General features: G+C 38.6%; 2 protein-coding genes and 1 pseudogene across 4 annotated transcripts; 2 read left to right on the top strand and 1 right to left on the bottom strand.

Annotated features, from left to right (window-relative positions):
• The first annotated feature begins 31,179 nt into the window (after positions 1–31,179).
• LOC149212105 (uncharacterized) lies at positions 31,180–32,337 on the top strand. The gene has a single exon (XM_089388556.1). The coding sequence runs from the start codon at positions 31,180–31,182 to the stop codon at positions 32,335–32,337; it is 1,158 nt and encodes a 385-aa protein (XP_089244682.1).
• A 23,062-nt stretch (positions 32,338–55,399) lies between these two features.
• LOC149212104 (glucose-1-phosphate adenylyltransferase large subunit, chloroplastic/amyloplastic pseudogene) lies at positions 55,400–56,595 on the bottom strand (annotated as a pseudogene).
• Positions 56,596–58,443: 1,848 nt separating this feature from the next.
• On the top strand, positions 58,444–248,798 carry GAF1 (Polymerase/histidinol phosphatase-like protein). 3 transcript variants are annotated; one of them, XM_089391722.1, is made up of 8 exons: positions 58,444–59,156; positions 118,681–118,758; positions 119,004–119,084; positions 122,204–122,358; positions 122,534–123,606; positions 124,275–124,850; positions 247,957–248,113; positions 248,245–248,798. In XM_089391722.1, the coding sequence occupies exons 1-7, from the start codon at positions 58,725–58,727 to the stop codon at positions 248,091–248,093; spliced, it is 2,532 nt and encodes an 843-aa protein (XP_089247848.1). In that variant the 5' UTR covers positions 58,444–58,724; the 3' UTR covers positions 248,094–248,113; positions 248,245–248,798. The 3 variants fall into 3 exon arrangements, with proteins under 3 accessions (XP_089247848.1, XP_089247846.1, XP_089247847.1); XM_089391720.1 differs by having other exon boundaries at positions 247,957–248,798; XM_089391721.1 differs by having other exon boundaries at positions 58,444–59,160; positions 118,685–118,758; positions 247,957–248,798.
• Positions 248,799–288,358: the final 39,560 nt, after the last annotated feature.

Below are 288,358 nucleotides of genomic sequence, written 5' to 3'. Positions count from 1 at the left end.
GGAGATTTGAACGTGTGACTTGTTCGAATCTGAGCTAGTTTTGTGTGTAAGAGGTGGAGATAGTACTGAGTACTTGTGAGGAGTATTGTACTATGTATTGTTACATGTTCTCAATCATTATAATATATAGATAGTGTGGGGTTTTCAGCTGTAAGCTTTCCCTGGGTTACATATTGTGTTAATGTGTGCATGCGATTGATGTCTCATTGATTTTAATGTTGCTAAATTGATGATCAACGTAGAGGAGGTTATGTATTATGCATGTATTCCGCAATAGTGTATAATCGGGATAATCTCTGTGAATAAGTGTTTTATTATTCAAAATTTCTACAAAGTATCTTGAAAGGTCCATGCCTTATTGGTTTTAGCATCTTACCTTCACCCTGCATTCTATCTTTGCTGATGTACAGCCAGACTTGATCACCAACTTGAAAACTATGCTCAACTCGATGCTTGTCATGTCTTGCCTTGTACTTGGCTTGACTTCTTTCCAATTGTTCCTGTACTGCCTGGTGAATTTCTTGGATTTGTTCAATGAACTTGGTTGCTTTGTCCACATCACTGTGTCCATCAACTGTTATGTCTTTACCAAAGACAAAATCCAAGGGAGACTTTGGTATAAAACCAAAACAAGTCTCAAAAGGAGATCTCTGAGTAGAAGAGTGCTTGGCATGGTTGTAAGCATGCTGCACATAACACAAATGCTCATCCCAAAGCTTGGGATGCTTGCTGCAATAGCCTCTGAGCAACTAGATCATTGTCCTATTGACCACTTCTGTCTGACCATCTATTTGTGGATGAAATGTTGTGCTCTTCTTCAACCTGGTGTCCATCAACTCCCATAAACTTGACCAAAACTTCCCAACAAATCGAGAATCTCGATCAGATATAATAGAAGTGGGTAACCCAAAATGAACCCATACATTCTGAAAGAACAACTTTACTGTTTGTTCAGTTGTAACCTGCTTGTTACATGGTATCAAAATACACATTTTACTGAACCTATCCACAACAACATATAAATAATCATGACCTTTCCTAGACTTTGGCAATCCCCCAACAAAATCCATGGAAACACTTTCCCAAGGACGAGAAGGAATTGGAAGTGGAGTGTACAAGCCTAATTTCCTATTATTGGGCTTGCTTGTAGCACACATAGTACACCCTTTGATATATCTAGAAACTGTCTCATGCATTCTTGGTCAATAACAAAACCTTTGCAATTGTGCAACTGTTTTACTTACACCAAAATGACATGATATGAGAGAAGTATGTGCTTCTCGAATTATGTTAACTCTTTCAGTTTGTGGAATGCATAAATTTCCCAAATGATATAAGAGTTGGTCCTTTACATAATAATCCAATTCTTCTACTTGCTTGCCATGACTTAAAGTTGCATATACATCTTTAAAATCTACATCTTGAGCATATTGTTCAATGTAACTTTCATGCATTACTGAGTTATGCTTAAGTATAGTAGATGCATTTATGATTGGTCTTGATAACATGTCTGCAACCTTATTGTGTATGCCTTTCTTATATCTGATGACAAGATGAAATTGTTGTAGAAAACCCATCCATCTATAATGTCTTGATTGCTGCAATTTAGTTTGTGAGTGCAAATATTGAAGTGGTTGATGATATGTATGTATAATTGTATCTTTACCCATTAGGTAATGTTTCCACTTTTTCACACTTTGTACTAATGCATACAATTCTTTATCATATGTAGGATAATTAACTACTGTAGAAGTAAATGTCTCAGAATGATAGCATATGGGTTTTCCGTGTTGCATCAACACTGCTCCCATGGCATAGTCACTGGCATCTGTCTCAATCTCAAATGGATGTTGAAGATCTGGCAGTGCTAGTACTGGTGTTGTACTGATTTTTTCTTTTAAGGTGTCGAAGGCTTTCTGTTGTTTGCCTCCCCACTTAAACACCTGTTTCAATCCTGTTAAAGCATGTAATGGAGTTGCAATCAATGAGAAGTTAGCAATAAACTTTCTCCAGTATTGTGCTGCCCCTAGGAAACTCCTAACCTCTGTAGCAAATTTGGGTTTAGGCCAATTCACAATGACTTCAACCTTAGATGGATCTATCTTCAATTCACCACCCCCTATAATATAACCCAAAAAATTTAAAGATGTTTTGCCAAATTCACATTTTGACAATTTTACATAGAGATTTTCTCTTTTTAAGACATCTGAAGTCTGCGTTACATGCTTTACATGGTCTTCCCATGTCTTACTAAAAACAAGAATGTCATCTAAATAAACAATTCCAAAATCATCAATAAATGGTCTGAGTACATCATTCATGACTCTCATAAATGTAGCAGGAGCATTAGTTAAGCCAAAAGGCATAACCAACCACTCATACAGCCCTTGCTTTGTCTTGAAAGCAGTCTTCCATGCATCTTGGTCTGCAACTCTGACCTGACAATAACCACTTCGCAAGTCTAACTTAGAAAAGTAAACTGCTTCTTTCAATTGATCTAACAAATCATCAATACGAGGAAGAGGATAACGATTCTTGATCGTTATTTTATTTAGTGATCTATAATCAATGCACATTCTCCACGAACCATCTTTCTTCCTCACCAGCACGATTGGAGATCCACATGGTGATGTGCTTGGTCGTATAAACCCTTTATCGAGCAACTCCTGTACTTGCTTCTTTATCTCTGCATTCTCTAAAACTGACAACCTTTAATACCTATGGTTGTAGTTGTTGTTTCATCGCCTAAATCTGATCCCAAGTCTTTTTGAATAGCAGCAACATTCTTTTTCTCCTTTCCACTGAACTTTTTAGGTTTCAGTTCTGGATGCAAAAACCAACAGTGTGCCTCATCGTGTCCTTCTCTCTTGCAATGAGTGCATGAAGGTTTATCCTTCTGCTTTCCTCTCCTTCCATTTCAGTTTCTTCTTTTCCTTGCTCTTGCTTACAGAATATTTAGATGATCCCCCAAACTCTGGGTTTACATTCTTACCTCTAGCTTCTAGATGTGTGGCTTGAACTGATACATCATCTAAGCTAGTGGGATTTGTTATCACCCCAAGAAACTCTCCTAGGTTGTATATCAGAGATGCTCGGGAACATTACAAACTCAACAAAATGTTGGAAAAATGGTGGATGAATGAAAGAAATGCTGCGTATTCAAGCCAGATAACCACTTCTACTGTGCTTAACCCCAGAAAGGGGTGAACACCCCCAGACTGCAAGGCTTTAGACCACCAATTACTCATAGTTTTAAAGAAAATGTGAAGATGGAGAATATTGATCACACCAGCAGATGCACAGCACCCTGTGATGGCTAGCTGCAACCAGTAAAGAGGTCTGCAAATCTATCTTCTAATGCACAAACAGGATGACAGCTCTCTGGCATTAAAACAACAGAAATCTACATACACATTCAATAATACTAACTAGATTCTAACACAGAGGTGGGATGACAGCCCCTCTAATGCCAAACATCTGTAGCACATGAATAAATGCATAACAAGCACAGCCTAGAACAAAGAAGAAGAAGTGGAAAGTAAGCAATTAATAGCAAAAGAAGCTTGCATTAGTTGAAAATGAAGACCAGACGCTGCAAGTATCACAGTAGTTACAGTCTCCAGAAGTTGAAGCTTACATCAAAAATAACATTCATCAAATATCAACATTCTCTCTTCTGAGCATATATGGAGTTGTTTACAAAAATCTCTGCTATCCTATGCGTGGAGGGGTCATAATGGACCACCAACCACATTTACAATCTAATATGGGCCTCTGATACAAATCTGACTGCTTTAATGGAAAAAATGACCTTTTCTGTTGTTCTGCGGTCCTTCTCTGAGCAGGTGGAGTGTTGACTGAAAGAAACCCATAACTGATAAATGTTGTTATCAGCCCGAGGTTGTCCATTTTCTTCTCAACCATGCTATTCTTTAAATGAAGTTGGTGAGGAGTAATGGTGCAAAGTGTTGGATCTAGCCTTCTTCCTCCTTTGGGAGCACAAAACAGGTTAAAGGTGTGGAAGGAATGGCGGAGGCATGGGCGGAAGGAGAAAGATCAACCGTCGGATCGCGTGGATCGACAGCAAAGATCAATTTGGAGGCGCTATCGGGAGACCATAAGATCGGACAATTGTGGGTCGTCGGATCGCAGTCGGGCAGATCCGACGGCTATCGGGTGGCAGAGGTGCGCGTATGTTAACGAGCGGGGGATGGGGCGGGAAGGCGGTAAGCGGTTTCCCCGCACCGCCCACGGGGGACAGGCAGTTTCCGTATGCGGGGGCGCGATCCAATACAATTGTGACGCGTGGCGGGCGAAAACCGCTTCCCCCGCAGGTTATCGCGTGTGCAAGTCACGGTGCGGGGGAAGCGACTACCGTCGGATCTAACGACGGACGGCCGGACGACGGGGAAGGCGCACAAGGTTTAACGCATGGGCTGCGGCGACGGGGACCGTTAGATCGGGGCAATCAACGACTACGATTGTAAAAGCGACGGAGGGTTATATGGGCGCGGCTACGTGAGTTAAGCGCCCGGGGACTAAGGAAAAGGGGCTACAAGGCAGTATGATCTTGGCGCCCGGGAGTTAAAGCAAACAGGTTTATGCGAGGTTTTGGAATAAATAGAGATAGCGGGAGGGGGGGGTTAGGAAATATGAGCGGGGTGAAAGGGAATACAAGTTTATGAAGGATTTTGGAGGAAACTAGAAGCAGCGAGAGGTTAAGAGGGTGTAAGGAAACCGAAGGAGAAGAAGGTGAAACGACTGCTGCGCGCTCCTTTTCGGAAAAAACCCATCACCAGACCCAAATTTGACCTTCAAACGCTGAAGCTTGTAGCAGAGCTAACAGGATTAAACATGAGAATAGTATGCTTTAAATAGCTATGAAGACCACCTCTATACTTCAATAAAGTCTCAGGTGAGTCCAAGGATATACCTACAGTTAAAGCTCTCTTTCGGAATCCCTGAGTATAACTTTGTACACTTTGACCCTTCAATTGCCGAAGAGTTTGCCAACTCATCATTGCCTGCTGCATGTAAGCTAAAGGATAGAATTGCTTTTTGATAACAGAAACAAATTCATTCCAGGTAGAAATGATTTTACCATGTTTTTGAAGATCAGCTTGTGTCTTGCCTCCCACCATACTAATGCAGTTCCTCCAAGTCGAAGGCTAGCCAGCTGAATCTTCTTCCTTTCTGAATAAAAGTTATGTACCCTGCAATATACATCAATTTGTCTTATCTAATTATCTAGATTTTCTGCATTGAGTTCTCCATCATAAATTGGCAAATCAAACTTCACATCTAATTTGATTAAGGAAGTTTTATTCTTCTTCTTAGAAGAGCTAGAAGATGATGATGACGAGGATGATGATGGAGGAGATGGTGGAGGAGTCATTCTTCCTTTTCCTTTGCCTTCTGGAGGGGCAATTAGAAAAGGTTCCTCTGCTCCTTTGGCTGGTTTAGGTGTTGAAGTGCTTTCACCTCGACCCTTCTTAAATTTCAAATACATTTCTTCCACCATGGTTTGAAGCATCTTAAAACTTTCTATAAATTGAGATTCTGATCCCAATGGAGCTTCTTCTGACATTCTCCTCTGAGAAAAGACTCTTCCAATCTCTGGATTAGCCTCAACAAGTTCTCCCTCTCCTAGTATGAGCTTTAATCTAGTTAGCATTCAAAATCCAGCACAAGCTTGTCTAACCTTAATAAAACCAAAACCAAATGCTCTGATACCACTTGATCCGAAATGGATACTAAATCAAGAAGAAAAGGTATTACAGACTCGGGTGCAGGAAAATGCCTATATTACTTAATGCAACGGATCGAAAAGATTGTGAATAATATAGACAATGAGCAGTTATAAAACATAATAAACACACATAAACAGTCAAAATAATAAAGGAGTTCACCAAACCCCCTGGCTACATCCCTTGGTCCAGCTTTCAGTGCCAACCTCTATACTATGTCTTCAAGAACAGAGTTTACAGGTGTGAGCTCGATCAGAGCCATAGCACAACAACAATGATAAAGACAATCACTCTTAACCTCTCACACAGGAAAAGATATGAAAACAATAAATCTTAATCTATGAAAGCAATAAATCTTAATCTATGAAAAACAATAAAACTCACACATTGTAGGTGGCCAATCCAAAAGTATGAGAGATGGCAAGTTGAGAGGCTCCAAATGCAAGCATAACCAAATCAAGGTGAACATCACTCATGAGCATGGTGCCAAATCCAAATTCTATATTCAAAACATGAGCATTTCCCAAACTTTACACATGCCTTTCAAAGGAGAAGGCTCTCCTATTTATACAAAAACATAAGAAGCTACCTCGTTAATGGAGGTCCATTATTCTCTCCCTCGATCCCTAGAATATCTCATAGAGTTACAACTCAAATAGGTAATGATGAGACATATATCCTCTTTGACCTTTATCCAAATCTTCTTCCATATCTTGAAGATAATTCGAATTTGAGCATTGGAGGCCACATAAGGGTGCCTTGGAAGCTTCCAAATGACCTACACATGTCATGAAACTCAAGCCACTTTTAAGTATTAGCAAGTATATGTCATTTTTCTAAGTTTTAACCATTTAATTTTCTTATAATACTAGAAATCATTAACTTTTAGAAAACACAAGGGTGACCCATATAATTATGAAAATGGAGGCTAATGAAAGGTTATATGGTCATGGAGTTGTGACATGTGAGTGAAATGGTGGTGATAAAGGTGAAAGTGGATGATATTTTGAATACATTTTGGAGACTCTACATTCCCCCCAACTGACGTTATTGCATGTCCTCATGCAATCTACTGCATTGCTTAATCATGATTTTCTTTTGAATGAGCTTGGCATATATCGTATGTCCTTAAACTTTGCATTTGATAGTATTTGGCAATTTTATTTCGTTTTGCAAAGTATTCCCTGCCATACATTGAATTGAAACATGTTTGGTTGGTTCTTGTGTGAAAACCAAATCTTAATTGTTATTGGTTCTTGTGTTTCAATACCTTGTTTCTTTTTGTTGCAGCAAGATTCGTTGAACATGTTTAAGAATGCATAAATCGGCCATATAATATGCTCATCATTTAAGCATTTATTTGCAAATCACATAACTTTTGAACCATGATGCAATCATAATGATTAGGACAAGTATGTTAGGATGAAATGAAGTGAAATGGAATGAAGTGATATGGATGTGATAATAAATGTATGTCCCTTCCCCCAAACTAAAGATGTTTACAATTTTTTCAAATGAGAAAGGAAATATGGTGAAGTATTTTCCAAAAATTATAACTTCAGTATTCAAGGAATTTTATGATTAAAATATAGAAAATAACATACCTTTACTTACCTAGGAAGTGGACAAACTGTGCATATGTAGAGAAGTTGTAGTTGTTGCTAGATCATGGAATAGAATGTAGAATTTCATCTGCTTCTTGGTTGCATAAATGGTGGATGAGATGGTGAAAGTGGATTCTTTATTTCTACTGCTAAATTTATTGTATCTGCTACAAAATGCTGAAATGATATAGTCTTCACCTGCTACAAAACTCGACAGTACAATTCTAGTCATGCGAATGAATGTGTTGTTGTCGAGCATGAAGAGAAGTCATTGGATTATCGGCCATTGATGAATGTCGTTAACCAATGCAAGGCAAACTCGCCATTAATGTCAACGAGTGCCAAGGTACCTAAGTACATCTCGTAAAGTGCGAATAAATGAGCTAATATCGAGCCACTTGCACGATCCAATGATCAAGGGACATTGATGTGTTCCCATGATTGTCAATGAGAGAACTTGTCATTCATGCATACAAGCCTCAAGGTACTAATAAGGACTCTAGCCTTGAACCTAGATAATGTGTTGTCGATAGGCCAAGACTTGTTAGAAGGGAGGCCTTAATGAATCCTCCATCATCTAACGCAAGTATGAAATGATGATTTTGGAAGGACTATGAATGAAAAATTTTGTAGTGGATCAAGGTTTATTTAATGGAAAGGAAAATGACAAGAGGGTAAACAAGCGAACGGAAAGCAAAATGACAAATCAGCATGTAAGCGAGTTGAATGTCTCTATTAATGGGTTAATGAATGGAAATTATGGAAAATGTGAATGGAAAATGTAAATGGAAAATGTGAAGGAAACATGCGACTCTTTGCAAGGAAAATGGTGATGACGATGCTTAGCGAAAATGCTTGGATAGCTTGTGAGTTTGGAGAGGAAAAATGATGGCATTTATGGATGATAGAAATGGATTCAATTGGTTCATGTTTCTTGAAATTGGTTGTAGAAAACCAATCATGCATAATTGGCTTCCTTCAATTCTCCAATTGCCTTGGAACCTGAAAATAAACATGGCACTAACATTGCAACAAACGTAAGTGTGTTCAAAGAGAAGTGATCAATTTCTCTAGGTACATACGAAAAATTTGCATAATTAACAGGTTCATGATGTGTCTTCATTTCAAATGGTTAGTCCAATTTCATAATTGTGATAATAAATCCAATTTCTAAAATGATGATATGCACAATTTCCTCAATTTATGTTTGAATCATAACATTTCATAAATATAAAGAAATATTATTTGTGAATGCTTAATGATTCCTGCCAAAACAAAATAAAAAATCATCAATTGATCCTGCGAATAAAGCGCCTTCATAGTTCTTCTTCTTTCCTACATCATGCTTGAAAACCTAATCATTAGACAAAATCAATAAATTTTGATCATGATTTTCTGATTAGAATGCATTGTTGACAAATATATCATTGAGTTAAATACATAGCTGTAGAATTGTGGTTTAGCTGCAGAATTGTGCAGTTTCTGTAGCTAAAATCCCAAACAGGCAGTTAAGTACACACAACTATGCAATTTTTTTTGTTATGAACAAATAACCAATCCAATCTTCAAATTGATCGATACCTCTTCCAGAAAAATTAGCAAATAGAACGATTTATTTTTTTATTTTTTATTTTTATTTTAATTTTTATTTATTTTTCTTTTTAGTGCTTGCTTCGACAGGTGTGTTTGAGTGGACCATTACAACAATTTTTTCTCAATTTTCTCCAATCACTAAATGAATTTCAAATCAATTTTCTTGTGACAATTTTCCATCGCAATTTTCTTAAAAAAAATAATAAAACACACAATCTAAAAATTAATGAAATATTTACAAAACTAAAAAGTAAAATAAATGTACACAAAAAAAAAACATAATGAGAAAAACATATATACAAACTAAAATATACATACAAACAAACATAACAAAAATCATAACAAAACCTCTAAATGTACAAATGTTATAAAAATACACTTGATTAAAAATAATAATGATAAAAACAAATATTATACAAAACATATATATACACTTTTAAAAATAGAAAAAATAACAAAAAAATATACCTATAAAACATTAAAACAACATTCCACTATCATCAAAATATACATACACGGAAAAAATTAATACGAAATTTTCCATGGTTGAAAATGGAAATTCAAAGCATTGCAAGTGAATATCTGAATTGATATGAACTCATACGTGGTTTTGACTCGGTAGATATGTGATTTTGACTAGGTAGCAACAACATATTCCGAAATCAAGTGCTGGCACTACGCATAAAATTCATAATTGTTTTCTTTGCTAAAGTTGCTCTCCTTTCAACACCAAGACATCTTTCTCATGGACTCAATCAAACTGGATTTGATTCAACGATTTGCAGGATCAAGGCAATAAGTAAAAACCGTTTTTTCCACGTAACCTGGAAAATAAGGCTCTAAAGAACCTGGAATATCTCCCAATCTGTTACGAATATGAGCAAATCACTCATGAGTATTGTAATTGACCCCGTTCTTAAGAAAACCCACGTTTTAATTTTTCGAATTTCATTTTCATTTGGCCAGAAAACGCGTTTTAAAAATGACGTTTTGTAACCCTTACACATTCTGGCAAATGCTCAGGTAAAAAAAAAAATCACTGGCTGAATCTTTCATGTCCACCGCCAAGCATGGATAAGGAGCGTATTAAATGAGGAACCATCAGAGATCTAAGTAATCTTGATAAGTATCAAGAAAAGTTATTTGGTCAAAATAAGAAGAGGGATTTTGTATACCTTCCAAACTAGATTTAAATAATGGTTGTTGCTTCTCCTGCGAGAAAATTGCCAACCTCAAGTTGCTCTCGATTTCTTCTTTTTCCGAATTGGGTTCTGAAAATGATGATGGCTTGGAACAGCTGGAATCAATATGCAATCCTGAAATTAATTCTGTTGAATTGCAATTTGTCCAATGGTGGTTGATGGAGGAAATTGGGTTGAATTGTGTTGTAGCTTGTTGTCAAAGGTCCCAATTTGTTCAAATGGTCAAAAGATGGTTTGCTCTCTTCAGTGCCGCTGTGCTCGATTGAAGTTGAGGTGGGCTGATTCTTGATCTCCTTTTCATCAAATATTTCCATTCGTACATCATTGGAGCTTTCCTTCTGCTCTCGTCCTAATTTCTAGCATTAATCTTTTTGTTGTATATTCGACAGAGAACCCAATCATCCAATCTTTAACCTATGGCTTCAAACAACAGTGGGGAAGAACTAAAGAAAGAGCAAATCGTCCTCAGATTTGATCCTTAACACCTACGACTGCCAACAATTACAATAAAAGATGCCAAAACGCTAGATATGCACTGAATTCAAGAATGAATATATATATATATATATATATATAATGATGAATTTTGGATTTGGATTCCAAGCTAACGTAATTTTTTCCTTTGCAGGTCACATGAGAGCGAGTTATCAATTTGTCAATTCTCTCAAAAAAATAATAATTTTTATTAAAAAAATTACATTTTCCTTATTCAAAAAACATAAAGAATTTTGTTTTTTTTTTTTTTATGTTATTATTTTTTTTTTATTAAAAATCTAACATGATTTTTTTATTTTTTTATTGTCAAAATATGAATTTTTTTATTGAAAATATTTATGATGTTAATTAAAAAAAATGCAAGAAAATAAATAAAAATCTAAATATTTTAAAGTCTAAAAATAAAAATAAAAAAATGCAATCGAGAACTTAAAAAAAATGTAATCAAGCTTGATTTTATTTCCTAGTTTATCCTACTAGAAAGAATTTTATTTTATTTTTTATTTTTTTATTTTTTTTTAAGTATATGAATGTTTCCAATGGAGCTATTTATGGATTAAACTTTCTAAAATGTTCATATCCAAATTTGCGAAATGTACCTGATTGTGTATGAGGACATGAAAAATCGTTTTAACCTTTAGATTTGTCGCAAAGATCTCTTGCAGAACAGATGAATGTCGTGGCGCAATTGCATTTCGATAGCATATCGAATTGCATTTCAATTGGTTAATATCGAATATATATATATATATATATATATATATATATATATATATATATATATATATATATATATATATATATATATATATATATATATGCAGCTAAATGATTTATGCATCTACATGCTTCAATCATGCATCTAGAAAAAAGACTAAAAATGAACTCTAGACTGAAAGCTAATTCCTATGCACACTTCCCTGGCAACGATGCCAAAATGTTGAGACAAATTAATTACCTATTATTTAATTGTCAACTCGGGGGTTTCGTAAAACTTGCGAAGCGTGCGTGCATTGTATATGCTAGAAATTAACTTTCAATTTAGATCAATCTAACTACGAAACCAAATTCACCTATTCTAATTCAGCACTCAATTCAAAAGAAATTATAGTACAATTATAGTACAACGAGTGGAATTGAAATCTTAATCTTTCAATCTTGCAGGAACTAAAAAGCACACAAAGCAAAAACAATCATTCTTAACCTCTCACACAGGAAAAGATATGAAAGCAAATAAAAACAAATTCTCTTAACTTCTAGGTAGAAAGAAAATAAAAACAACCACTCTTAACCTCTCACACAGGAAAATATATGAAAGCAAATAAAAGCAAATGCTCTTAACTTCTAGGTAGAAAACAAATAAAGACAATCACTCTTAACCTCTCACACAGGAAAAGATATGAAAGAAAATAAAAATAGTCACTCTTAACCTCTCACACAGGAAAAGATATGAAAGCAATAAATCTTAATCTATGAAAAACAATAAATCTCACACATTGTAGGTGGCCAATCCAAAAGTATGAGAGATGGCAAGTTGAGAGGCTCCAAATGCAAGCATAACCAAATCAAGGTGAACATCACTCATGAGCATGGTGTCAAATCTGAATTCTATATTCAAAACATGAGTATCTCCCCAACTTTACGCATGCTTTTCAAAGGAGAAGGCTCTCCTATTTATACAAAAACATAAGAAGCTACCTCATTAATGGAGGTCCATTATTCTCTCCCTAGATCCCTAGAATATCTCATAGAGTTACAACTCAAATAGGTAATGATGAGACACATATCCTCTTTGACCTTTATCCAAATCTTCTTCCATATCTTGAAGATAATTCGAATTTTAGCATTGGAGGCCACATAAGGGTGCCTTGGAAGCTTCCAAATGACCTACACATGTCATGAAACTCAAGCCACTTTTAATTATTAGCAAGTATATGTCATTTTTCTAAATTTTAACCATTTAATTCACTTATAATACTAGAAGTCGTTAACTTTTGGAAAACACAAAGGTAACTCATATAATTATGAAAATGGAGGTGAATGAAAGGTTATATGGTCATGGAGTTGTGACATGTGAGTGAAATGGTGGTGATAAAGGTGAAAGTGGATAATATTTTGAATACATTTTGGAGACTCTATAGTGATTATGATGTAGAAGACTATAGAAGAGTCTATATTGTAGTTCTGGTTAAGAGTTGAGGTAGTCAAACTTAACCACTAGTAGGCTATCTAGATGTGTTATAACCGGACCACTAGGAGGAAAAGGGATTCCATTCTTTCGAGTGCATTTGTTCCATAGCTGAGCAAAAAATAGCCAAGAGGGATAGGAGATAGAGCACACAGAGATGATTTGTGCATTGTAGTAGCCCATGGACCACATGCCATACTTCTTTGTACTCACAACCATATTTCCATTCATAGATAGAGAGTAAAGCGACCTCACCTTCTAGCTAGGTTTTTCTCCAAAAAGGGTTTCCCAAAGCATATCTTGTGTCAAATGTGTGTGTGATTTTTTTTTCTTGTTCTCTATTTTCTGCATAATTTTTATTCGCATGCATGCACTATTAACAATAAATATACAAATCCATAAATCTAATAATAATGTAATAATGTAGAATCTCATATTTTAAATATAATATTATTAGATTATTTGTGATGAACTGTCCAATGGAATATCCACGACAGTTTACAGATCAAGATATAACCAATAACTAATCATTTGAAAAGAAGTAGGAAGGAAACAACAAAAATGCCATGTGAGAGAGCTAGAAGTGGGATATTGTGTAATCAAATAATCCTCTTAGGTTGAGGGTAGTGAATGGGGGGAGACCGTTAGAAGGATGACAATGAATAAACTAACCAAATCATAAAACAAACTAAACCTTTATTATCTTGTTCTCCATGTGTGAGGAGGAAGCCCCGATGATTAATGTCAAGCATGGCTAAATCTTACACAAGATATGAATTAGTTGTTCAATTGGGGGAGGGATGACATGGCATGTCCTCCCCATTGATTTCTTGTTGGGACAACTATCTCACTTCTCTCCCACCTATCACCTTTCAAAACACCCCATACAAAGATGCTCCTTCTTGAATTTAATTGGATTAATGTTCTTTGCTCATTGCACTGAGAGTAGCGAGGTATTCTACGACCTAGTATGGGGGTTGTCACATAAGATTACATTTATTTTTTAATTTTAAATAAACAAAATAAATAAAAGCAATAACTATCAATGTATGTGAGGACATCTAAAAATAGTAAACTAGCTAGATCCATCATAAATCTCGATATATTAAACAGTGTGAGGGACCAAATTTCTTAAGGTTTACTTTCTTTAATGATCTTATACGAAGGAGTTAATACATGAAGTGGAATTAAATTAAAAAAATTACACATTAAGAAATTTGATCCCTCACAGTGCTTCATAAATTCGAGTTTAAGATGGGTCTAGGCATGTGAGAAGACCCACACCATACCACTTGTTGTCTCTACAAATCTTGTTTAAATTCTTTTATTTTATTAATGTTCTATTTAAGACCACTCCTTGTTTGTTGAGTTTCTATTTTGGAAGCAATTTTCATTTATTCTATTATATTGGAGAAATAAAATACATAATTACATTTGAACCAAGAGGTTATAATGCTAGTTTGCCCAAGGGAAACCAAACTAATCCATGAGTACTAGGGATATTCTCATATCCAGTCTCTGATTCGAGAAGTCACTAAAAATCAAACGATTAATCAAAATTTATTACATGGAAACCGAGCAATACGAACATGCATAGTTGTCATATGAGAGTGTGCAATTGAAAAAGAAACTATAATGGTCCACCATATGGGAAATCAATCCCAAAATAATAGTAAAGTAGATAATGGAGTTCAAACAACAAGAAAATTTATAACTTATAAGAGCATAAATAAAACTCGTGACATAAAACTTGAGGTTAGGGTTGAATGCATCTATCAACAACTCCTTTGGAGGAGTGAATATGGAGGGAGAATCCTTCAAAAATCCTAGTAACTCAAATATCTAAAGTCTCAACAATGTAAACTTTGAAACAGGAACTATAAACTCAAAACGGGAACTCTGGCCAAAAAATCCAAAAAAAAACATCAAAAACAATGCTAAAAACGAAAAGTGTGTACACTGGAACGATGTTTTTTTTTTTTAGGTGTGAATTTTGAACATGTTTTAAAAATGGCGGTGACTACGAAATTTTCGTGCAAAATATAGCTTCAAAACGAAAGTGATGCTACTAGAATAACGTTTTTTTTTTTTAGGGTCAATTTTTAAACTTTTTAAAAAATGCTAATAAAACCAATTTTTTATGTCTCAAACAAAGTTAATTTTTAAGGAAAAAACACATTAATGTTTCTGGTAGAATATCATTTTTCTTTCCTAAGTATAAATTTAACATGTTTTCAACCACACCATGCTAGATACAAAAGAAATTGAAATTTTTTCAACTATAAAATTAAAAAACCATGACATTATGAACAAAGTATATCACTGAATGAAATCAAAAGTCTTTATTTGTATATTGAATAAAACAGACATTATATTTCTAATTTGATATTGCATTGTAGATATTTAAACAATAAAATTTATCATACTTAAGACATAATCCAACAACATAAAAATGCTTCATAACTTCTCATTTAACAACATATGGAAAACATTAATTTTATTTGAAGATATGATGCATACATCAGTTATATAATCTGTCTTAAACAATTATTCAAAATCACTCATATTTTCTTGCACACCATCACAATTCACATCTTCAGATGAGTGACTGGATGCTGACGAAGATGTTCCATATTCTTCTCTTTCATCAACTAGTGCCCCATCTGAGTCCACATGCATGCCCAACATTCCAGGTTTCAAAAGTCTTCTAGATCTACGACTGGTTTCAGCAGACTCCCATGTCAACACTATTCCTTCTGGTAACAACCTTTTCAGAATCTCTATCGTCTTGAAGCGAAGAGTTCCTCTCTTTGTTAAATTGAAGTCATAAACAAGTATGTCAACATCCTCCAATTGTAATATGTCTGTGCGGCGGCGATTTATATTTGTACCCTTTCTTTTTCTTTTTCCACCATTTTTTTTGTCAACTACCATCTCTGGCTTATACACACCATTGAATGGGTATGTATTTGTGGCATACCAATGTACTTCAACACTTGTAACATCCTCATTTTCTGTAAAGACCTTTATAACTTTAGCAACCCAAAATGGATAGCCTTTGGGATCTCCATCTGCTAGCACTGCAATCATGCAACCCTCCTTAATATCATGTACTAAACCCCTATAAAGGTCTTCCATGGCTTCACGTTGTGCACGAGATCTTCTGGAACCAATATACATCTATCTTTCCATTGCCTGTGAAGAATTAATAATACCTTGAGTTTGTTGCTGTTCAACAATGTTTACTTCCTCTTGTTCATTCGACACATTTTGTGGCCAAATAAATGGATTTTTCAAAGGTATATCTTCATTGGTTGTTGTTGAAATGATATCACTTTGATTATTGAAAAATGACTCCCACCAAACTGAATCAGCAATGTCAAAGTACTCATATGTATATCTAATACATTTTTTAATTTCTTCTAGGCAATCAGAATAATTTATATGTCTATTCTGTCTGCGTGCATTCTGAACTTCACCAACTGATTGTAATAACAATATTTTTGATGCAAATATTGGACGATCTGGAATGAACTTCAAAAATTGCAAACCTGATGACGGTGCCCATTCTGTAGTAGTTGAAAACTTCTTGCCCCATATTAGTGTTTTCCCATCAATTTTTTTTATACGAAATTGATGTTGGAAGCTAATATCATTAAGTTGTTCAATGCATTTCCCCTCACCATATGATCTTGGAATAAACCTTTGCATGTCAACAGTTTCTTCCAACACTTCAAAAGCAGGCTCTGGCATGTATGATTTCTTAATACATTCAATTAGTGATGGCAAGCTCCCAACTTCTTTCCTCCTCAATGTGACTGAAAAACGACTGAACATCTGATCAATATGGTCATGAGTGTGCCCAACAAGAAGGAAACCAACCTTTACCTTTTGAAAAATTCTCAATTCAACAAGCATGTTCAGATACCCAAAAACAACCTGATTTTTGTTTTCACGGCAAGTGTTGTCCAATTGTAGATACAAAACTTCAGGAAGATTACCAGACCAATGAGAAATCACATCATGAATTATGGTTATGGTCAGATTTGCATCATTATGAATATTTGGAGCTGTGAAGTACACCCTTGGCAACATTTTCCCATTGAAGACCATACAACCGACCAAGTGAAACTGAATAAAATTTTCCTCTTGTAGATTTTTGGGTGTGCGAACAAAATGTGGTAAAAGTGTTTTCTTCTGGTCCATACCATCAATTATCAAACCCAAATATTTATTTGGATTATCATAACACTTCTTTCGATGCTTGTACAACTTCTTCCTTTCATTTGTTTGTTGTTCACGATGCTCCTGAAGTTCTTTGACAATTAAATCTACACAACATAAAAGAAATTCATTAAGAAATATGTTTTCATAGTTGATGACTATACAATTTTGAAAGTAAAAGTTATGAACACTTACCTCTTTCTGAGCCTTCACATTTGTCCCTTTTTTATTTAAGAGAAGCACATGTACTGCAAATCCCCATCCTTGTCTTCTTAGGAATACGAACATTATTGAATTCTTTCTTCCATATCTTCACAAAATATTGATATGTAATAAATTGGCCCTGTCCCTCAGCACTTTCTACATATTCTTAGTATAAGTTGTAGATTTCTCGTCTTGAAAAATTATCTGGAATATGTATTGTCTCTCTATTTGGCATACACTCTCCATGCTTTGAAAAGAAATCTTTCATCCATGACATTGCAGTATTTGATAATGGCCCAAACTGTCTTTTATAATGTACTTCTGAATAAAATGTGGGATCCTTTTCCAAATTTTCTTGAATTCTCGAGAGACGAAAATTCCCAATTGAATGAAACATTTTGAAAGCTTTTCTACACAATAATAAATTCCTAATATGATAATCATAACCTGACAAAATAAATTGCATGCAGCCAACTAAATATGAGTTTTGCATGCTTTTATTCATTGACAAATATCTCTTCCTGCTTTCTAATGCAAATGTGAAATCCATACGTTTCAAGCAATTTTTTTGGCAACATTCACTTGAAATGAGAGCGCTGATAGAACTTCTTCTCGTCAGATATTCTGCTCTACCCCTTGTATAACTAGAATAGTTTGCATTGATACGAAAAGGTCTGCTCCTACTCCTCGATACAATATTTCTTAGCAACATCTCCATCATTGGATCATCACTGTTGCTCTCATCCTGTTCTTCATCACTGCTGCTCTCATAGTCCTTAGAATCAGGACTAAGAGGACATTGTGATACTCCAATCTTTTGAAAATCATCATCCCGCGCTTCATCACTGCTGCTCTCATAGTCCTTAGAATCAGGACTAAGAGGACATTGTGATACTCCAATCTTTTGAAAATCATCATCCCGCGCTTCATCACTGCTGCTCTCATAGTCCTTAGAATCAGGACTAAGAGGACATTGTGATACTCCAATCTTTTGAAAATCATCATCCCGCGCTTCATCACTGCTGCTCTCATAGTCCTTAGAATCAGGACTAAGAGGACATTGTGATACTCCAATCTTTTGAAAATCATCATCCCGCGCTTCATCACTGCTGCTCTCATAGTCCTTAGAATCAGGACTAAGAGGACATTGTGATACTCCAATCTTTTGAAAATCATCATCCCGCGCTTCATCACCGCTGCTCTCATAGTCCTTAGAATTAGGACTAACTGGACACTTTGACACTCCATTCTTTTGAAATTCATTATCACACTCATCATCATTGCTGCTCTCATAGTCCTTAGAATTAGGACTAAGTGAACACTTTGACACTCCATTTTTTTGAAATTCATTATCACACTTTTCATCACTACTGCTCTCATAGTCCTTAGAATTAGGACTAAGTGGACACCGTGACACTCCATTATTTTGAAATTCGCCATCATGCACGTCAAAACTGCTACTCTCATAGTCTTCAGAATTAGGACTGAGTGGACACCGTGACTTGAACTTCACCATCACACTCTTCAAAACTGCTACTCTCATAGTCCTCAGAATTAGGACTAAGTGGACATCGTGACACTCCATTCTTTTGAACTTCACCATCATGCTCTTCATCACCGCTGCTTTCATAGTCCTTAGAATTTGGACTAAGTGGAATTTGTGACTCTTTATTAATTTGAAATTCTCCATCCCCTCTTTCATCAGTGCTGCTCTCGTAGTCTTTAGAATCGGGACTAAGTGGAAGAATTGACTTTCTATTCATAGTGGAAGAATTTCCGCTATATTCATCAATATGAATAGAGTTGTTACGCGATGAAGATGTTGATGGTGTATAAACCGAAACTTCACCATCAGAACAATCCATCCCTTTCAAATAGAAGATGTTGAATGATACAAATGGAGTCTCCTAAGAATATTATATAGCTTAAAGAATGAAATATTCCCTCCAAAATTATTCCCTCCAAAAAATTTTGCGAAAATATTTCCCTCCAAAAGTTTGTTAGATTTATTTACCTTTATTATTTTATTCTACAATTCATTGAAAAACATAAACTAAATTTTTTTATGAAATCAATCACTGAAATTCAAATTGTAAACTACAACTTCTATATTAATTATTCTAATAGTTAAAGTATATAATATTTACTAAACAACTAATTTTTTTTTTTAATTTTTATAATATATTCTAAAACAAATTAATCCCACATTCAATCCATTGTAAAATAACTCTACAATATTCGTTCTATAATAATTTAAAACAAATTATCCCACATTAATCGTACAGAAAAACATCTTCGTATTTTCACTTATATATTAAATTTTGTTATCACTATTACTTACCTCACATCCAGGTTTTCTGAAGTTCGTTGAAAGACGTGAATTTGTGGAGCAGCTATATTGCTATCAACAACATATTCAACGAAGAATTATCGCAATTGAAAGGTAGGTTCAATTTTTTTTTTCAAAATTTTCATATTAAATTAATTTAACGTCGAAGAAGATTTTTTTTTTAAATTAATAATTTTTCCAAGCCAAAATAACAATTATGTCAATCGTGAGCATGGTAGGCCCAATCAAACTCAATCACCCAATAACCGTGGGTAGGCCGTCGTCGTGCCCCCTTCCCCCAACCCATTACCGATCTTTCCCATTCACCCATGCCCTCTTCCCCATTCTACCCTACCCATGCGCCAGCACTTGCCACCCCCAACTCACCCACCCATGCACCCTTTCCCGAACTCTTCCTTCCCTACCCCACAACTCTCCTCCCCATAAGCCCACCCCCTAACTCCCATTCCCCTCCAATCTCAACTCCTCCCCCCCTTCCTTAACGTCGGCCCCATGGGCCCCACCCCCTAACTCCTTCCCCGTGCCCCCTTACCCCCCCCCTTCTGCCCCTACCCCTACCCCCCACCTACCCTTACCCCCCCCCCGCCCCTAGCCCTACCCCCCCCACCGTACCCTACGCTACCCCCCCCCATCCCCCTACCCTACCCCTACCCCCCCATCCCCCCGCGCCCCCTATCCTACCCCGCCCATCCCCCCACCCTACCCCTACCCCCCCCATTCACCCCCCACGCCCCCTACCCTACCCCCCCCCTAACCCATTCCCCAGCCCCCTATCCCACCCCATCCCCACCCGGCCCACCCGCCCTACCCTGCCCACCCACCCACCCGCCCCACCCCGCCCACCCGCCCCACCCCGCTGCCCCTCCCCCTCCCCCTCCCCCGCCCCTCCCCGACCCCCTCCCCCTCCCCCGACCCTCCCCGGCCCCCTCCGCCTCCCCCTCCGCCTGCGCAGGGCCACACCCGAGTCGCCCCGCCGCCAGTCGGGCAGGGCGGGGCGGCCCGGGGGTGGCCCTGCGCGGGGGGAGGGGGAGGCGGAGGGGGAGGGGGAGGCGGAGGGGGAGGGGCGGCGGGGTGGGTCGGGTGGGCAGGGTAGGGCGGGTGGGCCGGGTAGGGCGGGGTAGGGCGGGTGGGCAGGGTAGGGCGGGGGGGGGGGCCGGGTGGGCGGGGTATGGCGGGGGGGCCGGGTGGGCGAGGTAGGGCGGGTGGGCCGGGTGGGGATGGGGTCGGGCGGGTGGGCCGGGTGGGCGGGGTCGGGCGGGGGGGCCGGGTGGGCAGGGTCGGGCGGGGGGGCCGGGTGGGCGGGGCAGGGCAGGAGGGCGGGGTGGGCGGGGTAGGGCAGGTGGGCGGGGTGGGGATGGGGTAGGATAAGGGGCGGGGGGGGGATGGGGTAGGGCGGGGGGATGGGGGGGGTAGGATAGGGGGTGTGGGGGGGGTTGGGGGGGGTAGGATAGGGGGCGTGGGGGGGGAATGGGGGGGGTAGGGGTAGGGTGGGGGCGTGGGGGGGGGTAGTGTGGGGGATGAGGGGGGTAGGGTGGGGGGGATGGGCGGGGCAGGGGGGGGATGAGGGCGGTAGCGTGGGGGAATGGGGGGGTAGGATAGGGGGCGGGGGGGAATGGGGTAGGGCGCGGGTGGGGAATAGGGGGGGTAGGGGGGGGTAAGGGTAGGGTGTAGGGGGGGGATAAGGGTTTGGGGGGGGGGGGGTGGCGGCGTAGGGCGCGGGGATGGTGGGGGGGGGGGATGTGGTAGGGGGGACGTGTGGTGTGGGGAGTGGTGGGCGCAGTGGGGAGGGGCGGCCGCGGGGAGGTGTTGGGGGGTGTAGGGGGTTTGGGGGCGGGGGGGGGGGGGGAGGGGGTTTTGGGGGCGGGGGTGTGGGGGGACGGTAGGGGGTGGGGTGAGGGAAGGGGAGGAGGGCGGGGAGGGGGGGGTTGTGGGGGGCGCGTGGGTAGGGGCTCGCTCATACTTGCCTAAATGTCTACTTAGCCTAATTATCCTTCACCTGACCTCCCGCTCGCCCATCGACCCGCCTGCCCGTTAGAGGTGGCTAGGCAATTCTAATTATACAAATAAAAAATTTATGATATATTTTTGTTATTAATTTAAGTTAATATGTTTTTTTATTTACTAATTTATGTGTTTTTTTTTAGGAAAATGGCATCAAGGAAAATTTCTATGAATCTTTCTGGACCAAAGAGTCTTAAAGGTGTATCTTCAAAAAACATTGGTGAACGAACTCCACCTGAGCTCATGCCTACAAATATTTCAAGTGCTTCAAGTGATAAGAAGCTAATTTCAGATTGGAAAAGTTCAAAAGAGGTGAAATTTCCATCAAGAGTCTGGTATGTGAAAGAAAGAGAGAGCACAACTGTGAATATATATCTATACATTGATATACCCCAAAATAATGAAAATTTGGAGGTGATGGGAAGAGTCATAGATATGTGTTCGGTACCAAACACTGAAGTTGTTTACGTACTTACAAAAGCTCCCAAGTCACATGAAAGGATTAAATACCGACTATCATATTCATTATATGACACGAGAGAGGTATCTACAAAGTTGTGTAAACAAATCGTAAATGAGATGACACAAAACATCGTAAGTATTGTTATTTGTATTTTTATTTTGCGTTTTGAAAGTGTCTCGCTATATTTTTTTAACTTTGTTTATATTAACATATGATATTTTGTTTGGCAGAATTTTGTTGAAAGCTGTTCAATTAGGTTGGGAGGCATTCATTTCATAGAGCATGATATCATGAAAGTTGTCAGCCATTTTTACTCAGTGTCAGAAGAAGATATGGAAAACATGGAAAATGTAGTAATTGATGATGCTACAAAACTACATCCAAAGAATCAGAAAAAAAGGCCTCTGGTGGATAAATCTAGCAAGGGTAAACAAGTTACTTTTGAGGACGATGAAGTTGAAATTGACAATGAAGCATATGTTGCCATTACTGAAGATGACATTGGAACTGAAGAAGGTCGTAAAAGACCAAAAGTAACAATGCCCAAGAATAGATCTCTTGAAAATGTTATAACGAAAAAAAGTAGAGTTGAAGATCTTGAAGTAGTCATTACCAGCAGTCAAGAACCTAGTGAAACTTCAAAAGAAAGCAGAGAAATCATTACACCAGGAGCTGATTTAGATGATGGCATAATCAAAACAAAACAAAATGCCATTCGACAGAATTTGACAAAGAGAAACTTAATTGATGGTGGTCGTACATTTCAGTTAAATGTTAGACAAACCTATAAGGCAAGTGAAGGACAATGCCAATATCAAATTAGAAAGCCACATCATCTGCATGTTCACAACTTGAAGACATTGATGAGGTACAATCCATATGCTCATGTGGTTAGTTATGTGTTTCTTGTTGATCCACTTCAAGTTCCCAATAAAGAAGCATTTGATAAGTCAAAATGTTTTGAATACAATTATTATGTGCTTGGGGGGAACCATTCTGTTGAAGCTCAAAGACAATTGATGGAGGAATATCCTAATAACCCACATTTTGAAACAATGAAATGTATCATTTATGCTGGTTTAAATGAAACAGAAGCAAAGTTAGTGGCATTGGATCATAATTCAGATAATGAATATAGGATGTCTATGACTTTGATCCAAAAGGTTAGATTTATTCATAGTGAATTCCTAGAAAAATGTGGTGGGGATAAGATAAATATTACTGCAGATTTCCGAAAGGAATGTTGTATGGAAATAGGCTATCAAATTGAAGAGAAAACCAATTCAAAAGGTGGAAAAGACAGCAGATATAGCGATTTATTCAGAGGTATTGATAACATTTTCCAATTGGCATTTAGAACTGGAGATATTTGGAATTTGATTGATGACATTTTTAGCATGTGGGAAGACATTGGCATTAAAAACCAGAGGGTCAAAAAGTCTAAGCCATTGAAATGTAGCAACAATAAATCAGCTCCTGAACTGAAGCAACTTCCAGACGATATGACCATCACGCCTTGGAGGGCGATGCAAGGAGTGAAAGATGAAAAAATTGTCAAAACAATATTATCTCGTGTGAGGTCAGGGGAATTATCATTGGAAGAAATGTCTGAAGAATTTCAAAAGTAAGTTTGTTGAATTATTTTTACTTATTTCCAGGATTATAATTATCTTTTAAATAAAACATGTTGTTATTGGTAGTATTTGTTATACATATCATTATATTAACTTTTTCTTACTTTATCTATGCAGTCACAAAGTTTGCATGAAAATTCAGGAACAAATGGTTAAACTGTTGAATGAAGATAGTTGGGATGATGTTGTACGCAACTATCCAGATTCAAGTTCTACATCAACATTAAAAGCTTTTTATCTTGCATTTAAAAAGGTAACTTGATTTATACATTCAGTTTTAATCATCTGTGTACTATTTTTAATTTAAAACTTACACATACATTTGTTTGTTTGGTAAAAGATGAAGAAAGAAGATAATGGAGCACCAGACAGTTTCAAGACTTTTATTGAAAAAATAAAGATTGAAAGACTGAGAAAACAACGTATTAAGAATGTTGTACTTGATCCAACTCTTAATCATTTCATTTGGAATGGGCTAGACACTATTCAATATCAAGTAATACAAGGCGACTTTGAAGACATTGCTAAACTCGTACCAAAAAGGGATTATGCCCTGGTTATTGCAGATATTCCCCATGGTTTCAATATTCCAAACATTTACTATGATAGTGACCCTTATACTTATCAAGCTTTTAATAAAGTGGTGGCGGGATTTATGGAAGTGACGTCATCACCATTATGGAGATTTGTGACATTTCATTCAGACACACAATTGGCAATGGTATTGTCAAGCTTCAAGGGGAAAACAAATTCAAGGATGCAGCTTACATGGTAAGATGTTTAAAGGTATATTTGATTAATGTTGAAAAATTCATTTATGTACAAGTTAATTGAACTTTTACTATTTTATGTTACAGGCAAAAGTCAAATCTTCTTAACAATGAAGATCAACAATTTATAAATGACTGTGAGTTCATTCATATTGATAGTTGGGCAAAAGATGATAGCCATATGTCTATGATTTTTAATCGGGTGGAGAGAAAGAGTCATAGCCAAATATTGGCTTATGATGTTGTTGTGAGAAAACTAACTTATGAAGACAAAGAAACGAAAGGAGAGATAGTTAACATTTATCAGAAACCACAATTATTGATTAACTATCTTATAGACATATGTTCAAATGAAGGAGATTGGGTTCTGGATTTATTTACTGGCTCAGGTAGGTTTTGCCACATGGAATTGAATTTCAATATGTTCTTTTTTTTAATTAATATGTCATTGTACTAATTTACTTCATTATTTTTTTGTGCTTGATAATTAGGTACAACACTAGCATGCTGCCTTCAAAAAGGAAGAAATTGCATTGCAATTGAGAAAGATCCATTACAATGCAATTTCATTCAGCAAAGAATTAATGCTCTTCAATTTCTTCCAGATGAAATGCAAGAAATTGGGTTGAGGAAAGGGGACTTTAATGAATCACGTGTGGCAAAAAAGGCAAAGGAACCCCAACCACCATTACATGGAATGTTTGGAAAGACATATATTGGGAGATTTGCAGACATCAAAGACCCATTAGAAGAGGAAATTGCGCAAAAGGAAGCAAAAAATATTGTGGAAGATGACAATGATGAAACTCTAGAGGACGAAGAGTTTGGATTACGTGACATTGTTGATTAAATTTAAGTTATACCTGGAAATCAAACTTTGCAATGTTTTGACTCTGAGATTTCATGAAAAGAATAATCAATGAATTAAAGTTGTTATGTGTTCAATATTTGTAATTTGTGATTTTCGCATTGATTTTTAAGTTAATTATTATTTTTTGAAAAAAAAATTGTTATTATTATTTTTTTGACATGAAATTCATAAAAAAAACTATTATTTGACCATTTTTAGTTAATATTTTTGTATAAAAATTGTGATTTTGACATGTTAATTCTAGCAAAAAATTATCAAAACGTTTAGTTTTTTTGTTATATTTATGTTAAAAATGGTTATTTTTATGTCCATTGTTAAAAAATGTTGTTTTTTAGAAACAATTATTTCATGTGGATTGAAAAATTAATTAAGGATGTATAAATATGTAGATTATCTAAAATTCAAACTATCGACTTTCTAATTTAAAAACGCAAAACAATAAAAACCCCCCTAAAAAAAAATAAAAAAATTAAGATAGAGAACAAGAAAATATGAATAAAATGACGACTTCAAAAACTATCAAATTTAGAAAATAATTTTTTACATTTCACACACTAGAAAATTAAAAGTCAAAAAATAGGTCTTTTAAAAAAAGGGTGTGATGCAGAATACTCACTTTTTAAAATCAGCATGAAAATCACTACCATTCTAAAACTTGATTTCATCCTTGAACATGAAAAAAAATTAAAGTTCCAAAAACCATGTTCTAAAAAAAACATGTGTATTCTGCATCACCACTTTTGAAAATCGGGTCATTTTTTTGCTATCTCTACGAAACGGGTAACAGTGTCAGTTCCCGTTTCAAAGTTTACATTGTTTCTCCTATATATGTTGAAATTCCTACATATCCATCTCCTTTCATAATGGTGTGTGGGCCACAAAAGATTTAGTGTGTTAATAAAGCTCCACAATTTGGAAGAACTTGATTTCTCAAGAGTGAGTAGTGCCTAAGTCAAGGACAAACTCATCTACCAATAGATCCACATTCTAATCTTCTTTTTAGGGTCATTCAACCTTTATGTCTTCTTCAATTGCTCTGATAGTCTGTTGAATGTGATATAGGGTTGATTACTTAAAGGTAGAGGTAGTTGTAGCAGCTGCAAGCTCTGCTTTCGTCCAATGAGCAGGGAATTTTTTGTCGTGGGAGGATTGGGAAGACCTTCCCAATACCAAAGCAACCAAAACTACACACTTGGAAATATTTTGGATGAGCCATAAGTGAAGCATAGAGTTGTAAAAGTGGGACATGCTTGAGAGCAAGTTTAATATGGGTGCATCACTAGGCATGGAGAGGCAAATTGATAGGACAAATCATGATCCTCTACTTGCCATTGCATGCTCGTTCTGCTCATTAACACACCTTGTAGAGTACATGTGGTTTGGGGTTCCCTTATCTGCAATACATGGATGAAAATTTGGAATGGTAGTTGTGTTCATGTGTAGACTGTTCTTTTGATCATTCAGACACTTGACAAGGTGTCCTTGTTTATTGATAATAGTTTAATTAATTATCTTCATTAATGAGAAAAGCACCAACAAAAACAAAACCACTTGACATCTTTACCATTTTTTAAAAGTATATTAGTTTTATTATGTTTTGAAACTTTTATAGATACTTGACCTGCTAGAACATACCTTTTTATCACATCATGGGTTTTTGTGAGTTAAAATTTAACATTATAAAATTCTAAATAATTTACAAACATTTTTCTATTTTCAAAATATTAAATTTATTTATTTGATTTTAATTTTAAAATTAAAATTTAGTAAAAGAAATGAAAAGTCAAACCATCTTGACTTTCGAGGAGCGCATCCAATCACTCGTTATATTGGTAGAGGATCCTATTTTGATGGAAACTTCCTTTTCCCTCCTTGCAAAATCCATGATATTGGTTTTAAAGAGAACAAAATGAAAGACATGAATATGAATGGAAATATACACATAGAAATATTGTAAAGAGAATAGTAATATAATGAAAACCAAATTTTATTAACAAATGAAATAGCAAAAATCTATGAAATGCAAGCCAATACAAACAAGCTAGAATGGTGGTCCCTTATTTTTTAAGAGAGAGGTGTCGACTATGCTCATTTGCAAGCAACCTTATTACAAGCGATTGAATTGACATTGAAATAGCCAAGATGGATAGGAGATAGAGCACATAGAGATGATTTGTGCATTGTAGTAGCCCATGGGCCACATGCCATACTTCTTTGTACTCGCATCCATATTTCCATTCATAGAAAAGAGCATAGCGACCTCACCTTCTAGTTGGGTTTTTCTCTCGAGAGGGTTTCCAAAAGCATATATTGAGTCAAATGTGCATGTGAGTTTATTTATTTATTTTGTTGTTCTCTATTTTCTACATAATTTTTATTCGCATGCATGCACTATTAACAATAAATCTACAAATATAGAAATATAATAAAATTGTAATAATGTAGAATCTCAAATTTTAAATATAATATTATCATATATGTTGTGACGAACTTTCCAGTGGAATATCCACGATAGTTTACAGATCAAGATATAACCAATAACTAATCACTTGAAAAGAAGTAGGAAGGAAACAACAAAACTGCCATGTGAGAGAGCCAGAGGTGGGGTATTGTGTAATCAAATAATCCTCTTAGGTTGAGGGTAGCGAATGGGGGCAGACCATTAGAAGGATGACAATGAATAAACTAACCAAATTATAAAACAAACTAAACCATTATTGTCTCATTCTCCATGTGCGAGGAAGAATCCCCTATGATTAATGTCAAGTGTGACTAAATCTTCCACAATATATGAATTAGTTGTTCAATTGGGGGAGGGATGACATGGCATGTCCACCCAATTGATTTCTTGGTGGGACAACTATCTCACCTCACCCCCACCTATCACCTCTAAAAACACCCCATACAAAGATGCTCCTTCTTGAATTTAATTGGACTAATGCTCTTCGCGTTAAGAGTAGCGACGTACTCTCCGACCCAGTATCGGGGTTATCACATAACATTGCAATATCTTTGTGAATTCTAAATAAAGAAATTAAATAAAAGCAATAACTATGAAGTATGTGAGGACATCTAAAAATAGTAAACTAGCTAGATCCATCATAAATATGGATCTATTAAACACTATGAGGGACTAAATTTTTTAAGGTGTACTTTCTTTAATGATCTAATACGAAGGAATTAATGCATGACATGGAATTAAATTAAAAAAAAAATACACGTTAAGAAATTTGATCCCTCATAGTGCTTCATAAATTCGAGTTTAAGATGGATCTAGGCCTGTGAGAAGACCCACACCACACCACTTGGTGTCTCTACAAAGCTTGTTGAAATTGTTTTATTTTATTAATGTTCTATTTAAGACCACTCCTTGTTTGTTGAGTTTCCTTTTTGGAAGCAATTTGTGTTTATTTTATTATATTGGAGAAATGAAATACATAATTACATTTGAACCAAGAGGTTATAATGTTAGTTTACCCAAGGGAAACAAAACTAATCTATGAGTACTGTGGGATATTCTCATATCCAATCTCTGATTTGAGAAGTCACTAAAAATCAGAGAATTAATGTAAGGTCCCACCTTACCAACCATCAATAGTTTAGAGAATTAAATCACATTGAATACTATGTTATGGAACCAACTCACAAAAAGATAGAAAATATAGATAGACGCCTTAGAAATAAGCCTCTTTGAGGGGTCAACCTCCTTTACATTACACAAATGAACAATTCTCCGATGATACAAATGATAAGACCTCCTTTCTATATATAGGAGTCTAAGGGGTCATGACATAATCGAGACGACATAACAATAATAATGTAAGGGGGGGTTCTGACGTGGCCGCAGGCGGGCAGGTGCCTCGCGCACATCCTTGCACCTGCACAGAGACAGAACGAATATTAAACTCGGTAAACAGACATTCGCGATAGCTGTTACCCTACCTTTACGACCTGTCGACATCTGCTAACTGCGTGCAAGGTCAACCATCTTCCCGGCGGTTTTGGTGGCGATTTCCGTTTATGGACGAGATGGATATCGAAGAGGAGGCCCTCGATTACTCCCAAGATCTGTTCGAGGGACAAACTATTTTCGCCAGACGAAGCCCTAACCCTAACATTGACAGTTCTGCTTCTCCTCTCCCGGGTTCTTCGCCAATTGTCTCGCTGTCGGGTCCCTCAACCTCATCACTGCGTTTTGGGTCTCTTTCTCTGGAAACCTTGGGACTTGACTGCCCCCCACTCTCCCCTGGCATGCTCGATCTCCTCACTACCATATCACCTCCCTCTCCTGCATTCGATCCGCTCCTCTCCATATTTCGGTTCCCCCCTAGAGCACAACTCCTTTGGCATCTGCAAACCCTAATACCCTACCTTCAGGCTGCTTCAACTCTCCGGTCATAAAATCAAAAGCGGCGACTCCCCTAAAGGATGTGGGATCAGATCCCTTGACGGAATGCCCATCGGCGCCTAGATCTGGGAAGAAAAAGGTCAAGTGCGTGAAGACTTCTTCAAAGGACCTTACCATCACATTTGGAGACGACATACCTATGGGCGAGGTGGTGGACAAGGCCAACAGAGTACTTGTTGGGCATGTAAGGGGAAGGGCATACTCAGCAACCAGGCTCACAAATTGGGTAAAAGAGATATGGGGTGGCATTCTGCAGGAACTCCCAGAGGTTCAGAGTCTGGCTCGGGGTTGGTTTGCCCTACATTTTTCAAAGGCAGACTACACGGATCTAATTCTTGCAAAATACTGGCACATAGAAATGGCGTCGGTCCTCCTCAAGCGATGGTCACCGCTTTTTGATCTGAAACGGGAGCAAATCAGAGCAGGACCTATCTGGGTGCGATTACCAGGTCTTCCTCTACAATTCTGGTCCGAAGCGGTGTTTATTAGGATTGGAAATGCCCTTGGGACGTATCTGGAATATGATAAAACTTATGTGCAAACCAAAAACCGTGCGCTGGCAAGAATCTTGGTACACTTGGACATGAGGGAGGGTCTGGAAGAGAAGATCACCCTAAAATGGAGGCATTACACCAGAATACAGATCTTGGATTACGAGGGTGTTCCATTTCGCTGTAGAAGGTGTCATAAGGTAGGACATATATTCAAGGAATGTCCTCTGCTCGCGAAATCAGCTGATTCCCTCGGCTCTCCACCGCCTCAAAAAGGAAAAGCACTTGTGTCGGCAACACGGGCTCCTGTGTCAGCGATGCAAATCAACATCCCGGCTCCAAAGTTATTCAATCTGGGTGAATCATCCAAGGATGCGGAAGAAGCCTACAAGCCGCCCTCACCCCCTCTGACCCGGGCAAGAGCTACTGCCCCTACGGAGATGGCGCGAAATACGGGTACTGCTCCTTTCTCTCCCCTTTCCACTCACTCATCTTCATTATCACTTTCCGTTGTTTCATCACTGGATTTTAATGCACCTTTGGCCCCTGCTATTACTTGTGCGATTTCCATCCCTCCGCCCATCATAGCTCCCTCCTCCCTCTCTGTCCATCCGACCCCATCCTCATCTGGGGTTTTGGCCTCTCCCCACCCGGTTTTGCCTCACTCATACAACCTCTGCTCTAGGCACAATCCGGGTTCTGACTCGCAATCTGGGCTAGGGCTGACCTACCCTGGTCCCCTTGCACAATCCTCCCGAGGGCGTAAATCTTTCCTGAAAAAGGCCATTCAGAAAGTCGGTGCGGAGGTTGCATCTGGCAAGCAATCTACCATGGAAGGGGTTCTTAGAGCATTGCAAACCCCAGGAGGGGTTCCACCATGAAATGCCTCTCCTTTAATTGCAGAGGTCTAGCTAGTACCTCCAAAAAACTAGCCATGAGGAGGTTGATTGAGAACGAGCTGACTGATATCATTATGCTACAAGAGACGTTGGGCAATGCTGAACCTATTGAACAAACCCTACTTTCCATCAGGCCCGGATGGCATTTCCATGCAATGGATGCCATAGGTAGAGCTGGGGGCTTAGCCATCAGATACAATCCCCAGACCATTAACGTTTCTGCCACCTGGGGAGGAAAGGGCTTTATAGGTATGGACATCTTCTCGGCTGAGCTAGGGGAGTCCTTGAGGATCATCAATGTATATGGCCCATGCCAGCAGAGAGAGGATTTCTGGCAATATTTTCTTGGATTAAATGCGACATCTATGGATCAGGTCATAATAGGGGGAGATCTTAATTTCTCCATGGGATATGGGGAATCCTGGGGTTCACATGCCCAAGTAGACCCCCTGTCTGTTTTCTTTAAGGACATTCTGGAGCAGCACCATCTTGCAGACATCCCCATGAACAAACCTATGCCCACGTGGAGGAACCAGAGAGTAGGGGAGGCAGCCCTGGCTAGAAGACTCGACAGATTTCTGATCAAAATCCCCCTGCTACAAAGATTGACCAGATATAGACAATGGGTGGGATCAGGGGGAATATCAGATCATTCTCCTATTTACCTGGAGATTCTTGGACCTGATGCCAAGCCAAAGGCACCTTTCAAATTCAATCATGTTTGGCTCCAAGATGAGGGATATACAAGCCTGGTCAAGGATTTTTGGGTCACCCACCCTATAACAAATCACAGAACAACGACAAAAGGTTTCTGCCACAACCTTACTCAGCTAAAACAACTAACCATGGCCTGGGCAAAGGAGAAGAAGGTTAAGGAAGATCAGAAGATTTCGGCCATTGAAGCGGAGTTGGAATTATTGTTGGACGACAAGAATCTTGGTTTTACCTCAGCAACTGAGAAGACCAAGCTGATTGAGCTTGAGAGGGAAGAATCTTGGAGACTGAAGAGCAGGGCCATATGGTTAAAGGCAGGAGACGAGAACACCAAATTCTACCAAAATTTTGCCAAGGGTAGGAAGACTTCAAACACGATCTGGAAAATGCCCCTACCTGATGGAGAGCAAGCTGACAATTCCGAAAGCTCTCCAGGTTGGGTACCTCCCACTTTCGGACTCTATTTAGATCTCCCCTAGAGGCCAATCTAGCAGATATCATACAAGTTGCTGGACTTTTCCCTCGTTTTGTAGGAGAGGAAGAAGCAAATGAATTAACTTCACCTGTCACTCTGGAGGAACTTGAGGGGGTATTAAAATGGTTCAAAAAGGATAAAAGCCCAGGACCTGACGGGTGGACTATTGAATTCTATTTGGCTTTTTATGATCTATTAGCCCTGGACCTTCTACAGGTTGTGGAGGAATGCCGATCATCAGGTAGATTGTATAATGCTATTAACTCTACCTTCATCGCCCTCATCCCGAAATCTGATTCCCCTGCCTCCTTTGATGATTTCCGACCCATCTCCCTTTGCAACTGCCTTTATAAGATCATCTCCAAAATCATTACGAATCGTATCAGGCCTATCCTTTCTCAGCATATTCTCCCTGAACAATTTTCTTTCCTTGAGGACCGCCAGATTCATGAAGCCATTGGCACTGCTCAAGAAGCCATACATTCCATTCGAGTTCGCAAACTAAAAGGTATCATTCTCAAAATCGACCTAGCCAAGGCTTTTGATCGAGTGAACTGGCTTTATATCAAAATGCTTCTTATCCACTTGGGCTTTCCCCTCTCATTCACCAATTGGATAATGGCTTGCATAACTACCCCCTCCTATAGTCTGCTTATTAATGGCTCTGCCTCTCCTTTTTTCCATGCTGAAAGAGGACTCAAGCAAGGATTCTGATCCAGGTGGATGTTGGTGGCCACCCACCTATCCCATTTGGACCCCCACAACTGTCTCCTTCAGCTTTTTCAGTTTCCTAAATTGTAGCACAGTTTACTATTTTTAGCAGTTTTTCGGGTCCTGAACTTCCGGAGCCGTTTTGAGGCCCTAAACGACGTCTTTTAGGAAATCTGGGGCAACATGGGTCCATGGACCGCCTCCCAAAGTGGTAGTACTCGGATAGATCTTTCTAACGAGCTATCGTACGCGTCGAACGGAGATCGTATGCCAAAGTTACGACCCCGGGAAATTGATGTACCAATTTACTCAAACAGGGCCCACAATTTGGCGTTTCATCCTCTAGGGTTAGGTTTTGGGATGTGAAGGGTTTTCCATTGTTTTTCAACAATAAATAGGCCTTCGAGCCTCATTGTAACACAGTTTTAGAACAGTTCAGAGGCATGTAGCCGCCACATCTCTTCTTAGAGATAAGCTACCATCGCCCTAGCTGGTTTATTTCCATTTCTGTTTGTAAGCATATTTCAGTATTTTACATTAATGAAATGAAGTATTATTTCCGCTGCATCTTTGTGTATATGGTTATCTCTATATTTTGTTGCGTTCCTGTTTAAATCCGGATCAGATGCCCACTCTCACCTCTCCTCTTTCTGCTTGTTATGGAATGCCTGAGCAGACTCATTTATCATGAAAAGCAGAATGGCAGATTGTCAGGCTTAAAGATCACTGACCAGCGTTACCTAACTCATCTCCTGTTTGTGGATGATGTTCTTATATTCTTGGACGGAAGTATTCGAGATTTGATCACTCTTGATAAGATCCTTGCCACATTTTACAGATCCATGGGTATGATGGCAAACCACACGAAATCATCTATTTCTCAGGCATACACTTCTGCACAAGAGTCCAATCTTGCCTTGCATCGATTCCCATATAGTCCCCGACCTCTGGATCAGGGCTTCAAATATTTGGGTTTTTGGATCAAGCCCTTGGGACACAAGATAGCAGATTGGACCTGGCTGATCTCCAAATTTGAAAAGAGGATTTCTCACTGGAGCCATCGATTTCTATCCAGAGCAGGAAGGCTAGTGCTTATTAAATCTGTCCTAGAGGCTACACCGGTATTCTGGATGGCTTTAGCCTGGATACCTAGAGGTATCCTGGCTCGTCTAAAGCAAATTTGTTGTAGATTCCTTTGGAATGGAGGACAGGACAAACGTGTTTTCGCTTGGATTAGATGGGATAATATTGCCTTGCCTAAAAAGTGGGGGGGATGGGGTCTTAAAGACCTATCATCCTTTGCACATGCATTGGCTGCGAAAATGGGATGGACTTTACTAACCAAGCAAAATCTCTGGACATCTATATCATACCACAAATATATATGGCCCCTACAGGTCATGGATTGGATCCGACTGCCTGTTTGGAACAGAACAGGCATCTCATCGGTATGGAAAGCTTTATTGAGTTCACTCCCCCTCATTCGCTCCCATCTTACATGGAGAATCATTGATGGAACCAGGGCACACATTGGAATGGACTCATGGATCGGTGGAGGGGGGAGATGTTACCTCCCTCATGAGCTTATTCGATTACTTAATCAACAGAACATAAAAGTAATTGCTCATATTGCGGACCAAGCGAATACATCCATATTTACACAAGCATGGAAATCAGCAGTGCAGTTAAACTTGCCTCGTATATGGCATCACTTTTGGGAGGATTACACAAGCGCATTGAGTGAATCCCACATCCGCATTATGGAAGGCCCAGATGAGCTCATGTGGAGCAAGGCCGAATCTGGAAACTACACCCCCAAGGAAGGATACCTGTGTCTGATTATTAACAAACAACCAAAAACATCTCTGAGTTGGTGGAAGCTCATCTGGCACTTAAAGACTCCACCCAAGACCAAACTCTTTTTCTGGTGCATCCTCCGAAATAAGGTCCCTACGGGGGACTCGCTTATGCACATATCCGTGTATGGTCCTACCTGGTGCATACTCTGCAAACAACACTCTGAATCAACTGATCATCTCTTCCTTTTATGCAATACCACTAAACAGATTTGGAACGCCGTAGCTAATGAACTCAGGTTCACGGGAACATGGGAGGGTGACAACATCACAGCTGCATGGGAAGCATGGAGCCAAGCACATGCAGGAACTAACCTCCTATGTCTTCCTCTCATCATCTGCTGGGCAATTTGGCTGGCAAGAAACAAGTTGATTTTTGAAAATGGCCCGATCTGCTGGCAATCCATTATTGCCAAAATCATAGTATCATATCATGAATTTCCTGAATATACTCCTCCTCTTCCTCGCAGATCTATTTCCCCCGATGAATTTTTCGATGGAGCTGCACAACATCATGGATGTGGGGGGGGTTTCATTCTATATCTATCTGAACAACATTATTACAAAGTCAAGATGGGCCTAGGTGTAGGAACGAACAACTTTGTAGAACTCATATCACTTCGTCATCTTATGCATTTTGCTTTAAATCATGATTGCAGAGATTTACAGATATATGGTGACTCAAATATTATCATAAATTGGATCAATCAAAAATCTAGATGTCACGCTCACACACTCATAAATTTGTTGGACGAAGTATTTCATCTCAAATCTCAATTTAACTCCATTCTTGTTCGTCATATCTACAGGGAGCATAACCACAGTGCCGACGGTTTATCCAAGGAAGCCACGCACCTGCCAAGAGGAAGGGTACCTCACAGTATCAATACTACCATAGGCCCTATATAGATCAAATCTACCATCAGGTGGATGGTCACTAAATTTTTGAAGAACTATCGAACATATATGATGATGTAGATATTTAAGTTTTATTTATGATTAGCGCCCTGCGAGGTGTAAATATGTTTATATAGAACTCTATTACAGCATCATCCTGCGTGATGATTTTTTTATTTTTGACACAGCATCATCCTGCATGATGATTTTTTGATTTTGACACAACCATATACAGAAATGGTTTGTAGAAATTATAGATATATGAGCTCAAATCGCATATGTTGAATAGCATATACTACATGTAATCTTTTCACCATATAATAAAAGATTACGATTTTTCGGGTGAAAAAAAAATAAAAAAAATAAATAAATAAATAATAAAATAAATAAATAAATAAATAAAATGTAAGGGCACAATAATAACAATAGTGGGCTTATATGGGGCACAATAATAACAATATGGGGACTACATGGGCACAACAATATAATAAAGGGGTTGTACTAATAACAATAAGGGGTTACACTAGTAGTATAGGGAACTAACATGCCCCTCTCCTTCAAAAAGTGTTGTCCTCAATGCTTGAGTAGTTCTTGATGCTTCTGTATAAAATTCTTGTCCTCCCATGTGGAATCTTCAGCGGGTAAGTTCTTCCACTTGATGAGATACTCTGAAATTGATCGATTTCGTAGCTGTCGGGTTCTTGTTTCTGTGACTGTTCCAGGTTCCAATATGATTTTTCCTACCTCGTCAAGTTCTGAAAATATTGTTTGAACTGGGATCTTCTGCAACTTTTCAATAAGTGACCACACTTCTTCGTCATTCTTCCATTCATCCCTCTTCGTTTATCCAATCTAGTTGGATAATAGAAATAGCACAAAACAATGATTCCGCATCCTCATCCTTTCTTGAGAGTGCATATGTAACAACATTTTGCTTCCCTTTTTTGTAGATGATTTCAAAGTCATAACCCAACATATTTGTGACCCATTTTTTTTGTTCTTCTAAACATAATCTTTGTTCTAAAAAGTATTTAAGACTATCATGATCCATTTTTACCTTGAAGTGTCTTCCCATTAGGTAAGGTCGTCATTTCTTAAGTGCATGTAGTATTGCCAACATTTCCTTCTCATAAATAGCTTTGTGTAAATACTTTCCTGTGATTGGACGACTTTCGAAAGCAATGGGTCTTTTATCTTGCATTAAAACAACACCAATTCCATTTCCTGAAGCATAACATTCCACAATAAGGGTTTTTGTGAAGTCCAGTGTAGCTAAGACTGGTGCTTGGCACATTGCCTCTTTAAGATGTTTGAAGGCCTTTGTTGCTTCTGGATTCCATGAAAATGCATCTTTATTCAATAAGAATGTTAGAGGTGCTGCTATTCTCCCATAATTGTTAACAAACTTGCGATAATACCCTGTCAACCCGAGAAATCATCGCAGATGCTTTATGGATGTGGGGATTTTCCATTCCTTAATGGATTTAATTCTGCTAGGGTCTACCTTAACACCTTCATGATATACAATATGACCCAGATATTCCACCTCTTGTACTCCAAAGAAACATTTGGAGCTTTTTGCATATAATTGTTTCTCCTCCAATAGTTTGAGCACCCTCTCAACATGTTGAACATGATCCTTCCAAGACTTGTTGTAGATTAGTATATCATCAAAAAATACTAACACAAATTTTCTAAGGAAGGGTTTGAAAATGGAATTCATCAAACCTTGAAATGTAGAAGGTGCACTGGTAAGGCCAAAAGGCATGACCAAACATTCATAATGACCCTCATGAGTTCTAAATGTTGTTTTCGGAATTTCTTCAGTCTTCATTCTGATTTGATGATATCCTGAATGAAGATCCAACTTGGTGAAGTAAATTAATCCATGCAATTCATCCAATAATTCATCAATGATAGGAATGGGAAATTTTTCTTTAATAGTGAGCTTGTTGAGCTCCCTATAATCTGGACACATGCGCCATGATCCATCCTTCTTGTGCACCAATACTACTAGAGCAGAGAAAGAACTTTGACTTGGTTGAATTATACCAGCCTCTAACATTTCTGCAACCATACGTTCAATTTCACTCTTTTGGGCATAGGGATATCTGTACGGCCTGATGTTTGGGGGAACACTTCCCGGAATCAAATGAATAGCATGATCATGATCACGAATAGGTGGGAGGCCTTTGGGAGTCTCAAATACCTTGGAATGATTGTCCAAGACTTTTTAGAGATCTAGAGAAATAGATGATTTCGATGTGGGAACCTCTAGCGAACATAATTTTGCAATTATGCCTTGTTGTTTCTTCTTTAGAAGCTTTGTCATACCATTAAAGCTGATTATCTTTCCCAGTTTCCCTGCAATACCCCTTAATCAGCTTCCTTTCCTTCCACACAAAATTTCATGAAAAGTTCTTGAAAATTAAAAGATATTGTACCCAAGGATTGTAGCCATTGGACTTCTAGTACAACATCAGCACCACCCATTGGAATGGAAAGCATTGGGCTATTCAATACATATTCTCCCATGGATAGTTTGATATTATGGCACTTTCCAGAGCAATTTATTGTTCCTCCATTTGCAACCATCACTTGACACTTTGGTGCTGGATATAGGAAGTAATTCAATTCCTTGGTTATCTTACAATGAATAAAATTATGGGTACTTCCCAAATCAATCAACACTATTACCTTTTTCTTCTTGATATGTCCTTCTATCTTCATAGTTTGAGGAGTGGTAATTCCAGCTAATGCATTACAAGATATGGTCGAATTCATTTCTTCTTTATCTAAGGTTTATCCTGGAGTATATCCTCTTCTTTTGACATTTCTTGTTCCTTTTCTTCCTTCTCTTCACAATGTATGTAGAATAATTTCTTCTCAGCACACTTATGACCTTTAGTGTATTTGCTATCACAACTGTAACAAAGCCCTTTTGCTCTTTTTTCTTCCAATTGTTGTGGTGTCAACCTTGTACGTTGTGGAAGGCTAGGGGCAACAACACTTCCATCTTTATAGTTGTGAGTGTTAGGCTTCCTAGTTGCCATAATTTTGCTTTCCATTTTTCTTGCTAACCTGAATGCCTTCTCCAATGAATCAGGTTCCCAAAGGTGAACCTCATGTCGGATATTATCCTTTAAAGTTCCTATGAACACATCAATCCTATGCTCCTCTGGAATATCTTTTACCCTTATGTTCAATTTTTGGAAGTCCTTAATGTGCTCCATCATTGAACTGTTTTGTTTGAGATTTATCAATTGGCCAAAAAAGGTGTTGCTTTTTGTATCCTCATAATGTGCTATCATTTCTTCCGTAAATATTGCCCAAGTGACAATTTGTTTACGAGAGCAAAGCCATCGATACCATACAAACTGATTTGGTTCCAAATATAAAGTTGCAATACGTACCTTTTGTGCGTTTTGCACATTATGAAGATCAAAAAATTGTTCCATCTGTAGTATCCATGTTCCAGGATCCTTGCCATCAAACTTCCTCATATCGATTTTTGGAATATGTTGGGTCTTCAATCCAACATTAGAGTCTATGAAATCATGATTAACATTTCTTTTTTCTCATCATGAGTTTCCTTTACTACCCTTTCACCAGTAGTAACCATTTCTTGTAGCAACTTAATCAAATTTATCTTCAATTCTTCCATCTTAGCGTTCATGCCATTCATCTTAGTTTCCATGCCATCCATCTTAGCTTCCACGCCATCCATATTAACTTGCACTCCATTCATATTAGCTTCCACGCCATTCATCTTGGCTTCAGTTACCAATTGTGAGAGTGAAATTTGTTGTGCTTGGTCTTGTAATTTTGATATATCATGTTGCATTTCTTCCTCTTCTTCACGAGTCACGCTAGAGATTTCAGGTTGCTTAGTAGGTGTTTCCATTTTCTTTCTCTGGGGCATCAATTAATGCTATTAATTCTTCATTATTCCCTTTGAATTCCTTCAAACTAATTTTTCAAACCAATCTTATGCAAAATTTAAAAAAAAACTACACACATTTTTTTCACTTTGTAAGAGCTCGATATTGAATATGTTGTATCTCTGTAACTGTGGATCTCGAATATCTGAAATCGCGTCTTGCAGTAGCCCTTTGATTCCTCTTTCTAACCCCGCAAGTCTAATCAATATTGGATTCTCCAAGCAAGAGTTATGCCAAATCTCCCACGGTCACCTGGTTATAGACTAGTTCAGTAGAGCGAACTTGTACGAAGTGCCACGTGTCACTATTTCAACCTTAGTATCTGAAACTGATATACAGAAAACTGCAGGTCGTCCTCTTTCTTAAACTTCTTACGAAATTTCAATCTGATGCTTAGAACAAAAGTTATGACGATTTTCCCTAGGTCACCTGTTTGGAATGTAATTCGGGAGTCTGCAAAAACCCTAACTTCCTCAGATCATATCTCCGAAAATATAGCGAGACAAGCTTTGAAATTTGGACCCGAAGTTCAGAATGTCTTCTGCTAAAATGAGTTTTTTTTTAGCTTCTGAAACGTCGTAGAAAACAAGTTATAGCAAAAATTCCATGATGCCCTGTTTGGAGGAGGGAAACCCTAGAATCCAAAGCTCTGATACCAAATGTTATGAAACCAGCTCACAAAAAAATAGAAAATATAGATAAACACCTTAGAAATAAGCCTCTTCGAGGGGGCAACTTCCTTTACATTACACAAATGAACAATTCTTTGATGATACAAATGACAAGACCTCCTTTCTATATATAGGAGTCTAGGGGTCATAATATAACGAGAGCCGACATAACAATAATAATGTAAGGGCACAATAATAACAATATTGGGCTTCTATGGGGCACAGTAATAACAATATGGGGACTACATGGGCACAGCAATATAATAAGGGGGTTGTACTAATAATAATAAGGGGTTACACTAGTAGTATAGGAAACTAACATACTATTACTCAATTTTTATTTTTATTTTATTTTTGTTTCACTCATAATATGACTAACTTAGCTATCATGTAATCATGTTCCTTCAACTATTTCAATGTAAGAATATAACATAATAAGTCATGGATAACTTTCCCTTAAGACTAGTTCCAAAACACATTTCCTCTCAAGTTTAAAAGATCATAACATGTGCTCTTTTCATACTTATACATGAGCTCTAAGTAAGAGTGGAAATAAATTCTACCATAATTCCATGTGTGAACATTAAGCTAGATCAACCTATTTGATTTCCTAGATTATGCTAAATAAGTTTCATTTATTGACTCTTGATATCATAACCACAAAAGTATTATACTTCTTTTACAAAAATCACATATAAGTGTATGAGTATTAACCTACCTATAACAAGGTAACTGAGGGAAGAATATGTCTCTCTTCATCAATAAATCTAATAAATATGATATGTTTATGAAATAGAATCACAAAATATATTGACCCAACAACATTTCCAAATTCATCAATTAAAATTCTCAATCCCAATTATTAAGGCAATGCTGCAATCATGAGAATTATATAATGAATGTTGAAACAAAAGCAACTATTGTTACTAATTCAGAAGCATGTTATTCTTCAAAAAATGTCATGTAAAACAATGAAACTGCATAAATTGCACACAAGCATTTGTTTTCTATAGTCATTGAAGCACAAGAATGCACCCATGAACACATGCAGCTCAGACAAAACTTATTATGCTCACTTGCACAAAATCCTACAAAAAGTCACTATAAAATTGTTTCCAACAACCCCCTTTTTTATGAAAGATTTAGATAATAAAAGTAACAACAATCCTATTCTCTATTCACACTTCAACAAATTATTAAATTAATTTTCACGTTCATACCAAAAACTTGCAGACATAAGAAGCTACATCCATCAAATAGTCTATTCATAAATTTCTAGTACATAAAAACTACGATAAGTAGGACTTTTACTCTAACAATTTATATGCACAAAAACTACAACCATTCATGTCTTTTGACAAACACTTTGCATGATGGTAAGTAGGACTTTTACTCTAACAATTTATATGCACAAAAACTACAACCATTCATGTCTTTTGACAAACACTTTGCATGACGGTAAGTAGGACTTTTACTCTAACAATTTATATGCACAAAAACTACAGCCATTCATGTCTTTTGACAAACACTTTGCAAACATGCAATCTACAGCCATTGAGGCATTTTGACAAACACTTTGCAAGCATGCAATCTACAACCATTGAGGCATTTTGCCAAACACTTGGCAACAATGAATTTGAGATTCTTCTTCAACCTATTCAACTCAGAAAATTCAGAAATTGAAACTTCAAATGTTGGCATCTTAAAACAGGGACTAAACAATCTTAGTTTTTCATCAAAAACTTGAGACGCATATAATTGACAGCAACAATCTGTAAAATCGCTCAGATTTTCGATCAAGGTTCTGAAAAGCACTTTTTTGGAATCACATGGGGGGTTAAATGGCCAAATGGCATGGATACCCCCTGATGTTGAGCGGAAAAGTAATAGAATGTTCCAGAGATGCGATTTATTAAAACAACAACAACAAAAACATTCCTACTATCTCATTTATCACTTTGTCAAACACTTAGTGTGCAAACTTCATCTACCAAAAAAAAAAAACCAACCTCAAATTTATGATAATATGGCATTGTAGTCAACTCATGGCAAATTGCAATGGACAAAAATTCATTATAAAAAGAACTTAACACTTTGGCAACACATTATTGTTTTAACCCCCCTGCATGTACATTCTCAACTGCAGCTACCATTCATTATTGGTTATCTCATAAATAAATCTGTAAATATCTCATAAACATTCACAAGTAGCAATTTCCAATGAATTTTAAAGTTCTACAACACTTTTAAATTAATAATAAACTAAAATTTCAAGAATGCTTATGAACATACCTGGCAGTGTATTTATACAATTCCAAAAAGATGGGAATATGCTCCAGCTCCAATGAGATTGTGCTCCTGCTCCAATATCCTTACCAACTCATTGTGAACCATCTGATTTTCCTCCCAACCATATCCAAGGAGAACTTCTCCCCCTGGAACCCCCAAGCTGTAAGAGCTCACAAATAGTACCAAAATATAGCAGTAGAGAGATATCCAAGGCAAGCTAAGGAAGATAAGTTTCACTTCCTCCCAACACCACTCATGGTCAGCTCCACTAGGTAGAGCTACATAGTAATTTAGATTATGAATTTCAAAATCATTTCGAAAGCAATTGGTTACTCTCCAAGTCTCTCACTCTCATAATATTTTTCAAATCTCTCCAACTCTTGGTATCACAATGCACCTCCCTCCCCTTAAGTGAGAATACATGAGACACATACATAGGATGAGCAGCAAATTCTTGTCATAAAGGAGTAATATGCATGCATTGTATTCCATTTAGAGGAGTGTAACTCATGCCATTAAGGAGAGGTATGCATGCCTTAGTTAAGGATAGTGTAATTTATGCATTAAAGAGAGCGTAAGAGGAATCTTTTATGACACGTCTTCAATGATTTGAAGAGGAATATGCCATTCTTTGATGAGTGAATAAACTAGAGTGTAATGTATTATTAAAAGAGAGATATTTACATAGAGCCATGAGAGTCATCAAGGAGAGAGGTGTGAAGTGATTGAGGAGAGGAAGGTGACTTGTAATTCTCTTTTAATAATGTTGACACCTAATCAGAGGGATTGGATGTACAACTGTAATTAATGTAAATAAATAATAGAGAAGATAGAGAGTCATTGGGAGATGAACCGAACAGTAACTCCCTCTCGTATGTAATAATGAACAACCTGAATGAATATATGAGTTTTTGATTTGGGGAGTTACCTCCTTGTCTGACATGGTATCAGAGCAGGCACCATTTTTTGGCTTCCTTTTAATTTGTAAATGTTGAAAATTGGCAACAAGAAATTGCTAAAAAATAGAAGTGCTAAAAATAGCAGTTTGGGCATCAGTGCTGGATTGGGCAACAGGGAATGAAAAATGCAAGTGCTAAAAATAGAAGTTCTATTTTTAGCAGTTCAAGTTGGATTCCTATTTTTTGATAGTCCCTGGTCTAAAATAGGAAGTAAAATTCGAATTTGGTCTTACCAGCCGTTTGAATATTAATTAATTAATTCTCCATGAGTTAATTAGTTAAGGAAAATCAAACTTGAATTCTTTGTGAGAGCATGCAATAATTTCTCCACTGATTGGGGAATGTGTCCTTGATTTGCTCCACTGATTGAGGAATTAAGGATGAGTTCTATATTGAGAGGATCAGTTGACTTAGTTTAAATTAATCAAGTTCAGTTAGATTAATTTAACAAGTTGTTAAATTAAGGAGATATAGTTTGTTGATGCTTGCATGCATGTGACAACTATTATTTTCAAATAATTGTGTATTCACTCATGGATAACTGATGCATGTCAGTTCAGACAGAGACCCAGTTGAGATCAGAGAAGGGACAGTGTACTATCGGTTGGATGAATATTTTTCCTATAAAGGAAGCTCATCCATGATGAGGATTTATCTCCTTCAGGTTTGTGCAGTTATTTCAGAGGTTAGTGTTGTGTGTGAGGTGAGAATCACACAGGTTGCAGCTGGAGGACCCAGGAAAAACTGTGCATAGAAATAGGAGGCTTGGAGGGCAGAGGAGAAGGTTTGTGAGAAGCCTTTGACTGTCTATGAGCAGTAGAGGGATTGTACTGAGAGTTGGATAGCTTCCGAGCTAAGGCTTTGTGTAATCTGGACATATTTCCACTTGTATGATAATACAGAGATGGGGTTTTAGGCTGGTGTTTTCCCCTAGTTATATCTTCTATGTTATGTGTGTTTGATTTCTCCATATTAGTTATATGTGTTCTTATTGATCTTGCTCAATTCGATTAAGCTTCCGCTAAATTGTCTATAAAAGTAGATCAATGTTTTGCTTTAGTACATTGCATTACCAGGTGATCTACAGGTGGGAAATTTCTACATGGTATCAGAGCTAGCTGATTTATAGAAAAAGTTCTACATGGTATCAGAGCTAGCTGATGTGTAGAAAAATTCTACAAAATTCTACAGTAACTCCTATTCTGTTTTGCCTTTGTTTTGCATCTTTTGCAGGCTGACATTTCTGTCATAACCTTGCGAAATCTCATTCATTGTTGTTGCGTCGAATGGTGCATTGAAGCCGAAGGAGAGCTTTCGTTCATTTTTCGTTTAATACATTTGTCGAAGGTGTTGTAATGACTTGGATTTCCTCCTACTCTGAGTATGGTATATATACCCTTTCGCATTGAAAAACCATATATCTTTTTTTCGTATTCACATATATCCTTTTCCGTATTCCCTTGAGCCGAATCTCAAGTATTATAAACCCATATATAAATCATCGAGTCCGCTTTTTAATCGCATATCGCAAATCTCTTTCCCCGAACAATACCGCTACGATCATATCCTTCATTAAACCTGCTCGGACATAGTTCCCAAGGTTTCACTTTATCTGGCTCATTTTCCATCGTTGATCTCAACCTCCAGATCTGACGGCTGACGTTGATTTTGGAGGGGACCACTTGCACGGCGGTTACCCGCCCGAAAAGTGCCTTTTAATCTCCACCGTTGATCGTAACCTCCAAATCCGACGGTTTATAGCGATTTCGGGTGCATTAGTTGCACGAGAGTTACCCGCTCAATACGAGCGGTTTTTCTCTCTCCCCTAGTCACTACGTGTCAACCCCTCAGTGGAATCAGGCGCTCCCCTCTCAATACCACTTACCGTTTTTTATCTGCCCGAAATCCCACTTGTAACCCAAAATCCGCCTTTAGCCGTGGTTATCGCCCCGACTTGTTTTGCTTGCGATAACATTGATCGCTTACCATCGACAGCCCTCCTCCATTCATCTCCTCCACTCATCTCCTTCATTCATCTCCTCCGCTCATCTCCGTCGCTCATCTCCGCCGTTCATCTCTTAAACGTCAAACTCTAGCATACGGGTGAAAGAAGGCGACACCAGGTTGAACGTTGTTGGTATAACGATATGCATTCAATCATATCTATTGCAGGAATAGTTCTCACTGGCAAGGAGAATTATCTTGAATGGTCGAGGAAAATCCAACACACTCTAATTTTTAATGAGCTATGGAAAGGAGTGTGTATTGGAGAAGGAGACGAAGCACCAGTCTAGCCTACCTCAGATAAGGAGCTCGCCATTTGGGAAAATAAGAACAGCAAAGCCTATGCATTGATTGCAACATCTGTAAGTGAAGAGGTGAGTCGACACATTTCGCCATTTTCAAATGCATTTGAAGCCTTACAAAAGCTGAAGGAACTCTATGACTCACACTCTACACTTGAAGTTGTTCAACTCATGATTAAACTCTTCACCCTTGAATTACAAAATAATGATCATCTTGCTCTTACATCCAAAGTAAAATCTATAATGCATGATATCAAAGCCACTAAGGTTGAATTGGATATTCCTCTGATCGCTTTTCTCAAGGCACTTTATCCTACTTACTCCAATTATCTTGAGTCATTGCAAGCAAATGGAAATCTCAAAGATATTACCTTTGACTCTCTTGTGAAAAAAATTGTTGAAAGAGAGAAAGCTTTTGGAAAGAAGACAACCCTTGAATCTTCTGAAGAGGTTGTGTGCCTTGCTCATAAAGAAAAGAATCTTACCCAAGATTCTTCCAGAGGAAGAGGTGGTCGAAGAGGAAGAGGAAGATATTTCAGAGGCAGGGGGGGCAGACACTCTCAAGGAGAAAAGTCAGATTTGCATTACATACACTGCAAAAGAAATGGATCACATGATGCCTCCACATGCAAGTTACCTTGGGACAAAATTGAGCAACAAAGAAACCAACCCAAAGGTAAAACTAATGACACAGACAAAGGTAAAGCACCTAAATCCACTCATTATGTTGTGGCACAATGTAATATTGGAGTAAATGAAGACTTATTTAATGCTTCACTTGCTTCTTCGAAAAATGATTGGTTGCTTGATTCAGGAGCAACTTGCCACATGACTCATAGAAAATATTTTTTTGAAGAATTTACTGACAATGTTGATGGAGCAGTATACTTTGCAGACCAATCAAAACTCAAGCCATCACGGCTTGGCACAATTAGGCTTAAATTGCATGGTCTTCCAAACTTTCTTCTGCATCATGTTCTATATCTCCCACAGCTGAGGAGAAACTTGTTGTCCTTGGTCCATATCCGCTAGCAAGGTCACTCCATTCATATGTTTGATGGCAAGCTTGAGGTGAGAAAAGCATCTGACCACTCACTTGTCATGATAGGGATAGAAGAAGAAAGGCTTCTCAAGCTGCAGGGTACCTCTGTTCGTGCACAACATTTCTCATACAATTCTCATTATGAAGAAGGTACACTTCCATCAAGTTTATTATGGCATGCTAGATTTGGACATTTGAACTATTACAGCCTCCGCTTGTTGAAGAAAAATGGTGTTGTTGGTTTGCCTACAATTCCTAGGAAGCTTAAGCAATGGGATGCTTGCATTTTAGGAAAGCATAACAAACAATCCTTTCATGATTCACACTCCAGAGCACATAGAAAACTTGAACTCATTCATTCAGATTTATGTGGTCCAATGCATGTTCCTTCTGCAAATGGAAATAAATATATGATGACATTTATTGATGACTACACTAGAATGTGTTGGGTTTATTTATTGAAGAACAAATTTGATGCTTTTCAAACATTCAAGAACTTTCATACATGGATTGAAAATGATGCACAATCTCATATTGGCTCTATTCGCATTGATAATGGAAAATAATACACTTCAAATGAATTTGAAAACTATCTTCGCCAACATGGGATCAAGCATCAAATAATTGTGCCTTATAATCCCCAACAGAATGGTGTAGCTGAAAGAATGAATAGGACAATCTTAAATATGGTACGCTCCATGTTGTTCTTCAAAAATGTAAAAATGATGTTTTGGGCTGATGCAGTTCTATGTGCTGTATATATAAAGAATAGATGTCCATCTAATGCTATCAGAAACAAGACTACCTATGAAATGTGTTATGGGCACATTCCTTCGGTAAAGCATCTAAGGGTCTTTGGTTCCACCTGTTGTGCCTTAATACCAAAGGTACATAGAAACAAACTTGGTGCAAGAAGTCGTAAGTGTATCTTCCTAGGGTATTCAAACACCTCCAAAGCATATCGTCTCTATGATCAAGTCAAAAAAAAGTTTGTTGTGTCTAGAGATGTAATCTTTCTTGAATCATCCAAAACTGAAAATGTTGTTGAAAGGCAACTTGATCGCTTCGATAGACTCACAAATGCAAAATCATTTCAAGAATTTGATAATCAGATTCCACATCTTAAAGGGGGATTCCTATACTAGATCAATCTGTGGAATCTTCTTCTGAAACACTCTCTCCCCTACATGAAACTCCAACAATGGATGATACTTTGAGTGATGTGATTGACAGAATTGGGAGACTCAATCTTGATTCAGTCCCAACTCAATCAACGGAGCAGCCTGGACCATCTGAGAAAGGTCCCCCAAAGTGGCTGACAAATACACTTGAAAATGTTCACCCTGATGAGGTTAGAAAGACAGGAAATAGAAATTGAAACCAGACAAATGGAGGTAATGTAGATGACTCTGATTCACCTGTTGATATGGATGTTTCTTATGATTTTGAATTCAATTTGTCTACAGATTTTGAACCAACTTCCTTCAAAGAAGCTGCTTCTCATGATGAATGGAGAGAAGCAATGCAAAAGGAGTATGATGCCCTGATAAAGAATGGCACTTGGAAGCTGGTTGATCCTCCATTGGGAACTAAACCAATTGGCTGCAAGTGGGTCTACAAGAACAAGTATAAAGCTGATGGCTCACTTGACAAGCACAAAGCCAGGCTTGTGGCAAAAGGTTTTGCACAGAAGGAAGGGGTCGATTATGAGGAAACTTTTGCCCCCACAGCAAAATGGGCTACCATCTGGACACTCTTTGCCTTAGTAGCTCAGAACACTTGGAAAGTCCATCAAATGGATGTAAAAACTACTTTCTTGAATGGAGATCTAAAAGAAAATGTTTTTATGTCCCAGCCTGAAGGATTTGCTGTGAAAGGACATGAACATAAAGTATGCAAACTTGTGAAATCCTTGTATGGCCTCAAACAAGCACCACGAGCCTGGTATGAAAAACTGACTGAGCATCTTCTGAAACTCAATTTCAAATATTATGATCTTGATGATGCAACTTTTTTTGTCAAGAAAGTTGGCAAAATAGTTGTATATCTTGTGGTATATGTAGATGATCTTTTGATGATAGGGAACAACGAAAGCTACATTGCATCCATAAAGAAGGAATTGAAGAAATTATTTGAAATCACTGATTTGGGCTATGTTCATTACTATCTTGGTATTGAAGTAACTCAACATCCGAAGTCCATATTCCTTTCTCAAAAAAAGTACATTGGAGATCCATTGAACAGATTTGGCATGACTAAATGCAATCCTCTGACTACTCCAATGGAACAAAACTTAAAGCTCACATCCATTGAAGGAAAAGAATTTGAGGATGCAAAAAAGTATAGACAACTTGTAGGAAGTCTCAACTACCTAACTACTACCAGACCAAACATTTCGTTTGTTGTTGGAATCCTTTCCAGATTTATGCAAAAGCCTTGTGAGGGACATTGGTCTGCTGTAAAAAAATTCTGAAGTACTTGAAGGGAACTCAAGACTTTGGAATCAAGTATACACAGGTGGGCGACTTCAGCTTGATTGGATACTCTGATTCAGACTTCGATGGAGACAAAGAAAATGGGGTTTCTACTTTAGGTTATGCTATGAGTCTTGGATCAGGAGCTATCTCCTGGAGATCACGCAAACAATCAGTTCCAGCAGATTCCACAACAGAGGTAGAATATGTAGCAGCAGTTGAGGCAACAAAAGAAATTGTGTGGCTCAGGAAAATTCTTGAAGATTTGCAGGTAAAACAAATACAATCGACTCCACTCATGATTGAAATACCTCTGCAATAAAGTTGGCCAAGAACCTAAGTTCCATGATCGAACAAAGCACATCAACGCTAAATATCATCTGATTCGACATCATATTGAAGCCAAAAAAATCCATCTCCGCCATTGTTCCACTTATGAGCAAATCGCAGACATCTTCACAAAAGCACTTGGAAGAGAAAAGCTTGAAAACTTCAGAACGATGCTTGGACTTACCAACATCCCTTCAGATTAAGGGGGGGAATGTTGACACCTAATCAGAGGGATTGGGTGTACAGCTGTAATTAATGTAAATAAATAATAGAGAGTCATCAGGAGATGAACCGAACAATCACTCCCTCTTGTATATAATAATGAACAACCTGAATGAATATATGAGTTTTTTATTTGAGGAGTTACCTCCTGGTCTGACAAATAATAATATCATAGTCTCATATAAGATAATAATAATATTAATAATATTGAGGATTAATTCGAGATTGAACGATTATGATTGATTAATGATAAGTTAAGTGATTTTCCTTCAACTATACTTGATTTCCAATTTATGTAAGGTGATTTACTATTTTTGGAAAGTCATGCTTGAGATGCTAGACATGACTTTCTATTTTTAAAGTGTCACTCTAGGATTGTTAGAAAAGAGGTTTTATTAAGGAAATTCATCCTTGAGCTTCCCATGAGTGGTATTTTTCTTCTGAAGAATACAGATTATGTACCCCTATTGAATGCATCTTCATGCCTTAGTAGATTGAGGACTCCGCGCCCTGATCTACTCTAAAGATCCAAGATTCCACATCTTGATCTTTTTAAATATTCAGGACTCCGCGCCCTAAACATTTTATTATAGATACAAGACTCCACGTCTTTATCTTTCATGGATTTAAGACTCTGTGCCCTAATTTCCATGGCTTCTCATCTACTCTGCTTTGAAACTCCATGCTTCACCTTAAGGTACTGATTGTGAGCTCATACCCATCTGATGGTTCGTTGGTAAGGCCTTGTTCCAAGACCTGCACACATCACAATCTCATAGATCAAAGGAATCAATGAATTTCATAATTAACTTATTCACATTTTACCAAAGATTGTGCATGACTTCCACAACCATTTTGGTTCTAGAGAAATAACTTCCACAACCATTTAAAATTGAACATCCTTGTTTGAAAATAACCATGTTCCATATCACATCCTGCTCAATACAAGATTAAGCATATAAAATCATAAAAATCATGTGTCATGACTTCTACAGTGATTTATAATTTGAGCATCCTTGTTTGCAAATAACTATGTACCTACCACATCTTACTCATTACAAGATTAAACATATATAATCATATAAATCATGTATCATCCATAAATCATAATTAACCATATGTTCCACATAACCATGATCATCCATGGATCTATGTATCTCAATCTTGAATCAACATCCATGTCATACACATATTGCCAAACTAAGATACAAAAAGAGAAAACATCAATAATATGTTCTTAACCAAAATCAATTCTTATACACACAACCATAGATATTATCCTAAGCACACAACAACTAGGTGACCTAAACCATGTCTATAACATATAAGCATGCACATAAGTTTCTCACGCATAATATTATATAATTATATCAAAATCACCCTCTTTGAGTGTCATCAAAGCTATCTCACCAAGAAGGGACACTACAATTAATCAAACTTTATTACAGGGAAACCGAGCAATACGAACATGCATAGTTGTCGTATGAGAGTGTGTAATTGAAAAAGAAACTATAGTGGTCCACCATATAGGAAATCAATCCCAAAATAACAATAAAGCAGATAATGGAGTTCAAACAACAAGCAAAGCTATAACTTATAAGAGCATAAATAAAACTCGTGACATAAAACTTGAGGTTAGGGTTGAATGCATCCATCAACAAGTCCTTTAGAGGAGTGAATATGGATGGGAGAATCCTTCAAAAATCCTAGTAACTCAGAGGGAGAACCCCACCATTCTTCTTCATGAGCCAAGAGTAAAGGTCAATAATATGGCATTTTTTCTATTCTAAAGTCTCACATATATATATATATATATATATATATATATATATATATATATATATATATATATATATATTTATATATATATATATATATATTAAGGGTGGTTCACGGACACTGGGTGGTCGCTGCATCCACGGGAAAATTTAGGTGGATCAACCCAAAGGGATCTACCTGTCGGCTAAACAAGCAGGGCCTAACCCCAAGGGTGTCAAGGAGATTTGACCCCATGACCTCCCAACAGGTGAGGTACTTAGCAACGGGAACTCGACCAACTAAGCTAAACCTTGGGGATATCTCTCTCTCTCTCTCTCTCTCTCTCTCTATATATATATATATATATATGTCTCTGTGTGTGGAGAAAAAGATGCCCATAATTTTATTAATATAAATATCTAAAGTCTCTTATATATGTTGAAATTCCTACTTATCCATCTCATTTCATAATGGAGTGTGGGCCACAAAAGATTTAGTGTATTAATGAAGCTCCACAATTAGGAAGAACTTGATTTCTCAAGAGTGACTAGTGCCTAAGTTAAGGACAAGCTCATCTACCAACAGATCCACATTCTAATATTCTTTGTAGGCTCATTTAGCCTTTATGTCTTCTTTAATTGCTCTAATAGTCTGTTTAATGTGATGTAGGGTTTATTGCTTAAAGGTAGAGGTAGTTGTAGCAGCTGCAAGCTCTGCTTTCGTCCAATGAGCAGGGGATTTTTTGCTGTGGGAGGTTTGGGGAGACCTTCCCGATACCAAAGCAACTAAAACTAAACAACTGGAAATATTTTGGATGAGCCATAAGTGAAGCATAGAGTTGTAAGACTAGGACATGCTTAAGAGAAAGTTTTATATGGGTGCATCACTAGGTATGGAGAGGCAAATCCATAGGACAAATCATGCTCCTCTACTTGCCATTGCATGCTGGTTTTGCTCATTAACGCTCCTTGTAGAGTACGTGTGGTTTGGGGTTCCCTTATCTGCAATACATGGATGACAACTTGGAATGGTAGTTGTGTTCATGTGTAGATTGTTCATTCGATCATTTAGACACCTGACAAGGTGTCCCTGTTTATTGATAATAGTTTAATTAATTATCTTCATTAATGAGAAAATCACCAGCAAAAAACCAAACCACTTGGCATCTTGACCATTTTTAAAAAGTATATTAATTTTATTATGTTTTGAAACTTTTACAGATACTTGGCCTGCATAAACATACTTTTTTATCACATCATGGGTTTCTCCGAGTTAAAATTTAACATTATAAAATTCTAAATATTTTACAAACATTTTTCTATTGTCAAAATATCAAATTTATTTATTTGATTTTAATTTTAAAATTAAAATTTAGTAAAGGAAATGAAAAGTCAAACCATCTTAACTTTCGAGGAGTGTATCCAATCACTCATTATATTGGTAGAGGGTCCTATTTTGATGGAAACTTCCTTTTTCTTCCTTGCAAAATCCATGATATGGGTTTTAAAGAGACCACAATGAAAGACATGAATATGAATGGAAACATACAGGTAGAAATATTGTAAAGATAATAGTAATATAATGAGAACGAAATTCTATTAACAAATGAAATAACAAAAAGCTATGAAATGCAAACCAATACAAACAAGCTAGAATGGTGGTACCTTATTTTTTAAGAGAGAGGTGTCGACTATGCTATTTGCAAGCAACCTTATTACAAGAGATTGAAATGACATTTTAACATAAAGCACAAAATCTGAAGAGGCAAAACCCCTAAAGATATAAAACCTTAACCTTGGGAATCTATTAGATATGCCAACTTCTTGGTGCGCCAATTTCCACATACAAATTCCATATCCCATTGGAATGATCTCATTGAGAAGCAAAATTTTGGTTAAGGATTAGGTATGCCTACGACAACCCCAATCCATCGTAGGGCCAAAAAACATTGTTTAGGGCCTACAAAATGTGTCAAAAGTTTAGTAGCTAAAAAACTATAGAAAAATTGCCAAGACAGGAAAACATTTTGAGTTAATAGTAGAGGTGGGTGGTTGTCAATATCCACCTCGATCAAGTATGGGTATGACTACTTCAAGATGATAATTGTTTAATACTCATTTTATATTTGTAGGTACTTTTTTGATCCTCCATTTATTGAACTTCGTCTTTGTTTTCCTATCCAACTCATCTTAGTTTTGCAATATATTGTGACCATCAACTCCCCTTTTGGCCTCGCACATGAGGGGCATTGTTATAAATATATTTGGTCCTCTTAACTAGATCTTATAAGCAAGATCATTGCCATCCATTCTGTTATCTCAAAATCAGACCTTGGAAGGCTGCTGACTAGGAAGACATTAAGTAACTATTTCAAACCTACTTTAGGTTGAGGCTTAGCCTCCCCAACCTGAGAGGGCTCTCTCAAAGGATTAATGATTTTTTATTATGATTAAGATGGCTAACTCTTATGAAACAAAGATAAAAATGTAAGTGGTGGAAACACAACTAAAAGGTATCCATTGGGATTATGGAGTCAAAATCGTTTCAGTATAACAATGATATCAACCTTACATAAAAGTCAGGACATTTAGATTTCAGCCATTCAGAACACACCAGAAACATATAAGACAACACAGTTTATAAATATGTGAAGGAAATTAGAGCACAATCAGTGATTTCTAAGTAATCACACATCTATACCACTACAAATACTGAGTAGAGGATAATACACAACATTCTGAATAGTGATCTCCTTCTGATTCGTGAGAAGTAAAGCGTAGTATTGTATTACTAAAACTGAGTCATATACATAGCACAATAGTTCCAATTTCTCTGAGATTTTCCAACCCCAGGTACATTGCTGTTTATGCTATATATAGAATTCTTTACAAAGCCGAGATTCCTCCTCCAGCATGAGGGGAACTCGAATTCTACTTGCTATGACACCTATTCCAACTTTAACTACTTATTAAATGCAACAAACTGCTAACTAGATATTTTAGAAACCTAAGACAATTAGGAGTCTAACTCCACATCATTTTGGTAATATCGTTAATTACAATCAAATCTCGTTCTCTGACAAGTGGTCTCCTTCAATTTAGCTGTGGTGGATGTTCAAAGCTCCTTACTGGTCCTTAATGTCTTATCCCTTTACGGCTGTTGAGAAGTAGGAAACTGCCCCTGTTTATATGCTTTTGGTTTCCTCAAAGATATTCAGAACCAATTAACCATGTTGATCTTCTTTAATTAGCCAACAATCTATTGGAGTGCCACGTTCTTCATGTGCTGTAAGCCTTTCCCATATACATGTGTGATGACAAAACTTCTCTAAAGCTGATTTAAAAGTCATTTACAATATTAGAGGTGATCATTTGTATAACAAAAAGTTTAAAGTTCATATAACTTCTTTCCGCTTGTTTTGCCGTGGCTGGTTGCTTGCACATTGTAAATGATCTTTTCTGAGATTTCCTTTCAAAAATGTCCCCTTGGTCCCTCAAAATTGGTCGACTGAGCTTTAATTATGCAGCTACATTAGTTTCGTAGCGCGCATTAGGCATCATCTTCAACAATTTTTAAATTCAAAAGTCCTTCAAGCTTTTGGCGTTCAACATCAGTTATACATCATGACTTTATGTTGAGATATGTCAAAGCAACAAGACTTCGAGAAATTTGTAGTTGGTGGCAGAAAACGGGGTGATGTGAAGATTGGCTTCTTGGCATCATAAAAACAGAACTTTGGAACCTGAGCTCCAAGAGCCAAATTTGCGTCAAAAAATGATTTGATTGTTCCTATGTCCTCCCAGTAATCATTAAAAAGATATGCCTGTACATTGCATTCTTTTGTTGATGCAGGAATAATTTCTGATCCAAAATCATTGGCAGTTGGGTATCTAAACCTGAGAAGCTTGAGAAGAATGTCTATCTTGAAGACATATACACCCATTGATGCAATGTATGGGTTGGTTTTTTTTTTTTTTTTGTCAGCCTCATTGGGTGACAAACCAAGCACTGTTGTGTCCACTTTCATAGCTTTTAGATCAGCCCCCTTAGGCTTCTCACTAAAATAAAGCACGCGACCTCTATCATCAATTTTCATGAGACCAAAATCAGAAGCACGGCTGTCATCCATCGAGACACATGAAATTGTGATATCAGCCTCCTTATCAATGTGTTTCTGTACAAAGTCCATATAGTTCATACGGTAGAGATGGTCACCTGACAAAATAATAACATGTTCTATATGCCTATTCCTCGGATTCCCAAAAAAAAAAACCACATAAATTGCCTCACGGCATCTGCTGTGCCCTGAAACCAATTCATCCCATCTTCACCTGGAGTCTGAGTGGCTGCTAGAACCTCCACAAAGCCATCACCGAAGTTCACACCATTTCCAAAACCATATGCCTTGGAAATGTGACGATTTAGAGACTGAGAATTAAACTGTGTTAAGATGAATATCTTATTGATCCCACTGTTAATGCAATTGCTCATTGGTACATCAATGAGTCTGTATGCGCCTCCAATTGGTACTGCCGGTTTGGCTCTTCTTCCTGTAAGAGGAAAAAGCCGTGTTCCTGCTCCACCGCCTAGTATGATAGCAAGTACTGTTTTAGGGTCTGCAGAAGGCTTCTCAAGCATTGCCACATCAGTGTTTGAAATCGTAACATTCTTTCCAATCCTTGCATTTTTGTCAATGATACAATTCCTTATTTTTGTGTTCTTTCCAATTCCAATAGGTACTTTCCCTTCTGCTAGGAGTGCTGCAATCTCAGCCTCTGTTTCATAATAGTCAGCGCCAATCATCATGGTATCCTTTAATTCAACTCCAGATTCCAGACGTGAACGAATTCCAACAATGGAATGCTCGATATTGCATTTCTGAAGAAAACATCCATGTGAAACTATTGAATCCAGTACCTGGCATTTATCTATTATTTCCCCGATTGCTCTGATACCATTTCGGAAAGCCTAGTTGAACGACCAAAACCGCAGAGCAAAGTACAACTGCAAACATGTGCCAGTACCAAGACACCTAACGACCTAATGATGAGGATAAGCGGTTGGATATGATAGACGAAGTGTATAAGCTGACAACTGTTGATGTAAACACAACGGATTTTGATAAATATGACAGCTGGGTGAGATTTGCTACGGATCCGAACGAATCCCTGATTTCGTAGCGCAGCCAGTGTAAATTCTGGGTTTTGCGCTACGAAAACACCTAGACAGTTTCATAACACATAAGAAGCTTAAAACAAATTTGATACATGGAATCTATGTGAGTTATGTAACCAGTGATGAATGAGAACGGAGTGTTTGACCTTTATTTAACCATACCACCAAGACTCCTAGGACTTAGATACTAAGCAAATTTGAAAGAAAAATAAACCCAGACTAACACCAAACCTTTACAATCAAAATGATGTGAACAATATAGAAATTGTTTCTTAGGTGATAACACATTCAATTCAATGCATTGAAGCCTTTCACAACAAATTTTGAGGTTGTTAGCATATACACGTGACTTATAATGATGAAATTTGTGCATATCATGTAGGTAGCTAGCGAGCAACCCACACATGCCTTTAAAATGACTTAAAACAATAAAATTTGCATGAAAACACAAGTTTTAAACAAAGGAAGTAGAAGTTGGACACATATACAACCTTGACTTTGAATCAATTGCACCAATTATTCTCCATATAAATAAAAGGTTTAAGGAAAGAGAAAACACATAATGATGGACACAAAAACCTTATTCTAAAGGAATGCTCTTTGGTGTATGAATGGGTTTCTTTTTCTAGTTCCCTCATTGAGATCCTCTAGATTTTCCATTTCCAATTCCAATCGGATCTTGCGTAGTTCTTTCAAATCATTCTTGGTTCTTCTACCAAAGTAAGGCCTTGATCCTTGTTGTAGGAAGAAGTATTGTCTAGGAGGCCGAGGCTAAAGGAGCCCAAGTTTGGTGATGAAGGTGCTGCAATAGATTTAGGTATCATTTACTATGGTAATCATTGTTAAAGAATAACATATATTTCTTTACTCCTGCCTTGTCCAACTCGAAGAAACAATATAAATTTCTTTACTTCCTTTACTCCTCTCCTCATATCTCGTCAAATTATGTGTTTTGAATAATCATGTTGCTTATAATATAATCATAAAATTGCGTTATGAGTATTTAAGTTGAAGATAATTAAAATTCCATATTTATACAATTTACATTGTTTATTTGAATTACTAAGTTAAAAATGAAGAAATTCCTCTAAATCTTATTATATATAGAATAGTCAGAAATTACTTAACCCTCAAAACTAAATTTGAAATAATAATAGAACTTAAAAAAATTTGAAGTAAGACCAAAATAAATAAATAAAGCATTTGAAAATCCAGCCTCATTGCAATAAAATTTACTTCTTACGTAAATGTAAAAGATTTTATAACCCAATAATACCCTCGCGAGTGGTAGAATTAATCTTCAAAACTAAGTACTTATTGTATATTTAAAAGGTTAATGGTTAAATACTGGCCAGGGTCCATAATATGAGTGTGCCACTCAAGAGAGAAAAATAGGCTTAAAAATATCACAAAAACGCTAAGAAGACATTAATGGGCAAACAAATGTTCATATTGTTAAGCAAAGCCGCTATGATATCAATATTAAGTTATCAGCTAACAAAACTTATCCCTAAATGCCAAACTCTAAACCCTGCCCGCGAGGCCTCACTCACTTCTCATGGACGCCGAGACAATTTATTCGCAGAGCCAAGTCCATTGTATTTTCTGAACTTATTTAGATTTTATTGCACTCCGAGATCTTTAAACCCTTTATAAACCCTACCGAGGGGAAACGCCCTGGGTTTCAAACAACCTTAAAATCTCAAAAATTCTCACTATACAATCATCACTTCAGCTTGAGCTGCGTCGCTTTGCCTGAAATGGGGTTCTTCGACGTCAACATTCCCATAGAAGACGAGCCAAAGGACAAAAACAGGGCCAAACATGCCAAGGACACCAGGGTAAGATTGGTAGTAAAGGCAATGGAATTAGGTTATAGCGGAATCGCATTCAACCGCTCTATATCAGGAGTTATATCGGATTCAGACCGGTGTACGATCACTACATTGCCATTACAGTCACTGCTTGAGGCTTCACCGGTATTGGCCGAGACCGTGAGATTTCACAGAAAGGTTTTGGGTGTTCCCATAGGAGAAACTTTCAAACAATACACCAGATTGACTGTTATCGTGGAGACTATGCTGCAAGCTGCTGCTATTAATCCACACAACCCAGTCCTAAGGGGATATGATTTGGTGGCCATTCGACCCATGGATGAACAGACATTTGAACATGCCTGCAAGAATTTAGAGGCAAGTCTTCATCCTTTTCTGAAACACGTGTGATTACTTTTTAATGTATTTATGGTTAATTAATCGCCGTTTTGCCAACGGTGTTGGTTAACGGGTCAGGTTGATGGAATGTTAAGCCTTTCATCAGGTTCTATGCTTGTTATGATTTGCCTCACGTGCATAGCATGAGTTTCGTAGGCGCAATTTTGGTGCGGTGCATAGCAATTCAACGGCAGGTTCCATACAGTACAATTCAAGGGCAGGTGCATTACAATTCAAGGGCTATTCTCCTCGTTATAACAATCGCCCAATTTCTGTCTTTCTAGGGAGGATGGATGGCTCACACCCGATGTTAAGAGGATGACCCATCCTTGGAATTTCGGATCTTTGTGAATCAACATGGAGCTCATCGAAGCTCAGAATATATATCCCTTAGTCTTGGCAGTTAGGGAATAGGTTGGGTGCAAATCCCCAGCAATTTTTGTGGAGTAATACTGGCACTTAAAGGATGAGGCCTAGTGTAAGTCTTGGGCAATTTTGATGGAGTAACTCTCAGGCTTGGCATGTAAAGATGAGGTTGGGTACAACTCCTGGGCGATTTTGTCTGAGTAGATATCCTTTAGACCGAGTGTTTAATGATGATAACACGTGCAAGTTGTGGGTGATTTTGGCAGATTAGATATCCCTTATATCTGGCATTTAAGGATGAGGCTCAGTTCTAGTCTTGAGCAATTTTGGCAGAATAGATATCCCTTAGTCTTGGCAAGTTAAGGGTGACGCTGGGTGCAAATCCCCAGCAATTTTGGTGGAATAAACGCGACAAATAAAGGATGAGGCCCAGTGTAAGTGTTGGGCAATTTCGGTGAAATAGTAACCCTCAGGCTTGGCATGTAAAGATGAGGTTGGGTACAACTCCTGGGCAATTTGTCTGAATATATATCTTTTAGACCGATTGCTTAATGAGATAACAGGTGCAGGTTGTGGGTGATTTTTTCAGAATAGATATCCCTTAGACCTGGCAATTAGGGATGAGGCTTAGTACTAGTCTTGAGCATTTTTGGCAGAATAGTCACTCAAGGATGGGACACGGTGCAAGTTGCATGTGATTTTGGCATAGTAGATATCCCTCAGACCTAGCTCCGAAAATCTCCGGCAATTTTATTGTAATATATATCGGGCAGAATTGGCACTTAAGTTGAAGGAAGTTCACTCTTCATCGTGCAGTGGATTGGAGCATGTTTCTTTAAGCACTTCCAAAAAAGGAAATTAATTATTGTTTAGTCAACTTCCATTAGGATTGATTGTTTTCTTATAATTGGCTATTGTTTTGATAATATTCTGAAATCACATAAAACTAGAAAATTTGTCTTTGGATACTCCTCAAAATTAGTTCTATGAATGTCATCTGCTGTAACATTTACCCCATATACCCAAAATTGTATAGTAAAATGATTATTGGCCATCTTTGTGATAAACTTTGCCTCCAAAGGTTTTGTAAAATTACAGATTGTGCCCTTAGATCTTCATAGAAATTAGTTACATAAATGTCATTTTATCATAAGCCACATTTGGTCACCGTAATATAGTAGAGTGCAATCCTGTTAGTTGCCTCTAATTGAAATTAGCCATCGTTTTTTCCAATTGAAGGGTGAGATCATAGTAGTTTTGCTCGCCAAAAACTCGGAGTACTTTCAAGTCATACCCATCTCGATAGGAAAGTGAGATTATGGAAATTTCATGCACTTGGGTAATTGATGCAAAATTGAAATTTCACCTTTTTACCAATGTTGTACTTATTGCGATAATATGGCTAAAACCAACCTTGATGATGATATTGCCACTATATATCATGATAATTTGCCCTTTTGAAATTATCACGATAATTTAGGTAATTATTGCGATAATTTGGAAGTTATCGCTTTGTCTCTGTCATTTTCACTTACAACAAAATTTTGGTCATTTAATTTGTTAGAATTTCATGCACACCCCAGATCTAGTCTATATTTTGACAATTACACACAACTGAAAACATAAACACACTAAAATGCCTAACTTTAAAACAACTTGCACAACAGAAAATACACCAACAATTATATCAAGCACATAACATTGAAATTGAATTGTCAAAATTATTTTCTTGTAAGTCCTTTAACAATAAATCGAAGGGCTCTCATACTAGGGATAGTGGCCTTTTACAATCCTTGAAAATGCCCATAAAACACAAGTACAAAATCCTTGGGCTGCGGCCAAATCCTTCAAGCCCTCATTGCCTAAAATCACTCTGGCCAACTTCTCCTTTACTGGACTCTCCACACAGCCACCTTGCTGTGGCACCTTAGGGCTTCCCAACTTTCCTTAAACACTTGGTCCACCTGCAATCTTCTCTCTTTACAGTTTTTTCCTTCGGTGACTACCTCCTATAGCCCACGACCCTCAAATTTTAGCTGTGGTCTGCTTCCTCTAAGTTGCTGGCCTCCTACTAGCTACCAAAAAGACACAACTGACCCTCTTTCTAGTTCTCGACCCCTACACGATTGCGTTACAACTTATCAGTCAACTGACCCTCTTTCTAGTTCTCGACCCCTACATGATTGCGTTAAACTTATCAGTCAACTGACCCTCTTTAGGGCACAATTCCTTCTTTCCTTGGTTGTGGTTTTGTCCTTCAAACCAGCGATTAGCTTTCTCTATCTTCAATGGCTTGTCCTTCAGCCTTTGGAGGGTAGATTCCCACAGGTCCAGCCCTTCCTAGGAAACAAACTACCAATAATTTCCTCAACTGCTCCTTTCCTCCTTGGGGTCTTTCCTTCCTTGCCTTTAGAACAACCTAATGGCCTCCTTCAAGACTTGCCCTAACATGTTTGCCCCATGAACCAATTCACTCACATCCTTCAAGAGTACACAACTACTCCTTTGCAGATCTGCGATTTCCTCAGCAAATCAGAATCCCAGTCAAGAAGAAACATCCATTATTCTCCTCTCCATGATTGCCTTTAAGCCTCTCAATTGGCTTTTTATTTATATTTTTCCACAAGGCATAATACCACGGGTCATCAGGATACCATGGGTTTATACCATGAGTCATTAGAATACCATGGGTCTAAACCCACACACTCCCAAAATCTCATCTTATGAGCGTTTCTCTCTCACAAGCCTAGCACCAAGGGCAAGTGAGAGTACCTCTCGATGCTACCAAATTTCAACTTCCATTCTCTGGAAGTCTCTCTGTTTCTCACACTGGACCACATTCATCATAAGCTTCTTCTTTCGTTACTGAAGCAAATCCTGCTGCAAGACTTGGACCCTTCTTCGAAGACATCTTGCTCCTCGAAGCTTCCTACGCTTGACATCTTGCATGGCCATCTTGTACCGCGACATCTTCTTGATAGCATTGGAAGACTCCTCTCCTACTCTTGAACTTGAAGGCACACTCTATTGGGATTGCTGACTCTCCCTTCGAATCTGCGAACTCCCTTTGTTTGACTCCCTCTAAGTCCCTAGAACCTTCTTCTTTCCTTAGTCAATAGGTTTTCCCTCTAGCCTATACAAACCACTCTCTCTAACTCTAAGAACCACCCTTGGGTTAGAGTTTGATCCATTGGGTCTGAGAATTACCTTTCCGTGAACTGTTGTTGGATATCCCTTCCAACCGGTCCTCAATCCTTGAGCTAGAAACAATTTTGTCCGTTGGATTCTTACATAGAAATCCAAGACACCAACTGTCACTCCTTCAACAACAAACAACTTGCCTCCCTCTTAGACCTGCCACCTATGCACAAATATGATCCGACTGCTCTTCAAAATGCTCTGGTACCATGTTAGAATTTCATGCACACCGCATATTTGGTCTATATTTTGACAGATACACACAACTGAAAACATACAGACATTGAAATGCCTAACTTTAAAACAACTCGCAAAAAATACACCAGCAATTAGATCAAGCACATAACACTGAAATTTAATTGTCAAAATTAATTTCTTATAAGTCCTTTAACAAGAAACCCAAGGGCTCCCGTACTAGGGATAATGGCCGTTTACAATCCCTGAAAATGCCCCAAAAACACAAGTACAAAATCCTTCAAGCTGTCGTTGCCCAAAATCACTTAGTCTAGCTTCCCCGTTAATGGACTGTCCACACAACCACCTTGCTGTAGCACCTTAGGCTTCCCAACCCTCCTTAAACACTTGGTCACCTGCAATCTTCTCTCTTTATAGGTCTGTCCTGCTGTGACTACCTCCTGTAGGTGATGACCCTCACATTAGCTGTGGTTTGCTTCGTCTAAGTTGTCGGCCTTCTGCCAGTTGCCAAAAAGACACAACCACCCTCTTTTTAGGGCCCGACCCCTACAAAACTGCCTTATCAGTCAATCGAACCTCCTTAGGGCACAATTCCTTCTTTCCTTGACTGTGGTTTTGTCCCCCAAACCAATGTCTAGCTTCCTCTATCTTCAATGGCTTGTCCTTTAGCCTTTGGATGGTAGAGTCCCAGAGGTCTGACCCTTCCTAGGGCACGGGCTGCCTTTAATTCCCTCAACTGCTCCTTTCCTCATTGCCGCTTGTTGATGTAGGTAACATCATAAGATCTTCTACATAGGCTTGGTGTCTTAGCATGTGGAAGACATTATTTGCCTCTTCTAGTGATTTATGTCTTCTTTCTTAAGTCTAACTTAGGGAAAGTACAATAATTAAAATCAATTAATTATTGTGGACTATTGAGTTATTTTCTATGGATAAATGATTTAATTATTTGAGTGACTTGGAAATAATTTCAATTGTTGATCTTGAAGGTGGTTATGTTGAGAAATCTAGGGCATAGAGATTAAGTGATTTCTCTTCTATTAACTAGTTGTGAGTGCTTTTTACTTTTTTAGATTAGGATCTTCTTTTACTTAAGTTATTAGTGTTCTTCTGCATCAAACAATTGGCAATGCATAAACCATAAAGAGACAAGAGACACAAAACATAGGCTATTAGCCAGGGCCAAAGCCTCTCACTCTTTGAGAGGAAAACCCGACAAATTCTTCTTATAGAGATTCCAATTGATGAATACCAAGACTAAGACCCTTGACCTATTTGCCACTCCAAGACCAGGACACAAAGCGTTCTTGATGAAGTCCTTCGTTGAGTCAACCTTCTGCTTCTTCCTTCTTTTCGGCTTCTCTTCAACTTTGACTGCTTCAGACCATCACTAGTTTCGACCTCCTTGAATTAGACCTTCCTTGCTTGGTGATTCCTTCTAGTTTACCACAACTTCCTCTTAACCTTGCCCTACTTCCAACTCGGTTGCTCAATAGTACTGTAATTCTTTTAGGTTCCTTCTGCTGCAACAAAACTCTTACTTCCTCACACATGTAGAGGAAGAACAATTTAAAACAGACTTGAAAAGGAGCTCGGTTGATACTCTTTTTCCTTCGCTGAAATGACCTTTTTCTGTCGCAGACCTTCGCTGAACTGACCTGCTGTACCTCGCATTTTTTAACTGCAGACCCTACCGAAGATGCTTCTCTGAAATTGTGCATTGAAAATTGTTAATTTTTGGATAAAATTGGTATGTTCTATATGCTTAGAGCAATTTTTTACTTCAATTTCTTTATTAGCCCAATATCAATATCCAGTTTAGCAATCACATCATCATGATAGTAAAATGCAGATAGAACATAAACAATAACAGTAGAAGACACGCTAAGACAAGAGGACACAAGATATGGCACCAACCAGGGACAAACCCCAATGTGGGGAAACCCTTGATCAATTCTTCTTATAATCTTTCAAAAGTTTAGTAGAGAGAGAGAGAGTACAATTTACAATATTCACTTGCCCAATCACAATGCAAATCTGATCAGTCAAACAGCAGAAACAAGAAGCCCTAACCAGAAAGTCAATGTTGGTCAATAGAGGTCAAACAACCTCGGATTTCGTGCCCAGAACTGTGGCCTTACCAAACAGAAATACCCCACACAAAACTGCAATAAAAAATGGTCAACGCTGGTCAAAACAACCTGCTGCAATTTTCGGTCAACGTTGGTCAATGCAGGGACAAAAAAGGTAGAGTCCTTTCTTCGCACGTGTGGAGAGAGAGAAGCCTAGAAAATCCGTATCCAATCAAGAAGAGAGAGATGTGTGAGTGAATTAAGTGTCCAAATGAGGAGGAGACACCTTGTATTTATATGCAAACGTTGAGGATGAATAGACGTGACTGTTGGGCTTCTGAGCCTACATGAGTTTGATGGACGACCTTGACAATTTGTCCATAGTCAAAATAAATTCATAATTCCATTTGTACATGTCAGAATGGTATGATCTTTAGATCAATACTACACCTCTCAGAGAGAGGAATCCAATAAAAACATCACCTGCCTCATATGAGCTGTCCAAGGTGAAGTTTGGCCCTAGTTTCCAAAATTAACACTCCCTCTCAATTAGGGAGAATTTCACCTGCCAAACTGTCTGACAATTTGTACCATCACAGTCTCTGCTCTGGTCTGCTATGTTGAACCATATGAAGAAAGAAGAAATGATCGAGAATGTATCATACCATTCTACACTGACCCGAAGTCAGTCTCCAATAATAGAGGGTGTGTCATACCACTCTTAACCGACCCGAAGTCAGTTTCCATTGATCCCAGATCAATATCAACATCCTAGCATAGGGAGTACGGTAGTACATGATGTGTCTGTCGATAGTACTATGGTCCCTATCCTCATTCCCCTACTCATTGGCTAGATGAGAGGTACTTCCCATGAGTTCCAGATTGCATGGGTAGAATGTGCCGACAGGAGAAGGTGAACCACTCATCCTGCTCATATGCCATAGGACAAGGTTAACCACTCAACTTATGCATATGTCACCATGGGGTATCACAGGGGAAGGTGAACCACTCACCCTATGGTCGCTTATCGCTCCAAGAAGTACCCCAAGCCCCCCGGAGCTCCCAGAGCTCAACATCTATCTCATACGGGACCCTCATAAGAGGGTCTCTCTACAAGTCCAAGTCATTCACGAAAGGTTAAGAATTTGACCTTCCCCAGGGGCTTTGTAAGAATATCGACAACCTGATCATTAGTCCCAATGTGTTGGAGCCTTATTGCTCCTCGTTGTACCATATCCTGGATAAAGTTGTACCTGATATAAATATGTTTGGAGCGGTCATGAAACACAGGATTCTCAGAAAGACGAATCCCACTCTGGTTGTTGCAGAAGATCATGGTGGTATCTAACACATGTCCAAACAACTCACTAAAGAGCTTCCTCAACCAAACAGCTTCACAGGAGGCCAAACTAGCAACAATGTATTAAGCCTTAGCGGTGCTCAAGGCAACCGACTTTTGCTTTCTGCTCATCCATGATATCGAAGAAGAACCTAGAGAGAAGCAACATCTAGATGTGCTTTTACGATCCACCACACTGCCAGCCCAGTCTGCATCAGAGTAACCATGGAGCCTCACATTCCCGGCAGTGTATCTCAGTCCATAAGTGATTGTGCCCGAAGATATCTCAAGAGATTCTTGGCAATAATCCAATGTATGTGATGAGGCTCGACCATAAACTGACTCAATGTATTTACTACAAAACATATGTTCGGACGAGAGTTCACCAAGAACATCAGGGCCCCCACAAGTTGACGATACTCAGAAGGATTTTCCAAATCGGGCCTAGCAGCACTTTCGCATAACTTCTTGAAGTCAAGTTCCATCAGAATAGTCACGAACTTGCAGTCCAGCATCCCAAATATTTCAAGTATCTTCACAATATATTTTCCTTGAAAAGGAAAATCTCACATGGCTTTTGCTAGACCTCCAACCCTAGGAAGTAATTCGTCAATCCTAGGTCCTTCATCTCGAATTCAGAAGCCAACTCCTTCTTACATTGATGAATAAGAGGGTCTGCACATGTCAGAAAGAGATCGTCCACATAAAGTACCAAGATGAGAGGTCTATCATTCTCAACCTTAAAATAAAGGTTTGGATCAGCTTCACTTCACGTAAATCCTAGCTTCATTAGATAACTATCGATCCTCTCATACCAAGCTCGGGATGCTTGTTTCAACCCATAGAGGGCTTTCTTCAATCTGCATACATGTGTCTAACGATCTTGAACTTCAAACACCTCAACTTGTTCTACATAGACTTCCTCCTTTAAGTGAACCATGCAAGAAGGCAGTGTTGACATCCATTTGGTGTAGATTCCATCCTTGCGTGAACGGATGGTGGTGTAGTGGGCAACCGACGCAACTATCTCATCATAATCTACACCTTCTTTTTGAGAAAAGCCTCGAGCAATGAATCTGGTCTTGAACTTCTCAGCACTTCCATCAGCTCCATGCTTGATCTTGTAGAGCCATTTCAAGGTGACAACAGATTTGTCCTTGGGTCTAGGGACCACATCCCAAACATCATTCTTCATAATCGATTCATACTCTTTGTTCATTGCATCCTTCCAAATTTGGTGCTTTGCAACTTCTTCGAATGTGCAAGGCTCAGATTGAACAATGGTACTCATTGCAGTTAAGTACCCTTGGTACCTATTTGACTTCTTGCATTCACGAAATGCCCCCCTAGGTGCAATGTCTCTCGGCATCTTCGAGAGTCTCCCTAAGCCATGAGGGTCTCCTTTTTGAGGAGGAGGTCTCATGAAGGGGTGGATCAATGGGATCCCTTGGTCCTTTAACATCGGGCATCGACTCATCCTGCGGTCCTCCTTGCTTTCCTGAATTTGCTTGTTTGTCTTTCCTTGGAAGGGGAAGGTTACTAATCTTCCCAAGGGCAACATCCTCATCGAAGGTGACATCATGACTTATCTCCACTTCTCTTTGACTAGGCACATAGATTCTATATGCCTTAGAAGTTTCACTGTAGCTCACAAATGTTCCTTTCTTCCCAGAAGCATCCAATTTGCTTCTCTTTTCTTTCGGCACATGAAAATATACAGGACTACCAAAAATTCTAAAGTGAGAAACATTGGGTTTCTTATCGGTGAAAACTTCTTTGGGAGTTTTGGAGTCCAACGCTTGATGAGGGCATCTATTTTGAACATACACGATGATGTTTGCAACTTCGGCCCATAAGAACTTCAGAAGGCTTTGATCATGAAGCATGGCACGAGTGGCTTCTACAATAGAACAGTTCTTCCTTTCAACAACACCATTTTGCTCAGGAGTATATGCGTAGTAGTATCCCTCTTAATGCCATCTTCTCTACAATAGTTATTGAACTCATTTGATTCATATTCGGTTCCATTATCGATCCTTAATATTTTGATCTTCTTCCCGGTTTGATTTTTGACCAAAGCTTTGAAAGAGCGGAACCATGAGAATACTTCATCCTTCTTTTTCAAGAAATATATCCAAGTCTTGCGAGAGAAATCATCCATAAAGATAGCATAATATAAATATCCTTCCAATGAGTTCACGGGCATCATACCAGATAAATCAAAATGAACCAATTGCAATATGCCAATAGTCTTGCTATCACTTGAGGGGACTGGTCCCCTTGTATGCTTTCCTTCGGCATGCCCCTGACAAACACCTTCATGTTCTACTTTAAATTCGGGCATCCTTGTCACCATTTTCCTCACCTTGGATTTCGTGCCCAAAATTGCAGCTTGCCGAAACAAAAATACCCCACACAAAACCGCAGTCAAAGATGGTCAACGCTAGTCAAAACAACCTTTTGCAATTTTCGGTCAACATAGGGACAAAAAAAGTACAATCCTTTCTTCGCACGTGTGGAGAGAGAGAAGCCTCAAAAATCCATACCTAATCAAGAAGAGAGAGATGTGTGAGTGAATGAAGTGTCCACTGTCCAAATGAGGAGGAGGCTATTGAAATGTGCAACAAGAAATGCTAAAAATAGAAGATGCTAAAAATAACACTTCTATAAATAGTCGGGCTATAAATAGCAGTTCAGCCATTGGAGATCTTAGCTACAATGGGGGAAAAGTGAAAGTGCTAAAAATAGCATTTTGGGATTCCTTCTTATTTTAGTTAGTCCCTGGACTAAACATAGGAAGTAAAATTTGAATTTGATATTAACAACAGTTTGTAAATTGATTAATTAATTCATCTTGAGTTAATTAGTTAAGGAATTATGAACTTGAAGTCTATGTGAGGACATGCAACAGTTTCTCCTTTGATTGAGGGATTTATCCATCAGTTAAAGAGATAAGAGTGAGTTGTAATATTGAGTTGTAATTAGTTGGCTCAGTTAACTGAGTCAAGTCCAGTTAGATTAATTTAATAGTTTGTTAAATTAATGAGAGTTCAGTTAGTTAATGCTTGCATGCATGTAACTACTGTATTTCAGATAACTGAAGATTCACTCATGGATAACTCATGCATGTCAGTTCAGTCAGAGACCTAGTTGAGATCAGATGGAGGGACAATGTACTATCAGTTGCTAGGATATTCCTTGGTGAATATTCCTTGCATGCAGAAGGAATATTATTCCTTAAGGATTGCGCAGTTGGACCTGAGGTTACAGTGAGTGTGATGAGGCCAATTCACACATGTAATATCATTGGACCCCAATCAAAACTGCGCAAGGAAATAGGAGGCTTGGAGAGCTTGAGGAAGATAGAATCTATTGAGTCTGTGAGCAGTATTGTTTGATTACAGAGAGAGCAGGATAGCTTGAGAGCTGATTCTTTTTGTAACTTGAACAAGATTTCCACTTGTATGATAATACAGAGTTGGGGTTTTAGGCTGGTGCTTTCCCTTGTGTTATATCTTCTGTCTTATGGTTGATTACTTCTCATTCTCAGTTATATCTGTTCATGCTTGATGTTGCTCATGTTCGATTAAACTTGCGTTCAATTGTTTGTAGAAGTAGATCAAGTGTTTTGCTTTAGTACATTGCATTACCAGGTGATTTACAGTGGGAAAATCTACATGGTATTAGAGCAAAGGTGATCAAGGAAGAACAATATACAAGCAGGAGAAGTTCGAAGTTTGGTTTGAATATTGAATTGAGTTCTTGTTAAAATTGGCAACTAGGGCAAACTCCATGTGGGTCATCTTATTCATGGCTGATAATATTTTTATTAGATTCCTCTCGTCCAGAGGTGTAGGATTGATCTAAAGATGATCCGATTCCGATAAGTATTTATGGAGACATGAATTTATTTTGATAATGGAATAATTATCAAGCCGACCGACAACTCATGTAGGTTTAGAAGCCCAACAGTTGCATCTATTTAATCATCAACAATTGTGTGTAAATATAGGAGGTCTTTTCCTCATTTGGACACACTGATCATCACATCTCTCTCTCTCTCTCTTCGGTGCGTGGCAAAATCTTTGTTGGTGCACGACAAAATCTTGCACTGGTGCGCGGCGAAATCTTGCACTGGTGCGTGGCGATATCTTGGATTGGTGCACGATGAAGTCTTAGACTGGTGCACGGTGAATGACTCAATGGTGGAGACTTGACAAGTTCGATCTAGGGTTTGCTGCCCTAGTTTAGGGCTGACCTGGGGTTTGCTGCTGCTGATATAAATCAGATCCTTGTACTATTTCTCTCTGCTGAATTATTGAAGATAAAAGAAGATTTGATCAAAGGGTTTTCCCCATATTGGGGTTTGTCCCTGGCTAGCCGCCACATCTTGTGTCTCTTTGTCTTGGCTTGTTTTCTGTCGATCGTTTAATGTTCTATCTGCTCTTTACTTTATGTACATGTGATTGTTAATCTGTGGATAATAATAAGAAAGATAAGTAAACAGCTATAAGCATAGAAAATACCGTAACTTAACAGTTCTTATCAGATCTATTTCACCGATGGTGTTCAGTGGTTTGAGACTCGAATATGCCCTTGATGGCAGTTCGAATTATATAGCCTGGAAGGATTGCATGGAGGCAGTATTAGAAGATAACGGTCTAAAGGACTTCATTGATCAAGAAGTCCAGAAGCCGACTGATGCTACTCAACTGGCGGAATGGAAAAAGTGTGTGGCTAGAGCAAGGAGAATCATCCTGGAGGGAGTTCGAGATCACATTGTCTCGAGCCTCCATGGGAAGGAGACTCTGTTTTCGATGTGGAAAACATTGAAAGATCTTTATCAGAATAGCAGCGATCAGAGGAAGCTGGCGCTGAAAGATAAACTTCGAAAGATCAAGTGCGAAAAGGGCGACACAATCTCTACGTTCCTGAACAAGCTCACCACCTGCAGGGATGAGCTTGGAAGCGTAGGGATCGTGACTGCTGATGATGACATGGTGAGTCTTGCACTCCTTGGTCTTCCTAAGAGCTGGCATAGCTACCAAGACTTGGTTAATGGAAGAGAGAAACTGCCAGATTGGGAACGACTTTGGTTGGATCTGATGCAGGAGGAGATAAGGTGAAGCACCCGGGATGGATCTTCATCAAAACAAGATGATGAAGAAAATCTAGCTTTAGCGAGTAAAGCTAAGAAAGGGAAAGGGAAAGGGAAGGCATCCCAATCCAAATCTTCTCATGGTGGGAAGAAGGTTGACAAGTCGAAGGTGCGATGCTTTCATTGTCATGAAGTGGGCCATTATGCTATGAATTGTCCACAGAAGAAATTCAAGAAGGGTTCCTCCAAGAGATTTGATGGTGATGCATTAGGCTCACAGTTTGAGCAGGATTTCTTGCTTATCGCATGCATGGTTTCATCCATGGTGGGATGTGTTTGGTACCTAGACAGTGGAGCTTCTTTCCACATGTCGGGTGACAAGAATCTTTTCAGTACATTGGAGGAGAAGGATCTCTAGATGCGGATCGAGATGGGCGATGATGGAAAGTACTGTGTCTTAGGTGAAGGTACAGTTGTGTTTCAAAGGGAGCATGGTGCTCCTCTCACCCTATCTGCTGTTAAGTATGTACCAGGTTTGAAAAAGAATCTTGTGTCTGTTGCTATGCTAGAAGATAAAGGCTATGATGTAGTCTTTAGTAAAGGAAAAGTTTTCCTGAGGCATATCGACACCAGACAGACCAAGCGAATTGGGATTCAAGTAAAGAATCTCTACAAGCTGGAGGTAGATGACTGTGCTGCACTGAGTTCCAAAGCAGAGGTGGTGCAAAGCCAAGATGTTGGCGAGCTATGGCATAGGAGACTAGGCCACTTGCATCACGGGGCCTTGAAGATCATGCAGCAAATTTCTACCGGCTTACCCAAGGGAAAACTAGAGCAAACAGACACATGCAAAGGATGCACCCTAGGTAAGTATGCAAAAGCTTCCTTTCAGGATTGGGATAGTAGAGCTGGAGCAATCTTGGAGCGAGTTCACTCAGATGTATGTGGACCATTCTCTACAGCCTCCACCGCTAAGCAAAGGTACTATGTTATTTTTATTGATGATTTTTCTCGTAGATGCTGGATCTACTTTATGCAAAAGAAGGATCAGACCTTCTTGAGGTTTTGTGAGTTTAAAGCCTTGGCAGAGAAAGAATCACGAAAGAAAGTAAAAGCCTTGTGTAGCGACAATGGTGGAGAGTATGTTTCCCAACAGTTTAAAGACTTCTGTGCAGCAGGTGGAATTAAACGGGAATTGACGGCACCTCATAACCACAACAGAATGGGGTGGCCGAAAGGAAGAACAGATCTATTATGGAGCAGCTCGAGCGATGTTCCATGACCAAAGCCTACCACTTCATCTGTGGGCTGAGGCATGCAATACAACAGTGTACCTTCAGAACAGAAGTCCTCATCGTATTTTGGGGATGAAGACACCTATGGAGGCTTTTTCAGGGAAGCGACCAGATGTGAGTCACTTCCGCATCTTTGGATCACCAGTTTTCTGTCATGTGACCAAAGATGCTCGGAAGAAGCTAGACCCAACAACTGAGTTGGGGATACTTGTGGGGTACAGATACACCCCACAACTATCGTGTGTTTCTGCCTGCCAGTCAGAGGACCGTAGTGCGCAGGGATCTGAAGTTCGACGAGCAGAGAGCCATGCGAGTGTCACTTGAGAGGGAGCTCAAGTTGCATGGTGATGAGGAACTTTTAGTTCCAAAGGAGGAGGAGCCTCCTGATGATGTGGATCAGCCACATGCAGAGGATCCAGTAGTGGAGACCACCACTCCTGGAGAGTCTTCCAGAGACGGGCGAAAACGCTTGCGGGAAGCTAACAGATTGATGCTAGATGTAAGAGAGAATGTGGGGCAACCATCCTCTCAGCGCAGACAGAGGAGATCTCCCCAGAGATACACTGACTACTTGGCCCTGGTTGGGGAGTGTGTAGCGACCGAACCTCCTTCTTTTCAGGAGGCAGTGCAACAACCAATGTGGGTTGATGCAATGGTAGAAGAGTACGATTCTATCATACGGAACAGTGTGTGGGATGTTGTCCCTAGACCTGGGGACAAGTCAGTGGTTAGTTCCCGATGGCTTTACAAGGTAAAGCATGCAGTTGATGGCAGTGTTTAGAAACACAAGGCAAGGTTTGTTGCTCGAGGGTCACAGGTTGAGGGGATCGACTACGATGAGACCTTTGCTCCCGTAGCAAGGTACTCATCTATCAGATCGATGCTAGCTCTATCAGCTTAGATGGGTTGGAAGATCCATCAGATGGATGTGAAGACGACGTTCCTCAATGGGAAGATTGAGGAAGAGGTATACATTGAGCAGCCCGAAGTATTTGAGACCTTCGATCGCGAGTCGCATGTTTGCCGGCTCAAGCGAGCACTATATGGGCTGAAGCAAGCACCCCGTGCTTGGTATACCAGGATCGACAACTATTTCACCGGGTTGGGCTTCACTAAGAGTGAAGCAGATGCGAACCTTTACCACATCATGGTAGAAGGTAAGCCATTGATTATTGTACTTTATGTCGATGATTTGATTTTGACAGGTGATGATTCGCTGATCAAATCTTGCAAGGAGGACCTTGCAAGAGAGTTTGAGATGAAGGACATGGGCCTCATGCACTACTTTCTAGGCATGGAAGTGTGGAAAAAATATGGGGAAGTATTTGTGTCTCAGGGCAAGTATGCCAATGAGATACTTAGGCGCTTTTACATGGAGAAGTGCAAACCTATGTAGACTCCTCTAGCTGGCAACTGGAGGAAGGAGGATGCTACTTCAGGTGAGGTAGTAGCTGCTACTGTTTATCAGCAGCTGGTGGGTTCACTTATGTATTTGGTGAACACACGACCCGACTTATGCTTTGCGGTGAACCAGTTGAGTTAAGCTATGGTTCAACCTACCAAGCTGTTTTGGAGGCAGCAAAGCATGTGCTGAGATATCTCAGAGGCACTACACAGTATGGATTGTGGTATAGACGGATAGAGGGAGTGAAGCTGCAAGGCTTCACAGATGCGGATTAGGCTGGTAGTCCATCAGACCGGAAGAGCACTTATGGAGGAATCTTTAACCTTGGTTCAGCTGCAGTTTCTTGGTATAGCAAGAAACAAAGATCGGTTGCACTTAGCTCAGCAGAGGCTGAATACATGGCTGCCAGTCAGGCAACATGCGAAGCCATTTGGATGCGGAAGATTCTAGTGGGATTGTTTGGTCAGATGATGGATCCTACGGTGATATACTGTGATAATCAGAGTTGCATAAAACTATCTGAGAATCCAATGTTTCATGACAGGTCCAAGCATATATATATCTGTTAGCATCATCTACGGGACTGTGTGGTCAAGAGGATCATGATGTTGCAGTATGTTTCAATCGAGGAGCAGGATGCAGATATTTTGACTAAGGCATTGTTAAAATGCAAGTTTGAGTTCCATAGAGACAGGATCGGGGTTACTGATAATCCCTTTCTTGTTGAGAGGGAGTGTTAAAATGTGCAACAAGAAATGCTAAAGATAGAAAATGCTAAAAATAGCACTGCTATAAATAACAATTTAGCCATTGGAGATCTTAGCTACAATAGGTGAAAAGTGAAAGTGCTAAAAATAGCTTTTCTAAAAATAGCATTTCGGGATCCCTTCTTATTTTAGTCAGTCCCTGGACTAAACATAGGAAGTAAAATTCGAATTTGATATTAACAACAATTTGTAAATTGATTAATTAATTCATCTTGAGTTAATTAGTTAAGGAATTATGAACTTGAAGTCTATGTGAGGACATGCAACAGTTTCTCCTTTGATTGAGGGATTTATCCATCAGTTAAAGAGATAAGAGTGAGTTGTAATTAGTTGGCTCAGTTAACTGAGTCAAGTCCAGTTAGATTAATTTAACAGTTTGTTAAATTAATGAGAGTTCAGTTAGTTAATGCTTGCATGCATGTAACTACTATATTTCAGATAACTGAAGATTCACTCAAGGATAACTCATGCATGTCAGTTTAGTCAGAGACCTAGTTGAAATCAGATGGAGGGACAATGTACTATCAGTTGCTAAGATATTCTTTGGTGAATATTCCTTGCATGCAGAAGGAATATTATTCTTTAAGGATTGCGCAGTTGGACCTGAGGTTACAGTGAGTGTGATGAGGCCAATTCACACATGTGATATCATTGGACCCCAATCAAAACTGCGCAAGGAATTAGGAGGCTTGGAGAGCTTGAGGAAGATAGAATCTATTGAGTTTGTGAGCAGTATTGTTTGATTACAGAGAGAGCAGGATAGCTTGAGAGCTGATTCTTTTTGTAACTTGAACAAGATTTCCACTTGTATGATAATACAGAGTTGGGGTTTTAGGCTGGTGCTTTCCCTTGTGTTATATCTTCCGTGTTATGGTTGATTACTTCTCATTCTCAATTATATCTGTTCATGCTTGATGTTGCTCATGTTCGATTAAGCTTCCGTTCAATTGTTTGTAGAAGTAGATCAAGTGTTTTGCTTTAGTACATTGCTTTACCAGGTGATCTACAGTGGGAAAATCTACAGAGGCACCTTGTATCTATATGCAAACGTTGAGGATGGATAGACGTGACTGTTGGGCTTTTGAGCCTACATGAGTTTGCTGGCCGACCTTGACAATTTGTCTATAATCAAAATAAATTTATAATTACATTTGTACATGTCAGAATAGGATGATCTTTAGATCAATCCTACACCTCTTAGAGAGAAGAATCCAATAAAAATATCAGCTACCTCATATGAGCTGTCCAAGGTGAAGTTTGGCCCTAGTTGCCAAAATTAACAAAAATGGAATTCGAGCTAGCCATTTATAGTTGTTTTCCATTGTTTATGAGCCGAAATGAGTTCAAGTGAGCCAATGTGACTATTGGGGAGACAATTAATTTTATTTTGAAGCTGACTTGAGGTTAATGCTTGTGCTTGGTCTTGGAGGGCTACTAGACATTTCTAATGTCTCATACACAAGCGTAATATGCCCAAGAAGGGTCCTTTATACATGACATAGACTCAATCTGACTTTTACGACTAGCTGACTTAATCCAAAAGGCTCACAATGGGAGCCATTACTAAACTAAAATTCCTTGCTCATGAGACCCATGAGACAAGCATAATAATAAATTTATTTTTCTTTCTTTTCATCAATTTACATAAAATCACAATTACACATGTCATTATGAAGACCGAACCTAGTTACTTTTCAGCACTCACTCTTAACTAGAGAGGTATTCATAATGGTACTTGGTCATTCTCAGTTTGAAGAATTTGTTATAAAAAGAATTGGATTGGTAACCCATCTGTATAACATCATATCAAACAACATTGTCACATAGCAAAGCCTTGACTAACTGCTCTATCTCTTCACGAGATTTGAGCACAATCCTAGCGAGACCAATGATGTGTAGACACCCTCATCATTGTTTCTCACGGAACATACCCCACCCAAGTTCTCAAGGTGTGTTCCACCAGGACTATTCTTATCTTGGATTCCCAATCCTCAAAGAATATTGGTCCTCTACGACTACTCTTATCTTGGATGCCCTAATACATCCTGAAAGAGCATCGAATGCCAGATGTTTACCTAATCCTTCATTCTGTCTTCCCAAGTGAAGACAAGAATGACGTGTCTATCTCTCCCTCTTAATTAGGGAGGACATATCTATTCCAATAAAGGAATGTACTCATTCCTATGGAAGGAATGTACCTAAGCTCCCTCTTGGCTTAGGAATTTCCAAGTTTCCTCCAAGTAAGAAACTTGTTTCCAGGCTCCCTCTTAATTAGGGACCTACAATAGCTCCTCAGGTGGAGATTGATGGGACAACTAGCTACTTGAAGGATTCTTCCTTACGATGTCATGAACTTCTTTTCATTATCTAGGAGTCTTCATGTTTGGGACTTCTACACAGGGCATCAACCATCCACCACTTTCATCCATGAGTCAACCATGTCTTCATCAGAAAGTGATCCATTAGTCCATATTTGGCCTTCCTTCATGCCATGATGCCTTCTTCATGCCATGTTTACTTAAGGATCTTTCATCCTACTACATGTGCATCGGTGGTGGAAGACATCCATAGATATTCCCTTGGTAGCCCTGCATAAACCCATCTAGATATAAAAATAAAGGAATGAACATTAAAATCAACATTGCCTTTGTGATGGTCTTTCATCATGACATCTTCTAGTTTGCATGAGCATCCTGCATACATATCGACACATCTTCCAAAGATATATATTGTCAAGGGTCTCTTTTCCTTTCAGATTTCATCCAAGTCTTCATATCTTCCATGGAGATATCCTAGTCAAATCTTCTTAGTCTTTCGGATGTTGATTTTCTTTACCATGGTTGCATATTCCATGATCTCTTCCTTCCTTTCTTCGCACATTACATTCCAGGGAGCTTCCAATCAGAGTTCCTTAATTGTAGTCAACCACCTCATACTTCAGATGAGGACTTTTTATGTTGATTTCATCTAGTGAATATGTGACCCATGCATTTCTGCATTCCTTTGAGGGAGGAGATCATTACTTTTGGTCATGCTCTTCAAGGTAGAGCATTGATCCATGTTACTTTGATTGAAAGAGCTTCAATCCCTTGAACTGCTTCACTTTTATGTCATCATACCCTCATCCCATGAATTCCACAAGATTGGAATTCTTGATGAAACACTTGCTTTTCCTCATGATCAGTGAACCTTTCAATGAATATTCTATCAGAGAACATTGAGGATCTGAAGTATCCCTATCAACATATGTTTCCTTTTGAAAAATGTATGATGAACCTTGTATTAGACGACCTTGCCACTTATGTTCCCAATGAGATTCCAAGAGCTATATCCTTGACTTCCATAGATTTTAACCATCTTTCGTGCTTTTCTATGATGATGTCTCGAGCTCTTGCTTTTAATGCTTCTATGATGCCTTGATGCATCCCATTTAGTGAATCATGATAGCCATATCTTACAACAGAAGACTTAGGAACTTGAAAAGAACTTAGGTGAGGAAGACTATCTCAGTAAGGGAGATCTATTACTTCCTCCTTCTTGGGTTTCCTTTTTTCCAACTTCCTCCACTTCCTCGGTGATGTGGGCTTCTTCTCTTCCTCTTTTGTTATTGTCCTTCTTGAGCTTAGGACAGTCTCTTTTGTAGTGTCCATATTCTTGACACCCATAGCATTGGATTTTGGCCATGTTCTTTTTCTTTTTTTTAAGGACCAAACTTTCCAAATTGTCCCTTTCTTCTTGTCATTACAACATAATCTTGACTTTGCTCACATGTTCTCACATCAGATTGGGCCTTTAGTCTAGATTCTTTAATCTTGCATAGTGACCATAGATCCTGGAATGGAGTAGCTTCTTTATTCTCATAAATACTTGAAGTAAAGTTACCCCACTCCTCTGGTATTGCATTTAATACTACTGTAGCCATTTCACTATCAGACATGACTTCTCCCAGTTCTTGTAGTTGATCTCAGATCTCAGATATCCTCATAAAGTATGAGGCTATTCCATCTTCCTTAGACATTTTCAGCTTGTAGAGTTCTTGCCTTAATGATATGACTTCTCCAACAGTGCTTACGGAATAGATTTCATTTGAAGTTGCAAGTTCAGATACATATGGGATGAGGGGATCCTTGATGGATTCTATGAGAATCCTTTGAGCCCTAACTTCCCCTTTCATATACTTGGCAAGAGCTTGAGCATCTTCCTCTCCTGGTTTTGTGATAGATCCTTTGACATGATCCATGACCTCATTTTCAATGAGATTTAGATATGTCCTTTTCTTCCATGCAAGATAGTTTGAAGCCCCAACCAATTTGTTGCTCTCCTTGCAAAAAGACATTTTGACAGATTCAAATAAGGTCATATACTTACTTGATAGGATGCTCCTTTCTCCTTGCTGCTTCCTTGATGTTGATGATGATATAGAGAATAGAAAACTTCTCTTTGTTGAAGATAGTTTTCTTCAATAATGATCCTTGATCTCAGAGAGAGGGAGATCCCTTTTGATGGTGAAGTCTTGTTGATGAAGATCAGTGATGACTTCTTGGTGATGTCTTTAATGGTAAGGAACTTGTTTCAACGAGAGAGAGTCTTGATGACACTGCCTTTTGATCTAGCTTCCTTTGGATGAATAGTCTTCAAAACACTTTAACTTGATTTGTAGATCTCTTCAATTTGAGTAGATGTAGGGTTTTGGCCTTCTTGTCTTGATGATGATCCCAATACTTCTTTGTAGACTTCTTTGATCTAAGGTTATGATGCTTCCTTTGACTTCAAGATGATCTTCGCTTTGATGCCTTCCTTGAAATTTGATCCTTGTGTGTCTCTTGATAAGATGCCCTTCCTTGACTTAGTTACCTTAGCTCCAATTCCATGTTCAGAAATCTAGGGCATAGAGATTAAATGATTTCTCTTCTATTAGTAACTGCTTGTGAGTGCTTTTTACTTTTTTAGATTAGATCTTCTTTTACTTAGGTTATTAGCGTTCTTCTTCATCAAACAACTACCAATGCATACACCATAAAGAGACAAGAGACATAGAACATAGGCTATCAGCCAGGGCCAAAAGCTCTCACTCTTTGAGAGGAAAACCCAACAAATTCTTCTTGTAGAGATTCCAATTGACGAATACCAAGACCATGACCCTTGACCTATTTGCCACTCCAAGACCAAGACACAAAGCTTTCTTGATGAAGTCCTTCTTCCTTGAGTCAACCTTCTGCTTCTTCCTTCTTCTCGGCTTCTCTTCAACTTCGGCTGCTTCAGACCATCACTAGTTTCGGCCTCCTTGAATTAGACCTTCCTTGCTTGGTGATTCCTTCTAGTTTACCATGGCTTTCTCTTAACCTTGCCCTACTTCCAACTCGGCTGCGCAATAGTAATGTAATTCTTTTAGGTTCCTTCTGCTGCAACAAAACCCTTACTTCCTCACACGTGTAGAGGAAGAAGAACTCAAAACAGACTTGAAAAGGAGCTCGGTTGATACTCTTTTTCCTTCGCTGAAATGACCTTTTTTTGTCGTAGACCTTCGCTGAAACGACCTGTTGTTCCTTACACTTTTTAACCGCAGACCCCTACTGAAGTTGCTTCTCTGAAATTCTGCGTTGAAAATGGAATCCAAGCTAGCTATTTATAGTTGTTTGCCACTGTTTATGAGCCGACATGAGTGCAAGTGAGCCGACGTGACTGTTGGGGAGACAATTAATTTTATTTTGAAGCCGACTTGAGGTTAATGCTTGTGCTCGGTCTTGGAGGGCTACTAGACATTTCTAATGACTCATACACAAGTGTAATATGCCCAAGAAGGGTCCTTCGTACATGACATAGACTCAATTTGACTTTTATGACTAGATGACTCCTAAAATTCCTTGCTCATGAAATCAATGAGACAAGCATAATAATAATTTTATTTTTCTTTCTTTTCATCAATTACATAAAATCACAATTACACATCGTTATGAAGACTGAACCTAGTTACTTTTCAACAGGTTATAGAAGGGAGATTGGGGTTAGGGATTTGGACTCAATGAAGATTATAAAGGGAGCCTAGTGAGGAGGTGAAGACACAAGACTAAGAGCAAAAGTTGTGTGAGCAAATCATCACGAAGAGAGAGCGATTTTCTCTGCGGTGTGAGTGGCTTAGTGGACAAGTGCGTAGAGAAGGAGAAGTGCGAGTGGGTTCGTGTGAATCGAGGGAGGCCAAGTAGGAGGTGATTGTAGGGTAGAGTTGTCAGAGGGAGATTGTATCTATCGGAGGAGGTCGAGTTGCTGAAGTGCTGGGTTTTTCCCAATGTGCATTAGTGGTAGGGTGCAGATCTAGTTGTTGGAGAGCGTAGATCGAGTTGTTGGAGGACAAGTTCTTGAGGCGGATTTCATCCATAGGCAAATTTCCTTGAGGTTGATTTACTAGGCCGAATTCATTTTGAGGGAGCTGGGTTGCAAGTTCCAGATTTGTATTTTTCCTTGTATCTTTGTGGATTGAAAAACCCAGCGTTTCGAGATAATGAAATGATGGAGAATTGTTGTGGGTTAATTAATTTTACAATGTGTGATTGATCTCTCTAGTTTATTTCCATTGCATATTTGTAATTCTAGAAGTTAAAAATACCAGTGATTTTATTTTTCAGTAAATCAATATTTATTTGGGTTAATAAATAAACTACTGGGGATAAATTAATTTGCCTCGAGAAAATAAATCTGGCTGGTGTGAGAAATTTAATGTGGCCTTTCCTTCCTTGCCTTTAGAACAACCTAACGACCTCCTTCAAGGTTTGTCTTAACATATTTGCCCCATGAACCAATTTACTCACATCCTTCAATAGTACTCGGTTGCTCCTTTGCAGGTTTGTGGTTTCCTCAGCAAATTAGAACCCCAATCAAGAAGAAACATCCATTATTCTCCTCTCCATGATTGCCTTTAAGCCTCTCCTTGGGATGCTTATTTATATTTTTCCACACGGTGCAATACCATGGGTCTAAACCCACACACTCATAAAATCTCATCTTATGAGTGTTTCTCTCTCACAAGCCTTGCACCAAGGGCAAGAGAGTACCTCCCGATGCTACCAAATTTCAACATAACTCATTTTTTAAAAGTGAGTTAGTGGATTGAGGTTTGATGTTATCGTGACTATTTTCCATCCAGCAAACAAGGGGAAATTTGTTGTTTTCATTTCCCATGATTCATCTCATGAGATACATACGCTAGTAGTTAATGGAAATATTAAATTTTTGAAGTATAAGGATGAAAATGAAAGATAAAGGAGAATGTCACTATTACTTAAATTTTAAGATTACCATTAATTATTTCAGGATGTTTGAGAGTGGTTCCAATCTCATTGGATTTAATATGGAGAAAGTAGAATTTTAGATCCCATTCAAATATCAACATACTTAACAATTTTAAGGATTTCAAGATTGGCAGGATTGCAACATTGTTTCTAGATTCTATTATGTATGAAGGTATGGAATTGACATTTAATCAAGAGCGCCAAACACTCTATGTACCTTTGTGTTGGAGATGTTGATTGTGAAACTCCTTTATCATAACCTTGGTAAAAATGTACCCATCACTCAAGCAAAATCATTGATTAGGTATTGTAATGTCCCCGTCCCCATAGGAAGCTTATGACAGAGTCCGCTAGCCTAGAGTGGTTCCCGTAGGCTAAAGCGGGGAATTAATTAATAAGGGGACTTAATCTTGATCCGGATTAACCACAGTCTTCACTTCATTCTGCCAACGTTTCAAACCCCAAAGGGGGTCCATCATCAGGACAAATCAGAAAGAATAATAATGAGAGATTATTGAGAGAGAATAGAATTGCGACCTGGAAATAAATACAAGAACCCTAAATTCACAAAAAGGCCGACATATGATTCTTAATTATTATTTTATTTATTATTCATTGAAACAAGATTTTATTATTATTTACAATTTACAATTTTTTTTTTTATTGAAATATATTAATTATTAAAATTATTAAATATTAAAACCTTTACTATGATTGAATTGTATTAATTAATATGACTAAATTATATTAATCATATTATTATAATTAATATATAAATACTAGGTATAATAAAATATAAAATATAAAATTAATATAAATTACTTTATATTAAATTAAATTTTATTAATTATATTAATTAATTTATATTAATTATATTACTTATTATATTAAAATCTTGAAAATCTTATAAATTATATTAATTAATTTATATTAAATTATATTAATTGTATTAAGTTAAGTTAAATTAATATAATTTATATTAATTATATTAATTATATAAATCATTTTAATTAATATTAATTATATTAAAAATCTTATAAATTATATTAATTAATTTATATCAAATTATTTTAATGAAATTAATTAATTTATATTAAATTATTAAAATGATTATATAAATTAATTAAAAATTTGTATTTACATATATTAATTATAATAATATAATTAATATAAGTAAGTTAGTTATATTAATTAATATAAATAAATTATAGTATAGATTTTAATAATTGTTTATAATTTGATAATTAATATATTTTAACTATAGTAAAAATTTTATTCATAAATTCATATTGATTTTTATTAATAGAACATATTAATTTATTTTAAATATAAATTAATTAAAATAATTAGAATAATTATATAAATCAATTATAATTTATATATATTATATTATATTATACCTAGTATTTATATATTAATTATAATAATATGATTAATATAATTTAGTCATATTAATTAATACAATTCAATCATAGTAAAGGTTTTAATATTTAATAATTTTAATAATTAATATATTTCAATAAAAAGAAAAAAAAATTGTAAATTGTAAATAATAATAAAATCCTGTTTCAATGAATAATAAATAAAATAATAATTAAGAATCATATGTCGGCCTTTTTGTGAATTTAGGGTTCTTGTATTTATTTCCAGGTCGCAATTCTATTCTCTCTCAATAATCTCTCATTATTATTCTTTCTGATTTGTCCTGATGATGGACCCCCTTGGGGTTTGAAACGTTGGCAGAATGAAGTGAAGACTGTGGTTAATCCAGATCAAGAATCAAAAAACTCCCACAGAAGCCTAAAATCTAACAAGGGGACTTAAATTTGCCTAAGAAAAATTTATTAAAGAAGGGAAAATGATGATATTTCCTAGGCAAGTGGGGATGTCACTTTAACTTTATAAAGTGAAGTATCATAAAGTGACTTTATAAAAGTGAATTTAATAAAAAGGAAGAAAAAAGAAAAAAAATAAAGAGAGAAAAAGGGAAGGTGAAGAGGAAAAGACAATCCCAAACTCATGAAAGAAGGGAATTGAGGAGGCTCTTTGCATTTGTGCATTGTGTGAGTTTGAAGAGAGAGCTCTTGGAGAGAGTTGGAAGAGGAAGCTGGGGGCTTTGGAGCCCTAGCTTGTAGAAATTTCTGTTTTCCCACCCCGGTTTTCAGTTTCTCTTTATTTCTCCCATGTAGTTAAATGCCCATTCCCATAACCATACATTTAACAGACTGAAAAAAAATAAATATTGCTGAAAACACAAATTCTGGAAATTTTTCAGAATGCTGGAAATTGCAGAATTAAAAATCAGCAATCAAAAACAGCCATTAAAACACATTAAAACACTGATATTTTTGGTCAACTTGACCCTGGAAAAACCCCCTACAACTCTTGGGGAAAACCAGTTTGAGAGCTCTTCTTTATTTCTGAAAATTGCCTTTTTACAGTGAGAATTATTCAGCAAAAAATCAGCAAACAAATTTACAACTTATCTCCTTTCCCGTGCCTCACAGCAATCTGGAAATTACAGCAAACAGGACAGCAATAAATGCTGTACGGCCTTCGTTTTGTGTGCAGAAAAATCAGCAAACTGCTCCTCGATTTTTGTGCAAAAATCTGCCTTTCACTATGTGCTGAATCAGCTGTACAAATCTGCTCAACTGCTGCCTTGGAATGTGTGCCAAGCTGCTGTCTCCTTCTCCTCCCTGCTCAGAAATCTCTCTTGCTCTCTTGCTCTCCTTCTCCCAATCTGCTCATGAAAGAATGAATGACCTTTTCCTCCTTTAATATAACTCCAAGTGACTTTTGGGTGATCCAAGTGACTTTTGGGTGATCTCTAAATCCAATGGCTGAAATAGATTTAGATCAATGGCTGAGATTAAATGCTCATTTAAATCTCACTTTCTATTTTTTAATTCACCCCACTTTAATAAAGACCCACTTAGTCATTTATTTCCAAAGTCACTTTTCCTTTCTAATTTTTCATTGACTTTATAAAAGTTACTTTAAAATTAGACTTAGTAACTTTATCACTTAAAGTCACTTTTAAATTAGATTTAACTTTATAAAATTATAAAGTCACTTTAGGAGAAAAATTAAATTCTTTTGGACACTTTTCCCTAGGCCAAAGATCAAAGCCTAAGGGAACCACCTGTCCTTCGGTACCAAATTTCAACACTCCCTCTTACCGAGGAAGGTGTTCCTCACCACACCCATCTTGTCTCTGAAGTAGACATGCTTGCCCCGTGGTAAGGCTTTGGTAAGAATATCTGCAACCTGCTCATCAGTGGAAATATACTCAAGCTTCACAGCTCCCTTCTGAACATAGTCTCTGATGAAATGATATCTGATCCCGATATGCTTTGACCTGTCATGAAATACTGGATTCTCCGTGAGTTTAATGCAACTCTGATTATCACAGTAAATCACTGAAGGTCTCAACGGCTGACCAAATAAGCCAAACAACATCTTGCGAAGCCAGATGGCCTCACAACTAGCTAGACTGGCTGCCATATACTCTGCTTCCGCTGAACTCAGTGCTACTGACTGCTGCTTCCGGCTGAACCATGACACTACTGCTGAACCCAACCCAAAACAACACCCTGAAGTGCTCTTCCTATCAGAAGCACAACCTGCCCAATCAGAATCAGTGTATCCTGCCAATCTCACTCCATCTCCCTACCTGTAGTCCAGACCATAATCCACTGTCCCCTGCAAGTACCGCAAAATGTGTTTTGCAGCCACCCAGTGAACCTTCCTAGGCTCACACATAAACTGACTCATCGTGTTGACTGCAAAACAGATATCTGGTCTAGTGTTGACCAAATACATCAAGGAACCAATCAGCTGCCTGTACAATGTGGGATCCACCAACTCGGAATCCGAAGCATGAAGCTTCTTCCAGTTGGTGATCATCGGTGTCGACATGGGTCTACAATCCTCCATGTGGAATCTGCTAAGGATGTCCACAATATACTTCCCCTGTCCCAGGAAGAAATGCCCCTCCTCCTGCCACACCTCCAAACCCAAAAAGTAATGCATCAAGCCGATGTCCTTCATCTCAAACTCCGCCGCAAGATCTCTCTTGCAGTGCTCTATGAGTCTCTCTGCACCTGTAATGATCAAGTCATCCACATACAGCACCAGAATGAGAGGCTCCTCACCAATCACAATAAAGTAAAGGTTCGGATCTGCCTCACTCTTTGTGAAACCCATCCCCTGCAAGTATGCATCTATCCTGGAGTACCAAGCTCTGGGAGCTTGCTTCAGGCCATAAAGGGCCTTCTTCAATCTGCACACATGGGACTCCTTCCCATGCACCTCAAAGCCCTGTGGCTGCTCAATGTACACCTCCTCCTGTATGAAGCCATTGAGAAATGCGGTCTTCACATCCATCTGGTGGATCTTCCAACCCATCTCTGCTGCTATCGATATAATGGAGCGGATCGAAGTATATCGAGCCACGGGAGCGAAGGTCTCCTCATAATCAACTCCCTCTACCTGGGAGAACCCTCTAGCCACAAACCTCGCTTTGAATTTCTCAATGCTGCCATCTGCAGCATGCTTTACCTTGTAAAGCCATCTGGAAGTAACCACGGATTTGCCCTCAGGCCTCGGCACCACCTCCCAAACATCATTCTTCATGATAGAAGAATACTCCTCCTGCATGGCCTCTCTCCAGACCTGCTGGCTAGCTGCCTCCTCATAGCTAGAAGGCTCAGAGTCAAGGATGCTGGTAACCATCGCCATATAACTACAAAACCTCTCAGGTGGTCTACTCTCTCTGACCGGCCTCTTCGGCTCAGCAACAGATGTGGCATCTCTCAAGGTGTCCTGAAGCCACTTGGGCTTCCTCTTCCCTGAGCATGCTTCTCCCATAGGAGAATGAAACTCCTCCTCATCACCATCAGTAGCCTGAACTCCTGACTGTCTGTCTGCTGTCCTCCTGCCTGCACCTGAACCTGTAGAAGCTGAGGTACCGTGTGAACTGTCCATCAGTGGACTCCCTAGTGAACTGCTCTGCATGCTGCCCGGAGCACCACCCCTCTGGCTCGGCGAGCCACTGCTCACTGATGGACCTGACATCCTCATGGATGTACCTCCGGATCCTCCTGATCCCTGCCCACTGGATCCCTGTGACTGACTCAACTGCTGCTGAGGGTCTGGCTGATCCAGATACTCTAACTCTCGTGACCTCCTAAAGGCCCTGTCCTCCTCGAACTTCACATCCCGTCTGACAACAACTCTCCTCTGTGCAGGGATGTAAATCCGAAAGGCCTTTGAGGTCTCACTGTAGCCCACAAAGATACCCTTCTCTGCGGTGGGCTCTAGTTTGGTCCTCTTCTCCTTGGGTATATAGGAGTATGTAATGCATCCAAAGATATGAAGATGACCAAGATCAGGCTTCTTCCCAGAGAAAGCCTCCTCCGGAGTCATGTGCCCCAAGGCACGATGCGGACTCCTGTTCTGCAAGTAAACAGCTGTGTTGCAGGCCTCTGCCCACAAGAACAATGGCAACCCCTGATCATGTAACATGGCTTTGGCAGCCCCTATGATGGATCTGTTCTTCCTCTCCGCAACCCCGTTCTGCTGGGGGTTGTAAGGAACAGTGAACTCCCTCCTAATGCCTGCCTCCGCACAATAGTCAACAAACTCTCCAAGGGTGTACTCTCCTCCATTGTCCGACCTCAAGGACTTGATCTTTCGACCTGTCTGAGTCTCCACAAGAGCTCTGAACTCCTGAAACCGCTTGAAGACCTCACTCTTGGTCTTCAAAAAATAAATCCAGGTCCTCCTGGAGTGATCATCAATGAATAAAACATAGTACTCATATCCACTCAAGGAAACATGAGACATCCGACCGCTCACATCGGAATGAATCAAATCAAGTATCCCCGTCGCTCTGCTGTCACTGCTGGGAAAAGGGGATTTGGCAAACTTGCCCATCGCACAACCTCTGCAAGTATCAAAGTGATCAGTACTGAAATCTGGCACACCTGTAGTGATCTCCCGCAATGTCCTCAAGGCTCCATGATACATATGTCCCATCCTGCGGTGCCAAATCTCACACAGCTCAGAACTGCTAGCTCTGCTGTCGGTACTACTGCTCAATGCCAAAAGGGGCTGAAATGCAAACTTGTACACCTTTGCATGGCGTACACCTATCACTCTAGCTGAATCAGCTGGAGTGCCCCTGGGATACATCAACACCTGTCCTCCCCTGAACAGTACCTCATATCCTCTGTCCTCCAAAGCTGAGACGGATATGAGGTTCTTCCTCATCCCTGGCACATAAAGAACCTCTGACACCTTCAAGGGAGGTTTGGACTCCCTCTGAAATGTCACTGTCCCCACCCCGACTGCTCTAACAACTCTGTCATCACCGAGTACTACCTCGATATCAGTGCCACTCTCTGAAAGCTCTGAGAAGTACTCACGGACTCCTGTCATATGACGTGAAGCCCCACTGTCCACATACCAGATACCTGAAGATGCTCCGCTAATCGAGGGAAAAGCATGCTCCCTCTGAACCTGTGTAGCAGGTGATCCTGCACTAGAGGACTCACACGTAGTGAACGCAAACTCTCGGTCAAAACGACCAGCAAAGTCCTCAATCTCTGCTGAAGCTGCCACGTCCTGGTTCTTCCCCTTCTTCTTCTTCTTCTCCGGACACACAACTGCATAGTGTCCCATCTTTTGACAATTCCAACACTTCACCTTGGAATAGTCCTTCTGTGTGTTCCCCTGTTTACCTTTACCTTTGCCTTTGCCCCCACCACTGCTTGTGGAAGCCTGCTTCTTCCCTTTGCCTTTCTTGCCTCCTGCCACCAGTGCTACATCCTCATCCTGCTCAACTGGCTTGGCTGCCCCAAGCTGACCTTTCCTGATCTCTGTCTGAATGCAATCATCCCAAAACCTCTCCCATGTGGGAAGGGTCTCACGTGCACAAACCCCATCAGCAAAGTTCAACCATGAACGGGGGAGGCCATTCACTGCAATACGCACCAACTCAGTGGATGGAATGGCCTCTCCAATCGCTGCCAACTCATCTCTCACATTGGTAATCTTTGTGAGATATCCAGCTGCACTATCATTCCCCATCTTAATGTTCTTCAGCTTCTCCTTCAGGACCATCTTCCGGTTCTCATTGGTACTCTGGTAGAGATTGGACAATGCTGTCCACATCTCATGGGCATTGCTCTTTCCTCTCACATGAGGAATGCAATGGTCTTTGATTCCGTCTAGAATCAGCCTCTTACCCTTATTGTTCTTCTTTTTATACTCAGCCAACTGAGTAACATCAGTGGGCACAACAACAGGGTTCTGTGCGGTATGCACCATGATATCCCAGACTTCTGCCTCCTCAAAGATACTCTGCATTCTCTCCTTCCAAACACTGTAATTTGTATGCCCATCCAACCTATCCTCCACCCTCAATCCCAATGACATCCTGCTGTCCTAAAACTGAAAAATAGCACTGTTGTAGTAAAGATAAAACTGCTGTTTATGAAAAAATCAGCTTGCTGGAATTTTCTGAGTGAAAAATCAGCAACTGTAATTTTTCCTTTTGCTGTCCCAAACTGCCCTTCAGCACTCAAGCTCTGATACCATGTAGAAATTTCTGTTTTCCCACCCCGGTTTTCAGTTTCTCCTTATTTCTCCCATGTAGTTAAATGCCCATTCCCATAACCATACATTTAACAGACTGAAAAAAAAATAAATATTGCTAAAAACACAAATTCTGGAAATTTTTCAGAATGCTGGAAATTGCAGAATTAAAAATCAGCAATCAAAAACAGCCATTAAAACACATTAAAACACTGATATTTTTGGTCAACTTGACCCTGGAAAAACCCCCTACAACTCTTGGGGAAAACCAGTTTGAGAGCTCTTCTTTATTTCTGAAAATTGCCTTTTTACAGTGAGAATTATTCAGCAAAAAATCAGCAAGCAAATTTACAACTTATCTCCTTTCCCGTGCCTCACAGCAATCTGGAAATTACAGCAAACAGGACAGCAATAAATGCTGTACGGCCTTCGTTTTGTGTGCAGAAAAATCAGCAAACTGCTCCTCGATTTTTGTGCAAAAATCTGCCTTTCACTATGTGCTGAATCAGCTGTACAAATCTGCTCAACTGCTGCCTTGGAATGTGTGCCAAGCTGCTGTCTCCTTCTCCTCCCTGCTCAGAAATCTCTCTTGCTCTCTTGCTCTCCTTCTCCCAATCTGCTCATGAAAGAATGAATGACCTTTTCCTCCTTTAATATAACTCCAAGTGACTTTTGGGTGATCCAAGTGACTTTTGGGTGATCTCTAAATCCAATGGCTGAAATAGATTTAGATCAATGGCTGAGATTAAATGCTCATTTAAATCTCACTTTCTATTTTTTAATTCACCCCACTTTAATAAAGACCCACTTAGTCATTTATTTCCAAAGTCACTTTTCCTTTCTAATTTTTCATTGACTTTATAAAAGTTACTTTAAAATTAGACTTAGTAACTTTATCACTTAAAGTCACTTTTAAATTAGATTTAACTTTATAAAATTATAAAGTCACTTTAGGAGAAAAATTAAATTCTTTTGGACACTTTTCCCTAGGCCAAAGATCAAAGCCTAAGGGAACCACCTGTCCTCCGGTACCAAATTTCAACATAGCTGCCATAGCAGACTTCGGTGTTGCAACGAGACCCCCTAGTCTGAGAGTGAAATCACTTAGATTTCATCGTAGAGTTTCAATGGAGAATGATTTTTCTGAGAAATATTGAGGTGCTCAAGCTTATCAATTGTTTTATATCCTTATACTGCAGTTTCCTATTTCCTATGACAGGTTGAAGGCTTCATGGAGAATGAAGAGTCAAAGGCAAATTAATATCAGTAAATACTACAGTTTCATGGGACCCACAAATTATTGAGAGAGCTGCATATTTTATGGTGGGGCCAGTTCATATCTCTTTTTAAAGAATTAGAATGGCAGAGGCTTACGTGACTGAATTTGGAGGCAGAAAGGCAGCACGATTCCCGTAGAATTTAATGGTTGGGTCTCTCATTTCGGGGACGCACACAGAAAGAGAGTTGGGTTGATTTTTTTGGTGGTTGAGTGTATTTCCAATTGTTGGGCTGTATTTCTTTTGCAAGGACGAGTTCTAGGCTGACATGAGTCACATTTCTCACTTAACTGGGACCGTGGTCTCTTCCTTCTATTGCTGAACGAGCTTCATCATCCTTGGGACTGCGTCTTGGTAGCAAAGTATAAAGTAATGACTGTGGGGACAAATCATGACACAACCAGGTGGAGTATTAACTTTCTGGGTTGTGTGTTACACTTCTGGTTTGTGTATGGTGGTTGTGGGAGACTCAAGGTCGAGTTCCCTCTGTATTGACAACAAACATCACTCTACTCACTGCGTGGGAGATGGTCTAATACCACAGTCGGTTTCTGGAGCAAATATACATCTGCGTGGTAACTCTTGTCCCTGTTAGAGGAACCACTAGCTTGGGAGCTGGCCATGGACTCAATTCTGACTGAATGAAGGAAGTATTTGTGCTGGAATGAGTGGCTGAGTCACACACATTATCTCAAGTCAGCATGGTGTTATTTTCTCTCTGTTAGCAGTCATATTGTGACATTTATTGGAGTTGATAATTCTGAATCAAGCAGCAGATTCAGACTTCCTCTTTGACTGGTATTCTGAGGCGGACTCACTCCCAGGTTCAACTGTTCCCTTCTTTGTGTATATTGTATTCTGAGCATAAAAATAAATAAAGGAAGAAAGTTGTTCCAATTGTTTCTATTCCATGTATTAGCTGCAACTAAATTTCTGAGTGTAGAATGAAATTGTCTGAACCTCTGGAAGGTGATATTTAGTTGCTGGTGCCTACTGTTATAACTTTCTGGAGTTAAAATTCTGATAATCACCTGCAACAATGTATAAACAATCTATTTGAAGGGATAGTCAATTGAAACTCAAGGTAAACTCATAAAATTTTAGGTGGAAAATCAGAAATTTGTGAAGAAGGAACCTTATTGTGGTATTAGAGCCTTAATCTTGGCTCGACTTGTGGGTTTGGCATGAAAACAGTTGACTGGAAAATTTATGATAGAGGAAAATCCATACACAGGGATAACATATAGGAGGAAGCATACTTATAGAGAACCAACTCCCCTTTTAGAGGAAGATATCCCTGATACAGAGAGTGAAGAGACGCCAGAAGGGGGCAAGGGGTTAGAGAAAACACCTGAGTTTGAAAGACCAGATATGGGGGATAAGGAGGAACAAGCTTTTAATAGCTTACTCAAGGCCATAAATGACTTGGCCAAGGGCCAAAAAGAGATGGTGGAGGCAATGAAGGGTATGACACACACAAGGGCTTCCACTGGAAAAGAGCCATTGAATGGGGAAGGGTCCAACAGTGTTGAAATCAGTCAAGCCCGAACTTGTGTACAAAATCCATCCCGCATTGATAGCAAAATGGCCAGGCCCAATATGCCTCAGTTTGTGCAGCAAGTTGCAGAAGACTTAACATAACAAGCTGATTTTGTAATCCCTTTTGCAGATTACATGGAACAATATTAGTCCCTAGGACGAGATTTCCGCGCTGCTATGAGCTTCACTGGTTTCTGCCACCTTCAGTTAAAGAGCAGGCCCAAACCATCTCAGAGGTTTCCAAGGCAGAATCATGAGTTGCAGAAAACACTGGGGAAGGTGACCATCCCCTGTTTTGATGGGTCGTCCAAATACTCAGCTAGATCATGGGTGCAAAAATTGGACACTTATTTTCAGCTGCATCATATGACAGAGGAGGAGGCTATCAAATTGGCCACCCTGCACTTGGATGGTGAGGCCCATGAGTGGTGGTACCATGGGTTGGTGACGTTGGGGCATAACAACATCACCTCATACACAAAGTTCACTCAGAGGCTTATTGAGTGCTTTGACAAGAAAGATCAGAGATACATTTTAGAGAGCTAGCACAACTCAAGCAGACAAATAGCCCGAAGGCTTATATTGCAGAGTTTCAGAGACTGGCGGTCATGGTTACAGATATTTCAGAGGCCAGATTGGTGATGCTATTTGTAGAGGGGTTGGCAAAACCTCTACGTGGATGGGTCAAGAGTTTTGAACCCACCACACTTTGTGCAACAATCAATAAAACCAGGGACTTACAAGATGCAACTTCCAAAAATAGATTCACTCCTAAACCTTTTTTCCCTCAAAGGGGTAAAAAGAGGTCAAGCTCTTTCAAAAGGAGTGGACTGGAAAACAAAAACTGGATGAGGAGACCCGAAAAGAGTTGAGGAAGAAGAAACTTTGTTTCAGTTGTCAAGAACCTTGGGCACCAGGGCACAAGTGTGCGGGTCGAGGTTGCGGGGGAGCACCCCCCCGGGTACCTGCATCCGATTCACGCTTCGCTCGGGAGCAACCTCGGGGGCGCGCTCCCTTTAAAAAAATTTCGCTCCTTGTTTTTGAGGAGTGTTTAAGGGAGCGGTTGGGAGCATTCCCTCCTTGACCGCTCCCTTTGCTTCGAGAGCGATTTTTTAAGAGGGGGAGCAATCGGGGAGCGATCACTTTCGGTCGCTCCCCCTCTTAGAAAAGCGCTCTCGTCGGCGTCGAAAAAAGGCCGTGCAATGGAGGAGGGAGGGTCGGCTGATGGACGAAGAGGGAGAGGAAAGGGAGGGAAGGGGGAACGGTTAAAAAGGCCCTCACTCCTCCCATTATTTACCCATTTGTCAAGGTTGGAGAGAGCAAGATAGAGTTTGGAGCTTGGAGAGAGCAAGAGAGATGAGTTTGGAGGAGCTTGCAAGGGATATTGGATCGTGGTATTGAAGGCCAAAGAGGTAGGATCTACACTCTAATCTAGCATTTTTGTTTTTTATATGTTCATTACTAAATATTTTTTTTTCTCTATTTCACATTCCCATTCCTCCATTTTTTTGCAGACTTAAAACTTCAAACATCATGGCTATATGGCTTGGCATTTTCTTGTTGTTGGTTCCTTTTTTGGTTATTATGGTGTTGGAGAGTAGAAGAAGTGGGGTTGATCATGATGAAGAAGAGGATGAAGAAGTGGGCTATAATGGATTTGATGAAAACCTAGAGAAGTACCTTGGTGAGGAGGAAGAGAGTGGACATGATGAAGCCCCAAAAACTAAACAAGACCAAACCCCATTGTGGAAATATGTTACTAGGTCTGAAGCAGGGAAAGGGGGTGGAACCACTAAATTTACGTGCAACCATTGCAATAACATTTACACAGGTTCATACACCCGTGCCATAAGGCACCTTTGTGGGAAAAGGCCATGTGATGGAGATAAACCAATAGAATCAAAGCTTGTCTAAGTGTTTCAACAACAGAAAGTGCCAAATACGTAAGGGAAGAGGAGGAAGCCCAATACAAATCTAAAAAATCAAAGGGTTTCTTTGAACATAGCTCACAATCACAGGCACAAAGAACTCCATCAACATCCTCCCATGGCAGTGGATATGGAGGCACAGGAACAAACATCTCTTTAAGGCATAGAACCATATTAGATTTCCTTGACGAAGGGTGTAGGAATGATGTGGATTCAAAAGTTTATCGGCTTCTCTATGCATGTGGGATACCATTCAATGTTCTTCGCTCACCTTATTGGCATGAAATGGTTTTTTCCATAAATGATGCCCCCATAGGATACAAGAGCCCTGGGTATGACAAGGCTAGAACTGTTGGTCTTTGATCATGAAAAAGCAAAAATATCACATTTTTTGAGTAAAATGACAAATTCTTGGACTGAGCATGGGGTGTCCATTGTATCTAATGGATGGACAAATGTAAAAGGCAAGCCATTGATAAGTGTTCTTATTGTGTCTGTTAGTGGTGCCATCTTCCTTTCAACATATGATTACTCAGAGAAGTTCAAGATCGACATCAACATTACAGAACCATTACTTGAAACAATTGAACGTATTGGGCCATACAATGCCATCCAAGTCATCATTGATAATGCTGCTAATTGTAAGGTAGCGAGAGCAATCATTGAGGATAAATACCCCATCATATTTTGTAGTGGGTGTTTGGTTCACACAATGAACCTTTTGATGCATGATATTATTAAGAACAAAAACCAACAATACAAATGGATTGGTGATTTGTACAAGAGAGGCAAACAAATGATAAAATTTATTACAAATCATAGCAATACCCATGGGATTTTCTACAGTCACTCGAGATTGGAGCTGTTGAAGATTGCAGAGACTAGATTTGCTAGCTATTACCTCACCTTCAGGTGCCTTTTGAAGGTAAGAGAGTCATTGGCTAGCATGGTATCAAGTCAACACTGGCAGGTATTAAAGGATAGGGCTACAAATGTAGCTGACGAGCAAGGTTTTGAATAGGTGGAGGAGACCGCTCTTGATGGTCTGTTTTGGACATGTGTGAGGGAAGTATTGCAATTCACCAAGCCCATTTATAGCATGATTTGTTTTGCAGATACAGATAAACCAATGATTGGGGAGGTGTATGAGCAAATGGATAACATGTTGGGGCAAATAAAAGATATTGTTAAGGAAAATGATCCCAACTTGTATACAATGATTCACAATTGCATGTGTACACGGTGGAGTAAACGCCTTGGCGCATATCCTTATGCCAAAATACTACTCCCCATCTTGGTTGGGCAAACCTGCACATAGGGGTGGGGTTAGGGCCAAACCCCATACAAATCCAGAGGTACAAGCGAGATATATGAAAGTATTAGACAAGCTAGTCACTGATAGGGAGGAGTGTGCTAATTTGCATCTTGAATTAGGCAGATACTTCAGTTGCACTGGTTTGTTTGGTTCTTTGCATGCAATGGAAGATAGAGACAAATTTGCTGCTCTCACATGGTGGGAAGCATATGGCAGCATGGGACTTTTGCTAAAGTTGGCAAAAAAAGTTCTCTCATAGGTTGTAAATACTTATTCTGCAGAGAGGTGTTGGAGCACCTATAACTTCATACATATTGTGAAGAAATAGACTCAATGAAAATCGGGCAGAAAGCTTGGTTTATGTGCACTACAATTTGAGGTTGTTGAGTCATTATTGTGATCGGGCTTATGAGGATCTGACATATAAAATTTGGGACAACCACCCAGAGGACGATAATTTGGAGCATGGCACTATACATCTTGACGAATTGGAAGCAGAACTTTTCAGAGATGAAGATGAAGCAACAACAACCATGCCACCCCACCATCCAGTAGCAATGCTAGTGCTGGAGTTCCAACTATTGTTCCTTTGCTGCCGCCGCTTCCATCTACATCCTCACGTGGAGGGCATGTGCCTTTTGGTTTTGGTTGTGCAACTAAGCTTGAGGAGACTCCTAGAAGACCACCAATACCACGACTTGCTCAGAAATTAGACATTTCTCGTGGCGGCAAGAGGAAGCTGTAGATAATAGATTTACTTGTCTTTTCTAGTTTCTAGTAGTTTTTATAACTGTTGACTCTTTCATATTTATTATGATATTTTTTGTAAACAATATATGACAATTTATGTTTGAAGTTTGAAGTTGACAATTATAACTCATTGGTAATGAATTATGAATCTGATGCTTCGTGAAAGTTGAAATTTGTTTCATTTCATTTCATTTTATAGCATTTCATTTCATGTTTAGATATTATTTGTTGTAATGGTTACACTTAGCTTACAAGTACAACTTTGGTGATCAATGATGATAAATTTTATATATTGAATTTTGAAAGCTTGAAACTTTAAGATTGATGAATCACGAGATTCAATATGTTGTATGTTACTAACTTGTGGACGTGGTTGATGAAGATTATAACTTCTAGATGATTGTTGTTATATGGTTCAGTCTATGTTTTTTATGCTTTTTATATCTAATTTATCATTCTACATGCTTTTGTTGACATATATGCATCAAAATATAAAAAAATATATATATTATATAAAAATTCACTCCCCGAATCGCTCCCAAACCGGGAGCTTATGAAAATGCCACTCCTGCTCCCGCACCCAAGTAACCTTGGTGCGGGCGAAGACAAAGCGGGCAAGGCCCACTGCATTGAGTTGTACTCAGAGAGTGACAGTGATGAGGAGCAGGCACAGGGACCGGTACAAGGACCAACACAAGAACAATTATAGGGGCAGGATGCATCACACTGCTAGAGGTGAGTTCTCGCATGCAGAGGGCAAAGCTCCTATTCTTGCCTCTATGTCATGATTCCCTAGATACCATACCTTCAAAGTTAGAGGAGTGATAGCTAGACACAAGGTGACAGTATTGGTTGATGGTGGGGCTTCTCACAACTTCATAGATGCAGAGCTGGTGGAACGAAGGGCAATTCCTACAACAGAATTCGATGGTTTTACAATCATCATACCCGGAAAACATCAGATGGATTGCAACAGGTACATCCCCAAGCTACAACTCACCATGGGAAACTATACAATGACAAATGACTTCTTCGTAGTGGATGTGCCGGATGCTAATGTGGTGTTGGGGTGTCAATGGCTTTATTACATAGGAAAGTACACCACAGATCAACGGAACATGGAAATGGAGTTCAATGATCCAGTAGATGGCAGGAGGGTAGTCTTGAGAGCCATGCATAAATACTCGCCGAAGCTCGTATCGTCCAACCACATGGAGGCTATATTCAGACACAGAGATATCGAGTGGGCAGTAGAGTGCCTTATTACAGATAACAGACAGGTGGAGCAACCACGACCACACTCAAATGACATACATGTATTAGTTCAGAAACATCATAAAGTTTTTGCTGATATTCCTCTAGGTAGACCACCAGATAGAGGCTTTGAGCATGTTATAAAACTCGAGGAGGGTGTGCAGGCAGTAATAACCACTCCTTATCGACATCCCAAATTCTATAAAGATGAAATAGAAAAGGCCATAAAAGAGCTATTGAGATTGGGCCATATTCGACTAAGCTCTAGTCTGTTTGCTTCTTCAGTGGTGATGGCTAAGAAGAAGGACGACACCTTGCGGATGTGTATAGACTACCGGGCTCTCAATAAGAAAACAATAAAAAACCGACATCCTATTCCTAGGATCGATGAGTTGATGGATGAGTTGAAAGGGGCCAAATATTTTTCGAAGATAGATCTTCGTTCTGGCTACCATTAGATTTGGGTTCGGGAGCAAGACATCCCGAAGACAGCCTTCAGGTGCCACTATGGGCACTATGAGTTTTTGGTCATGCCATTTGGGCTAACCAACACTCCTGCGACTTTCTAGTCTTGTATGAATCATATATTTAATAAGCAACCGTGGAAGTACTTGCTGGTCTTCTTCGATGACATATTGGTCTACAACTAGACATGGGAGGATCATTTGAGGCACTTGGACGAGGTGTTGGGGATTCTGGAGGAAAAGGAATTGTATGCAAAGAAGTCCAAGTGTGAATTTGGCATGACGAAGATGCTCTATCTAGGGCATATTATTGGTTATGATGGGGTATAGGTGCATCAGGAGAAAATCTGGGCAATCATTGAGTGGCCCGCCCCAAAGAATGTCACAGAGTTGAAGAGCTTCCTTAGAATTTGCACTTATTACATGAAATTTGTTAAGGGGTTCTCACACTTAAAAAACCCATCTTACAGGTCTCACCAAAAAGGGGGCGTTCAGCTGGTCAGAGAAAGCACAGGTGACATTTGTTAGAATGAAGGAGGTGATGAGCACTTGCCATGTGCTTGCTTTACCTGATTTCACGCAGCTATTCGTGTTGGAACGCGACACTTCGGGGACAAGAATAAGAGCGGTCCTTATGTAGAATCAGTGCCCCATAGCGTTCGAAGGTCACAAGCTTAGAGATTATGAGCTGTAATATTCGATATATGATAAAGAGATGTTGGCCATAATGCATGCATTGGCCAAATTTAGGCAATATTTGGTAGGAGGCAAATTTAAGGTAAAAACAGACAACAACATCCTGAAATTCATCATGGGGCAGAGAGAATTGAGTGAGAGGCACAAACATTGGATAAACAAGTTGCAGGCCTACGACTTTGAGATAGAATATGTCAAGGGCAAGAACAATGTAGTGGCAAGTGCTCTATCAAGGATGCCTCCCACTTTCTCACTCATGGAGATGACGAAAGATTGGAAGTTGCTGCTGCTGGTAGAGTATTCAAAGAATAAATTTGCTTGTGAGATTTTAGATGGGTTGATCTGTGATGACAGGTATTGGGTTATGAATGATATTATCTACTATAAAGACCAGATCTATCTTGTACCAGAATCAAAACTCAAAGAGAGGATCTTGCAGGCAGCTCACAACTCACCCTTGGCCGGACATCCGGGATATCTAAAGACCTACAGGAAGGTCAGGGAGAGATTCACCTGGAAGGGCCTCAAGTCGGATGTTCTGAGACTTGTGAGGGAATGCAACACTTGCCAACAAAACAAGACAGAGCATACCCATCCAGCAGGCTCGCTGTAGCCCCTCCCCATTCCGAAATAAAAGTGGGAAAGTGTTTCCATCGACTTTATCACGGGCTTACCACCGGTGCAGGGCAAAGATTGCATATATGTGGTGGTAGATTGGCTCACAAAATTTGCCCCTTTTTTGCCCATACCATCAAAGTATTCAACTTCACAGGTAGCCTAGCTTATTTTCAGGGAGGTTTTCAGATTGCATGGGTTGCCAAAGAACATTGTCAGTGATAGAGATAGCAAGTTCATGGGCGGTTTTTGGCAAGAGCTTTTCAAACTCATAGGGACTGAGCTAACTCCAAGACTAGCTACCACCCACAAACTGATGGGTAGACAGAGATTGTGAACAAAGTGGCTGGAGGGCTATCTCAGGAATTATGTGGCTAGCCAACAAAAGACATGGGTAAAGTGGTTGCATCTGGGGGAGTATTGTTACAACACCACTTTCCACATGTCCATTGGTATGACCCTCTTCAAAGCATTATATGGATATGGCGCCCCAACTTTTGTAGATAGGATATTTGGGACAGTTGAGCACCACTGGCAAAAGACTGGATCTAGGAGAGCCAGGACATTTTAAAAGTTCTCAAGGACAATCTAGTAATCTACACATGGCTCAAAACCAACAAAAACTGTATGCAGACAAGCACGGGGTGGAGCGCAACTTTGAAGTGGGAGATATGGTGTACCTCCGTCTCCAACCCCATAGGCAGTCCTCACTCAAAACTAAAGTGGCGGAAAAGTTAAAACCCAGGTTCTACGGACCATTCAAAATCATGAGAAGAGTAAGACAGGTGGCCTACGAACTTGAGCTTCCGGAGGGATGCAAGATTGACAATGTCTTCGACGTCTTGTGCCTAAAAAAAGCTTTGGGACAACATATTGTTGTTTCCACAGAGCTTCCACCGTTAGATGAGGATGGAGAATTGGTCTTAGTTCCCGAGAAGATCCTAGACACAAGAGAAAGAAAATTGCGGAGTAGAACGATAAAGGAGTACCTAGTAAAATGGAGGGATTTGTCAGTAGAAGATGCTACTTGGGAAGGCGAACAGGTGCTCAAACATCCTGAATTAAAATTGCTTGGGGAAAAGCAGTCTTGGGCAGGGAGGACTGTAATGTCCCCGTCCCCATAGGAAGCTTATGATGGAGTCCGCTAGCCTAGAGTGGTTCCCGTAGGCTAAAGTAGGGAAATAATTAATAAGGGGACTTAAATTTGCCTAAGAAAACTTTATTAAAGAAGGGAAAAGGATGATATTTCCTAGGCAAGTGGGGATGTCACTTTAACTTTCTAAAGTGAAGTATCGTAAAGTAACTTTATGAAGTGAAGTATTGTAAAGTAACTTTATAAAAGTGAATTTAATAAAAAGGAAAAAAAAGAGAGAAAAAAAAGAGAGAAAAAGGGAAGGTGAAGAGGAAAAGACAAAAGGGAAGGTGAAGATGAAAAGACAATCCCAAACCCAATAAAGAAGAGAATTGGGGAGGCTCTCTGCATTCGTGCATTGTGTGAGTTTGAAGAGAGAGCTCTTAGAGAGAGTTGGAAGAGGAAGTTGGGGGCGTTAAAGACCTAGCTGCCACAACAGACTTTGGTGTTGCAACGAGACCCCCTAGTCTGAGTGAAATCACTCATATTTCACTGTAGAGCTTCAATGGAGAACAAATTTTTTGAGAAATATTGAGGTACTCAAGCTTATCAATTGTTTTATATCCTTATACTGCATTTTCCTATTTCCTATGACAGGCTGAAGGCCTCATGGAGAATGAAGAGTCAAAGGCAAATTAATATCAGTAAATACTCCAGTTTCATGGGACCCACGAATTATTGAGAGAGCTGCATATTTTATGGTGGGGCCAGTTCAGATCTCTTTTTAAAGAATTAGAATGGCAGAGGCTTACATGACTGAATTTGGAGGCAGAAAGGCAGCACAATTCCCACAAAGAATTTAATGGTTGGGTCTCTCATTTCGGGAAGGCACACAAAAAGAGAGTCGGGTTGATTTTTTTGGTGGTTGAGTGTATTTCCAATTGCTGGGCCATATTTCTTTTGCAAGGACGAGTTCTGGGCTTACAGGAGTCACATTTCTCACTTAACTCGGACCATGGTCACTTCCTTCTATTGCTGAATGAGCTTCATCATGCTTGGGACTGTGTCTTGGTAGCAAAGTATAAAGTAATGACTGTGGGGACAAATCGTGACACAGCTAGGCGGAGTATTAACTATCTGGGCTGCGTGTTACACTTCTGGTTTGTGCATGGTGGTTGTGGGAGACTCAAGGTCGAGTTTCCTCTGTATTGACAACAAACATCACTCTACTCCAATGTGGAAAAACTCGAAGTCGGGATTAATTCGGCAAGGGTCCAAAAGTTGAAAAACTCGGCAAAGTCGGGAGTTTTTTGAAAAAGTCGGCAAAATTAAAAAAACACAAAATTATTCATTTTTTATTTTTTATTTTTAACATCTAGAGTATCCACAACATCAAATAAATGCATTTCCACATAAACATGTAAAGAAAGCTAATATATAATATGTATATGAAGTCTAGTGCTACATCACATGTCAAAATAGTGAATCAACTCCTGAATTTTGAGTCTTGTCTGAGTCTTAACTCTCAAGAGTCAAAATATCAACAAAAAATATAATAAATGTACATCATGAGTCATCTAAAAGTCATCAAGTAATCAGTCACTGAGATCCTCTTCCCCTTTTACGGGAATAGGGAATGGCTTTGCCTTTTCCTTTAGAGGAAGAAGACCCTACCCCTGGGGATACAAAATCAAATGGACTCAATCGTCCTCTAGAAGCCGATGGAAGAGGTGGCCTCTGTGCTATGCTGCTGCTGCTGCCCATCCTAGATGGTGTCACCTCCTCCTCAGCATCCTCATCCAGCTCTGCTACTGCCTCCTGACCTTGATGTTGCTCCGCCTCCTCCTCCTCTATCTCTGGCTCTCCCTCCTCTGCAACTGCTACATCCTCTAGATCCACACCTAACCAATTCGGGATCGAGTCCAAGATCGGCCTCTTAGTCTCGACTCTCCATGAAGAGGTGGTATCAATATTGTCCAATGAGATGGCTTCCACGTCAATAGGTTTCTGAAGCTGTTTCACCCACAATCGAAGGTTGTAGTAGACGTAGACCATGTCATTGAGGCGTTGGGACTCCAATCTGTATTAGGGTCATAGATTGTAAATTAGTACTTAGAAAATTTAAATATTAAAATTAATCAAATGAATTCAAAAAATTTAATTTGAAATCTTTTTACCTGTTGCGCTTTTTGGAGTGTATTTTGTCAAATACACTCCAGTTGCGCTCACACCTAGAGGAACTGCATGTTTGGCTGAGCACTCGAATGGCAAGCTTTCGGAGATGGGCTACTCTGGCACCATAGCTTGTCCACCAAGCATCTACAAGTTAAAAGAAAAATGAGAAACATAAAAAAAAAACATTGAAATTCTAAACTTGAAAGTTTGAAACAAACTGAAGCTTACCTGGCATTTTGGTCGTCCTATTCTTAATAGCCATGTTAAAACCAAATGTGCCACCTCCCATCCTATAGACCTCTATTTCTTTAGAAATCTCCTCACGTTCTTGCTCAGATGACACCATCCTCTCGACACAAGTGAAGAATCCATCCATCACCTCATCATCAAATCTGAAACCACAAGTGTAAGAAAATGCAGGGTTGAGGTAGACACCTGCAGCATGAATGGGGCGATGGAGGGTATTGTTCCATCGCTGATCAATCACTCTCCATATGACCTGTTGTTTCTCTAACCCCTTGTCTCCCTTATCTGCATAATAAGCACGAATGGCTTCTTTGGCCCTATCCATGGCCTCATACAAGTAGCCCATTGCGGGCTTGTCTCCATCAACCAATTGAAGAACCTTTACCAAAGGTTTTGAAATACTCCTGTCCAAAAGCTCTGATCATATGAAACTAGTCTGCATATGCCCTCTCCCTCCGGTTTGCGGCTAATAGATAAAGAACGCCAATCCGCTGAGAGAAACATGCTCTTCACCTCCCACATAGAATTCAACAGAGACTAAAGAGATATGAAAGTAGTGGCAAATCGTGTAATGGTAGGCCGCACCAACTCTTTGTTGTTGGTGAGTCTTCTCATCAAGCTAAGCACAGATGAATGATTATATATAAATTTTGTTATGCTCTTGGATGATTCAACAATATCCCTCACAGTAGGAATCTTACCTATATCCTCCAACATCAAGTCAATGCAATGAGCAGCACAAGGTGTCCAAAACAAGTTAGGATACCTCTCCATAAGCATCTTGCCAGCTGCAACATAATTTGCAACGTTGTCCGTTATGACTTGGACAAAATTGCTTGGGCCTACTTCCTGAATGAAGAGGTCCAACAACTCACATAATGTACGTGCATCTTTAATGTGTGCAGATGCATCAACAGATTTCATAAACATTGTCCCCTTGGGACAACTAACCAAGAAGTTAAGAAGGGTCCTACCCTTCTGGTCAGTCCAACCATCTAACATGACTGTGCATCTGGTGTGTTCCCATGATGCCCTAAACTCTGCCAATCTAGCAGTGCAATTAGTCTTTTCATCTTGAAGAAGAGGCCCTCTCAACTCTGCAAAGGTGGGGGCTTTGTACCCCGGGCCAACGACAGCAACAATCAAACATAGGCTGGTAGAATGGGTTTGTCTTGGCAATGTTGAAAGGAACATCACTCCATAGAAGACACCTACTGACCAACCTGTCAGCTTCTGCCTTTTCCTTTTTTTCATTGATGATTTGATCCCAGGTTGTGAACCAGCTGTTGTTTTAGGAACAAAAAAAGATGAGATAGAAGGATGAGTACCCATGGGTGAGGAAGGTGATGTTGCTATAGAAGCACTGCCACTCTCAATTCCCCCCACTCTTGAGCCCCCTGCAAGTTGGTTTCTTAGTGCTGCCCTGGTGTCTTTTCCGTCCTCTTTATCCATCAATGATTGAATGGCCCGTCGGATGATTTCTGGAGTTGTATTTGAGCAAAGTTCAACATTTTGCCCTAGAATTTGCCCCAAATGGAATTTTAATCTGTTGATGCCTCCTGACATATGCTTGCCACACAACTTGCAAGTCAAATACATTCTATTGACCCCCCCAGTTTCGGGTGTAGTATCAAGCTCACCAAACTCCCACATAGCATCCAAAATCCCTGGCATTTTGTTTTAAACTTTGAGCTTGAATTTAAAGTTTAAACCTGGGCACAAAAAAATTGAAACAAATTAAATTAGCAATGATCCATGAAAATAGTAGCAATGATCTATCAAAATAGTTCTAAATGATGTCCTGAAAGTTTGAAACAGATCACTCAAACAATGTATGTATGCTGATCCTATTTGGCTATATTTGACATAGAGGACAGTAGGGTTTTTGCAGGACTTTGTTCCCTACAGATTTGTAGCAGAAACTTACTCTAAATTTGCCAGTCCATATAAAATCTTGAACATGTAATAGATTTGCATCAGTTTTATTAAATGACCATATTCAACCCTCCTTGACACTTGGAACCATCTTAATACATGAATGTTTATCTTATTTACTTTCCTCAAACCCTAGTCAGACTAGTGAAAGGGTAGGCTGGAGTCTAAACTATTGACAGTAGGCGAAGAAAGAAGCTCAGACTCTGTAGCTGTTAGCAGGAATTAAATCAGTGAATCTGGTTCATTTTGATTTTATATACAGTATTGAATTTTCAATTTAATGACAGAACAAAATGTCACTGTAAGTCTGTAAGAAGAAGAGATTTTTTTTGAAGAAAACAATGGATTTAACAGGGACAGGTTGCTTGGTTATTTACCTTTAAAATATGTGGATGAAATAAATGAAGTCTTCCTTCAGGTATTTTAAGATGGATGGCAGAACTTATTGAATAAACTTTTGTTGAAACTTGATTTGCCATAATCATCAAAGAAAATTTGCTTTTGAATTAAAAATTAATTGGTTATCATAAGTTTTTTCTTGAATTTATTTAAATAATTAGACATCACATCATCTAATACCTATGGAAAACACTTCACTCCAGCAACATGTAATTTATATTGCACTTTGAAGGGAAAATAGCCCACTAACAAAGCTTGTAACAGCAGTATAATTTCAAGTCTATAATCTGATATGAACATTACATCATGATAAAATGATGAACCTAAATATGTTGCAGCAAGAAGATTTCATTGACTTCCTCCTGCAGCTTGAATAGGTAAAACCGTAAACATAATATCAAGCAGATGTCCAAAGATAATATATATTATAAACAATAGTGCAACGATTTACGTTAAATTCAAATGGGTACATATCACTGGAAGATGGTTATAGCAGCCACAAAACTCAGATTTTTCCTCTGAAATATCTCATGAAAACTACAGGAATATATGGTTACCTTTAGCAATAACAGATGCACTTAATCAGCTCCCAAATCTGACTTATATGGTTTGGAAATTTGTCTCTGTGCACAACCGTCCAACTCAGCCACAAGAAAGGGTTTAAAGTTCTGCTACACGGGTTTTTCTGTCAGCGAGTTAAGGGTTTGGTGTTAAGTTATAAACTCAGAACTGTTTAACTGTAACTGTTGACAATGTGAATGGACATACCTTGCCGGCTCCTCTCCACGCAATGGCAGTTGCAAACGGAAGTTAGATTTGCCAATTTGGAATGTAACCCTCGATGAGTCGATTCTCCACAGCAGCCAAAACAGTGAACAATGAAAACGCACAGCAAAAAATAAACCGAAATCACCCTTTGCAGCTGTTTATCCACGAAAAAAAAATTCATGCCGATTTTTTCCATTGACTCGCGATTAAATCGGGATTATTTTGATAAAATCGCGATTTTTTCGTTTACAAAAAAATCGCCAAAAAGTCGCCTGATTTAATCCTTTTGCCCAAAAAATCGTGATTTTAGGAATAAATCCCGATTTTTTCGGGACTTTTTCCACACTGCTCTACTCACTGCGCGGGGGCTGGTCTAATACCATAGTTGGTTTCTGGAGCAAATATACATCTGCGTGGTAACTCTTGTCCCTGTTAGAAGAACCACTAGCTTGGGAGCTGGCCATGGACCCAATTCTGCCTGAATGAAGGAAGTATTTGTGCTGGAATGAGTGGCCGAGTCACACACATGGTCTCAAGTCAGTATGGTGTTATTTTCTCTCTGTTAGCAGTCATATTGTGGCATTTATTGGAGCTGATAATTCTGAATCAAGCAGCAGATTCGGACTTCCTCTGTGGCTGGTATTCTGAGGTGGACTCACTCCCCAGTTCAACTGTTCCCTCCTTTGTGTATATTGTATTCTGAGCATAAATAAAGGAAGAAAGCTGTTCCAATTGTTTCTATTCCATGTATTAGCTGCAACTAAATTTCTGAGTGTAGATTGCAACTGTCTGAACCTCTGGAAGGTGATATTTAGTTGCTGGTGCCTACTGTTATAACTTTCTGGAGTTAAAATTCTGATAATCACCTACAGCAATGTATAAACAATCTATTTGAAGAGACAGTCCACTGAAACTCAAACTAAACTCAGAAAATCTTAAGCGGAAAATCAGAAATTTGTGAAGAAGGGATCTTACAGGTATGTTAAGTTTTTTCTATCTTATTTTAATGCTTAGAGGGTGATATTGATGAAGAGGATCTCAATATAGGCAATGATTTTTATGTTATATAGCTATTTGTTGTAGTGTGATTTTTTTTGGGACTCTAGAGGTCGTTTAGAGCCTCTTTGTCGATGTATTTTGATTCAAAGACGGATTGCACTTGATGCTATTTTGGTTATATGCACCCTCAATTGCTACATACATGAGAAACTTTGCATATTTGTGTATAATGGTTTGGATTATATGGATGCATATGAATTATATGTTCTTTTCAAAATTTAAATATTTTATGTATTTTTTGGTTGACCAATCGTTCGGTCTGATTCTGGTTACATTGCAGAGGATGTTGTGACCATTTTCCATGAAGCAGACGGGAAATCCTGCTTTTGATTTCCATGATTTATCTCACAAGATATATTTATTTTTGTTTTGATGTGATTTTGTATCATCCCATCAGATCTTATGACTTGGATAAATATCAACTTTCAGTATCGAATCTGATGTACCACTTGACATCTTATACATTTATATATCATTTTTATTTTTATATATGTAGCAATGTGTCTGTTTGATGTTGATGTTGCTTTAGAAGGTAAAAAATTGAAAAAAATTGATTATTTTTGTATTTTTTAAAGTTTCTTGTTTATTTATGATATTTTCCCCAATATTGCCGATAATTTAAATTTTGGATGCCCGGTGATAAATTGCCGGTAGCAATAAATGTAACATTGCTTTTTACTAAAAGGTTTCCTGGTTCTTAGCCCTAGAATTTTCAGCATTAGGGCTGTTGTAAATTAGAGCACAAAATAGCAGTGGAAAGATGACAATAATTCACTTCGAACAGCCCCAAATTTTGTAATTCAAGGAGAAAAGATATTAAAGAAAGAGATAAGTTTCAGTCCATTCGAGGGCAACTTATCAACAACCAATAATCAGATCTGAAAATGCACTTTTACAGCAGTAATTACAGGAATACATTAGTAAAATCAGCCCCTTTATATTCTTCCTTAAATGTCAAATCTCTTAACAATTTGCCCTTTTACTTATGTGACTATGTCCAATCAACACAACATAAATGGTTGTAAATAGCAAAGTAAAAAAGAACATATATAGCTGAAATTTGAATCTGAAATGTCACAAGATATGGACAGTTGGAAACTTCATATATAACGTCAAGATGAAGTAGAAGTGCATACCATAGCCTTCTCTTATTGTTAGTACAAAAACTCCAACTATCCAAAAATCCCTAGCTAAGGTAAATCATCAAACCCTAGCTCAACCAAGAAGATCCAAGTGCAAGAATCTCTCCAACACAACTTCCAGAGCAAGATGTCTGTTATGAATAAATATATAAGAAATAATATAAAATAATGTAAATGATAATAATCATAAATAATGATTAGTTAACTAGTAATGAGGTTGAAGAGGCATGTTTAAATGAGACATGACTGTCCATGAAGAGACACTTGCTTGATATATAAGCAAGCCTCTCGTTCTCATTGTAAATCATTCTTATTCACACATTTTATATATAATATTTGTATCCTCATGGATATCTTTATATTCCAAGTCTTCTGGAGTAATTAATTTGTAGAAGGAACTTTGTTCGCTTCAATGTCCTTTTTTCTCTTATTCATCACATACTCACCCTAGGGTTTCTTGCAAACCTTAACTCCAATCTCCAAGGGATAAACCCTAACCCTAGAACTCTAAGATGCTTCAAGAAACCCTAGGGAGAGAGAGAGGTATAAGTGAAAAATTTAAGAGAGAGAGGAGTAAGTGCGCATTGTCTTCTCTTAGTCGTATCTCATCACAATAAGGAATACAATTGAGTAAATGAATATGTTGTGGAAAGACTCTCCCTTGCCTCTATTTGTATGAAAGGTAAGGGAGACCAACAATACTAAGTGGCCCTAAGCCTTTACAGACAACCTATATGAGTCCTTGTAGGCCACACAAGTGAGATATCTACTTTAGAGTAAAAGTGTCATGCTTTGATGGCGATATCGTGCTCAATAATGACTGCAAGGTGATGTAGCTACATAGGGAAAATTTACACCATGCATCATGAGCCTCCACGAGTTCCATCTATCCTTGAAAGCAATGTATTCCACTAAGTTAGTTATCCTTGCAAAAGCGTCGTCGAAGCCTCAAGCATCCCCAAGTCATCTCCAATATTCAAATAGGAAATAAAGTTTCTAGATGCCAACTAGGGCTTTAAGCCTTCCTCCATGATGCATAATGCTCCGCATCCCTTATAGGGTCTCTCCAAACAAGTGGCTCCTCCATGAGGCCTCAATGAAGGGTGTCCACCAAATTGCCAAGGAATCTCCAACGTTCAAGGGAAGAACATCAAGCTTGCAATCAACTAAGGTCAACCATCCATTGAGCCAACAATCCCAGTTGTGCGTATCCATCATGGGACATCTTTCATGCTACAATCCATCTCGGACCATCCAAGGGCTAAACACACACCATGCATGCCAAATGTCATGAAACACCCCCAAATGTAGTGTAAATACTTTTGGATTAACCTGAAGTCTAATAGAGATGAAACCAAATAATACCAAGAACTTAGTTTGATTCGTGTTAAAGTAAAAAGTTTGCCAAAACCTCAATAAAAATATTCATTTCTCTTATCCCTAAGAATTCAAATCACTCCTCTTTTGATGAATTCAAACCAATTTCCTTATGTAACTCTGTCTATAAATTGATGTCCAAACCGCTAGCTAATCGCATGAAGAAGATCATATCAAGATCATATCAAATCATATAACCCTAGAACAGTTTGGTTTTCTACCAAATAGACAAATCCAAGATGTTGTGGCAATAGCACTAGAGTGCTTACACGCTATTAAGACTCACAGGGCGCAAGATTGACTGTTGAAAATTGATCTAATTAAAGCCTATGATTGGATTGAATGGGAGTTTCCGAGATTGATCTTGCACAGAGTAGGATTTGCACACAATCATATAGAATGGATAATGGCTCACATCAATTCGACTAATCTGGCAATCTTGATAAATGGCAAGCCATCTACTTTTTTTTCAAATCTCCAGGGGTCTGAGACAGGGTTGTGCATTATTGCCATTATTGTTCATTCTGGTCATCTATGGGTTTAGCAAAGGGATTAAGGCAACATTTGAATCTGGATTGATCGCTAGATGCAGGGTTACTAGTAACATTAGTGCAACACATCTTTTGTTTGTAGATGACGTGCTTTGCTTTTGCCGTGTGGTCATGCTAGAATGGAGGTCGTTCTTTCAGATCCTCTCCAATTTTGAGAAAGCTTCAGGTTTGGTAATGAACAAAGAAAAATTAGAATTGATTTCTGATAGAGTGGATGAGGAGAATACATTGGAAATTGCTTGTCTATTCGGAGTTAGAGTGCGCCCAATGGAGGATGGATTTCAGTTACTGGGCTTTAACCTTAAGCCAACTAAGTATATGATTTCTGATTGGAATTGGTTAATCAGTAAATTTGAAAGTTAGTTGTGACAATGGGAGCACAAGTGGCTTACTATCGGTGGTAGACTAATAATGGTAAAAACCGTCCTTCAGTGCATCTCAGTCTACTGGATACACCTTTTTCTCCAACGCAAGGTGTTATACAAAAAATCGACACCATCATCACTAGATTCTTATGGTCTGGTGTTGGTTGTAGCAAGAAAATACACTTAGATAGTCTGGAGAAAATCTCTAGAGGCGAAGCTGATGGTGGATGGGGTATTAGGAGCAAAATGTCCTCCAATCAATCTAGCATTGCTGACCAAAAACCTTTGGGGAGTCTTCAATGGCTCAGGTATTTGGAATTTGATAATCAAACAAAAATACCTTAACAACTTGGTCCTAGAGGATTGGGTGCAATTGGGAGCTCTTGAAAAACATAATGGATCGTATGTTTGGAGAAGCCTGTTGAAAGTTAAGCTGTGGATGTGTGGTAATCTCAAATGGGAGGTCGACAGGGGTGACAGGGTGGCTATTGGACTGGACGCTGTAAAAGGAGTGGTGGGTGATCATTCCCTTTCGCCGAACCTACTACATTTCCTCCATGGTTCTGGTCGTTCATTTCTTATGCATATTGGCATACCCAACCTATCCCCTCTAGCTTCTCCATCCTGATTGAGTTCCTTAGACTTGAACATTCCGACTTCTCACATATGGGAGTGGGAGCTATATAGAATCAAACTCTGCCAAGTTGGTAACCTGTTATAAAAAAACTATGATCGACTCACATGGGATGGCATGTTATCGAATGGTAACATTTCAGTGATGGAAATATACGCCTACATCACGCATGATCTTAGGTTAGTGGCTCAGTTTTCATGGTTGCCCACACTGTGGAAACATGCTACTCCTCTAAAACTGAAATGCTTTTTATGGCTTGTTCTCCACAACATAATTCTCACCTGGGAGAATCTGTACAAAAGGGGATTTTAGGGTCCTAGTATTTGTCCTATGTGTGGGAATGCAAGTGAAGAGACGTTGCACCTTTTCCTATCATGCCCCTTTTCCAGAGAGATCTGGTTCTTAGTACTGCACCATTTTAATATCAATATGGTGATGGACTATTCCTCTATCGAAGTTTTCCTCGCAAATTGGATGTCACAGCAGAAGGAATTCCATATGCTTCCTCTATACATCTTATGGGGTATTTGGTGAAGCAGGAATGCATGCATTTTCCAACATTTTATCCCTAACACTCGCAACACTAGCCTCAGGATCCCGATTTACTATCTTGATATTGGGCCTTGCAGGCAAAAATCCTATAGAAGAAGTTGTGTATACAAAGAGATAGATTTCTCAGCTCCAGTGGGTTTTTTCGATGGAGTCTCCAAGGAGGGAGAATGTGGATGCATCGCCTATATTGTGTTAAATCCGTGACTATTCTATCATTTCTACTGGTCTGGGGGATTTGGTTCCAATAGCATGGTTGAATTGGTGGCTTTGTTGGGGGTCTTGTGGTGTGCTTCTTGGTTGGCCATCGAAGAGATAAACATCTATGGAGACTCCAGATCTGTCATAGAGTGGGGTCAGGGCAAGTCTTCCTTTAGAGCTCCCTTTCTCTCAAATTGGATGTGGTTAATTCACTCTCTTATGGCTTTGTTTAAATTGCATTTCCTTCTCACACCTTTAGAGAGTAGAATGGGGAGGCTGATTTGCTATCCAAAAGTGGAAGCTCTGTTTTGCCTGGGGCAATCAGTTATAAGATTTTGGATAAAGGAAATGTCTACTGTTTTTTTTTTCTCTATCTATAATGTATGGCTGTGCTGTGGTATTTTGTGCAGGTCTCGCAGGCTCTGCTTTTGCAAGATTCTATCACACATATAATGTCAAGGTTTTGCATATCGACTGCTTAGAAGTACATCTTAAGGTTTTCTTGATCATATGCTCTCTGTTTCGGTTTGGAGGGACTGTTCTTCCCTTGCCTCATGCGATTTGTAACGATGTATCAACTTTTCGGAAGGTTTTTTTGGCTATATGGCACTATCTAACGAATGCATGTATTGCAGATAAAGGAGCTAATGTAACTACCTTTATATTAATAGAAGACAATTGTTTTTTTCTTTTGAAAAAAAAAATATAAATAGATACAACCTTATTATTCCAAATTTGTTTGACCTTATAATAATCTTGAATATCCTTGTAATTTGCAAAATTCACATTGACCACTGTAACTCATCACGTTTAACTCACTAATTCACGTCAATTGTTGTAACCTATCCCGCTTAACATGCGTCAACTCTCTCTTGACTCATAACTTGCATGCACATCATCATATGGCTTCGACCCTTTCACAAAGTACAAAACACTTACTGGTTGCATCCCTTAATCGAATTGTTTGCGTTGATCACCCTCTTGTATTGACAATATAAAACTTGGAATTGTTAGTAACATGTGGGTTGTTTTATCGATGTGTTGAATATCCATTAAAAATTGTATCAAATTTGTATTAAAGTTCAGCGAACCTGAACTAGAGTTTTTAGATTCGTTTGAATTTGGATTTGATGCTTCAAATCTGGCGAAACTTGTGACTTAGATAATGGCACATCAAGAAGTTGGACTCACCCCTCTAAGTGACCACCTTACATTAGCTTCCATGTACGATGCCTCATATTTTGTGAAGTTGCATTAGAATCCATGACATTGCATTGGGATCCATGTACCTATTTTGGATCATATCTATAGACATTGGGATTTGTGCCATTTTCTTGGCAAACATGTCAGTACATTGAGATTTGTGATAGTGCACCAATGCCACATCATTACAGCTACCACATGGATTGCTTTGAGAGGGATCCCTCGCCCAATTGGATGCATTTCTCACAGATTGGCATGATTATTTGCCCTTGGGCCACATGTAGGGGTTTTTCTGGGGCATTTGAAGAATCTTAGTAGCTGGTTACATAGGGTCATATGCTATGATGGTTACAGATGGCATGGTAGTTGACCGCCTTCATTTGACTAAGGAGCGCCTTGCTTGAGGAGCCACACATGCCACATAGCATGGGATTCTCCATATGACTTCCCACATGTGTGAAGATGATGTCACACCACTGGATGTGATTATGTCTTGTTTTAATCACTTCCTCACTCTTAAGAGTTGGTTGTAGGGGTTCTCTAGCCTTGGGCCCTTGTTTGACCATGTCTTTGCCTATTTTGAGGTCTTTTGACCACCTTGTAGGAGGGCACACTAGTTGCCCTAGACCCACAAATATGAGAGTTAGTTGTATCTTGGACCTACTTTGATGGGTTCTGTTGTATTTGAGATGGTGGATGGGCTTTTTGTGCACACCTATTGTATTTTACTTTATTATTTGACATGGGCCACTTTTATTTGCCATAGTTTGAGCAAAGAACATTGTATTACACTTGTATCGAGCAGGACCTTTTATCTATATAAGGAGAAGGTTATCTATATAAGGAGAAGGTCTCACTCATTTTTATCACATGATCTAGTTACCCTAGAGCCACATGTGTGGGAGTTAGTTGGATGTTGGATCTCTTTTGAGGGTTAGTCTTGTATTGGAAATGGTGTATGGGTCATTTGTGCCCACATATTGTATTTTTCTTTATTATTTGACTTGGGCCACTTGTATTTGCCACTCTTTTTTATTTGTTGGAGATCAATGAGAAAACTAGCTTGAAGAGCTATCGAGCATCTATCATTTCCCTAAGTGTTATTTGAGATGTTGTTCAAGGGGTAGATTAGGACATTTTGAAGGTTTGTTGGAGGACAAAGCTACACCAAGGCCAAAGAAGGGCACCATGGTTGACTTGGAAGGAAATGCTAAGGTATAGATCTCTTACCTTCACCTTTGAGCATTAGAGTTTTTGCATCATTGCATTAAAGTAGGATGTGCAATGGCTCCCCCTTCTTGCTTCGACCATTCTTTAAAATCTTCTTGTTGTACTTGTTCATCATCAATTGATTTCCCCATCCATCCATGTAGAAGGCCGAGTTACTCTAGATAGAACTTGCCGAGTTACTCTAGATAGAACTTGCGGGGCAATCCTCTAGGTGCGATGAACACTATCTCATTTTAAGCCCTAGATCTCACTTGGATCTTTTCATAGAGACTCCATAACCTCTAAGGCATTGGTCTATCACTTTTCTTCAACCAAAAACCTAAAATATTTCTTCTTTTTCCCTTTTTTTGTTTTGTTTGCACAACCTAGGTTTAATTGCTAAATTTTGAATCTAGGTTGATTCGATTCATATGCTTTTCATGTTATATCATATCATAGGTCTTGTTGTTGCTAGTGATTCTTTTCATTGTTTGTAGTTTGAGCTAATAGGGGTTTAAATATTTTATTAGCTCTTATCTTTGGATTAAATGCTAGGTAGTAGAGTAAACTCAATCGCTCGATCTCCACCATTTGTTGAGTTATTTTACTTGGAAATGTTTGGTTTTATTCCTTTGGACTTGTTACCCTCCAAAATGGGTAACCCCACAATAGAATTTTTTTCTCCCATTCTTTGGATCCAGCTGACCAACCATGCAACCCTTGACAACAACCACTAGTTGATGACGTGTTGATATATCTTCGCCATCTGCATCGGTCATATGCTTGTCACCCATCCTGCAAGAACACATGGATGAAGGTGGCTTTCGATCAAAAGGTACTTTATTCATTTTGCAATCGGGTGCTTATGCTTGTTTGTATTTGGGAATTTGATATGGATTATGAGGTGACTTGGAAGAAGGAGGGGTTTTGACCGCCATCTTGTTCCTTCACCTTAAATGGGTGGTTAATCTTCGATCCTAGTCCAGTGGGACCTCCCCTAATGGCCCAATGGGTGTAAGAGGGGCACAACTTTGGAAGTCCTAATTGAGATAGTGTAGTTCCATCTATCCCCACTCCATACTTACCACTTTCCGTCTTATATCATGAGCCCATATTTCACCTCCATTCTTCGGGTTCAACTAACCATTGGTTCTTTGGGATTTGGCACCCATACATCCTCATACTTGGGTAGGGATGAACTTTGCCCTGGGAGGTCGATGCAACTAAAAGAAAAGAACGAGCATATCATTGATTCTTTGGGATTTGGCACCCATACATCCTCATACCTGTGTAGGGCTTGAAACTTTGCCCTGGGAGGTCGATGCAGCTAAAAGAAAAGAAAGATCATATCATGGCCACAAAAAAAATAAAAAAAATATTAAAATGCAAAGGATGGCAGGGACATACACATTAGCATGAGCTCTACCTCACTCATTATGGCCATTGCTCGGTTCTTGAGCACATGTTGCTCCTATATCTTAGAAGGAACCCTTGCTTGTCCCAACCCTGATCTGTAGTGAACTGCCTCATCATTAAGGGGTAATACAACTGCTATACATCATTCAGAGCAAGCTCTAACCCTTTGAGCTATGAGTAGTAATACAAAGAAAAATCAAGAAAAAGTAAAAGGCGCACAAGAGGGGTGGAAAAACAAAGGCTGAGGTGGTATCTCATGCATCCGATTGCTCCCTCCTCACATCTATACACTCAGTATGGATTGCCATCATGCTAGTCCCTTTGACCATGGCACTTGGCCATGAAGTCTTCTCTCCTTCGTACCATCATTATTCACTAACACCTATCAATTGTGTTAAATTATGAAACTAGGGTTAATTCCACTTTGGACAGCTCATTTGATGAAGATATTTGTTGCATTAAATTCCTCTCTTCAAGAGGACCAAAATCGACCTAAAGATCACCCATTTTGGACAAGCAGAAGTTGGAATGGTAATTTATTCTCACTCATATAAAACTGTTAAGGTCGGCCTCACATTTATGTAGGCTCAAGATGCCCATTCGACTTGTCTTTTCACCCACTCGGATTGGTATAAATACAAGAGACATCACACCTCATTTGGAGCATCTCATCAACTCAACACACATCATTCTCTCTCCTTTTGATTGGTTCGTACAGCTCAGAACTACAGGGTCTTTCTTCACACGTGTGGCCTGAAAGGAGGATAAATTTCAGGAGGCCAAAGTCTGTAACTTTAATGCACTTTGTCCAAACGTTGACCTGCGTTGACTTGACTTTCTGGGCAGTTTCTGAGTTCGATTTTCTGGGAGAAATTCTGTTTGGGCAGGCCGAGTTCATTGGCACACAAACTGAGGAAATCAGTTGACTTTGACTGTGTTGACATCAGACCTGCAATTAGGGTTTTGCAGCAGACTTTGACCAAGTTTGAGAAGGAATTTTGGGACTGTTTTCAGGGCACTTTGACCAGCTCATCAGGCCGCAATTTTTGACTGTTGACCAAGCTCAGTTGGAGGACAGTTGACTGTTGACCGTTGACTGCCGCCGCTGCTGCTGTCATCTTTGACCAGAATTGACTTTTTTCAGATTTGACTATTGGAGGATATTTTTTCTTTGGTTGGCATTCTTGAATATTGGTTATTGTCATTGGATATTTCAAAGTTTAACTTTGACTCTTGGATGATGTACTCTTTGCTGAACATTTGAAGACAATCTAATAGAAGATTTGCAAGGGTTTACCCCCTAGTGGGGTTTTTCCCTGGTCATTGACCAAATATTGTGTCTCTTGCCTGTTGGCTGTCTTTCTATGTGCATTTGTTTATTTGTTCTATCTACTATTGCTCTAGAGAATTGAAGAAGAGAAATTGAGAAATTGAATTCTATTAAATATGGTTGCAGCATAGAACAAGTGATGAAAAATTAACAAATTGAAGGGTGCTCATCTATATACGCATGCTAATAAACCTGTGTCAAGCACGAGTGAATACTGTATGTGCCCCTGTCATCAATTGGTTGAAGGTCCATCTGTATTTATGTTCTACTGTTACGTAATGGATGTTGTAGCTGCAAAGTTTTCCTTATGTTTGTGTAACTCCACTCCCATCATGTGTTTGAATGTTTGTTGCTCTTATATGAATGAATATTGAATAGTGGAGTATTTGGTGTACTACAACATTGGCCATTAATACCTCTATATTTTCCATTTTGCTGATGATAAAATTCACCAGTCAACTATAATTATCTCAGAATATTGTTTGTTGGTAGAAATCATTTTGTAGAAATTAGGAAAAGCTGGAAGCATGAAATAAATTTGTAAGACTCGTGATCTGAAGGTTCGATAGGCGAGATAGGTTAGAAGGACTTTCATCTATCTTTCATTTGGTCATCCATGATTCCATTATAGATCAGATATTATAAGTTAATTTTATTAATATCCACAAATGACCATAAAAGTAGGTCAATGGGACTAAAAGTAAAATGTACAATCCGGCAGTGGCAAATTGTGGGGGTGCTGGGGCAAATCTTAGAAGCTAAAGGATGAAGTATACAAAAATAAGCTATATTAGAGAAGGTGCAATTCTTTTAAGGATCTATTAAATTTTGGGTAGAGAATTTAGCTCTGAGCTAAACTTGTATGTGGGGTCACAAATGACATTCTTTAATATTTTGGTATTTTGGAGGTTAGAATTTTGTAGTAAATAGCATTGTTCATGTTTATTGAGTGATGCATTGGATACCAGGACCAAGTCTTCTGGTTAATGGAGTTGATCTGGGTCTTTTCCTGACTAATGACTATGATAGATGAGATCTAATCTAGTTCTCATTGTCAGGAAGCTTTGATTAGTTTCATTTTCTAGGCATGTTACAGTTAAGTTGAAAGCTTCAATGCAGAGTTCTGCTAGCTTCATATAATTAGGAAGTTTAGCCTTCTAAATAATCAGGAGAGCCTTTTACTTTAAACTGTCTTTCATTTGAGTGTGTTTAAGCTTTACGCTTTTAGGGAAACCTCCCAATAAAGAGCCATACTGTTATGCAACAATTGTAAGCAAGTCAAAGTGCATGGATGAGGCTTCTAGAAAGTAGAAAGTTTAACATTTTGATTTTCGTTCAGAAATTGGAGTATCTAATCTAATGGGCCTGTTTCTTAGAAGCACTCTTATGGATGGTTTTTTATTCTGTGCAGGTAGACCTGATATCAGTAGACTTTGGCGAGAGGCTTCCATTTCAGATTAAAAGGGCCTCTGTTAAAATGGCCATGGAGGTTTGTCCTATAAATTCATTCTTGTTTTAGTCAGATATGAAATAAATATCTTTAAGTTGTGGTGCCTTTATCTTTTTGATACTAAGGTCTTGCATGCTTATGCTAACCCAGTTTGAAACAGTCAGAAACAGCAAGAGAATGTAATAGGAAAAAGTAAGAAATGCAGAAATCATTTTAATTTGTTGAGTTAGGGTAAGAATTGTGAAAATTATTTTAATTTGTCAAATTTGGCTGTCTGTTTCCAGCGTGGAATATTTTTTGAAATCATGTATTCACCTGCCATTTCAAATTTTCGTTCGAGGAGGGAGATGTTTTCAAGTGCAAAGGTAAGTCTTGTTTTAGTCTATTTTTTTAGGTCAATGCAAAGCTTCAATATGGTGAAACTTAACCCAAGATGAATACTTCTTTGTTGCTTTCCTAGTTGGAAATATGACTTTGTTCACAAGATATACGAGGAACAATTTCATGTTGAAGAGGGTTCTGTCTCATTAGTTTCAGCAACTTTCTTAAAGTCAAAGCAAGTTCTAATGACTGACATCTAGCTTTCTTGAAATTTAAATGAACATTGGTTCATTTGCAGCTCTAGAAAACTGACACATTATACTCGAGGAACATGCTTGTTGTACTCGAGGCAAAATACCCAGACTAGCTATTAAACAAGAGTTGAAAGATATGGAAATTAAGTTCATACATTTCCAGCTTGTTTAAATTATCATACAGCTGAGAACTTATGCAATCCTTTCAACTTCAGAGGTAATCGATTAACAAAATGTAATGCTTACTCAAGAATTTTGCTAGGTAGTGAAATGAGAAAAAGCCTTGAAAATTGAAATGAAGACAATACAAAACATAATATGCTTGTGTAAAAGAAAAAGGGAAGAAAATAAAATAATTGGTGGTTAGAACTGTTTAGTGGTTATGTAATTGCACAATGCTATGTTTAAGAAGAAAAACAAATGTAAATAGGGAGGAGAAGGAGGTGGCCTGCCTCCCTCACGATCCATAAAGTATATTGTGTTCTCAGTCTGTTTACTGCAAATTTAAGTTTTGCAGAGGATCTTATTTATCTTGGTTTTGATTGTCCTGTGGGTTTTGTATTTCGATGACTATTGTAGTATATACTGCTGCTCAGCGTCTGCATCAGTTTATTTCTGTTATGCTTTCATACTTCCATTTTTTTCTTTAAGAGTTGTTATGCTAAAGGTGAAGGTGTGGTATTCTTGTCTTGGTTTTGTATTTCCACCATTATTCTATTATGCACTGCTGCTCAGAGTCTGCATCAAATAATTTTAATTATGCTTTCATACTGGCATTTCTGTCTCTAAGAGTCGTCAGTATGAAGATGAAGGTGTGATATTCTGGTCATCAGTCTAACTAGCAGTTTGTTTGCTTTTAATTGGTGTTAAAATTAATCGTAAACATGGGAAGTGTACCGTTTCTCCTTTATGGTCATGGTAAATGCAGCAACTTGAGTTATCTTTGCCTGATGATATTTGTTGGTGGATGAAGGGATTGTCTTCTAAGGACATTATTTATCTGATGCGCTTGGCCATCTTATCTGATGGATACATGTAGCGTTGTCCATGGCCTTATTCTGGTCATCAGTCTAACTAGCAGTTTGTTTGCTTTTAATTGGTGTTAAAATTAATCGTAAACATGGGAAGTGTACCGTTTCTCCTTTATGGTCATGGTAAATGCAGCAACTTGAGTTATCTTTGCCTGATGATATTTGTTGGTGGATGAAGGGATTGTCTTCTAAGGACATTATTCATCTGATGCGCTTGGCCATCTTATCTGATGGATACATGTAGCGTTGTCCATGGCCTTGTACCTCCAAAAGTTATTCAAGAGAGTCTCAGTGAGAAAATAATTCTCACCACTAAGCAACATCAGAGTATGCATGGCTCAAGCAAAACTGTGAGCCAGTCTTTGTGTCTCTTATAAGAAATGCTTCAGATCAAAGACTTGAGTTCTAATGCTTGGTTTGGGAGTGTGTGGAATATCAAGGATTTGAGTGCTGTACGAATTTATGACTAGAGTTTAAGTGCCAGCAATATTGCAGAGTTGATTTCAGGGATATGTCTTGCACAGTAATGATCTTGCCTTCTCCATGTTTGATTTAAACTGTGAACAGGCCTCTCCTTTATGTGCACGAACTGCAGATAAATTTAAGGTTTATTTTCAACTTTTCTAAGTATATTGTATTAATGATAGAGAGGGCCAGCAGGTGGCTTATTTCTATGTTATCATAATTGAGAAATGTGAAACAGATACAGAATGAGAAAGAAGGGCCAGAGGATTTTTGGATAAGAAAATGCAACAGAATGAGATTGTGGGGCTATTGGTTGTATTTGACTTGCATTGAGGGCTTGAATCACTCCCCATTATGGTGGCCAAAACTGTTACATGTTGGTGGACTTTGGCCAAGTCAAGCATTTTCTTTGAGTGCTAATGATGTGAATCATGATCAAAGGGGGTTACATTCTCACTTTGAGAATCTGTTTGTGAAAGGGTGATTATAAAAATGAGTGCGAGAATAGAAAAATACATGCTTTTATTTTCCATTTTCCTCTTTTCAATTGCAAATAAAGGTTTAGAGTGGGAAGCAAAACCAAAGTCATCCTTATTATGAGTAAAAAATTATGAAATCAATGTTTCTAAAATAAACTTTCTGTTAAGAGAATTCGTTGTTTAATTTGAACTAAGTGGCAACAACACCAGCTGCTTCTAATTTCAAACGCGTGTGCTCCTCTTGACATTTTGTTTAAAGTTAAACAGTTCTGATTGTACATCTAGAATATAGATGTTGTCAGAGGTGATGAAGTTGAAGACCAATGAAAATTGATGTAGAAGAAAAGAGTAATTTTATTGTTGCAGATTGTTTCTGGAGAATTTTTGGTCTGTACTTTAGATTCAAAAAGGAAGTATTTATGATATACCATTGACAACCAACATTGGTCAGTGGGACTAGGAAGCATAGCGACATCCACCATCAAAATCAGAAATTTGTGACACCACCATTGATTTTTGAAAATAATTCTTAATGACCTACTTCACTGAGACATTTATTTTCCAAGGAAAACCGTGGGGATCTACTCCCTCTTCCCCAGAATATTCAGATTCAGGGTCTCTCAACCACCAGCCACTATATGGCTGGTAACCCTGAGGGATTTGACTGGATTTAAACCTGTTGTGACCTATGGCCTCCCTGTCGGCAACATGCCTTGGGTGGATGGTTCAACTGATTGAGCTAACTCTTGGGACTTTTCTTCACTGGTACCTGCTACACAATATCTATATTTTTTTACAGTAAAATCTCTGTTGATTATAAAATATTTGTTTATCAGCTTTCATGTTGAGAGTTGAACTTTGTTACTTAGTTTTCACTTGTGTAGGTGTGAACTGTGCTGTTAATTACATAATATATCAAGAACTTGATTGGCAGGTGTTGATAAACTATACACATGGACGGAATATAATTGTCTCTAGTGCAGCTTCCCGTGTAAATGAACTGCGAGGCCCTAATGATGTTGCCAATATGTCTACTCTGTTTGGTCTATCGATGGAGCATGCCCGGGCAGCTGTTTCAAAAAACTGCAGGTATGAATGGGTTCCAAGTTTGTTTCAATGACAATGATGGAAAATGGATTTTGATTGTAAATAAAAGTTCAGTGGTTTTATTTGATAAAAATCCCACATGTTTTCTGATAAAATGGTTGTTATTTTCCTCGTTTTCATTTTCCCCTATAAATGTGAACAAGAGACTGTAATGCAGGACTGTAATCCATCATGGATTAACTCGTAAAAAGTGTTACAAGTCGGCAATTCAAGTAGAGAACCATTCACCTGATGGGATCTTTGGTTCAGACACAGCGTGGTTTAATGTATCAGAAGTTTGGGATCCTATCTCAAGTGGGGATGGGGATCTCGTTCTGAAAACAAATCTAGTTGAAAATGTGCAGCCTAATGATAAAAAGGGTCCCTCATCTAGGGCAAAGAAGAGGCGTCGAGCATCTTCTAGTCAGAACACAGGTGTTTTAGTACATAATGACAACAAAAGGATGGGATTAAATGCAAGGACATCTACTTGTGGGCTACAGCTAAACAATTCCACTCTGCAGACAGCCAACGTGGCAAAGAAGAGCACAGATGTAACTATTTCAGACGGTGACACAGTCATGGAAGAACTGAAGTCTAGAATGAAAAATATGGGTATACCACATACTACTCCATATGGTGTTCACAATTTTAATATTCCTGATGATGTGGAATTTTTGGCAGTTAATAACAATGCACACCAGTTAGTTTCTAATGGAGTTACATGGGTGACAGAATATAAGTCAAGTGCAGATCAATGTGTGACTCAGCAGTCATCTATAGCGAATTGTAATGCTGATATTGATCCAGTAAATGGTACTGGTATTAAACCTCCAGGCCTATCATTCAATCGTGATAAGGGTCCATCAGTAACTGTTGTTCATACTGATGCTTTGCGGGTGTGCAATGACAATTCATTACCATCTCATGATATCAATGGCTTAGTTGGTATTAGATGTGATAATATTTCTAATAGTAACACACAGATAAAGCTACCGGAGTCAAAAAAGCATGACAGCACCATTGGCAGTGTGATGGAGCAAGTGATTCAGGTTTCAGGTTCTGTCATGCATGTGGATGGCTTAGAATCCAGAGAAAATAGGAGGCTTTTCACAGAACCAAGCATACTCCAAGGAGATTTGATCTCAGATGATGCTTTAACGGACACAACAATGTCAGCAATGGGTGCCAAGGAGCTAACTGCAGTTTGTAGTAATGGTGCTTCAGAGATGGAACTTGATTGTAAAACTAGTAAGTGGGTTGTAAAGCAGGCTAATTATGTTTTTGAGAATATATAGCTTGAATTTGAGATTTTATTTTACCTTCTGTCTTCCCTTTACCCACACACACATGTAGTAGATCTGTCTTGATTTTTTGTCTTTTTAAGGTTTGGTGTTTTTTTTTTGATATTTGATCTAAGAATAAATTTCATTACATTGGAAAGCTTACATACTTTTTATAAGGTAGAAGACAAATTTGATCACTATTAGCATTTGCTTTTGCATGATAGTGGAGAGCTTGGTTAAAGTCCTAAAGACTAAGGCATCAGTAGTAATAACGGAAATTTGACTCTATTTGTGTTTAAGCATTTGTGATACATAATTGATAAAAAAAAGTTGCTCATCCATATAGCAAAGAAGAGTCGTTGAGCTTCATCTAAGATTGCATCCATATCTTCTAGTCATAGCACGGGTGTTTTAATATAAAATGACAACAAAAGGATGGGGTTAATCTTTAAATACAAGTATATCTATCTGTGGTGTACAGGCACTGTGGCAAAGCATAACACAAATGTAACTATAGTGTATTTCAGATGCTGACACACCCATGGAAGAATTGAAGTCTAGATTGCAAGATATTGATATACCTCATGCTACTCCCTATGGTAATAACAACTTAAACTTTTGTAAATGTGACAGAATTTTTGGCGCTTGATGACAATGGACAGCAGCTAGTGCCTCGTCGAATTACAGAGGCAGCACAAGATAAGTCAAGTAGAGATCAACAAGTGACTCAACTGCCATCTGTAGTGAATTGTAATGCTGATGTTGATCCAGTAAATGTTACTGGTATTACACCTCCAGAACCGTCTTTCATTGGTGATAAGGGTCCATCAGTAACTGTTCATATGGATGCTTTGCAAGTGTGCAATGAGAATTCTTCACTGTCTGATGACATCACTGGCCTAGTTGATATTAGAAGTGATGATCTTTGTAACAGTAACCCACAGGTTATGTTACCAGTGTCAAATATAAATGATAACCTCATTGGCAATATGATGGGGCAAGTGATTCTGGTTCCAGGCTCTGGTGTAACAGAGGATGGCATAGAATCCAGAGCAAATAAGAGGCTTTTCACAGGAACAAACACACACCAAGGAGATTTCATCTCAGATGATGCTTTAATAGATGTAACAATGCCCTCAATGGGTGCGAGGGAGCTCACTGCAGTTTGTAGTAAGGGTGCTTCAGAGATGGAACTCAGTTGTAAAACTGGTGAGTGGGTCTTCAAGCAGAGGCTAATTACCTTTTGATGAATAGAAAACTTAAATATGTGATTTTATTCTATCTTCCTCCTTCCCCTCAAACACACACACATATCTCGTGTACTTGCTTTAATTATTTGTCTTTTTAAGGTTTGGTGTTTTTTTAATGATTGATAACTGCTCAAAGAATGGATTTTATTACATTGCAAAACTTACATACTATTTTGTTAATTTCAGATAACAATTGTATGTTCTATGCTTAAGAGTAATTTTACTTCAATTTTCTGATTAGCCCAATATCAATATCCAGATTAGCAATTACATCAACATGATAGTAAAATGCAGATATAACATAAACAATAACAGTAGAAGACAAGCCAAGACAAGAGGACACAAGATACAGCACCAGCCAGGGACAAACCCCAATGTGGAGAACCCTTTGATCAATTCTTCTTATTATTCTTCAAAAGTTCAGCAGAGAGAGAGAGAGTACAATATGCAATATTCACTTGCCCAATCATAGTGAAATCTGTCCCAACAAATAGCCGAACAAATAGCCGTTACAGAAAGCCCTAATCAGAAAGTCAACGCTGGTCAACAGGGTAGAATTTGACCTCCAAAACAGCTCGGTCAAACTTGGTTAACTTGGCCTCCAACAGCAAGTCAAATCAGCCCAAAAACAGTTCGAAAATATCCAGTCAAACCTGGTCAACGAAAGTCAACGCTACAGTCAAACCATTCTGCAGTGAACGCTGGCCAAACAGTACGGTCCGCCTCGTTTCCATTGATCCCAAGTCAATATCAACATCCTAGCATAGGTAGTATGGTATTACACGATGCGTCCATCGATAGAACTATGGTCCTTATCCTCATTTCCCTACCCATTGGCTAGATGAGAGGTACTTCCCATGAGTCCCAGACTGCATGGGTAGGATGTACCGGCAAGAGAATGTGAACCACTCATCCTATGCATATATCAACATGGGGTATCACAGGGAAAAGTGAACCACGCACCCTGTACATCGCGCACCATTAGGGGAAGGTGAACCACTCACCCTATGGTCGCTCCTCGCTCCAAGAAGAACCCTAAGCCCCCTGAAGCTCCCAGATCTCAACATCCATCTCATACGAGACCCTCATAAGAGGGTCTCTCCACGACTCCAAGTCATTCATGAAAGGTTAAGAATTTGACCTTCCCCACGGGTTTCGTAAGAATATCTCCAACTTGATCATTAGTCCCAATATGATGGAGCCTTATTGCTCCCCTTTGTACCATATCTCGGATAAAGTGGTACTTAATATCAATATGATTGGAACGGTCATGAAACATGAGATTCTCAGAAAGACAAACCCCAGTTTGGTTGTCGTAATAGATCATGGTGGTATCCAACGCATGCCCAAACAACTCATTAAAGAGCTTCCTCAACCAAACAACTTCATAGGAGGCCATACTAGTAGCAATGTATTCAGCCTCAATGGTGCTCAAAGAAACCGACTTCTGCTTCCTGCTCATTTTGGATATCGAAGCAGAACCTAGAGAGAAGCAACATCCAGATGTGCTTTTGTGATCCACCACACTGCCAGCCCAGTCTGCATCAGAGTAACCATGGAGCCTCACATTCCCGACAATGTATCTCGTTCATAAGTGATTGTGCTCCAGAGATATCTCAAGAGATTCTTGGCAGCAATCCAATGTATGTGATGAGGCTCGACCATAAACTGACTCAATGTATTCACTGCAAAACATATGTTCGGACGAGAGTTCACCAAGAACATCAGGGCCCCCACGAGTTGACGATACTCAGAAGGATTTTCCAAATTGAGCCGAGCAACACTTTCACATAACTTCTTGAAGTTAAGTTCCATCAGAGTAGTCATGCCACATGGACTTGCAGTCCACCATCCCAAATCTTTCAAGTAGCTTCACGATGTATTTTCCTTGAGAAAGGAAAATTTGACTTGGTTTTTGCCAGACCTCCAACCCTAGGAAGTAATGCATCAATCCTAGGTCCTTCATCTTGAATTCGGAAGCCTACTCCCTCTTACATCGATGAATAAGAGGGTCTGCACATGTCAGAAAGAGATCATCCACATAAAGTACCAAGACGAGAGGTCTCTCATTCTCAACCTTAAAATAAAGGTCAAGATCAACTTCACTTCTTGTAAATCCTTACTTCATCAGATACCTGTCGATCCTCTCATACCAAGCTCGGGAGCTTGCTTCAACCCATAGAGGGCTTTCTTTAACCTGCATACATGTGTTTGACGATCTTGAACTTCGAACCCCTCAGGTTGTTCTACATAGATTTCCTCCTTAATTGAACCATGTAAGAAGGCGGTCTTGACATCCATCTGATGTAGATTCCATCCTTGCCAGGCAACAAGGGCTATAATCGAACTGATGGTGGTATATCGGGCAACAGGTGCAAATATCTCATCTTAGTCCACACCTTCCTTTTGAGAGAAGCCTCAAGCAACAAATCTAGCTTTGAACTTTTCAACACTTCCATCAACTCCATGTTTGATCTTGTGATCTTGTAGAGCCATTTCGAGGTGACAACGGATTTGTCCTTGGGTCTAGGGACCACATCCCTGACATCACTCTTCATAATCGACTCATACTCTTTGTTCATAGCATCCTTCCAAACTTGGTGCTTTACAACTTCTTTGAATGTGTAAGGCTTAGATTGAACAATGGTGCTCATTGCAGTTAAGTACCCTTGGTACCTATTTGGCTTCTTACTTTCACGAAATGTCCCCCTAGTTGCAACATGTCTCTCGACATCTTCGAGAGTTTCCCTAAGCCATGAGGGTCTCCTTTTTGAGGAGGAGGGCACATGAGGGTTGGATCAATGGGATCCATTGGTCCTTCGGCATTGGGCATCGACTCATCCTGCGGTTCTCCTTGCTTTCCTGAATCTGCTTCTTTGTCCTTCCTTACAATAGGAAGGTTACTAATCTTCCCAAGGGTAGCATCCTCATCGAAGGTGACATCATGACTTATCTTCACTTCTCTTTGACAAGGCACATCGATTCTATATGCCTTAGAAGTTTCACTGTAGCCCACAAATGTTCTTTTCTTCCCAAAAGCATCCAATTTGCTTCTCTTTTCTTTAGGCACATGAAAATATACGGGGCTAACAAAAATTCTAAAGTAAGAAACATCAGGTTTCTTACCGGTGAAAACTTCTTCGGGAGTTTTGGAGTCCAACGCTTGATGAGGGCATCTATTTTGAACATACATGACAATGTTTGCAGCTTCGGCCCATAAGAACTTCGGAAGGCTTTGATCATGAAGCATGGCACGAGTGGCTTCTATGATAGAACGGTTCTTCCTAACACCATTTTGCTCAGGAGTATATGCGGTTGCAATCTCCCTCTTAATGCCAACTTCTCTACAATAATTGTTGAACTCATTTGATTCATACTCGGTTCCATTATCGGTCCTCAATATTTTGATCTTCTTCCCAGTTTGATTTTCGACTAAAGCTTTGAAAGAACGGAACCATGAGAATACTTCGTCCTTCTTCTTCAAGAAAAGTATCCAAGTCTCGCAAGAGAAATCATCCATAAAGATAGCATAATATAAATATCCTCCCAAAAGGTTCACAGGCATCATACCAAATAGATCAGAATCAACCAATTGCAATATGTCGGTGGTCTTGTTATCACTGGAGTGGAATGGTCCCCTTGTATGCTTTCCTTCGGCACACCCCTGACAAACACCTTCATGTTCTACTTTAAATTTGTGCATACTTGTCACCATCTTCCTCACATTAGGTAGAGCCTTATAATGTAGATGGGCAAACCTTCGGTGCCATAATTCGGATTGAAGTGATGTGTTGCAAGACATAGTTCCCAATGGACTTCCTCCAACTTGATATAGGCTAGCAACCTTGAATCCAAGTGTAAATGCATCTTTGAAATTTTAATTCCACACACGTACCTTTCCATCGATGAATGCCACCTTGAATCCTTTGCCCTCCATTGCCGAGATAGATACCGGGTTCTTCTTTAGATTGGGTACATATAGAACTTCTTGTAGATGAATGGTGTTACCTTGATCAATTGAAGAGTAACATTCCCAACTCCCTTCATGGGATAGGTGGCATGTCTCCAAGGATAATTTCCAAATTTGTATCATTTTCAATCAGATTTGAAAGAGCTTCCTTATATCGAGTGAAGTGCCTTGAGGCACCACTATCAATCAACCAATTTCCCAAAGTGTCTGGAGGAGATGCAGTAGAGAGGGCATATATAAGATAAAGTTCTTTTTGCTTGTTATCAACAACATTAGATTCATCATACCTGGAGTTTCTTGATCTCTTGGGAGGGTGACCATTTCCATGTTGAGTAGCAGGAGCATTCCTTTTTCCTTTGTTGTTGAATCTGCCATTCCTTTGATTGTTGTTGCCCCTGAAATTGTTGTTGTTGTGGTTGTCATCATCATGAGGTGTATCCCTTCTATTAGGACACTCCCTAGCATAGTGGCCAAACTTGTTGCAAATGAAGCATCTTCCCTTCCTTCCATTTTTGAAACCTAGTCTTCCTTGACATTGCTTCTTTGAACCTGCATTGTTCTTTTTTTTAGCACGAGCGAAGAATGCAGTAGGATCATTCCTATTTGAAGGCATATCTAGTTCCAACATCCTTATTTCTTTTTGAGAACACCTAGTCAACTATTCTTCAAACCTTGGAATCTTGTTGTTGTTAAGAATAGTAGTATTGAACACGTGCCATTCATGAGGGAGTCCTCCAAGGGCAATGAGAGTAAGCTCCCTATCGGAAATAACTTCTCCAATCGAAAGAAGATCATTTTTTATCTTAGTAATCCTCATGAAGTAGGATTGAATATCTTCATCTCTTCCCTTCTTTATGTCCTTCAATTTGTTCTTGAGAAAGAGAACTTGGTTTGCATTGCTAGCTTTGAACATGCCAACCGACCTGTCATAGATCCTTTGATGTGTTCAAATCAGAGATGTAAGCAACTAAATGCTTATGAATAGAATCCCCGATGATCTTCTTTGCTTTGAATTCACCCTTCTTGTACTTTGTCTTAGCAACAACCAGTGCATTAGAAGTAGGTTCAGTAATCTTTCCCTGCACATAGTCCATAACTTCTTGCTCTTCTAAAGTCAAATCAAGAGACATCTTCCATGCATGATAATCAGACTTATCATGAAGCTTGTCATAGACTTGAAGTAGGTTGTGGAGGCCATTGAATCTTGTTCTTGATCAAAGGATCTCAGTGATTGCTCTTTTCACTTTTGCTTGGGTTTTGTCTTCACCTCAGCTGTGATACCATGTCAATTTTAGATAACAATGGTATGTTCTATGCTTAAGAGCAATTTTACTTCCAATTTTTTTTTAGCCCAATATCAATATCCATATTAGCAATCACATTAACATGATAGTAAAATGTAGATAGAACATAAACAATAATAGTAGAAGACAAGCCAAGACAAGAGGACAGAAGTTATGGTACCAGCCAGGGACAAACCCTTTGAACAATTCTTCTTATTATTCTTCAAAAGTACAGCAGAGAGAGAGCGAGTACAATATGCAATATTCACTTGCCCAATCACAGTGAAATCTGTCCCAACAAATAGCAGCTACAGAAAGCCCTAACTAGAAAGTCAACACTGGTCAACAGGGCAAAATTTGACCTGCAAAACAGCTCGGTCAAACTTGGTTAACTTGGTCTCCAACAACAAGTGAAATCAGCCCAAAAACAGTCCGAAAAATATCTAGCCAAACCTGGTCAACGAAAGTCAACGCTGGTCAAACAGTACGGTTTGCCTCGTTTTCTGTGCCCAGAAATGCGGCCTGCCCAAACAGAGACAACCCTCACAAAACCGCAGTCAAACAGGTCAACGCTGCTTGTCAACACTGGTAAAAAAACCCTTCCCGCAACTTTGGTCAATGCTGGTCAACGCAGGAACATAACTGCCCTTCTTCGCACATGTGGAGAGGTGCCTCAGAAATCCGTACCCAATCTATGAAGGAAAGAGAGATATGTAAGTGAGCGAAGTGTCTAAATGAGGAGGAGGCTCCTTCTATTTATATGCAACGTTGAGGATGAAGAGAAGTGACTGTTGGGCTTCTGAGCCTACATTAGTTTGCTGGCCAACCTTGACAATTTGTCCATAAACAAAATAAATTCATAATTCCATTTGTACATGTCAGAATGAGATGATTTTTAGATCAATCCTACACCTCTCGGAGAGAGGAATCCAATAAAAATATCAGCTGCCTCATATGAGTTGTCCAAGGTGAAGTTTGGCCCTAGTTTCCAAATTTAACATATTTGTAATAAGGTAGAAGATAAATTGGTTCATACTAGCATTTGATTTTGCAAGATAGCTGAGGGCTTGGCTAAATACAAAAGCACATGATTACAATATTGGAAATGTGTCTTTATTTGTGGGTTCAAGCTTTTGTGATACAAAATTTATAAGAGAGGTACCATCTTGATCAAAGAAGAGGTGTCAAGCTCCTTCTGAAATGGTAACAACATATACTAGTGATAACATGTTTTACTACCTCATGACAGCAAAAGGATGGGATTAAATACATGTCTATCTGTTTGTGTTCTTTAGCTAAAGAAATCTCCGTTGCACAGAGGCACTGGGATAAAGCAGAACATAAATGTAACTATTTCAGATGGTGAGACATGCATGGAAGAACTGAAATCTAGAATGCCAAAAATTGACACCTAAAGCTAGTCCATATGGTGATAACAAAGTTAAAATTTCTGATGCAATGGAGTTTTTGATGCTTGGTGAAAATAGACATTAGTTAGTGCCTAATTGAATCACATAGAGGACAGGATGTAAGTCAAGCAGATCAACAAGTTACTCAACAATCATCTGTAGTGAGTTGTGATGATGTTATTGATCCAGTTTAAGAGAAGATCTTCGGCGAAAATCACAAGATAAATCATTTGTCGACGCGTTTCGAACCAACCAGTGTGGTTCATCGTCAGGACAAGTTGTCCTGACGATGAACCACACTGGTTGGTTCGAAACGCGTCGACAAATGATTTATCTTGTGATTTTCGCCGAAGATCTTCTCTTAAACTTGATATGGATCACAGAAGCCTCAATTCAACAGTTATTGATCCAATCAACGTTCTTGGTATTACACCTCTGTTGACCACTTTTTTAAGCAACAGTAATAAGCTGGCAAAAAGTTACCAGGCTACCCCATGACTTGAGAATTTTGGCTTAAAGTTCTAGTGCCCTCATTGACCTGTCCCTTTGAGTTCTTGGGTTTGCTACCTTGGCCTAGATCTCTAGCTGACGATGTCATTTTGGGGTTTCCAGTTTCCACCACTCGGAGTCTTGAAATTTGATGAATTATTTGCGGTTGCTGTGGCTAATGATGAACAAGATAATGGTTTATGTTATATTATGCACAGTGTACAGGTTACATGTGTATAACAATCTCAGATGGTGCATGGAAAAGTTGACATAGTTTTATTGGCTTGGCTCAATCCTATGACATGGCAACTTGGACACATGGATCCACTCCAAAAACGCATTTTCACATTTAGTTTGGCTTGTGATCTTCTTGAGCACCATTTACCCCAATCTCACCATAGCTTGCATTTCACCCTCCTTACACAAAGGTATAATGTCTCCTTTTGAAATGAAAAGTATTCATCCTCAAGCCTCACCTATCTTGTCTTCAAGTATTCATGTGGCCACTACAGTGTGATTGATTGTGACAAGTTTTTTAGAGCTTGGCCACCCTATGTTTGGTTCTCTTACCTCATCAATCGACGGCCCTAATGTCATTCTCTGGTTGACTTCTAAATTAGAGATTTTGATTTTGATTTCCCCCATTATTAAGTGCTTCTTAACTTGGTCATTAATGCATGCTTTTTAAAAAGTTTTAGGGTTTGGTCCCATTAATACCAATGTCTTTGCTTTAATCATGGCATGATCCTCTATTATCTACACGACCAAGACTTCCCCTTGTACCAATAGATATTGGTTTTGTTACCACTCAGATTAGCAGGCTTGGCAAGGTCCAGCCAAGATGTTAAACAGTAAGCACACAGGACATGCACCCTCTGTCTCCTTAGTTCACTTTTCTCTCACTTTTGGCTAACCGCTAGAGCGCCACAGGGGGTATCCCTACTCAACACAACTTCACCAAAAGCCTTAGAGAGACCAGTGCCTATAAACTCTTAATGATGAAAGTTAGGAGTCACATGAAACAAACAATCTGATCTGATATAAGATATTCTATTGCAGAAAATATAGACCAGCAAGCAAAATACTCAAATATATGATGATTCCACCTTGAAAATTGCACCAAATTTGAGTATGAAGGCCCTTACCAATATTAGAGATGATATGCTTGCTAGATACCTTTGGTTTTGGGCTACAAAATGTTTAATATGGTCGCTGTTATGACCTGCAAAAAACTGTAAATCTGCAAAAATGTGCAGAAACCAGCAAGCTAAGGGCCACTTGGAGGCCTCAAACAAACAATGTACCCGAAACTCAGTGCTGTATAAGTGTTAGTACAATGAATTAGCAATAAAATGAGCCCACTAGCACTTCATCATGTTGACTTCCACATGCACACACCCACCTCACTGAACATGCCATGTGGCATTATCACGTGGCTGCTATGTCAGCAATACCTCCACTTCAACAGTAACATGTGGCCTCAACACATGTTGCTAACATTTATCCTCGATCGTTTGCAGTGCAGTAACAGTTAGAGTGCCCGGCTAGTCCCATGTGAACCACTTTAGGTTGCCACATGGCATTTTAGACCACCTTGCTAGATTTCACATTAAAATTTTGAGGGGAATTTCAAACTGATTTAAATTTTTGCTATGTGACCTTGGATTTCAATGTTGTTTTTGGCAGATTGTGTATTTTTGAGTCCTCCTTGCAATGACATAGGTGGCTTCAGTTTATTTTGTTGGTTGATGCTATTGAAGTTGCTCTTTTTTTTTGCTAAATAGAAAGACATGTTTAATCCTTGTCTTGGAAGCATTCCAAGGGCATAACAATCTCATATAGATTCGGTTTTGAGACCTATTGTTTTTGAATCAAGCTAATTTTTTGAGCTGTACATAGTGGTTTACTTTATTTTTGCTCATTCTTCTCTCTAATTTCTGATTTGCAAAATGGCTACTGGCCCTCATGAGATTTGTTCAACAAGCACCAATTATTACTCTTGGCAAATCCTATATGGAAGACCTATGTAGAAGTACAGGTCTTTATTGAATTACAATTGGGTTAGATTGAATACCACTCGATAATAATAAGCTTGAGAAATGGTTAAATTGCAATGATGAAGCAAGAGGCCTCATTAGCATGCCCATCTCTTGGGCTTTGAAATTTCATATTCAAACCCTTGATAAACTATAGGAAGCATGGTTCAATTTTGAGATGTATTTTGACAAACAATTTAATTCATGCTCATCTAAGTCACCTGACATGATGACACAGGACATGGAGGACATGGAGAAACAAGTGTCTAAACAAGACACGATGACCCTAGAAACATATTGTTGGAAATACTGAGAGGGGGGGAATTAATGTTTCTTATCAATTAGTATTTTAAACTTCTCAAAACATTGATTATCATTAACATTTCATCAACATAAATCAATAGCATATGAACAGTAAACAACACCATTCAACAATGCACAATAATCAAGATAGTAGGCAACAATTTTTTAGGTTGAAACCCCTCCAGGACAAAAACCACCAAATGCTTCTTAGTATTTGTTTTCAAAGATTTACGTCAAGTTTTCAGCTCCAACTAAAGGAGGCTCTAACCCCCTGATTTACAGGATCCAACCTGAAGGATGCTCAACACCCTGGTTTACCAACTGCAATTGGGAGGACACTCCAATGCCCTAATTTACAGGCTACAACTTGAAGGATGCTCGAACTATTAGAATAATGCTATTTTTAGCGTTTAATGCTCACTCGGATAAGATCGTCTGTGATCTTATTAGCAGTTTCTTAGAAGAAACTTGCTGTTTCTATTTCTTAGTAGAAACTTGCTGTTTCTATTTCTGTAAATACCTTTGTATTATTTATTGAGCATTATTGCTCATTGCTAATTAATTCATTCATTGAAATCCATATGCATGTTTTTTTTACTGTTTTATGGTATCATAGCTTAGGCTATATATTTTTTTTCGGAAAAATTTTCGTGGAGTCTAAGAAAATTGTAGTTGCTTGCCAACTCTGTCGTGGTTACTTCAGCTTGCGGTTGGTGCAATTCATCAAAGTAACATCCCACTACGAGGATCCGCGTGCAAGTAGTGGTTGGAGACGGCACGTCCACCTGTTCTTCGTGTCAAGAGACAGACTTTCCCTACGGACGTCCACTTTTGAAAGCACGGTTGATTAGGGCCATCGAGGAACCGGGTGTGAACCACCAAATCAGTGCATCATCCAGTCATACCCTGCACGATTCTCCGTCACACACGCAGACATTTAGATTTGGGCAGAACGCTTTTTTGAGAGCATCGAGCCCGATTCCTCGATTCTGGTTTGTGCAAAGGTGGTATTACGAAGTCTGCAATCAGGTGTCTGGCGAGACATGGTGAGGTGAGAGAGGCAGCGGATACGTGGTGGTGTGAAGCGTATCAGTGGACTGATTTATGTAGAGACCAGGGGTGTCCAGAAAGTTTTTTTTTAGATCTGTGATACCGTGATCTACACAGAACACGCCAGGCGTAAGACTGTTACAATCACAGACGTCAACTAGTTACAATCACGGTCTCCAATTTTACATATTCTCTCGACTGGAGGATTTAGAGTTTCTTCTCTGTGTCCTCAGCTGACCATTATCTGATGTCTATTTTGGGTCATTCCTCAAAGATTTCAGCCGTGGTTGCAGTTTGTTGCGTGTTTGAAGGAACTCAAAGGCGGACACTCACTGGAGAGATGGCCGCTCATTAGGGAATCCAACAGTGGACAACACGACTAGAGATTGTCCGTGAACTCTTAGCAGACTCGAGAAGCATCACGCGGATATTACCTTGATCATCAGAAAATTCAACCCATTTTTTTCTTCTCTTCTCGGTTAACGTTGCAGTTGGAACCAGGTATTTTATTCAAAATTTTTCCGATTACAGATTTGATGTGTTTTTTGTGATATCTCAACTGGGTAGTCGTCAGAATTTTTTGGGTGCATTGTTTTCCATGCCTCAATTTTTTGAGTTAGCGGATTTGCATTTTGTTTCCAGCACCTGTCAGTTTTTTTGTCTGGATCAGTCTCCTTCGTTGTTTTCTGTATCTTGGGAAAAGTGCAGATGGCCTCGCTAACCAATCTGATGTTGGAAGGCAATCAACGCCTTAATGGCAACAATTATAACATCTAGAAACAAAGAATGTTGACCATTTTTGAATATAGGCGTCTTGACCAACTCATTTTGGGCAAAGAGCTCCGTCCTGGTACAGCTGGTACCGATCAGGATAATTTCGATGATCGAAATCGAGAGGCTGTCATGCTTCGCAAACTCTCTGTGACTGATGATCAGTTACCACAGATCCATTCCGGCAAGACAGTGATTGAAATCTGGCAACATTTGAAGGAATTGCATGAGACATCCGACAAGAGCAGAGCTTTCTTTCTAAAGAATCAGTTGTTCTCCATCATGATGGAAGAACATATGTCTTTACAGAAACATCTTAACAAGATTAAAGACATTCGAGATCAGCTCGAAGCCATTGGTCGGACCATGGAGGAAGAAGATATGGTAGTCATCACTTTGAAAAGTCTACCAAAACCTTATGAGCACTTATAGAAACACTCAACATTACCACCACTAATGTTGATTTGAAGTTTCCAGAATTATGCACCAAACTCATGCAGCAGGATCCTTGGAAACAACAATTTGGTAGTGGTGCTTCATCAACCTCTTCAGAAAATGCTTTTGCTACCAAATACTAGTCCTCTCAATCCTTTCAGCAGAAAGGCTCTTCTCAATCTTCTGACCCTGCTAAGAAGAAAAATGTGTAGTGTGTTTGGCCACATGAAGAAAGATTGCCAACAAAGGATTGCTTTTGAACAGAAGAGGCAGGGAGGGTCTCTTCAGCAAGCGAATGTTGCAGAACATTCTGAGCAGCAGGAATCTACCTTTTACGCCTTTATGGCTAAGAGGTCCTCAGATCATGCTCTGTCTTCTGTCTGGTACATTGACTCTGGTGCATCACATCATTTCTCTCACAGGCGTGACTGGTTTACTGATTTCTCATCTTTCAATGATTCCGTGGTCTTTGGTGGAGGTGAGGAGTACACAGTGGTTGGCAGAGGTACAGTTCAGATCCAATCTAATGGACGCACACTTATCTTCCTGAATGTGTATTATGTTCCTGGTATGGAAATTAATTTGCTATCTGTCAGCCAGATTATGAGGAACTCTCCTCAGCTCGATGTGGTGTTCAGTACACACAAGTGTTCCATTATTGACAGGGAAACTCATCTTACGATTGCTATTGGTCTAGAGGATCATGGTCTCTACAGGCTTCTTAACACTGGTGATTCTCCAGAAGTGGCTCTAGCAGCTTGTGTTTCTCCCATCAACACTTTGTGGCATCAGAGATATGGGCATCTCAACATTCAGTATCTCTCTCAGCTATCTCGGAAGGGACTTGTGTTAGGTTTACCTGATATTCAGACTTAGCAGTTGAGAGTGTGCGACACTTGTCAAGCTGGCAAGCAACATTGGTCTCCATTCAAAGATGGAGAATCTTGGCGCGCATCTAAGGTACTCCAATTAATTCATGCTGATACTTATGGTCCTATGCATACATCTTCAATAACTAGTCGCAAATATTTTTTGCTTATTGTAGATGATTTCAGTAGAAAGATGTGGGTGTACTTTCTAAAACATAAATCTGATGTGTTTAGTATATTTCAGACGTTTAAGTCCTTAGTAGAAAAAGAGTCTGGCTGTAATATCATAACTCTTAGGACAGATAATGGGGGGGGGGATTTTGTTCTTCTGCTTTCTCCAACTTCTGTGATACCCATGGCATCAAACGCCAGTTAATTACACCCTACACTCCTCAGCAGAACAGTTTTGTCAAACGTCGCAACAATATGGTTGTTGAAATGGCTCGTTCCATGTTACAACACAGGAGTGTTTCGAACAAATTTTGGGCTAAAGCAGTGTTTATTGTTGTCTATCTTCTTAACCGCTCACCTACTTAGGCTGTTAAGGGGAAGACTCCAGAAGAGGTTTGGTCTGGCCATAAGCCTAAAGTCAGTGACGTCAAAGTGTTTGGCTCGATTGCATATGTTTGGATTCCAGTTGCTAAGCACTCCAAGTTGGATTCCAAAAGTTAGAATCTCATGATGACAGGGTACTGTGATCACCACAAGGCCTATAGGCTGATAGATATAGACACTGGTCGTCTTAGCTTTAGTCGGGACGTAGTATTTGATGAAGACAGAGGGTTCTTTTAGTCTCCTCCCTTTGAGCAGTGCTTTGAGGATCAGCCTCACGGTGTTCTTCTTCTGTTAAGTCCACCTGATGGGAGGGATGATGCAGCATCAATATTTGATGATGCACTGCCTGAACTTCCTCCAGAAAATACTCCTCCTCTTGCTGCTCCTGTTGTTTCTAAGCCTTCTCTACCTACACCTGATTTTGGTTCTTCTACTCTTCGGCCTAAATGGTGGGCTAAAACTATTGGTATCTCCGGGATAATGAGCTCCTTGAAGGTAGAACTTCTAGAAATAAGGGCAAACAACAACCTACAGTCAATTTTGCTCTTATGGCTAACTTACACAGTGTTTTTGAGCCTCAAAGCTATTTAGAGGCTAAAGGTATACCTGAGTGGGAATAGGCTATGGAAGCTAAATTCCAGAGTCTTCAGAAGAATCACACTTGGACCCCTCTGATCTTCCTACAGGGAAGAAGCCCATTAGCTGCAAATGGGTGTATAAAGTGAAATACAAAGCTGACAGAACCATAGACAAGTATAAGGCTCGCCTTGTTGCTCGAGGGTTCTCACAGAAGGAAGGTATAGACTATGAGGAGACCTTTGCTCCTACAGCCAAGATGAGTACCATACGGCTCATTCTTGCCTTAGCAGCTTAGTTCAGTTGGAAAGTCCATCAGATGGATGTAAAGAGTGCTTTTCTGAATGGTGACTTACAGGAAGAAGTCTACATGACGCAGCCTCCAGGATTCAAGGTTGCCGGTCAAGAACAGAAAGTCTGTAGATTAGTCAAAGCACTCTATGGTCTGAAACAAGCTCCTCGGGCTTGGTACATGAAAATTGATAAGTACCTAACAAATCATGGCTTTCAGCGGAGTCCCTCTGATGCAAACCTGTATATCAAGCATAGTGGTGATGATATTCTATTTGTGGTCGTCTATGTGGATGACCTTATCATTACTAGCAGTTCAACACCTTTGATCCATGGGATCAAACAAGATTTGTGCAACACCTTTGATATGACAGATTTGGGACTTCTTCATTATTGCTTGGGGATTGAAGTCTGGCAGACTGAGAACGACATTGTTCTCTCTCAATCCAAGTATGCCGGAAATCTTGTGGACAGGTTCAGAATGCAGGTTTGCAAACCTGCCACGACTCCTATGGAACCAGGGCTCAAACTTTCAGCTCAATCCTCCTCACCACTTGTGGATGAAACTTTATTCAGGCAATTAGTGGGCAGCCTCATCTACCTTACTACCACTAGACCTGACATCGATTTTGCAGTGAGCTACATTTCACGCTTCATGTCAGCTCCTAAGGCTGATCATTGGATAACAACGAAGCGTGTGCTGTGTTATGTGCGTGGCACTCCTGATTATGGACTTCTGTACACTCGGAGTTCTGCTCCTACACTCAGTGGTTACACAGATTATGACTGGGCCGGTTCGGTTGATGACTGTAAATCTACAGCTGGGTATGTGTTTAGCCTGGGATCCGGTGCTGTCACATGGACTAGGAAGAAGCAGCAGGCAATGGCTCTCTCCTTGACAGAAGTAGAGTATCAGGGAGCAGTTAAGGCATCTTGTGAGGCAGTTTGGCTTTGACGTATGCTTGCGCATATGCATGTTTCCCAGGCAGGTCCTACTTCCTTGTTCTGTGATAATCAAGGAGTGCTCAAACTTGCCAAGAATCCAGTCTTCCATGAACGAACAAAGCATGTGGAAACCCATCGTCACTACATTCGACAGCTTGTTGAAGACGGATGCATTCAATTGCTGTATGTTCCCACAATGGAGCAGCCAACAGACATCTTCACCAAACCTCTTGGTCCTAATAAATTTGTAAAATTCAGAGGGTCTATAGGTGTTGTAAATAGATTGAGCATTAAGGGAGGGTATTAGAATAATGCTATTTTTAGTGTTTAATGCTCACTCTGATAAGATCGTTTGTGATCTTATTAGCAGTTTCTTAGAAGAAACTTGCTGTTTCTATTTCTGTAAATACCTTTGTATTATTTATTGAGCATTATTGCTCATTGCTAATTAATTCATTCATTGAAATCCTGCGACTGGATGGATGCTCCAACGCCCTACATAGGCTCCAACTTGCCCTAGCACCACCTTGCCACTCTGAAGTATTTTCAGGCTCCAACCTGGAGGAGACTCCATTCTCCTGCCTTGCACCACCCTGCCACCCTGATTAGTCGTCGGACCACGTTTCACAATTTTTAAACTCGGTCCAACTGTGCTAGATATCAATACCAATGTTATCAGAACAAGATCGGTGGTCTAGCCGTTTTGGCCCAAAACCGGTCTAAACTGGGCCTTCGAATCGGAATAGGCCGGTTTGGTACAAAACCAGCTGGTAAAACCGACTCGAAATAGGCCTCCATATCAGAATAGGCGGTTTCCGTACGAAATCGACATATTCCATTGAACCAACTGGTTCAGAACTGTTTTTGTGCGGTTTGTACCTTCATGGGTCAGTGTAAAATTTGCCTTTTTTTTGATATTTTCATTTGGTTGGCCCACTTCTAATTCTCCCCTAGGCCAGCCTAATATTCAAGCCTATGGTCTTCAGCCTAATATTCAAACCTATGGTCCTATTATTGTTATGAAATTCATGGTAATGTTAAATTCTTAAAGTAAAAGTGATACTTTTACTTAAATTTTTAACATTACCATGAAATCATTCAGGATGTTTGAGAGTGGTTCCAACCTCATTGGATTTCATATAGAGAAAGTAGAATTTTAGATTTCACTCAAAATCCAGTAGACTTAACATTTTTTTCAGGATTTCAGGATTGCGGGGATTGCAACGTTTCCATTGGATATTGTCATGTATGAGGGTAAGGAACTAGTATTTAATAAAGAGAACCAATCCCTTTATGTATTTTTTTGATGTTAGTGGCATTGGTTGGCGAACTCCTCTATCATGACTACTAAAAATGTACCAATCACTCAAACAAAATCTTGACTTGACATGCTACGTTTTTTTAATCTTATTTTAATGCTTAGAGGGTTATATTGATGACAAAGATCCCAATATAGGCAATGATTTTGATGATATGTAGGTATTTGTTGTAGCATGATTTTTTTTGGATGCTAGAGGCCATCTAGAGTTTGTTTGTTCATGTATTTTTGGTTCAGGGATGGATTGCACTCAATGTTATTTTGGTTATGTGCACCCTTACATGTTATATAAATGAGAACTCTTGCTTATTTGTGTATAAATGGCTTGGATTCATATGGATGCACACACACACACACACATATATTTTTTTCTTTTTTTTCTTTAAAATTTGAATATTTTGTGTTTTTGGTCAACTAGTGTTTTGGTGCAGTTTTTTTACAGGTTCTTAGTCCACAAGGTTTTTTGGTTTGATCACCGGTTCGGTTCTAATAACATTGCAATGGAAACACTACATCATATACTTGCTATAAATAGAGCTTATATATATATATATATAGACATGCGAAAATTAGCAATTCAACTCTAAAAATAGGAAACACATATTATGAAGAGAATTGATATGGGACATGTTGTATTTGTTTCTTGAAGGCAGTTTATTGGTTAGAAACTGCGCCAAGAAACCAACTCAGCCACTTTAGGTCCATGCTGGCCCTTGAAACAGAGGGGTCTCCCTCAAGTGTTACGATGCTTTAATGTTGTTCACTATCACCGAACAAAAGCACAATGGCCAGATCTAGGGTTTTTTAGATGGGTGGTTGCTAATGAGTCACAAATCCTTGCTTAACAAATAAAACACTCCTTTTTAGAGCCCTGATCAAAGTGCCAACATTCCACATGACAGAATAACATAACTTGAAAGATGAGGATGGAAGACATAAAGAGATATTAGGCAACATAAGCATTCATATTGAATATTTATAATACCTAATAAGAATAAAAACGTATAGAAAAATCTCTATAGCAAAACATCAATACATATGAGAATTGGCATAGAAACAACATTCTAATGATGCAGAGGGATCAACAGTGACACACTGTCACCTTGATCAACTCAGTAAAGAACATAACTTTGCAGTGGGATGTCAGGAGGGTTGACACTCAACCCAACCTTTCCCAGATATCTATACAACCTCAGATGTATGCAAAAAAAGATAATGAACATTAGAAATCACTCACACAACAACAAATTTCATTAGAGGCTAAAAGCTAGAAGCCCTTGATTTAAAACTCTGTAATATCACATTGTTACAAAAAAATGAGGGTGTTGGCTCAAAAGCCAACCCTTTTACATTGCAAATGAAACAATATATAGGAAAAACCAATCCTGAAACTGTTACTAGTCTATAGGAAACAAATCCTATCAATTAAACTAAAAATAAATATAATCTTCAATTTGTTGAAGGAAATCTGAAGTTGATAGAAAGTCTTCTGCCTCCGAATCTGGAAATTGGTTCACTGATGCTGATTTTCCTCCTTAAATTCTGGATCAAATCCTTTGACTGCTGATATTCTTCCTTTAAATCTGAGATTGTTGAAGCTGCCCCCTGAAAAGTTGTCAATTGCCCTTTTACTATTCTTACTAATCCTTTGACCCGAATCTTTTTACAATGCTTTGTCACAAGTTGAAATTTACCATCGTAACATTTTGCAACATTATGTACGACTGCCTTAATACAAAATTATGAGTTCCTCTATTGTTGAGGTAATTTTTTTTTTTTTTTTTTTATTATTTTTTTTTTTTTTTCTATAACAGTTATATTAATTATTTAAAACCGGTTGGGCCGAAACCAAAACAACCATCATTACAATATTCAGAATTCTTTTTAGTTGCAGCTCTCCTTTTCCTTACATAGGTGTAGATTTACTCTAGATTACGGGATCGGGTTCCATGTAGGTTCTTCATCCTTCTTGCTTAAGGCTCCTTGTGGCAGGACGCAATGTTTTAAAACTCCGACTCCGACTCGGCCGAGGGTCGACTCCGACTCCGACTTCAACTCGGTATCAACTCGGCCGGCTCGATTTCAATGACTCGGTCGTTGTAAAAAATACATTAAATATTTATTTTTTATAAAAAAACATAATTTTAAAGATTTTCATTCATGTTTCCAAACACAGCATTAGAATATAGATAGAAGACAACATATGATCAAAGTAGGCTCATGAATATATCCATTATATCAAAATGGCACCCAGTGCACTATCCAATACATACACGATGATGATATAGAGATCAAAACAAAAACACATAACCAAGGAGGCTATAAATGGCCTCTACACAAAAGTCTGACACTGGCTAATGCTAGAGTTGCCAACATCATCTGGCTCAGTGTTACTTGGCAGCGGGAGTGAGAGCGAAACGGGAGCGGGAGCGACATTTTCAGAAGCTCCCAGTTTGGGAGCGAATCCCGGAGGAGTTCGACAACCAATGTCACTAACATCAAGGTACATAGAGGGATTGGTGCTCTTGATTAAATACGAGTTCCATACCCTAATACATGACAAAATTGAATGGAAACATTGCAATCCCCCAATTTTAAAATCCTGAAAAACTGATTAGTCTGCTGGATTTTGAATGAAACCTAAAATTTTACTTTCTCCATATGAAATTCAATGAGGCCGGAACCACTCTCAAACATCCTGAGTCATTTCATGGTAATGTTAAAAATTTAAATAAAAGGATGAGATGTTCTCCTTAATCTTCATTTTCATCCTTTTACTTTAAGAATTTAACATTACCATGAAATTTGAATAGCATATCAATACTAGGAGAGGGGAATGGACCCCAAAGACCAAAAAACCAATTAATAAAACCATTTGGAGTCCCCCACACTCAGAAAAAACATAAAAAAATAAAAAAAGTGCATTTTTGGGGGTTCACTGGCCGCTTTCCTTGACCCGGTCGGGTTGATACAGACTCGGCCGAGTTGGCCGAGTCATGCAATGACTCGGCTGGTTCGGTATTAACTCGGCTAGTCGAACCGGTTCAACCACCGAGTTGAAATTTTTTTGGCTGACTCGGACCAACTCGGCCGAGTCGGTTTCAAGCCGGCCGGGTTTAAAAACACTAGAGGCATGCCAGGTTTGCTTTTGCGTCTGCTTCCTTATTTGAGCCACGTAGAATATGGAAAAGGAGATAGGAAGGGAAGTCTTGGAGCACGTATCTCAACCTTGAAGTGTCTTGTTGAGTGCTGGATCGCTGAAGTGGTCCTTCGAATTTAATATCTTTATCAAAATTTCTGAGTCTCCGAAGACTTGTATTTCCTTAATGCCTTTTTCACGTGCTATCTGACAGGCTTTTAGCAGCCCAAGAATTTTTGCCTGGTTGTTGGTTCTCTGTCCAAGTCCCCAGCTGAAGCTATCTTCACGAATACCCTTCGGGGAGTAGATCACTTCGCCTGCTCTTGCTGTCCCTGGATTGCCTTTGGAGGCACCATCAAAAAAGATTGTTGTTTTACCCTGTTTCCTCCACCAAGCTTGAAAATCTGCGTCTGCTTCTCGTAGTCTCCATACAAGAGTTTTACTGGGGCAAGTGGTGTTGTTTATCCTGTCTTGAAATATATAAGTTCCCATCCATTTTTTTTCTTCCAGGAGAAGCATGTTATCATTTTTAAGGGGATGATTGGCCACAGTCTCGAGGAGTAATGCTTTTGCTTTTGCTGCCAACTTCAAAGGGGAGTTCGGAATGCTGTTGAAGATCTGGTCGTTTTTGCGAGCCATATTTTCCAGCAAACGTATTTAGGTACTGCTTTCCAGATTCTGTTCCATGCTGTCTTTCTTTGGGTCATGTGAGGATAACGCATTCTCCAGGTGCTAAAAAGGTTAGCTACTTTGACTTGCGATGGGGCAAAGACATTGAGGCCTTGAAGGATGCAGTCCCAGACTTCTTGAGCAAAAGAGAAATCCACAAACACATGCTCCATGGTTTCTTGGGCTTTGCAGCAGAGAGAACACCGATGTGGCCCGTGAATACCTCTTTTACTCAGATTGTCGCCAGTTAGCACTTTCCCATGCATTAAAACCTAGGTGAAGAAATTTATTTTGGGGAGACCAAGAGGGTCCCAGACTTGTTTCCACACAGATGCAGTATGGCTCGAAGCTTGCTGTGGTTGAAGAGAGGCAAATCCATGCCTTGCGTTGTAGATTCCAGTCTTTCCCCATCCCCATTTGTCTGTCAAACGCATGTGAACCGGTGCCAGTCCCGTTAACGCTTCTTCTAGGAGGGTCTTTTGATTGCACATTTGATCTGGAACTCGAGGGATTTCCCAAGTTCGCCATTTTCCAGAGTCGTCCCATGTCGAGATATCTGCCAGGGTGAGGAATCCTTGCTGAATGAGCCAATTCCTGATTTCTTTGATTGCTTCATTTTTGCTCAAAGGCCACTGTCCCATTATGCTATCTTGCCACAGCATCGTGTTTTTTCCATTGCTAGGAATGCGATACAAGTGCTTTTGAAAGAACTCTATCCCACGACGGCAGAGATACCATATCGACGTCCCTTTGATGCTGTTATCTATCTAAATGTTCCTTAGCGATGAGCCTTTTAGATATTTTTTTCTTTATGACCTGACTGACAGGGTGTTTGCTGTTTGAGAAGAGGGTCCAAAGTATTTTACCTCCAAGAGCCAGATTGGAAGGGCCTGGGTCTCTTATTTGCAGGCCTCCTTTAGAGATGGGGTGTTTAACTGTATCTCAATTCACTAGGTGGAATTTTCTTTGGTTTCCTCTTCCTCCTCTCCATAGAAAATCCCTGATAAGTTTGGGATCTGTTCCGTGATCTTCTTTGGAGCCAGAAGAAAGGAAGCCTGATAAATAGGTAGGGAGGACAAAACAGATTTTATAACGATGAGTTTGCCAACATTGGTGAGCCATTGACCTCCCCAAGCTGTAATCCTGGACTTAATTTTGCTTATTACCTCTTTCCACAACGATAATTTGTTAGGGCCCAGGGTTATTGGTAACCCGAGATATTTGATTTTATCCCAAGAAGTGAATCCCAAAAAGCCTAAGGAGAGGGCTATTCTCTGAATTACTTGTTGATCCACATTCCACCCGTATATTGCACTTTTCCTTTTATTTATAAGAGCTCCTGAAATGTTGTAGAATTTTTGAAGATTTCCACTGTAAACTTTGGCTATCTTGATGGAGGCTCCGCCCAAAAGAAGAGTATCATCTGCAAATAGTGTGTGATTGAGAGGCTCTAGCCCTTTCGTCAACCTAACTCCTAGAGCTGTCCCTGCTTTCTTTTCAGCTGTCAGTTTTCTACTTAACGAGTCTGCCATCAGAATGAACAAGAAAGGGGAGAGGGGGCAGCCTTGCATTATTCCCCTCGACGCTTGGAAATAGTTTGCTGGTCTGCGGTTAACTAAAGGAGCTATCCATGGCTTTTGAGTACAAGCTTTAATCAAATTGACAAAGTTAGAGCTGAAACCAAAGGAAAGGAGGACTTTGTACAGGAAAGAAATATTTACCCGGTCGAATGCGTTTGCCATGTCTAGCTTTATGAGCATACCTTGCTCCTGCCGAAGATAACTGGAATATATGACTTCTTGCCCCTGTATTACATTGTCCAAATATATGTCTCCCTTTGTCAAAGCCGCCTTGGGTGGGAGAAATGAGTTTCCCAAGCAGTGGCTTGATTTTGTTTGCTAGCAATTTTGTCAGGATTTTGTATGATGCATTGCAGAGCGAGATTGGCCTAAACCTGTCAAAAGTGCCCAGATTCACTTCTTTTGGTATTAATGCAAGGAAGGTAGAGTTAGTACTGCCTCCCACTTTGGATTTTTGATGAAAAGCTTTAATCATCCTCAGAAGATCATTTTTAATTATTTCCCAGCAGAATTTATAAAAATGGATTGAGAAGCCGTCAGGTCCTGGTGCCTTGTCTGGTTCCATGGACCATATTACTTTACAGATTTCTTCCTCAGAGAAAGGTTTCATAAGACTAGTGTTGTCCTCCTTGCTTACCAAAGATGGAATGTGGGAGAGAAATTCAGAGATGACTTCTTCACTCCCATTCCCATCCTCTTTATACAGATTCTGGAAATGATCTTTTGCTGCCTTTTTTAGCTGTTCTTGACCTTTGAGCACAGTCCCATCTGAGCAAGTGATTTTAGAGATATGATTTCGAGATAGTCGGGCTCTATATTGCCTATGGAAGAAAGAGGTATTTCAATCTCTAGCTTTAAGCCACAGGCTACGAGACTTAAGCCTCCAAGTCTCTTCTTCATGGCAGAAAGCGCGAAATGATTTGATTTGGGCAGCTTGTTCTTTTTCTAAATCTGAAGCAGAGATCTCCTTACTTTCCAAATCCATTTGCAGATTTGATAAAAACTGAACTGTCTCCTTTCTGTTGCTGGTAGGAGAATTTGAGGGTTCTTTAATCCATTTTTCAAAGCTCTCTTGGTTATTTTTAGTTTTTGCTCCCACACGAAGCTGGGAGATCCTGTCATGGGTATGGACCATGCCTCCATAACAGTTTCCATGAACCCTTCTTTCCCTGACCAAAGCGGGTTGAATCTAAAGGGGATAGGGCCCAAATTTTCTTCCTCTTCTAGCTGTAAGAGAATAGGTTTGTGATATGAGGCCAACTTTGGGAGAATTTTCGAGGAGATCAGTCTTTTTCCTAGCAACAAAGAGCTCTGCACTAGGAAACGATCTAGGCGAGCAGAGATGTGTTCTGCCCTAGCTCTATTGTTTGTCCAGGTGTAAAGACCTTTCTTCGGTTTGAAGTCAAGAAGATCCCAATGAAGTATTAGCTCCTCTACTAATGGAAGCATTTGGTCCCTGCCACTATTGCCACCTCTCTTTTCTTTTGGATCAATGACGAGGTTGAGATCTCCAGCCACTATTATATTCTGAGGGGAGTAAATGTCTAAGAAATCAGACAAGGTCTGCCAGCATTCTTTCTTCTCTGTAAGGTGGACTGGAACATAAAGGTTGAAGAGAGAGATGGAGAGCTTACTAGAGAGGTGCTGAAGTTCGGTGAATATCCAATGTTGGGTCTCAAAGGAGCTTTCTAGTTGATACTTGTCCTCTGACCACAATGTTGCTAGGCCACCAGAGGAACCTCTTGCACTAATGACCTTTCTTGCATTTTTTCCCCATTTTAATTTGCTGATCTCAAGAAGGGTTTCCCCTTCAATCTTAGTCTCTTGGAGCATGAGGATCTCGGGAGTTTCTATTTTCAGAAGATCTTTGACTGCTTCAGCTTTCGAAGGGTTCCCCAAGCCTCTGCAATTCCAAGAGACTAGTTTCATTATTTAACAAGATTGGAGTGAGTTGATCCCCCCTTAGAGGGCCTTGTTCTGGTGTTTCTCCCGATAGACATTTCAATGGTGGATTGGCTGCCTTGCATTTTTTGCCTCTCCACTTCCCTAGCTTCCTTATGAGATTTCCTTCCAACTATTTTAGAGGGTCTCTCGAATGTCTCGTCTTCCGATGACCCAGAGGTTTTCGAGGGTTTTTTCCTTGTCATTTCTGCATATGTAGGTGAGGAGGAGGTTCCTGCTGGGGAGTCAAGTTGGGTTACTTCTATGTTCTTCTTTTCTGCTTTGAGTGAGGGAACTTGGCATTCAATCTCCTCTATCTCTGTTTCTGGAATTTCGATTGAAGTGTTGAGGGTTTCAAATGGGTTTATTGAGGCTGTTGCCTTTGGCTGTTTTCCTCTTCCTTCCGTTTGAACCATTCTTGTTAAGGGAGTTCCAGACTCCATCGGTACCTCTTTCCCTTTATTCCTGTTACTCTCCTTGGCCTGGACTGCTTTCTGCACCTGGATCCATTTTTCTCCTTTTGACTTCTCTAGATATTCCTCCTTTTTTTTTGCAGTATCTTGCGAAATGCCCATATTCTTCATTTGAATGGTAGCTGCTCATAGTCTAACTCTTGGATATAAGACTAGTCCGCTATTGTTAACTTTATGGCTTCAGGTAGCCCTATTTCCAAGTCGACTTCGACGCATATTCTTGCACATGAATACTGATCCCTTCTCTCTGCTCTGTCTATGTATTTTCCCAGGGTGTTACAAATCGTTTCTAGTGAATTCGGGTTCCAGCAGTGTAGTGGAAGATTAGGGAGGCACACCCAAACTGGAACTGCTGACGGCACATCTTATGTCGGATCAAAATCTGGTGACCATGAGTTTAGATACAGACCCTAAGGTGCCATGAAATATGGTCCATTCCTAAAGATTTAATTTCTGTCTTCTACTAAATAAAAAACAAAGATAAAAAATCCCTTACCAACCAGAAAACTTTTGATGCCTTCCTTTAGTAGTGGTCGCCAGTTCCTCTGAACCCACACCTCGACAGCCTTGGGGGAAGGCCATAGCCCTGTAAATTGACCGATGAGCCCTCTTTCAGCTAAGTTCATAGCAAATCTGCAAGAATCTTCAACAGGCAGGGTGACTGTGGGGATGCTATCAAGTTTCTTTACAAACTTGCGCTGAGTTTCCCTTGTTGGGCGTTTACTATTATCGCCGATCAACTTCCTGAACGCAAGGATCTTTGGTGGAGGAGGCGAAGGAGGAGGGGCCTCAGGGCCCCCTCCCGGGGCCATGGCTACAAAGGGAGTACTTAGATCGCACTAGGGGCTGCTGCGCACGCAAAGCGGAGGTCTTTCAGCTTTACTATACTAACAAGTTATTTTAAATGACGTTGTTTTCCTTAAATAATGATGATGTGTCTGAGGTAAAATTAATTTTGACTTGATAGAAGATAGGCCATTGGCTTGACAAACTGCAAAGCTGAAGTTCTTAATCAAGCCTTCTGTGGGGCTGCTGCACGAGCGAAGCGGAGGTCTTTCAGCTTTACTATACTAACAAGTTATTTTAAATGACGTTGTTTTCCTTAAATAATGATGATGTGTCTAAGGCAAAATTAATTTTGACTTGATAGAAGATAGGCCATTGGCTTGAAAAATTGCAAAGCTGAAGTTCTTAATCAAGCTTTCTGTGTTAGTAGAGAACATGGGCAAGGTATTTGTCACATGTATCACTGCCTTTTCCAACAATTTTCTAGGAAAAGTTGAAAACTATTAAAACAAGACTTAACATGTAATTTCTTGGGGAATGTCAATAACATAATATGCCTCATACAAGCAATCTACTGTTGAAAACTCATTAATGAAGCAACACCACAATTCAAATCACATGACCAATGATCACAGACAATATCCTTTCTCATCCTTAGAATTTGAAGGATATGGTGGCTCCATATTTAGCTTGAATGTAAATTGAAAAATCAACACAAAGAAAGCTAACTTTGAGTTGTCATTTCCCAATACCTGAAATTCAACTATTTGTGCCACCAAGTATTGGAGCTTGAACTTCCCCTTTTCGAGTATAAAGCCTTGCTTCAAGTTCCTTTGGAACAATGTTTTCTCTGCAAATCTAAGGCTTCTTTTCCATTCTTTCGCTTGTTGAAAAATGTAACTAGTATCGGTCTTCATAACTGTATTTAAGTCATGATGTAATGTATTTGTCAAAAAGAAAGAAAAATAAATTTTATTGTAAAAGAAAAATTATATAAGCATGGATTTCATGCTTTATTATTTTTGTTTCTAGGTCAAGCCTCCATTGAAGGCTTTTAGGATTAAGTCATGAGTATATGTCATTGTCACTATGGTCTAGACCCTTATTGGGCATTGTTTATCAAAGGAACAAAATTATTTTTATGTAAATAAGTCATCTTCTCCTCCACCATCAAGTCGGCCTGTGTACCTTTCATGTTGGCCTCAAGAATATATGGAAACTACTATTTATAACCATGCATTCGACCCAATTTTGTAGATGAGCAAGCAAGTTTCATTCTACAATTACCTAGTGAAGGCAAGGGATGCGAGCAAGTCAAAAAATGAAGAAAAGTCTCAATAAAAAAGAGGAGACACTTGTCTAATGAAAGGGAACCAAACTTTTTATCTTTTTGTCACCCAACCTGAAGTATCATAGGGCCGAAATATAGAGTTGTAGGTCGAAGTACAGAGTTTTAGGCCAAAGCACAGAGTTGCATGACTGAAATACAAAGTTGTAGAACCAAAGTACAGAGTTGTAGACCGAAATTTAGAGTTGCAAGACCGAAATACAAAGTTGCAGGATTGAATCATTGAGTTGCAGAGGGGACAAAAAGGACTAAAGTTTGACTTATCATCATGGGAGGCTGACTTGGTGGATGGAGGAAAGTTTTGGTCTTGGTCAAAGGGTCTTGGCTATCTCATTTGATTTGGTTCTTAAAGAAGAGAAGAGATTGTTGGGTTTTCTCTTCAAGGAGGGGTTTTGCCCTAGCTGAGAGCCTACATCCTGTATTTATCTTCATGTCTCTACTTGATGAATATAAGTAAAAGAAGTAAATAAGAATTAAAGAATATCACAAGTAATTATCAAAGAAAGAAAATCTTTCTACCTTTATGTTTTCCAACATGGTATCATAGCTAAGGTAAAGAAGAAGAAAAAGGCAGCCTTGAGGATCAATTTCTCTTATCACAATAAGAGGGGATTCAAGCTAAGGATACTCACAATTTGGCTTATAAATCAGTTGAAGGAAACTCAAAAATGTTGAACTACAAGTCATGGTCCAAAAAGCAAAGGCTACAAGATTAGAACCTACCGAAGTCTGTAACCACATCTGGAAGAAACCTGGAAGTAGGCTGACATGACCAACATGAGAAGGGAATTTGACACATACAAAGATTCAAGGTAGTCTATATAACAATAAGAGAAAATTACAAAATTATAGAACTTGAAAGGATGGCCGAGAATCACCAAAAGGAGTATATAAGGAAGTTCAATTCAGTGAATTCGAAGACAAGGATATGCTACAATAGACAATTACATATCAATGAGTCATGGAATCTGTCATGAGGATCCAAAAACTTTGAAGCTTTCATCCAAAAATCGTAGATGGTGTACCTTTGCTATATAATGTAAATTCATGATGCGAGTTGCTACTACCTCACTTGATAAAAAATTCAAAAATCTCAGCATAAGAATAAATTATTGAAAATCTAAGAAGTAAGCATAACACATCCAAAGAAGTCAGTTATCAATATATGATGCAAGAAAGCAGTAGTAAAAGCCAAGTTGTAGATCTGTAGCAATTTATCTATCATACAAACTGCTCTGAAACCAGATTCATTATTTTTTGGCCACGTGTTCGAATCCGGCGAATTAGATTTGATTCGCCCTAAATCGTGTCCGAATTTCGTGACACGTCGTGTCCGAATGGGACACGATCGAATCCGGATCGTGTCCCATTCGGACACAACGTGTCACGAAATCCGGACACGAATCCGGCAAATCGGGACCTGTGTGGCCATAAAAGGGCGAAAATGCTTATGTTTTTTATCATTTTGTGTCATTCCTTTTGCAAGAAGTGAGTTGTGGGTTTGCTGTTAGGAGTTTGGAGCAAGGAGCCAAGGGTTTGGAGCATTTTCAAGGAGATTCAAGCAACAGGTAAGTGCATTTCCTCTCTATTTTTTTGCATTTGTATTACAATAGTTTGTATATGCATTTCTTTTACAAATTTGTGCATGTTTTGTTTATTTTTTTTACAGTATTCATGGCTCAATCAAGGGCAGCAGGTAGGGGGCAAAGGAAGGGGAAGAATGTCCCCATTGGAGATGCCCCTCCTCCCCCAATATCATCAGAGTCTGCTGCAAGTAATGTTGAGGGAAGACTTCCTCCTAAAGGTAACATTGAGAAATATCCCTTGTGGAAATATGTCACAAGAGAGGATGGGCCAAGCAGCAAGGGGAAGGGAGGAGGCAATGTGAATTGGAGATGCAACTTTTGCCACAATACTTTCACAAGCACATATTTTCGTGTGAAAGGCCATTTGTTGGCTTTACTAGGTTGTGGAGTTGGAGCTTGTACACAAGTTCCTTTACAAAAGAGGAAAGAAATGGAAAAAGAGTTCACTGTTGGTATGGCAAATGTGGCTGCAAAATAAAAAAAACCAAGAATGATGACCCCCTTCCATTTTTGAGGAAAGGCACCACCAAATTTCCATTTGAGAGTTCTATTGGGGGACAAGCAACAAAAAGAAAGGCAATTTCACTTGGTCTAGTGGACAAGATTTTTCAAAAAGAGAAACGGGAAGAGCTTGATCTCACCATTGCCTTTTTTTCTATGAAAACTTCATATCCTTTAATGTTGCACGCTCACCTCTATTTATTGAGATGTACCAAGCTCTAACTCACGGGTCTCCATCATGGTATGCGCCTCCTGGTTCAGAGAAGCTTAGAACCACACTGTTGACGAAGGCAAAAAAGAAGTGCAAAAATGCTTGAGCCTATTAAAGCATCATGGCTAACATCTGGGGTTAGCATTGTTTCTAATGGATGGACAGATCCAGCACGACATCCACTCATCAACTTCATGGTGTCTTCCTTGAATGGTTCAGTTTTCTTGAAAGCAATGGATACACTTGGAGAATACAAGGATGCACAATATATGGGTGAGTTGTTTATTAAAGTTATTGAAAATGTAGGTGTTGATTCTTGTGTGCAAATAATTACAGATAATGCACCTGTTTGCAAGGCTGTTGGCATGATTGTGGAAGCTAAATATCCACAAGTGTTTTGGACACCTTGCATTGTCCATTCATTGAACTTAGCACTGAAATCCATTGCTTTTGATGTGCTTTGGATTAGAAACATTATTGAGGATGCACGACATATCCATAACTTTGTACAAAATCATACAAATGCCCTCACTATCTACAAGGAGTACAACAATCTGTCATTGTTGAAGATTGCCGATACATGGTTTGCCTCTTCATTCATCATGTTGAAGAGGTAGAGGGAGGTCAAGACCGCTCTTGGGGCCATGGTTATTTCAGAGCTTTGGTCTTTTTGGAGAAAGACAGATCAACTAGCCTCTAAAAGAGTGAAGGACACATTGCTAGATGATGCTTGGCGGGAGAGGGTAGATTTAATTATTCAGATCATGGACCCTAATTTCTTTGCTTCAATTTGCAGATACAGACAAACCCATCCTAGGAGAGGTTTATGAGGGATAGGATTCCATGATTGAGTCTGTGAGGAGCATTATTCTACAGAGTGAGTGCCCTGAGTATGAGACATCCCCAGAGGCCTTCTGTGGTACTATACAGGATATTCTTGTCAGCAGATGGGACAAGAATTGCACACCTTTACATTGTTTGGCTCACTCATTGAACCCAAAATACTACAACCATGAGTGGCTGAATGGTGGACCTTCCCGCAGATTCCCTCATCACATGGATGGTGAAATCTCACAGGGGAGGAAAGATGCATTCATGCGGTCTTTTCAGGATAGAGCATTGCTTGATGAGGCGGAGGATGCCTTTGCAGAGTTTTCCACTGGCACTGGTCGATTTGCAGGATATGATGTGATTAGAGATAGGGGGCTAAGAAGCCCTATTCTTGGTGGGCAAATCATGGGGCAACAAGCCCTCCTCTACAGTAGTTAGCCATGAGGCTCCTCTCTTAGGTGACTTCATCCTCTTGTTGCAAGAGGAATTGGAGCACATATGGGAATTTGTGTAGTGTTAAGAAGAGCAGGCTTGAGCAGTCTAGGGCAAAGACAATGGTGTATGTGCACACCAACCTTTGTCTTATTTACAGGCATAGGGAACAGTGGTTGAAGGGAAAGATAAAGGTGTGGGATGTCTTTCTTGATGATATGGGTTTGGACAACAGTGTTGAGTTGGCATTGGCCAACATGGATCTCAATGATCCAGTCCTAGAGCCTGTTAGATTTGATGACAGTGATATTGTAGAGGGGTCATCCTCCACACCAGCAAATGCAGAGACGACTATGGATACAGGGGAGGAGGAGGAGGAGGATGTAGAGGATAGCAGTGGTGACCATGATGATGAGGACAATGATGCTGATTTTGATGATGACTATGAGGATTGATGACTCATGAGTCATGGGCTACCTACTGCCTTGAGGCTTGTATACCTGTAGTTGTTTTGTATTTTCTATTTCTATTTGCCATTGGCATTGCATTACCTATGTAACACATTTTGATTTTGATGACTTAATGAGAAAACTACAGTTGTCATTGTCTTTATATTACTATCTCATCTTTCTCCTATTGGATCATTGATGAATTGAATATGTATTATGATTTATCATTTATAAATTTAGAATTGATGATTCATTGATTTATCATTTATGTGACATGTATTTGAATTTTGTATGTACTATGCATGCTATAATGTTACTAACTTATTTTGTAAACAATAAAACTTACATCTAGATGAATATCTATGTTTGAAATCAATGAATTTGTATCATTAATGAGAATTTGTGTAAGAAATATCTAATTATTAATATATATATATATATATATATATATATATTTGAATAAAATAGTATATAACGTATCCTAACGTGTACTGTTCCGGGGGGTCAACGTGTCCGATTCCAACACTCGAATCCCCGTATTCGACGAATCCCGAATCCCCGTGTCAGGTTACTTAGTCAGTAACAAACTTTGTCTCCTTAAAACATGAACAATTTTTGGTAGACCTACTCTAAGGGATGAAAGAAGGATACTGAAAGTATCGTTGTCTCAAAAGGAGAACTAACAATGAGCAAGAACGAGTAATCCTATCACTTTGGAACCCTCTACTACAAACTGTGGTAAAAGAAGTATCAAATCATTGAAGGCGACCCTTGACCTCGACATTCATGACATCTTGAAGACTTATCATAATCACTAAGGTAAGCAATCCTTGAGGTAAGTATAATTGTATAATTCTTATTAAGTTAGGGTTTTGAAATCTCTTTTAGGATTTGTAATGTTGAAAGTTGTTGACATCCTAACACTATGTTGCTCTCTCATAGAAACCCTAGCTTTTGGTCTCTAGGTTTTGTAGGTAGTTTAGGAAGAAATTGAAAAACCTAGTATGTATAGAATTGAATTTGAAACCCTAGAATTGATATCTTATGGTTTGGAGTTTGTTATCATACTTGTATATTTTTGGTGTTACTTGTCAAGTAAATGTTGCAAGTACATAAAGAAATGATGATCATATGGCATGCTTCACGGCAAGAGGGATTCCTTCAAGAAGAAGCTTCGACCTTGTGACAAATATTGTTTTATCTTTGTATTTTCCTTGGAAGGACTAAGCTTGCAGGTATGAAGATTATGGCTAGATTCAAAGGGAGCCCTTTAATAAGGAAACCTTGCAAGGTTTGTAAAAGAAGCAACTCGAGGTATGTTTAAGACCACATGACCTATAGCTAGTCTTCTTTATATAAAAAGGTACGATCATTTTGAAATTTGCTTTATATTACTAACTCTCTCATGTCTAGGTGTTGAATAATCAAGATTCTTATTTAGGATGATTAATCTTTAGATTAATTCAATCCTTACTATATCATCTATCTTTTGTCCACTTTGGTAAAACCCTAACCTTTAGGGTTAATTATAAAAACCCTAGCCTTTTGATGCTTAGGGTATGACGATGTTAATGATGAAACCCTGGTCTACTTAGGGTTTGTCGATAAAATTTAGAAGATATGATGAAATCTTGCTCTCTTAGGGTTTGTTGATATTATGAAACCCTAACCTTTTAGGGTTTGTTGCTGATGTTTAGATTATATGATGAAACCCTAGATTTATAGGGTTTATGACAAAACCCTTGTAATAGTTAATGAAAAAATCCTAGAAATGAAACCGTAGGTTTATGTATGCTTGAAACCTTAGCTTGGTCGAATTGTTCTATATCTAACGTTAATGTTTTGATGTTTATATCTAGGGTTTACGACAAAACCCTAGTAGAGTTTGCTATAAGATTCTAGGGCCTGGTAATGAAACCCTAGATGTAAAATGATTTCGCAATGATTGGAATTCGAACCTAATATAGTTTTTAATATCTAAGGCTTTAGTCTTGATGAATGGAATCTGGGGTTTATGACAAAACCCTAGCATAGATGGTTATAAAAGTCTAGGGTATGAAAAATGTAATCCTTGTTGATTGTGGACCTAAAGGATTATTTCTTAGTTTTGATAACCCTAGGTGCTCCCATTATGGTGCTAACATGATGAAGTTAACTTCATGCTCTTATTCATCTACATATTTGTGTTTGGTTGTACTTGTTGTTGAAAGTTTGCAAGTACATAGTCTTCAAAATGTTGAAGATGCCTACTTATCTCATACTTGATGATGAATTGGTGATGTTGAGCATGATGGAAAGAGGGAGCTATAAGAACCTTGATGACATTATGATCTTGTTACCATGTAAAGATAAAGAATAATGTTTCTGAATGAATGAAGGACGAAGTTCTCCAATGATATGATGATGCAAAAGAAAGAGCCTGCATGGCTGAAAGAATAAAATTTGTTGATGGACTTGTCCCCTAGTTGAGAAGAAACTTGGATAATGGAAAATATATATCTCTCTAGTTGAGAGGGAGCTTGGTTGAGAAGTAAATCTCCTCTAGCTGATAACTTGATGTAAAGACCATGGGATGTTTGAGATTAGAGAATAGCTAAAGCACTATAAATGGTTTTTCATGATTGATGAAGTTGTGAGCAAGATTCATATATTTTGAAAAAGTGTTGAAGCTGAGTTTGGTGCTGCTGGATAAGCTAAAGAAGGAAGCTTCTATGAAAATGTATTTGGATTATGTGATTAAGCAGCATAAAAAAGTTGAAGACCCTGAAGAATTGTGCTTGCATATAAGAATATATATATTGAAAGTATACTGACATGGGTTGTGAAGCTACTAGTTGAACAGGTATGGATCTCTCCCTAATAAGTTTTTAAATGTTTGATAAGCATGCTTGATGAATTGAGGAGAGATGAAGTACCATGAATTGCCAGTGATGGTACTTGGGAGGACATCTTGGCTGACTCGTTGATGTCTAGATCCCGGTGAGGGAGGGTATCATTGGTCTTGTGGAGCTTCGACTTTGGATATGATACCTAGATCCCTGTGGGTTGGAGTTAGGGTTGAACCCTGATGGTACCTATAGTGGCAGATGCCTAGATAACACCTTAGTCCCGATTAGTGTCTTAGATCCTTGGATGAGTGTATGACAATGGAATCCTTGAGTTGGATTCTTTGTATTAGTGTCATGACACTTGGATCTTTGATGTGAGGATACCTTGGCAGCGATGATATCCATAGCATTGCATATGCTGTTGTACTCTTTGTACTCTTCAAATTGAGGATACCTTGGCAGCGATGATATCCCTAGCATTGCATATGCTGTTGTACTCTTTGTACTCTTCAAGTTACGGAAAGTACAAAAAGGACTGAAGTTTGACTTATCTTCATGGGAGGATGACTTGGTGGATGGAGGAAAGTTTTGGTCTTGGTCAAAGGGTCTTGGTTGTCTCATTTGATTTGGTTCTTAAAGAAGAGAAGAAATTTTTGGGTTTTCCCCTCAAGGAGGGGATTTGCCCTAGCTAAGAGCCTACGTCTTGTGTCCTTGATCTTTATGTATTTACTATTTTGATAGTTGCTTGATGAGTAGAAGTAAAAGAAGACATAAAGAAGTAAATAAGAATTAAAGAATATCACAAGTAATTATCAAAGAAAGAAAATCTTTCTGCCTTTATGATTTTCCAACATTGCTTGAGTGTTTCTTGTGCTTGAAGTTCCATATATTCATGCATTAGTTGACTCAAGAAGGTCACATCATCAAACATGACACCAAATTACCATAAAAGTTTAGAACCCAACCACAAAATTGTCTCTGCATTCTCCAAAATGACATCTGTTTTGTAATTATCCTTCCTGTGCAATTTTACAAGACCCTTTTCTTGACCAAACTGAGGCTTGATGTTTGCATAAAACCACCTCATAACAGTGTTGAAGTAAGTCAAATTGTTTTGAAGACAAAGATTCTGCCACTTTGTCAATTGATGAAGAACACATCTGCTGCAAATGCCTCACTTCAAATAAAATTGTAGCATTTAGCGTCATAACCTGTGGTAATATGGATAAGTGATGCAACTGGGTTTGTGCCCTCCAACAATGGAAGACATATCATTTCCTTTGGATAGAGATCTCGGAGAGGTGCCTTTGTATTCACTTTTTCAATTGCTGTCGGAGCTAATTGCTAATGGAAGAGTAAAGGTCTGCTGAAAGACATTAAGAGCATTCCTTTTGACTGAGATACAGCCCTAAAAACATGAGCATCAATTTCATTATCAGCGTCCATAGTACTGTGACCTGTCTTCTCAATCTGAAATGCCAAGGCACATAATGATGTTTGACTGTCAACAACAGTATCTGCTAATGCATTCAAAGAATTCCTGTCACTACAGGAATGTGCCCTGACCTGTTCACAAAAATACCCATTCCAGATCTGGAAATAGTCTTCTAAAAGCAGCTCAAACTTAGTAAGCATATCTTAATCGAACTACTAAATCTTAAGGTGTCCATATGTCCAAGAAGGCTCATATACTAAGATCTTCATAAGAGTCCCCATTTCCTTATAATTTGAAACCAAAGTAGATGTCTTCTGCTTAACCGATTAAAGGAAATGGCTAAAAAAAATGGATAGAAGACAATTGTCTGCTATGATTATAATACAATGAGAACTCTCAATGTTTTGGGCAATGAACAACCAGTTGTAATAAATATAGCAGAGACAATAATGGATATGCGAGTGTTGAAGCCTCTCATGGCACTAGCTAGTGCAGATCGAATTAAATTTCTTAAGAATGTTCAGCTTCAACAAAGCTGGAACAGTTGTCTTCAACACCTTGCTAACAACTGCCTCAGTGATGAGAGTATCACACATCATCGATTTTCCATGCCCTTGAATCCATTTCACAGCTGTGGATTTCTTGCCGCTCTTTAGGCTTGAAATGCAAAAGGAATTAAAGATCTTCTCTAAGAGAATCATGGTATTGTTCTAGAAGTGATACAATGTGGTCAAAATCTGGTCACTTGTCTCGATTTGTTGCCCAGCATTGCTTGATAAGGTGAGCAAATGCAGCAGGGCATACAGTCAACAAAGGTGGCCTGGCATTCTGTGCCCATTTCAACCATATTTTCTCTTACATCAGCAAGTATATGGTGATTGATAAATTGAGCTTTATATAATACTGCAAAAGCAGCTTGGACTGGGGTCATATCTTGAAATGAAATCAGCGCTGTCAAGAGCTCCCAAAGAACAATTCCAAAGCTGTACACATCAAATTTTCTTGTATATGGCTTTTCTTTGATCATTTCTGGTGCCATCCAGGGTAAGTACCAATAAAGCCTCTTGTTGTGTCACATTGGGACTGCAAACATAACACCCCAAAAGCAGCCACTTTCACGGACATGTCATCACCCAAGAGGAGATTCTCTGATTTCAGATCCCTATGCATTATACTGTGAGAATAAATATTTCATACCATTTCAAGCTAACAACTCCTGTCACAGAGAAATTCTTTTACCAATTGACAATTTTCACCATCAAAATCCAGATATGAGAATAAAGAAAACTCTTCCCTAGTGCAGAGATCAATGAACCTAATATCTTCCAGTTTTGGAGCTTATTGTATGCTCAATCGCTCAGGAATTCTATTGTGAAGCTCAGCAATAAGCCTTAATTGCTACAGAAATTTTATTGCCCGAATATTTTGTCTCATTTGCATAACTATTACCAATATGCAATTGCTCTTTGCGATGGTGGTAAACCGAAATAGATTGCGGGGGAAATAGTTTACATGCAACTGAAAACTTGAAAATTATATACAAGATAAAATTCTGATTCCATTGAGAACTTATAGTCGCAGGTGTAAATCATTAAGCTGCTGAAACACATATTGTTCAAGAACTTTGAAAATTCCATCCACTTCTGATATCTGAAATTTCTGATTTTTGCCACGAGGAAGATAAATATACTGCTGAATAACATCATTGCTGGGCCTTGAGCAAACATAGTAGCAAATGCATCTGATATCTCGAACCAGGGGAATCTGCAACTCATGGAATCACCAAATAAACACAAAGTGGAGCCGCCAGGTGAAGGAAATGCAGCCAATATCAAATGTCTGATCTTTGTTCACCACCAAAGAATAGATCTAGCCTTGATCATTCTCTAGGGAGAGATTTTTTTGTTATTGCGCTCCCCGACAATGATGCCAAATGTTGTATCTGTTTCTTGAAGGCAGTTTATTGGCTAGAAACCGTGCCAAGAAACCAACTCAACCACTTTAGGTCTTGTTAGTATCCTATAGTCATAGTAGTCAAAAATGAATTGTCTTTCAAATATTGTCAAAAGTATAAAGGTGTGGTTATGACCTCGTGGATGATCAAGTTCTAGTTCTTAGGTTGGAATAAAATCTATATTATTCATTGTAAATATGTCAAAGTGTGTCAAGAGTCAAAAAAATAGTCTTTTATATCCCAAGGGGTCAAGTTAAGTAGGTCTAGGGTCAAGTTGCATTGAGAAATCATGAGAAAGATTGTGCTGTCATGCTTTGTCATCATGGGCACAAATTTGTAGGTGTCTTGACTCAGTTAAAATGTCAAATCATGATTGGTCATGACATGAGCAACAATACAACAGTCAAGAGGAGGATGCTGTGCTTTTGCTGTTGAAAAATGTGCAACAAGAAATGTTAAATTTAGAATGTGCTAAAAATAGACCTGCTAAAAATAGCATGTCTAAAAATAGCAGTTTGGCCAGTGAGGTCATTGGCCACATTGGGTGAGAGGTGAAACTGCTAAAAATAGAAAGTTCTAAAAATAGCATTTTTGGGTCCCTTCCTATTTATAGCAGTCCCTAGTCTATCTATAGGAAGTAAAATTAATTTTGGTCTTAATAGCAGTTGGAAATATTAATTAATTAATTCAGTTGAGTTAATTAGTTAAGGAAAAACAAACTTGAAGTCTATGTGAGGACATGCAACAGTTTATCTATTAATTGGTGAATTTATCCATCAGTGAAAGAGATAAGGATGAGTTGTAATTAGTTGGCTCAGTTAACTGATTTAAGTCCAGTTAGATTAATTTAACAAGTTGTTAAATTAATGAGATACAGTTTGTTAATGCTTGCATGCATGTAACAACTGGTATTTTTAGATAACTGAATATTATAGCTTAAATAACTCATGCATGTCAGTTCAGACAAAGACCAGTTGAGATCAGAGAAGGAACAGTGTACTATCAGTTGGATGAATATTTTTCCTATAAAGGAAGCTCATCCATGATGAGGATTTAAGGTTCCTTGAGGATTGTGTAGTTTTACAGGGTGTGAGATCAGTGTGAGAGATCAGTGTTACACTTGGTAACAGGAGGATCACCCAGGAGAAACTGTGCAAGGAAATAGGAGGCTTGGAGGGCAGAGGAGAAGGCTTAGCAGAAGTCTTGATTGCCTGTGAGCATCCAGGAGGATTGCACTGAGAGCTGGCTAGCTGTGAGAGCTAAGGCTTTGTGTAATCCTGATGTATTTCCACCTTCATCTGTGAGGATTGTACTGAGAGCTGGCTAGCTGTGTGAGAGCTAAGGCTTTGTATAAATCCTATGTATGATAATACAAAGAGTGGGGTTTTACGCTGGTGCTTTCCCTAGTGATATATTCTGTGTTATGTGTGATTGATTCCTTCTTATCAGTTATATGTGTTCATGCTTGATGTTGCTCATGGTTGATTAAGCTTCCTCTAAACTGTTTGTAGAAGTAGATCAAGTGTTTTGCTTTAGTACATTGCATTACCAGGTTGATCTACAGGTGGGAAATTTCTACATGATATCGGAGCTAGCTGATTTGTAGAAAAAATTTCTACATGGTATCAGAGCTAGTTGATTTGTAGAAAAATTCTGCAAAATTCTACATTTGCCAAGTGCTACCCTTTTGGTTATCAAGTTCAAATTGTGATTATCACCCATCAAGTCTGCTCTCAGCCACCTTGGGAGGTTAATTGCATCATCATCTACACAAGATCTCACAACGCTTCATTTTTTCCATTGGAAGGCTCGTTGTGTGGTCGTCTATGGTCGTTGCACAAAGGAGGTAGGGGAGCGTTGCGCTTGCAGACAGTGTTGCGTTTCTCTCAACCCGATGGTCAAATCACCTCTCTAGGTGCAAACTCTAGTTTCATTCAGTACCTTGGTCTTGTATGATTTCCAAATTTCATGCATGAGCTAAGAAAACAACCAGGAAACCTGCAAAACGCTGAATTTCTTCATCACTGTGCTTTCTCTGTGTGCTGCATTTTTTGTGCTTACCCTTGCCAAACAGTCAAATTCCAGTTTGCAACCTCCATATACAAAGTCTACCATGTGATTGAAACTAAATTGAAGCTCCTTACCTAATCCTTGTGTGCCTTAGAGGTGATTGAGTTTGTTTTCTCATGCGCTGCGCTTTTGGCACTGCACCTGTCTATTTGAATTTTCTGCCACTATGACCAAGCATGCAATAGTTGTCTTGGGGTTTTCAAGAGGTGATTGGTGTTAATTGGTCTATTGTATAGGGTTTTTTGTTCTCATTTGTCATCAAAGATAAATTTGGGGCCTCTTTTTCATTATTGCTATCACTTGTTGCACCAATTAAATTTGCTTTGAGATTACAATTTAAAAAACCCTAGAGTATCCCTCTGCTGTAAAAAACCATGTCAACTTTAGAGGGAAGGAAACACAAGGGAGGTGCCATTGTCAGATTTGAACCCCAAGACCTCACATTCATCAATGCAGACCCAACTATTAGAGTTGCCTTTGAGCAAGTGGGATGTATTAGGTTTTGTGAAAAAATTCAAGGGTATAATGCACAACTTACTGAGGAGTTTGCCATGAACTTTAATGGGTTGGAGGCTTGTTGAATTTCTTCGACTTTGGGTCTAGGTTAGAGTCTTAAAATCACTGATGCTACCAAACCAAGAATCTCAACCATAAACTACTTTGCACAACGGAAATATAAAGCAATAAATCACATATGCACAAATATACATGTTTTTTTAACAAAATTGTACAATCCCACTCTTCGTTATATTAAACCAAATCTGAATAATACAACAGTCTATGGTATACAAGATACAAGATACAATGACAAACTTCGTTGCAACTTCGATGTCGTATCTTGTCCTGCCGGTCCTTCAGTCCTGTATTGCTCACTAGTAGTGCCTTATTCCATCAAGGCTACTACACATCGAGACTCCAAGAGGGCTGCCTCCTAACAATGCTGCAAGTCACTTCTGCTGCATGTACATGGGCTCATCAAATTGCTCTCTAGACTGGCCAATACCTGAGCTCCAATCTGCCTTCTAGTAGCCTCTTTCATCCATTAAAGGGCTACTCATTATGCTGCAATACTTCACTCAATCACGCAACTACAATGTCCTCCTTGTTTGTTGCTCTATAGGGCTACTTTGGGTAGCCAACACAGTGCCCTCCAATCAGATCAATGGTACCTGTTGTCACACAAAGTGTTTAGGCACCGCGACAATGCTCAGAGTAAGGGCTGTCACTCTTGATCCTTACTCACTCCATTTAGACTCTCTCCTAGGCAAGTCAAGAGGGGTAGTCCTTGAGGTAAATGGATGAGAAACCCTGTGGAACACGGGCTCTAGGAGATTTATTGATGGACAACTTGATGAATGTAAATGAATCTTGATTAACTTAGATGAATAGATCAAGCGCTAATGTAATCAAGACACAACCACAAGATATAAATAATTATAGACCAGTGCCTTTAATATTTGAATTAACCATCAACTAAATAAAACAAGTTATCTAAGAACAATTTTCAATATGTGACGAATAATGACAATCATGAATAATCAATATAAACGCCCATGCAAAAGATTCCAGATCTAAAATGATTTTCATTAATTGCCCAGATTTAGATTCAATTAACTTTCTTCAACAGCCAAATATGATTTAAAACGTTCACTGTACCTTGACCATAGAAAAACATGCATTTAATAGCACTTCAAATTTAAATCTTAATTACCCTTGGGCAATAACTAAAGAAGGAAAACAAATCAATTGGTTAAAAAATCAAAATTTTTAATGGGCCATAGGCCACATAAAAGATTTTAATGTTTAAGCGAAGACCCCTTAATTTATTTCATTTTATTTCCTTAGTCACCAAATTTTTTTTTTGACTTTTAAAATTTTAAAATGTTTTAATGTTTTTAAAATTTTTAAGATTTTAAGATTTTTTAATGTTTAGAACCTTTTTAATTTTGAGAATTTAATTTAATTAATTTATTTATTATTATTTTTAAAATTTTATTATTATTATTATTTTTTTCCTTGTTTTTTCTCCCTCTCTCTTAATAAAAATGATAAATGAAATCAAAATAAAAGTGAAAAAACAAAATGAATTTTTTTTTTTAAACGAATTTAAATGTTTTAGATCTTTAGTTTTTTAAATTTTTAGGATTTAATTTTTTTTTTTCAAATGTTTTAAGATTTTAGAGTTTTCTAGATTTATTAAATTTTTAAATGAATTTGAATGTTTTAGATTTTTGGGTGGGTTTTTTTTTTTTTTTTTTCTTTTTGTTTAACTCAAAAAATGAAGAGTAAGAAAATCACAACATAAAATAAAAGTGAAGATAGAAAATCAAAATAGGGAAATAGAAAAAATAAAAATACAAAAAAATGATAAAAAGAATAAATGAAATCAAAAAATAAAATTCAAAAAATCAAAATTAATATAAAATCGAAACTCAAATACAAAAATGAAAAATATTCTAACCCCTAATCTCAAAGCATATACATAAAAAAAAGAAAATAAGAAATTAAACTAACTAAACTAAAGAAAATAAAAACTAGCCTAACGCATACATGAGAATGAAACACATACATAAAAAAAATCGAAGGTGTATGTTTGCTGTTTTGCAGGTCGAAGGAAAGCGCTGAAGCTTGCAGCTACGCAGGTTTGAAACTCGATGGACAATGTGGAGAGGTAATGAGGAACAACAAAGGGAGGAGCGATAAGAGAAGGATATGCAGCGAGAGGAGCTTAGGAGGGCCGACGGAATGCAGGTTAGACAACAGAGGGAGACGAGGGTTCGATGGCGAGGAATAAAGGCAGGAAGCGAGGAGCGAAGGGAGGAAACTACGTAGGTCTGGGCAGTGTATGAAGTTCGAAGAGCAGCGAGGAATGGAGCTGCGTGAGGGGTAAATGGGACAGTGAACTGCAGGTTCTTTTTTATTTTATTTTATTTTGCAGGCATTGAGAGCAGCGTGAGGAGTTTAAGCAGCGATGAGGGACGGAAATGAGGGTTATGTGAGCACTGCGAGCTTGAAGGAGAGAGCTGACAGAATTGAGTTTGAGAGCAGTTCGATGGCAGTAGCATACAGTGAGGAATGGATGCGTGGAGTTTGCTACTGCAGGTGGACAAAGAAAGATATGCAAAGGGCAGATGGAAGCTCGAATTTGCTTGATCGAAGGGTAGCAGAGAACTGGAGCAGGCAACGTGAATGGTGATGGCTGAGAATGCAGCGCTTTTGGAGGGTGGAGAAACTGCAACTAACAAACTGTGGATAGCAGAAAAGATAATTTAGGGCCACAAAAAAATTTCGAATTTTCCAGAAACCCTAAAAAGAATCAAAATTTTATGGAGGAGAAGAACGTAGTAGAAAATTGAAAACCCAAGCAGCAAACCAACCAACAAAAATGATGGGCCAGAACCTCTTTAAATCTACCACCAGGAACTCTTAAAGAATTTCCAGAAAACTTAATTTAAAATTTTGAATCAACTTGCTTCAAATTTAACCCTGAAATCCTTAAAAAATTTCTAGATCTGAATTTAAATTAATTTAAACCCTTGGAATGCAAGATTTGGATATGTTCCCTGCAAAAAATGATGTTGATGAACCCCAGAGATCCAGATCTTACCCTCTAGGGCCTAGATTTGGACTCTGCATAGTTTTCTTCTTCAGACCTGTAGTTGCAAGACAACAAGAAAACACCCAAACGATATATACAATGACCTAAAAAACTAAAACCCAGAAAACCCAAGTCAGAAAACTGAAAATAATTACAGATCTATGTGCATGAATGGCAGATCTATCAGATCTAGGGAGTGTGAGTCTGAATCCGCTCCCAGATCTGATAATCTAAGGCTCTCAACAGCTAGATCTATCGATTTAGCACAGAAAAAAAATTTAAATTTTTTGAATTTTAAAAGGAGGTATTGAGCTCAAGGCCCTTCATGCATCACCCATAAAAATATCCTATGTTGCATGGGTTCTCGAACCCAGGGGTGGGGTTCTCGAACCGGTCCCGGGTTCCAGTCCCCACGTTCCGAGTTCTGGAACGGGTACCTCTGAGAAGAACCCTAAAGAACCCGATTCTTCTTGAAAGAATCCGAGACCTCGAAATCATAAACCGGGTTCTTTTGATACATCGGAAAGGATTGCAAAGTGTCGATGTAGATGTAATGTTCCCAACTCAAATATACTCATTTTTCTCTTAAAATTTCTGAGTTTTTAATTGAGTTTCAATGAGTCTAAATTGAGATATTTTATCAAATAGTTGAAGGACAATTTCTGTAGATGTTGGTTTTATATTTTCTCTCAAGTGACATGGACAGGGGTTCATTGCAAAAATGGGAAAATGATTCAAATAACTAGACAACTTATTTTAATTTATAAACTCAGAATTAGACTTTCACTGCTGTTACAACTTAAAATGATGAAAATTTCTGAGCATAAACAACCATGCAATTAAGTAGAGACCAATAGATGTAGTGAAGGTCAAAACGGTGGAACCTGGTAGCATTACAGCAGTATATAAATGGAATATCAAATTTTAAATAATAGATCTTCAACCATTAAAATTAGTCTTCTATAGCAGAGATGGATTAGCAATAAACAAAGCTTGTTCACTGAAAAATCGTTGTTGAACAAGGAAAAGTTTGATATTTTTTAAGAGCAAATTTCCCAAATTTTACAATGCCATTGCGAAGGGCACACCTGGAACATGCTCCATCTAATAAGTACTTAAACTTGCTGATTGTTAGAGCTTCTGCAATTAACTTGATTCCTTGAGTAGGCAAGCTGCTACAGAATTTGGCAAAAATCTTGAAATTTGGACAATGAATAAGGATACATAAATTGGGCTCTATTATCTCTTGAAAGAGGATATTCGATCAGCCTTTAACCTCTGAAATCATTACGGTTAAATCATAAATATTTTAGTTTTCTTGTTTAAAGTTGAAAAATATACAAATTCATTATATATTATAATTTACAAAATATAATATTTATATATTATATATATAAATTATAATATACCCCTGACGAACCCACACACCCTGTTTCAAAAAATGACGTACCCATCCCCGTCCCCGAACCCATGTTTTCTGGCAACATAGAAAATATCTTATGATAAGCTCGGGATCAAATTTAAGCTGGGCTCTTCAGAAAACACGAATTAGGAGTTGGTCGGTTCAACCAAAAACTTCCCCGAACGTCCAATGATCTAAAAATCAAGACTTTCTTGCAAAACTTAATTCAACCATCAACATAGAGTGAGAAAACGATAATAAAATTCAGATTTAATAGAGATACCTGCTATTATATTCAAAACTTAAATTATCATTCAAACCCCATCGACTTAGCAAGATACCTGTACTCAACTCACTCTTCAGAAAGCTATCATCAATGGCTACAAAGAAATCTATGCATGAAAATGACACATCTTACAATATTTCCACGAAGAGTAATACCAATAGAAATTAACCCCAAAGTCTTTCTTTATTGCTCATAAAAAGATTAAAAGGGAGTTTTTCGCTTAGTACACAATCAAAAGATCGGATGATACTGACTAACAAATGATCTCCTATTTAAAGATAAATTCTCCAACGGCTAGTTTGAGTGATCCTTGTCAAAACAAACTCGACCGTTGATGAGGATTAAAATTTCTTTTAATCTCGTCTATCGAGATTTTAAATTATTGAGAAAATTTGAATTTTTCAATTAAATGCATTTTAATTAATTCAAAAATTAAATTTTTGAATTAATTTCCTCAAAATTTTGACTTTGATTTAACCCCAGAGACCAAAGGCTTAAAATTTAGCAAAATAATTAATTTACCTTAGTCCTTGGATCTCTAAAACTTTAATTTTTTAAAGGACCAACGAATTTTGCCTTTGGAAAATTTAAATTTCCCTAGAACCTAGAATTAATCAAATTTCTAGCTTAGGATTTTAATTAATTTTCGCCAGAAAATTTAATTAATTAACCTACGAGGGGATAAATTATTTTTCCAACCCTCAGGACACTTTACATCATGATATTTTTATATTTTTTACATCTCAAGGGGGAAAACCTATTTGCAAAAGACCCTCACAGACTACCTAGTTTTGTGACACAAATATAATCTAGTAGATCAAGCAATTTGTAATAAAATAACCTAACCAAGTAGTTAGGATTATTCTCAAATCACAGTTACATAGACTCGATCTAGAACGCTAGGACTCCCCTAAGATCCCAGTGACAAAATCCATTCTGGCTTTGGGGTAAGGTTGAAGGAAAATTCCGCTGACCATCCGAGAATGGATCGGTGAGACAAAAAACCTCTCAGATTGTAGATCGTCACCAGAAAAGTAGGTTTACCTAGGTGATTACATACACGACACAGATTTGCTGAGATTATTTACATTATACACATACAGATTGGGTTTACATTATAAGATGATGATCAAGCTGATGATGATAGCTGGACGGCACGAACACATCGATCAGGCACTATCCCTTTTGTGAAAAAAAGGGGTGTATTGCTATGGGTCGTTGACACGTAGTGGTCAACAGTACCCAATCATGTCACTATCAATTCTGCTCCTAGGAAGACTCTCAACACCATGGAAGGCCCTCCACACGGCATCAACAGGCTGCAACTTGTCCACACTAGGACACCACCCAAACTAGCATCAAATCAATGCTATCTCATCAACATACCTCTGGTTGTGCATCCTGTTGTAGCTCTTCACTGGTCACAACCCTAAAACTGCTCCAACAGTCACCTAGAGGATTGTGACTTTCTTTCCACAAGATCCCCCTTCCTTTGTTGCTCTATATGGCACCCTGTTTCAGCTTGTTAAGGACAACAGTCCCAACAAAACTCCTCTACAGGCCTGCGGCCAAGTCTACACACAATGAATAGCGCTGTGACATCTTTACACAGGAAAGACAATCCTCAAAACTCCATGCACAGGTATCCAGATTCTTCTTAAAGCATGCGGCCTCACTTTCTGCTCAAATTAGACCTGTAACAGAGATAATTATCACCTTGAATCATGCCCAGATTTGCCTTTAGGCCTACAGCCTACCTCTTGTAGTAGCTTGACCTAATCACAAGTGTGTTTTGCCCTCAAAACAGATCCGTTTACCCTATTTCGTCCTCCTTCTTGAACTCGACCTATTTCAGAGAGAATTCTATGAATGATGCAATTTTTGGATCCTCCAAATGACATGTTCTCACCCTTTTTTATAACCTAAAGAGGGGCTCCAACGAATTAGTGAAAAGACCCTTCTATTGGAGTGATTTACATCAAGCCTACATGACTTGAAAACCAATAATTAATTTGTCAACTTCAAAAATTCATTTCTCCACTTCTACAACTCGGAATTCGACAATTCTCGAAATGTTAGATTCTCCTTTCCGCCCTCTATTGTCTCATGCCATCACATGTAGAAATATGCCTCCGGAATTGTCCCAAAAACGATTGGGTGCAAAACCCCATCCTTGGGTTCCGAGTCCACAAGTGACCCTTGTGGCATTTTGCTTTCCAAACCCTGAACCCTAGGGCTTGGAGTACCTCCCAAGCTACACTAATCAACAAGGCTAAGGTTGGTGAGCTCACCTTTCCAGTTTCAGATGTCACAATATCAGCTGCAACAGAGATTCCCCTTCAGATAGAGCAATGGTTCAAGGGCATGCCTCTTGATATTGTCCATTATAAAGATTTTCTAAAGCCTAAGTATAGAGATAAGGAGTATAGGTCCACTGTTCCTAAAGGGTATTAACTTGAAAATCACAACAAGCTTTTACAAGCTATTCAGAGGTATTTTACATGTGAGGGTAGGTTTGGAAGGATTTATCAATACTATTTTAGACTCTTGATTTATTTTACTAGGAAGAACCCCTTGAATTTGCCCTTCTATCTATTCTGGAGTCTCAACAAGATGGCAAACAAAGTGCAGGGAAAACAAAGTCAAGTGGAACCTAACCTTTTCCACTTTTCCTTAACTAAGTTATTGGTATTGGAGGAGCTAAATAAAAGGAATCAATCATGGCAATCATTTGTAGATTCTTCAACCTAGTGGTTGACTTACCAACCAGTTCTTTGAGCAAGAAAGAAACACCCTCAGCAGTGGTAAAAGACATTCAATCCCCAGCTGGAAGGTCAGTGAAGAGGCCTTCAGCTACAGTGCAGCGAACAAGAAAGAAGAAAGGAGAGAAGGTAAAGTTTTCTCCAGAACTGGGGGATGTCCCTAAAAATCCCCTCACTAGGTCTGCTGTAAAAAGGTTGCCCTTGGAGCAGACATTTGAATGTTGATTTGTGTAGCTTGGGAGGTACTTCAAGCCCTAAGGTTCAGGGTTTGGAGTGCAAAGCACCACAAGGGCAGCATATGGGCTTGGAACCCAAGTATGGGGTTTTGGCACCCATCGTGTTTTGGGTTAAAACCATGATGGATTCACGACATGTGATGGATGAGGATGATAGTTCTTGGAAAGACTATTCCAATGCATCGAAAATCGTTTGATCTGAGTTTCCGTTTGGGAGAAATGAATCTTTGAATTTGACATAAATATTATTGGATTTTTCAAGTAGGCCGACTTGAAGTAAAATCCAAACGACATGTCTTTTCATATGATTCATTGAAGACCTTAAAGGCTATATATTGAGGACGAATTGGATTCATTTGGAGCATGCAACAAGGTGCAATACATCTCATGTTGAGCTTTGAATTCTCAGGCTGCCGCAACTAGCTAAAGAAGACTGAAAGGGACAACATGGAAGGGCTTAAGGACATCGTGGGCATTCCTGAAGGGGAGGCTGAGTGGCTGAGGTACAACAGATTGTTCTAGGGCATGTTTAAGGGGTGTTTCTAATGCGTTGAAGGGATGGTTGATGAGTAGAGAAGGCCACAGGGTTGGAGGTTAAAACACAGTTGTTTAAGGGCTATTTTGTCTGGAATAAACCCTTGTGAACGCTGCCGTAAACGTATAGGATTACTGTGTGGTAGGCCGCAGGCCATACCACCACAACCAAGGGCCATACCACCACAACCAAGGGTAGCATAGGCAGATTTGAGGGTTGTCTTGTGCCTTACACCTTCAACGAAGTGGAGAACACTTACACAAGGAGGAGCCACAGATTTTAGGGTTGTTTTGTTCACTATTGAAGGGATGTTACAACAGTGTTTGGTGCCCTAACCAGTCATCATGGTCACAACAATTAAAAGGTGAAGAAAAACAGTGCATTTTGGAGGTGTATTGGGTCATTTGGTGACCAGAATTGGATTAGTTGAGGAGAAGCCCGTGGGAGCCAATTTGGAGGCGAGATTGGGTAATCGTGAAGCCTTCATCGATGTAGATTCTGTAGTGGCAGTATTGGGTGCCATAAGACTGTTTGAGGGGAGCGCGTTGGCCACCCAAATTAGCCCTAGACGAGCTATCTTGAAGGACAAAGAGCAGCTAGAGGTTGGGTGAAATAGGTGCCAAAGTGCAACACTTTGATGGACTAAAGTTGTTGCTAGCTTTGGCAGATTGGAGCTCGGGAATTGGCCAACCTAGAGAGTAGTTGATGAGCCCGTGTTCATTGTAGTAGACGTGACTTGCAATAGTGATAGGAGGCAACTCTCGTGGAGTCTCGATGTTTAGTGGCCTTGATACACTAAGGCACTACTAGTGAGTAGTACGAGTGCGATGGACCGGCAGGACAAGGTATGACATAGAAGTGTTGCAGCCAAGTTTGTCATTGTATCTTGTAACCATGGACTGTTGTATTTATCAAATTTGGATTAATATAACAAAGATTGGTGATTGTACATTATTGTACAACTTTGTTTAAAACTATGTATCATTGTGCGTTTTGATTTACTGCTTTATATTTCCGCTGTGCAAAGTAGTTTAGGGTTGAGATTCTTGGTTTGGTAGCGTTAGTGATTTTAAGGCTCTAACCTAGACCCAAGCTTGTGGAAATTCAACATGGTATTAGAGTGAGTTTGAACTACTTTGGAAGTAAGTAAATTAGAGTTGTGCGCAACGAAGTACAACGTGAGAGGGAGTTGGTCAAATTGTGAGTGAAGGGTTCACTACAATGTTGAAGTTGCAGGTAGGTATCTGATATGAGGACAGGTTGGATGGGTTGTCCAACTATAGTCCATGGAAGGAAAGGATCAAGTTGATTTTGCAGGTCAACATAATCTGGGATTTTGCCGACAAAGAAATCAAGAAGCCAACCGACCCTAAGGAGCTGGAAATATGGAAGATTTGGATGCGAGGGCAAGACTTATCATCCTAGATGGTGTGAGGGATGCCCTAATACCTCATTTGTCCGGGAAGAACACTGCACATGAGATGTGGGTGTTTCTTCAGAATTTGTTCCAGAATAAGAATGAGAACCAGATATTGGTATTGGAGGATAAATTGAAGTCCACCAAGATGTTAAAGGGTGAAAGCCTGGCCTCGTATCTGACAAGATTGTCTCAAGTCATAGATGAGCTTGCTGCCATAAGTGTGATTGTCTCAGATGGAGATATGGTAAGGATTGCCTAGAAAGGATTTATCGAGGAATGGAAGCCCTTCATCAAAGGGATCGTTGCCAGGGAGAAGTTGGTAGACTGGGATAGGTTGTGGGATGACTTCATTCAGGAAGAGTTGCTAGACGAGGATCTTCAACCGAAGTAGAAAGCTTCAGATGATGACGTGGCACTTGCATCACGAATGAAGGGTAAGCACAAGAAGGACTTGAGTAAAGTCAAGTGTTTCAACTGTGGCGAGATGGGTCATTTTTCGTCGAGATGTCCAATGAAGAAGAAGGGAAATGATGAGAAGAAGAAAGGAAAGCAGGCCTCCGGTGTTGCTGCTTTAGCAGAGATGGATTTTCTCTCCAGGAGATTGGAAGAGGAGGACTTTGCTATGATTTCTCATCTCTCAGAGTACTATCACTAAGAATGGATGGTACGTGGATAGTGGTGCGATGAAGCATATGACAGGGTCACATGAGCTTTTTGAGACTCTAGTTGAATGGGACTTGAAGTTGCACATGGTGTTGGGCGACAAGAGTTGGTTGGAGATCCGAGGATTGGGTGTTGTGCCATTCAGGATGGAGACACGACGTATGATACGGGTCCAGGATGTGTTGTTTGTACCAGGACTCAGATATACTGTGCTCTCTGTCTCGATGATGGAGAAGAAGGGTTTGAGGTCTTGTTCCAGGATGGGAAGGCAAGACTCAGGCTCAAAGGCTCTAAATTTGATGGGATTGTACTCGGAGTTTGTTAAAATTGGCAACCAGGGCAAAACTTCATGTGGGTCATATTATTCATGGCTGATAATATTTTTATTAGATTCCTCTCGTCAAGAGGTATAGGATTGATATAAAGATCATCCGATTTCGATAAGTATTCATGGAGATATGAATTTATTTTGATTATGGAATTATTATCAAGTCGACCTACAACTCATGTAGGCTTAGAAGCCCAACAGTCGCATCTATTCAAACACCAACGTTATGTATAAATATAAGAGGACTTTTTCTCATTTTCACTCACTCTTCTCATCACATATATCTCTCTCTCTACTACGCAGAAATGAGTCTCTTCTCTACTGCGCAGAAATGGGTCTCTCTCTCACACATGTGAAGCTGCAAGCTGTTGAACCTGAAGCTGCAACTATAGATTCGAAGATTGACTTGCGTGGCCTAGAAGATCTCCTCATCTGAACTGCGTTGTAGGTTCATCTGAATCTCCTTTGAAAGCCACAACTTTTGGTGGTGGAATGAAGTCAATCCGACGAACGGTTTGCAAGATATCGACTGCCCTAGTTTGAAGCAGGAAACTGCTGAAACTGAAGCTGCAATTGCAGAAGTAAAGATTGACCTGCGTGGCCTAGAAGATCTCCTCATCTGAACTGTGTTGTAGGTTCATCTGAACCTCCTCTGAAAGCCGCAACTTTTGGTGGTGGAATGAAGTCAATCCGACGGTCGGTTTGTGAGATATCGTCTGCCCTAGTTTGATAATGAATCCGCTAATGCTGATGCTGCTGATCTAGGGTTTGCTACTGCTGATATGAATCAGATTTATTGTACTATTTCTCTCTACTGAATTATTGAAGATAAAAGAAGATTTGATCAAAGGGTTTCCCCACACATTGTGGGGTTTGTCCCTGGCTAGCCGCCACATCTTGTGTCTCTTGTCTTGGCTTGTTTTCTGTCGATCGTTTAATGTTCTATCTGCACTTTACTTTATGTACATGTGATTGCTAATCTGTGGAATATAATAAAAAAAAGAAGTAAACTGTTATATGCATAGAACATACCATAACTTAACAGAGTTAGAGAGCATGGTCTCTTCAGGTTGACAGGAAAGCCTGTGGATCATGGAAAGAAGCAGGTGGAGCAGGTGTAGGTGTAGGCTTCAAAGGAGAAGGCACAGGTTCACAAGAAGAGGGGACACTTTCCCGAGAAGGTCCAGATTCCAAAGACTTAGGAGTCTAGTTCGAGAGGGAGCTTGCAGCTTCAGAGGGAGACTCTGCAACCCAAGAAGAGCGCGTGGTCAGTGGTGAGCAAGGGTGCTCCTACAATCGCCAAGAAGGAATCATGGAAGGAGTGGAAGACGTTATAGGATAAGAAGAAGAAGCAGGTTACTTCCATTAGTGACAATGAGCTTTCAAGAAGGGCGTAGTTCATTGTACAGGGATTGCTGCGATTGTGAGCGCCAAGAGTTGGGCAAGTGTTGCGAGCAGTGATGATGATGAAGAGATAGTTCCTAGTCTTGGAAGTACCTCCCTCGCTAAGAGGGAGTGTTGATTTGTGTAGCTTGGGAGGTACTCCAAGCCCTAGGGTTCAGGGTTTGGAGGGCAAAGCACCACAAGGGTAGCTTGTGGGCTTGGAACCCAAGTATGGGGTTTTGGCACCCATCGTGTTTTGGGGAAAAACCATGATGGATTCATGACATGTGATGGATGAGGATGATAGTGCTCGGAAAGATGATTCCAATGCATCGAAAATCGTCCGAATCCGAGTTGCCGTTTGGGAGAAATGAATTTTTGAAGTTGACATAATTATTATTGGATTTTTCAAGTAGACCGACTTGAAGTAAAATCCAAACAACATGTCTTTTCATATGATTCATTGGAGGCCTTAAAGGCTATATATTGAGGACGGATTGAAGTCATTTGGAGCCTCCGACAAGGTGCAATACATCTCATGTTGAGCTCTGAAATATCGAGAAGCTGCAACTAGCTAAAGAAGACCAAAAGGGACAACGTGGAAGGGCTTAGGGACAACGTGTGCATTCCTGAAGTGGAGGCGGAGTTGCTAAGGTACAACGGATTGTTCTAGGGCATGTTTAAGGGGTGTTTCTAATGTGTTGAAGGGCTAGTTGATGAGTAGAGAAGGCCACAGGGCTGGAAGTTAAAACACAATTGTTTAAGCATTGTTTCTAATGCGTTGAAGGGCTGGTTGATGAGCAGAGAAGGCCGCAAGGTTGGAGGTTAAAACACAACTGTTTAAGGGCTATTTTGTGTGGGGTAAATCGTTGTGAAGGCTGCTGTAAACCCATAGGATTTTTGTGTGGTAGGCCGCAGGCCATACCACCACAGCCAAGGGTAGCATAGGCAAATTTGAGAGCTATCTTGTGCCCTACACCTTCTGCGAAGTGGAGAACACCTACACAAGGAGGAGCCACAGATTTTAGGGTTGTTTTGTTGACTTTTGAAGGGCTTTTACAATAGTGTTTGGTGCCCTAACTAGTCATCATGGTCACAACAACTAAAAGGTGAAGAACAATGGTGCGTTTTGGAGGTGTATTGGGTCATTTGGTGACTAGAATTGATCAGTTGAGGAGAAGCCTGTGGGAGCCAATTTGGAGGCAAGATTGGGTAATCGTGAAGCCTTCATCGCTGCAGATTTTGTAGTGACAGTACTGGGTGCCATATGATTGTTGGAGGGCAGCGTGTTGGCTACCCAAAGTAGCCCTAGACAAGCTATCTTGAAGGACGAAGAGCAGTTGAAGGTTGGGTGAAGATAGGTGCCAAACTGAACCACTTTGATGGACTAAAGTTGTTGCTAGCTTGGAAGATTGGAGCTCGGGAATTGGCCAACCCAAAGAGCAGTTGATGAGCCTGTGTTCATGTTATGAACTAAAAAAAGTCATAACAAATTAAATAAAATATTAAAATATTAAAGTATTATTTAATAAATAAATTAATTATTACAATCAGTTAATTAACAAATAATTAGTTAAAATGAAGAGACATTAGTCCCAAGGGACATGTCCCTTTGTTAAGGCGTGGCCAGTCAACTCCTATTTAAGGAGCACTGCCTTAGCCTTGTAAGCATCATTCATTTTTATCAAATATATATATATATATATATATATATATATATATATATATATATATATATATATATATATATATATATTACATTCAGAATTCTATTTGGTATCTTGTTTACAGTTTACAACAATTTAGTCATTTTTATTGCTAACAGTGGTATCAGAGCTATCTTCTGAGGATTCCTCTTCTTTCTTAGCTTCACAATTGTACAATTTTTGTGTTGCACATTTGTGTCCTGGATGATACTTGTCTCTGCACTTCCAGCATTTGCCATCTTTTTTTTCTTTCGACATTAATTTGTTGTTTTCCTTCACTTCGTAAGGGTGGGGGAACATACTTACTAGTATTCTCTGACGCGGTTTTACTCACCTTTCCTTTGAATTGGTTGTTCGTCCTGTCGTTAGTAACATATGGTGTTTTGTGCAGTTTATATTTTCGCTCAATAATTATCGCTGCATGTCTGGCCTCCTCAATAGTTTTAGGTTTATGCAATTTTAATTCTTCACGGATATAATCTTTAAAGCCACAACGGTACATTTTTAGGAGCTCCTCATCTGAGAACCCTCTCTGTCTTACTGCTAATACTTCCCACTCGTGGGTGTATTCACTCACTGATCCTTTTTGCTTCAGGTGAACAAATCTCTCATAGACATCATCCTCCTCTTCATCATGAAACCTTTTTAACAGAGAGCTTTTAAGGTTTTTCCAATTGAATGAGCAACCTGTGCATTTAGATGACCACCACAAAAACCAATCGTATGCTTCTGCTTCTAAGTAAGTAGATGCAGTGACGACTTTTTCCTGTTCACCGAGCGAAGGGTTTGCTAAAAAAATTGCATCCATCTTATTTACCCATACTACGACGCCTTTAAAGTTTTTTCCATCATACCTTGGTAATTCATTTTTGATTTTAAGATGGTTCCTTCCGGGGGAATGCGTATAATATTGGCTTCCTTCAAAGTGAATTTGGGGTATTTGTTGCTTCTCACGTCCCATGAAGCCCTGCCCTAGGGAAGTCTCCCCTTCTAGAGTCTTGGGGCTTTGTGTAGCTAAAGATGGATCAATCTCTCTAGGTTGCCGGTTCATCATGCTCTTTATGAAGGAAATCTCGTCGGCCATCTGATCCTGCTTATTAACTGACTTTTCGATGTTATCCATGCATTTGCATAGCTTACTGAGGTCTTTTTGGATCTTCTTCATAATGTCATTGTTATCGTTCGTCATTTTCTTCCGATTTTTTTTCGAAGACCCAATTTTTCAAACTAACTTTATTATCTTATAATAATAATAGTTTCACTTCTTTTTTTAAATAATAAATTGGTCCCTTTTTTTATATACTTAATTAGATAAATTTCTAATGTCACCCCACTTAATAAATATAAAGGTCACGTCTTTTCATATGACACGGTCACGATGTTAAAATACCATGGGCTATTACCATGGGTTGTTTTTAAAACCTCCGTTAAAATGTTCTCCATGTAAAAAGTAAATTGCTTTTTGTTTTTTGGTTTTAACTTTCTAAAATACCATGGGCAATTACCATGGGTTGTTTTTAAAACCACGGGCTTCTCCACATAAAAAGTTTTAAATATACTTGGTATGAGATTTTTGGCTCCGATACCACTGTTAGCAATAAAAATGACTAAATTGCTGTAAACTGTAAACAAGATACCAGATAGAATTCTGAATGTAATATATATATATATATATATATTTGATAAAAATGAATGATGTTTACAAGGCTGAGGTAGTGCTCCTTAAATAGGAGTTGACTGGCCATGCCTGAACAGAGGGACATCTCCCTTGGGACTAATCTCTCTTCAATTTAACTAATTATTTGTTAATTAACTGATTGTAATAATTAATTAATTTATTAAATAATACTTTAATATTTTAATATTTTATTTAATTTGTTATGACTTTTTTTAGTTCATAACATTGCCTTCCCCTTAAGATGCTTTGTCCTCAAAGCATAGGCAGGCCTGGGTGTTGATGCATGAAACGTTCTGATTCCCAAGACCAATCTTCGTCTGGTAACCTCTTCCACTTGATGAGGTATTCCTTAATTGTCTTAGATCGTAGAACTTTCTCTCGAGTACCAATTATAACCTCAGGTTCAAGGATTATTCTTCCTTCTTCATCGGCCTCTGGTATTTCTATCTGTGCTGTTTGATTTTGCCCTAATACTTTTTTGAGACATGATACATGAAAGGTATTATGGATTCGATAACTGTCTGGTAACTTTAACCTAGGAGACAATTTATTCTTCCCTTGTTTTAGTGATAGTTGCTTATAAGGTTGGAGTCTAACATAATATTGAAGTCAAAACTGATTCAACTCCAGTTAATGTCAAGCCATACCGTTATCCCCATCACCACAAGACAAAAATAGAGCACTTAATTCAAGACTTGCTGAAGCATGGAATCATTACGAAGAGTAGAAGTCCATATGCTGCACCCGTAGTATTGGTCAGGAAGAAGGACGGATCCTTCCGATTATGTATAGATTACAGAGGCTTAAATAAAATCACTATTAAGCATAAGTTTTCGATTCCGTTCATTGATGAAATGTTAGATAAGTTACACGGTGCAGAATATTTTTCCAAGTTAGATCTAAGATCAGATTACTACCAAATACGAGTAAGGTTAGAAGATATCGAAAAGACAACATTCAGGACTCATGAAGGGCATTATGAGTTCAAGGTCATGCCATTTGGATTAACAAATGCACCAGCCACCTTCCAAGCCACCATGAATGAGCTCTTCCATCCTTACCTTAGGAAGTTCGTATTAGTTTTCTTCGATGATATTTTAGTGTACAGTAAGACCTGGAAGGAACATCTCAAACATCTAGAAGAAGTGTTGTCTGTTTTGGAAAAGAACCAGTTTTACGCCAAGCTATCAAAATGTACGTTTGGGCAAAAGGAAGTTGAATACCTAGGTCATATTATATCAAGGGAAGGAGTCCAAGTAGACCCCAACAAAATCAAGGCAATCAAAGAGTGGCCGAAATCCAAGAACATATCTAAGCTAATGGGATTTTTGGGTTTAACAGGGTATTACAAATGATTTATAAAAAATTATGCACACCTGACAGCACGCCTTACGAATTTGTTAAAGAAAAATACTTTCAAATGGGATGACCAAACAGACAAGTGTTTTGAGAAATTAAAGGAAGTGATGTCAACCACACCAGTACTAGCAACTCTTGATTTCTCCAAACCGTTCGTGGTCAAATGTGATGCTTCTGGGTTTGGAATTGGCGTTGTGCTGATGCAGGACAACCACCATATAACATTTGAGAGCAGGAAACTTAATAAAGAAGAAGGCTTAAAATCAACATACCAAAAGGAGATGCTCGCCATCATACATGCTTTTGACAAAATGGCGCCAGTATTTGCTTGGAAGTAAATTCTCAATCCGAACTGATCACAATAGTCTTCAAACTTACTTCAGCAAAAGACATTACAACAGAACAACAGAAGTGGATGGAGAAGTTGTCAGCGTTTGATTTAGAGATATTACACAAAAAGGGAAAGGAGAATGTTGTAGTTGATGCACTCTCATGTAAGGATGATGATCACACTACATGTGCTGCCATGATAGTTGTTCTGGAATGGTTGGACGAAATACGAGCCGAATATGCCAAGGATAAGGATTGTGACTCCATGATCAACAATATCAGTCAATATACCAACTTTGAGTGGAAAAATGACATCTTATGGTACAAGGGGAGAATTTATCTAACACCTGCATCCAAATTTAAAATAAAAATACTAAAGGAGTCTCACAATTCACCAGCAGCTAGACATGTCGGATTCTACAAAACTTACTACAATGTCCGACAGTCATTCTATTGGAAGGGTATGAGCAAGGAAATTCAGAAATATGTTTCAGAATGTGATATTTGTCAAAGAAACAAGAGCGAAAATGTTCCAACTCCAGGGTTGCTACATCCACTTCACATTCCAAATCAGAAGTGGGAAGAGATTTCGATGGATTTTATTGAAGGACTACCTGCATCTGACGGGAAGGATAAAATATTTGTAGTAGTTGATAGGTTCACTAAATATGCCCACTTTATGGCTATTAAAAAGACTGACACAACCAAACAAATCGCTGATGTGTTTTGTAAAAACATTTACAAGCTACACGGGTTCCCTAAGGTCATAGTTAGCGATAGAGATGTAAGGTTTAAAGGGAAATTTTGGAATGATTTCTGCCAACAAGCAGGAATATCACTAAATATGAGTTCAGCGTATCACCCCCAAATTGATGGGCAAACCGAAATTGTTAATAAATGCTTGGAAACATATCTTCGTTGTTTCATTACAAATAAACAAAATAGGTGGACACAATGGCTACACCTGGTCGAATGGTGGTATAATACTACATACCATACGTCAGCTAAGATGACACCCTTCCAAGCCCTATATGGTTACAAACCACCTAAGTGGAAGGACTTTGCATCCCTTGACTCTAGTGTACCAGCTGTTAAAGACCACTTAGGAGAAAGTCAAAGGATCATCAACTTACTAAAAGAAAATCTAACCATGGCCCAAAATAGAATGAAGCAACACGCTGACCAACACTGTTCTGAAAGAGAGTTCGAGGAGGGCGATTGGGTCTTTGTTAGACTCCAACCTTATAAGCAACTATCAATAAAACAACAAGGGGAGAATAAATTGTCTCCTAGGTATTACGGACCATACCAAATAATTAAAAAGATAAGTAGTGTAGCTTATGGGTTAAAGTTACCAGACAATTGCCAAATCCATAATACCTTTCATGTATCAAGTCTCAAAAAAGTATTAGGGCAAAGTCAAACAGCACAGACATAAATACTAGAGGCCGATGAAGAAGGAAGAATAATCCTTGAACCTGAGGGTATACTTGGTACCCGAGAGAAAGTTCTACGATCTAAGACAATTAAGGAATACCTCATCAAGTGGAAGAGGTTACTAGACGAAGATTCGTCTTGGAAATCAGAACGTTTCATGTGCCAACACCCAGGCCTGCCTATGCTTTGAGGACAAAGCATCTCAAGGGGAAGGCAATGTTATGAACTAAAAAAGTCATAACAAATTAAATAAAATATTAAAATATTAAAGTATTATTTAATAAATAAATTAATTATTACAATCAGTTAATTAACAAATAATTAGTTAAAATGAAGAGACATTAGTCCCAAGGGACATGTCCCTATGTTTAGGCGTGGCCAGTCAACACTTATTTAAGGAGCACTGCCTCAGCCTTGTAAACATCATTCATTTTTATCAAATATATATATATATATATATATTACATTCAGAATTCTATCTGGTATCTTGTTTACAGTTTACAACAATTTAGTCATTTTTATTGCTAACAGTTCATTATAGGAGACGTGACTTGCAACAGTGATAGGAGGCAACCCTCCCGGAGTCTTGATGTTTAGTGGCCTTGATGGACTAAGGCACTACTAGTGAGCAGTACGAATGCGATGGACCAGCAGGACAAGATACGACATAGAAGTGTTGCATCCAAGTTTGTCATTGTATCTTGTAACCATAGACTATTGTATTTATCAGATTTGGATTAATATAACGAAGATTGGTGATTGCACATTATTGTACAATTTTGTTTAAAATTGTGTATCATTGTGCGTTTTGATTTACTGCTAAATATTTCTGTTGTGCAAAGTAGTTTGTGGTTGAGATTCTTGGTATTTTTGATTCACTGCTAAAGACTCTAACCTAGACCCAGGCTCGTGGAAATTCAACATTGAATCCATGGAGACCATACCAAAAGATGAAGTTTTTGATGATAGAGTCAAAGAGATTGCACAATTGCAAGAACAGTTGAAGAAGGCCCATAGGGAATTAAAGAAGGTTATTTTAGAAAAGACAGCTAAACCTAGTGGAGATGAACCAATAGCTAGGGCTACACTAGATGCTGCCTAATCCAAGGGCAAAGAATGTTAATCTAGGTTGTCGTTGATGTCAATATGGCAGTGTTTGTGATGGCAAATTCTTGTGACATGTGAGGTTGCCCATTGATTCCCATTGATCATGATACTGCTCATGGAGGATCCAAGGATTGAATACAGACGTAATAGAAACAGTGGAACCGAGGAGGAAAGATATCAGAAGCCATCATAGAAGAGCTATCAAAGTATTGTATCGGAAGTCATAGGAGTGAAGAGAAGCCATAGGAGCGACAAGCCAAGACAAAGCAGATCTATCACATATGCCAAGAGTAAGAGCAATATCGGAGGAAGGAATAAACCGTGGAAACCTTTTAAAAGTTCACAGCGCATAAACCGGAGGAGTTAACATATCATATCGACGGGTTCTATTATATGCCACCACACAAAACCCCCGATTGCGATTTGATATGCGGACCCGACCGCTCCATTAGAATACACCATTATGTTATATCGCATCCGCCTCATCGGAACTTTCATATCACAAGTCTTAACGGGATGTCACGGTAAAACACCGATTGTGATATGTATTGCGGACTCGATGGTTCCATTATAATACACCTTAATACTATATCACATCCGCCATATGAAATTTCATATTGCAGGTCATAAAGGTCACGATAAAACCTTTGATTGCGATATAATATTGTGGACCCGCTGCACCACTATAACATGACTTAATACAATTTTGCATCTGCAGTGTTGCTAGTTTCTAAGGATGTCAAACCGCTGATTGCGATAAGGTTGTGGACCCGACGGATTTATTAACAACTGCTTAAGATCTATTAAATTTTAGGTATGTTCTATGCTTAGAGCAATTTATTTCAATTTTCACAGTTAGCTCAATATCTTTTCCAGATTGGCAATCACATCAGCATTAAAGTAAACTGCATATGGAACATAAACATAAATTGCAGAAGACAAGCCAAGACAAGAGGACACAAGATGTGGCGCTAGCGAGGGACAAGCCCCAATGTGGGGAAACCCTTGATCAATTCTTATATGTTTTTCAATAGTTCAGCAGAGAGAGAGATAGTACGTTTACAACAGAAGTCAACACTTTGACTTATCTAGATAAGAGCATAGATCATCTCTAAGAAGATGATACATGAGACCAGTTGAAGACCTGTTGCTTCAACTGATTCTCCAATGTGACTCGACCTATCGTTGTGCTGCATTTCGTCATCATGCTGCACCTCACCGTGCTGCACCCATCATCACTATGCTGCATCTCATCATGCTTCATTAATCATGACTGTACCCATCACTATACTGCATTATGTGCCATTGCTGCACCATGTTGCCATACTGACCTATGTGTTGGCTGCATCTTGCTTGCTTGTTGTCCTTTGCATGCTTGCTGTTGCATGCTAGCTATAACATTGCATGCTTGGTGCATTTGCTGCTAAGTACCATACAACTGTCCCAATGTTAGTTAGTTGTCCCTTGCATGCTGCTCTCCTTTGGAGACAGATGCTCTGGCTGTTCCGACAATTTCGGCTGTTCTCGGTAGTTCTGGCAATTCCGGCTATTCCCGGTAGTTCTGGCAGTTCCGGTAGTTTCGGCAGTTCTAGTAGTTCTGGCTTTTCCCGGTAGTTTCGACTTCTGCCCTTTGCGTTAGCGTTCTCGGCAGTTCTGGCATTTCCCAGTAATTCCGACTTCTGCCCTCTGCTATTCCTGGCAGTTCCGGAAGTTCCGGCTTTTCCTGGTAGTTCCGGCAATTCCGGCTATTCCCGACAGTTTCGGCTTCTGCCCTTTGCGTCAACTTTCCCGGCAGTTCTGGCAATTCCGGCTATTCCTGGCAGTTCCGGCTTATCTCGACAGTTCTGGCAGTTCCCGACAGTTCCGGCAAATCTGGCTATTCCCGGCAGTTCTGGCAATTCCGACAGTTCCGGCTTTTGCGGTAGTTCCCGACAGTTTCGGCAGTTTCGACAATTCTGGCTATTCCCGGCAGTTCTGGCAATTCCGACAGTTCTGGGTTTTCCTGGTAGTTCCGGTAGTTCTCGGCAGTTTCTACTTTTCGCGGCAGTTCCGACTGTTCCGGCAGTCCTCAGCAATTCTGGCAGTTCTGGCTTCTGCCCTTTGCGTCAACCTTCCCGCTTGTTCCGGCTTCTGCCCTCTGCATTAGCTTTCCCGCCTGTTCTGGTAGTTCCCAGCAGTTTCGACAGTTTCGGCAGTTCCGACAATTTTGACTTCTACCCTCTGAATTAGGGTAGCATTATCCCTTAGGATCTCTCCTCCTACTAAAACCCAAAGACAAGTAGAGAGGAAGAGATCCCAAGTGTGTTGAAATGACTTGAAGGCCACCTCTATTTATACTAAAATGTTGAGCACAATTGGGGTTTATTTGGTCGCTGGCTGACCATGACGATTGTCCCACAACACAAATAAATTCATATCTCCATGAATACTTATCGGAATCGGACGATCTTTAGATCAATCCTACACCTCTCGATGAGAGGGTTCCAAGAAAAATATCAGCTTCCATTAATAAGATGACCCACATGGAGTTTGGCCCTAGTTGCCAATTTTAACACTCCCTCTCAACTAGGGAGAAATCCATCCACTGATCCATATGTCTGACTGTACTATCTCTGCCATCAGTGCACTGCACTGCTCAACCATGAAGAAGAAGAATTGATTGAGAATGTCTCATACCATTCTCTACTGACCCAAAGTCAGTTTCATCTGAAGAGAGTGTGTCACATCACTCTTACTGGCTCGAAGTCAGTTTTATTGATCCCAAATCAATATCACAAGAGAGTGTCTCAAACCATTCATACTGATCCCAGATCAATGGAGGTCATCCTAGCATAGGGAGTACGGTAGATACATCGATGCGTCCATCGATAGTACTACTATGGTCCCTAACCCCATTTCCTTGCTCATTGATCAAATGAGAGGTACTTCCCATGAGTCCCAGACTGCATGGGTAGGATGCCTCGACAGGAGAACTAATCATCTTGTCCACGGGAGAACGAATCATCCTGCCCCACAGTCGCCACGGGAGAACTAATCATCCCGGTCCATAGGAGAACTAATCATCCTGTTTCACAGTTCCCACGGGAGAACTAATCATCCCGGCCCACAGGAGAACTAATCATCCTTTTCCACTGTTGCCACGGGAGAACTAATCATCCCGGCCCACAGGAGAACTAATCATCTTATTCCACAGTCGTCACGGGGTATCACAGGGGAAGGTTGAACCTATCATCTTGTACATGGTGCACCACAAGGGGAGGGTGGGTTGCCTTGTGGTCATATGTTGCTCTAGTAAGTACCCCAAGCCCCCCCAGAGCTCCCAGAGCTCAATGCATGCAACATGCAGGACCCTTATAATAAGGTCTCTTAACGACTCCAAGTTGTTAGGGAAAGTCACAGATTTGACCTTTCCCAAGGCTTTGACAAAATGTCTGCGACCTGTACATCAGTGTCAATGCGATGGAGCATCCTCGCTCATCGACTTACCATATCCCAGATAAGGTAGTGTCTGATGTCTATCTGCTGGAGCAATCATTGAATACAGGATTCCTCAATAATCGAATCCCCCCTCTGGTTGTCACAGAGAATCACAGTGGTATTCATCATGTGTACAAACAACTCACTGAAGAGCTTCCACAACTAGGCAGCTTGATACGAGATCATACTCGTAGCTATGTATTCGGTCTCGGCGGTGCTTATAGCAACCGACTTCTGCATCCTGCTCATCCATGATATCGAAGCAGAACCCAAAGAGAATCAACACTTAGAAGTGCTCTTGAGATCCTCCACACTGCTTGCCTAGTCAGCATTCGAACAATCATGCAGCTTCATATTTTCGGCAGTGTATCTCAATCCATGAGAGATTGTGCCCTGAAGACATCTCAGAAGATTCTTGGCACCAATCCAGTGAGGCTCAATCAAATATGAGCTCACCATGCTAACTGCAAAACATATATCCGGACGGAAGTTCACCAAGAACATCAATGCAAATGAGTTTATGAAACTCAGAGGCATTTCCCAAGTTTGGTCCGGCATCACTACCATATAACTTCTGAAAGTTAAGATCCATGAGGTAGTCGCGGGCTTGCAGTTTTACCTTTCCACATCCGGAATCCAACTCCCTCTTACTTTTGCAAATGAGAGGGTCTGCACCTGTTAGAAATAGGTCGTCCTTAGAAGGTGCTGGTATGAGAGGTCTATCATCCACAACCTTCAAACAATGGTTTGGATCGAATTCAGTCTTAGTGAATCTCAGCTTCATCTGACAACTTTCCTCTCATACTACGCCCAGGGTGTTTTGCTTCAAGCCATAAAGGGCTTTCTTTCACCTGCATACGTGAGATTCTTGATCATGAATCTCAAACCCCTCGGGTTGTTCCAAGCCTGTGGACTTGCTACATGAGGGGAATGGCCCCCTTGTGAGATTTTCCTTCGGTACATCTCAGACATGTACTTTCATGCTCTTTTTGAATTCATGCATCCCTGTCACCATCTGACTCGCAGACCTCTGGTAACATGGTCCCCAGTGGACTTCCTGCAACTTGATACAACCCTGAACTCAAAAACATCTTTGAAAATTCTATTTTCAAACACGTACCTTTCCATTGATGAGTGCCACGCTGTAACCTTTGACTTCCATTGCCGAAATGGACACCAGGTTCTTCTTGCGATCAGGTACATAAAAGAGATTCTATAAATGAATTGAGTTACCCTCATTCAATTGAGGGGTAACATTCCCTACACCCTTTCCGGGATAGGTGGCATCGGCTTCAAGTATAATCCCACGATTATTTCCATTTCTACCAAATTAGAGAGTGCACCCTTCTATCCGATGAAGTGCCTTGAAGCTCTACAATCAATAAGTCAGACTCCCAAAGAATCTGAAGGAGAGGGCCAATACAAGATAACGCTTCTTTATCTTATCAAAAACAACATTTGATTCTTCATACCCGGGTTCCTTGCTTTCTTTGAAAAGTCGTCCGTTTCCTTGATGACTTGCATCACCTGTCATTCCTTTGATCATTGAAGATGTCCCTGGAATGATTGTTATCTTCATCAAGAGATGTGTCTCTACCATTCAGACACTCCTATGCATAATGGACGAACTTATTACAACCAAGGCATTTGCCTTTCCTTCCACCCTTAGATCCGGACTTCCCATTGAAGTGATCTTTAGGTAGGCCATTAGAAACTTCTGCTGCGCCATTCTGATAATATTCTCTACTTCGACTTCACCCTTGGTGAATTTGAAGAGGGATGAGGAATCCATTGATCCTTTTGTCCTTTCCCAACTGTCTTCGGTGATTGCTCTTTCACTCTTGCTTGGGCATTGTCTTCACCTCAGCTCTAATACCATGTTAAATTTTAGTTATGTTCTATGCTTAGAGCAATTTATTTCAATTTTCACAGTTAGCTCAATATCCTTTTCAGATTGGCAATCACATTAACATTAAAGTAAACTGCAGATAGAACATAAACATAAATCGTAGAAGACAAGCCAAGACAAGAGGACACAAGATGTGGCGCTAGCCAGGCACAAACCCCAATGTGGGGAAACCCTTGATCAATTTTTCTTATATGTTTTTCAATAGTTCAACAGAGAGAGAGATAGTACGTTTACAACAGAAGTCAACACTTTGACTTATCTAGATAAGAGCATAGATCATCTCTAAGAAGATGATACATGAGATCAGTTGAAGACCTGCTGCTTCAACTGATTCTCTAAGGTGACTCCTTCACTTATCGCTGTGCTGCATTTCGTCATCATGCTGCACCTCACCGTGCTGCACCCATCATCACTATGCTGCATCTCATCATGCTTCATTAATCATGACTGTACCCATCACTGTACTGCATTATGTGCCATTGCTGCACCATGTTGCCAAACTGACCTATGTGCTGGCTGTGTCTTGCTTGCTTGTTGTCCCTAGCATGCTTGTTGTCCTTTGCATGCTTGCTGTTGCATGCTAGCTGTCCCTTGCATGCTAGCTGTAACATTGCATGCTTGGTGTATTTGTTGCTATGTACCGTACAACTGTCCCAATGTTAGTTAGTTGTCCCTTGCATGCTGCTCTCCTTCGGAGACAGATGCTCTGGTTGTTCCGACAATTTCGGCTGTTCTCGGCAGTTCCGGCAAATCCTGACAGTTCCTGCAGTTTCGGTAGTTCTGACTTTTCCCGGCAGTTCCGACAGTTCTGGCTTTTGCCCTCTGCGTCAGTGTTCTCGGCTATTCCGGCAGTTTCGACAATTCCCGCTATTCCCAGCAGTTCCGGCTTTTCCTGGCAGTTCCGACAATTCCCGACAGTTACGGTAATTTCGGCTATTCCCGGTAGTTCTGGTAGTTCCGGCTATTCCCGGCAGTTCCGACAGTTCCCAGCAGTTCCGACTTCTGCCCTCTGCGTCAGCTTTCCCGGTTGTTTTGGCAGTTCCAGCAATTCCGGCTATTCTCGGTAGTTTCGGAAGTTCCGGCTTTTCCCGACAGTTCCAACAGTTCTCGACAGTTCCGACAGTTCTGGCTATTCCCGACAGTTCTGGCAATTCCGGCAGTTCTGGCTTTTCCCGGTAGTTCCGGTAGTTCCCGGCAGTTCTAGCAGTTTCAGCTATTCTCAATAGTTCTGGCAATTCCGACAGTTCCAGCTTTTCTTGGTAGTTTCAGCAGTTCCCGGCAGTTGCGGCAGTTCCTGGCAGTTCCGGCAGTTCCAGTTGTTCCTGGTAGGGGTCAGCTTTCCCGCTTGTTCTGGCAGTTCCCGACAGTTTTGGCAGTTCCGGCTTCTACCCTCTGGCTTAGGGCAGCGTTATCCCGTATGATCTCTCCTCCTACTAAAACCCAAAGACAAGTAGAGAGGAAGAGATCCCAGGTGTGTTGAAATGACTTGAAGGCCACCTCACTTGAAGGCCACCTCTATTTATACTAAAACGTTGAGCACAAGTGGGGTTTATTTGGTTGCTGGCCGACCTTGACGATTGTCCCATAACACAAATAAATTCATATCTCCATGAATACTTATTGGAATTGGATGATCTTTAGATCAATCCTACACCTCTCGATGAGAGGGATCCAAGAAAAATATCAGCTTCCATTAATAAGATGACCCACATGGAGTTTGGCCCTAGTTGCCAATTTTAACAAGATCATATTGCATTCGCTTTGTCGACAGTAGGGGAATCGCTATGTTATGTGCAAACTTTCGAAAATTGCGATTGCGGGATTAAGGGAATAACTCCAATTTTCATGAATGTTGCGATTGCGATTAATGTGATAATGTTGCAATTGCGATTAATGTGGGATCTCCATGTGGGTATAGCCTTGGATGACTATTAAAATAAAGGGCCTCTCTGATAAAATATTTTAATGTGCAAACTCATAAGTCGGCCTCTCCTCCCAATGAACATGTCTTTTGGTTATTGGAAAAACTCATATATATACAAGTTGAAATGCTTCACTTCAGGCAACAGATTTCGTGCATCTAACATAGAGAAAAAGTAACAGTTCACAACTTGTGAATTGAAGAAATATAGAAAGCCGAAGGTCGAGCAGGAAGGAAGGAAGCCGAAGGTCCAATAGTGAAGAAGGAAACCGGAGGTCCAACAGAGGAGGAAGAAAGCTGAAGGTCGAACTTCTGTTGACTAGGTTATTCATTAAAAGGATTGGACCTATGCTGAATCTGTTAAAGCACAACCCGCGATCTGTTACGAGGACTGCATAGACAAGATTGTTTCTCATTGAACGCACAACGTGAAGTCGAGACATTCACACCTCTGAAGTACACTCCTGAAGCGTACCCCTAAAGCAGTTACCATGACAGTTAGAACAGAGGGTTGAAACAGAGAATTGTTTGTGTACAGAACTTAGTATAGTTCATTATAGACACATTGAAGTTGTGTGAAGACTATTGAAGACCATGATGCATTAGTCATCATGAGGTAACCTTGGAAAAAGTGGTTGGGAATAACGAAGAGCATTGGTGACACTTTCTATGAGGCAAGGTTGTCATTGATGATGTAACATGGAGACTACAGTAAAGCTGTAGATTGACATAACACAGTGAAGAAGATTTTGAGAGCAGTGTAATACAATCAAAACATTTATTGACAAAGCAAAACTATAGGTTCGGAGCCCTTGGGGTTGGTGCCTCAGAATTGGAAGGATTGGTGTGCTTGGAGTTGGTGCTCCTAAATCCAAGGTTGGTGCCTTGACAAGATATGGTCAGAGCCCTAGAGTTTGGAGCCTCACAAAAGACCAAGTTGGTGCTTGGTAACAGGTTGGAGCCTAGGGAATTGAAGATCAATGTCTTCATCAAGGGTTGGAGCCCTATATATTGTACTTGATTCATTATAAAGATTATATTAATAAAAGCATTTATTCCTATTGCTTATTTTGTGTTCTAAATATAATTGATTTAACTAGTATAAGTAACAATTGTAAAGGAATACTGATTCACCCGCCCTCTCAATATTTCCAACAAAGAAAAGGTAATAAAAGAAGATATTAGGAAGGCAGAAGTTCCAACAGCTAGAGTTACCAGATCATCATCTAGAAAGCTACAAATCCAAGAAGAGAAGACAAAGATAGACGAGGGGAAGCACACCTTTAACAGGTTGAGAAGGCAACTAAAGGAGGCTCACAAGGAGATTTCTGAGCTCAAGCAACAGGATGAAATGGCTAGGAAACAAATGAGTGATCTTCTGGACATCTATCAACCAACAATGGACAATGCAAAATATATGTTGAAGAGGTCCCTTTCACTACACAGGCAAATGAAAAACATATGCAGGTAAAATCTTTCTATGAGGAAGGAATTAAGAGCCACCAAACAATCATTAAAGGAGATACATGAGAAAGATAGAGGCAAGTTGGACCTATCGGTTGAAGCAACCAAAGTTTGAATGATGGAAAGGGTGAAATAACACATTTTTGATTATGGGGTTGAGGTTAAAGGTGATAATGTTTTGCATAAAATCCCTCCTGCAAACACAGTTAGTTTGAAGTTCTTAAATCATTTTTTGAGAAGTAACTCTCACAACATTTTGTGCCCTAGATAGCATTAGGGTTAGGGTTTTTGGTGTGGAGATGAAAGGGGTATGTGGCATGATCATTGCAGTGTTAGCATCATCACCAACATGTGCAACTTGTCTAGAGACCTCACTGTCACTCAAACCATGAAAACAGATGGCGCTGTGCTTTTGAAATTGGCGCTGCGTTTTTGGCTATAGATGAAATTGTCGAAGTTGGAGGCTTTGTGTGGTGAAAGAAATCTTCTAAGGGGGAAAATATCTATGTACAGGCGTGTTCATACATGTTGAAGTCACTAGGCAGCTCAGGGATCAACCAAAGGTATCTCAACCATGGAGCGCTGTGTTTCCTTGCTGCTTTTTTGTGCTTCTAAAGAACTAGGAGGTTGTGTAGCGCTGATGTTGTACTTCCAGATAAACATCCTTTTGAACGAGTTAACCAAGTCAAAACTTGTTGTATTTGTTTTTATTGTCTTAGTAATTGTAATAAAGCATTTAGTGACTCACAAGCTCAATTTGGGGCCGAGAATTTAATGTGAAAATGCTTAGAAAAGATCAAGTTAAGCAGTCCCTAGTTTTTAGAAATCTATTCTATTTTCATTGCATAAGTTAGAAATAGAAATCCCAATGAGGAATTTGGTTCCTAGAGGTGGGAACAAACTTGTATTAGCCTATTTATGATATGATTGTAATGAAGCAAAGGGTTGGTCAGGTTCAAGAGAAAGGACATTGTGTACTACACTTATTTTTGATATATTTTTACAGTGAATGAAGATAGAGGTGGAATTTACAGGGATTCTTGTGTTAGCTTGCTTTGGAGATGTGCTTTATTTCTTTGTAAGTTATCTTCTATAACAATCATGCTTTGAAATGTATCCTCTTGTTTAGTTAAACAAAAACATTGATTCAGAATTCACTCCAAATAGTGCTATGTTTTAGTTACTAGATATCTATGTTTTCTGAGAAAATCATAGTTAGAATTCATCTTGGTGTTTGATGTTCTATTTGTCATTTTCCATTTGTCTTCCACTCATCCTCCTACAACGAATTTAAATTAAAAAACTCCAAAGAGACTACCTACCTTGCCCCTGTAGAAGCTCCTCTTTCTCTTCATTTCATCACTGGAAACATAATCAGGTAGACATGACTCCATGCCCAATGGATCTGTCTCCTTTCCTACCTACAAAAATTTGAAAATCATACCCCACTGAGCACCATACATAGCCTAACATATGAGTAATTGAACATTCTAGACAGAGAGAGCCCTCTCTAAAGCTAGAAGGGCTAGATTCTAGCTTACAAGTGGTTTTGTGGTTACCTCTAAATTTCTCTCCTCAGCCCAGGGAAAATTACAGAGTGCTAACAGGTCCAAGTTGGCACTTGAACCAAAGGGGTCTCCCTCAAGTGTTACGAGGCTTTAATGTTGTTCACTGTCACTGAACAACAACCTATGAAGCACAATGGCCAGATCTAGGGGTTTTTGGATGGGTGGTTGCTAATGAGTCACAAATCCTTGCTTAACAGATAGGGCCCTCTCTTTCAAAGGTCTGATCAAAGTGCCAACATTCAACATGATAGAATAACATAGCTTGAAAGATGAGGATGGAAGACATAAAGAGTTATTAGGCAGCATAAACATTTGTACTTAATATCTATAATACCTAATAAGAGCATAAGCATATAGAAAAATCTGTATAGCGAAACATCAGTACATATAAGGATTGGCATAGAAACAACAATCTAATGATGCAGAGGGATCAACAGTGACACACTGTCACCTTGATCAACTCAGTAAAGAACATAACTTTGCTATGGGATGTCAGGGAGGTTGACACTCAACCCATCCTTTCCCAGATATCTATACAACCTCAGATGTATTCAGAAAAAGATAATGAACACTAGAAATCACTCACACAACAACAAAATTTGTCAGAGGCCAAAAGCCAGAAGCCCTTGATTTAAAACTCTGTAATCAAGTTGTTACAAAAAAGATGAGGGTTTTGGCTCAAAAGCCAAACCTTTTACATTACAAATGATACAATATATAAGAAAAACCAATCCTGAAACTGTTACTAGTATATAGGAAACAAATCCTAGTGAATAAACTAAAAATAAATATAATCTTCAATTTGTTCCAGGAAATTTGAAGCTGATAGAAAGTCTTTTGCCTCAAAATCTAGAAATTGGTTCACTGATGGAAATCTGGAAATCTGAGGTTGTTGAAGCTGTCCCCTGAAAAGCTGTCAATTGCCCTTTTAATATGCTTGCTGATCCTTTGACCCAAATCATTTTACAATGCTTTGTCACAAGGTGAAACTTACCATGGTAATGTTTTGCAACATTATGTATTTCTGCCTTAATTCAAAGTTATGATTTCCTTTGTTGTTGAGGTAAAATTAATATTGCCTTGATAGAAGATAGGTCATTGTGTTGACAAACTGCGAATATGAAGTTCTTAATCAACCCTTCTGTGTTAGTGGAGAACAAGGGCAAGTTATCTGGCACATGTATCACTTGCTTTTCCAACAAATTTCCTGGAAAACCATCAAAACATGACTTCACATGTCATTTTCCGGGGAATGTCAACAACATAATATGCCCCATACAAGCAATCTACTGTTGAAGACTCATTAATGAAGAAACAACACAATTCAAATCACATGATCAATGATCACAGAAAATATCCCTTCTCATCCTTAGAATTTGAAGGGTATGGTGGCTACATATTTAGCATGAAGGTAAACTAAACAATCAACACAGAGAAAGCTAACTTTGAGTTGTCATTTCCCAATACCCAAAATTCAACAATTTGTGCCACCAAGTATTGGAGCTTTGTTAAAGTTGGCAACTGAGGCCAAATTCCACTTTGGACAACTCATTTGATGAAGATAATTATTGCATTGAATTCCTCTTTTCGAAAGGACCAAAATTGACCTAAGGTTCACTGAAATCGGACAAGGAGAAATATGTTTTTGAAGGGAAGCCCTCACATGTGCAAATTGTCAAGGTCGACCTCACCATCATGTAGGCTCATGAAGCCTAAGAGACATATCTTTTGACCCACATAGACTCATATAAATAAGAGTGACCTCCAACCTCATTTGGCACCTCATTCTTCTCTCTCCTCATCTGATTGATTTGTACACCTTATTGGGAAACTATTCTCCTCACATGTGTGGCTGAAAAGAGGTAGAATTTCAGGAGGACGGAATTAGGAAAATTTTCGCTGTTTGACCAAGCATTGGCCAATGTTGACTGTGACTTTTTGGGCAACTCTTGACTTCGATTTTCTGGGAGAATTTTTGTTTGGGCAGACAGAGTTTTTGGGTAGAGAAATCGAGAATTTTTGGGCAATTGCCCTACATTGACTGCATGCCTGTTTGATCGCGGGGTCGACTTTAGGTTGACCGAGTTTGATTGCCGATTTGTTGACTGTTTTGGGTTGACTTTGACCAACAAGAGAGGCCGAGTTCCTCTCTCCTTTGACTAAGCTCAAGAGTTGAAATTTGACTATTGACTGGTTAGGGCTTATTTGACAGTGATTGACTGAGAGCAAAATTGTAGATTTGATAGGGCTGTTTTGGACAGTGATTTGGCAAGTAAATTTTGACATGGACTTTCTATTATTGTACTCTCTCTCTCTGCCGAACATTTGATATTTATAATAAGAAGAATTGATCAAGGGTTTTCCCGATCTTGGGGTTTTTCCTTGGCTTGAGCCAAATTCTCGTGTTCTCTTGTCTTGGCTTGTCTTTTGCAGTTTATTGTTTATGTTCTATCTACAGTTACTGTCAATGTGATTAATGGTATTGGAAAATAAGTGGAAATCATCATTAGACTAGTAAAAGGACATTGAAGTAATTGTTGCAAGCATAGAATATACCATTGTTATCTAAAATTAACATGGTATCAGAGCCCAGGTGAGGACAGAGCCCAAGCAAGAGAGAAAAGCAATCACTAAGAGATTCGTTGGACAAGATTATTGGACAAGTCTCCATGGCATCTACATCTTACTTCAAGGTTCAAGACAAGCTCAATGATAAATATGACTATCATGCAAAGAAGATGACTTTGGACTTGACTTTGGAGGAGCATGAAGTATTGGACTGTGCAAGGAAAAGTGGTGGAGCCTCCTTCAAATACACCTGCTGCTGCTAGAACAAAGTACAGAAAAGGTGAGGTAAAAGCTAAGAAAATTTTGATTGACTCCATTCAAAAGCATTTGTTTATCTATGTTTCTGATTTGGGAACTTCTAAAGAAATATATGATAAGTTGGATGGGATGTTCAAAGTGAACAATGCAAATCAAATCCTCTTTCTCAAGAACAAGTTGAAGGATATCAAGATGGATAAAGGGGAGTCTATCCAATCCTACTTCATGAGAATAACTCAAATAAAAAAATGACTTGCTCTCTATTGGAGAAGTTACCACTGACAAAGAACTCACTCTCATTGCTCTTGGAGGTCTTTCAAGACCATGGGATGTATTTGTCATCACCATTCTCAACAATGACATGATACCTGGTTTCGATGAATTATTGACTAGATGCACTCAAGAGGAGACAAAAATGATGGAAATAAATAAATGCAACATTGGAAATGAACCTACCGCTTTCTCCGCACATGCAAAGAGGAAGAATGATGTTGGTTCAAGGAAATAGGGTTGAGGATCTAGGAAGGGATTCAAAGAAAGAGGTAAAGGAAGATGCTACAATTGTAATAGGTTCAGCCACTATGCTAGAGAGTGCCCTCACAAGAAGAATCCTCTAAAGGATGATGACAACAACAACAATTACAAAGGAAATGACAATCAAAGGAACAATAGGTTCAACAACAAAGGAAATATAAATGCTCCAACTGCTTGAAATGGAAATGGTTGACGTCCTAAAAGGACAAGAAATGCTAGGTATGGTGAAAGTAATGTTGTAGAAAAATAAGATGAGTTTTATCTTATTTCCGCTCTATCTATTGCCTCTCCTCTGGATACTTTGGATTATTGGTTAATTGATAGTGGAGCCTTAAGGAACTTCACTGGATACAAGGAGGCCCTCTCAAATTTGGTTGAGAAGAAAACTAATCTAAAGATTATACTTGGAGATAATGCCACCTATCTCATGAAAGGGATAGGCACTGTCACTCTTCACTTGAATTATTGTCAAACCATACATCTATAAGAAGTATTGTATGTGCCCGATTTGAAGAACCTGGTGTTTATTGCTGCGATGGAAGACAAAGGCTTCAAGGTGGCATTCATTGATGGAAAGGTACGTATTTGGCATGGAAACTCTAAAGATGCATTTACTCTTGGATTTAGGGTTGATGGTCTCTATCAAGTTGGTGGATGTCCTTTGGGAGCTTTGGCAAGCGATACTTCTCTTCAATCTGAGCTATGGCACTGGAGATTTGCCCACTTACATTACAAAGCCTTACCTTGGGGTAAGGAAGATGGTCACAAGGATGCCCGACTTTAATATGAACCATGAAGGAGTCTGTTAGGGATGTGCAACTGGGAAACATACAAAGTAGAGTTGCGAACATTGAGATTTTTTTGTGATGCCGATAAAATCGACGATTTTTTTGGCTTGAAAAAATCGCGCGATAGAGCGATTTTAAAGGTAAAATTTGGTTTTTTTTTTCCCTCTTATTGACACCTAATCCTCTGTGGTTGGGTGAACCTGGAATGTGAACAGTCATCAGAAGATGAACTGAGCAGTCACATTCTTGTATATAACAATAGCTACCTAATGTAATAGAATGAATCAGTTTTTCTGAGTTTTCTGCCAAACTGGAGTTACTCCTGGCCTGACATGGTATCAGAGCCAGCTCCTTTTTTAGCTCTTGTGCCTTGTAACTCCCTTGTCTGACTGAGTGCCTGCGCTCTGCCATATTCCCTTCCAGCGCTGCTCTGTCCATAACACACTGCTCTGTCATATGCCTTTCATTTCTAAACGCTGTACGCCTGTCTGTCATATGCGTTTTTTTCTGAACGCTGGCCCTGTCACAAGCGTTGTTTAATGTATTCATTGTGTAGCATTGAGTCGACCATCGCTCATTCTATTGAACGCTCTGTCATAGTCTTTTTGAATGCTGCCTGATATCAAAGCCTGATATATCTTTTTGAACGCTGTAATTTGAAACGCCATGCCTCCGATCCACTTCTGGTTTTATGATCCAATGCTGGTTTTATGAAGGCGTTTGAAATTTTGGACGAGTGCTTGTGTTTGCACGGAACACAACAATCCAGTGTAAAGGAATTTTCGTAGCATCTGTCTGAAGCGTTTTCTCAACAAGTTTATTTAAGATGCTGAGAAGAGGACGCTGTTAAAGGCATCGTTCAATCGATTATGTGAAGACTTTGGAGGTCGATTAATCGTTGTGGTCTCCGAACCTTACAATACCAGACAACCGAGACTTTGGTGGTTTTGGGTACCCGTGGTTCTTTGCAGGTTTCTTATTCTCCAGTTTGCTGCTGTCCTGCGCCCTGGTATCAAAGCGTGGTGGTCTCTGTCCCATATATAACTGTTCATATATGTAAATGCGTGTGAAAAGTTGTCCAGACGTGCGTTATTTACCAAATTCAATCCTGTAGCTTTAATTGCAAAATTTTTTGATAGATCTTTTGGAGTTGAGGCTATCGTGCAGTGCTCCTCCTTTTTGAGATAATGGTGCTGACAAAGACCTGAATGCTGTATGCGTTGTTCTTTTTTATTTGAGATAGCGGTGTTTCAGAACGAGGCTATCGTGCAGTGCTTCTTTTTTTTGAGATAATGGTGCTGAAAAAGACCTGAATAGCTGTATGCGGTGTTCTTTTTATTTGAGATAGCGGTGCTGAATTAATGCCTGTTGCTGTGGCTTATATTAAAGCGGTGCTGAATTAATGCGTGGTTTATATGTGCGCTAAAGCTGTATATATATGTGCGCTGTGGTTACATTGACCAGCATATGTTTTGAATGCGTTGTCCCATTGAACTGTGGCTTGAATGATGTTGATGATTGACCAGCATATATATATATATATATATATTGACCAGCGTTTGAGTTTTGGACGCCTGATGATTGACCAGCATATATATATATATTGACCATCTTGTTTGAATAAATTTTTGAATGCGTTTTGGACGCTGTTTGAATAAGTTTTGAATGGTTTTTGGACGCTGTTTGAATAGTTTGTAGATATGGAATATGGTGGATATATTATATGAGGATCCTTGGAGGGATTTGAAGAAACAGTACATAAAAGTGTTTGAAATTTTTTTTTGCCCTTTTGAGTACAATTTCACTGTATATCAGCAGAAGTATTTTTTACAGAATGCATTCAATCATCTCTATGGTAGGAATAGTTCTCACTGGCAAGGAGAACTATCCTGAATGGTCCCGGATGATAAAACACACCCTCATCTTCAATGAGTTGTGGAAGGGAGTGTGTGTCGGAGAAGGAGACAATGACCCAGTGCAGCGTACATCAGACAAAGAGCTCGTCATTTGGGAAAATAAGAACAATAAAGCCTATGCATTAATCGCAACATCTGTAAATGAATAAGTGAGTCGCCATATTTCATCATATTCAACTACCTTTGAAGCTTTACAAAAGCTGAAAGAACTCTATGACTCACATTCTGCACTTGAAGTTGTTCAGCTCATGATTAAACTCTTCACTCTTGAACTGAAAAATAATGATCCTCTTGCTATTGCATCTGAAGTAAAGTCTATAATGCATGATATTAAATCCACTAAGGTTGAGCTGATATCCCTCTTATTGCTTTTCTCAAGGCACTCTATCCTACCTACTCCAATTATCTTGAGTCTTTACAAGCAAATGGAAATCTTAAAGATATAACCTTTGACTCTCTTGTGAAAAAGTTTGCTAAAAGAGAGAAAGCCTTTGGAAAGAAGACAGCTCCTGAATCTTCTGAAGAGACTGTGTGCCTTGCTCATAAAGAAAAGCATCCTGCTCAAGATTCTACAAGAGGAAGAGATGGACGAAGAGGAAGAGGAAGATACTTCAGAGGCAGGGGGGGCAGACATTCTCAAGGAGAAAAGGCAAACTTACATTGCATTCGCTGCAAACGAAATGGATCACATGATGCTTCTACATGCAAGCTACCATGGGACAAAATTGAGCAGAAAAGAAACCAGCAGAAAGGTAAAACTGATGATATAGACAAAGGTAAAGCACTTGAATCCGCTCACTATATTGAGGCACAATGTAACATTGGAGTAAATGAAGATTTGTTTAATGCTTCACTTGCTTCTTCGAAAAATGATTGGTTGCTTGATTCAGGAGCAACTTGTCATATGACATATAGAAAAGATTTTTTTGAAGATTTCACTGACAATGTTGATGGAGCAGTATACTTTGTAGATCAGTCAAAAATCAAGCCATCAGGGCTTGGCACAATCAGGCTTAAACTGCCTGGTCTTCCAGACTTTCTTCTGGATCATGTTCTATATCTCCCATAGCTCAAGAGAAACTTGCTGTCCTTGGTCCACATCTGCCAGCAAGGTCACTCCATTCATATGTTTGATGGCAAGCTTGAGGTAAGAAAAGCATCTAACCACTCACTTGTCATGAGGGGAATAGAAGAAGAAAGGCTTCTCAAACTGCAAGGAACCTTTGCTCATGCACAACATTTCTCATATATTTCTCATCATGAAGAAGGTACACTTCCATCAAGTTTATTATGGCATGCTAGATTTGGACATTTAAACTATGATAGTCTCCGCTTATTGAAGAAAAATGGTGTCGCTGGTTTGCCTACAATTCTTAGGAAACATAAGCAATGTGATGCTTGCATTCTAGGAAAGCATAGCAAACAGTCTTTTCATGATTCACATTCAAGAGCACATAGGAAGCTTGAACTCATTCATTCAGATTTATGTGGTCCAATGCCTATTCCTTCTGCAAATGGAAATAAATATATCATGACATTTATTGATGATTACACCAGAATGTGTTGGGTTTATTTATTGAAGAACAAATCTGATGCTTTTCAAACATTCAAGAATTTTCATAAATGGATTGAAAATGATGCACAATCTCATATTGGGTCTATTCGCACTGATAATGGAAAAGAATATACATCAAATGAATTTGAAAACTATCTTCGCCAACATGGGATCAAACATCAAACAACTGTGCCTTATAATCCCCAACAGAATGGTGTAGCTGAAAGAATGAATAGAACAATCTTGAATATGGTACAATCCATGCTTTTCTTCAAAAATGTAAAGATAATGTTTTGCGCTGATGCTGTTCTATGTGCTGCATATATAAAGAATAGATGTCCATCTAATGCTATAAGAAACAAGACTCCTGGTATCCTGGTATGGACATGTTCTTTCGGTAAAACATCTCAAGATCTTTGGTTCCACTTGTTATGCTTTGATACCAAAGGTACATAGAAACAAACTTGGTGCTAGAAGTCGTAAGTGTATCTTCCTGGGGTATTCAAACACCTCTAAAGCATACTGCCTCTGTGATGAAGTAAATAAAAAGTTTGTTGTATCTAGAGATGTCATTTTTCTTGAATCATCCAAATCTGACAATGTTGTTGAGCGGCAACTTGATCGCTTGGATAGATTTGCAAAAACGAAATCATTTCAAGAATTTGATAATCAAATTCCACATCTTGAAGGGGGGATTCCTATACTAGAACAACATGTGGAATCTTCTTCTGAAGAACAATCTCCTCTGCATGAAACTCCAACAACGGATGATGCTTTAAGTGATGTAATTGATAGAATTGGGAGAGTCAATCTTGATTCAGTCCCAACTCAATCAACAGAGCAGCCTGGACCATCTCAGAAAGGTCCCCCAAAGTGGCTGACAAAGACACTTGAAAGTGTTCATCCTGATGAAATTGGAAAAACAGGAACCAAAAATTCAAACCGACAAGATGGAGGTGATGTAGATGACTCTAATTCACCTGTTGATATGGATGTTACTTATGATTGTGAATTGAACTTGTCTACAGATTTTGAACCAACTTCCTTTAAAGAAGCTGCTTCTCATGATGAATGGAAAGAAGCGATGAAAAAGGAGTATGATGCCCTCATAAAGAATGGCACTTGAAAGCTGGTTGATCCTCCATTTGGAACCAAACCAATTGGCTGCAAGTGGGTCTACAAGAACAAATACAAAGCTAATGGCTCACTTGACAAGCACAAAGCTAGGCTTGTGGCAAAAGGTTTTGCACAGAAGAAAGGGGTCGATTATGAGGAAACTTTTGTCCCCACAGCAAAATGGGCCACCATCCGGACACTCTTTGCACTAGCAGCTCAGAACGGTTGGAAAGTCCATCAAATGGATGTAAAAATTGCATTCTTGAATGGAGATCTAAAAGAGAATGTTTTTATGCCCCAGCCTGAAGGATTTGCTGTGAAAGGACATGAACAAAAAGTATGCAAACTTGTGAAGTCCTTGTATGGCCTCAAACAAGCACCACGAGCCTGGTATGAAAAACTAACTGAGCATCTTCTGAAACTCAACTTCAATCATTTTGATCTTGATGATGCAACTTTATTTGTCAAGAAAGTTGGCAAAACAGTTGTATATCTTGTGGTATATGTAGATGATCTTTTAATGACAGGGAATAATGAAAGCTACATTGTATCCATAAAGAAGGAATTGGGAAAAAGTTTTGAAATGACTGATTTGGGCTATGTTCATTACTATCTTGGCATTGAAGTAACCCAACATCCAAAATCCATATTTCTTTCTCAAAAGAAATACATTGGAGATTTGTTAAGCAGATTTGGCATGACAGAGTGCAATCCTCTTTCTACTCCAATGGAACAAAACTTAAAGCTCACATCTATTGAAGGAAAGGAATTTGAGGATGCAACAAAGTATAGACAGCTTGTAGGAAGTCTCATCTACCTCACTACTACCAGACCAGACATTTCATTTGCTGTTGGAATCCTCTCCAGGTTTATGCAAAAGCCTTGTGAGGGACATTGGTCTGCTGCAAAAAGAGTTCTAAGGTACTTGAAGGGAACTCAAGACCTTGGAATCAAGTATACACAGGTGGACGACTTCAACTTGATTGGATACTCTGATTTAGACTTCGATGGAGACAAAGAAACTGGGGTATCTACTTCAGGATATGCTATGAGTCTTGGATCAGGAGCTGTCTCTTGGAGATCACGCAAACAATCAGTTCTAGCAGATTCCACAACAGAAGCAGAATACGTGGCAGCAGCTGAAGCAACGAAAGAAATTGTGTGGCTCAGGAAAATTCTTGAAGATTTGCAGGTAAAACAAGTACAATCAACTCCACTCATGATTGACAACACCTCTGCAATAAAGTTGGCCAAGAATCCAAAGTTCCATGATCGTACAAAGCACATCAATACTAAATATCATCTGATCCGACATCATGTTGAGGCCAAAACAATCCATCTTCGTCATTGTTCCACAAATGAGCAAATTGCAGACATCTTCACCAAAGCACTTGGAAAAGAAAAGCTTGAAAGATTCAGAATGATGCTTGGACTCACCAACATCCCTTCAGATTAAGGGGGGGAATGTTGACACCTAATCCTCTGCGGTTGGGTGAACCTGGAATGTGAACAATCATCAGAAGATGAACTGAGCAGTCACATTCTTGTATATAACAATAGCTACCTAATGTAATAGAATGAATTAGTTTTTCTGAGTTTTCTGCCAAACTGGAGTTACTCCTGGCCTGACACCTCTCATTCTGTAGGCAGAGCGTAGAGGTGAGAGCTAGGGGGGAGGAAAACTCATCTACAAGGGCAAGAGAGGAGAAAATTGAAGGAATTTAGCATCCCAAGCAAAAAAATTTCAAGTTTGGACCAAGTTTCTCCAGCAAAGCGTGGTTTTTAGGTATGGGCATCAAATTTGGCCCTATTTTTTGTTTTTTTTTCTTGTTTTTCCTTGGGTTTCTATCACTCATATTTTCCATGATTTTTGCTTGGATTTGAGTGTGTTTTTTTTGTCATTTTTGTTGCATTTAGTGGAGAGGGTTTTTTTGGTCAAAAATTCAAAATCTTGATTGTTAGTTTTATTCATTTAATTTCTTTTTGTGCCCTAGTTTTTTTCCATGATTTTTGCTTGGGTTTGAATGTATTTTTTTGCCATTATTGTTGCATTAAGTTGAGGGCTTTTTTTGGTCAAAAATTCAAAATGTTGTATGTAAATTTTAATTTCATTAGTTTAATTTGCAGTTCTTCTTGTGCCGTAGTTTCAAACTTTAAACTTCAATCTTACATTAAAACTCAAGATTCAATAAAGTTACAAACATGCCAAGGAAATTGGACCCTCTGTGGGAATTTGGTGAACCTGATGAAGGGTTTGACAAATCGAATTTGACTTGCAAATTATGTGGGCATCATATGACAGGGGGTATATAGATTGAAGTTCTAGCTTGCACAAATTCTTGAATAGGAGGTGGGGCCTTGCACAAACACAAATCCAAAAATCATCCGTAGAGCCCTAAAATAATTGGAAGAAATAGAGACAACCAAAGTGACCATGGCAGCTCTAAAGAGTCAAATGGCAGGGGCTGGAGTGGCATGATTGGGACGTGACCATGAGAGTGGTACTAGTTCTTCTTCAGCATCAGCATCTACACTCAAACCCATAACTGCCTCATCATTTTTTGTTGCTAGAACCACACTTGGAGCACAACCATCTACTACGTCAACTCTTAAAAAAAGAGAGAATGAAGAAGTTGTCAAGTTGTTGGGCAGGTGTCTTCTTTGGAGTGATATTCCTTTCAACATTGCCAGGAACAATCCATTTTTCTAGCTTGCGATTCATGCTATTGCTATTGTTGGCCTGGGGTACAAACCCCTTCATATGATGAGTTTAGAGGGCACGTTGACCACTCTGTGTCAATAACCCCATAGTAGTACACCCTTTTTTTCGCAAAAGGGATCCATCATGTTCGAGTGTCCATACCATTCAAACTTCAACATCAATCGACAATTTTATGAATATGTCAGCCCATTCTGCATATGTAAAATGTAAATAGTCTTAATATGACCGCGTCTGGATGTAACAACTTAGGTAAACCTATCTTTTTGGCGATGTTCTCCATTCTAGGAGGTTTTTTGTCTCATTGATTCATCTGTGTCTTTAGACACAAATGATCGACAAAGTTTTTCCAACTATTTTTACCCCAAAGCTAGAGTGGATTTTGTCGCTAAGATCTTAGGCGAGTCTTAGTGTTTTAGATTGAGTTTATGTAAAAGTGATTTGGGAATAATCCTAGCTAATTAGCTAGATTATTTTATTCCAAGTCACTTGGTCTACTGGATTATATTTTTGTGTTGCCATAAATGAGTATTTTTGAGGGTCTATAATGAACGGGTTTTCCCCCTTCATGTATTAAAATGTAAAATCTTGATGTAAAAAATATTTAGTGCATGGTCCCTCATAATTAGACACCATGGCTAAGTATTAGAGGGTTGGAAAAATAATTAATCCCCTCATAAGTCAATTAATTAATTTTTCTGGCCAAATTAAATTAAAAATCCTCTACTACAAATTTAATTAATTTTATATTCTAGGTAAATTTAAATTCTCCAAAAACAAAATTTGTGGGTATTAAAAAAATAAATTTTTAAAAGTCCCAGGCCAAGGGAATATTGAAAATTTTAAGAAATCTTGGACCCTTGGACCTTGGTAGTTAAGTCAAAGTCAATTTTTTGAGGTAATTAATTCAAAATTATTATTTTTGAGTTAATTAAAAAGGAATTAAATGAAAAATTCGAAATTCCTCAAAAAATAAATAATTTTGATGGATGAAATTAAAAGATAATCAAATCTTTTTCGACGGTCGAGATTACTTTGACGAGGATCAAGTGAACTAACCGTTGGAGAATTTATCTATAAATTAGAGGTCAGTGTCAATCTATTTTTCATTTGATCTCTGAATCGTGTACTAAGCTGTCAAGCTCTCTTGTATATTTTATGGAATTAATGCAAAAGTCTTTGGGGTTTCAACTTGCAGTGGTGTTCCTCTTCATGAATTTATGGTAACATCGTTTTAATTTCTGCAAATATTATTTGAAAATCGCAAATCAATAGCTCTCTTAGAATAATCTGAATACAAGTATCTTATTCAGTTTGTTGGACTTAGGGTAACATTTTTAAATTTTGATTGAACTCGCAGGTATCTCTATTTCTTCATAATTTATTGTTATTCTATTTCTCTATTTGGTTTGATGGTTGATCTAGTGGTTACAGAAGATCTCTAAGGTTTTCATTGAGCGTTTCAGGATAGTCCTCGGTTGGACCAACCAACTCTCAACATATATTTTTTGAACAACCTACCTCATACTAACTTTAAGATTTATATAAAGATTAATTTTTTATGCATGAAGTTTTTGCGCTAATAACTCTCTAAAAACCAAAATCTTTTAAATATTGTGTGGAAAAATTGATAGATCTGGCTAGTAAGAGCCTTAGATTTTCAAATATGGGAGCGGAGTTGGATTCATACTAATAAGTTCTGATAGATCCGTAACTCTTGTGCATAGATCTGTAGATATTTTGTATAGATCTAAAGATTTTCTAATTTGGGTTTCCAGGGTTTTGTTTAGTTTTTGTATATATCGGGATCTGGGTGTATTTTTGTTTTCCATTTTGCAGGTACAGATATGAAGGTTTTTCAACGAATTTTTTCAAGATCTGAGACAGATCTAGGCCCTAGAGGACAAGATCTTGTCTCAAAAAGTATTTGTTTGCATGGATTATTCATTTCAAATCATTCAGCGAAAAAACTTTAGATCCAGGGTTTTCACAAATTTTTGAGATAAATTTTAAGAAAAAATACATGAGTTTGGAGTAAAATTTGATTATCAGGTGGAGATTTTTTGAGGTTAAATTTTTTTAGTTTTTGGGCCAGAGATAACCCTTCAAAATTTCGTTGCTGCCTTTTCCTACGTTTTTTCTGCTGATCTCTTTGTTTTTGTTAAAATTTTCAACTAGGGCCAAACTCCATGTGGCTCATCTTATTAATGGCTGCTGATATTTTTCTTGGATCCCTCTCATCGAGAGGTGTAGGATTGATCTAAAGATCATCCGATTCCGATAAATATTCATGGAGATATGAATTTATTTGTGTTATGGAACAATTCGTCAAGGTCGGCCAGCAACCAAATAAACCCCACTTGTGCTCAACGTTTTAGTATAAATAGAGGTGCCTTGAAAATCATTTGGACACACATCCTCTTGGTGATCTCTTCCTCTCCACTTGTTTTTGGGTTTTGGTGGGAGGAGAGATCTAAAGAGGATACGCTGCCCTAGAGGATAACGCTATCATGGAGGAGATTTTAAGGCAGTGAAGGAAGCCTACATAATGCAGCAAGGAGAGATCTAATTGCTGGTCTAAAAGAGGAGCCCTATGCTGCCCTATACACAGCTCTATGGAGAGCCCTACGCTGCCCTATACATGGCTCTATTGGAGAGCCCTATGCTGCCCTATACACAACTCTATTGGAGAGCCCTACGTTGCCCTATACACAGCTTTATGGAGAGCCCTACGCTGCACTATACACAACTCTATTGGAGAGCCCTATGTTGCCGTATACACAACTCTATGGAGAGCCCTACGCTGCTGTATACACAACTCTATTGGAGAGCCCTACGTTGCCCTATACACAACTCTATGGAGAGCCCTACGCTACCCTATACACAACCCTGTGGAGAAGCTCTATGCTGCCCTAATTGCGGTCCTCTAGGTGATATAAAGGAAGACTATTCAAGCATGCCCCAGTCACAACCATGAAGGAAGGAAGGTCTGAAAGTGGCTTGTATGACGTGGAGAAGAGCGTTGAAGGGTATATGTTGAAGTCTGTCCAACAAGGCAGAATATGTTAGGAACTTAGGACTATGTTGATAATAGTACAATCAGTTGGATGGAGAAAACAATGATGATACATTGAAGCAACATGATGTTGTAAGCAACAGATATATTGCAACAGTGTGTTGATGAATGCTGCAACATGATGGGTACAACGATGAAGTGTATTATAGCATAATGAGGGGCATTACAATGGTGAGGTACAACAGTATGATATAGCAAGTTCATAGTGCTGCTAGTATAACACATTGGGACAACAGCATGATACTTAGTGCAACAAGTACAACTAGCATGCCAGGGACAACAAGCATGCTAGGGACAACAAGCATGCTCGGGACAACAAGCAAGCAAGGGACAACAAGCTAGCTAGGTGCAACAAACACATAGGTCAGTATGGCAACATGGTGCAGCAATGGCACATGATGCAATACAGTGATGGGTACCGTCATGATTGATGAAGCATGATGAGATGCAGCATTGTGATGATGGGTGCAGCATGGTGAGGCGCAACATGATGACGAGATGCAGCACGATGATAGGTGAAGGAGTCACCTTGGAGAATTAGTTGAAGCAGCATGTCTTCAACTGATCTCATGTATCATTTTCTTAGAGATGATTTATGCTCTCATCTAGATAAGTCAAAGTTTTGACTTCAGTTGTAAATGTATTATCTCTCTCTCTTTCTCTCTCTCTGTTGAACTATTGAAGAACATATAAGAAGAATTGATCAAGGGTTTCCCCACATTGGGGTTTGTCCCTGGTTAGCGCCACATCTTGTGTCCTCTTGTCTTGGCTTGTCCTCTGTGATTTATGCTTATGTTCTATTCGCAGTTTACTTTAATGTTGATGTGATTGCTAATCTGGAAAAGATATTGAGCTAACTATGAAAATTGAAATAAATTGCTCTAAGCATAGAACACACCTAAACTTAACATGGTATCAGAGCTGAGGTGAAGACAAAGCCCAAGCAAGAGTGAAAAAGCAATCACCGAAGACAGTTGGAAAAGGACAAAAGGATTAGTGGATTCCTTATCCCTCTACAAATTCACCAAGAGTGAAATCGAAGCAGAGAATATTATCAGAGTAGCGCAGCGGAAGCTTCTGATGGCCTGCCTAAAGATCACTTCATTGTGAAGTTCGGATCTGATGGTGGAAGGAAAGGCAGATGCCTTGGTTGCAATAAGTTTGGCCATTATGCGAAGGAGTGTCCGAATGGCAGGGACACATCACTTGATGATGATAACAATCATTCCAGGGACATCTTCAATGATCAGAGGAATGACAGGTAATGCAAGTCATCAAGGAAACGACCAACTCTTCAGAGAAAGCAAGGAACCCTAGGTATGAAGAATCAAATGTTGTTTTTGATAAGATAAAGAAGCGTTATCTTGTATTGGCCCTCTCCTTCACATTCTTTGGGAATCTGGCTTATTGATTGTAGTGCTTCAAGGCACCTCATTGGATAGAAGGGTGCTCTCTCGAATTTGTAGAGATGGAAACAACCGTGGGATTATACTTGGAGTCAATGCCACCTATCCCAGAAAGGGTGTAGGGAATGTTACCCCTCAATTGAATGTGGGTAACTTGATTCATTTACAAGAATCTCTTTTATGTACCTAATCGCAAGAAGAACCTGGTGTCCATTTCGGCAATGGAAGTCAAAAGGTTTCAGGGTGGCATTCATCGATGGAAAGGTACGTGTTTGGAAATATAATTTTCAAAGATGCTTTTATCTTTGAGTTCAGGGTTGGCAGGAAGTCCATTGGGGACCATGTCAGTTGACACATAACACCAGAGGTCTATAAGTCAGATGATGACAGGGATGCCTGAATTCAAAAGGAGCATGAAGGTACATGTCTGAGATGTACCGAAGGGAAAATCTTACAAGGGGACCATTCCCCTCATGTAGCAGGTCCACAGGTTTGGAACAACTCGAGGGGTTTGAGATTCATGATCAGGAATCTCATGTGTGCCGGTGGAAGAAAGCCCTCTATGGCTTGAAGCAGATCACCCCGGGTTTGATATGAGAGGATTGATAGCTGTCAGATGAAGCTGAGATTCACTAAGAGTGAAGTCGATCCAAACCATTGTTTGAAGGTTGTGGATGATAGACCTCTCATACCGACACCTTCTGAGGACGACCTATTTCAGACAGGTGCAGACCCTTTCACTTGCAAAAGTAAGAGGGAGTTCGATTTTCGGATGTGGAATGGTAAACTGCAAGCCCGTGACTACCTCGAGGATCTTAACTTTAAGAAGTTATGTGGTGATGATGCTGGACCAGATTTGGGAAATGCCTCTGAGTTCAATAAACTCATTTGCATTGATGTTCTTGGTGAACTTCTGTCCGGACATATGTTTTGCAGTTAGCATGGTGAGCTCATATTTGGTTGAGCCTCACTAGATTGGTGCCAAGAATATTCTGAGATATCTTCGGGGCATAATCTCTCATGGATTGAGATAGACTGTTGGAAATATGAAGCTGCATGATTATTCGAAAGCTGACTGGGCAGGCTGTGTGGAGGATCGCGAGAGCACTTCTCAGTGCTGGTTCTCTTTAGGTTTTGCTTCGATATCATGGATGAGCAGGAAGCAAAAGTCTGTTGCTATAAGCACCACCGAGACTGAATACATAGCTACGAGTATGATCTCGTATGAAGCTGCCTAGTTGTGAAAGCTCTTCAGTGCGCTGTTTGTACATATGATGAATACCACCGTGATCCTCTGTGACAACTAGGGGGGATTCGATTGTTGAGGAATCCTGTATTCGATGATTTCTCTAGCAGATAGACATCATATACTACCTTATCTGGGATATGGTAAGTCGATGAGCGAGGAGGCTCCATCGCATTGAGACTAATGTACAGGTCACAGATATTTTGTCAAAGCCCCGGAGAAAGGTCAAATCTGTGACTTTCCTGAACGACTTGGAGTCGTTGAGAGACCATCTTATAAGGGCCCTGCATGTTGCATTTATTGAGCTCTGGGGGGCTTGGGGTACTTACTGAAGCAACATACGACGACAAGTCGACTCACCCTCCCCTGGTGGTGCGCTATGTACAGGGTGAAAGGTTTAGGCTTCCCTTGTGATACCCCGTGACGACTTTGGGACAGGATGATTAGTTCTCCTGTGGGCCAGGATGATTAGTTCTCTTGTGGCGACTATTGGATAGGATGATTCGTTATCCTGTGGGACAGGATGATTAGTTCTCTTGTCAAGGCATCCTACCCATGAAGTCTGGGACTCATGGGAAGTACCTCTCATCTGATCAATGAGCAGGGAAATGGGGTTAGGGACCATAGTAGTACTATCGAAGGATGCATCGTTGTATCTACCGTACTCCCTATGCTAGGATGACCTCCATTGATCTGGGATCAGTATGAGTGGTTTGAGACACTCTCTTGTGATATTGATCTGGGATCAATAAAACTGACTTTAGGTCAGTAAAAGTGATATGACACACTCTATTAAGATGAAACTGACTTAGGGTCAGTAGGGAATGGTATAAGACATTTTCGATCAATTCTTCTTCTTCATGGTTTAGCAGAGCAGAGCAGAGTAGTGCAGGGCACTGATGGAAGAGATAGTACAGTCAGACATATGGATCAGTGGATGGAGTTCTCCCTAGTTGAGAGGGAGTGTTAAAATTGGCAGCTAGGGCCAAACTCCATGTGGGTCATCTTATTAATGGCAGCTGATATTTTTCTTGGATCCCTCTCATCGAGAGGTGTAGGATTGATCTAAAGATCATCCTATTCCGATAAACATTCATGGAGATATGAATTTATTTGTGTTATGGGACAATTCGTCATGTCATCCAACAACCAAATAAACCCTACTTGTGCTCAACGTTTTAGTATAAATAGAGGTGCCTTAAAAATCATTTGGACACACATCCTCTTGGTGATCTCTTCCTTTTGTCTTTTGGTTTTGGTGGGAGGAGAGGTCTAAAGAGGATACGCTACCCTAGAGGATGGCCTAGATCCTAACGCTATCATGGAGGAGATTTTAACGCAGTGAAGGAAGCCTACATAACGTAGCAAGGAGAGATCTAATTGCTGGTCTAAAAGAGAAGCCCTATGCTGCCTTATACACAGCTCTATGGAGAGCCCTACGCTGCCCTATACACAACTCTATTGGAGAGCCCTATGCTGCCCTATACACAGCTCTATTGGAGAGCCCTACGCTGCCCTATACACAACTCTATGGAGAGCCCTATGTTACCCTATACACAACTCTATTGGAGAGCCCTACGCTGCCGTATACACAACTCTATTGGAGAGCCCTATGCTGCCCTATACACAGCTTTATGGAAAGCCCTACGCTGCCCTATACATAGCCCTATGGAGAAGCTCTATGCTGCCCTAACTGCAGTCCTCTAGGTGATATAAAGGAAGACTATTCAAGCATGCCCCAGTCACAACCATGGAGGAAGGAAGGTCTAAAAGTGGCTTGTATGACATGGAGAAGAGTGCTGAAGGGAATATGTTGAAGTCTGTCTTGCAAGGCAGTATATGCTGTGTTGATAATAGTACAGTCATTTGGATGGAGAAAACAATGATGATACATTGAAGCAGCATGATGTTGCAAGCAACAGATATATTGCAGTGGCATGTTGATGAATGCTACAACATGATGGGTACAACGATGAAGCGTATCATAGCATATTGAGGGGCAGCACAATGGTGAGGTACAGTAGTATGATATAGCAAGTTCATAGTGCTGCTAGTATAACACATTGGGACAGCAGCATGATACTTAGTGCAGTGAGTACAACTAGCATGCCAGGGACAACAAGCATGCTCGGGACAACAAGCTAGCTAGGTGCAACAAACACATAGGTCAATATGGCAACATGGTGCAACAATGGCACATGATGCAGTACAATGATGGGTACCGTCATGATTGATGAAGCATGATGAGATGCAGCATTGTGATGATGGGTGTAGCATGGTGCAGCATGGTGAGGCGCTGCATGATGACGAGATGCAGCAGGATGATAGGTGAAGGAGTCACCTTGGAGAATCAGTTGAAGTAGCATGTCTTCAACTGATCTCATGTATCATCTTCTTAGAGATGATCTATGCTCTCATCTAGATAAGTCAAAGTGTTGACTTCGGTTGTAAATGTACTATCTCTCTCTCTCTCTCTCTGTGCTGAACTATTGAAGAACATATAAGAAGAATTGATCAAGGGTTTCCCCACATTGGGGTCTGTCCCTGGCTAGCGCCACATCTTGTGTCCTCTTGTCTTGGCTTGTCTTCTGTGATTTATGTTTATGTTCTATCTGTAGTTTACTTTAATGCTGATGTGATTGCTAATCTGGAAAAGATATTGAGCTAACTATGAAAATTGAAATAAATTTCTCTAAGCATAGAACATACCTAAACTTAACAGTTTCTTTGCAAACCCTCCTTCATCTCTACGTTTTTCCCTTTACCCTCTGTGTTTTCTTCCTTTGCTGTTACCAAATCGTAGTCTTCCTCCTCTTGTTGTGTCCTTGTTGCTCCCTCTTCTCTCCTCTTTGCGTTCCCCTATTCTTCCCTTCTCCTGCGTCCCTTTTCTTCTGCTCCCCACGTCCTTCATCACCTCTCTGCCTGCGCGTTGGTTTCTCTCTGCCTGCACGTGGGTTTCTCCTCGCCACTACCACCTGTGTCCTCTTCTGCTCCGCGTTTCATCCTTCTCGCCATCCTTCCTCTCACTTCATCTCCCCGTCGTGGCTTCTCCTCCTCTTCGCAACCCTGCTTCTCCCTTCTCAACCTATAGTCCAAGCCCTCACGCCTCTTCATCCTCGACTTTCCCTCCTAGCGTTTTTCACTTTAATTTCAATTTATTTTTTGGTGAGACTTAACCCTCTCAAAAAGAATTGAATCTGATTTTTTTCATAATTTTTACCGTAACGTTTCATTTTTTTATTATTATTTAGTTTTATGTGACCTTTGGCTCATTAAAAAGATAATTAATTAAACCTTTAAAGAATTTTAGTTTCCTCTATAAACTTTATCACATTTCCAAAAGAGTAATATAAATTTCTAATCTAAAGTTCCTTTTTGGGTTTTTGTGTTAAGGCCCAAGGGTTTGGGGACTTTAAATCTTTTTTTTTTTGTTGGTCAAACTTTTAATTTTTTTTTATCGTCAAGGCACATTTTTTTTTTAATCTCTAAGGTTTGGCTATAGGAGGGAATTTTTTGGGTTTGGGTTATTTAAGAAAATCATTTTAATTCTGAAATTGCTTGAAATGCTTAGCATTTGAATTTCATGGTTTTTCATGGTAATAGTTTTTGAAATTTAAGTGCTCAAGTCTTTTGCATGCTAAGTTTCATAATCATTGACATTGGGTTTTGAATATTTTTGTGCTTGACATCTATTGAGATTGTTCATCATTTAATTAAATCTAAGTGTGGCTCTATTTACTTGAAATTATTGGATATTTATTGCATATTAAATTTTGAGAATTTTTCAAGTAACGGTTAAGTACGCTTTCATGGAATTATCGTAAATTGTATATCTTTCGTTTCCGAAATTGAGTATTTTTGAGCATCTATATGATTGGCATTATCTTGAGGGTGATATTGAAGAATTGTGAAGAAATTTTTGTTCTCTTTGAGCTATAATTGCATTGGAAAGAATTTAGATAAATTGAAGTGATAAGCTTGTGATTTAATCGGGCATTATATTGTGATATTTTAAGCATATTGCTGAGAAGTTTATTTTTTAGTCTAGTGAAGAGAATATTTATTTTGATTAAAGGCTTTGGCATATCACTCAGAAATAGATTGTGAGATAAGCGCTTTCAATCCTTGAATCTAGCTTCATCTTGCTCCATCTCCTAATCATCTCATGCATCTTCATATTAAGTTAGTCTTGCATAATTAAAATTTAATTCTAGGCATAAGCTTGGTCGATAGAAAGATAGGTGGTACCCATCCATCTTTGCTTGAGAAGTCTGATTTTAATAGTACTTAAAACGGTGACCTTGCAATCGTCAGAGCCACAACTCTTTGCAACACCGGAGGCATCGGGTATGTTAGATTTTCAGGAAAGATATCGTTAATCACACCTTAGTGTGCTTCACCTTATCTTCTCTCTGCCACTTACTACAAAATTAGGCTCGATATAGAAAGGATCGAAGGGTTAAAACTTAGATATGCATTTAACTAAAATTAACCAAGATTCCTGCATCTCACATTGGTTTTAGGATCTGCATTTCATATAAGATAGTTATTCATCCAAGCAGCAGCTTCTCATCAATTACTTGGTCTTAAATTTTCTAGCAAGATAGTTGACTCCATAAAGCATTGGTATCAATCGTCTAAATCTAATTGAATCCTATAAGTCTTGCTAAATATAAATCAAGCTCTTGGTTGCTTAACTATGTCTCTCGAATTGGTTGGTTCCCAACTACTAATTCTCCTTCAGTCCATTTTCTGTAGGGTCTACCCCCCTTAGTCTGCTATTGGGAGAGAGCTTAAACAAAGAGATTGGGGATCAGGGTGACAACTCCCAATTTGAGCTGTTGTCGCGGTGCCTAGACATTCTGTGCGACAATTTTTTTTGGTGCTGTTGCCGGGGATAGAGTTTTTCTGTCCTTGGTCCTCACGACATTTTTCTAATCTTCTAATCTTTTCTGCTGTTCATTAGCCTGCCAAAGTGGCACAACTTTTTTGGTGTTGATACCGAGGCATCAAGTTTATCTTGTTTCCAGATTCACGACATCATTTTTTTCCTTTTTTTTTTCTTTCATCTTTCTATCTTTCATTCAAGCCAACGACGCCAATAGTTCTTGGTGTTGTTGTCGGGGACCAATTTATTGGACATTGGCTTTACGACATTCATCTCATTCATTTTTTTCAATCTCTTATCATTTTTGTCCCATCAACGCCACATTTTCAGACACCATTTCATCTCTTCATCTTTTCATCACCGTATCTTTCGTCATCTCATTAATCCTTTCATCTGCACCTTTAGCACCTAGACATTTCAGTTGATTTCCTGTTTGAGTGGCGACTCTAGACAAGAAACCCTCCTTGATATTCATCTGCTTCTCTCGACCGACCTTTCGGTTTTTGCCTTTGGAATCTTGAAGCTAGATTCATGCTCAAGTGGCGACTCCATTTCTTTCATTTCTTACAAGAATTTATGCTAGAAGCTCACTTCTTGTGGATCTTTTTGATTTTCTTGAGCAAAGATCTATCTCTCTAGCATCCATTTGGCTGTTCCCTTTCCCCCCCTTTAAGCAAGTCATCATGGATAATACTCTTCATGATATGCCGGAAGATGCCATTCATAAATTGCCTTTGTTCTCGGGTGGTGATTCAACCACTGCTGGAAAGCATCTCTGCAAGGTTACTCATATAATAACCAGATATTGTCTTCCTTCACAATATAATCATGAATATGTCAAGATTCGTCTCTTTGCCTTTTCCCTAGAAGGTGATGCTATGGATTGGTTTCGTAATTGTCCTGAGTATTCTTTCGCTTCTTTAGAAAACATCATCGATGCTTTAAGGATAGATATATGAAACAAGGTGGCTCGCCTTGTGCCCCTAGTACTATGCAAAAGAGTGAAAGTGATCTTGTAAAGAACTCAACTATCAACAAAAGAATATCAAGAAAATTTTCATGATGAATCCACTTGTACCATTGCAAGACAAATCCATGATAGTGGAGAAGCAAAAACAATTTGTCAAATCAGTGTTGACAACGATAAGCATCTTGCTAAGGAATTGATTCAGATGGTTAAAGACATACAATTAAATCAGACTCAGGTAATCAAGAATACAAAGGTTAATCAGGCTCAACTTATTAAAGATATGGAACTTAACCAAGCAAGATTAACAACTGATCATGCCAGGGAAATTGATTCTATACAGAACAAGTTATTAGCCTTAGAAGAAAAGATAACGATCATGGAATTCAATCACTCCAATCAAATTACTGCCATTGTAAAAAGACATGATGAAGAAATGTCCATCATGGAATTTGGTCACAACAATCAGTGAGCTACCATGCAAGCAAATTATAAGAAAGAGATAAACTATATGCAAAATTGCTTCATGGGCATGAAATCGAAGAATGATAAAAGTATAAAGGACATAGAAGTTGGTCAAATATCTCTTCAGAATAGATTATTGGCCATAGAGAAAAAACAAGCACCATGTGTTATAAATATGGAAGAAATGGATACCATCAAAAACAGATTAAAGATAATGGAAGTTAATCATTCTAATCAAATGTCCATTCTTTAGAATCATATGATTGCAATGGAAGCAAAGCATACTTGGGAAATGAAAGCTATGGAGGCTAATCATATGACTCTTCAAGACAGATTCATGAGAACTAAGCTCAATCAAGCAAAATTAATAGTAAGGCATGCCAGAGAAATGAGTTCCATACATAAGAGGTTGGGAGAAAGGAAATTACAGGTACAAAAGTTTTAGTCTGATCCAGATGATAGATAGCAAAAAATCAAGGAGCTTTCAACATATCATAACTCTCTCAATCCATTAAAGCAAGTACCGCCTTGTTGTGAATATCCTGAGTAAGTGGTTAGCCCCATTAACGAAGATTTAGCTGAGCATGACATGATCAGAGAAGAAATTGAAAAGGATCAAGTCATAACTCATAACACTCGTGAAACTGATCCATCGTTTATCACAGAACAAATGCAGAATGAAGAGAGGCATGTCACAAATATCTTAAGTACTTCGTCCGAAAGTTCTCAAGCAGAATGTTTCACATCATCAACAATATAGTCTGCCACGAAGAAAAGCTTGAAGTGAAAAAGAAAAAGAATAAGGAAGTGGTTTGATGCATCTGATGGTTGCGAGCAACTCGATTTTCAGATAAGACAAAGTCCTACCGTATGCAGGATTGGACATGGCACATCAGAAAAACAACCCACATATTTGCCTAAAAGCAGGCAAATGTTCAGTATGCACTATATTGAACACATCTGATGCCACAAGGCATCCTTTGTACTGTATCTCTAACCTTACACCCTATTATTTCAACATTTTCACTTTGTAGTTAGATAAAATTTATATTTTCATGTTAGTAGAATAGTTAATAAATGAAGAGCTTCTATTTTCATGTGCTTAATGTTATATGATGAATTTTGACTACTTATATAATCTTGTGTGTTGCTTGGATGTAGATTTTGGATTATCACATTCTTCTAATGAAGCATTGTGTTTCCAAGTAGAGCCAGATGTTGACCACTCTGTGTCAACGACCCCATAACAATACACCCCTTTTTTCGCAAAAAGGATCCATCATGTTCGAGTGTCCGTGCCATTCAAACTTCATCATCAACCGACAATTTTATGAATATGTCAGCCCATTTTGCATATGTAAAATGTAAATAATCTCAGTATGACTGCGTCTGTATGTAACAACCTAGGTAAACCTATGGTTTTGGTGATGATCTCCATTCTAGGAGGTTTTTTGTCTCACTGATTCATCTGTCTCTAGACACAAATGATCGATAGAGTTTTTCCCTCCATTTTTACCCCAAAGCTAGAGGATTTTGTCGCCAAGATCTTAGGCGAGTGTTAGTGTTTTAAATCGAGTCTATGTTAAGTGATTTGGGAATAATTCTAGCTAATTTGCTAGATTATTTTATTACAAGTCACTTGGTCTACTGTTTATATTTTTGAGATGCAGAAATGGGTATTTTTTGAGGGTCTATAAAGAACAGGTTTACCCCTTCATATATTAAAATGTAAAACTTTGATGTAAAAAATATTTAGTGCATGGTCCCTCATAATTAGACACCATGGCTAAGTATTAGAGGGTTGAAAAAATAATTAATCCCCTCCTAAGTCAATTAATTAAATTTTCTGGCCAAATTAAATTAAAAATCTTAAGCCAGAAATTTAATTAATTTCTGTCCTAGGTAAGTTTAAATTCTTCAAAGGGAAAATTCGCGAGTCTTAAAAAATTAAATTTTTGAAGGTCGGGGCCAAGGGAATATTGAAAATTTTAAGAAATATTGGACCCTTGGACCTTAGTAGTTAAGTCAAAGTCAATTTTTTGAGATAATTAACTCAACATTCTTATTTTTGAGTTAATTAAAAAGGAATTAAATGAAAAATTCAAAATTCCTTAAAAAATAAATAATTTCGACGGAGGAGATTAAAGTTAAATCTTTTTTCAACGGTTGAGACTACTTTGACGGGGATCAAGCAAACTAGCCATTGGAGAATTTATCTATAAATTAGAGGTCGGTGTTAGTTTATTTTTCATCCGATCTTTGAATCGTGTACTAAGCTCTCAAGCTCTCTTGTATATTTTCTGGAATTAATGCAAAAGTATTTGGGGTTTCAACTTGCGGTGGTGTTCCTCTTCATGAATCTATGGTAACATCGTTTTAATTTCTGCAAATATTATTTGAAAATCGCAAATCAATAGCTCTCTTAGAATAATTTGAATACATGTATCTTATTTAGTTTGTTGGATCTAGGGTAACATTTTTAATTTTGATTGAATTAGCAGGTATCTCTATTTCTTCAGAATTTTATTGTTATTCTATTTCTCTACTTGGTTTGATGGTTGATCTAGTGTTTGCAGAAGATCTCTAAGGTTTTCATTGAGCGTTTGGGGATAGTCCTCGGTTGGACCAGCCAACTCTCAACATATATTTTCTGAAGAGCCTACCTCATACTAACTTCAAGATTTATCTAAAGATTAAATTTTTATGCATGAAGTTTTTGGGCTAGTACCTCTCTAAAAAACCAAAATATTTTAAATATTTTGTGGAAAAATTGATAGATCTGGCTAGTAAGAGCCTTAGATCTTCAGATCTGGGAGTGGAGTTGGACTCATACTCCTTAGATCTGACAGATCCACAACTCTTGTGCATAGATCTGTAGATATTTTGTATAGATCTGAAGATTTTCTAACTTGGGTTTCTGGGGTTTTGTTTTGTTTTTGTATATATCAGGATCTGGGTATTTTTGTTTTCCATTTTGCAAGTACAGATTTGAAGGTTTTTCAAGGAAAATTTTCAAGATCTGAGATGGATCTAGGTCCTAGAGGGCAAGATCTTGTCTCAGAAAGTATTTGTTTGTTAGGATTATTGATTTCAAATCATTCAACAAAAAAATTCAGATTCGGGGTTTTAACAAATTTCTGAGATAAATTTTAAGAAAAAATACATCGGTTTGGAGTAAAATTTGATTATCAGGTGGAGATTTTTTGAGGTTAATTTTTTTTTATACTTTTCGGGCTAGAGATAACCCTTCAAAATTTCGTTGCTGCTTTTTCTTGCGTTTTCTTCCTGCAGATCTCTTTGTTTCTCTGCAAACCCTCCATCTCTGCGTTTTTTCCTTTACCCTCTGCATTTTATTACTTTGTTGTTACCAAATCGTAGTCTTCCTCCTCTTGCTGCGTCCTAGCTGCTCCTTCTCTCCTGTCTGCGTTTCCCTATTCTTCCCTTCTCTCACGCCCCTTTTCTTTTGCTCCTCGTGTCCTTCATCCTCTCTCTACCTATGTGTGGGTTTCTCCTCGCTGCTGCCACCTAATTCACCAGGTTCGTGTTTGTGTTCGAGTTCGGCGACCTTGAAATTCCAATAAAGTTCGACACCTAAACTTTTGCCGATAAAATTTGACATAAAATTCGACATATAGAAATTTGAAAAAAAATGTATATATATATATATATATATATATCAATTTAAAGTCAAATTCAAAGTCCATAATGCACATTGCAAACACATAAGATTATTGCTCAAACGTTTAAATCATTTCCACATAATTTTATAAACCATGAAAGCAAGTGCCAATAAAGAAGTTAAGAACCAACTTCCATACATAGTAAACAAGGTGAGAAATTCATCATAGATGTTGGCATCCATATCAAATTCAACAAAACCATGGGCCATATTAGATTTCATATATTGAAAAGCAATTTGATAAAAAAGTATTCAAAATATATAAACTCGAAAGTTTAAAGTAGCTTGGCAGTTTTAGAAAATTGTTCATGCAAAAAGTAAACTAGAAATCTAAAACAGGAACACAAGTTTTATTCTTGATGTTCCTGTGGCCCACTTGTTATATCAAAAAGTTCTATATCATCAAGAGCAGTAGGAGCTGTGAATCCACTAGATGCTTCAGCATCAGATTCATCACTCAATTCCCTGTCAATGTAACTAGCAATGTAAAAATTAGCTTCATCCATTGATGCATTTGGAACAGGATCGATCCACGGAGTAGAGGAATTGGATGACTCTTTAGCCACATTTTTCAAAGCCAACTGCAAGTTACTACGAACATAAACAAGATCTTCTAATCTTCCAGATAACAATCTATTTCTTTTCTTGGAATGGATGTGGTCAAAGGAATTCCAATTCCTTTCACATGCTAATGCACTTGATCCCTGGCTTAAGATACGAATTGCAAAATTTTGCAATTTTGGTGCCCCTGAACCATAAAATTCCCACCATACTGCTGGATCACTTCTACTCCTATCATACTTCGCTGATTGCGTTCCAAATAACCCTTCTTCTAACCTGTATGCCCTCAACTGACCTCTGACCAAACATGCAATTTCTGGATCTGGATTTAGCTTCTCAGTAGCCTGGATAAGTCCATTCATGACTTCTTCATCCCTATGTCTTGATAACCCAAACAATCGAGGATCCAAATAGCATGCTGCTGTATGTAATGGACTATGCATCATCTTCCATCTTTGATCAATTAAATCCCATATCACCTGGTAATCAGCTTCCACATTATTAAAAGCACTTGCAATGGTCTCTTTGCAACGATCAATGCTTTCATAAACAAAATCCATACAAGGTTTGTCACCATCAACCACGCGGAGCACATTAACAATTGGGCCACATGTTTTTAAAACCTTGTTTGCATTTTCCCAAAAGCCATTATTGAGTACTATTTGTCCAACATTTTTCCCCTTAGTTTCTTTTGAAAGGGTAGATCTCTCCTACTTAGTATTGCAAAAAACAGTGCTTAGGCTTGCTGTTTCCTCAACAACTCTTTTCAGAGTAATATAAAAAGTGGCAATCCTTGTATCACAAGGCCTCAAAAACTCTTTTGATGCATTCTTCCTATATATGCTCAAAGTGAGACAATGGTTGATGATGAAGTTTGCAATTGTTTTGGCTCTTCCGATTGTCTCATTGACCCAAGGAAATTTGGCTAAGTCATGCAACATTAAATCCAAGCAGTGAGCTGCACAAGGGGTCCAATAAATGTGATTATATTTTTCCATAATCAGCTTCCCTACACCAACACAATTTGATGCATTATCTGTAATAACATGGACCACATTTTTTTCCCCAACCTCTTGAATTGCTTCATCCAAAATTCCAAAAATAAATTCTGATGTCTTCACTTGATCCATTGCATTTACTGCCTTCAAGAAAAGTACCCCTTGAGGACTATAAACAAGCACATTGATCAATGGGCGATGACACAAATCTGACCATCACTCAAAATTGTGCATCCTGTAAGCTTCCAAGACTCTTTAATCTGTGTCAATTTTCTTGTCACTCTGTCTTTTGTTTTCTTTAGCAAAGTTTTCCTTAAAGCTTCAGATTCGGGAGGAACATAGCCCCTCCAAAAATCAATGGCCTTTTTAATTACATTCTTAAAATATGGACTCCTCGCCACATTAAAGGGAATTGCACATGCATAAAAGAATTCTGCAACAACATCATCAACTTCTTGTCTCTCATCAGGTTTCTAGAATTGATTTAATGTTTTGGTTACACTTGTTTTCACTTGAGTAAAACTTGATCCACCAATGGTTGAGATTGAATTAATGGTGTTGGAGGAAGACATGGCAATCTTCCTCTCAATTCGCTGCCTCTTATTTTCCCTTTTCTCTTTTTCCATCTTTGAAGTGAAATAGTCTTTCTCCACTGTGGTTTTTTGTTCATCAGAGATCTTAGTGCAGCCTTCAACACCACCTCCACTTCCATTGCTAATACTGAGAAGGTGATCCACTGCTCTAGTTAAAGAGCCAATGAATTGATGTCCACACAGCTGACACAAAAGATTTTTCCCCTCTTTTTTGACAAAATTCCATGCTACAACAGTTGATTTTGGGGGTGCCATTGAAATTTGAAGGTTCTGAACTTCTGATTGTTGAAGACTGAGGTGAAGGCTTGAACCCTGAAATGTCTGCAATTTTTTTTTAATTTACATTTTAATTAGTTTTATATTTTTTTTGCAGAATGAAATTATGAAACTATAATTTATAAAATAAATTTAAAGAGTCTGGATCTCTCAAACTAAAGCCTGAGAGTCCAGACACTATTAAAAAAACTAGTAAATTGTAATTTGTGACTTACTGATAAATTGCATTTAACTGATAAAAAAAAGCGTATTTTAATTTTTGATTTCCCTGGAGGCTGGATTCTGGACAGTGCGGCTTGTTGGAGGCTGCTTGAAGGCGGCTCACTACTTTGTCAGAATTGCAACCCTCAACAAAACTCAAAATTATCTCCAAGTGTGAGCCACTGCCTTCTGAGGTTGGCCGTCGGCCTAGATGATAAATTGCTGCCAGTCACCCTTGCTACCACAGTGATTAATCCTTTAAAACCCTTACGTTGCCACAAGAATGCCGTTTGGTGTCCAATATAGTCCCAGCTTGTGTATGCGTGCATGGTGCAGGAGAGGGCCGAGCCGTGTATAAACAAAAACAAAAGAAATACTGATACGCAACTGTGTATATGTGCAACTTGCAAGAGAGGGCCGAGCCGCTGAGCTGTGTATGCATGCACAAGGCCGAGCTGTGTATGCCGCTATGCGTCGTGCTGTCAGTGGTCACCTGTGTATGCTGCTATGTGTCGAAAACCCACAGAGAGCTCTGTTTTGGTTTTATGGATTGGTCACTATGTTTTGGTCATTGTTCTGTTTTATAAAACAGAACATAGCCCACAACAAAACCAAACCCATGGGCCACATAAACAACGATTTTTTTTCTTTTCTTTAATTTTTAAATAGCGAAAAAATGAAACCCTAATTTAGATGGGCCCGCATAAAATTCCATTTTTTTAAAAGTGGGAAAAAACGAACCTCAACGAATTTAATGGCGCATTTAATTCGAAATTCATGAAGTTCGGCATTTTGTTCGGGATTTGTTGGAAATACTAAGAAGGGGGGTGAATCAGTATTTCTTTTCAATTGTTATTTTTGTCAGTTAAATCATTTATATTTATAACACAAAATGAAGAACAAGAATAAATGATTTTATTAATATAATCTTTACAATAAATCAAGTACAATGTATATAGGGCTCCAACCAGTTGCCAAGCACCAACTTGGACTTTTTGTGAGGCTCCAACCTTTAGGGCACCAATCCTATCTTGTTAAGGCATCAACCTTGGATTTAGGAGCACCAACTCCAAGGACACTAATCCTTCCAATTCTGAGGCACCAACCCCAAGGGCACCAACCCTGTCTTGTCAAGGCACCAACCTTGGATTTAGGAGCACCAGCTCCAAGGACACCAATCCTTCCAATTTTGAGGCACCAACCCCAAGGGCTCCAACCCTCTACTATATATTGTCTAGATATGTTTGGTAGTTATTCTCTGCTCCCAACATCTTCTTCACTGAATTCTGTCTATCTACACCTTCACTGCTACATCAATGACAGCCTGTCTTCATATGAAGGAGTCTTCACAACTCTTCATATTTCCCTAACAGAGTCTGCAAAGTTACCTCATGATGATTTCAAATAGGCATCATGATCTCCAATAATGTTTCCAAGATTTGTTGAAGCTTTCCAACAAGATATCTGCGCTAAGCCTCAATGTATGCACAAAAGCAATTCTCTGTTTTCAAGTCTCTGTTCTTTACTGTTGTGGTAACTGTTTCAAGCGTGACTGCTTCTCACTGTTCTTGCTATCGTGATCTCTTACTTCCTAGAAACAGACTCACAAACGCTTCAATGCTGGTGCTGGCTACTGCTCCCTTCAAACGATGTCAGATGAAACTTTATTTTTCCCCTTCATAGAATTGTTCTTCAGGTTGCGTTATGTACTTGATTAATTCATCACAGGTCCGAGCCTTTCAAAGATTAACCCAATCAACAAAATTGCTTCGTCCTTCGGCTTCCTCCTGTCCTGCTGGACCTTCGGCTTCCTTCTGTCTTGTTGGACCTTCAGCTTCCTTCTGTCCTACTAGACCTTCGACTTACTTCTGTTCTTCTGCTTACACTCTCTCACTCAATCTTTGGCTTCTTGTGTACCTTCATCGTCTGCCAAACCTTTGGCTTCTCGACCTTTCGACTTCTTCTTTTGTTCGCTTGACCTTCCGGCTTCCTTTGTTCCTTCAAGTTCACGAGTTGTGAACTGTTACCTCTTCCTTGTGATAGATGCCCGAAATACGTTACCCATATGGAGGTCCCACATGCCACGTTATCACCTTTAATCGCAATCGCAACTTCCGGAGGTCTTCTCATAACATAGTCAATCCACTATGGCCGACGGAGCGGATGCAATATGATCTTAAGCAGTTGTTAATAAACCCGTTGGGTCCACAACCTTATCGCAATCGACGGTTTGCGGGACTCTGATTGGCACATGGATTAAAAACGGCCTTAACCCCCGTAGTTGACCATGATCTAAGGGTTGACTATGAGATCGACGGTTAGGATTGAGTGCAGGACTTCAACCACGATCAAGGAAGTCCATACTTTCCTACCCCCGCTCTTCTGATAGTTGTTGCTCCTGTGACTTCTCTTCACTCTTCTGCTCTTCCGATAGTTTTCTTCTTTACTCCTTTGTTATCGCTGTTGCTCTTTGTTCTTTCGATAACACTTACCCTTGGGCATATGCGATAACTTGCTTCTCTTGCTCCAATGACTTGTTTCTTTGATGGCTTTCGATAAACTCTTCATCTTACTCTTTGGCTTCTTGCTCCTGTTGCTTTACTGGATCTACTGCGTCATTTGCTGTTCAATTGCTGATCAATTGACCTCCTGTGTCATTTGCTATTCAATTGACCTCCTGCGTCATTTGCTGTTCAATTGACCTCTTGCTGTTCAATTGACCTCCTACTGTTCAATCCACTTGGGTCCTCCATCTCATCATATCATCATATATTAAACTTTCATCACTATGAGCATTATGATCAATGGGCAATCATGTATCAAAGAATTTTCCATCACAAACATTGCTATATTGACATCAATGACAACCTAGATTAACAGGATTAAGTTCGGGTTCGAATTCGGGTTTGAGTTTGGCATTTTCTTTGGCAAACCTGATCGAACAAATTCGAATTCGGTTGAAGTTCGGCGAATTTTGAATCTCTACGATTAAATTCGCTGAACCCGGTGACTTATGCTGCCACCTGTGTCCTCTTCTGCTCTGTATTTCATCCTTTCCGCCATCCTTCCTCTCGCTTCATCTCCCTGTCGTGGCTTCTCCTACTCTTCGCAACCCTTGCTTCTTCATTCTTGACCTGCAGTCCAAGCCCTCACGCCTCTTCATCCTCAACTTTTCCTGCTTCCAGTGTTTTTCGCTTTAAATTCGATTTTTTTTTTTCAGTAAACCTTAACCCACTAAAAGAGAATTGAATCTAAATTTTTTTCATAATTTTTACTTTAACACTTCATTTTTTTTTTAGTAATTTTAATTTAATTTTATGTAGCCTTTGACCCATTAAAAATTTAATTAATTAAACTTTAAAGAATTTTTAGTTTCCTCTATAAACTGTATCACATTTGCCAAAAGAGTAATTTAAATTTCTAATCTAAAGTTCCTTTTTTGGGTTTTTGTGTCAAGGTTTTGGGGACTTTAAATCTTAAAGTTTGTTTTTTTTTGGAAATTTAAGTAATTAAGTCTTTTTCATGCCAAGTTTCATAATCATTGACATTGGGTTTTGAATATTTTTGTGCTTGACATCTATTGAGATTGCTCGTCATTTAATTAACTTTAAGCGTGGCTCTATTTACTTGAAATTATTGGATATTTATTGCATATTAAATTTTGAGAATTTTTCAAGTAATGGTTAAGCACTCTTTCATGAAATTATGGTAAATTGCATATCTTTCATTTCCTAAATTGAGTATTTTTGAGCATCTATATAATTGGCATTATCTTGAGGGTGATATTGAAGAATTGTGAAGAAAGTTTTGTTCTATTTGAGCTATAATTGCATTGGAAATAATTTAGATAAATTGAAGTGATAAGTTAGTGATTTAATCGAGCATTATATTGTGATATTTTAAGCACATTGCTGAGAAGTTTAGTTTGATTAAAGGATTTGTCATATAACTCAGAAATAGATCGTGACATAAGCGCTTTCAATCCTTGAATCTAGCTTCATCTTGTTCCATCTCCTAATCTCGTGCATTTGCATATTAAGTTAGTCTTGTATAATTAAAATTTACTTCCAGGCATAAGCTTGGTCAATAGAAATGTAGGTACCTATCCATCTTTTCTTTGTTGGAGAAGCCTGGTTTTAATAGTTCTTAAAACGACGACCTTGTAGTCATTAGAGCCACAACTCTCTGTAGCGCCGGAGGCTCCGAGTATGTTAGATTTTCGGGAGAGGTATCGTTAATCACACCTTAGTGTGTTTCACCTTATCTTCTCTCTACCACTTACTACAGAATCAAACTCGATATAGAAAGGATCGAAGGGTTAAAACTTAGATCGACATTCAACTAAAATTAACCAAGATTCTTGCATCTCACATTAGTTTTAGGATATGCATTTCATATAAGATAGTCATCAAAGCAACAGTTGCCCATCAATTACTTGGTCCTAAATTTTATAACAAGATAGTTGACTCCATAAGGCACTGGTATCAATCGTCTAAATCTAATCGAATCCTATAAGTCTTGCTAAATCTAAATCAAGTACTTGGTTGCTTAATTGTGTCACCTGAATTGGTTGGTTCCAAGTAATTCTCCTTCATTCCATTTCCATAGGGTCTACCCTCCTTAGTCTGCTATTGGAAGAGAGCTTAAATGGAGAGATTGGGGACCAGGGTGACAACCCCCGATCTGAGCCATTGTCGCGGTGCCTAGACATTCTGTGTGACAACATGGCACATTCTTCAGAATGAAAAAGTTGAATGCACCAAGAGATTGGGGGAGTTTAGGGGCTCAGGGGCAGACACATGATGCACCGTGATGTCAGATGGTTGGACCGATCAAAAGAGTAGAACCCTTATTAACTTCTTGGTTAATTGTCCCAAGGGGACAATGTTTATGAAATCTTTTGATGCATCTGCACAAATCAAAGATGCACAATTATTATGTGATTTGTTGGACGTGTTCATTTTGGAGGTGTTCCACAACATGCTGTCCAAGTCATAATGAACAATGTTGCAAATCATGTTGCTGTTGGAAGGATGCTTATGGGGAGGTATCCTAACTTATTTTGGACACCTTGTGCTGCACACTGTATTGATTTAATGTTGGAGGGCATAAGAAAATTCCTTTTGTCAAGGATATTGTTGAATCATCAAAAAACATTACAAAATTTATATATAATCATGCATTTGTGCTTAATTTGATGAGAACATTCACCAACAACAAGGAGTTGGTGTGCCTTGCCATTACACTGTTTGCCACTAGCTTCATATCTCATCAATCCCTCTTGAATTCTATGTGGGATGTGAAGAGAATGTTTATTTTAGAGGATTGGCGGGCTTTGCCATATAGCCGCAAACTAGAGGGAGAGGCCATATGCAAACTAGTTTCATACAGGGAAAGCTCCTGGGTGGGAGTGCAGGTGGTGTGTCACATTACTGAACTTTTGGTAAAGGTTCTTCGATTAGTTGATGGAAACAAGCCCACAATAGACGACTTGTATGAGGCCATGGATAGGGCCAAAGAATCCATTCGCAGCTACTATGATGATAAAGGGGATGAGGGGTTTCAGAGACAACAACTCATATGAAAAGTGATTCATGAGAAGTGATTGAGGACATAGGAAAATTACTTTTGTCAAGGATATTGTTGAATCATAAAAAAACATTACAAAATTTATATATAATCATGCATTTGTGCTTAATTTGATGAGAACATTCACCAACAACAAGGAGTTGGTGTGCCTTGCCATTACACGGTTTCCCCTAACTTCATATCTCTTCAATCCTCCTTGAATTCTATGTGGGATGTGAAGAGAATGTTTCTTTCAGAAGAGTGGCGTGCTTTGCCATATAGCCACAAACCAGAGGGAGATGCCATATGCAAGCTAGTTTCATACCAGGAAAGCTTCTAGGTGGGAGTGTAGGAGGTGTGTTACATTACTGAACCTTTGGCAAAGGTTCTTCGATTAGTTGATGGAGACAAGGCCACAATGGGCTACTTGTATGTGGCCATAGATAGGGCCAAAGAATCCATTCGCAACTACTATGGTGATAAAGGTGATGAAGGGTTTCAGAGACACCAACTCATATGGGAAGTAATTGATGAGCGATGGAACAATACACTCCATCGTCCCATTCATGCAGTAGGGATTTACCTAAACCTCACATTTTCTTACTCCTGTGGCTTTTTATTTGATGTTGAGGGCATGGATGGATTCTTCACTTGTTTTCAGAAGATGGTGTCATCTCCAGCAGAACGTGCATAAATCTCCAAAGAAATAGAGATATACAGGATGGCAAGTGGCACACTTAGCTTTGACATGGCTATTGTGGATAGGAAGACTAAAATGCTAGGTAAGCTTTAGTTTGTTTTAAATTTCATTGTGTCTCCATACTTTGCTTCAACTTTCAAATTTCAATTTTTTTTCTTATGTTTATCTTATTTGTTGTAGATGCATGGTGGAGAAGCTATGGTGGTAGAGTACCCAATCTCCAAAGGCTTGCCATTCGAGTGCTCAGCCAAACATGTAGCTCCTCTAGATGCGAGCGCAACTGGAGTGTATTTGAAAAAATACACACCAAGAAGCACAACAGGTTAAAAATATTCCAATTAATTTTTTGAATTCATTAAATAATAATTATTAATTTTTTATAATTATTAATTTATTATTTACAATTTATTAATTTATGACCTTTGTACAGGTTGGAGTCCCAACGACTTAATGACATGGTCTACATCTACTACAATCTTCGATTGTGGGTGAGGCAACTTGAGAAGACATCTGATGTGGAGGCCATCTCATTAGATGGGATTGACACCACTACTGCATGGAGGGTTGAGACCGAGAGGCCTATCATGGAGTCAACCCCTGATTGGTTAAAGGAGGAGGTAGTGGAGGGGGTAGCGGTTGCAAAGTAGGAGGAGGAGGAGGAGGAGAAACAAGAGGAGGTGACATCACCTACCATGGTCACCAGTAGCGGATGTGGTCTACCTCCTAGTTCTTCAGCTTCTAGAGCACAACAGAGTTGTTAAAATTGTCAACACTTTGGAAAACCCCTTTGGGGAAGATAATTTTGGCATTGAATTCCTCTTTTCGAGAGGACCAAAATCGACTTAAAGATCATCGAATTTGAATAAGGACAAATATTTGTTTATTTAAAAAAATTCTACAAGTCATGACCTTATTAAGGCAGGAAAATTAAAAATTTGAAATTCGAATTTGCCTCCAAGTGTCAAAGTCGGCTTCACCTCCACAAGGACAAATTGTCATATATATATATATATAGGCATCCCCCATCCTCATTTGGTTCATCCAAAAGGTCTTCAATGTATGTCTGAGGCAGTCGTGCTCAAGGAGGACGAAGGTCTATTATGTTTTTGGGTTCATCTTCAGCAACTAGGCCGAGAAGCTTCACTTAGGGCAAACACAGGAGGAGGGAAGATAAGGCATGGGCAATTTCTAGGTTTTGGAGTATTTTCTTGTTTCTTACAAGTCCAAGTTTGGAGCTGAGGCTACCACCTTGCATAAGGGTTGATCTAATTATAGTTTGGTCATGATCCTCATGGTGAATCCCTCCTAGAAGCTGGCCGCAATAGCTTGAGTCACCTTAAGCTAGGCCGCAGGCCTTGAACACCTTATTCTGAAGATCGAGAAGCTACAAATAGGATGCCGCAGTCTGGAATGCATGATTTGGAGGCTGTGTGGTTCGTATTTGTAGCCTAGAAGAAGGTTAATGGGAAACATATAGTTGGAAGGATGTTATGAATATAATTCATAACAAATAAATAAATAAAGTAAATGTAAATATTAAATAATCAAATATTGATTATGCTAAGTAGTCATTAAGTTAAGTGAAAAGGCATGTCTAAAAGATATGCCCAAGCCTACAAGCTATCGGTTTTTATGCTTCAGTGGTATCGGAGCCATGGCGGGTCTTTGAACGTTGTTCACCGCACAATGTGTCATTACGTTCACGTCTTGAATGCGTTGAACAATTTAGTAAAATTCAAGAAGCATTTCAGCGTTTAGAAAAATCGTTTGCAGAAGTTAAAGAATGTCGAAAGGAAATCGATAATAAGGAAAATGATCTAGATGAGGATTCAAATAAAGTTGATCTTGATGTGAATCAGGATGATCTAGATCAAGATAATGATTCTGATGAAGCTGATATAGATCAAGAAGATTATAATGTAGAAAATCCAAGTGAAGTTGATCTTGATGTGGATGAAAATGATATAAATCGGGATGATGATCCAGATGAAAATGATGTCGATGAAGATTATGTAGATCCAGATGAAAATGATGTCGATGAAGATTATGTAGATCAAGATGATGATGTACATGACGATGATGTGGATGAGGACTATCTTGAGAAACAAGAAGATGAACAATATCTTAACAAAAAGGAAGTTACTTTGAGCTGCACTTTAAGCTTTCGTCAACAAGCATTTTATCGGGCCATCAAGAATAAGATCTCCATGGTTGAATTATTTGATAGCATTCAAGCTTGTCCTAGCAAGAACAATGTTTGTAACCTCATCAACATTGTTATGCAGCTGAGAAAGGTATGCAATCATCCGGATCTATTTGAAAGAAATGAAGGCCGCACATTCTTACATTTTGCACAAATTCCAAACTCTCTTTCACTGCCTCCTTTTTGTGAATTGGAAGAAATACACTATGCTGGAAGTCAAAGACCTATCTCATACGATGTTCCCAAGTTGATTTATAGAGAGGGTACTCTAAGCCTGTTTACGTCCTGTAGTAGATCAACTCAAGGGTTTCGACAGAAATGGTTGGACAACTTGTTGAATGTGTTTTCTACGCAGTATGTTCATACATCGGGTTTTCCACAACAAACAGATTCTCTTGGATCTGTTAAAAGTGGTACATTTGGTTTTTATCAGATGATTGGCCTGTCACCAGGGGAGGTGGCTTTTGTCGCTAAAGCTTCACATGTGGAACAATTGTTGTTTTCTTGCACAACACAAGATCGACAAAAATTAAATGAAATCATTGAAGAATTTCTGGAAAGTGAGGAAGACAGATTTCAGTATGATCAGATGGGGAGGGAAAAGTCAGAGTTCTCACTAGAATGTTGATGTTGCCAACACGTTCAAAATTAAGCTTATTGAACACAAAGCATGCCACAGGGCCTAAAAATGCACCCTATGAGGGATTGGTTGTCTCCCATCATGACTGGTTTCTCAATAATGTTGCATTGCTAAAAGCTATTTATTCTTTCATTCCACTAGTTCTTCCTCCGCCAGGTAATGTTGTATGTCCAGATAGGGGTTTTTCATATCAGAGAACAAAAAAACTTTAGGAATTTTCTGGTGGCAGAGGTGCAGAGCTAGATGTAATTGAAGACTATACAAAAATTTTGGGAGAGAGAGAATAAGAAATTGGCCCTTGGATACCCGTCTCTGTTCCTCTAATGTCAACAAGTGATCATGAAGAATAGAACAAAGGTTTGTGTGTTGCTGGGGGGTATTTTCCTAAGGAAGACTTTGGATGGCAACATGAAGATCATGAAGTGACTATGTGGACTGTTGTGAGTGAGATGCTGGCAGTGATTCCCAAAAAGGTTGGTAGTTCTTTTGCAGGAGCCAAACCTTTTGTTCCAAATCGTCTTATGGCAAGAGGTACATTAGAGCATGCTTGGAAAGAGATGGATGAAACCCTTTCAGATACAAATTTTAGTACTGCAATGGATATTTTGGATGTTGAACCTACAAAATGGATAGGTGACAGTGCAACTTTTGCTTGCATGCTGTGTAATTCTTGATTTCACCCAATCATGTGTCCAATGGCAAACATGGAAATTTTTTCGATAGGGAGCATAGGCATCGTTGAAGGAGGAGAAAACAAGTACAAAGTGTTGGTGGTACCATTCTTGGCTATTCATTCACTGGAAATAGTGGAAATATACGATACCACTAACAAGACATGGACGATGGCGGGGCTGTTGCCGGACCATTTAGTGGCATTTGAAGAGGCGGATCATATGGGTCCTGGAATCGTATTTTCCGGAGGTTGTTTATGTTGTTTAATGGTGGCCATAGAGGTGGATGGAAACCACTTAACCAGAGGCATTATGGATGGAAACCACTTAACCAGAGGCATTATGGGTTTCACCATCATAGAGGGGACGTCCATCTTCGTGCCATTGTCTCGTTCAGATCAAGACCAGAATGGTAATCACGCCACCAACTCTTCAGGCAACCATACCCACGATTCTCTTCGTTGTCAACAACCCGACTTATTCTCTGTTGTCAACACGGTTCAAATACTCTGCCAGAGAATTGCAGAAAATGCGTTGGGTTAACTTGTTTCAAGTGCCGCTGCCTGTTCGACCTCCGTCCTCCATCCGCCCTCCGCCAGTATTCCACGAGCTCTCTCCTCCGTCACACCTTGCTAGCGCTATCCCGACAACCTGCGTAAACTTCACTGCTTGTCGGCTGGTTCCCTCCTTTGCCGTCCATGGAGCGTGGTCAATTATAATATTCGCATAACAGTCAAATGATGTGACCGCCGTACGAACTGATTGGGACCCCTCATATACAATAACCTTATATATATAATTAAATAATTTTATTAATCTATTTAAAAAAAGAAAAAGAATATATATATATATATATATATATTATTAAAAAAAAGAGAGAATTAAAAAAAATATAGGGTTATAAAAATAAAATAAAATTTAGAGTTATTTAAAAAAATAATATATATATATATATATATATATATTAAAAAAAAGAGAATTAAAAAAAATTGAGTTATAAAAATAAAATAAAATTTAGAGCTATTTAAAAAAAATAAATAAAAAATAGAGTTCTAAAAAAAAAGTAGAGTTTAAAAAAAAATATATGGAGAGTTGTAAACAAAAAAAATTTGAGTTATTTAAAAAAAATAAAAAATAAAATCAATAACCCTGGATTCAAGACAGTGCTATCAAGCGAATTATATAGGCAGAGGTGCCAATGGCGTCAAGTTACATATGCCGAGATGACAAATGCAAACTGAAGGAAACTGTCGACAATAAGTTTTGAGGACAAAGCTTTTGAAGGAAGTGGCTATGTTATGAATATAATTCATAACAAATAAATAAATAAAATAAATGTAAATATTAAATAATCAAATATTGATTATGTTAAGTAGTCATTAAGTTAAGTGAAAATGCATGTCTAAAAGACATGCCCAGTGACGAAAGGACACCTACTTAGGTATATATAGGCAGGTCCTCATTGTAACATTCATCACTTGTACAATTTTCATGCCTAGTCATGAAAGGACACCTGCCCTATATAGGCAGGTCCTCATTGTAACATTCATCACTTGTACAATTTTATATATAATAAATTATTGTTACAAATACCTCGTGTATTTTTACATTCAAGCCTACAAGCTATCAGTTTTTATGCTTCAAAGGACTGGTTGATGCAAGCCACAGTTAATAGAAGGGCGCTGTAGCAAACTGCACTTGTGCCCTAACCTGTGATCTGAATTACAGAGATGAAGCATGCAGAGGGTGCCAAAATTACAGTTTTGATCAAACCCTTCTTTTTTCTAAAGGTCGTAAATTGGCAAGTCATCCTGACTTTAAATTATTATACTTTCTCTCTCTCTGCTGAACATTTGATATTGATAATAAGAAGAATTGTTCAAGGGTTTTCCCCATCTTGGGGTTTTTCCTTGGTTTGAGCCATATCCCTGTGTTCTCCTGTCTTGGCTTGTCTTCTGTATTTATGATGAATGTTCTTTCATCAGTTACTGTCTTGGCTAATTGATTAATGGAGTTAATTATGGGCTAATGAAGTAACTGACCTAAGCAACGAACATGTTAACTCAAAATTAACAAGAGTCCACTGCCAGTGCCAGTGCCAGCTCATTAACCAACCGATATAGCGGAGAGACACAGTAATTATTCTGTTGGCTAACTACATAAACTCCAGTGAAAAAAATAGTTTCTCACGATGGCAGCGAAGGCGGATGGTGGTGCCTGAAATAATATCTACGTTGGTTAAACAGACTGGACGTTAAATGGGTGTGTGATATTTATGTTTTAATAGGCAGTGAACCCGATGTATACTTCTCTACAATTGCAAATAAATTGGTGGGTGTAATATCCTCCCTGAGTAGCAGTCACATAATTGGATGATTTGGTAGTTGTGTTAACCAGGGGTTGAAAATCCGTTGATGCCTGAAGATTACTGACAGTATTCAAAGAGTCTGTTACTGCCTTTTTTCTTTTCTCTCTTGTTCCTTTTACCCAGTTGCAATCAGATAACCTGATGATTTGTTCTCTGGTTTGACAGACACAGCTGAATGTTGACGATTCTCTTTTGTAATTTTTTTTTGATTTTTTTCTATTTATTTGTTACCTGTTTGAACTTGCAGCTTAATGATTTTTTTGTTCTCTGGAATGTATGAAATATCTGATTTCATGGTAATTCAGAGAAACTCTGAAATTTTTTGGTGTTGCCAGAAGCCTGTTCAGAATGCGGTTCTGATGTACGTGTGGCCAAGGGTCAGATCATAATATTACTTTGATGCCAATGAAATGAACAAAATTCAGTTACTGATAATAATCCAACATAAAAAAGACGCAATTAAAATCCCAAGTAGAGCAGATAATATATAAAACAGTGAATAAGATGATGATTACAATGTCTTGTGATAGTATACTTGTATGCATTGATAAGTCACCATAGTTTATGGTATAAAACAATGAATAAGATGATGATAAGTTGATGATTACAATGCCTTGTGATAGTATACTTGTACGCATTGACAAGTCATAATAATTGATTGTTTATGTCCTTTGTTTAGGTGTTACATATAAACTAAATAATAAATTAATAAATAATAAAATTAAATCTATAAATAGTAATATTAAAAGGTCATGATTGTTGAAATATTCTATGTACTATTGATTTATGTATTTGATGTAAAAGAGAAGAAAATTATTATTGTTTTTTTTATAGCATGGGTTTCATGGTCTAGGTCTAATTATTTTTAGGTCAAGCACCCATTGTGTGCTTCTAGGGTTTTGTCATAGAGTCAAAAGTAAAAAAAATCATTGTCATATGTAAAAGACCCTATTGGCATTTTGTAAAAAGTCAAATGTAATGTCCCCAATTAAATTAATTTTGTTAAGAAAAATTTCCATTTTTTGCAATTCGGCGTTGGGAAATATTTTGGCATGTAATCTTAGGAAAAATGGGTGGAGGGAGCCCACGTTTTATTTTTGGAGAGATGGAGGCCACCAACATTAGAGAAAATGAAAAATTAAATTGGTAGTGGGATGTGGGGCCACCCAAAAAGGGGAATTTGAACCCCTTAGGAAAATTGAACTAGGGAGAAGGAGGTTGAATTGGTGGGGCCCACAAAGAGAGAAAGGGGGCAGCAATGATGAATAGAAGGAAGAGGCATCATTTTTGGGGCTTCTGACAATTTGAATTTCTGAATTGGAGTACTCTTGAGCTGCTTAGCCAAGACTACCAGTGTTGCTTAGCACAAGGAGATTTCCGGGCGGAAATCTCAACTCTTTCTTCGGTGGACTCAGAGTGCCACCCTAGGAGAGATTTCCAGACTTAGTGGGAAGAGATTTGCTGGAGTTCGTGGGACAAATCAGCTCTTGTTTCAGTGAGTTCGAATTTCCAGGAGGACGCATGGGCAGAAGTCGTTCCACTGAGTTGAGGGAGTTTCAAGGGGAATTTTGGCCAGCAAATTTAGGAGAAATTTCATCAAAGGTGGACCAACATTTGGGGTGAATTTAAGAGCTGGAAATTGCTGCTCCTGTGAGAGCTAAATTCACCATTTTTAGGGCCTGTGCAGAGGTGTTGCTGGGGGAATTTCGTTGGGCTATATTCATCTCATTTGCGCTGGGTTTGGGAAAGAATTTTGTAGGGCCATTCTACAACTAATTGAGGAGGGATTGTGACATATTCATCAGTTATAGTTTGTGGGGGACACATAATCTATCAAGGAGGGCATAACACCAAATTTGGGTAATTTTGGAAGGTCGAAATTAGCCCAAATATTTTCTGGGTTTTGCTGGACTAGCCTCAAGGAGTTTGCTTTTGATTTTGCAGAATTTTTGGAGGGGTTTTGGTGTCCCAAACAACAGGGTTATTTAGCAGCCAATGGGGAGGAGTGAGATTGAATTTTGGGTCCTGGGTGGTCGGTAGAATTTGCCCAAATCCTTTTTGGGTTTTTTTTGAGTTTTTGGTGGAGAGATCAAGATTAATTTGGTGGAATTTTCTGAGCACTTTTGGAGGCTCAAACATGTGTTTCTTCAGTTGCAAAATTTCGAGGACCAACGCAGAACATTGAGGAGAAGCCTTTCCTTTGCATCCAAGTAGCATTTTTTTCACCTAGGATTGTCTAGCTTGCTTTGGCAAGCCCACACATTTCATGCATTGTACTTTTCTCCATATATAATAAAATGGATGCATTTTGGCGTAGTTCCGGTGTAAATTCTAGGTGTTTGATTGTTTATCACTGCTATTTCCTTTTTGGAACATTATAGTGGTATTAGAGCATGATCTTGGCCAGTTGTGGGGTAGCCAACAAGATCATGGAAGATTTGGTTGTGTATGCACTGTGACGGGTGGACCACAGGCAAACCCATGACTCGAGAGAATTAGTACCATTGAGGGAAAAATGACCCTCACCCACTTTGATGGCTCAGCTAGGAGTTTTGTCAGAAAATGGATACAAGAACTGGACACATATTTATGGCTAAACCCCATGAGGGAGGCAGATGCTATTAGACATGCCACCTTGCAATTGGATGGAGATGCTATGGAGTGGTGCTACCAAGTGCTGATCCCTTTGGGACATGCACATATCACATCCTACACAGAGTTCACAAAAAGGTTCGTGGAGAAATTCGAACGAAAGGACACCAGATCTCGTCAAAGAGAGTGGACAGGACGAGGACAGTTAGAGAGTGAGACTAGGGGGCATTTCTTTTGGGGGAAACCGCGATTTAGATATAAGGAGCTTGAGGAGGAGGTTGAGCAAGAGGGCACGCAGGATGGTGAGGGGCACATTGATATACTTGTGTGGCGCAGGAGTCACCATTGTTGGAGACGTCTTTGATAGCTCCGACTGACACCTTGGTTGAGGGGGTAGAGCATACACTTGGAGGGCCATCTGTTGATGTGGTGACGACAATTGATGAGGTACCCAGTGCTATGACCGAGTTTCTAGATGAGGGTTGCCCACAGTAGATTGATGAGGTGCCTGGAGGCATCCTGTTGTTAACGAGGCGCCAAAAGAGACGGAGGGGTCCAGAGTCGTGACCGAGTTTACAAATGATAGCCACCCTCGACAGTTTCATCAGTTTTGGGCCGACCTTCTAGCATTGATAAAGAAGGCCACGATAGTGCGAGAGGCCATTCTACAACAGAATGAGGAGCTGGAGGGCATGAAAGCGGTTTGTGGCGAGTCAGCGGCCAAACTAACTCGTGTTGGGGAACAATTGGGTTCCCTAATGGTTCAATGGGAGTGCACATTGGAGCGATGGAGCAACCCTACTCAGACATACATAGATGAGGTTGGTAGCACCACTAGGTTGCCTATGCATGTTGGAGATGGAGAGGCAAAATCACCCCGACAGATTTTATGTGTTGACTAAGATGGTGAGATGAAGTGACACGAGTTAAGCAGGGGGCAACATTCGCATGATGGGGGGTTGGCTAGGTCTTGGGGTTGGATGGCGAGAGGTATTGAGTTGATACTTGGTGGGGCTGGCTAGGTTTTTGGACACATCCATGGTCGGGAGCATAGTTCAACAAGGGCCGTGGTTTGCCAGAGGGGCTTGAGGGATGGATCATCATTGGGATCCATGTGGGACTCTCAACCATTCCATGGATTGGGTCAGTCATGATATTAGTAGGATGGTGGATCTAGTGATTGAACTCACCCCCATTTTCATATTCCCACTAGAGTTCTAGGCAACACTAGTGATAGGTCGAGTTGATAGAGCAGCAGGCAAATTCCATGAGTTGTCTTGGTATGTTGGTTGTGTGTGGGAGCATTGGATGATCGGTGTACCATGGCAGGAGGCTGTAAGAGGAGGTGGCATTGACGGGCCACCGGATAGGGCACTGCATGGAGAAGATGCTCTCCCATTGATGTATTGGGCATGGGAGCCACGAATGATCTGTGCAACAACGATATTTCCCCTAGAACAGTGTTACTTGGGAGCGGGAGCGACATTTTCAGAAGCTCCAGGTTTTGGGAGCGAATCCCGGACCTTTTTTTATATAATATATATATATTTTTATATTTTGATACATATATGTCAACAAAAACATGTAGAATAATGAATTAGATATAAAAAACATAAAAAAACATAGATTGAACCATATAACAACAATCATCTAGAAGTTATAATCTTTATCAACCACGTCCACAAGTTATTAACATAGTAACATACAACATATTGAGTCTCATGATTCATCAATCTTAAAGTTTCAAGCTTTTAAAATTCAATATATAACATTTATCATCATTGATCACCAAAGTTGTACTTGTAAGCTAAGTGTAACCATTACAACAAATAATATCTAACATGAAATGAAATGTTATAAATGAAATGAAACAACTTTCAACTTCATGAAGCATCATATTCATAATTCATTATTAATGAGTTATAATTGCCAACTTCAAACTTAAATTGTCATATATTGTTTAAAAAAATATCATAATAAATATGAAAGAGTCAATAGTTATAAAGCTACTAGAAACTAGAAAAGAGAAGTAAATCTATTATCTATTTCTTATGCTTGGGCCTCTTGCCACCACGAGAAATGTCTAATTTTTTAGTCTTGTTGGAAAATCAGGATCTTTGTCATTAATATCACCCTCTAAGCATTAATATCCAGAGGTATCTTTGTCATTACCTCTGTATCTGTATAGGGATCTTTGTCATTAATACCACCCTCTAAGCATTAACATAAGATAGAAAAAGCATAGCATGTCAAGTCAAGATTTTGTTTGAGTGATGCGTACATTTTTGGGAGGGTCATGATAGAGGAGTTCTACAACCAATGTCACTAACATCAAGGTACATAGAGGGATTGGTGCTCTTGATTAAGTACGAGTTCCATACCCTAATACATGTCAAAATTCAATGGAAACATTGCAATCCCCCAATCCTGAAATCCTGAAAAATTGATAAGTCTGTTGGATTTTGAATGAAATCTAAAATTCTACTTTCTCCATATGAAATCCAATGAAGCCGGAACCACTCTCAAACATCCTGAGTCATTTCATGGTAATGTTAAAAATTTAAGTAAAAGGATGAAAATGAAGATTAAGGAGAATGTCACCTTTCCTTTAAGAATAAGAATTTAACATTACCATGAATAGCATATCAATACTAGGGCCTAGACTTGATCATTAAGTTGCCCCACTCAAAAATTATTTGTTTCTTTAAAAAAAAATTGCATTTCGAACATTACTACAAAAAAAAAATTGCAAAAAAGGCAAAACGCTCTCGAAAAGGCAAGGAGCGAAAATTTTTTTAGGAAGTGCACTCCGGAAATTGCTCCCTTTTCGAGAGCGATTTCAGGAGCGCATTCCCGAAATTGCTCCCTTTTCGAGAGCGATTTCAGGAGCGCGCTCTCGACCCTCTCCTGAGTTGCTCCTGCCTGGAGCGCGGATTGGGAGCGGGATTTGGGGGGGGGGGGCTCTTTCGCAACACTGCCCTAGAATGTATGGAGTTAGACCTCTCAGGTCCACTAGGACAAGTGTGGAGATATGCCACGCATCATGACAGGTCCACTAGCAGAGTGGCAGATACATTGGCACACGTGGGATGCTTTATGGTGCAGGGTAGTACGACAGTAGGTAGTGGTTTCCAACAGGGCACAAAGGGGTGCAACTGGGTGCAGTCGTGTGCCGAGGGGCGTGGAGGTACATGTTTGTATGCAAGGGAGCGTAGGGGTGCTTGGTCGTATGTAGTGAGGTGTGATGCTACCCATGGGGATTTTGGAGCATTACCTTCAGGGAAACCACTTGATGAGGACGACAGGCATGCCATTGGGTATAGTTCACCCAAGATCAGTGAGGAGGTAGATGAGCATAATTTGACGACATCCATGGGGTCTTGCACGCCTGCCTCACTTCCACATTGTTTGCAGGCACAAAGGAGTTGGATGTTGTCCCTTGTTGCCTTCATCATGAGCAACATGACGCGGGAGGCTTGCTTGGGACAACTAGTTGGGATACAAAGTATTCAGAGAGAGACTCTCCAGTTGAGGCATTTGATGGGTGCAGGAGTTGACGTATACAAGCTTGCGGATGGCATGGTCTACTGCCAAGGGAGCATATGTTCCACCCCTGGGCTCACACATGGGGAGGTGATCACCTGGGAGCTGCATAATACAATTTCGATGAAGCAGTTTGAGGCGCTACATGAGCATGAGGGACAACAGATGGTAGACTTCGTCTATAGGAGGGTGTCCATACTCCTAGCAGTGTCTAGGTGTTGGGATAACAGTTTTCACTATGTGGTTTGGCAAGAGCAGGGTAGATTGGCATGCGTGGGACAAATTCTTGATACTCGGGGTCCACCTATTGTATACATATTGGGGTTAGATTGGATGGGTTCTAAGCAGCGACAACCTGTGAGGAGTGGGACCTGTGACCTCTCGGTATGGTTGGGGGATCTAAGGATCCGGTTGGCGAGTGGATCACTCCACTTATCGATGGGAAGGGTTACCATGGATGGTGATCCAATTCTTTCCAGGCTAACATATGGGGAGTCGCTGAGACCTTCGTTATATGGCGAGGTAGGTTGCTGCTCAGGATCGAGGCTAGTTGTGGAGTGGTGGACTCGAGCATTGCAGAGTTGCCCTGGCAGGTTGGTCATAGCGCTGATTGTGACAGATATAGTGGCCAAGCATTACCAGAGAGGAGGGTTTGGTACGAGCATGTTGAGTAGTCAGGCTTGACCGAGGTGTCACGAAGTCAGCAGGATAGGTTGCTTCCGCGACATACATAGCAGGTCTTAGCAGTTCAACTACTTGTAGAGGTGAAATGGTTTCTACAGGGGAAGGTCATCCAAATCTTCCATTGAGTTTTAGTAATTCATTGATAGTGTGGGGAACTTCATTGGTGTGGCTGGGTGATCAACAAGAGGAGATCAGGGGAAAAGCTCAGGTAGACGAGGGTTCAATTCCACCAGGATTGTGTTGCATCTTCAAGAGTCCACTTGTGAAGTGCACAAGAGGGACTATTCAATAGAGTAGTTTCACGAGGAGATGATTAGGGTCTTATACTACCATGATGCTCTACTTAGTGGCGGTATTCATAGGGCCTCTGGTGCCTGTGATGAGTTGGACAACGAGTGGAGCAAGGGATGCCTCACTCTGATCAGGATGGCTTGGGATCCTGGCAAGATAGGTTAGAGATCAAGGATGACTGGGTGGTACATTTGGGACCCCAGTATTGTGTGCAGAGATTGTTGGGGTCAGTTGATTGAGAGGGTGCTTGTTCAGACATTGCTTGAGGTCAAGCAATCTTTGGTGGGGAGGACTGTAATGTCCCCAATTAAATTAATTTTGCTAAGAAAAATTTCCACTTTTTTGCAATTCGGTGTTGGGAAATATTTTGGCATGTAAACTTAGGAAAAGAGGGTGGAGGGAGCCCCCACTTTATTTTTGGAGAGATGGAGGCCACCAACATTAGAACAAAAGAAAAATTAAATTGGTAGTCGGATGTGGGGCCACCCAAAAAGGATAATTCGAACCCTTTAGGAAAATCGAGCTAGGGAGAAGGAGGTCGAATTTGTGGGACCCACAAGGAGAGAAAGGGGGCAGAAAAGATAAATAGAAGGAAGAGACATCATTTTGGGGGCTTTTGATTATTTGAATTTCTGAATTAGAGTACTCTTGAGCTGCTTAGCCAAGACTACCAGTGCTGCTTAGCATAAGGAGATTTCTGGGCGGAAATCTCAGCGCTTTCTTCGGTGGACTCAGAGTGCCACCTTAGGAGAGATTGCTAGACTTAGTGGGAAGAGATTTGCTAGAGTTCGTGGGACAAATCAACTCTTGTTTCAGCCAATTCGAATTTCCAAGAGGATGTAGGGGCAAAAGTCGTTCCACTAAGTCGAGGGAGTTTCAAGGGCAATTTTGGCCAGTGAATTTAGGAGAAATTTCACTGAGGGTGGACCAACATTTGGCGTGAATTTCAACGCTGGAAATTGCTGCTCCTGTGAGGGCCAAATTCGTCCTTTTTAGGGCCTGCGCAGAGGTGTTGTAGGGCAGATTTCGTGGGGCTGTATTCATCTCATTTGTGCTGGGTTTGGGAAGAAATTTTGCAGGGCCATTCTACAGCTAATTGAGGAGGGGTTGTGACATATTTAGTAGTTATAGTTTGTGGGGGACGCAAAATCTGTCAAGGAGGGTGTAGCACCAAATTTGGGTAATTCTAGGAGGTCGGAATTAGCCCAAATCATTTCTGGGTTTTGTTGAACTAGCCTCAAGGAGTCTGCTCCTAATTTTGCAGATTTTTTGGAGGGGCTTTGGTGCTCCAAACAACAGAATATATAGTAGCTAGTGGGGAGGAGTGAGCTTGAATTTTGGGTCCCGGGTGGTTGGTAGAATTTCCCAAATCCTTTTTGGGTTTTTGGTGGAGAGCTCAAGATTATTTTGGCAGAATTTTCTGAGTACTTTTGGAGACTCAAACTGGCGTTTCTTCCAGCCAGCGGTTGCATAATTTCTAGGGCCAGCGTAGAACATTGAGGAGAAGCCTTTCCTCTGCATCCAGGTAGCATTTTTCTTACTTGGGATTGTCTAGCTTGCTTTGGCAAGCCTAGGTGCACGCATTTCATACATTGTACTCTTGTCCATATGTAATAAAATGGCTGAATTTTGGCGCATTTCCAGTGCAAATTGTGGGTGTCTGATTGTTGTTTAAATATTTCTGTGTTATATGTGTATTTTGCCTTGTTTATCACTGTTATTTCCTTTTTGGAACATTACATCAAAATAATTATTTTTAAGTCAAATATGTTAGTATACCCCTCCAAGATCAAGTCAGCCTAGAAGAGATCAAGTTGGCCTCCTGAAGGTTAATTTGTACCCCATGAAGGATAATTCGTACCCCTTGGAAACCTATATATAAGTGCATTCGACTTTATTTGAAGAGACATCCAAGAAAAATCGATCAAGCAAGAGAAGAAGTTTGATCATAAGAAGAAGAAATTCTAAAGGGCAAGCAAAGTTCAAGAAAGAGAAACTAAAGTTTTGAAGTTTGTTTCGGGCCACATTATCACACGTGTGAGAAAAATTAGGGCACACTTTGCTGCTACTAAACTGAAATTGCGGTCATCTTAAAAGGCTGAAATCTGGTGTCAAAAGAATCAAACATGGAGACCAAATTACCAAAGAAGAAGCACCCTAAGCGAAGAAAGAAAGAGATCTGTTTTACCATATTCCTCCCATACGTGCAAAATTGCAGGTACTTTAGGAAGGCCAAAAATTGCAGGTTTGAAGAAAGAAGTGAAATTTGTTGCAAGGGTCAAAGTTGTGCAAAATAAGTGTTTGACTTGGCTTGACTTTGTGAAAGAGAAGTTCGTCAGAAGGAAAAGTTGACTTGGTCTTGGGTCTAGAGTCTAAAGGTCTTGGAATTCGTCATTTAAAGATTCTATAAGAAGAGAAGAATTCTTGTGGGTTTTTTTTTCTCTAGGAGAGGTTTTGGCCCTAGCTAGAAACCTATATCCTGTCTTCATTTATGTTATTGATATTCATAGTTTGGTAGCTGTTTGATAATAAGAACACCATAATAATCAAGAGAAGAAGAAGCTAATTACAAGTACATCAAGTTAAACAAAAGGATCATCACAAGCAGTTATCAAAGAGAGAGAAATCACCCTAATCTAGCTACCATTGATTTCTCAACAATGATTAAAAAGGGTCTTGATCTTCAAACAGGCATGTTAGGCTATATGAAGCTGGGCCCCCTTCATTATAAAAATATCATATTCATATACATTTTTTTATAAAAATATTATATTTTATTGAGCACTTAAAATATTACTTTGCTTCATCTAGTATCAGAGGCAGGTTTATTATATTTTATTGAGCACTTAAATATTATTTTGCTTCATCTCGTATCAGAGCCAGGTTTGATTGTCACACTTGGTATCAGGGTATGCACAATATTAGTAGATTCAGGGAACATCCACAATATTGTGGACATTAATCTTGCAAAACAACTAAATCTGTTTGTGTACTCTGTGAAGGATGTCACGGTTACAGCTGCTGATGGTCAACCAATTGAACGGGCAGGATGATGGCATAAAAGTTTTGATGCATATACAAAATTTTAAAATACAAATGGGATATTACACTATACCTCTTCATGGAATGGTTAATGCTATCATGAACCTACGCCACAAATCTCTAGGAAAAATTCATGGAAATCCAATGGCAGGGAAGGAACTACAAGTAATATGCTCAAGAAGCCAAAACCCTCCCCAAATAAAACTTGCAAATCTCTTATTTCCGCTGCAAACAAGCTGCCCAAATAATCTCAAACAAACCCAGAGTCAAAATGAAACTCCACAAGGAAAGACAAACTCATTTAGGATTTGCTTTGAGGACAAAGCATTCTCTAAAGGGTTAGACATTGTTACTTATAAAATAAGCTCTGTTACACGGGAACCGCTCCCTAGAAGTGGGAAACTCGTTCCAGTGGTTCCCGCGCTCCCGGAAGCTTTGGAACTATATGGGAACGTTCCCTTTTCTGTGGGAGCTGCAATGGGAGCTTGGGAAAGTTCCGGGAGCTTTGAAGACTGTTTTTTTTTGGAGTTCCCGCGTTCCCTGGGGTTGGGGAATACAGAGCATGTAGAAAAATATGTTGAACTTCCCACAAAACATGAGGCTTTCTTGAAACCTTTGCAGGGAGAAAGGCCAAAGACATCCTTAACACCGATATCCTTAATTGAGAAACTGGAGCAATCCCTTGATGGGTTAAGGAAGCGTGTGACACCTCAATGTAAGGGGGATATCTGGGGTGTCATGCTGATGAGTATTTTTTTTTTGTTTATGTATATGTATCGCAGAATATTGTGTGCATATTGTATGTGGCAATCAATGCTTAACCATTAGAGTCGCTTTACTTTTTCTCATAAGAATAACTAGAGAAACATAAGTAAAATTGTTCCTTTGTATTTTTAAGGCAGATTGTTTCAAACACTGGTCATGTTTCAGATAACTAATAATGAACTTGACATTTTAATATTTTATATATATAAAAGGGAGAGACTCGGGAAGAGAGACACCTAGAGAATATATTTATATATAAGAGAGATTATATATTTAAATTGATTTTAATACTTGAATATTTTGATTTAATATTAATTTTGATTATTATATAATTATATATTTTATATTTTTATATTTTAAATTTTTTTATTATATAATATTACCGTTCCCGATTAGCCGTTTCCTGTAAATTTTGGGGAAACCTCTAGCCGTTCCCGACACCCGTACCCAAGTTCCCAACGTTCCCACGTTCCAGAAACTCATGCAACATAGAAAATAAGTAATAAATTAATAAATAATGTAACTAAATAATAATAAAATCAAATATATAAATAATAATATTAAAGTGTCGCGACTCTTCAAATGGGCACCTTAGCCTATGTCAAGCCAGGCCCCCCTTGTAATAATCATCACATTCATATACATTTTTTAATAAAAATATTAGATTTTACTAAGCACTTAAATATTGATGTGCCTCATAAGGTCATGTGCTTTTTTGGTGTCATTTAGTATATTGTTATTATTTATATATTGCCATTTATTACAATGGCATAGACTTGAATATAAGAAGTTATTCTGCCACAGTTGAGACAAAAGGCAATTTGGGTTTTGCTTTAGGGATATGGCTTGTTCGTCTTGATGATTTTTAAGAAGCGAAATCTGTAATTGCTCTGCCAACTAAAGAAAGATGAGACTAAGATAGAGGTCTATTTTTCCAAAGCAATGTTAGTATTTCATGCTTGGTGTTGTTGCTCACACAAGAAAAGATTCTGCATATTACATGGTCGCTGATAAGAAATGTATTATTCCTTTTCCAATTTTTATAAAACCAATTCTAAAGATTTAGACTTGCTTGCACTGTTGCAGGGACACAAGGAAGATTACGAAGAAAAAAATTGCCTAGGGTTCATGTTTTATCATTCCGTGGCATGCTTAGGTGGCCTTTTTTTAAAAAGAGAGTGCCACCTAGGAAAAGAAATCTCAGAAAACAGCACAAGAAATAAGAGATGGCGTGCCTCTCGGGGTCTGTTTGTTTGTCATTTTTTGTATACATCATATTGTTTTTGACCGGAAGTTCTTTGTAATTGAGGCATGCAATACATATTGTGTTTAACTATCAAACCAGCTATTTTCTTCTTGGATGAATATGTGCAGAATGCTATGTTAAATCCTTTTTGGAGAGGAGACATGGCCAACAGGCATTCTGTCAGTGGATTTCCGAATACATCAGGAAGGAGACACTCCCGCAGTGAGTGATAAATCCATCAATATAGTAGAGGAATGTTCTATTACAAGCATAAGATTCGCACCTTGAAAATAAATCAAAGATGCTGATTCGAGGAGGCCTGGTGTTCAGTGTTCAATTCTTATATTAGAGAGATCAGCAAGTTAAAACAAATTTTGTTGACATGACCGAAACATGTTTTATATATTTCCAAAGAGGGTGTGAAATATCTAACTCACATTTAAATGCTTATCTAGAGATTGATATTATTAGATTCTTCTTTGGAAGACTTGTCTTGTTTAACAGAATGTAAACATAGCGTGTCATTGATCTGTCTGCTTACAACCTGATTTACCACCGTGGAGACTCAGACTGTTATCATGAAACGTCACATGATACAATTTTGACTGTCATTTGAATGATTTACAGATAAGGTTTCTTGAGTATGTCTGGGAGGATTCTATGGTAATCTCTCTTTATATAATGGGAGATCGAGATCATTGTTGGACACTGCACTTGATGTCCCGGCTGAAGCCAGAAGGAAAATATGTGACCACAAGTTGAATTGGTATCATGTGCAGTCTTCTAAGGATAGTATCAGTTTTATGTAATGAACAAATGACATGTGCTTTTTGACTAATTTCCTGTATCAAACTTGCAAAAGCCATCGGATTATTTAGAAGACGGCTTTTTTGAATGAATAAAGCAATTGTCGAATACTGAATCTCACGACACAAAGAAAGGTATCACTTCAGGAGAAGTCAGATTAATGCACTGAACAAATGGCACGTGATTTTTTGTTAACTTCCTGTAGCAATCCCATCGGATATATTACAAAATGAAGTAATACCTTCATATTTAAATAAAGAAAGATGGGTGAAATATTACCTAATGAAGTAATACCTTCATATTTATTATTATAATTATAATTATAATTATTAATTAGGTTGGACGTAATTTCTATCCTTTTGACTTAGTCTAGTTTTTAGCGGGGATATATATATATATATATATATATTTAATGTCTAGTTGCACTGAGCCATCCCAACACATGGCCATGGGTAAGCAACCTGGGACTTAGTTTAGTTTTTAGTGGATATATATATATATATTTAATGTCTAGTTGAACCGAGTCATCCCAACACACGGCCATGGGTAAGCAACTTGGGATTTGAACATGGATTTTTGTATTCACATTCACTTTACATTTTCATGGGCTTGACATGTGAGCTCCCATGGGGATGGGGGCACTGGTCTTTAGTGCACTGTTTTACAACCAGGCGGATTCAACTCGGAAACGGCCGATTCATACCGAGCCGTTAAAAAATTTTGTGACCAGGCCAGCGACCCGGCTCGGTTGACCGAGTCAACTATGACTCGGCCGAGTCATCCAATGACTAGGCCGAGTCATAGTTGACTCGGTCAACCAGGCCGGGTCCGTATTGACCAGGCCGAGTCAATGAAATGCGGCTGGGCAGGCATAAAAGACATAAAAAAATTCATTTTTTTGGTATTTTTCAAATGTTTAATGGAGTTTAAGGATTCCAAACTGTTTAATGCAGTTTAAGTCACATATGTTTTAATATGGAATCGAAATCTGCCATATATCTATTATCACTGTTGACTATTCAAGTGTGAAGGGCGCTGAGTTTTGCTGTATGTGTTTCCTCATTCCACAATTATTTCAGATCGTGTCCATTGTTGGAGTGACATGGTTATGCACTGATTTTCTGAGCTGAAGAGTGAAAGGGCTGATATCACTATCATTGTTGAAGATACCAGTGGTCAATCCCTTTGAAATAAGCCCAGGTTCTTCATATCTGTTTAATGTACAGATCTTATTACAGCTAGTAAATCTGATATCTAGATTCTATATATCAGTCTATATATAAGGTATCGTCCAAATTACAATTGAAATGTCAAACGATGCCCTGGATGAGGGCCTACTCTTGCACTCAACAGAATACCTAAGAGACTCAAAGTTACAAAACAAATTAATGCAAAAAGGACCTAAACAGTACTATGCTGCTGGTTATAAGGCCTAAAATCTGCAGTTAATATAACTTTTCCTCAAGCCCTACTACACATGTCCGAGCCCTAAACACTTTACTTGAGTCTTCAGTGCAAATGATTATCCACAGTCAAGCATAAGTCCTGTAGTTCATTGTTAGTGGATGTCGAGTTCTTTGGAGCAGGTCTGTAATAAAATTCTGGGTGTGCAATTGAAAAGGAATCCCAACCGAATCACAAGGGAAAAAGGAAGAGAACAGATCTTAAGGATAAAAATTTAAAATAACCCTAGACTCAAGGTAAAACAACACCAACGGATCAAAAATACAATAAAGTTCTGAAATTATACTCAATGAATTACCCAAACAAATTCCATTGGAAATTTGGAACACACAAAGGAATACAAATTGAAACCCTTACCTTGACACCTAGAGCTACTGTATATTTTTTTCACTGTTCTGATGATGATGATCCAGACTCCAGAGATTGGTCGAGATGATCTTGGCTCCTCTGGCAGTAGCTACTAGCCAGTAGTAGTGTAGCTGCTAGCAGTGCTGCAGTAGTACTAGTATTGGAGTCTGGTCACCATCACAGTTTACTTTTGTTGTAGAAGCCATTTCTAGCCTCCTTGGTTATTTGTATTTTGTTTTGAGTCTTTGATCATGTATGACAATTGACTATGTATTGCCATTGGGTACCATTTTGATATAATGGATTGGTTCATGAGCCTACTTTGATCATATGTTGTCTTCCATCTATATTATAATGCTGTGTGTTTGGACTTTGGAAACATGAATGAAAATCTTTAAAATTATGTTTAAAATATTTAAAATTATGTTTTTTTATAAAAAAAATAAATATTTAATGTATTTTTTACAACGACCGAGTCATTGAAATCGACTTGGCCGAGTCATTACCGAGTCGGAGTCGGAGTCGGAGTCGATCCTCGGCCGAGTCGGAGTCCGAGTCGGAGTCGTAAAACACTGCTTTAGTGGATATTAATATTAATATAAATTTCTATTTATTTATGTATTGAAGTGTAGCGCTGGTAGATGGGCACGTGCTATTCTTTTTCTTTCATGCATAGTCAGTTCTCTATTAAGTATTCAGGTATAATTGGTAAACCTCAAATTGTACTCTACGAGGAGCTATTTCCTTTAATAATGTGAATTCCTTGATGCATGCTCCTCTAGAAGTTGATGTGTTCTATCTTATGGCAAATGGTGTGTACTAGCACATAAATACAAAGGGAGTCCTAAACAATATTTGTTATAAGATGAAGGGCATCATAATCTGACTTGAAATTCAATACATCGACCTTTAGAAGGTTTTCAAATTTGTGCTTTTCAATAGAAAATATTAGTTGAAAGAACACATGGAAAGTTCACAATTTTTTTTTGACAAACACTAAATCTATTGACAAACCATAGACCTGCAAACTATAATACAGATAATGATTTATTGGTCTTGCTTCTATAGGCAAGGATTTTGCATCTGAGATGAAAATATTTTGGTTAATTATTTAGCAACCACTCTTTGCCCCATGCCCATAAAAAATAATTGTCAAACCAAAAATATAATAATTTTTAGTATCTTAATATAAAAAAAATCATTTTTAAAATAAAATATCCTATCCTTGTTTTCTTGCAAAACAAACGCATGCACAACAACATTGTGACCATAGTGTTATAACACATGTGAAACACCACCACAAGTATAGTTTTCTCATGCCATCACTTGCCTAAATATACCTAGCTACTTTTCACTCTACTTTCACTTGTTCATATATTTGAATAAACTAAAATAAGTTAAGTTTCAACTATATAATTAATAATAAAAACAATCAAATTAAATAGATTAAGAGGTATTAATGGGAGAAGGTTGTTTTCTCATGCCATCCCTTGCTTATCTTAAGTATGCCTAACTAATTTTCACTCGTTCATGTATTTGAATAAACTAAATAAGTTAGTTTCAACCATTTAATTATTAATAAAAACAAACAAATTAAGTATGTTAGAGGTATTAAGGAAATAAAGTTCGCACACAATTGATTTGATTTGATGTCTTGATGTTTTATGTGAACTATTTCACCCATATATAAAAGAATGAATACTGGGAGGGGAGGTTTATATACTTGGATTTATCCATTCTTATATGAGTTGACATGAATTAAAATTAAGATAAATACCATTTTCTTTATTAATATTGTTTGGTTTCATAGTTATTTTCGGAGCTCCCTTACGAAACAAAAAAATGATTTCATCAAAGTAAATTGGATGGTTTAATTATTCTTAAATGCTCAACTAAATAAAATATCAAATAAATAATAATAACAAATGAAGAAATAAATGATGAGAATGAATAAGTGGCACATCTTAATTGGTTAGTCAATGTTATACAATCATTGTCATATGGATTTGTACCAAATCACCAATCTCTCATATTACATATTCAATATATTATTTTAATTGTACGGTTTCTTTTGCGCTATCTTATTTATTTTGGATATTCAATTTATGAATCAAGTACATTTTATATTCAATAAATGAACTTTGTTCATTAAAAACATGTATAGTTTTGTTTGAATGGAGTAGTGTTGTTTTGATGATATATCAAGCATATGTTGGGAATCATGATTGCTGTTAAACCAAAACCTGCAGGTGTTAGTCAACAATCGCATCGCCAGAGATAAGGATCCATGAGAGGCGGTTAGTCCATGTCACGAAATACAGGGGGAGTGTTAGTTTATCCAATGTCCAACAATCTCGCCCCCAACGTGAGCCGGGTGTGTATCGAAATCGTGACCTACTCTCTGATACCACTTGTTGGGAATCACAATTTTCGTTAAACCAAAACCCACAGGTGTTAGTCAACGATCGCATTGCCATAGATAAGGATCCACGAGAGGCGGTTAGTCCATGTCACGAAACACATGGGGAGCGTTGGTTTATCCAATGTCCAACAACATCGCAATGACAAACAAATTAATAGATCCTTTGGAATACATGGTTTTAATTGGTGTTTTAATACCATTGAAATACTCTCGATTTAATGAGGGTTGTTGATGGTTTTAATATTTTTCATTTTTAAGACTAATGAGTTTGTTAGTTGTTTAAGGAGGATATGACATGCAAGCTTGGTTGAGTGTTTTAATTGTAATTAACAATATCAATGGATAAGATGGTTTTACTCTTAGTTCAATGATTAATAGCAATGAACAACTTCCAATATATAAAAAACTCATTGAATTTCTCTATCGATCAAATCATTTGCCCCTTTGAAGTTGAGTGAAATCATTCACTCAAAATGCAATGACTTCAAATCAAACATAGAGATGACCCAAATAATTTTCAAGAATATGCTTTTTGGACTATTTTGTGGAAATCATCAAATTTGCATTTTAAAAACACTTTTGGGATTTAACCTCAATACATGATGTTCTCCACATATATTTCCTATGAACTTGTAGTGTTATTGCTAAATCTAAAATATAAGCTACAAAAACATATATTTTTACTTCTGTCCCACCAATAAAACAAACACTAAAATAACGTACTTGATAGGGAGAAGGTTCACAACCTTTAGGACATATTCCCCTTCACATATCATATCTAGAAATTATTTATAACAAAAGATTTTGTACAATCCTAAATCAAACCTTTAGTTTGTCCTTAACTTGTTAAATAACTTAACAAATATGCTAATTGTACACGATAATGAACACATCAAACAACTTTAGAAGCTACTCATTAACTTGAGAAACATAAGTTTGACTTTTAGATGTATGATGCATAATATTAAGACAACAAAGACACACTTCATTTTACAACATAACAAAGATACAAGTATATACCATCAATTCATTGCATGTTGGCATGACATGTCCTATCCAATTATCACAATTTGGGACACTCCAATTGCATCCAAACTCTAGTTAGGATCACCAACATAAATCCTAAACAACAAAGGTGGCTTAGTAAGGCATCATACTAAGCTACTCATAGCCACTCCAAAGGCTCAACAACAACCTAACATTGACACCAAGAAGTCCACCCTTGATCTCCTAATTGCATTAGATTATTCTTCTAGGAGATTCTCCTAGCTTGCATCATACCAAGATCTAGGTCTTTTTCCTCTTTCTAATAATCGAGGAGGATCTTCACAATCAACAAATTAAATGGTTTAAATTTGTGATGAAAATGTACTCACGTCGAAGAGCTTGTCGAGCGATTTCTAACGCAATTTGAATAGAGTCAAATGGACACCATATGTGAAAGTTACGACTTGCTGAATTTTAAGCCAAACATGGAAAACATTGTAGGAAGGTACAATGCTGATGTCACCATGTTGAGTGGACCTATACAAATTTGACACATGGCAAGGATGATTCATAGCATACTCAGATGCTAACACGTGGCAAGATGAGGTGGCAAGGCTAACACTTGGCACACTTAGATGTTGAGTCATGGCAAGATGATGTGGCAAGGTTGGCACATGGCACACTCAGATGCTAACATGTGGCAAGATGAGGTGGCAAGGATGACACATGGCACACTGTAACATTGACATGTGGCAAATTTGACACATGGAACACTAGGATGTTGATACGTGGCAAGAGGAGGTGAAAACGCTGATACATGGCACACTCAGATGATGACATGTGACAAGATGAGGTAGAAAAGTTAGCACATGGAAAACTAGGATGTTGACACATGGCAAGATGTGGTGGAAAGAATGACAGGTGGCAAGATGAGTAACCAGGATGACATATGGAACACTCAAATGTTAACACGTGGCAAGATGAGTAACCGGGATGACACATGGCACACTCAAATGTTGACACGTGGCAAGAAGTAACAAGGCTAACATGTGACAAATTGACTTGGCTTAACGAGAATTTGATACATGGCTACCACATGGACCAATTAGAGGCTGCGGCGTGGACCAACCAAAGGTTTCCATGTGATTTGCATCCCAATTCCCAACGTCTTTACCATTGCACCACATGTGGATCATGTTGTAGACAATACACAATATTACTTATAATTTGTATAATTTGGATCATGTTGTAGACAATACATAATATTATTTATAATTTGTATCCTTTTGTTCTAAAAATATAAAAATCCATAAATTTGTAGAGATTTGAACATACAACCTAGCCTACACTTGCACGCCAACCTAACCAGCACACCACACACTTGATTTCTATTATGGAAGGGATGTTATTACATTTGTATAATTCGAAAATCCCTTTTATTTAGAGATTTTAATTGCAACAAATTTGGGATAAGATTTGTCATTAAAAGGCAAACTTATTTCTCTTGGCATATAAAAGGATGGATTTTTTTATAAACAAGGATACATATTTTTTGTAAGTTTTTTAAAGAGTAGTTTACAAATTCTTTGAAAAAGAATAAGCAAGTCATTAGGGGATTTTTGAAGTCGAAAATGGGCCTCCTAAGGAAAATGTACAACCAAAATAAACTTTATAAGAATCAATAGGATTCAAGATGATGATGTCAACCATGGGGGATGATTCACCATTTTTGGAGTAAAAAAGTAAAAATAATAAAATAATAAAACTACTTTTTCAACTCGTATTTTAAACTTATCTCCTTAAGGTTTTACTCAAATTTCAAGTGGGAGTACTTGTTGGATGCAAAATTTAATTCCCCATCCAAGGAGTACCCATGCTGTATATTTTGGACCTAGCTACATGAAAAATGAGAAATACATGAAAAAAATGTGATTGCAATCACGTTTTTCATGTATTTCTCATTTTTCGTGTAGCAGGGTCCATCGAAAGTATGCAACATGTTGCCGCTCGAAATTTGAATAAACCAATAGGGAGATAAGTTGAAAATACATTTTTTTCTTTTTTCCCTCTAAAATTTGATGATGTAATCAAATCTTATTTTGTTATTTCCACTATTATTTTATAATTTCCTTAGAACGCCCATTTTATACCTCAAAACTCCCCTAATGAGTAGTGTTGCTTATGAACTCAAGCCTCTTATTGGGAGAGAGTTTTTGTGAGGCCTTATGGGAGAATGAGCCACTTGATGTGAGAAGCTTAGCCTCTTGTGAAGGAGAACCAACCCGTTATTGGGAGATAATTCAACTATTTTTGTAAAAGGAGAAGTCCCCTTTGCAGGAGAACTAATGAAGTAGTTCGACTTTTGTGCAAACTCAGAGACATAGCCAATGTTAGGTGAACTCCATTATCATATTAGTTTGCATATTAATTTTTGTGTTTGATTGTTTAATTTCAATTTAATGTTGATTTTTAAATGTTATACCAATTTTTACGTTAATAAGAGTGAATTGAGAATTATAGAGTTCATTCGAAATTGGAGAAAAAACTGAGTCTGTTTTATTATGCCCAATTTTGGATCAAGTTGGTATTAGAGTTGGTTGAAAAAAGGTATTGTTAACACATTTTCTACTTTGTTTTAGATTCTTCCATTGTTCTATTTACAGTTTGGCAATGCAGGTTTCTTGGTTGCAAAAGGACAACCATGGGCATGTTGGAAATACTTAGAGGGGGGCGAATCAATGTTTCTTTCAATTGTTAATTAGCCAGTTAAGATTTTACCTTTGATTAGAAGCGCAATATACCAGAAAAAATACATAATAGAACACATATTTTATTAATAAAGAAACCGAGGACTCCAATCCTCAAATATCAATGAGGATCCAACCTAGTCTCTCACAAGGCTCCAACCTTGTATGAGGACTCCAATCCTCAGACATCAATCCAGGGTCCAACCTGGTATTCAAGGTATGCTTTAGGTCTACTTAAAGAAGCACTACAATGTCTACTCTAAAGTTCTACTCCAAGACTCTTCAAATTTGATCTAAAACATGCTTCAAATGCTGCTCTCACAAAGTCTTCAAGATCTGTTCAAAATGTTCTCCATGGTTTGCTACAAGTCTATCTAAAATATGCTCCAATAGTTGTTAATTTTTTTCTTCAAGTACTCCAAATTTTCTTCGTAAAGCATTTCATGGAATTTTCAAAGATCACCTTAAAATATGATCAAGGCCTCCTTCAAATTCAGTGCTGGGTCTGCACCAAGGATTACTTCAACTCTGGTTCATGGTTTGCTCCAAAAATCACTTCAAGAAATGCTCCCAAAGGGCTACATCAAAATGGTCTCAAGAATAATTAAAATATACTCCAAAAACAATTCAAGGTCTGCTCCAATAGGCTCTCCAAAATCTGCTCAAAAAAGTCTTCAAGGTATGATCATAAGTCAACTTCAAGTTTTCTTCAAGAGGTCACCAAGTTTGCTACAGGGAGGACTATTAGTTCAACTCAAGAGTCTTCAAGTATACTCCAAAAAGGCTACTTTAGAATGATTACTCCTAGATGCCTTTAAGAGCTGCATCACAAAATATCTTCAAGCCTACCAAAATTGTCCCAAAGTGCCTTTAAGTTAATACACAAATATCTCCAAAAATAGAGGTCAGGTCTATCCACAAAAATGCCTTAAAAATATTTTCACATTTGCTTTGATGGGTCATGACTAAGGTCTATCCAAATGAGGCACAACACAAACCATGAAATTGACCCAAAGGGCTGAGTTTTGGGCCTTAGTTTTGAGTTTATTCACCAAGGGGAATCACTGAACTTTCAGCCTTGTGATCTTCCACAGATTCAAGTTTTATCCACAGGTCAAAATCATAGAGTTGCAGACCTACCTTAGGCTGATTTATTTATTTATTTTTTATTACAACACATGTCTCGCTCTTGTTTTGGGATGAATTAGGCTCTTTTCTTATATTTCATGGCGAGGATTTAGTCCTCTGACAAAGGTATAGGTCTGCTGCCAACTAGGGAAGAATTCATTTCTTCAACAATAGGGATAAAGATATCCACAAGTCCTGCACATGAGATAACCAAAAACCTTTACCCAAAAACCAAAACAGAGACTGATATTTCTTCCTTCAACTTGTCCTAGGGTTCATGATATCTGAACCCTATCTTCTTCCTCAAGCTTGAATTTTTCTTTTATTCTTTGCACCGAGTTTTCTTCAATTCCTTGCTTAACCGAGTTGGGTGCCAAAATGGGGGAGACGAGTTGCTTATTTATACTAGTTCAGTCATTGAACAATCAAAATTATGTTAATTTGGAAGCTTAGTGACAAATTCCAACCATGGGATTAGATTCCTCTTTTCGAGAGGATCAATTTTGAATTTTGAAGCACCTGATTTGGACAAGGGAAAGTGTATTTTTGAATTGAATCCCACACATGCACAAAAGGACAGGTCAACTCAAAAGAGAAATTGGACCCCCTCAGATGACTATAAATACAAGTCAACTGAGCCTCATTTGGACATAATCATTAGCCATTCTTATTTTCTCTTGCTTTGGTTTGGATCACACAAGGTTTGAGGTTGGTTCACAGAAGTTTCCTCGCGCAGATATGAAATTACAGGGTCCGAAGCTCGCACGTGTGATCTAGGGTTTTGGTTTCTAGCCGCAAGATTATCACAGACAATTTTCGGTTATAACCGTAGGAACACAGGATCATTTGTGCGGTTGGAAGTCTCAATCACACACATAACTCTTCCTACATGTTGTTGAGATCTAGGGTTTGATTTTGACAGTTGACTGCAAATTCTGACAATTGATAACAGTTGACCGCAAGCTTTTGAATCAAGGTTTTGATTATTGGCATTGTTGGGTTCATCTCTTGGATGTTGTTTAGTTGATTTTGCTGGATACTTTTGTGGATGAATATATGGATCATTGTACTCTCTCTTTTCTGAAACATTAAATGACAATCTAATAAGAAGAAGAATTTGAAAGGGTTTTCCCCTGTTCTCCAACCAATCTTGGTGTCTCCATGTGTGAATGCTTTTCTTCTATTGTTCCTTTATGTTTCACTGCATTGATGATGACATTTTTCTTTCTTTATAATTTCATATGTTTCTGAATAATGTTGTAAGATTGAATAATGTTATGATGTTGTGGGGTAAATTCAATGTATAAATAATGAAAGACAATTATCTAAAGCAAAGAACAATATAGCCCTAAGAAAAATTAACATGGTATCGGAGCTGGGCTGAAGAAAAGTCATTGAGATCACCCCAATAAAGACACTGTTGATGAAAAGGATTGGATATATTGAAGGCAACATTGTTATATGGATAATGGACCGTAATGATTCTTGAAGGATGGTTCAAGAGGGAGCTGATTACCTCTCGTTAAAGATAAGTACCTTTTAGGATGATGTTATTTCTTTGTGATATATTTTCCTTTTTTTAACTTATTGATTTGATTATTGTTTCCTGTATATTTGAGTATGTGAATCAATCTAACCTCCATATGAGATATGATAAGAGGATCCTTCTTGAGGATAATTTGAGGTGCAGGAAAAGAAATCTAGTGCACGAAGAGAAGAGTTGGTGCTAGAAAAGGAAAGAAGTACCTGAAGAATGTTTTTGAAAGTTTTCAAAGTAACATTAAGAAATTTGAATATACAATAACTAGAATTTCCCATGTCAAATAAGTGATTCAAATTTCAAAGGTATTTGAATGTTATAAGGTGTTTTCCTATGAGATAATTCCAGGTTAATTAATTATTCCAGAGCATCTAAAATGTTTTGTTGTGTTTTTTTTTGGATGACCAATGTTATGAGAAGATAAGGCAGGTGCTTGAAACCTTAATAATACTGAAAATTAAGAAAGGGGTGATTCTTTACCTCTCAACAGTAATTTGATTTTAAAATGTGTGGAAAGACAAAAACATAAGAGAGTACGATTAAATAAATATTTAGACTGAATTTTTAGTTAATCATAAGAAAACATGCAAGTAAACAATGTTTACAGCCCAACAAAATATATTTAACAATGTTGACACCTAATCATCAGGATTGGGTGAACATAATGGAAATAAATAAATAAGTAATATGAACAGTCATCGAGAGATGAAGTGAATAGTCTCTCCCTCATGTATATAATGAAGACCACCCTGAAGGAATGAAATATATGAATCAATTTTTCTTTGAGAAGTTACTACCTGGCCTCACATGGTATCAGAGCCAGCTCCCAAAATAGTTGTAACTCCCTTCTGCCTACTGCTCTCTGTCCACTGTCTACTGCGCTCTCTGTCCCCTCCACAATCGCTGCCACTGTCTAACGCATAATCGCTGCCACTGTCTAACGCACAATCGCTGCCTCTATCTAACACATAACCAAGAAAAAGAAAAATTCCGCTGTAAGATTAGCCAAGCAGAAGTATGGGTTACTCAATTTCCTTAACATATCTTCGAGTGGTTAATGCCCTATTTCTCTTCTGAACAAGTTGGAAGAAGCAACAACATAACGTTTGAAGGCCTTACTTTTATAATCTGCCCTTTGTTTCTCTGCGTTGAACGAACCAATCCACCCTTTGTTTCTCTGCGTTGAACGAACCATTCCGCCCTTTGTTTCGAAACCTTGCTGGAGTTGTTGGGTCATCCTTAGATGATGGGAATTCTGTGTCTTCCGAAGAGCCGGCGAGGACTCCGAACCGATGCCAATCTTGCAGGAAGCGTGTGGGATTGACGGGTTTCAAGTGTGAGTGCGGTTATGTTTTCTGCACCGATATTCGGACAAGCATGGATGCTCGTTTGATTACAAGGAGGCCGGGCGTCTGGAGACGATTTTTATTTTAAATCGATTTTACATGACAAGCTATGCTGATATGGTGATTTTACTAGGTAAAGCTGGGTATGATTTTTTTATTTTAAATCGATTATACATGAAAAGCTACGCTGATATGGTGATTTTACCGGGCAAAGTTGGGTACATTTTTTTATTTTAAATTGATTGTACATGAAAAACTGGTCCGACTTGCTATCATTGTATTTACGCTGACATTCCTATTGTATGGTATCCAATGTGTTGAAGTTTTCGGTATTATATTAACGCTGGCATGGAATTGTGAACGGTTGGCTAGCATCTTCACGCTGTTTTGGCATTGTATTAAAGTTGTTTTGGTATGCCATACGTTGAATGCTGTTCATGGCATGTAAAATGTGATTAATGCCATACGTTGAACGCTATTTTGGGACATTGGTAAGCCATGTAAAATATGTTAAATGCGTATGTGAGTTGATGCATATGTAAGTTGAGCCCTGGGTTGAATGTACATGGTACATTGAACTGTTTTGATACAAGGCCTATGAAGCGTTGTCCTATGATGTGAGTTGAGCCCTGATTTTGTGCATGTTTTAAAATCGCCGCTGTGTGTTAAAATTTTTTAAAGGGTTGCATTGGGTGATCAATGTAAAAAGAAACCAATATATATCTTGAATAGTGCCGATATATATGTCTTGGGTATTGACATTTTTTGTCAAGTTGAGTTTGTTGTCCAATCATATCATAACTATATTTTTTTCCCATTAAAGGTAAAAGTTTTGTAGCAGAAGTTTTTTTTGTTATAGTATGCATTCAATCATATCCATCGTGGGAATAATTCTCACTGGCAAAGAGAACTATCCTGAGTGGTCCCGGATGATAAAACACACGCTCATTTTCAATGAGTTGTGGAAAGGAGTGTGTGTTGGAGATGGAGACAAAGAGCCAAAACAACCTACATTAGACAAAAAGCTCGTCATTTGGGAAAACAAGAACAATGAAGCTTATGCACTAATCACAACATCTGTAAATGAAGAGGTGAGTCGCCATATTTTGCCATTTTCAATTGCTTTCAAAGCCTTACAAAAGCTAAAACAACTTTATGACTCACATTCTACACTTGAAGTTGTTCAACTCATGATTAACTCTTCACTCTTGAACTGCAAAATAATGATCCTCTTGCTCTTGCATTTGAAGTAAAGTCTATAATGTATGATATCAAATCCACTAAGGTTGAATTGGATATTCCTCTTATCTCTTTTCTCAAGGCACTTTATCCTACTTACTCCAATTATCTTGAGTCATTGCAAGCAAATGGAAATCTCAAAGATATCACCTTTGACTCTCTTGTGAAAAATTTTGCTGAAAGAGAGAAAGATTTTGGAAAGAAGACAACCCTTGAATCTTTTGAAGAGGCTGTGTGCCTTGCTCATAAAGAAAAGAATCCTGCTAAAGATTCTTCCAGAGGAAGAGGTGGTCGAAGAGGAAGAGGAAGATGCTTCAGAGGCGGGGGGGCAGACATTCTCAAGGAGAAAAGGCAAATTTGCATTGCATACGTTGCAAAAGAAATGGATCACATGATGCCTCTACATGCAAGTTACCATGGGACAAAATTGAGTAGCAAAGAAACCAACAGAAAGGTAAAACTGATGATACAGACAAAGGTAAAGCACCTGAATCCACTCACTATGTTGTGGCACAATGTAATATTGGAGTAAATGAAGATTTATTTAATGCTTCACTTGCTTCTTGGAAAAATGATTGGTTGCTTGATTCAGGAGCAACCTGCCACATGACTCATAGAAAAGATTTTTTTGAAGAATTTACTGACAATGTTGATGGAGCAGTATACTTTGCAGACCAATCAAAAATCAAGCCATTAGGGCTTGGCACAATCAGGCTTAAACTGACTGGTCTTCTAGACTTTCTTCTGCATCATGTTCTATATCTCCCACAACTCAAGAGAAACTTGCTGTCCTTGGTCCACATCCGCCAGCAAGGTCATGCCATTCATATGTTTGATGGCAAGCTTGAGGTAAGAAAAGCATATGACCACTCACTTTTCATGAGGGGAATAGAAGAAGAAAGGCTTCTCAAGCTGCAAGGAACCTCTGCTCGTGCACAACCTTTCTCATACCATTCTCATTATGAAGAAGGTACATTGCCATCAAGGTTATTATGGCATGCTAGATTTAGACATTTGAACTATGACAGCCTCCGCTTGTTGAAGAAAAATGGTGTTGTTGGTTTGCCTATCTTAGGAAATTTAAGCAATGTGATGCTTGTATTCTAGGAAAGCATAGCAAATAGTCTTTTCATGGTTCGCATTCAAGAGAACATAGAAAAATTGAATTCATTCATTCAGATTTATGTGGCCCAATGCCTGTTCCTTCTGCAAATGGAAATAAATATATGATGACATTTATTGATGACTACACCAGAATGTGTTGGGTTTATTTATTGAAGAACAAATTTGATGCTTTTCAAACATTCAAGAACTTTCATAAATGGATTGAAAATGATGCACAATCTCATATTGGGTCTATTCGCACTGATAATGGAAAATAATACACATCAAATGAATTTGAAAACTATCTTCGCCAACATGGGATCAAACATCAAACAACTGTACCTTATAATCCCCAACAGAATGGTGTAGCTGAAAGAATGAATAAGACAATCTTAAATATGGTACGATCCATGCTCTTCTTCAAAAATGTAAAGATAATATTTTGGGTTGATGTTGTTCTATGTGCTACATATATAAAGAATAGATGTCCATCTAATGCTATCACAAACAAAACTCCATATGAAATGTAATATGGACATGTTCCTTCAGTAAAGCATCTCAGGGTCTTTGGTTCCACTTGTTATGCCTTGATACCAAAGGTACATAGAAACAAACTTGGTGCTAGAAGTCGTAAATGTATCTTCCTGGGGCATTCAAACACCTCCAAAGCATACCGTCTCTATCATGAAGTAAATAAAAAGTTTGTTGTATCTAGAGATGTAATTTTTCTTGAATCATCCAAAACTGACAATGTTGTTGAGCGGCAACTTTATCGCTTGGATAGATTCGCAAAAGCAAAATCATTTCAAGAGTTTGATAATTAGATTCCACATCTTGAAGGGGGGATTCCTATACTAGATCAACATGTGGAATCTTCTTCTGAAGAACACTCTCCCTCGCATGAAACTCCAACAACAGATGATGCTTTAAGTGATGTGATTGATAGAATTGGGGGACTCAATCTTGATTCAGTCCCAACTCAATCAACGGAGCAACCTGGACCATCTGAGAAAGGTCCCCCAAAGTGGCTGAGAAAGACACTTGAAAGTGTTCATCCTGATGAGGTTGGAAAGAGAGGAACTAGAAATTCAAACCAGAAAAATGGAGGTGATGTAGATGACTCTAATTCACCTATTGATATGGATGATTCTTATGATTGTGAATTGAACTTGTCTACATATTTTGAACCAACTTCCTTCAAAGAAGCTGCTTCTCATGATGAATGGAAAGAAGCGATGCAAAAGGAGTATGATGCCCTCATAAAGAACGACACTTAGAAGCTGGTTGATCCTCCATTAGGAACCAAACCAATTGGTTGCAAGTGGGTCTACAAGAACAAGTATAAAGCTGATGGCTCATTCGACAAGCACAAAGCTAGGCTTGTGGCAAAAGGTTTTGCACAGAAGGAAGGGGTCGACTATGAGGAGACTTTTGACCCCACAACAAAATGGGATACCATCCGGACACTCTTTTCCCTAGTAGCTCAGAACGGTTGGAAAGTCCATCAAATGGATGTAAAAACTGCTTTCTTGAATGGACATCTAAAAGAGAATGTTTTTATGTCCCAGCTTGAAGGATTTGCTGTGAAAGGATATGAACACAAAGTATGCAAACTGGTGAAGTATTTGTATGGCCACAAACAAGCACCGCGAGCTTGGTATGAAAAACTAACTGAGCATCTTCTGAAACTCAATTTCAAACATTATGATCTTGATGATGCAACTTTATTTGTCAAGAAAGTTGGCAAAACAGTTGTATATCTTGTGGTATATGTAGATGATATTTTAATGACAGGGAACAATGAAAGCTACATTGCATCCATATAGAAGGAATTGGGGAAACGTTTTGAAATGATTGATTTGGGCTATGTTCATTACTATCTTGGTATTGAAGTAACCAAACATCCGAAGTCCATATTTCTTTCTCAAAACAAATACAATGGAGATCTGTTGAACAGGTTTGGTATGACATAATGCAATCCTCTTACTACTCCAATGGAACAAAACTTAAAGCTCACATCTACTGAAGGAAAATAATTTGAGGATGAAACAAAGTATAGACAACTTGTAGGAAGTCTCAACTACCTAACTACTACCAGACTAGACATTTCATTTGCTGTTGGAATCCTCTCCAAGTTTATGCAAAAGCCTTGTGAGGGACATTGGTGTGCTGCAAAAAGAGTTCTAAGGTACTTGAAGGGAACTCAAGACTTTGGAATCAAGTATACACAAGTGGACGACTTTAGTGTGATTAGATACTCTAATTCAGACTTCGATGGAGACAAAGAAACTGAGGTATCTACTTCAGGATATGCTATGAGTCTTGGATCAGGTGTTGTCTCCTAGAGATCACGCAAACAATCAGTTCCAGCAGATTACACAACAAAAGTAGAATACGTGGCAGCAGCTGAAGCAACAAAAGAAATTGTGTGGCTCAGGAAAATTCTTGAATATTTGCAGGTAAAACAAGTACAATCAACTCCACTCATGATTGACAATACCTCTGCAATAAAGTTGGCCAAGAAGCCAAAGTTCCATGATCGAACGAAGCACATCAATACTAAATATCATCTGATTCGACATCATGTTGAGGCCAAAACAATCCATCTCCGTCATTGTTCCACTGATGAGCAAATTGTAGACATCTTCACCAAAGCGCTTGGAAGAGAAAAAATTGAACGATTCAGAGTGATGCTTGGACTCACCAACATCCCTTTAGATTTAGGGGGGGAATGTTGACACCTAATCATCAGGATTGGGTGAACATAATGTAAATAAATAAGTAATATGAACAGTCATCGGGAGATGAAGTGAACAGTCTCTCCCTCATGTATATAATGAAGACCAACCTGAAGGAATGAAATATACGAATCAATTTGCTTTGAGGAGTTATTGCCTGGCTTGACAAACATTATGAAGATGGTTGACAATTTATAAATGTAGAGGAGCTTATAAAGATAAATATTCCAATAAACTAATCTCTAAAATAGATTATAACTTTCGAGGAGATTTAAGATAGACTGATATTCAATTTTCTCTTACCCATTTATCTTCATAAAACTTAAATACATGCAGAATAACAAATTGAAGTGAAAACATAAGACAAACTCACAAAGTGACAAGCTATTTGAAGCAAATCCAGAATCCTTTCATTAATGTGAAGCAATTTCAGTATATTACAATTCTACTTTGGAAAGCTCATCCAAGGGTTCAACCCTTAATACATCGAATCACTGCTTATTTATACAAAAATATAAGGCTCTAGAAACATCTAACTAATTACAAAAATAGTACAAAAATGTAGGGGTGCTTAAACTGTTGAGTTTGCTGGCACTATCTTCAAGGAAATCATTGATGACTAGGCCCCAAAATGCTGTCTTACTGTCTGCTTGTTGGAGGTAAAAACTTTTTTACTCAATGGTATCACATAACTCATACCACCTTTCATCAGTGTACTTCTCGAATATTGGCTTGTCGATGAAAATATGCTTGATTTCATGTTTGATAATTAAATCAAATTCCAAGGCTTCTATGAAAGTTTTGCCCGTGATATGTCCTTTGATACCTGCAAATTTGGATGTATATGTGGCAATGCTGTAAATATTCTCACAATAATCTTCCAAGCTAATTAGTCTGTCATTTGGTGCTACTAGCCCTGGCCATCCTCTTTGATTCAACAAATTGAATTTGGTATGAAATCTCTAGAAAACATTTTCCAGAGCTTGAGACTTAATCTCCAATTGGGTCATTAAATTCTTTTTCTGTAATACCTTTTTGATCTCCAGGATGGTCTTTGTTCTATTTGCAATTTGAATTTGTCCAAATCTAACCTAGCCTTTGAATTCAATACTCTGATCATGGAAGTAGACTCTGTTGGTTTTTTTCCTAGTGCTGTTATGAATTGTTCAAAAGCTATTCTACATCTATCAATTAACTCTTCTTGCTCAAATATAATCTAGATAGATGACCAAACCTCAGTTATGGCATCATTTATAACCACCCATTAGTGACTAATTTTCCAATTGGTCAATCTTCTTGGCCAGTGGGTGAGACTAGTTGGTGAGATTTTTGCATCTCTTCCACCAAAAGAGAATCATTTTTTTTTATCTTTTGTGCTTCTATATGCTTGAGCATTTGCTGGAGCGTGTCATTTTGTTGTCTCTGAAGAGACAGGTCACACACAACTTTATTTAAATCATCAGGCGTTGATGTCGAATCTCCTACTGTGTCTGGAACTGTGATTGGTATGGCTGTCGTTGGAGTTGTAATTAATTGTGCAACCTCTTCTTTTTCATTAAGGAGTTTCTGAATCTGTTCCTCCATCTCCTTCATCTGTATATTTTTCTCAATGATTAATTTGAGCATGTCTTCTTTATATTGTTCACTTTCTTCAATGTCTTTTGTCAATGGATCTTTTGTAGAAGGTAACTTCAACTGTTTCCTAAGTGCTACAATGTTTGAATTCTTCGTCTTGATGATCTCCTCCATTGCTTTGACATCACTGGGATCATAACCCAGCTTGATCACCAAATATTCTAGTGTTTTGATTTTGGTATCCTTTGATACTTAAGAATTTTTCTCCAATTTCAACTAAGTTTGGACATTTGTGAGAGATGTCCTTAACTTTGAAATCTCTATGGCAGTATTTGTAATGGTGGAGAAAATCATTTCTACAGATTGTCTATGCATATCCATTTGATTAATGGGATGTATTAACTTTGCATCAAATGAGAAAATAGTTTTCTTATAATCTGCAAAAGTTTTTGGAGATGGTACTTGAGCCTGCAAGAATTCCATTTGCATTCTTCCTTTTTCACTGTCAAGGCTATTAAAAACTTGTGCTGGGACGAAGAAGTTTGCTTCCAAAACTGAGCATAGGTGTTGGCCTTTGGTGTTTCATTTTTATGCTTAATTTGCAAAAGCTTGCTAAAGATATTGGGATCATCATGCTCACCCAATTCTGTGGACTGTGATTTTTCTGAAGGATTTTGTGAGGCCGAAGAGGATGGGGTGTCAGGAAGGTGTTCTTCTGACCCTGTGGAAAACTGTAAACCACTCATAACAATGGTCTGTTGTTCTTCTTCATTCTGAATGGTGACATCTTTAAGATGTGTTTCTACTTTTTCTGTGGAATAATGAATTCTTGAGCACTTATTTTGTACATGTTGGAGATGAAGTTTATTTTCTTGGCCTTTTTCCCTGTTTATCTTTAGGTAGTGGAGTGTGGAGGGTAGTTGTAGACATAATCTGCTCTTTTGCTTCTTGTAATGTATTCTCCTCCCACTGGTCCTGATTCATAAACTTTTCGATCTCTAGTATGGGGGTATGATTATAAGGTGTGGTTTTAGGTTCCACCCTTAACTTAGAAATAATGCTGAATGGATCATATGACTAGGTGAAACTAGGCTGAAAGTTGAATTGCCTGAGAATTGAGTATGCCTCATCTCCTGCTGTTCTAGTATTGCATGTGAATGGTCCTACTTGAGTTTTGATCTTGAATTGTGATTTCCTTTTCCCTGAAACAAAATGGATTTCATCCATGTTGATCATCTGCCTTATGTATTCCAGAGAAAAAATCATCATTGGAACATACTTAAGTAGTTTATAGGGAGCTAGCTCACATCCATATACTCTTATTTCTATATAATTCTGTTATAAATACCAGTCTCCATTCTTTGTTTGCTCACTCAAGTGTAAAACCCTTTTAATTTTTGCACTAATTCTTGGCTCATTCTGATTGCTAAGAAGCCTTGCAACTGTATGAACAAAACTGTCAATGAATTCTGCAAACTTAAAATCTGTTGAGTTTCTCCTAACTAATTAAGTCCACTGTGTCACTTCTTGATTGATGCCCTTATCATCTTGCCTGTGTAGAGTTATTGGGAAATTATCTCCCTATTGAAAAAGAAACATATAGACTAGTACAAATGCATAATTAAACATGGCTTCTATAGTAATATTCATCCTCTGTTCATGCATATTATAAACCAGAAATTGGCTAAAATTGAGCCTGAATGCTGGTTTATGCTCATTAGAGAAAATTGATAGAAAACCTAAGATAGGCTCATCTACCCACTGGAAAAGGCAAGAAACTAAAGAAATTATCTGCTTGGCTTTTTGAGGGAACATAGAAGTGGGATAAGGGGGATTTTTATTAGGAAGATGAGAGTCTTTAGAAAGGGAAATCTCAAAAATCTTGGATTTTTGGGGAAAGGTGAGCTTATGATACAGGGCCATAAGAACTACTGCAGAAAAATGGTTGAGGGAGTCATTCTAAGGAATCAACATCATCTGGTTTATGGTTTATGGTGTAATGGAGATCAAAATGTCTCCATTCTGAGCCACAATGGTTCTTTGCAGCGGATTATATCTGGCTTGACACCACATAACTAGATCAGGGAAATAATGTGTCTATGGAAAGACAAACATAGGTAACAGGGATTCCCAAAGATTAATGTCATCTTGCTAGTCTAGGTAATTTTGCTCTAGCTAGTGATGTAATTCGAACAACTCGAATTCATGTTCGGTGTCAAAAATCTTAAAATATTTGTTTGCTAATGGCATATGATCTAGGTCTAAGGTAGAAAAGGTCTAGGGTTATCATCAATTTTAGATTTACTGCTAGAAGATTGGGCTTGTCCCTTTGGTGCCATGAATAAGGATTTTGAGAAAGACAATGATATTAGAGGACAAAACTTTGGCTTGAAAAAGTACCTAAATAAGCAGTAAATCTCTGTCAAGGGTATCTGGGCTCTAAGTTGCTGAAATTGACAGATGTTAAACAGTAGGAGTCGCGGATACTCAAAAAAGTACCTACAATTTGAAAACAATGATCAAAGTAGCTAGGGGAGCCGCACGAAATGTGTCAAAGTGATTTTATAGACTTGATAATTACCGTTGCGATTGGAACCATTACCAAATGAGATTTAGGTGCATTAATGGGCAATGGGAATATGGTAACAGATAAGCGTGCAATGAGAAAATGGTAATGGGAATGTGGTAATGGATAATAGATGGATAAGTGGTGCAATGTGATTAGTAGAAGGAGATGCGCAGGAGGTGACGTAGAGACCATTGGCAAGCGCAGAGGAGCGATTAGCGAATTACATGGGGGTGGCGGTAGTAAGTGGTTTTGGACCGGGGGGGGTGCAAAGTTATGAGAGAGTGCCACATTGTGTGGGGCCCAAAAGAAAATGATATCGCTTTTCAGACAAACCCCACCCCACCCCGCCCTGCACCCCCCCCCAACTCCCCACCCCCCCTTCCCTTGGCATTAATAAGAAATGGAACGAGGGGGTGCAAATTAGTTTCCCTGGCATTGATCTGGGTGGGGAAAATTATGGCCATTAAAACATGCCACTTGGATATTACAAAATGACAAAACATCAAATCGTCTCTCGATGATTTAATAAAACTAATGTTTAATGCTTATTACAACTTGCTAATCATGTTTAAATGACATGATTAGTTTATTATTAAACAAAACAAATCTAACAAAGCATGATTTGTATTTCTAAGGGAACATTTGATATAGCATGCCCTCCTTTATTTCCTAAAGTAACTCTTAACCCTATCTCAGTGCATAAATGCAATTGACCAATATTAAATGCCTTAGTCAATTGTTCTCTAATCTATCCTATCTTCTAATTTCAACCAAGATTAAACAATTTGGTTGAATTATTTTCTAATCCTAAAACTTAAATTTAAATATGTTTGATCATGATTATACTATACGATTCAAACAAAAGTATTTGAAGTGGCATTTGAGCTTGCTCACTTGTACACTTGTTTTTCTTTTGATGGAGTTTTTGTTTTTTGTTTTGTTTTGTTTGTTTTTTTTTTTAATTTTATACCCTCTTTTATAAATATCTCACTTATCAAAGTTATTTATGTTACAAAATTGGCACCAACCAAGGACTTCTTCCTCCTACAGGATGCGAAGAACTTGCAAATCCATGTGCCTTCTCCTCGGGCTAATGGGGTCTCTGTTGAAAACAATCACACATTGCATAAAAAATAAAAACAATCTGATGATGTAAAAATGATGAATGAATGAAGGAACCTCAATATTGGATATAATGCTTCAAATATTTCCCATTGATAGGCAATGAGGAATATTGTCCTTCCAAATTCTGCAAGATAAAAGTGTTTTTATTTTTAACCTATGCAATACTAAAAGGTCCAAACTAGATATTATCAAACTTTCCACATTTTCATTTATCTTCCCTTCTTGCATCCCATCTTAATACTAAATCTCCTTCTTTAAAATCTCTTTCTCTAGCCTTTCTGTCAAACAGACTTTTCATTTTGTTCTGATATTTCAGAAGCTTATAATGAACTTCATATCTGTTTTCATTAAGTTCTATAATCTGATTGATTCTCCTAGAAAAATCATTAGGTTCTTCATTTTCTTCTTGTAAAAACCTCATGACAGGAAAATCTAGATGTGTAGGAAATATGGCTTCCTTACCATAAACAAGCTGAAATGGAGATTTACCTATTGACCTCTTTGGAGAAACTCTGTTTGCCCAAACTGCATATATGAGATGGATGTCCCAATTCCTTTTGTGGTGTTCTAGTGTTTTCTTAATGAATTTAACCAGGCTCTTATTTGAAGACTCTTCCAATCCATTTCCTTGTGGATAGTAGGGGGTAGAATGATGCAAAAAAATTTGGTATTTTTGACAAAATTCAATCATTTTGACATTGTTGAATGTTGTTGCATTGTCTGTAACTATCTATTGGGGGCATCCAAACCTAGATAGTATATTATCTTCAATAAATATAATAACTACAATGCTAGTTGTATTTCTAACTAGAATTGCCTCTACCCATTTAGTAAAGTAATATGTGGTAGCCAATATCCATCTATGTTGGTTGCTTGATGTTGGATGAATTTCCCCAATGAAATCCAATCCCTGTTGTAGGAAAGGTGCTTGAACTAGTACTGGAACTAGTGGAAGTGCTACTAATCTTTTTTTTCCAACAAACATTTGGCATTGGGTACAACTTCTGCCCTTTTCTCCTACTTGTGCAAACAATGTGGGGATAGCGTCCTCCACAAATACCTGCATGAAATTGATCAATAATTCATCCTGTATCACTTTTTTTCAAGCAAAGCAAAAGGATGTTGATTGGGTCTTTCCAATACAGATTTGCATTGATGAAACAATATTTTATGGCCTTCAAATTTAGTGTCTTACATTGATTCTTTATAAATCCATATGGACACTCAAAATATGTAAGAAAAGGTACAATATCAGTGTACCATTCAGATAAAATTTTTTTATCATCAATATGAATAGGGTTGATTGGATTGAAGATGAAGGATCTTGTGGATTCTCCTATGCTGAAATCTGAGAAGGTTCTTGTGGATTCTTCTCTACTAAAATTTCAAAAACATAATTTATTACCAAGACTTTACAATTTGACTTAGATAAGAGTTTAGCCAAGCCTTGACCCTTTACCAACTTTGTAGTTTTGATAATGAGATAAAATTCTAATATCTTAGTAATCCATCTTCCTCTTCTTCCATCAGTATCAGGTTGAGTTAACACAGTTTTAACAATACTATTGGGAACATAGGCAATAATGGAAGAATCAAGGACATAGACTCTAAAGGATTTCAGTGCTTCAACTAAGGAATAGGCCTGTTTTTCAATAATATCATATTTGAGTTCAACATCTCTCATAAATTTACTGAAAAAGGCAATAGGCTGGTCATCTCCATCCTCGTTCTTTTGCAAAAGAACAACAACTAAGGTAGTTTCAGAGGCAAAGGAAAATATGCTAAATGGTTTAGAATAGTTTGGATTGGCCAGTATTGGGGCTTCTAAACTATATTTTTTAATCTGGTAAAAAGCATATTTTGCTGGACTTGTCTATTTAGCTTCATGATATTTCCTCAACATATGATGATATCCTTAATTATTTCAGCATAATTAGGTATAAAGCTTCTTAAAAAGTTGTTTTTTCCAAGAAAAGCCTGAATTTCCTTCTTATTCCTTGGTAATGAAAGTGCTTGGATAGTTGAAACTCTTCTAGGATCAATGACCACTCCTTCCTTAGAAATAATATGGCCAAGAAATTTTCCTTCTTTGATTGCAAATAGGGACTTTTTGGGATTAAGTGAAATCCCAAACTTCCTACACCTGTCAAAAACTTTCCTCAAGTACTTTAAATGTTTTTGATCAGAGTTATAAAATACAGTCAAATCATCAAGATAAATGATAACAAATTTATTTGTCTTACCCACAAATGCTAAATCCATATCTCTTTGAAAGGTAGCTCCAGTGTTGGTTAATCCGAAAGGCATCATTGCATACATAAATGTACCCCAAGGAGTTGTGAACGTTGTCTTTTCTCTATCTTCTCGGTTGACCATGACTCGATTGTATCTAGAAAAACCATCTAACATAGAAATTATAATAGCACCTAATTTTTTTTGAAGCAATTGGTCCATCTTGGGTAATGGATAATTATCTTTCAAAGATGATTTATTTAAGTTCCTGAAATATACACACAGTCTGATTTTACCATTTTTCTTTCTTACTAGAACTAAATAAGCTACCCAATCAGAATATCTCAATGGAACTATGATCTTGTCATCAAGTAACTTTTAAATTTCTTTTTCAATGGTAGGAAGAAGGAAATGATTAATTATCCTTAACTTTTTCTTAAAGGGTTTAACTTCTGGTTTTAAAGGGATTTTATGTTCAATGAGTGTTGTATCATACGTCTTCAGCTCACTATAAGACCAAGCAAAGACATATTTATAAGCTTTAAGGAGATCAAAATATTTATCTTTCACTTCCATTTGCAAAGATGTAGAGATTTTAATATTTTTGATTTCTTCTAAAGTTCCAATATTACATTCTTCTATATCTTCTTCAAGTGAATTTGATAATGGATTTTTAGGAACATCATTGTGGTCAAACAACTTTTCAAGAGGGACCAAGCCCTTAGGAATGAAATTGTTAGATAATTGAATGATACTATGATCACCAATTCTTGAGTCAAATTGTGAAGTTTGATTTTCCTTATTCAACTCATTATTATCCAGCTGTTCTTCTTCAATTTGTAAGGTTGAAAATTCATCAATTACTTGCAAAAAGGATTTCAACTGCACATCATCATCAAATATTTGCCAAATTTTAATATTGTTAGGAATTGAAGGCCTATATTTAACTTTAATTTGATATTGAACAAGCATTTGATTAAGAATTTTAAAAGAACTAGCTGAAACAACTAAAGAGTCTGCATGAATATTTTCATCCCTTGGAATAACAATGATGTTAAATGCTTGGCAGAAATTATCCACAGAGTCCCATACCTCATTTCTATAATATCTAAGTCTAGGATGTTTTGTTTGACAAAGATTTCTTACTTGTTTAACAATGAGATCCAAGTCACTGAAATACACTTAGATTTTGCAATTTAAGACTTTGTCTAATTCCAATCCTAGAAGGAAGGCTTCATACTCTGCTACATTATTTGTCACATCGAATTCAATCTTATAGGATTGAGTTATATTCTCTTTTTCTAGTGAAACTAGTACAATACTAGCTCCAACTCCTTCCTTTGATAAAGAACCATCGAAGTATAACCTCCAAATATAAGTCTTAATGGTCTTTGGTTTTTCTACAATGTTTTCAATGCTAAGATGAGTGTTTTTAAAGTTATTTGATGATAATTCGAAACATCCAAAGTCTTGATCTACTGCATAAATGGGATGATTTCTTGCTTGATTTGATTTGCAAACAATATTCATGAATCTTACTTCTATGTATAATCTGAGATGCTGACCCCCATATACAAGAATGGTAGCATAAGACATGCCCATTTGAAGACTTCCTCCTAACTTGGCACAGCATGATATTGATAATAAAATGCCAAATTTAGGAGGAATATAAGTAACTACAATGTTTAATACCACACTCTTAAGATAGATTTGAGCTAAAGTGACCACTAGATCCTTTATAAGTCCAAGACAAGGTACTTTCTTGGAATCAAAAGTATATAGATCATGATAAGTTCGGGTAACCTCTAATTGAAGTTGGTCCATGATTACCTTTGGCATAATATTATGGGAGGCTCCAAAATCTAACATGTAGTTGTATAATAAGAAATCATGAATTTTTAGAGTAACATAGAAAGGTGGTGTTAGCGCTTGAATTTGGCCTCAGGCTGAAAAAGACAAAATCCAAGGCAACATCAAACCACTTAGCCTCGTAGCTAGCCCTACGGGGACAGGAGAGGGCTCTCTCCGGGTCTATCTCGGAAAAAGGTCTTCAAAGGGCTGAGATGACCAAATAAAGAACATTGATTTTAGGCTAGTAAACTGATAGGGAAAGTTTGATTTCAAATTTTTAGGGTTTTGTTGGAAAACTGAGCACGGCAATTTTGGGTGCGGGGATGAGACACAGTTTTTGCAGAGGTCTTTTTGGGGCAAGGTAGGAGATTGTCTTGATGCCTTTGAAATAAGTGAATGGATAGATATGACCGGTGAGGAGCTAAGGAGAGAAAGAAGCCATCGAGAGTTCTCCTTAAACAGATGAAAACATAGATATTAAGCAAACTTAAAGGCAGAGCATAGAAACCATGAATTCTACCTTAACACTTCATTTACTTAATTTGCAGAAGAGAAGAGTAGGAAAATGATACACATAAAAAAACTTACAAGTACATGAGAGAAACACACCATCAACACAAATCACCACAGGAATCCCAAATAGTGCTGCAAAACCCTGGTCATTCCTTTGCCAAAATTGCAGAGATACAAAGTGTAAAACAGTCTAAGCTTATCCCTCAAGAGTCCAACCATGAAAATGACTAAGAAAATACATAATATAGGCAAGCTAACACATTCCCTTGCCTCTAGGGGTCGAGCTCATCATCCTAGGAGCTGTTTCAACCAATTCTAAACTGAGCACTACAATCTAGGCAATCAAAACAACTTGCCTCTATAAGCTAGGAAACCAATTCATTCATTAATTTTTTGCCATTTTATGAATGAATCTTCTAGAATAGGTAAAAAAGTGTCATGTCAACATAAAATTACATCAATTACATCAAGGAGGATGAAAAATCCCACCAAAAAGTCAAAACTGGTCAAATGCTGCGTTTTCCTGAGCTGAAGGTGCAAAACTGGCAAATTTCCCTGATGCGTAGCGCGCCATTTCTCAATGCGTAGCGCGCCTTTCAACCCACTTTTGGGGCACTTCCTGGCATCCAAATGAGGCACAAGTGGGCTTGTTGGAAAGGTCTGGATGTCTACTCTCCAGCCCAAGTGGAATTTCTCAATGTGGTGGCCATTTTCCCCTCCAAAAATGCAATCTCCCAAGACTGCTTCCTATGTGTCCAAAAAGTGGCAGAAGGTCATTTTTTGCTTGTTTTTTGACCTTTTGAGGGCCCAAACCTCAATGAAATGTCTTGGCAGTGGCTGAGCAAGTGTATTTTGTCATGAAAAATCCAAAAATGCTGAGTTTTCATGAAATGGACCTCCCCAACTTAAGGGTAGCGCGCGGTGCGCTACGCGTTGAGGGCAAAAACTTGTTTTTAGCAAAAAAAATTCAAAATTGACCAAAATTGCTCCAAATTTCCTGAATTTTGAGCTGGAGGTGTATCATTGAGCACTATGCTCCTTCAAGGTGGCTTCAGCCAAAATCTGAAGTGGATCGGGCCTTTTCCTCCGTTTTAGTGCCTTGGCCAAGCGTGCTTTGAGTACCTTCATTTTTGCTTTGCACACATGCATGCGGGCCCAATAATGATTCTTCATGTGGCGGAGCATATCTTTGTCCCTGTTTGCCTTGGCTAGCAACTTCTCTAAATGAGTATTCACCCGAATGAGCATAGACCCTTGCTCAATAGGTGTCAAATCACCGGGTCTCTTGCGAGCCAAGTTCCGGTCTTCTCGAATCCTCCGCAACTCATCAAGAGTGTGTTCATCCTCCAACTGTTTGTTGCGCTGCTCTAAGTATGTGATTGTCCAATTTTCCATTTCCAACTTTTGCTGCAACAAGTCATTTTCAGCCTTTTGTTGCTGAATGATCTCCTTTAGCTCTAAGCTAGGAGAGCTGATATCAAGGTCAACAATATCTATGTCTGGATCACCTGATGGCCCCTCATCAATCATGGGCTGCTTGCCTCTCTCTTGTACCTGTGCTGCTGTCAAAAGCGAGGCCCCTTCCACCTGATGTGGAGATAACACTCGCTGTGCTGATGAAGAAGGCGAGACCCCTTCCACCTGGTGTGGAGATAATACTCGCCGTGCAGATGCAAATAAGACCCTGTGGCCTCTCTGATATGTAACATATGGAGGAGCGCTGACATGCTCGGGCTCAGGAATGTCAAACTGATGTGAAGGCCCTCCCTCATCATGGACAATCTCAGGAGGTGGCTGTGGCACCATAAAGAAGTCGCGAGAAATGAAATCCTCCCAAGCAATACCCTGCTGTGCCAACTGATGCATCACTATGATCTCGATCAGTGCATAATGATATATACTTTTGTGTTGCTGTGCGGGGTTCTTCCTTTGCACTACGGGCACCATCTTCTCTATATTTCGGCACATGAAAAATGGAATGTTCATCATTCGTACCCGGGTGAAATGCATCAACAAACGGATATGGTACGAATATAAACGTGAAAATCTGCCCTCACAAGTGAAATAGCGCATAATGAGCCTCATCAAGGATGCATACTCATCCCTTAAGAATCTGAAAGGAAAAACAACAGTTAGGTGTCTCATGCATCCGGGTTTGATGTATGGTTGATAATGAAATCTGTCTAGCTGCTTGCGCTTGGTCCACTCTTCCCCAACATTTGGTATCCCGGTGGCTTGAGCAACAATTTCAGGTGATAGGGTGAAATCCACTCCTGCAAGGTTCACATGGCCATTGTGCAAATGTAGGACAAACAAGCGGACTAGTTCTTTGTGGTGTTGAATTTGTGAGATCCTCTCACAATATCCAAAGCATGATTGATCCTGAAAACATGTCATTGCAAGTGGACAAGCTTGCAACTGAGCCAAAGAAGTGGGCTCCTCCCTGACATGCCGACCACCCTTACCACCCTTGTGATGCCTCCTTGGCACTTCTACCTCCGGTGTTGAATCACTGTCATAACTCTGCTGATAATCTGATTCGGTTTCTGACATGGTTTTGAAGGCAAGATGGCTGAAATGTATTGCTGACTTTGCACCCAATTAACTGCTGTTTGACTTTTTCAAATGCTGTTACCAAGGGGACATAAATACAAGGGAATTGTTAGGGATAGGGGAACATGAGGGAATTAGGGACAATAAACATAAAGATGGAATTTAGGGAAGGGAACATGGGAAATCACAAAATTGTGGGATTTTAAGGTGAAGTAGGGTTTGGGAATTAAGTAGGTTTTAGGAATTTTAGAGAAGAGAATTATGAAATTTCATGGGAAAATTTGAAGGAGAATGGTGATGAAAATGAGGGAAAAGAGGGATTACAAATGGGTAACCTTGGACAGAAAAAAAAATTTGAAACCCTAGCACCATTTAGACTTTAAATCTTTCACAACAAAGTAGGGTTTTGACTTATCATTTTCATGGCATTTAAACATATTTACTTGCAAAACCAAATTTAGCCATGAAGGAGAGGCCTACCTGCAATTTGCTTGAGAGAAAAGTCGATTTGATAACTTGCTAGCAGTTTGTTGAGCGAGAAACCCAACGCGTAGTGCGCCTTGCCCAACGCGTAGCGCGCCTCTGACACGTAGCACATGTGCAAAATAACACTGAGAAAGGCAGCCTGATGCGTAGCGCGCCCCTGACGCGTAGCGCGCCCTCCCTGACGCGTAGCGCGCCTCTGAAACTGCCCAATTTGCTCAAGAACTCTTAAAATCGCCTTTGCAAGGATTCACTTAGCTTGTGAGAGGCAAATGAGTTGCTAATGAAGAGTGATGTGCTTTTATAAGCTTCCTTTAGATTTTTACTTGCCCAAAACCCACTTTATAATGTTTTGAGTGTTGACACTTTTTTGAATTAATTGGCTCTGACTTTTGGTTTCCTTTCTTTGAAAAATTGGTTGAAATGATGATTTCTTCTGAAAATTTTTGCAGGGATAGCTTCTAAGGTGCTTTGGCAAAGGAGACCAAGGTTGCACTTCGACATTTGGAGAATTTGAAATTTTGAGAATTTTTACAAAAAACGAAATAATGACCTTTGTTTTTCAAAAACAAAGTTTTGAAAACAAGGTGAAAATTTAGCTGTACAATAGTGAGAATTGTTGAAATGATGCTTTATGAAGAACATCCCTCTGGCTTGCTGGTCCTTTATGACCTCTCAAGACAAAAATGGACTCAACCCTAGACCTAAGACCTCGAAACTTAAAGCAAGATGAATGACCCTTTGAAGATTTTATTTACTTAAACAAACCTGAGCCAACAGTGCCAAACAAGAGGGGAATAAAAGACACAAACTCCCTCCACCGGGATTATGGCATGCCTAATGGAATGCAACATGATCACACTGATGGGACACCTAATCATGAAATGCAAAGAGCTTTGATCTCTAGTGGAGGGCTACTAGACCGACTCTAACAAGTGGTACAATTTCATCAATCATACCTGAGCTGGGACCAAAGAATATTGAAGGTTTTTCATCTTGTAAGATTATTACATCTCCTTCAGCATCAACACTTGATGACTGGATCCATTTAGAAACTTTATTTTTATATCCTGGATTCTTTGAAAGTTTAGATAAAGGAAGGGGTATTTTGAATCTTTCTAATACCTTTTCAACATTTAAAGTGGTTAAAATAGTTCTATCAATTGAAGTTGTTTCATTTGACTGATTCAATGGATGGATTGTTGTTGTTTGAGGTCCAATAGATTTAATTTATGGTTCATTTACAATGGGATTTTTGGGAGGTCTACCAGGCCCTGACCTTATTCTTAAGTCATATCTCTTATTCAATTCTGCAATTAAAAACTTAGAAAAGGCCTGATATTTTGAAACTTGTGAGTCTTCTTGATCTTGTTGAGAACACTGATTTAGAGGAAGAGAGACAATAACATTTTGTATAGATGAATGATCAAGATTATTTATATCCTCAGTAATCAAAGGGATAATGTCTTCAGGTTTCTGATCATCGATCACTAATGGTGGTTGAATTTGTTGATCAACATTTGGTCTTTGCAAAATTTGGTGTTTGGAAGCTCTCCTAAATTGAGTTTGAGGTCTAGCAATAGTTTGTTGAATTGTTCTAGGTTGAGCTTCTATTTTTGAAATCCTATTTGAAATATTTCTAAGCAATGGAGTGATTTCATCTATCTTTTGATTTTCATTTTTAGTTTTTGAGGAAGAACCTTCTTCCTTGGCTTTCATTTTCCTTTCAGTTTTTTCTGCCTTAGCTTTAAGTTTAGCTGATGCTGACCTATTGGCTTCAACTTATATGGCATTTGTTTTCATGTCTTCTAGGGTATGATATGTCCTTTCCCTAAGCATAACTACAAAATCATCTTGAAATCCTTTAGAAAATATAACTTTGGCTATTGCTATTGGTGGTTTACAGTCAGGTGGCATCTTATGATAAAGTTTATTAAATATTTTTATGAAATCAACCACTGGATCACCACGGTTTCTTTTCAGTTCTTCAAATTCCGTGAGAAAATAAACATGATCCTTCTTAACCCCCCATTGATTCTTAAATATCGTAGTTAATTCATTCCAAGATCGGATAGAATTTGGTTTGAGTTGTCTAAACCAAATTCCGACATTCCCTTCTAGTGATTGAGCAAAAAATCTCATATACACATTTTCATGTTCAATGTTCATGTTATCAACAAAATCCAAGATGGTAGCTAAATGGTATTCAACAAACATACTAATTTCTCCATTAAACCTAGGTAGGTGTTTTAAATACCCATCAAGAAAATTATTAAGTATATTAGGACGCTGTAAAGCAACATACCTAGCTTGAATAATAGGTTGAAAAGCAACCATACTTGAAGATGAAGATGAATAAGTAGAAGATGTGATAGAAAATGAGGTAGAGGATGATGAAGTTGTAGGTGAAGATGGAGGTGTAAAATTAGGTGGAGGAGGAAAAGAGGGTGGAGGATTTCTTAAAATTTTTAAAGGTGTTTTGATGAATAACTTCTGGACCTCTGTTTCAACTTCTTCTTTGTTTTCAAACAAAGGATTTGAATATACAGAAAAGGTTTCCTTAGGTTGGGAAAAAGTAGATGGAAAAGTATAATGAGTGGGAGAGATAAAACCAGTACGTTTTAACTCAGGTAAATGTACATCCACTTCTTCTTCTGAATTAGGTGAATCTGAAGGTATTTCAGGAATTTGATATGATTCCAGTGAATGAGAGCTGACTATAGATCAACTCCCTTGGATAGTAATTCTAAAACCCTAGGTGTTATGTCAACCAAATCTAATGGAGATGGAACATACCTAAAGGGATTAGAGGCTGAAATATCCTCAGGTTGTAGTGGTACATAAAAAGAGGAAGGAGCTTCAAGTATTCTTCTTAAAGAGGCTTCTCTTACTAGCCTCACTGGATCAGATAATGGAGAAAAAATTTCAGAATCAGAATGAGACCTAGTGTGTCTTGAAGGAGCCAGTTTGGGTTTGTGGAGTCGCTAGGTGAAATATTTTAACCTACTATTCCTTTATTCACCTTAAAGGAAAAGCTCTATTGTTTCCCTAGGGAAAAATAATTCAATTTTCATTCCTCGACAACAGTGCCAATTTGATGTTGTCCTATGAGATAATTCCAGGTTAATTAATTATGTTAGAGCATCTAAAATGTTTTGTTGTTTTAAAAGTTTTTTGGATGACCAATGTTATGAGCAGATAAGGCAAGTGCTTAAAACCTTAATAATACTGAAAATTAAGAAAGGGTTGATTCTTTACCTCTGAACAATAATTTGATTTTAAAATGTGTGGAAAGGCAAAAATATAAGAGAGTATGATTTACTAAATATTTAGACTGAATTTTTAGTTAATCATAAGAAAGCATGCAAGTAAACAATGTTTACAACCCAACAAAATATATTTAACCTTATGAAGATGGTTGACAATTTATAAATGTAGAGGAGCTTATAAAGACAAACAATGTAATAAACTAATCTCTAAAATAGATTATAACTTCAGAGGAGATTTAAGATAGACTGATATTCAGTTTTCTCTTACCCAATTATCTTCATAAAACTTAAATACATGCAGAATAACAAATTGAAGTGAAAACATAAGACAAAATCACAAAGTGACAAGCTGTTTGAAGCAAATCCAGAATCCTTTCATTAATGTGAAGAGATTTCAGTATATCATAGTTCTGCTTTGGAAAGCTCATCCAAGGGTTTAACCCTTAATACATCGAATCACTGCTTATTTATACAAAAATATAAGGTTCTAGAAAAATCTAACTAATTACAAAGATAGTACACAAATGTAGTGGTGATTAAACTGTTGAGTTTGCTGGCACTATCTTCAAGGAAATCACTGGTGACTGGGCCCAAAAATGTTGTCTTGCTGTTTATCAGTTGGAGGTAAAAACTTTTTTACTCAATGGTATCACACAACTCATCCCACCTTTCATCATTTGGTATAGAAAGATTTATTAGCTTTCTATAGACTTCATCTACTGAAGTGTACTTCTTGAAAGTTGGTTTGTTGATGAAAATATGCTTGATTTGATGTTTGATAATTAAATCAAACTCCAAGGCTTCTATGAAAGCTTTGTCTGTGAAATTTACTTTGATACCTGCAAATTTGGATGTATCTGTGGCAATGCTGTAAAACTTTTGACAGTAATCTTCCAAGCGAATTAGCCTATCATTTGGTGCTACTAGCCTTGGTAGTCCTCTTTGATTCAACAAATTGAATTTAGTATGAAATCTCTAGACAACATTTTCTAGAGCTTGAGACTTAATCTCCAATTGGGTCATTAAATTCCTTTTTTGTAATACCTTTTTGATATCTATGATGGTCTTTGTTCTATCGACAATTTGAATTTGTTCCAACTCTGACCTAGTCTTTGAATTCAATATTTTGATCATGGAAGTAGCCTCTATTGGTTTTTGTCCCAGTGCTGTTCTGACTTGTTCAATAGCTGTTCTGCATCTATCAATTAACTCTTCTTGCTCAAATATAATTTGGATAGATGGCCAAACCTCAGTTATGGCATGATTTATATCCACTCAGATCCTTTCCTTGGCTTGGGCCAAGGTGTGAGCCATTAGTGACTGATTTTCCAATTGGTCAATCTTCTTGGCTAGTTGATGATATTTCTACATCTCTTCCACCAAAAGAGAATCATTTTTTTAATCTTTTGTGCTTCTATATGCTTGAGCTTTTGCTAGAGCTTGTCATTTTCTTGTCTCTGAAGTGACAATTCTTGCACAACTTTATTTAAATCATCAGGTGTTGATGTCAAATCTCCTGCTGTGCCTACAACTGTGATTGGTATGACTGTCACTGGAGCTATAATTAATTGTGCAACCTCTTCTTTTTCATTAAAGTGTTTTTGAATCTGTTCCTCCATTTCCTTCATTTGTATATTTTTCTCAATGATCAGTTTGAGAATTTCTTGTTTATGCTGTTCACTTTCTTCAATGTATTTTGTCAATGGATCTTCTGTAGAAGGTAACTTCAACTGTTTCGTAAGTAATGCAATATTTGAATTATTCTTCTTGATGATCTCCTCCATTTCTTTGACATCAGTGGGATCATAACCGAGCTTGATCACCAAATCTTCTAGTGTTTTGATTTTGGTATCCTTTGATAATGAATAAATTTTCTCCAATTTCAACTGAGTTTGAACATTTGTGAGAGATGTCCTTCACTTTGAAAGCTCTATGGAAGTATTTTCATGGTGGAGAAAAGAATTTCTCTAGACTGTCTATGCATATCCATTTGATCAACGAGATGTATTAACTTTGCATCAAATGATAAAATAATCTTCTTATAATCTGCATAAGTTTTTGGAGATGGTACTTGAGCTTGTAAGAATGCCATTTGCATTCTTCCTTTTTCATTGTCAAATGCTGTTAACAACCTATGTTGGGAGGTAGAAGTTTTCTTCCAAAACTGAGCATAGGTGCTGGCCTTTAGTGTTTCATTTGTCTGCTTAATCTGCAAAAACTTGCTGAATATATAGGGATCATCTTGTTCACCCAATTATGTGGATTGTGATTTTTTTGAAGGATTCGGCGAGGCTGAAGAGGATGGGGTGTCAAGGAGGTGTTATTTTGACCTTTTGGAAAACTGTAAACCACTCATAACAATGGTCTATTGTTCTTCTTCATTTTGAATGGTGACATCTTTAAGATGTGTTTTCTGCTTTTTCTACTGAATGATGAATTCTTGAGAACTTATTTATGTACATGTTGGAGTTGAAGTTTCTTATCTTTTCCTTTTTCCATGTTTATCTTGAGGTAGTGGAGTGTGGAGGGTAGATGTAGACATAATCTTCTCTTCCGTTTCCTGTAATGTATTCCCCTTCGATTGGTCCTGATTCATAAACTTTTCAATCTCTTGTCTGGGGTTATGATTATAAGGCGTCGTTTTGAGTTCCACCCTTAACTTAGAGATAATACTGAATGGATCATATGACCAAGTGAAACTATGCTGAAAGTTGAATTTCCTGAGAATTGAGTTTGCCTCATCTCTTGCTGTTCTAGTATTACATATTGTCAGGCCAGGTAGTAACTCCACCAAATCAATTCGTATATTATTCCTTCAGGTTGGTCTTTATTATATACATGAGGGAGAGACTGTTCACTTCATCTCCCGATGAATGTTCATATTTCTTATTATTTATTTACATTAATTACATTCACCCAATCCTGATGATTAGGTGTCAACATTCCCCCCCTTAATCTGAAGGGATGTTGGTGAGTCCAAGCATCATTCTGAATCGTTCAAGATTTTCTCTTCCAATAGCTTTGGTGAAGATGTTTGCAATTTGCTCATTAGTGGAACAATTAGGGAGATGGATTGTTTTGGCCTCAATATGATGTCGAATAAATGATATTTAGTATTGATGTGCTTCGTTCGATCATGCAACTTTGGGTTCTTGGCCAACTTTATTGCATAGGTATTGTCAATCATGAGTGGAGTTGATTGTACTTGTTTTACTTGCAAATCTTCAAGAATTTTCCTGAGCCACACAATTTCTTTTGTTGCTTCAGCTACTGCCACGTATTCTGCTTCTGTTGTGGAATCTGCTAGAACTGATTGTTTGCGTGATCTCTAGGAGACAACTCCTGATCCAAGACTCATAGCATATCCTGAAGTAGATACCCCAGTTTCTTTGTCTCCATCAAATTTTGAATCAGAGTATCCAATCAAGCTGAAGTTGTCCACCTGTGTATACTTGATTCCAAAGTCTTGAGTTCCATTCAAGTACCTTAGAACTCTTTTTGCAATAGACCAATGTCCCTCACAAGGCTTTTGCATAAACCTGGAGAGGATTCCAACAACAAACAAAATGTCTAGACTGGTAGTAGTTAGGTAGTTGAGACTTCCTATAAGCTGTCTCTACTTTGTTGCATCCTAAAATTCTTTTCCTTCAATAGATGTGAGATTTAAGTTTTGTTCCATTAGATTAATAAGAGGATTGCATTCTGTCATGCCAAATCTGTTCAACAGATCTCCAATGTACTTCTTTTGAGAAAGAAATATGGACTTTGGATGTTGAGTTACTTCAATAACAAGATAGTAATGAACATAGCCCAAATCAGTCATTTCAAAACTTTTCCCCAATTCCTTCTTTATGCATGCAATGTAGCTTTCATTGTTCCCTGTCATCAAAAGATCATCTATATATACCACAAGATATACAACTGTTTTTCCAACTTTCTTGACAAATAAAGTTGCATCATCAAGATCATAATGTTTGAAATTGAGTTTCAAAAGATGCTCAGTTAGTTTTTCATACCAGGATCACGGTGCTTGTTTGAGGCCATACAAGGACTTCACAAGTTTGCATACTTTATGTTCATATCCTTTCACAACAAATCCTTCAGGCTAGGACATAAAAACATTCTCTTTTAGATCTCAATTAAATAAAGTAGTTTTTACATCCATTTGATGGACTTTTCAACTGTTCTGAGCTGCTAGGGCAAAGAGTGTCCGGATGGTAGCCCATTTTGCTGTGGGGGAAAATGTCTCCTCATAATCGACCCCTTCCTTCTATGCAAATTTTTTTTCCACAAGTATGGCTTTGTGCTTGTCAAGTGAGCCATCAACTTTATACTTGTTCTTGTAGACCCACTTGCAGCCAATTGGTTTGGTTCCTAATGGAGGATCAACCAGCTTCCAAGTGCCATTCTTTATGAGGGCATCATACTCCTTTTTCATTGCTTCTTTCCATTCATCATGAGAAGCAGCTTCTTTGAAGGAAGTTGGTTCAAAATATGTAGACAAATTCAATTCACAATCATAAGAAACATCCATATCAACAGGTGAATTAGAGTCATCTACATCACCTCCATTTTGCCGGTTTGAATTTCTAGTTCCTGTCTTTCCAACCTCATCAGGATGAACACTTTCAAGTGTCTTTATCAGCCACTTTGGAGGACCTTTCTCAGATGGTCCAGGCTGCTCCATTGATTGAGTTGGGACTGAATCAAGATTGAGTCTCCAAATTCTATCAATCACATCACTTAAAGCATCATCTGTTGTTGGAGTTTCATGTGGGGGAGAGGGTTCTTGAGAAGAAGATTCCACATGTTGATCTAGTATAGGAATCCCCCCCTTCAAGATGTGGAATCTGATTATCAAATTCTTGAAATGATTTTGCATTTGCGAATATATCCAAGCGATCAAGTTGTCGTTCAACAACATTGTCAGTTTTGGATGATTTAAGAAAAAATACATCTCTAGATACAACAAACTTTTTATTGACTTCATCATAGAGACAATATGCTTTGGAGGTGTTTGAATACCCTAGGAAGATACACTTATGACTTCTTGCACCAAGTTTATTTCTACATACCTTTGGTATCAAGGCATAATAGGTGGAACCAAAGAACTTGAGATGCTTTACCGAAGGAATATGCCCATACCACATTTCATATGGAGTCTTGTTTCTAATAGAATTAGATGGAAATTTATTCTTTATATATGCAGCACATAGAACAGCATCAGCCCAAAACATTATTTTTACATTTTTGAAGAAGAGCATGGAGCGTACCATATTTAAGATTGTCCTATTCATTCTTTCAGCTACACCATTCTGTTGGGGATTATAAGGCATAGTTGTTTGATGTTTGATCCCATGTCGGCGAAGATAGTTTTCAAATTCATTTGATGCGTATTCTTTTCCATTATCAGTGTGAATAGACCCAATATGAGATTGTGCATCATTTTCAATCCATTTATGAAAGTTCTTGAATGCTTGAAAAGCATCAGATTTGTTCTTCAATAAATAAACCCAACACATTCTGGTGTAGTCATCAATAAATGTCATCATATATTTATTTCCATTTGTAGAAGGAAAAGGCATTGGACCACATAAATTTGAATGAATGAGTTCAAGTTTTCTATGTGCTCTTGAATGTGAATCATGAAAAGACTGTTTGCTATGCTTTCCTAGAATGCAAGCATCACATTGCTTAAATTTCCTAGGAATTGTAGGTAAACCAGCAACACTATTTTTCTTCAACAAGAGGAGGATGTCATAGTTCAAATGTCCAAATCTAGAATGCCAAATAAACTTGATGGAAGTGTACCTTCTTCATAATGAGAATTGTATGAGAAATTTTGTGCACGAGCAGAAGCACCTTGCAGCTTGAGAAGTCTTTCTGCTTCTATTCCCCTCATGACAAGTGAGTGGTCAGATGCTTTTCTCACCTCAAGCTTTCCATCAAACATATGAATGGAGTGACCTTGATAGCGGATGTGGACCAAGGACAACAAGTTTCTCTTCAACTGTGGGAGATATAGAACATGATGCAGAAGAAAGTCTGGAAAACTGAGCAATTTAAGCCTGATTGTGCCAAGCCCTGATGGCTTGATTTTTGATTGGTCTGCAAAGTATACTGCTCCATCAACATTGTTAGTAAATTCTTCAAAAAAATCTTTTCTATGAGTCATGTGGCATGTTGCTCCTGAATCAAGCAA

The sequence above is a fragment of the Pinus tabuliformis genome, chromosome 1_1 (assembly GCF_031772625.1).
Source record: "Pinus tabuliformis cultivar Carrire ecotype Pingquan chromosome 1_1, CPIR1, whole genome shotgun sequence".
Lineage (NCBI taxonomy): Eukaryota > Viridiplantae > Streptophyta > Pinopsida > Pinales > Pinaceae > Pinus > Pinus tabuliformis.
Note: the sequence above shows the minus strand (reverse complement) of the source record. Positions and strands in the feature narration are given on the sequence as shown.

Coding starts and splice junctions, on each gene's coding strand:
- LOC149212105 (XM_089388556.1), top strand. CDS start 31,180: ATGAGGAGGTTGATTGAGAACGAGCTGACTGATATCATTATGCTACAA.
- GAF1 (XM_089391722.1), top strand. CDS start 58,725: ATGGGGTTCTTCGACGTCAACATTCCCATAGAAGACGAGCCAAAGGAC. Junction 118,759..119,003: donor CTGTTAAAATGGCCATGGAG/GTTTGTCCTATA, acceptor GTCTGTTTCCAG/CGTGGAATATTTTTTGAAAT. Junction 124,851..247,956: donor GGAACTCAGTTGTAAAACTG/GTGAGTGGGTCT, acceptor GCACTGTTGCAG/GGACACAAGGAAGATTACGA.